The sequence below is a fragment of the Tachypleus tridentatus genome, chromosome 7 (genome assembly GCF_004210375.1).
Source record: "Tachypleus tridentatus isolate NWPU-2018 chromosome 7, ASM421037v1, whole genome shotgun sequence".
Lineage (NCBI taxonomy): Eukaryota > Metazoa > Arthropoda > Merostomata > Xiphosura > Limulidae > Tachypleus > Tachypleus tridentatus.
Window position 1 is genome coordinate 67,198,567 of NC_134831.1, and position 285,883 is coordinate 67,484,449.

Sequence of the window (285,883 nt, forward strand, 5' to 3'; positions counted from 1 at the left end):
AAAATCGTGAACGATTGCTGTTACTGTGCTTTTTATCTTCAGTTAAAACACTGGAGAAATGGCAGAGACCATATCCGAAATTTAGTCTTCTTTTTTTAACTTAAAATCTATAGAGATGTGCATTATTTCATGGAGAATCCAGAGAAGTGCGTTGGTCTAGAATTGGATAAAATCCAAATAAATTATTATTGGCTTTAATTAGTATAATTGAACGATTTTTTCTCTAATTCATACAGTGGAACATTCATAATTCGAAAATTTTCTGTGAAGTCTATAAAGAACTGCTGAGACAACAAGCCATAATCTGAAAATTTTGTTTATTTTGAATTTCGCACAAAGCTACTCGAGGGCTATATGCGCTAGTCGTCCCTAATTTAGCAGCGTAAGACAAGAGGGAAGGCAAATAGTCATCATCACCCACCATTAACTCTTGAGATACTCTTTTACCAACGAATAGTGGGATTGACCGTCACATTATAACGCCCCCACGGCTTAGTTACATATTGAGATTGTGAAGAAAAAACATTAATCAGTTATGACTCATATCTTGTGTCAAATATTTCGTTATTACTATAGCCTTTAAAGAATTTTGGTTTGTTTATTTTTAACGCAGGGATGCACAATGTGTTATTTATGCTGTAATTGCTGAGGGGATCGACCCCCTGAAATGTAGTGCTATCAGTTTTCAGAATTTCACATTAACCATTAGGGAAACCATAAAAAACGCAGTTATATAGACTGGTCGCGGGTTCAAATCCCTGTCGCACCAAACATGATCGTTCTTTCAGCCATGGGACGTTATAATGTTACAGCCAATCCCATTATTTGTTGGGAAAAGAGTAGTCTAAGAGTTGGTAGTGGGTGGTGATGACTAGCTGCCTTCCCTCTTGTCTTACACTGCTATATTAGGATAGCTCTCGTGTAGCTTTGCGCGAAATTCGAAAACAAACAAACAAACGTACATCAGGTGTCATCGCTGATATAAGAGATACATTCGGAACTCTACGTTTACAGACAACAGAGAAACTCATAACCTCAGGTTCACAGGTTCGAATCCTTGTCATACCAAATATGTTCGCCCCTTTAGCCGTGGGGATATATAATGTGCGGTCAATTTCACTATTCTTTGGTCAAAGAGTAGCCCAAGAGCTGGTAGTAGATGGTGATATCAGACTAGTTGCCTTCCCTCTAGTCTTACACTACTAAACGAGGGACGGCTAGCGCAGATAACCCTCGTATAGCTTTGCGTGAAATTCAAAAACAAACGAGCATAAAAAACGTAAACTTGAAATTAGAATTTCTTTACAGATGACGCCACAAGTAAATATCTTGATATTTCACTTTATTTTACCTCAATTAACTACATCATCCATATCTCTTCCAGGTAGACCCAATCTTAAAACTCTCCGTAACACTTCGTTTGGCTAATAGTCAAACATAAAAATATGTATGTGAAAACGCATTACAGAGAGAGAGAGTAGTATCGGCTTGATTAAATATTCACCACACATTTAGCATCGTTTCTACAAGTACATTATACACATATTTTATTTAGCAATTAATATAAAAAAATAAATCAACTTAAATCTGTTCTTACGAAATTATCTATTCAAAGAAAGCAACGCAGGTAATTTTCAATGAACAAATATTTTTCGATTGTTTATGGGAACAAAGAAATTCATAAGCGATCACACTCAGTAATTCGTTTCACTAACGTTTCAACTTCACTACTTTTTGTACACAGTAATATTGATCTCAATACGTTAACAACACAGTATTCTCCAAGTCATGTTATCATTCCACGTTTCGTAAAGTCATCCAAAGGTCATTTTTGTTTAAAAACAAAACCACATTGGGTTATGTGCTGTGTGCGTTGTGGGGAATCGAACCCTGTATTTTATTGTTGTAAGCCCTTAGACATGCAGTCCCGAAGGACACATTCACACCCATATATTTTACCTTTGTTATTTAAGATAATTACTTTTGAATGGTTATTTTAAAACGCAATTTGGTCATTCTTGAAGATAAAATAAAATAATTGCGAAATATGAAAGAAGACTTTCATGCAAGATAACTTGTCATTACAAAGTTACGAATGTTTGCCAAACGTTATTTTTAAAAAATTATTTTTGCATGTGTAATTAATATTAATAAAGAGTTTGTTATAACAATAATTGTGAAATTTTAATATAAGAAAAAACGACATAAAAAAGAAATCTAATATTTGACACTTTTAGAAATAATGTTTCTTATAAATAGGCACGTTGATTTGAACATTAAACATGTATAATTTAAACTTAAAACCGTTGCTTACTCATATTAACACCACTAATGACTTTGAATTATGACTAGTTCTTTCATGAGCTAATATATCCAATTCATCGTTTTGCAAGAGTTTGAATCTAGGATGAACATCAGATGCATAAGTAGAATAATAAAAGCATAGATATATCCAACAAGAAATTTTTTACTAGTTAACCACTCATCCAAGCACAAAAGAAAACCCAATGCTGATCGACGCTATCCAGCCAAATAGTCCAACAGTCGTTCAGTTCTCGAACTGGACTCATGAAGGATGTTCTGTATCTTTTGATTGGTCATCATTTCACCATTGCTGCCCCAGTTAGACTCCAAAGACGATGGCCTGTCGATTTCTAACGGTCATGTTGGGCAGGTGGTCTTTGTATTCTCTGGTTAGCTTTATACAAATTTGGTTAAACTTCTTACAGACCAAAGGTCGAGCATGTGCCCAAAGCGTTCCCGTTATGAACTTGCATTAAATGATCTGAATTGTCTGTTAGTTGTCTTTATATCTATCTTGTATGTCAATCAAAAGGCTAAAATTAACTGTCACTTGTCACTGTCTTTGTCTATCTTCCAACATTTGAACGTCCTTGAGAATATGTACTTTTGCAAAACTTTAAGAAAATAAAGAAAATTGAATGCTTCTATCACATGTATATCAAACACACCAAAATGGCGTTTAATTAGTTTTATTTGTATGCCAACAGAAAAGTTTTAACACATTTAACACGTAATCGTATTGGAAATTATAAAACGGCTTATAATGAGGACACCTGAAAAAATAAAAAACAGTCCGTCATAACAAGTCGCCTCAGAAAACAAAAACATCAACCAATACGAAACGAGGACGTTTTCAACACATTTATGACTGTTTACTTATTATTTATAAGGTATTCGAATCTTTATTAATAGTATTACTTTGTGGACATGAAATAAACGTAAGAAATGTATAATATAAGAATCAAGTAAGTTTATGTCTAACTCATGTTCAGTTTAGAATTGTTATTTTGAGAAATAACTTTTCTCAATTAAATTCTTAAATAAATCATTTTAATGTGATTTCATCTGGTATCACTGTCGTGTTTCAAACAAATAATATATTAAAGTTGTCAAGCAATGCGAACCTGTATTTTGCTGACTTTCATCAACCAAAAGAACCCATAGTTTCTTTTCTTTGAATCTTTGAGTAAATCTCTTTCTTTTTTTATTTCGGATTAAAACAAATACATATCAAAACCTGGTAAAAGCGTATGTCTGAATATTAACAACATTACAATATAAAAAATTAATCAAAAATGGATCATAGCGCGAAATTACGTACTCACAGTGTCGAGGGTAAGCTCAGATAGTTATGTTTATTCAGTTCTTAGTTGAAGAACATAGCTTTTACCCTCTTATCCTTACCTTTTTTTCTTATTCTGCATACCATTATCGACTTTTCCACCATTCACTAATCAACTTGGATCCTAATATATTTTTTATTACTGTAGCACTGCCAACGGCAGTAGAATGTAAAAAATTTCGAAAATTGTTTATATTTTAACTATTGGATTCACTTAAATTTAATAATACTGCATTTTTAGACTGGAATAAAATTGGTTTTTGTTGTTAAAATGCGTAATAATGGTCAAGTCATTAGACAAAGGTGTCGAGTATCGCTGATGAAATCATGGTGCCACCTCTGGAATATTATAAAGTGTTTCTATGGATCTTAAGTATATTCGTGTCCAACAAAACAAACTAAAGAAGGAATTATGGACCAAATTTGTAGACAGAATGTGATGTACGTTGTCTCTCTCAGCCTACTGTCACTCATTCTTTTGCAAGTGTGTTTCATGGAAGACTAATATCGAACATATTTTCTTAAATAAATAAGTCAACCAAAAGCGTTTCGATACAATATTTGATTTGTTGTTTTATTTAGGTACAGTAAAATTACTTTACACACAATCGTTCTAGAATGCAGGAAGAAGTTTCACTCACAGTTATATATAGAGTGTTAATATCTTCATATACGTTGAGAATGGTTTTTCTTTGTTGTTAACTGCATAAATCTGTGCTGTGTCCACCACAAGTATCGAAGCCAGGTTTTTAGTATTACAAACCCTCAGACTTACCACTGAATCACAGAGGAGCTATGTTAGGAAAGTAGTAATTAACTTAATACACTAATTATAGCATTGTATTTTGTAAAAAAAACAAATATACTGGAAGTTGTTTAGGAATTCAATAATTTAAATATGAATTCTGATCATACATATCTTGAAAAGTGTTATAAGTTAAGTTTTGTTTGAGAAAAAAAAGAATATTGTGAAAGTTTGTGAGTTTAACATTTTCAGAAGTATAAGTGCAAACATTTAAAAATTAATGATTTTCAAATATCTGTCGCGCATTTAAACCAACGTTTATTCTTCATACTTACAAGTGATTAAAACCATTTTGTAAATGTAAAATGATGCAGGGATCACAGTGCCAAAAACAATGGCAGCATGAATATAAGGATGATACAGCTTTTGGTATTAAAATGTGATGTTAAACTCTAAAATGCACAAGTATAAATTGGTTACGAGGTAGGTCAATTCGACCAAACTTGTAGTGAGAGTCTGTCTGTAATAGCCTGTAATAATTAAAACATGTCTTGACCCACTTAATTTCCTTGTACTTAAGTCCTAGGCTCTTTGTTACACTACATTGATGCTTACCCTGATATTATGATAATCAAACTGCATATCAACAGACAAGAATATATAATTTCCAATTGCAGTATTATTAAATAAAACTATGTATTTTATAGGGTAATATTTAATTCTAACGATTGAAAGTCATATGTGGATGATTTATGCATAGCTGTGTCATCCATATATTCTTGTTTGCATTCCTTTTGGCACTGCCATCACTACATCATTTTATAGTTACAAAATCTTTTTCTTACTTCCTTTTTTGACGTTTTTTCTCTGACTGAAAGTTTGTGAATGTGTGTGTAATAAAAGTTAATGTTATGAGCATTATTCTTTTTACTTCTTCACTTCATTTTTAATTTTGGGGTTGGCTCCCTAAAAACACCGATTGTCTAGCATACAAAGCATTGAATATTCTACATGTTACAGTCATCTCGTTTATTATTGACTGGTGATTCTTGTTTTATCCTGTGCTTCAGTTTTTTAATGGAACATCAGATTTTTGTAAAAAGAAAAGCACTCCAAAAGGTAATTATAACATCATTTACACTAGAATTACGAATTAAGAAAAAATACTACGAGTTATTATGACAAAGCGATGGTATCATGCACTGTCCAGAAACACATAGAGTTGAATTAGGTTTAAAATAACACCAGTGATAAAGTAGTTGTACACTTATATCTACTGAAACAAGAAGAAGAAAGATGAACGAATAATATGGTGGTTGATAACTTTCCAGCTTGGTATCTTAGTGATGATTTCTTACCTTGTTTTCTAGCTTGGTATCTTAGTGTTGGTTTCTTACCTTGTTTTCTAGCTTAGTATCTTAGTGATGGTTTCTTACCTTGTTTTCTAATTTGGTATCTTAGTGATGGTTTCTTGCCTTGTTTTCTAGCTTGGTATCTTAGCGATGGTTTCTTACCTTGTTTTCTAGCTTGGTATCTTAGCGATGATTTCTTACCTTGTTTTCTAGCTTGGTATCTTAGTGTTGGTTTCTTACCTTGTTTTCTAGCTTGGTATCTTAGTGTTGGTTTCTTACCTTGTTTTCTAGCTTGGTATCTTAGTGATGGTTTCTTACCTTGTTTTCTAGCTTGGTATCTTAGTGTTGGTTTCTTACCTTGTTTTCTAGCTTGGTATCTTAGTGTTGGTTTCTTACCTTGTTTTCTAGCTTGGTATCTTAGTGTTGGTTTCTTACCTTGTTTTCTAGCTACCTTGTTTTCTTAGCTTGTTTTCTAGCTTGGTATCTTAGTGATGGTTTCTTTGTTTTCTAGCTTGGTATCTTAACGATGGTTTCTTACCTGTTTTCTTTTCTTAGTGTTGGTTTCTTACCTTGTTTTCTAGCTTGGTATCTTAGTGGTTGGTTTCTAGCTTGGTATCTTAGTTTTTTCTTACCTTGTTTTCTTGGTATCTTAGTGTCTTACCTTGTTTTCTAGCTTGGTATCTTAGTGTTGGTTTCTTACCTTGTTTTCTTTGGTATCTTAGTGTTTCTCTTAGCTTGTTTTCTAGCTTGGTATCTTATCGATGGTTTCTTACCTTGTTTTCTAGCTTGGTATCTTAGCGTTGGTTTCTTACCTTGTTTTCTAGCTTGGTATCTTAGTGATGGTTTCTTACCTTGTTTTCTAGCTTGGTATCTTAACGATGGTTTCTTACCTTGTTTTCTAGCTAGGTATCTTAGTGTTGGTTTCTTACCTTGTTTTCTAGCTTGGTATCTTAGCGATGGTTTCTTACCTTGTTTTCTAGCTAGGTATCTTAGTGTTGGTTTCTTACCTTGTTTTCTAGCTTGGTATCTTATTGGTTTCTTACCTTGTTTTCTAGCTAGGTATCTTAGCGATGGTTTCTTACCTTGTTTTCTAGCTTGGTATCTTAGTGTTGGTTTCTTACCTTGTTTTCTAGCTTGATCTTAGCGATGGTTTCTGCACCTCTAGCTTGGTATCTTAGTGATGGTTTCTTACCTTGTTTTCTAGCTTGGTATCTTAGTGATGGTTTCTTACCTTGTTTTCTAGCTTGGTATCTTAGTGATGTTTTTTTTTGCCTTGTTTTTGAGCTTATTGAGTAGAGAACCAAATGAAAATCAGTGGTAATCATATTTTTTTTTAATGAAACTCTCTGCGACTGTTAATTTTGTAGCGTCCATATCGTATTAACGCCTATTGAACATTCTGGTCATTCCTACAGTTAGTACAAATTTCCTTCAAATTTGTATGCAACGACCTCTGTTTGAAGGACTCGCGATTCTTTCAGCCACAGAACAATTCATATCGTACACTTGAACAAAAGTCACTTTTCTTCTGAACTATCACACTGATTCTCTACAGAAAGGGTCGCCTTGAAATTCTTCATTGAATTCACTTTACATTGACAGTAATAAATGTACAAGATTAATATACATAATTAGAAAGGAAAGAAGTGTCATTTTTTTATTAAAAGAGCGATTTTGAAAAAGAAAAATATTATAAAATAGCATCATACGTTTTTTTATTTTAGTAATGGTATATTTTATAATACTTTTGACTTTGGTGCAGTATAAAGCTGTTATTGCCGCATTTATTTAAAAAAAGTTGACGCATGCACTAAACGTACTTTTTTATAAGACACCGAATTGCAACGAAACTGTTAGAAACTTTCCTTTACGATGTCAAAATATCGTTCCAAGTTTTATCTAAATCAGACTTAACTGTGGGAGGAGTTTTACGGACATATGGACATTAGCTTATAATATATATCAATGGTAACTTAGTACCTTTTTTATCTCAGCAATTTTCACTCTGGTATTATTCAACCATAATAATAATGTTTAGTTGATTTACGTCCCCCGCTAGTACAGCGATCAGTCTAAGGATTTACAACGCTAAAAATTAGGAGTTTGATTCCCCTCGGTGGGCTCGGCAATTAGCCCTATGTGGCTTTGCTGCAAAAAAAACACATACACGTTAATTTACACAGCTAAAGCCCCTAAAGATTCAATGGTAAGTTTGAGAGTTCATATCCCTAAAAGCTTTGTTTCGATACTCATGATAGGCACAGCACAGATACTCCATTGTTTAGCTTTGTGCTTAACTATACACCAATAAAACTTATCTGATAAATCGTAACATAAGCTGAACTTTTAAAGACATAATTATCAGGTTTCTCTGTTTAATTCTAATGTTTGTTTTTTGTACCTAGTTATTTATAAGCCTTTTTATATTATTTCTCTCTTAACAGTATGTGTTAGAATGTTTATTACATCCTGTTTTGTTAGCTTTTAACATTGTGGTTATTATCGTACTTTTATTATATATATATATATAAATGTAATTTTTAAAAAATATATTGTTTGCCCTTTCACAACATTTTGCAACGTTTATTCATTGGTTGATTTTAATTAATTGGTTGACTCAGTACAGTTGGTTGGTAATTCCCACTCTAGCCCATATCTTGATCAGGCAAATGTCATTGTGCCTCAAGGTCGTTCCTGAGTGATTCGAAAGCACGGCAGAAACCCCTTTAGAAGTAAAAAATAAATCAGTCGATGTCACAGTACGAACGCAATTTAACAACATTCTAGTGAACTTTAAAACTACAATGTATTAATTGATTACCAGAGAAAAACGTATACTATTAAACATGCCAGTGCCCGAAAGTGCGGAGCGAGTTTACGGAATAACAGACTCTTCAGACTCATATTCCAAGTACATGAGCCATTAGGCCTCACCCAGTAATAACTGTGAATCTCAACAATCCATTGAAAGATTTAGATTGTTATTTATCAAACCAGTATTTATTTGTTTGCTTGTTACAGTGAACAGTTCCAAAATGCTAATACGCAGACAAAGTATGAGTTACTGGAAAATAGTAAATCATATGTATTTACATACATATAGAACGTTAAGATTCCACGTTGCCTCTCAATATAATGTGTTAAATTCAGCTTGTGAGCCTCTTACCATGACTCCTCTTCAGTCGTTTATTCGTTTCTGTCTTCATTTTGAATTTCAACATCGTTCCTGTGGAATGTCGATACTTATGCCTAAGATTACACACTGCAGTTTCATTCTAAACGCAATATTTATACCGTGTTGACTGTTTTCAAGCAATTATAATGTTGTATTCCACTAAAGGTGCCAAGGTATATGTTATCCTTTTATACACGGAATTCAGTGCTGAATTTTCATTCTAAGTATAAGCTTTTATGGGTAATATGATGTAAAGATTTTACATCTGGAGAAGATTAATTTGATGAGTTGCGACTATGAATGGACAGTCTAGAAACAGTTGAATCAAAGTTGGTCGATGAATTGTTGCCAAAACTTGACCAACAAGAACCAGAAACAGATGTTGGCTGCAATCTGACTGGTAAGATGTATGGCCAAGATGGGGATGGGAGTTCCCATACTGATGGAAATCTTGTCGATAGAGTGCAGTTAGGACCTTGATAGCTTGAAGCAGCTGTTTGAGAAGACAGTAAAAGACTTGTTGAAGTTGGGCACATAAGCGAAGGTATTTTCACGCCATTTAACTCAGTATCTGAAATAAAGAACAAAATGTATAATGAAAACTCAGTTTAGGTAAATGTGTAAATAATGTTAACGGTATTAAGTAAGTAGATCAAAGAAACCAACATTTTGAAGAAATAGAATATTATCGACAATGATAAGACGAACTAAATATTTAGAAGTTTGTTTTCGTTGTTCAAGATACTTCCAATTACGGGTAAAAATTTAGTCATAAAAATCTAGATGGAGGTTATCTGAATTTTCGCTAAAACTGAAAGACACTCAATATCCATTCTGTTTACAAAGTATATTTTGAAAATAGCTGTTAGAAACTCAAACTTTTAAAAAATTCTACTTTTTGATGAATGAAATGCATTTCCGAATAATTTTTGTCGAGTGATGAATTCATCTGTTTGAATTTAATTGATCGATTGAATTAGCTCATCATGACGTAACAAGATTATGGCTAGTGATATCAAAATGGCCATAACAATGTATTTAACGTATTCTCATCATTGTGAGAATAAATAATTGGTGTAATAAACTAACTTATATGTCTTTTTTAATTTTGATCAAAAAAGCAAACTCAATTTTTACCACAAGTTAAAATTATAAACACTGAAGTTAAAGTTGCTTAATGGTAGAAGCAGAAGAAATAATGCATTCATATTTTAACAGTTTCAGTCAATTCAATCCGTTTCTGCTTTTTCTTAATAGCATCAGATAAAATATGCCAAACTGTTTTACGTAAAATAAATACTTCTAAAATTAAATTTATAAAGCCTGAAATAAACCTAGTTTTTATAGGATTTGGGAAAATGTGTGTTATATATATTGTATGTGTTGTCTGATTATTATTTGGTAATTTAGTTTATTTAACCTATTGTTAAAGTCTTTTGTAGGTTAAAATATGCTTAAAGATACATATTTTCAAGGGCTAGCCATTTATGTTTCATTGTTGTTGTTGTTTTTAATATCGCGCAAGGCAACACGAGGGCTCTCTGAGCTAACTGTCCCTAATCTAGCAGTGTAAGACTAGAGGGAACGTAAATTCTTAAACTAGTCTTTTATCACCAAACAATGAGATGGATTGTAACATTATAATGCCCTCCCACGACTGAAAGGGCGAGAATGTTTAGTGTGACGGGATTTCGAACCCGTGACCCTCAGATTACGAGTAGAGCGCCCTAACCACCTAGCCATGCTGGGTTTTTTATGTTTTAAAACAAAGTTTTTCTTTTGTTTTTTTATTGGAACCACTGCATTTCCATTAATTAAAAAAGAGTTAAAGAAAGACTGAATCGGCGTATTGCACCTGATAACATAATTAATTAGAATTAACCTTCTATTTGTGTGTGCACCAGCAGATCAAAGGAGATAATCGAAAAGCAGCCCTCTACGACACTACACCTTGACCAAAAAGAGGGAGTCAGCAAATGTGTAATTTCATTCATTTGTTCTTAACTAGGTTTTTATTGGTTAAAAAACAAAACAAAAACGAATACATTCAGTTTAACTTATTCATGAGTACTTACTTTATTTTCGTAGTTTTTTCATGAAATTCCAATAACTGCGGTTACGATCTGATATTATTTTTCATTTGTTTGTATGTAACTGGCAAAATTTCTAAATGACGTCAAGCAGACGAAACTGATACAAAGCACCAAACATCGTTTGCCTACCTTACGCTTTCTTTATTTTTAACTTATAACTAATCTAATATTGTAAACGGGGAAGGAAATGATTATTATAATTTTCATTTTTCATAAAAAAAAAAAAAAACTACCTCTGACATTCTGTATTTTTACACAAATTTTAAATTTATTTTAATTAGTTTGATCAGGTGAAGTTCCGGGTTATAAGTGCAATCCATTATTTACGAGATCCAGCCCGTGTACTGCATTGCGTAACAGGTGGAATAAGCCCCGTCAAGTGTCTCAACAGCAAATGTATTGGCTTATAACGCTAAAAACCAGGTTTCGATACTATAGTTGGCACAGCACCTATGACAACTATGTAGCTTTGTACTTAAGATTTCGAAAACACGTTAACAGTGAATAAATGTTCGTATTTTCCAAGGGAATGAAAATTATTGTTAGACGCTAAAAGTAACTTAAACTGATAAGGCAGAAAGTGGCGCTTCATACTATGATATATATTTTAGGTGTTTATAACTGAACAAATTGGACTCAAGTCCAGTGTCAGGTTCAGCTTCATATCCACATCAACCCCAACAACTATTTATCTATCAACTATCAACCTGGTTGATAAGTTCCTATACACCGTCCTCCATGTGCATGTTCTCCATCAATTTCTACGTTTTATCCGTTTTATTTGTACTGTTTTCGAATACTCTGTTAAAATATATATTTTTAGAAAGGCCTAATCACTTTTCTTGTCCTCATAAGTGCATCTATACTTCAAACATTTTCCGGGGGAAGCAGGTCTGGGAACACCGAGAATACTACCATGTGATCTCACCTATGAATCCCCCTCCCTGCATTTTTAAATGTATAATTTTAAAAAGGCTTAATCAGTTTTTGGTCCTCAAAAATGCTGCAAACCACATCTTAAATCATCTAGACTTGAAATATATATTATTAAAAGGAGCATGCCCCAATACTCCTAGAATGCTGACTCTAATTTATAAACCCTCCTGCATTTTTAAATGTATTATTTAAAAAAAACATAACCAGTTTTTGGTCCTCATAAATGCTACAAACCACATTTTAGACCATCTACACTTCAAATATTTTTAAAAGGAGCATGCCTTAAGACTCCAAAAATGCCCACTATATGACTCTCACCCATGGACCTCCCCTCTTTCTCTCTCAATATTTTTTATCCTACACTGGTGTATGTGTATGTATATACACATATTATAGTGTATCATATAATACACTATAATATATAGAGGGTTATAGTGTATAACCCTCTCAAAATTTTGGATAAGAGATATGTGAAGAACGAAACTTATTATTATCCACGGATGGTTCTGTCCAACTGAACACATATAAGAACATTGAAATATAAGATCGCCGAAAGTAACATTACAATTCGTTCGTGCGTGAAGAGGTAGCAGTTTGGAAGTTTCAGTCGTTCCAAAAAAGTGCCTTGATAGTAAGCACCTGGAGAATTAGTTCTTCAGTTCAGATGATAAAGCTCTTTACAACATGCAAGATATAATGGTTCCAATCATGCTTGCGAGAAACGCAAAAATTTAATTAGCACACAGTAAGCTGGTGTCAACCTAGCAACCGTATCACAGTCCTGAGATAAAACCTGAGTAGGTAGAGCACTTTCTCCAAGTGCTAAAGGTCCCGGATTTATTATTACTTATGGAATAAGCAAAATTCATAATAACACAGCAGCAACAAAGATGAAGAACTTAAGATGGTCATATAAAGGTGAAATAAGAAAACACTGACACTGAATAAAATTCAGTATAGAAAAGCTGACGGAATCAGTTCTACATCTCAAAGAAGGCACAAAAGGGTAGAAAAAAATTCAACATTATATCACGCATGCGCAATACACGTGTTTGTCTGTTTGTTTATTTGTTCGTTTCAGAATTTTTGTGTAAAGCTTTGTTTGTTGTTGAACACGAAGATACACAACGGGATATCTGTGATATATCCAAAGTGGGTATCGAAGCTCAGTCTTTAGCTTTATAAACCCTAATACTTACAACTGAACAACCGAGGGAAGAGTTGCACAAAGCTACACAAAGATCAGTCTGTGCTTAACTGTCTTCAAATGTGACTAGAAAAGGCAGCTAGTCAACAGCACCCACCACAAACTGTTACGGTTCTCTTGTTTTGTCAAGGTACGATTTGACCATCACTATGATAATGCACCAACGATCCCAAAATGCAAAGCACATTTTTGCAGGAAGAGATAATGAACTTTGAATTCTCTATTCAACAAATCGATTACTAGACCGGGTGTAACATAGGACTTAACGTGCTCGGACTATATTGTATGTATTGGGTAAAACTGAAGAAATGGTTTTTGTTTTTATTTTGTATACATATTTCGATATTACAGTGTTTAATGACATAGTTTTACAATATTACTTATAATGCTCTTCCTCTATACCGAATTTATATCTAGAAACAGTCACTGACCTTTACAATAAATGTAAGTTACAGAAAGAAATCTGCTAAAATCCAAGGTGTGATTTCCCTATCTGTCATCACGAAGAACCTAACCCGGAATTTTATTATTGAAGTCCGTAAAGTTATCGTTTACTCACCGGGGAACTTACAATATTCCATTTAACAGTTTGTTTGTTTGTTCTAATTAAGCACAAAGCTACACAATGGGCTATTTGTGCTCCGCTCACCAGGAATATCGAAACCCGGTTTCTAGCATTGTAAATATGTAGATATTCCGATGTGCCACCAGGGAGTTCCATTTAACTGTTAGTAGGTAAGCTTTACATTGTATCTATGCGTGTTCTGGTGTAACTTTAGGACGGAACTTTAATATATTTTTATTTAATAAAATTCTGACCGTTGATATTTTTTGTGTACTATACCCCTGTCGTGCCATTTATACTTACGTATGGATAAAAAAAAAAGTTAAACAATGACGATAATACTGTTTCCGGGGAGGTAAGTAACTTATATTTTAACTTTAATGTATTAAAAATAAAAAAAATATTAAATTCAATAGTTAGCCTTTGATAGTTAACCCCTGACTGTCCGAACAGACGTTCATAGAAATCTTTTGAAGTAACCATTACTATATAATAATAGAAATGTCTTGGAAACTAACATATAACCCATCTAATGAAGTAACCATCACTATATAATAATAGAAATGTCTTGGAAACTAACATATAACCTATCTAACCATAAATTCATCAATACCTCCAATTCCCACGAAATGCTTTAAAATTTCAATTAATTTACTACAATCAGCATGCAGTCCAATCAAATGATTGGAGGTTTTATTGAGTGGGGCAAATAAAGCTGTTTTCCTGGGCGCTTTACGATTATTTAGTTGCCAATCGTATGAAGCTTACATTAAGTTTAAGCACTTTGATCGCTTGACTGATTTAAGGAAAATTTGAGATTTTCTACGTGGCTACATCACGTGAACTGGCCAGCTGCGACGCATTAAGATCCCTTAATAAGCTTAAGAGAGGTATTCAGAAAACACAAAATCGCTAAGTAAAATTGGTATTCGTTTTGATAGAGACAGAGTAACTTGTATTTGTGAGCAAATGTGCAACAATAGGCCTAAAAACTTTACCCGCTTGAATATATTAAGAAATATTCAAGAGTGATTTTTATTGTTGTTTTTTAATATAAATTTGAGATAATGTGACTTTTACAAGAACAGTATCTAATATTATAACATAGTTTTTGCTCGTTGGCAGGCTCTTTTAAATTATCTAGAAAACATAATTCAGTGTCCAATCCACATACTGATAAGTAATTACTTTATTTATTTTGTAACGCTTCAACAAACTTGAAAACTGCACGTAGATGGTAGTAGGTATGCATTATAATGGTATGAAATAAAAAACAACTTCTACAAAGAAACCTCGACAGCTAACACATCAGATGATTTGACTTTCTGTTTTGAAATGACTACACATTTCACAATTTGCTACGGCCTGGCATGGCCTGGCGGTTAAGGCACTCGACTCGTAATCTGAGTCACGGGTTTGAATCTCTGTCATACCAAACCTGATCGCCCTTTTAGCCGTGAGGGCGTTATAATGTGACGGTCAATCCCATTATTTGTTGGTAAAAGAGTAGCCCAAGAGTTGGCAGTGGGTGGTGATGACTAGCTGCCTTCCCTCTACTCTTACATTGCTAAATTAGGGACGGCTAGAGCAGATAACTCTCGAATAGCTTTGCGCGAAATTCAAAAACAAATCACAACTAGCTTCCCACTGGAGTCATATATGTTCTTAGGACTTTTTAGGTATTCTATGCCATCTAACAAATTGCAACACGGTATATATAGCTTACAACACTGTTAACAAGGAAGGGTAAACACAGTCTCCTAGCAGTACGCACTATTTGTTTACGTTATCCAATTAACATGAGACGTTGCATTTGTGTGCCCTATAACTTAAAATCCAGGAAATTTTCAGCTTATTATGTAATAAGCCAATTCAAGTTGAATTGCATTCCTCATTTCTCTACACAGTTTGTTTCAATTTTTCAGTGTTCATCCGTGAATATGTGAAGAAACTTTACACTAATTTAACTATAAGATAATTGTACAAATTGATAAGAAACTTAGTTGAAGGAATTTAAAACAAACATAATATGGCGACAACACAGAAAAAAAAAACAAGACCATTTATGATTATCTCAAAATAAGATCATTCTGAATCACCAATCATAGTATGAAATAAATTGAAGTAACTCAAAATTATCCAATGATACATTTTGTTATCATTTACAAAATAGTTGTGAACAGTTGCGTATTTAGGTAGAAGCTAGAGGGGACTCAACCCCAGGGCCCATGGTTTTAAAGAGGCCCATTGATAATTCTATTCTATGTAAAATTACATGGGATGTAGGGCCCATAAAAATTATTAGACCCTGGGCCCACACAAAGTTAAATCCGCCACTGGTCGTGAGATAAATATAGAGAAATGAAAGGCAGAACGTTACCACTGTGTTTTTTCTTATTCTTTTCTTTGTTTTCTTCGGGTGTGTCATTTTTATCTTCTTCACTGGTAGGTGATTCTCCTTCATCATTCTGATGCAAAGCATCATTTCTTCTGTCACTGACTTTGTCTGTCAGTAAACAAAAACACAACAGTATAAAACAGTACTATTGGAATAATACTCCGGTTTTCAATTGTTGCCAAAAGCTTAACTAACACTCCCTCACTTGAATATCCCATAAAATAGATCATATAGTTTTTGTTGCTTTATGGGTTAACGTCAAAATTACCCTCTTAACAAAATAACAAGAACAAAAGTGCAAGTGCTGGAAGACTGAGCGTGTTGTTGCAAAAGGCTTATGATATATTTTCACTACCAGCTGAATCTCAAGAGAATTGTGCTTCCATTATCAACCATTTTAGCTTTGCTGAAAAGAACCACCAGCAAATATAAGTCTACAGGAAATTACCAATGTACTTGTAATTGGAGAGAGTAAGATTTGTTATATTCTGTAGTTAATAAGAACAGACTATAGAAGCATTGCATCAGGTCAGTAAGTTTGTAAAATGAACTCACCTTTTAATTTTTCATTTGTGTTATTCAAGCTTGAATTTTTCGCGATGTGTAAAGCATATGTGGGGTAATCGGAAACTTCGCTAATCTCCGCTTCTTGGCCGACAGAACTCGAAGTTTCCCTTTCTGCTCGGTTTCTATTGTTGCTGTTTTTGTCAGCTTCTGTGATATCTTGAGCATTGTTTGCTTTTAGTTGTTTGCGGTATTTGGCTCGCCGATTTTTGAACCAAACCTAAGTCACCCAGAGAAAAATTAACTTTGAATAGTCAAATTTACTTACAAAAAAATTATAATGGAAAGTACGTGTGAAAACTGCAATGAATTATTCATATTTAGTGGCGATATTTAAAAAAAAACATTAATAAAAAAAGCATCTCATAGTTTACTCGTCACTACAATGTTATTTATGACTTACAGTTTATTTACGTCATACAATGGCATTATCTATGATAACTCCAACTAATTGAAATGAGTTCGAAAAACATATATGAGATGCATTTTTATTAACAACAACAACAAAGGGAAAGAAAACTAGAAACCACTGAAAAAGCTAGAGATTAAATGTTGGTATGTGAACAAAGAACAGACATGAATATTACCAGCTTAAAGTTCTGAGAAAAAAATAAAATTTTCTTTTAAAAAATGTATAATTAAACGAGACGAGACGGTAAACTGCATGATATAATCTGTAAATATAAAGAAATGGGAAAAAAGTGGAAAGTGGAAAGAAACGTTGATTATATAATGTTGTTCGATTGGATTTCTTCACATATTTATTCTTCTTTTAAAACGATTATAAGTACTTTTGTGTATTATTTTTATTTTATTTTCGGTAACTGAACATGTTTATTGTTCATGATTAAAAACACGAACACGTTTTGTTCGTTGCTTTTCTTAATAATACATTAAAATTTAATTATAAATAAGCTTGGTTTGTTTGAAGTTAATCACAAAGCTGTATAATGGATTATCTGTACTTTGTCCACCACTGGTATCGATACCCGATTTCTAGCGTTGTAAGCCCGTTGGGGCCTTTAAAATTATTGGAGAACCAAACAGTCCCAACACGGTTTGTCGTATCGAAGATTAGACGTTAGAAACTTTTAACAGTTTAACACAGTATAAGTTAATGTAGGTACTGTCATAAAATCACAAAAGTGTTTTAAGAAACTATTTCACGAATAGACAACGTTCAACATTAACCGAACAAGAACAGAAGAAACTATAATGAAGCTACGCTGTATATTAGAAGTGTTTATTTAGATACATACTTGTATCCGAGCCTCGGGGAGGTTGGTGCATAAAGCTAAGCGTTCACGTGTCACTACATCCGGGTACTGAGTTTTGGAAAACGTTCTCTCGAGAGTTCCCAACTGTTGATGAGTGAAAGCAGTTCTGCTTCTCCTCTGTTTCCGGGATAGTGCTGCCGAATAAGAGATCGAGCACAGATCTGAATAATAATAATAACAACAACCATATTAGCCAGGATTATGTTACGGGAATTCGTTTCTGTTGTTAGATATCTGTAGATGATATATATATATATATATATATATAGACACACACGTATTATGACGAGACTTGGGGAAGAAAATGTTGAAATAATGAAGTTTTGAAAATAAAATGGATACTATTAACACACTACTTAATATCTGCAGATAGTGTCGTATAGATACTGAAACATATAAAGAGCCTTTTAGGGCAAGTCTCTGTTTTTAATAATTATTTAACAGCGTACGATTTTAACGTTGTATTGCTTTTAACTGTAAATAAAACCTAAGAGGTTGTTTATTTCACAAAAACAATATTTTTGTTTGTTTGTGCAAAACTAAACTAAAGCTACCTTATAGACAAGACAGAAGGTAGCTATTCAACAGAGCCCACTGCCAACTCTCAGGTTGCTTTAGTCTCATCTATTAATAGGTTTTGGTCATCACTGAAAGTACTTTCAAAGCAATGGATCGCGAACAGTAAGTGATTGGATTGGCTAATCGTTAGACCTACGCTAAGCCCAATAAGGAAGTATATGTGTGGAGAATAAGAAAGAGAATAATGCTGAATAAATTTAAATAGCCGTTTATGTGTGTGTGTTCTTCTGACTGGTTGTTGTTGTTTATTATTATGCGCAAAGCTACAGAAAGGTCTATCTGTGCTTTGCCCACCAGGAGCATTGAAACCCGGTTCCTGGTATTGTAAGTGCGCAGACATACCGCTGCACCACATGGGGGCGTTAGCTTATGACGTAAGTTACTATCAGTAAGCCAGTAATTTTAAGAGTTTTAGAGATGAGTTTCCAATCTTTTGAAAACTAGTGAATAATGAGTGAGTTTAAGTGTTTAAAGGTTGGTATGCAAGAACAGCCTTGAAAGACCATTACCACCCACACCTTATCCAACAAGAGGGGTCAGCAAATGTGTGGCGAAAGACATCCGTTGATAACTAAGTTTTTATTGGTAAATATTTGTATGTAAGTACAGAATCAGTTTAACTTATTCATGAGTGCTTGTTCTATATTAGCAGTTTAAAAGGACCAAATGACTCCTTCTTGTCTGTGTTTTCATTGGCATACTACCTTAACAGATATCCCACTATTACATCTTTTAAAGTAATATGCCAATGAAAAACGAAGTGGGCAAAATATTGTCGCATTGAAACATTTTATTTGTTATATCCCTTTGTGTGAAATAAATAATAACAATTGAATACTTTGTAGATGAGAAGGTAACATAGATTATAATTATATCCTGGCCTGGCATGGCCAGGTGGGTTAAGGCGTTCAAAGGTTACGGGTTCGAATCACCATCGCACCAAACATGCTCGCCCTTTCAGCCGTGGGGGTGTTATACTCTTACGGTCAATCCCACTATTCGTTGGTAAAAGAGTAGCCCAAGAGCTGGCGGTGGGTGGTGATGATTAGCTGCCTTCCCTCTAGTTTTACATTGCTAAGTTAGGGACGGCTAGCGCAGATAGCCCTCGTGTAGCTTTGCGCGAAATTCAAAACAAACAAATTATAACCAGTGAACATGTAGGTAGAGCGGACATTCATGCAGTTGAATATTCTTAATGTCCAAGGGCTCGTCTTATGACATCCAGGCTCAGCTGTTTAGATCCACCTGTAAACAGGGCTGTCACGGTAATCTTAGGAGCTCCTCAGATCCTCACCCAGTATACCTTAACCGTAATAACAAATAAAACAATTGAAAGTTTATTTTGGTTTTATTTATCTTATACTTTAGTCCATTACTTTACTTAATTTCACATTAACAAGCATGACTTTGGAAGGAGGAAGTATCTAGACCCCAGGACTTTCATAGGATTGCGTATATTGCTTATTATATGTAACAGTTACATACAGCTGAATATGCATACTGGAATAATTGAAATTGTAATTAAGTGCTTACTGTAGAAATCGACAAAAACAAAGAAACAAAAAAAGATTTATAACCATAACAAAAATTATTTTATGGAAATAATGTACTGTATGTTTCATAAGAAATTGGTCTGTATTTGAAGTAAGTAATCTCTTACTAATAGCTGAATCCATAAAGAAAAATTTACGTTGACTTGGATAAATAACAGAAATAATGATACTGGAATAGTTAAAATGGATACTAACCAGGTATTTGGTTCCACGATAACCAGTGACTACAGTATGGGAAAACTGTTAATGGTGGAGAAGTTGGTCCAAGTTGAGGTAGGTCATGATGATGTATCCAAGATGGCAGTACCCTTGTGGACAAGGAGTGATAGTCACCCATTAGATCGTAAACGCTGTGCTGTGATTCGGGAACATAAATTTTACGATTAGTCATGTTAACGTCAAAACGAAATAAACTCATTACAAAACACTATTCTCAAGAAACTGTTCCTTCAGCTTTTTATACAGAATTTGGGTTCACGACACATGACGAGCTTAATGCGACACGACTGGGTGAATCTCAAAACGTAACAGTAAGTGCATGCTGACGCATCTTTATGATGTATACATTTTTACTTAACGATTATCATGAATCTTCTCTGATTTCAACTTAGATGATATTTTACTTCCTTACATTTCGTTAATCAAGTGAGCAGCTATAAACACGAACCGTTTATTTCCGTTTTCTCTTTTCTGGTTCCTCGAATTACTACAGAAGTAACCCATTCAAATATGTATTTTGTACTGAAGCTTGTTGTAGACTGTTATTACACTTTGCGTACTTAGAGTCTAACATTACTTCTAAACACCCATACTTCTAGTGAATGACACTTGGCTGCTTGGTAAAAGGTTTAAAACGATAGAAAGAAGTAGTACCGTCAACTGACGAAGTGCGGCAACAACTAAAGTGTCCAATTTCCGGTGCTAGCAGCGAACCTAAAGGTAAGAGAATACTGGTTTGTCTACAGGGAGTCATGTCTGCACAGATGTTACGGTGGTAGGTGTGAATGTCTAACACTCTCCAAACTGAAAAGTGTTAATTCGATAGTTTCCGTAATGTATTTGGTTTCCCAGGCACTGTGTTGAAGTTGTTTTAACGCCTTATTGTTATACTGTTTGACGTATGGTTTGTTGTACTTGAAAAAAAAATGAAAGAAAGAAGAGGACGAAACATAAGATTGACAAACATTACCATACAGGGATGACTGCTTTCAATACCAGCGTCAGAACCAGTCAAGTCCTAACTATATTTGTTATCAACTCTATTTGTAAAAGACTGCATTAATAGCCACACGATATTATTCTAAGATTAAATTTGGGACTTTTAAGCGCGCCAAGGTAATAGATAGTTATGTGTTTAACATAAAAGTAATCGTAACACACACAAAAAACACATCAAAACGTTTTTAGTACAAAATATTCTGATCATGCTTATCGTTTATAATCAGGGGCAAAGAGAAACAACAATTTCTGAGCATCCCTGTTGTTTTCCTCTTCAGAACTTGCAAGATTTTCAAACCAAAATTAAAATATAAAACACTGAACTATAGATGGCGCCCAAAATAGCACATTAGTCCTAATGAATCAGCGTACAGTAAATCTTAAGTTGTGAAGAAAAGTTAAAAATATTCAAAATAATTAATATTACTTTGAAGTACATGCAACAGTATTGTGTTGTAGAACACTTTTTAACCTGTTCAATAAAATTACTAGAGTGCTTGAACAATAATTTACGTCAAGATTGTATTTCTAAGTTAACTGCTCATTACATCTGTTTACTTATCGAAAACTTTCGTATGTTTCGTATGTTTGAGAACTTACAGTATACAATGTGGATCTAGTGTGGAAATATAATTTTGTCGAATTAATTCAACATTTTAAAATATATATAACTAACTTCTTTCACACTGTTATTATATTAATATTGTAATAAACACCACTGTTTGTTTTTTGGAATTTCGCACAAAGCTACTCGAGGGCTATCTGTGCTAGCCGTCCCTAATTTAGCAGTGTAAGACTAGAGGGAAGGCAGCTAGTCATCACCACCCACCGCCAACTCTTGGGCTACTCTTTTACCAACGAATAGTGGGATTGACCGTCACATTATACGCCCCACGGCTGGGAGGGCGAGCATGTTTAGCGCGACGCGGGCGCGAACCCGCGATCCTCGGATTACGAGTCGCACGCCTTACGCGCTTGGCCATGCCAAGCCAATAAACACCACAACAGTATCCACTAATAAATATGCAAAAACGGCTCGTTTGGGTTGAGAAAATATTTTACATAGAAGAGCCGTTTTTGCATATTTATTTCACTACAAGTGGGTTTTCTCGACATCAGTGAGTGTCCACTAATATAATGAGCCCATAACATGAACTTTTAACGACAATACAATACAATACATTAACACCACGGTATTATTCTAAGTGTAAAATGTCAAACATATAATTTTTGTGTATATTATCATGATAAGTTTGTTTGTTTTATAATTTCACGCAAAAGTACACGAGGGCTATCGACGCTAGCTGTCCTTAATTTAGCAGTGTAAGATTACAGGGAAGGCAGTTAGTCGTCACCACCCACCGCCAACTCTTGGGCTACTCTCTTACCAACGAATAATGGGATTGACCATCACATTATAACGCCCCATAGATGAAAAGATGAGCCTGTTCGGTATGACGGGGATTCGAACCCGCGACCTTCAGATTACAAGTCCAGTGCCTCAACCACCTGGCCATGCCGGGCTTTATAATGATGAGAAACAAAAAACGAACACATTGTTTATAACGCATTTTAACTGGTTTGCCTTGTGGTTATTATGTTTGGTTGCGGATCGAAGATCACTACAAAGTTTGAGACGCAATGCTGCTAAATCAGTATGCTATGCGTCTCTCGATTTGTTACTGGTAAGTTTACGTACTTACAGAGCTTAGATTCCCCGCGATGGACGTAGTACAGTACAGATAGTCCACTGTGTAGCTCTGCGCTGAAAACAATACAACACATTCAACGTTTCCAACTATAGACAAGTTATAAAAGTGACAGTCAGTTTCGTTATTCGGGTTCAAAGATCCAAACAAAAGCCTTGTGGCGGTAGGTGCTGCTGATTGGCTGCTTTCCCTCCAGTCAGTTATTCAAAATTAGGAACAACTTAAATTTGAATCCTAGAGGTCTCTGATGTGGTCGCTTACCTCATGAGCACGTAAGGTATTTACTGTTCAAGTCGAGAAGTCCAGCACGGTTAATTATAATGTTTTTCTTCGAGACGCTATCTCAACTGCTTTCATTAATGCATTGTTTTTTCATGTATACATTGTGTAAAAGTGCAACCTCTAACTTATTATGACAAGAACTTTGCTGTGTGATTAGTACTGAAGGGAAATGTTTATTTTAGTGAAACTATTCTATCGTAACTTTAAACATTCTGTGATAGTACCTTCATGATTCTTAAAATTTGAAATAACTATTAACATGTTAAATACGAGTAGTTAAATACAGGCAGTTCAAATGACCGATAATTTGTTCGTTTTTTGTGTGTTTTTTTTTAGAATTAATGAGCAATAGTCTGAAAAACAACAATATTGTAGCTCTTTTAATTCTTTTTATTATCACATATATAACACAACATAAACAATCTAGTTTTATACAACTTTTAGTTACTAGATATGCAGAGGTAATGATTTTGACTCTTTCGCAACTTTTTCACGCGTATGCAGTAATTATCAACTGTTTGTTGAAACAAGAACAAAGTTGCATACCGGGCTATCTGTGCTGTGCTCACCACAAGTATCGAAAGCCAGTATTTAGGGTTGTAAGCCTTCGAGGGAATCGGGTTTTGAAATGTTCGCTCTTGTGTAACCTGAACAGTAAAATTGTTTTCAAGTCAATCTATTTTCGTTACTTGCCTGTGAAAAGGAAGCTCGCTAATGCAAACGTGCAACCTTGTTGGCATCACGTAACAGTTTCATATAGTATTTTTTATGGTTGACTGAATAAGACCGTCAGACTAACAAAAGTCAGCTCAGTAGTTTGAAATATGTTTATCAATAAAATATAGTGAAATGTGTAATATAATTCCTGTATAAGGATCAGTAAGTTCAGCATACTGTTGTTTTCTTGCTGCAAAGCTACACCATGATCTGTTTGTCCGCAACCTGTCTGCCGTTGGAAGTCTGTAAACTTACCGCTGAACTACTGGGACAAACGTTATGTACAAACACAGAATGATTGTGCCAATTGCAAAACGTAATTTTGTCGTAATTCTAGGTGAGTTTCTATCTCTCGTTCATATCACATTATTTAAAGTAATGTATAAGCTGGGTAATACTCCCTTATGAACTCTCTTTTACAAAAATTGCATTATTTAAAGTAATGTATAAGCTGGGTAATACTCCCTTATGTACTCTCTTTTATAAAAATTCCATTATTTAAAGTAATGTGTAAGCTGGGTAATACTCCCTTATATACTCTACTTTATAAAAATTGCAATTTATAACAAATTACATCATTTAAAGTAATGTATAAGCTGGGTAATACTCCCTTATGAACTCTCTTTAATAAAAATTGCATTATTTAAAGTAATGTGTGAGATAGGTAATACTCCCGTATATAATCTCTTTTATAACAAAATCACATACTTTAAAGTAATGTGTAAGCTGGGTAATACTCCCGTATATACTCTCTTTTATAAAAAATCACATAATTTAAAGTAATCTGTAAGCTGGGTAATACTCCCTTATATTCTCTCTTTTATAAAAATATGCATTATTTAAAGTAATGTATAGGTAATACTCCCGTATATACTCTCTTTTATAAAAAATCACATAATTTAAAGTAATCTGTAAGCTGGGTAATACTCCCTTATGTACTCTCTTTTATAAAAATTGCATTATTTAAAGTAATGTGTAAGCTGGGTAATACTCCCTTATATACTCTACTTTATAAAAATTGCATTATTTAAAGTAATGTGTGAGATAGGTAATACTCCCGTATATACTCTCTTTTATAAAAAATCACATAATTTAATGTGTAAGCTGGGTAATACTCCCGTATATACTCTCTTTTATAAAAAATCACATTATTTAATGTGTAAGCTGGGTAATACTCCCGTATATACTCTCTTTTATAAAAAAAATCACATCATTTAAAGTAATGTATAAGCTGGGTAATACTCCCTTATGACCTCTCTTTAATAAAAATTGCATTATTTAAAGTAATGTGTAGGGTGGTTAATACTCCATTATGAACTCTCTTAATGTGCAGGATTGGTAATACTTCCTTATATACTCTCTTTCATACACATTCCATTATTTAAAGTAATGTATAATGTACTGTCTTCTGTGAATCAACGTTAAGTCTAAAAACATATAATGCTAAAAATCCGTTTTGATACTTATGGTGGGCGCAGTACAAACAGCCCCTTCTGTGGCTCTGTATTGAACAACTAAAAAAGAAATCTATCACATTTCTTCAACTTTCTTTTTTCCCAAATCAAACTTATTTCCTCCGTCCGTTGATTTTTATTAATAACACAGTTTTTTTTTATTTACCCACCAATATTAAAATTACTGTCAAATAATTGAAGACAATGCTTATGAAATATGCATATCAGACAAAAAATAAATAAAATGTTTGTGTGACAGTAAATCATAAAACACAACGTGTTTTAATACAACGATGATGTAAGTACATTACAGTTTTCGTGCTGAATTAAGAATCCATGTAACTATGTAATGGTTGTGATTTTAAATGCAGTCATTTGTCAAAAGACTTATTGATAAACTTTAACCCTAACAGTGGATTATCAGTAATTCACCACGTTTTAATAAGAAAAAAAAATGTGTAAAACAATGAATTGTTTCTGAAAACTGAGGAAAAATAACCTCAGCATAAATACTCTTGACAAAAATAGATGATTTGAAATAGATACAGTAACCTCATAGACTGGTTAAATCACAATATTCTTCAAAAGAGGTAAAGCTGTTAGTTGGAAATTACTTTTGATGGTTGATCTTATAACTTCTATCAAAAGGTTGTTTTACCAAGACAAACAACGTGTACAAAATCTAAACGCAATATAGGTAGATGCATATAATATTTCATTCGATTTCACTTACTTATTTGCTTATATGATTTCCATTTTTAGGCTTAAAAGTGTGGTAATTTAATTTTTTTTTTTCGCGAATTTGATCCTCGTGCTTCCAGCTCACCGGGCTAATGCTGTACGAATTAAGCCGAAGGGGATTAACTCGGTAGCAGTTGCTAGTGAGACACAGTTTTTAACAACATAAAGAACCACAAAATTATAAGTAATATTTTTTGTATATGTATTTTTATATTGACCAACACATTATGCTCCCACAGCCTAACTGGCCAGGTCAAAGATCCCACAGGTTCAAGTTTAATTATCCTTGAGTTTAAATTATTGACCGCAGAAAAAGCAGTCAGTCAGCAACACTCTATCATCTACAACCAACCTAAACTAAGGGATTGACTGCCATTTTTATAGCGTACCTCCAGTTTAAAGTGCAGGGAATTATTTTGTGGTATCACACAGGCTCGATCGTGGTCCACCATCTCCAAAATCTAGAGCTATTCCACGGGGTCAACCCATGCTGACCGAGTGTAGACAGACCCAGCGTCAAGTTTTTGTGGCCTTATGTAGAAACTTACACAGAGCCTCTTAAGTCTTATTTCAGTTTTTTGACAATAGGTTGAAAATGTACCAAACTGATAAGAAACAACAATGTACTAAAAATACGAATGTTGAAAGTTTTGAAGGTTTGTTTTGTTTTGAATTTCGCACAAAGCTACACAAGGCCTACCTGCGCTAGCAGTCCTTAATTTAGCAGTGTAAGACCAGAGGGAAGGCAGCTAGTCATCACCACCCACCGCCAACTCTAGGGCTACTCTTTTTATCAAGGAATAGTGGTATTGACCGTCACATTATAACGTACCCACGGCTGAAAGGTCGAGCATGTTTGGTGAGACAGGGATTCGAACCCGCGATTACGAGTCGAGTGTCTTAACCATCTGGCTGTGCCGGGCCTGGTTTTGTGGGTTTTACTACAGTGTATACTTTGTAAACATACGCGCACCCTTTCGTCCCTTCAACATAGACACCAACTGCAGCACAGTGGTCATTGTGCCAGATTATATATTTAAGGTTTTATGGATTGCGTCCCGTTACCGTGTATTATTTTTTGAGCAAACTAATTTTTTGTTACACTTTAAAATTCAGCTATCATTAAATTGCAAACCAAAACTTGAATAATATAAAAGACTGGATATTTTACATAAAAATATTAATATTTTATGTGAAAGTTATGACTTCAAAACATGATCCTGTTACTTTTTATTTCTAAAATATAAAATAAAGAAAGGTTAGTAAATTGTACAACAGCTGCGAACATTTAATTCCCTGACATTTGTCGAATCTTCATAAGTTTGAAGAAATTAATATTTTTTTGTTAATCTTAACTAAACTGTTTCATGAGCCATCTATATTATGCTCGCTATAGACACCAAAATTCTAATTCTAGGCTTATCTCTTCTCAACCTGTCCACTAATTACTATGAGGACTTAGTAATCGGAATATTACAGGATGAAGGTGCTTTTCTTTGCTCATTATTCTCTTCAACCATCATATGAAACAATCAGTTTGGATGAACAATCCAAAGCGAAAAGTTACAAATATCATCTGCTAGGTCCAGTCCTAGAGCACAGTTGGCCTGCGTGCAAGAATTAATGGTGGACCCTCCTGCTACATTGTACATATAATTATATATATGCATAAGTTTGTTTGTTTGTTTGGAAATTTCGCACAAAGCTACTCAAGGGCTATCTGTGCTAGCCGTCCCTAATTTAGCAGTGTAAGACTAGAGGGAAGGCAGCTAGTCATCACCACCCACCGCCAACTCTTGGACTACTCTTTACCAACGAATAGTGGGATTGACCGTCACATTATACACCCCCACGGCTGGTAGGGCGAGCATGTTTAGCGCGACGCGGGCGCGAACCCGCGACCCTCGGATTACGAGTCGCACGCCTTACGCGCTAGGCCATGCCGGGCCATATGCATAAGAGAGAGTGAGATTAGAGACAGAAAAATACATAACCATGTATGGTGCATCTAAAACTCAATTTTAATGAAGACCTACCTAGTTTTCAAACATAAAAAATGAAAGCAGATGCAACAATAATAATAATTACAATGAAAATGTAAATACGCTAACAGATCTCTAGTTCGAGTACAATTAAATTTTCTACACTATCACTGGCCCATTTTTAATAAGCTTTTCGAAACTGCAGCGTCTTTCTTCATCTCTCTCAACTGACAAAAAAGCCAAGAAACTGAGACAGTTTTGACTCATTACTGATTGCAATTGTGATTTTATTAATTTCAATTTATTGAAAGAGCGTCCAGCACCAGTAACTGTAACTTCCAAAATTAGATAAACTCAGGGAGTTACAACGTTTGGAAAAACTACATCATATCTGCAAATTTAAAAACCACAATTAATCCAAAACTTTAATTAGCTTCTATGGGTTTTTTTCTTTCAGAATGCTTTTTTAGAATATTTAACTCATCTATGGTTTCAGGACCAATGTCTTTGAACGAAAATTGAAAATCCATTACTGCTTGCTCTATGTTTTCATTGGAGCTATTTTGTTCTATACTGAAGGAGGCGATCTATTACTGTAGGAATATTACTAAATTGCTTTTGAAGTTGCATCAAAATATTAACAACTAGCGTATTGAAGAATATAACTTCGAAGTGCTGTTCTGGGTCGCAAGGACTTTCATCATCATATTGTCTTTTTCTTCTGTAATCTATTGGTTTTCACCAGCTTCTTCAACAGCTGTCTTCACTTCTTGTAGTATTTTTAATCTTAACATGAAAATCACTTTGCATGCGGACTAGTAAAAAAAATACTCGATATATTCACGGACAAATCTCTGTTTTTTATTTTATTAAAAATATTTAACTAAAATATATGATTTTTTGTGTGTATATGTTTTATGATGTGTGTGTGTTTTTCTTTTAGCAAAGCCACAAAGGCTATCTGCTCAGCCCACCGAGGGGAATCGAACCCCTAATTTAGGTGATATTTTTGTAGGTTACCTGGTCATTTAAATTGACCGAGCCGGTGTTAGCAAGTGAAATAAGCTAAACAGGATCCCATTTGATTGGAATTTGTGGCCCCCTACAACTGGGAGCCCAGCACCCGCTGCACCTCCTCTCCTAAAGGCCGGCCCTGTTATCTACTGTGAACTTTTTTGTTGTTGTTAATTTGACGTACGTTTATCGAAACCGATGCAAATGTATTAACAATCGTGAACACGACGTACGTGATGCAAACTGCTTAAACTCTATAGGTGTGTTTATAGTTCGTTGAAAATTTAAGCAGTGCATCTAAATAATACTTTAAACGCTCATACTATTTTTTTTTAGTTATTATGGGGTGTGTGTTTTTCTTATAATAAATCCACATCGGACTATCTGCTATGTCCACCGAGGAGAATCGAACCCCTGATTTTAGTATTGTAAATCCGTAAACTTAGCGCTGTTCCATCGGGGAACTAGTTATTATGGAATAAAATTCAGACACTATCTATAAATATAATTTTACATAAATTATTATTATTCTTAAAATTAAATTATTCTTTCTGTGGGTCGGTGGTAAGTTTGAAGACTTATAACACTTACAATCGGGTTTGGTACCCGTGGTGGTCAAAGAGCAATGCATAGCTTTCCACAAAACAACAACAACAAAAATCGAGAATTATCAAATTTCATAACCTCTGAGATGAAGTATTAAAACAGCCATGAAAATTTACGTTATTTTAAAAACTTTAATAACTGGATAAATAAAAATGGTCTTCTGATGTAGTTTGGTTTTCATAAACAGCTAATTTATTGATTACATGACATTTCAGTTTTAAATGAATCTGTTTATAATAAATGAATGAAACTTGAGTTTGAACTAAAGAGTTTGGTTTTGGTTTGTTTTGAATTTCGTGTAAAGCTACACGAGGGCTATCTACGCTAGCCGTCCCTAATTTAGCAGTGTAAGATTAGAGGGAAAACAGTTAGTCATCACCACCCACCGCCAACTCTTGGGCTATTCTTTTTTTTACCAATTAATATTGAGATTAACCGTCACATTATGACGCTCCCACGGCTGAAAGGGCGAGCATGTTTGGTGCGACGGGGATTCGAACCCGCGACCCTCGGATTACGAGTCGAACGCCTTAATCAACCTGGCCATGCCGGGCCTAAAGTGTTTAATGATCTCTGTGTTTGTGTTTTCTTATTGCAAAGCCACATCGGGCTATCTGCTGAGCCCACCGAGTAATAATCTCTGAAAATTTTATTTTGTTTTGTGTCGGTTGTTCGCTGCCGTTCTAGATTTTGAGCTGATATATTCAGGGAAAAGTAGATAGCTAATCAACAGTACCCAATGTTAATTTGTAGTCTACTGAAAGCAAATAGCAGAATTCAACTGCCTCTCCAACAGTAAAAATACACTCGCGGATCCGAATTTGTGACAGCCGGACACGAACTAAGAGCTCCGGTATTCACAATAGGGTATGATTACAACCAGACCAAGCTTGACCTACTAGTTTAACCTCAGTGAAACTGTCCCAACCTTGTAGGATTTTACAATTGTTTGTTTAAACCATTTTTAATATTATCACCAGTTAGTAAAGATCTTCATGTGTGTTTTACATCATAAAAGTCAAGGAATAAGTGCCGTAAAAATCATTAAAACGTAGACGTGATTTTCTCTTATAACTTTAAATTCACTGTTTCGAGGTTTATACACACATGAAACGTCATTCATATTTGTCTAGTATTGGTTTATTCACTTTTTCAGACTCGGTTTGCCTGGACCTATAAAAGATGAAAAAGGTCATGTTCAATTAATTCTCTGCCTTTGGCATCTGCTGGTGGGTGTGTGGTGGGGATTTAAAGTCTTCCCCCTTCTCTTATTTTGTTATCAAACGGTTGGTCAGTGGGTCAGTGGTATATTTACGAACTTGCAATACTAAAAATCCTGGGTTCAATTCGACCATTATACTATTCATTTTGCATTTAAAAAAAGAAGGAAACACTTAAGGTTATAAGAGTGGCGGTTAAGTTTCACTATTCAGTTATACTTGATTGGTCCAAGAAATGGCGGCGAGCGCTATTCACTAGCTGCACTTCCGTTTAACTTATCAGCTGAAAATGAACGGAATTATTACTGTATACTGTCCTGAATATCTTTGCGCAGATATACAATACCAAACGAACACAACAAAGTTATAAATAGAATGCCGTAATTTATGTGATTTAAACCACAGAACCTTTCACGCGTCTTTGGTGGATATTCACTGTTAATTCATTTACAGTTGCTGTAGACCAAAAGCTATACTACAAAATATCGTGTGTTCTTTTTTTCACGAAAAACAACAATAATGTCTTTCCGCATCCAGCCGTTCATTTCATGAACAGTGATCTAATGAATTCATTGTGTTGGCTTTATCCCTGTATGACAGATCCCACTTCAAAGACGAATAATAAAAAACCAAAAAGTTAACTTAAAAAACTTAAAGTACAAAATATCTTCACACACCCATTTCTGTTGTCAGTGTTTAAAGTCAACAAATATATATATATTTAATAATTTAAAATGTTTTCTATTTTGAACACTTGACCAATACGATACAATTCTCTAGAGAAAATACTGAAAAAAATAGAAATTTAATTAGTTTGTTTGTTTTGTTTTTTTAATTTCGCACAAAGCTACTCGAGGGCTATCTGTGCTAGCCGTCCCTAATTTAGCAATGTAAGACTAGAAGGAAGGCAGTTAGTCATCACCACCCACCGCCAACTCTTGGGCTACTCTTTTACCAACGAATAGTGGGATCTACCGTTTTGTTTTTTTAATTTCGCACAAAGCTACTCAAGGACTATCTGTGCTAGCCGTCCCTAATTTAGCAGTGTAAGACTAGAGGGAAGGCAGTTAGTCATTACCACCCACCACCAACTCTTGGGCTACTCTTTTACCAACGAATAGTGGGATTTACCGTCACATTATAACGCCACCACGGCTGAAAGGGCAAGCATGTTTGGTGCGACCGGAATTCGAACCCATGTCCCTCAGATTACAAGTCGAACGCCTTAACTCACCTGGCCACGCCGGGCCATTTAATTAGAGTTTCGAAACACACAGATAAACAAAATATTCTTTTTAGGTAGATCACTTTAAAACTTAGATAGTAATAACTTAAGAACAAAATAGTTTTTGAACAGCAAACTCTAAACAATGGTTCAATAAGCATTAATTTTTTTAAAGTTATATACGGGAAAAATTTTAAAGGTTTAATTATAATTATAATTGTATAAAACCCTGGCTTTTCGTATTGTGTAATACAAAATATACGTATGTGTATGTATATTCCTTTTATTTATAGAATTATTTCTATGATTTGCATACGGCCCGGCATAGCGAAGTGTGTTAAGGCGTTCGACTCGTAATCCGAGAGGCGCGGGTTCGAATCCCACTCGCACCAAACATGCCCCTTTCAGCCGTGGGGGCGTTATAATGTGACGGTCACTCACACTATTCGGTGGTAAAAGAGTAGCCCAAAAATTGACAGTGGGTGGTGATGACTAGACTGCTTTCCTTCTAGTCTTACACTGCTAAATTAGGGACGACTAGCGCAGATAGCCCTCGAGTAGCTTTCCGCGAAATAAAAAACAAACAAACATTTGCATATTTATGAGATAAAATAAGTCCCCCGCTTGTACAGCGGTAAGTCTACGAATAAAATTTAATTTTATTACTTAGAATTATCTAATGTCTGATGTCGCATTTAAACTACAAAATCATTCCGCCAGTATTTTGCGACCAATCAGAGGTTAGAAGCTTTTATTTTACGCAACACAGAGTTCGTTGCCCATTGATTTCAATGTAGATATGATATCTAAACCAGCTAATTATATCTGAAGAATGATGAACATGATTTTGTATTTTAATATTTTGCGTATTCAAAACTATTAAATCTCTCACAAAAATATCATAGTTGATTTTTTGTCGTTACTTCTAAGGCACATATACTTTAAATCCTGCTTTACTGCATTAAAGTTTGGTATTGTGACAGTTCAATTTATCTTTCATCTTAGTCAATAAAGTTTAATTTGTTTTGAAGTCTTACCATCGATTCTACTGGCTGGTACATTGCTGCAATTCGACCTTCACCTCCGCACTAGTGACAAACGAGGGACTATCTTCCGATTTGCTATTTTTCCAATATTTATTTCGTTTTACTTAGTACTTGTAGACGTTTAAATGGGAACTGACGAAAGTTTGACTAGTTTTTCCACTGTTTATATCATTTGGTTGGCCCGGCAGCATCCAATCAGGAAACTCCTATCTTCCTGCTCATGCCGTGAGCCCATAATCAGCCGCGCGACTTCGTTCTGTACTCCCAACCGCACACAGGTAAAGCATTAGGATGCGTCAAATCCTATTATCTAAGCCCCAAGTTTAGACAACGGATTGAAGACAAATATATGCAGTACAAAGAGGTCTTAATGGCAGTATTTACACGCAGTCTTATAGGCCGTGTTTTCAACTGTAGGGGTGGAGTGGACACTTCAAGTGGCTTGGGGGCCCGTGGTGAGCTACTTGTTTGTTCATTGGCTTGTTAGGGAAGGTCCCCCCACCTTGCTTCGGACACACGTGAAGACAAAAGCGATTCGATACAGATACAAAACCTTGTTTGTTCTCATTGATTGGTTTGACAGCTCACAGAAATGACCATAGTATTAATATTGTACAACACTGACCAACCTCAGATTGGTATGAGGTACTTTGACGCTCATTTCACTATGCATAATCCCCTTTGCATTTCAAGCTCACACAGGTGTGACGGATAAATATAGTATTAATGGCTTAAGTTTGGACGCTATTCTTAGCTCCATGCTGTTTATCTGTCATGCTTGCCTTGTTCTTATATAGTAGAAGTTTTTCAGTTATTCATTTTATAGAATTCCTATCGTTTGCATTATTAAGGCACCGAGTCAGAAAATTTTTACTTTTTACAATTCAGTTTCTCATTTGAATATTTATGCTTAAACCTATAAAACAAAAGCTACTTCAAAAATTCATCACAAAATTACACCGAACTGAATTTACATTAAATCACGTAAGTTTAACGTATCTCAAGTGATTAAAAACTAGAACATTATATAAAGATTATATATCATCACTGATGTCCACAGTACGATATGTTTTAATAGTTCCAAAAAGTACGTGAGAATACGAAATATTTGCTCAAACTACTGTCACTACTAAGCCATATGCAAAAATATCAGTATTACAAAAGTACATTTTAAATGTGGTCCTCGATAATTGTCCGAAGTAAAATTCAATGTTTTTAAGTATGTGAGCTCGAAATTTAAACTTTCTTCGTGTTTTTAATAATGCTTCGTAAAACTGATATAGGATTGAAGCTTTAGTTAAATGTATAAGTAGTAGCATACTATTATTATTAGTTATTGATCCAGATAAGTTGTAATTTGTTTTATTGATTTGTATTACCTTGTCCAAATAAAAGAGAGGCCCGGCATAGCTAAGTGGGTTATGACGTTCGACTCGTAATCTGAGGGTCGTGGGTTCGAATCCCCGTCGCACCAAACATTCTCGCCCTTTCAGCCGTGAGGGCGTTGTAATGTGAAGGTCAATCCCACTATTCGTTGATAAAAGAGTAGCCTAAGAGTTGGCGGTGGGTGGGGATGACTAGCTGGCTTCCCTCTAGTCTTACTCTGCTAAATTAGGGACGGCTAGCGCAGATAGCCCTCGTGTAACTTTGCGCGGAATTCAAAAAACAAAGAAATCAAACAAAGATAAATAAAATAAAATCGTTTGCGGCTGAAATAAGGAAAATAGGCCTCGTAAAATGTTTCTATCAGGATCTAAGTGAGCGGTTTGATTTGGTAAGTTATTCCTCCTTTAAAAATTAATAATTTACTCTACCTTACTATATTTAATTTATTATTTACGGGTTGGACACCAAAACATATCGAAACATAAAAGATCAAGAGGCCTAAAATTTAACCTGCAGATATATTTTTACAAAATACCTGCAGTTTACGTGATTTTTATCACACACTTCAGGCTTAATATTAACTAACAATATGCTCTGACTTAACTCTACTTGAGTAATACCCGATACGTATTGGTGCAGGTAATTAAATAGAAATACACTTTCTATTCCATTTGGGGTACTGATATGTGATTTCAGTAACTAAAACTGGTTTATATTTGTGCCATTTATAAGACCTGCTCTGGAATACTTTTATTTAATATTAAACTATTGTGAATGGTTTCGATAATTTGCCTTCTATTAGATTTTTCTACCTAAGGAATGCTAAATTGTTAAACAGTATGAACAACAGAAATGTAACCTATATGATTCACTTAAGGAAAGGTAATTGTGGCCTAGTAGTTAGCATGCTTGGACTGCTATCACATGGCTCAGAGTTTGCAATTATTAGTTGACTATTTAATCATAGTGTATGTGTTAAAGGTGGTGCTGTTGACAACCCGATCTCCATCTAGTCTTTAAGTTCAATATTATGCGCAGTTTTGTGCTAAATTACAAAACCAAATACATTGCTAAATATTAATTTGTTATTGTTAATTTTTCGTTTCTTTCCCTTAAAATTGTTCGAAAGAAATCTTTTTCTCCCAATAAAGCAATTATATGCATATTTGTAAAAAACTTTATAACTAATCAACTTCATTTGAGTAATCGAAATTTCAGTGGCTTAAGAACTACTTTAAACAAATGCTCGACAAAGGCACCTCATAACGGACTATCTTGTTTCTTAATCAAAGGTGTTTTAATTTTAAACCCTACTACTTATTTCAAAATTAAGTAATTTGTTGTTGTATTTTTTCGTACAATAATGTAAAAAGTATACGATTGTTTTATATAAGTGGACTCAGGTTGCTGTTTTTTTGTTGGGTTTTTTGTAATGGTAAGCTATGAAAATTTTCAATTCATTTATATATATGTATATATATACGAAGGCAAACAGTAATGATGTTGCAAGTGTTACGCATACAACAGGATCTATCCAAGCCCCCAACTAACTCAGCGGTAAGCTTGAAAGCTTCTAGAGCTAACATTAAGGCTCAATTCCAGCAGTGTGTAAATAACATGTAGTCCATTATACACTCGGTACTTCACAAAACAAGCAAAAAAAGCTATCCAAAAATATTTGTTTTAAATTGTCAAATACTGTAGTTAAAAACAATTTGTAATAATGCATACAGTATCAAAAATACACCTACTAAATAATATGAATATTTTCTTCATTATACCGTGTGGTTTCTAAATTAAATTAATACGTTTATGTGTGTAGTTGTTATTATTATCCTAGACACTTACATACAATTGCGTTTGGAGGATTGAAATTTCTGTAACTTGGTGTTTTTTTTTGTTTTTTTTTTAATTAAGGAAACATGCAGAATATAATTTATTTCAAAATACACTATGGACGTTAAAAGCAGAAATCTTATAAATAATTATATTTTTCGTAGAATAGTCATGTAACCGATAATTTTAGTAACCTCTTGATTCCAGCAATTTCTGATTCACTACTTTGAATATAAGATAAGAACTTTGATTGTTTAATTATTGGGATCTACATTTATTTTTATATGCTTTTATTTAAAATGTGGTCTTCAGTTAGTGCTCTCTTTATGCATTTTTTATTTAGGATATGAAAGTTTTAACTTCATTATACAGCATAACGTAAAACAAAACTAAAACCTACATTATAGGGATTGTAATTTATATTATTAGCAGTACCAGTCATTCGAAGTCTATTTTTCCAATTGAATGCTATAACGAACCCACAGGTAACTTAGTTTGTAGTCTTATATTTGTTTTCGTATTGTGTAGTAGTTGTTTTACCAACTACACTAGTTTATCATCGTAATTTTTCCTTTAAAACTTATACGTGTACGTACGTGGTAAGCGACTCACATAGACTTACCAAAATCAACAGCTTCCTATTCGTTAGTATTGCATTGTGTAAATAAAACTCAAAATGATGGTCGATGTTTGGTCACCAATATAAATGTTAATGTATTTCCCGGGCAGCATACATCTTCACTTCGTTGCTACACGCGTGAAAGCGTGGGTGGGCCCTTCAGTAGCGTTATGATTGGCTTCTATAGATGGCTACGTTGCTAATTGCTGGCTAGACTCAACACGTGAGCATGTAAGCCTCTTCCTCCACATCAAACACGCAGTATCCACTCGACCCTAAAGACGTGTGAAAGCAAACAGGACATGACTTGTCCGCACACAAGGAGGAACACAAACGCGTTCCAGGCTTCATGAAGTGTTTGAGTTTATGGCGTTGTTGGGGACTGGCACCTGTTTCAACACTGGTCGTTTACCTTTCTGTTTCATGTATGCTGCTACTTGCAGATATCTTATATTTATTCTGAGAGACACAAAAAGAAGAGAAGAAAAAAAGAGCACGAGTTATCTTACGTGACAAATTTTCTAGAAAACTTTCGTATGTTCAGAGTGTCATGAAGTACTAATAGCCTTCAGAAAGCCAGTGTTTGATGCCAGAAGCAAAACTGAAAGAAATAACCAAACTATCTAAATGTCGAATCGATGTAGCAATTGAAGTTGATAAAGCAGAAGAGCAAAGTATGATGACAGAGTAATATTACCACACAGTTGACTTACGGTGACATATAATCATAAATATCCGGAAGCTATTATCGTATAAATAGCATGATATTGTGTTGCACTATCTTCTCTACAGAATCCAACAAGATATTGGGGTTTCGCTTTCTGCTAATAATTCTCTATAGAAGAGAGAAGGAGTAAGTTTTTGGCTTATACTTATAATGTCCATGCAAAACATATTGTAGTATTATACTACAAAGCCACACTAGTAACTGCTCAAATGTCGTCATCAAACATGAGTATTATTTCTACATCAGAACACTATGCTTTACGAATAGCAATGAATAACTTAAATAGCAGAAATAAAGCATTGTAGGCCCGGCATGGCCAGGTGGTTAAGGCACTCGATTCGTAATTTGAGGGTCGCAGGTTCGAAACCCTTTCACGCCAAACATGCTCGACCTTTTAGCCATGGGGGCATCATAATGTGGCGGTTAATCCCACTATTCGGTGGTAAAAGAGTAGCCCAAGAGTTGGCGGTGGGTAGTAACGACTAGTTGCCTTTCCTCTTGTCTTACACTGCTAACTTAGGGACGGCTATCGCAGATAGCTCTCATGTAGCTTTGCGCGAAAATCAAAACAAACCAAAACCAATAAAGCATTGTACTACGTTAATAAGTTTACAAAACTCACCAAAAACAAAACAAATTATCAGTGACATCAATGAATACATTAAGTTCCATTTCGGATGAGGGTTTCTTGTTGCAGATAAAACTGAACTGAAGTAATAATAATAAGAGGTCGCTATAAACTGAAAAGTGTAGTGTTTAAATATCAAGTTTCAATACATTATAATTAACCTTACACTAGCCAAACATGAGAAGGGATCATAACTGTACACGAAGCACATTAATGTTAGGATACTAATTTCCATTCATAATTTCTTAGAATTCAGAAAACGACCGTTTAGAAGGGATATCCAAGAACTTATGCGTGAAAATGAAAGTAAAGAAGAATATATAATAATGTGTCAATCAAAAATACAAAAGAATAAAAGTTTGTGGTGTGGTTGACTTATTGTAACATATTCTCTTTTACACTACTTCATGAATTCTTAAAATTACTAATCTTCCAATGACGCTGTGGATGTCGGACGTGCTCCTTGCTGGTTGGTCAGTTCTTGTAAATAATAGTAAAGTTAATTTATGTAGAAAAATAATAATAATAACCAAAAATAAAAACATAATATAATCAGTGTTAACAGTGAAAAATAAAATAAATAATGTTGTGTTAGTTATTCTTATTCTAAAAATTTAATTTCTAAATTAGTTAAATAAGATATATACTAATTACAATTCACTTGCTTAATTTGGTTCATACCATAACAGTCGTTGTGTAAAATTTGTAATGTATATTTTTATAGCGCTATAAACTCCAACTTTCTCAAACCATTTTATTCTATAGACGTTTTAAAAAGAAAAGAATGCCTAAGGTACAAATTAAGATCCATAATACTGTGATCCCCCTCTCAAAATCTGTTAAATTTCTAGGTATCCATTTTAGTTCTAAACTTATCTAGTCAACCCATATTAACATAATTATATCACGTACCAGTCAACGCATCTCCTACCTTCATTGCCGAAGAAGGTCGAAACGTTGTTCGTTCCTATACGTAAAAATTTTTCTGAATCCAAACGAGCCGTTTTTACATATATAAAGTGTACATTAGACCTCTAGTCGAATACGGTTGCACGCTACTCTGTAACATGCCCGACTCTCTCACCAAAAAATTACAAGCATTACAATACATGGCTCTCAGGACTGCCTTCTATCTACCACGCTACACTCCCCATTGCTACCTTGATAAAATATACGACATACCACCTATTAAAACACGTTTACTTCAACTAGCCACTAAATTTTATAAAAAGTAGTAAATCGTAACTCGCTTACAGCCCAGTTTACACATTTATCAGCCATCCTCTCCTCTTGGCAACCGCACATTTCACCCTTTAATACACTCAATTCTATTTGCTAATGTTTTTTATCTCAATTTAGTTATGATTATCTTGTCTAATTATCTTTTTTTTTTGTTTACAGCACTAACCAGGTATATTTTTCTGCATCTGGTTAGTGAAAGTGGGTTTTTCTCGGGGAACTCTCGTTTTCCTCCCATAGCTAAATTACAGATCCCTACCCTCGTGTTGTGTGTTGTTTTTTTAATGGAGACAATATTTAACCTCTCGCGAAACACCAACGGACCTTTACCACCAATTGACTGCATAATCTCGTTAACTTTAAATTTTGTAGGTATAGCTATTAATCACTAGTCCAGCTAAATCTAACTTCGCTTGTAGGGCGAAGAGAAGGTCTCTTCTGAGCGCTTTGAACTTCTTCTTGAGATGCAAAGTGTTAAATCGAAATACCTGCCATGAATTTTATTTATTTAAACTACAACTGTATTTCTGTCTACCTGCTGGATGGACAACGTTTGATATTAGACAAAAGTTTTTTGTTTTTTTTTATTTTTTTTAGTACTGGGTGCGATAGACCTCGAAGGGTTGATATATAGTATTGGTTAAAAGTGTTAAGACTAGAGAATATTTTATTATTATTCCCGTTTTATGGGTCTATTTTTTCAATTGCAGATTGTAACTTTAAACATTATGGCAATGCTTCACTGATTCCTTTTGACACTTTAATAAGTCAGAGTAAGAATACGTATCATTCTTTAAAATGTCAATATACTTGTATGAACTCCATGTCTTAAAGGTTTTATTTGAATGAGCATACTAATTAAACTTAGGGTCTGAAATAACTATCATGTTACTTTATGCAGTGTCGTAACTATGTAGAAAGAAGCTAGCATATAATACAGGTGTATGCTAAAAGAAATCAGTTTAATAGCACTCGACAAATAAACCTTGATAAAAACAGTGTTTAACAATATATATTAAGTTTTGTGTCATGCCAGAACCCACAAAATGTTGAGAATTATCAGTAGAGTAGAGAGTCTATATAAAATCTTCACATGATAATGTTTAGTCTCTCCGATAATTACTGCAAACTTGAAATGCTCCCCAAACACTGTCAAGCACACCCTAGATCGTGAGACCGAGACAGGTGAATTTGCAAATAGGAAGGGAAGTGGCAGAACACCTAAACTCAGTGATACTGATGTAAAGTATCTTCATTGATGCAGCTTCCGGGACAGAAGGAAGACTGCCACTCAAGTATGAGATAAACAACTAAGTATCAAACGAAACAAAAGTGTCCAGATCTACAGTATCAAACCTCAACATGAATAAAAGTGTCCAGATCTACAGCATCAAAACTCAACATGAATAGAATATTTCGTTGTGTAGCAGTTGAAAATCTTTTACTTCGATCTATCTCCAAATATTGTCAAGAGACTGAAATGTTTTAAAACTTACGAAAACTGGACTGTTGTTAATTGGAAAATTGTTTTATGGACAGATGAATCCAGGTTTGAAATATTTGGTTCAAAGCGTAGGTTGTACGTCCGGCGGAAAAAAATTTAAATATATTTAATTTAATGCATAGCACCCACCATCAAGCTTGGGGAAAACAGTGTGATGGTTCAGGGGAGGGGGGGTTCCGCTGAGGGAATAATAGACCCAATGCAAATACCATTAGACACTAACCCGTCATGGTATACCTAGTGATTTGCGTATTATTGATAAATATTCTGCTATCAAGAACATAATGACCCCAAATACTCATCCAATCGATGCAGAAATGACTAAGCTAAGAAAGAGCTACTGGAGTCATTCAAATGATGCAATACCCACCACAGAGTCCCATTCTCAACCCAATTGAGCATATTTGAACTTGAGAGAAAAGAAACTTAACAAATCAAAAGAAACTGTACAAGAGTGTATTAGAAACCTGTGAAGTAAAATCCCAAAGGACATTTAGATTAAAAATGCTGTAACAATGTGTTAAAGACTGCAGTTATTAAAGCAAAAGTGGAAATTTCTGTTGTACTAAATATAAAGATAAATGACATTTTGATGTGATTTACTTTCCATTGTTCTTTGAAAGTAGCCTGAAACACAATTTTTGACTTTGTCCTAACACTTCTGCACAGTTCTATATTATAGCATATTCTTTATTATCACCTGGGGTTTCTTACAATTACATGTTAGTAACGCTAAACATGTCGCATAAAATAAGGGTATATGTCCTAGTTCGTGATACGGCATTAAACTGTAAAACTGTAGTGTTGAATCCATGCCAAAATTTGACACACGTGTGACTTTACCATCGTGGTAAAGCTCTCATATTCTAACCCTACTTTCCATTTCTGCAAATTCATTTTAAATAAAAGCAAATTATGGAGTACATTACTTTAGACTACTTACATTAACACTAGGTCCGGCATGGCCAGGCGTGTTAAGGCGTTCGACTCGTAATTTGAGTTTCGCAGGTTCGAATCCCCGTCGCACCAAACATGCTCGCCCTTTCAGCCATGGGGGCGTTATAATGTTACGGTCAATCCCACTATTCGTTGGTAAAACAGTAGCCAAAGAGTTGACGGTGGGTAATGATAACTAGCTGCCTTCCTTCTAGTCTGGCACTGCTAAATTAGGGACGGCTAGCGCAGATAGTCCTCCTGTACCTTTGTGTGAAATTCTAAACAAACCAAGTCAGTCTGATGGTCTTATTATGTATTATTGTCCGTCATCATATTTTCCTTTGTATAACACTTCTGCGAAGGAGGGCAAAATCAGTCTTAGACTATATATATACAAATTTTGAAATGTTCATTTGTGGGTCTTTGTTAACTTTAAATCCTTTATACCGACACGACAAGAAATGCCCAAGTTCACTTTAATGTTTTCTGAATTGGAAGGTCTGTTTCATAACCACACCCTTGAGTTTCAGGATAGGGGCATTGCTCAAGAATATATTTGAATTTGGTTTCGAAGCCAGTATTGTTGTTCTAAATGCTCTGTTTGTGAACTTTTCGCTCGGATGAAAAATACTGATCTTCCTTCTTTGAGATGTTGTGTCCTTTTGCTCTATATCATTTAATATTATCGCTATATGAATATTTTTCCCCAAAAGGTTTGTTTTATTGAATTTCGTAATAGTTTGGACAAAAAAAATTATTATGTAAGAATATATACGTAGAAAGATATATGGCTTTACAAAGTTCCGATGGATTTAAAGGGAAAATATTCAAAGTATTATAGGATTTCAACAGATATTCAACGTTCCATGAATAAACTAAGCTAAAGAAAATATTAGATGAAAAACTTCTTTTTTTTTTCGTATTCAAACGAAAATTCTCCGTTAAACATTGCCAACACTGTAAGATCGATTCCGATTAGTTACACTCTCTCCAGTCTTAATCGGCTTAAAGGTTGACTCAAATCGTCTTTATGTGTTGCATGCTGAAGAGTTTAGAAAGCAATTTTGTTTAAATCCGATTACCCCCCCCCCTTCTGTGTACAGGCATCATTTTTCAATCGGATTCGAACTTTTCGTAACATTTACAGACCTGGAAGCCTGCCCCTAAACTTTTACCAATAGCAATCGCCGTCTTAAATTCGAGGTATTGTAATTCATTTTATCGATAAGTGCTGTACAATCCTTGGGATATATAATATGTACAATCTTTCTTGATACTTATAATATATATATAAACACACACACAGTAAGAGTAGTAGGGGCTGTCAAAACACTGAAATGGTTCCAGTTTTTCAAAAGAAACACTTTTTAAACTTATAAAACTATTAAGATAAATACCTAAACTTAATATATATGTTAAGCTGACATCTCTAAAGAGTTTAGTGCACGTTTGACATCTTAACTCATCCAGACAAGCAGTGACGTCAACAAATAATTCTGTTAGAAGAGATGAATTTATCATTTAGAATTTCCACAAATTCATCAGATTTCGAACAAGATGTCAGGGTAACTAATTAGATGTTCTAAGATTCGTCTACCTGACACTAAACAAACTTAAAACAAAAATTGTGTTAGTCAGCAAAGCGCTATCTTTGAGGATAACATCGAACCTTTCCAATACTTTTCACGCAGAAACTGGTTCTGTTCTGACAAGAAAAAATAAAATAAAAACTACCGCTCCAATAGATAAAAACAAAACAACAGTAATTAACTGACGTATGTTGGCTGGTTCATTCAGATTCTCTAAAATATTACATATTTACCTCCCCCAAAACGTGAATAACTTAAATAGTTAAATATTTATGTTTCTAAACTTTCCCAACGAAATTATATAGGCATTAACATACAATTTTAATGTTCATTGTAACTTTTGATTGTAAGTCGAGTGCGTTTATCGTACTATTTATTTAAGTATTATTTGGTAAAGTTTACGTCAGGGAGCACTAGAAGCATAAACCACATGATTAGAATATTTCAATATATTTGATAAGTTTTAATATCGTTAAAATATCTATAATATCGTATAGAAATTACACTTTTAGATCAGTTAAATCAATATAAAGAGTGCAAATGTGTGTATATATATATATAGATGTGTGTGTGTGTGCTGGTATGATGGAATTATAAATTGTATAATGTAATATCTACTTATGGTTTCAAGTTTCATTGGTGTTTTATCTTTCCTTTTTTCAATCCATGTTTTCGGTTTAAACTTAGTAATTTTGAGCCTTACCATAGGTTAACTTAAATCCATCAGGTCTTGTCATTCTTTAATAACTCCTCTGATTATATGGCATTAAAAAAAAAAATTAAAACATACTGGTTTAATAACAAATAATTGTTTGGAATAACAAATCATTCGTATTCATGTAGAATGAGTAAGTATTGTGGCTCCATACGGGAGGTAAATGCTTTTCAATTTATGTATATAAAGCTTTTGAGGCAAACATTGTTAATTCGTCATAAATGTTTACGCGTAACGTCAATCTTGCTGTTTCATAAAATGTCAATTCTAAAAACAGTTCATTTAATTTTCTGATACAACAGTAAACAAACATATTAAAGTAGATACTACAGCTAATTTATATTTTATTTTTACGTTAATTGTAAGTTTCGAGCATAAATCCAATCACGAGATTTCTTATCGAGAAGGTTTAACAGCTATTGAACAAAGACTTTTTCTAAATGTTAATAAATATTTGGTAAATGTTGAGAATGCGTTGAATATCTTACATGGTTCGTAAAATCGTGAATTAAAACTGATAATATGAACAAAAGTCTAAAGAAACATTAGAAGAATGTGTTAAATATGGAAGGGAAATTACAAAAAATTGGAAAGTAGCAATAGGATTAAAGCAATAAACTTCAAAAAATTAGGAAATTATAAACCATGAAAAAGCTTTTAGAGGATTTGTAAGAGTAGGACAGGATAGCTAAAAAACTTGGCTTGTGATTTCAGGATATCTGTGTTTGCTAAGAACTCTGTAATTAAAAAAAAATGATATTTTACTCTTTGTGTGATGCTTTGATAAGCAGATTCATAACTTTTCACAATTCTGAGGTTACCATTGCGGATGTAATACTGTCATAATACTAGATGTTAACTATTGTAATAACACTGCTGTTTGTGGGAGGCCAATTAAAACACAATAGACCGTTATATGTGTCTAACACTCACATTACCTTATTCTTTGTCAGCTATTACACAATAAATTTAAATATTTATAATATAATATAATATAATATAATATAATATAATATAATATAATATAATATAATATAATAATAAATTTAAATATTAAAGATAGCAGGGCTATCTACCTGCGCAGTGTAAGACTAGAGGAAAGGCATCTAGTCATCACCACCCACCGCCAACTCTTGGACTACTCTTTTACCAACGAATAGTGTGACTGATCGTCACATTATAACGCTCCCACGACTGAAAGGGCGAGCATTTTAGTGCCGGGCCTTCAAATAAAGATTACTCTAGTCAGCATAATCATGTTTGTTAGAGCAATGGCATTTCTGTAAATGAAGGTACTATCTCAACACACCGAAATTCCTTGTGATCATGCACATCTGAGGCCACATGAATCTTGAAACCAAATCCACTTTCCAAACTCATGTATGAAGAAACCTACGGAATAATAGACAACCAAATTACAAAACACCTAAATCTCAGTTCGATGCAAGAACAATCTGGAGGACATGTTTCTGAAAGAAGCGACTTTAACAATACTAAATAACCCGTTGTATCCAGTTATATTACCAGTCATAAGTGGGTGCAGTTTCGGATTGACTTGACAGAAACGATAACATCAACACTAAGTGTGCCAAGAACCTAAGCTCAGCAGAAAATTTAGAATGAAACGAGAAAATTATTACTCCCTTGTGGCTGAAATGGTAAGCATATTTGGAAACCAGGATTCGAATCCGTGACCTGCAGATTTCCCGTTGAGCACCCTAATTACCAGGCTTCAGTGTTAATTCAGTAGACTTATGACGATAGAAATCGAGTCTCGATACCCGAAGTGGGCATTACACAGATAGCTTTGTGCTTTACAACAAACAAACAAATTAGTCAATAAGCAATGAGAATGAGTCGTAATAAAATCAAGGCGATGTTTACTGACATCTAACGAGAATAATGTCGTCGTTATATTACACTTATTTCCGATCGTTGCATTAATGTTTGAATATATCCATCGTGAAAACGCGTCAAACTAAAACAAGTAACTTCGTACTATGGTGGGTGAAATTAAGTAAAAATGGGTGTGAATTTTCGTCTTTTCATTACGATCCGAAATTCGCCTCATCTAGGATACCCTAGGGCTGACTAGAATAACAGAAAAGGAACGAAAAATAACCGGCTTAATTAATTTTAAGTATTTTTTCTAGTTCTATCTTGTTCTCAAACAGGAATTTTTATAATATTTTCCTAAAATCATATTTGTCTTTTATCAACGAATAGTATCAGAAAGAGTAGCCCAAGAGTTGGCAGTGGGTGGTGTTAAGAAATCGGAACGTTTCAGAAATTTCTTGTTGCGGGAACATAATAATAACCAGCCTGTCTTTTCAAACTTTATTCAATTTAGTGCTATTTAAAATTAAAACACATTGGACAATTAACATATTTTATCTCCTGTTAATGTCATTTAATGTTATTGATTTTACGGCAAAAGTGTACTTTGTTTTGTACGTCATAAACAAAACGTCTCCAACCTATGAACGATTTTTGAAAGATAGTTCACGTTGTGATAACAATGCTCGCTAACAGGAGTAGAAGAAGCACAATTGGATTGGTCAGTGTGCAAACCATACCGTTGCGAGAGTAATTTGGGTACATGCACCACAGGAAATTTTGGAAAAAAAAAGATGCTTTGAAATTGAATTTTGTGCTAATTTTACTCTAATTTATGATTCGCAAAAATAGGTGCTCACTGACACTTATGTGCATCACAGCTATAAGGTATTGAAAAAGGAGTGGCAAGTCTTAACATTTATATTTGCGTATAATATATATTTCTCCTAATATTATTTTGGGCCCGGCATGGCCAGGTGGGTTAAGGCGTGCGATTTGTAATCTGAGGGTCGCGAGTTCGAATCCCCGTCGCACCATAAACGATCACACTTTCAGCCGTGGGGGCGTTATAATGTTACGATCAATCCCACTTTTCGTTGGTAAAAGAGTAGCCCAAGAGTTGGCGGTGAGTGGTGATGACTAGCTGCCTTCCCTCTAGTCTCACACTACTAAATTAAGGACGGCTAGCGCAGATAGCCCTCGAGCAGCTTTGAGCGAAATTCAAAATAAACTAAATTTATAAATTTAAACTTTATTATTTCCGCTACCTTGGTTAAACGAGTGTTATAATATGCCACTTTAATGACGTCACTAAGCTACCGCGAATCGCGACTATGTTGAAATTAGAATTTTGGAAACCACGAATAGGATTTTGAGTGAGTTAGATGTAAATTAAAGCTAAATAACATAAAACTGTGATAATCTATATAGCGAAATTAGAAATTTTAGAGAAACTGGGGGAAAATTAAAAATATAAACCGAAGAGGAGGCGCGTGGTCGCGTGCCCTCCCCTACGGGTACATAAGTGCCTGCTTATTATACATGAAATCTATTATGCATTGTTATACTGTTATATATATATTGCTATGAATCTATCTGCTTTAACTAGAAACAGTTTTGAGTGCAAGTTAAAGTTTAAAAAGCCAGTTACTGTGACAAAATGTTGATTCGGCTGCTTCCCATACTGTTGAACTTACTCCGGGGCACATTAGCAATAAGGAAGTTGTAATTGTCCAATTACAGATTTGTTCATTAGCAAACTCTTAACGAAATTAAATATTCTTGTGTGACAGAGTTAGGTTTGCTCATAATAAATTCATCCTGACTCATAATTTTAACACACATTGATGAGTGATCTATGCTACGCATTTCTCTTTTTTTGTTTTAAGCGTAGTTTGAGGCTTGCGCTTAATATTTAAACTGAAAATGGGAGTTTAATTATTTTACAAAGGTTAATATTAAATAAAATAAATAAGATAATAAGATATAATATTTTTTATTATACTTATAGGTAATTACCAAACATTCTTACGAAGCCCGGATAGCTCAGTCGGTAGAGCGTTAGGCTTTTAACCTAACGGTCCAGGGTTCGAGTCCCTGTTCGGGCGAAAGTAGTACTTTTGTACTGCTGTATCACGTTTTACACTAAAAAAAAGACGTTTCCATTTTTAAAGTTTTATGAGCTTCATTCAATTCATGTGAGTTATGAAATCCACCCAATTGACTACCAAGCATAAGTTTCAATATTATTCACAACTGATCAAATATTTTCAAACTTGTCACGTAGTGATTTAGAATTATAGAATTGTCTTTTCATCTTTAATTACTATCTGTTCTGGAACTTATTCACACAACACAAGTTATTATTATTACCCACCACTACTAACTCTTGGACTATTCTTTTTACTAACGAATAATGGAAGTGACCGTCACATGATAACTCCCTCACGGCTAAAAGGGCAACCCTGAGATTACGAGTCGATCGCCTTAACCACCTAGCCATTCCAAGCCCAATTCAGTTTGTATATTGTTAATTGGTACTTCTTAATTTTGAATCATCGAAATATCATCCTTATCTAGACCTAAAATACGTTCGCTCGGTTATTGTCCTAGATACTTAATTCATGTTTGTCTTTAGTTTTTCACCTGCAACTTATCATTTTATTTCAGCTGAATAGAGAAAGTAGCAAAAATATAGATCTTTCTAAATTGTTTATGGCGGTTACCTTTTTATAACCAGTTATAGTTTGCTTGTTTTTTATAATTTTGTAATTACATAAATGTACGTTAGTAATCGATTCATTTTTTGGAAAACGTATTTTATTGAAGTAAAACATGAACGTAATGATAAGAAGCATTTATTAAACGTTTCGGAATATTCGAAATTTTATCTTCAGTGATCTCGAAGTACAAAACAAACATGATGTTAATTATACCAGAAGTATTATATAATTTGTAATAAATAGAAAGTAAACAAATGGAATCAAAAATAATAATAATAATAAAGATAAAAGGAAAAATATGCAGCGCAAATGAAATAGTTAAATAAAGACGTGACTGATTATTGTGCTGTCAAAACATAAAAAAAGTCCAATCAATCTGAATTTGTTTCAGATTACAAGGGGAGCATGTGAAACACATTCTGTAAAATTTGTTGAAGTGACTATTTTTTTTGTACGTACAATACATAGTTAGTGAAAAATTAATTATGAAGTAAAGCCATAAAAAATGTGTTGAATCTGGATCTCATACCTTTCATTTATTTTTTTTATGGCTTAATGAAAACTTGACGTTGAAGCATTATTCAAATATGTAGTTATAAATTATTTGATAATCTACATAATTTTGTTTGTGTGTTAGGAAATATCAATTACGAAGATGCTTAAACTCATGATTTCTTTGTTTGCCGAATATTATACATTGTCGCTTGAAAACTATTCACGTTAGCAGTTTCTAATTTTTAAGTGACATATCAATGAAAAGGCAGCTAGACAAACTCATCCACTGTTAAGTCTTAGTTCTCTTTACCAACGATTACGGGTTTGACTATGGTAATATAACGTCTCCACAACTGAAAGTGCGAACACCCTTCACGACGCTTTTCGATCCGACCTGCAGATTGTGAGTCGAGCGCTCTAACCACATCGTCTGTGCTCGTGATTGTAATATTGTTATTTTTTTTTCAAAGGTTCTCCTCTACACAGAAGAAAACATTACATTATTATTAGGGAACAATTTCTGTACAAAACCATTCACGTCTTCTAAACTGTTAGTTTGTTTTTGAATTTCGCAAAAAGCTATCTGTACTAGCCGTCCCTAATTTAGCAGTGTAAGACTAGAGGGAAGATAGCTAGTCATCACCACCCACCGCCAACTCTTGAGCTACTCTTTTACTGAAAGGGCGAACATATTTGGTGCGACCAGGATTCGAACCCGCGACCCTCAGATTACGAGTCGAACGCCTTAACCCACCTGGCTATGCCGGGCCTCGTCTTTTGAAATGTTTGATTATTTTAGCGTAAAACTACACAATGTGCTGTCTACATATGTCCGTTTGTGTTTTTGAATTTCGCGCAAAGCTACTCGAGGGCTATCTGCGCTAGCCGTCCCTAATTTAGCAGTGTAAGACTGCTAACTCTTGGGCCACTCTTTTACCAACGAATAGTGGAATTGACCGTAACATTATAACATTCTTACAGCTGAAAGGGCGAACATGTTTGGTGTGACAGGGATTCGAACCCGCGACTCTCGGATTACGAGTCGAGTGCCTTAACCACCTGGCCATGCTGGGCCGTGCGTACGTAGGAAATGAACCTCGGATTTCAGTTTTGTAAGTCCGTGATGTTACTGCTGGCCTTTTAAATTATTCCTATTAAGTACAAATTATCAACAATCTAATCAGCAGATGATAAAACATTAGAACAATTGAATGTAATTCTTTATCCGCATTTTAAGTGGTATTATTTTCATTCTTACTTAGCACTGACTTTTTTTACATATTGTTGAAAACGTCTTTTTGGTATTCTGGAACATGTTAACCACCTTCCTGAGAGTTACTGATATTGAGTTAAGCTAATTTTATCTCACCAACAGGAAAAATGTTAATTCCAAAATATAAGTTCCCCGATGCAATTAAGAAAAGTTCTTAAGAAGTCTACACAAATTCAGAATTTTACAGGTATTTCTTTTTATGCTATTTTATTACTTTCTTGTGATATATAGATAAAACACGTACACGACTCTGTCTACACTTCGTATACTAAAATGGTCGAACACTATTTTCATACATGCTTTGGCTGTATATATATTCCTACTAAGTTACACTATACATCTTGCATTGTGTAGCATATTAAATTTACATATTTGAAATAGACATTTAATCAAAGTAATATGTAGAATCTAGTAACATATAAGAGAAGAAGGATAAAGCAAATATTTATTTTGTGTGTATACGATAAAAATATTAAAGTGTATGTATATATATCTCTATATATATGTATACTTGTAGAGTATTTTACTGACAGTCAATACAAGTACGAAGCCTAGCGGCACTTTAAGAAATTAAGTTTCGTATTTACGTCCACTAACATCCGCCATATTTAACTCTGGTTTGTTCGTTTGCTGGAACCCAAACGAACAGCAATGTCAGAAAATACAGAGAGTGTTATTTTGCGTATTATAAAAGATGGTAAAGAAATGCTGGTCACTGTACCCGGAACTCGTTCGGTAGTTGGTGAACGAAGTAAGTTACACATATTTCTCGTGCGTTTCTCGATTATTCAGTGTAGTAATATATGAAAATCCCTGGCGCTAGCGTAGAAACACGGGTAGCCGGATTAAGTCAGTGAACACCTTTATGGCCATAAGTTTGGAGGATGTAATGAAACCCTTGGTTTGTTACAACTTACAGTAAGTTAATAAATAACAAAAAATGAACTCGTGGAGTGTTTAAAAGATAGTGACCGTTCAAAATGTATTATCATTCAAAAAATATTTAATTAAAATCAACTGAAGTTATGAGTAAATAGAATGATTATGTTCATACAATGAATTGTATAAATTAAAAAATATATAATTAACTATTTTCATTAATATTCTTACTGAAAAGTTACTCCAGTATTGCTACTAGTAATTTGTAGCTTTAGTAGTATTGTCAAAACTTAAATGATATTTCAATCTAGGATCATTGGAAACTGGCTGTAAGCTATAAACTCACTGTGTAGAAATAATAATGAGTAGTAGTTTTACTGTTGGTATTATAACTAAGTCTGTAGTTTAAATCATACTAATAACTATTTGTATGTGTACTGAATTTAAAATTACAAATAGGTGGTGTATACATGCATGCTTTTCTTTTTTAAGCATGTGCTATGACTGAATACATCTAACATAAGTTTGCCTAATTGATGATTGATGTAAGCAGTACTGGAGTAATCAAATTAATCTTTGATCATAAACTATGCAGTAATGGTGGGGTAATAATATTTTATCTTTAAAGGCAAGTTACTCTATTACTGAATAAATAATAAGACCTTTTAATTCAAATGGTGAACTTTATCATTGTTGTCATTAATGTTTACAGTGGGAGTGACTGTGATGTCTAAAATTCTGTGATCTAACAGTTCATTTGGTAGAGCAGTTAAACAGCAGCCTGGTTAGAGTAGCTGTTTTTCATTCTGATCTCTTATATGTTGGATGGTTTACTGTAGTTGTAAATATGTAATGTTTTCAATCACATTATTGTCAGATGAACAAAGTGAAGCAGCAGTCCTAACCCATCACGAGACTGTGCCAGTGAGTGAAGAAGTGAGTGTAGTTACTCAAGAATGCCAACCAGGAACCTCAATGTCAGAATCTTTACAGACATCTCCTGATTCATTTGAAAGCAGTATTAGATATGAGTGGAGCGATATTGAAACTCGACGTTTAATTGATTTAATTTCAGAAAGGTATGAAAGGCTAAAAAATGCACGAAACAAAAAACGAGTGTGGAAAGAAATTTCTGATACCTTAAACAAAGACAAACTAAGTGAACCCTACGTAACAATCGACAAGTGCATTGAAAAATGGAAAGCTTTAAAAAAGGGTTTTCGAAATCATATTAGGACTCCAAAGAAAGTTGGAGATCCCCGTAAGTTTGCTTATGCAGATTGTATGCACAGGTTAATGGGGCAAGACTTATCTGTCATGTCATTAGTAAATGTTGATGGAGAAGGAAATAATGTTACAGTAGAAAACTCTTCATTGACAAATCATCAACAAGATGAAGAAGATACATTACCTTCTCCTGCAAAACAAATGAAACTGATGAGTGAAAAAAAGTACCAAAGGCAGTTTATCACAGACTTAAAAAGAGTTTTACAAGAACGGGATGAACGGCTGATGAATTTCATATCAACGCTTCATAAAGAGAACACTGCGCTTTTGAATAAGCTTATTGACAAATTGTAATAATATGTATATTAATTAAATATGTATAACAAGCCAACTCACTGTTAATAAACAACTGATGTAATTTTTTTAAATACAAGCCCTATAAACAATTGTATTGTACAGTTACAAAATATTTTTTCTTCTGTATTATTGATTTAAATTGGTAAATAAGAATTATATATATGATTAAGATTCCTATGACTATTTTCTGTAAGTATGAATTAAAAATTTTGTGTATTTATAACATGCTAGTAGTTTAATTATTTTGAATCGTAGATGGTACATGCATGTAGGACACTTATGAGCCATAAAAACACTTTTAAGGTATACTGGAGCATGTTCACAACTTGCTTGAATTATTGATACTGAAATAAACTTATTTTTCTCCTTTAACAACAAAAAAATTTAAATATCCAAGATCCACCAACACCTTTCAAAATAATACTTTAGAAAGGTGCACAGTTCTTAAACATTGCTGGAGTTTCCCTTTGGATGTATATTTTATCATGATTTTTTTATCATTATAAACAATAAGTGATTGCAAAGGTTGTTTTTTTTTAAATCTAACTTTTAATAAACCATAAAAAGTGTAATTAAAGATATATGTGCAGTTCCTAGATCTTTGGAATAAACTTTTCAAACAAAATATAATTCATGTTGTCAGAATAGCAAGTTTTATTAAAAGACAAGTATTATTACTTTATTACTGGGTGATTTAAAAAATAAGGGTAAAGACAATAATTTTGTTTAAAGTGGATTGTATGCTTTCTTTCAAAAGCCCCCAGTGGCTCAGCAGTAATTACAAAGACATAATGTTAAAAACTGGGTTTCAATCCCAATGGCAGGCATAGCACAGACAGCCCATTATACAGTTTTGCAATTAACAAAAAAGCATTTTCACATGTGTGCTAGTCTTGAATTTAAATAGCTACATGTGAAAACCTGAGTTGCATTAAATTACTAATTACAATCTTATAGAAATAAAGAGAGATGAACATTTAAAAAAAAACTTATTAAAATGTATATCACAATGATGAGAGAAGAGATTTTTTGCTTGTCGTCTGAGAATCATCTCTTGAATTATAAGAATATCTGGTACTATTTCATAGGACTTTCTAACAAATGCTTCTTGTTAGTATTTTATGTACCAATAAATAATTAATTATACGTTTTAAAATACTGAATTGAAGAACTTTACTCTGACATGGAATTGAAACAAAGACAAGAATGGTCTTCAAATTCAATATATGATTGGTCTTTCTTTAATATTGTTGAGGTAATTTTTGAAAAGAGTTAAAAGTTTTTGCTACATTTATTGTTTACGTATGGCCATTCTATCATGCATAATTAATATTTTTGTGTCTTTCAGAGAAATGAAAATATATATAATAGGAGACAATACAAATAAAGTGTATATAACATATATGCAAGTTGGTTGGATGCAATTTAAAGTTAATGTTTATTGTGAATTTTGCCTATATGTATTGTCCTTTGAGAGACTATACATTAAGTCTCATGTAGTAAGTCAATTTGAATAATATGTCAAAACTTGTTATTTTAGTGAACAGTAGTTAATATAATGTATGAAATACAACTTACAATTGAGATGTTTAAAAACATACCTTTATGTCTGATTAGGTTTTTTTTTCTTTACTTATTGGTTCTGATCAGCAATTTTTGCATGTACAGTAATAATAATAATAACTAAAGATAAATAATTTCATTATAGGAAAATCATTCAAAACCAGGCTTACAATATGGATTTCTTGTGTTTTATAATCCCATGAAAGAAATAATAAAATAGAAGTATATTTGTTTGTTTGTTGTTAACATATAATGTTTTGAGACAACTTGGGACCTATTGATTCATTTGGCTGTTCCATCCTCTAAACTAAATCTTAAAGCCAACCCTTATCATTCATATAATTACAATATTACTTAAACTCACTTAAATTCACTGCTTCTGCAACATCTGAAGGCAATCCATTCCAAAATCCAACAATCCTGTTATAAAAATGATACAGCCTTAGCTGTAGTTACTCCTACCTTCTCAACATTTATATTTTTGTACCTCTAGTCCTACTATTCCCACTGTTAAATATGAAGAAAGATGTTGCACCAACACTCTAAATTCCCAATACAATCTAAAACACCTCAATCATATCTCCCCTAACTCTCATTTGTTTGAAGAGAAAACAGTTTGAGAGATTTCAGCCTCTCCTCATATCAGAAATCCTTAATCCCAGGCACTATTCTAGTAACACTTCTAATAACTTTTTCCAACAATTCAATGTCATTTCTAAGGTAAGGAGCCTAAGACTGAACACAACATTCCAAATGTGGCCTAACCAGTGACCTGTACAATGAATGTATAACATTTCTAGGCTTGTATTCAATATTTATGTTGATTAACATAAAATTCTATTTGTCCTACCACTAGCAACAACACACCACTTAGATGGTTTTAGAAACTGATTGACTATTACACCAAGATTACTTACATTCATAATACTGTTAAGGTTATTTTCATCCAACTTATATTTATTATTAAAAATATGATAACCCATATGCATTGTTTTGCACTGATTATGATTAAAACCCATCTGACATTTGTTTGCCCAATTCACTAGATGATCTAAGTCCTCTTTACAGTTAGAAACATCCAAGATATTACCAAGATGTAAATAAAAAAATATTGAGCCCTGAGGTACCCCACTTGTGAAATTAATCCAGTTTGGCTGAACTCCCATGGTAGCCACCCTCTGTTGTCTTCCATTCAGCCAGTCTTCTATCCAAGACTAATGGGTCTATAACTACCAGGACAATTTTTATCACACTTTCCTTGAAAACAGGAGTTACATTAGCTAATTTCCAGTCCTCCAACAGCTTCCCACTATTCAAGGACTGACAAAATATAGTAGTGAGTGGCTCACATATCCAATCATTAACCTTCTTCAAAACCCTTGGGGAAACACTATCTGGCCTTATCATTTTTTAAACTTTCCAATTTTTTCTTAACCAGCTCAGAATTAATGCAATCATCTTATTTGAGCTCATTTTCATTTATTAACTGTTCATGATATGGAATACTGCTTAAATCTTTGTTAGAAAAACCAACTTTAATAAACCAGCCATTTCATAATCATCAGAAACTAACCTTTATCATTCCTCAAGCATCCTATCCTCATTCTAATATTTTGTTTACCTTTAATGTGTTTAAAGAAATCCTTATCATTAATTTTTATATTTTTCACCCAACCTTTTCTCATACGTTTGATGTTCTAATTTCCTGTTTCACCAACTTTCTTGATCTCCTGTCATACCAGTCAATTTAAATATTTTAAATTTATAATGCTTTTACTTAATCTCATCCTTTAAATTCTTTGTGATCCAAATTAGTTTTTTTAACCTGTAGCTACCCTTTTTTTTCTATAAGCAATATGCTTACTTTGATTATTAAAAATTTATCTTTAAAAATTTTCCACATCTAATCAGTGACTCCAAGTAATTCGGCTGGTAAATTCACAACAGATAATTTGTATTGCATCCCTTAAAATGTTTTTTTTTTCAAATTTTTAACTAAAATATCATTATTCTTTATCCTCATGTGTAGCAAAACGATGAACCAAACAGACCAATGATCACTTATACCCAGATGTTCTCCAATTCCCACCCCCCCATCTATTTCTACAGTTATGACAGAAAGTGTTCGTACCCCTGCATTGTGAGTAGTTTTTCCTCATAACTTAAAAAGTATTACGATTAGGAAAATGAAAGTATGGTATATTATAAATATTATACTAACACACATCTACATAACTATTTATGTAAATTGAATGACAAATAAACTGTTTATAAACAAATAACCAAACATAGGGGCAGAAAGTGTTCATGCATCTACTTTAATGGCCAGTTGTGTAGCCTTTCAGGTGAATTACTTGGTGCAATTACGGAAAATATAGCAAACATCATTATGGCCGAAAAGCTCGATTTTAGTCTTGTCTGACCAAAGAATTCTCTTCCAATACGTAAAGGGTTTATCTACACGCTTTCTTGCATACCTCCATCGTGCTTCTAAATGAACAGGCTTTAAATATGGAGTTCTACAAGGATGGCATGCTTTCAACCCAGAAGAGCTGTAGAGGTACTTACTTCAACCCCAGTTTCTGTATGTCATTACGTGTTAAATGAAGGTTCCTACTAACTTCTCTGATAACCTTCCTCTTGGTTCTCTGAAATTTTGGTGGGGCATCCGGAACAAGGGAGGGTACCAGTTGATCCTGTAAGCTTAAACTTGGGAATTATGTTTTGAACAGTAGATTTCGGCACATTAAGTTGTGTAGCAATACCGGAAAGAGACACATGAGACTTGTATTTTACAATAATTTGGTTTTTTAAATCACCGGACAGTTGTTTCTTGTTCGCCATGATGACCAAGCAGATAATGACGGAGACAGCACTAAATTGCCAGAAGTACAATTTTTGCTGGCTAAATTCCAATTATTACAAACCCAGTGTCTAGTTCTGGAATGGTATAATGTAGTTTATTTGCCAAACTATACAATATATTTACGGGAATATTAGTTTTTTCACATGTTCTGAACTGTATGAACACTTTCTGCTCCTCCTGTTTTTGGTTATTTGTCATTTAATTTACATAAAAATTTATGTAGATGTGTGTTAGTATGATATTTATAATATATGATACTTATATTAATATATAGCCTAATCATGATACTTTTTAAGTTATGAGGAAAAAACTACTCACGATGCAGGGGTACGAACACTTTCTGTCGTAACAATAAACCTAAAATAGCAATGTTTCTAGTAGATTCTTTGACTAAATGATGAAGAAATTCATTCTCAACAGTTTCCAAAACCTTTCTCCCTCAAGGTTTGACTCTAGTATTTCCCAATCTATATGCCTGAAATTAAAATCATATAATTATAACTTCATTAACAGCTGAAATTTCAATCATATTGTAAAGTCTCTCACTAATTTAATCAATTTCATCTTATGGCCTATAACAAATTCCCCCTAAAAGCCTTTTCCCTTTATATCCACTAATAGAAACTCAAGTAGATTCAATCTCCTTGCTGTTATCTTTGAAATACTTAAGTCCAACAGGATGTAACTCACATATTTACGTATAAACCCACTCCTCCTCCCTCTTTAATACTCTATCACTATTAAATAGCCAGTAATCCTGTATTTCAAAGAAATTTCTGTTATCAAAATCATTTACACTTAACCATGTTTCAATTATTCTCATTTGTTCTAGTCATTTGTTTTATTTCTCATACTTTTAGCTTTATAACAGTAACAATTAAGCATGTCCTTATAACTACTTCTGTACTCATTTCCTATGCTAAACTTTTCTCTGCTTCTTATTCTCTTCTAAATTTAGTTTTTTCAGGTCTTCACCATTATATAATCCTAACTTAAAACTCCCCTCACAGTCAAGTTTATAGCCTTAGCAAACACACCAGTCCCTATCTCTATTTAAATTAAACCAATCATTTCATCTCTCTGATTAATATAACCTGCTAAATAATAATGATTGAAATTAAATACTGTCGGTGGGTGATAGGATCAACATTTCAGTTTTGTTTTTTTCATCAAGAAAACATTTTATAGTAACCATTCACACAATCTCAATATTTTTATTATTAAATTCATCACCCTTTGATATAAAACAATAACTTAAATAATTAATTATTAAAACAGTAAATGCTGCTGAACAAGTTTGATGTCAAAATATATGGAATATATTTCAACACTAATTACTTTTATTTACATTTCATGCACCAAATAAGTGAAGTATATGACATCAGAATTAAACACCCCTTTCATCTTTGGCATAATATACATTCAGTAATGTCATTGACCTCTGACAGCTTGATAGAATTACACCAACAAAAAAGCTTTGCCTCCAGTAAAACAAACTCAACTCTTAAACAAAAATCGAACAACAACAAAAAAAGCTTTTTCAACTCACCACTTGCTGTGCTGTGGTCTTTATAATTCTAAATCAAACTCAGAGCTGGCATAGGCTGGGCATTTTGCATGTCCAATTTCTTTTGGGCACATGTGTGTGTGAAAAATATTGTCAAGATCTTGTAAAAATTGTAAATTGGAATTTCTTGTTGAAATAAAAATATTGGCTTCATATGCTACTATAATATTGAAGTGTGATATATAATTCACTCTGAATACTATGTCTTCTCAGAAGCCTCTCAAGAAGTTTCTGAATAGCTTCATTAAATCAACTGTAGGTGATGTAAACCGCTTCCTTAGATATCATACAAGTTTCAGAAATGGTTCTTAATGTCTTGATTACCTGAATGCCAAGTATCTGAACCATATGTCATATCCCAACTGGTCTGATGATCCCTGGTACTGGACAAAAGGCCTTGTTGGCCCTGGATATAGCAGATTGTGTTGTTGACATTAATTTTGCATATTCCTCTTTACTTTCACTCTTAAGTTCTTAGAATTACTAATGCTGTCTTCTCCCTCTGATGGGGTGGTAACTTGACATAATATGGAAACAATAAAACTGTCTTGCTGGTTTACCAGCTAATTCAGTATAAAATGAATAATATTGTGTTATTAATCCTTGTTTGTGAATGATTCATATTAAACTGATAGCAAGTATATTTCATGAATTTAATCTGTTTCACACCATAAAAGTTTTTGTTCACACAGTTTAATAATATAAACAAAATTTAAAGCACAAAAGTAGTTGTCATATCTCAACCAGCTGGATGAGCCTTGATATTAAGTGAAATGTCTCATTGGCATTCAATGTAGTTGAAGTAGTGTGGTTGTATGTATTCTTGGAAGTACTTCAGAATATTACTACATCTCAGTTGTATCTGATTTTATGCCAAAAATGCTCTTCTTTTGCAGTTAGTCTCAATTCCTGGTTAAAATTCAGTTAAGACTACGACAAAATGACTTAATTAATGACATTATTATTTTTTGAGTTTTCATGACATATACAGAAGTCCAACAATTTCAAAATTCTTCATTTACAAAATAATGGTATGAAAAGTAACTATCACATTTTGTGCAATTATTTTATTTTATTACTGCTTCTTTTGTATTGAATTTGTGGGAGAAACATAAAAAAAAACTATTTCCATGAAGAATGACATTTTGAAGTGATATTACAAATGTAACAAAATATATTTCAACAAGACCATAGGAAATGGTAATGCTAATCAGCCCATGGCCTGATCATTTTTCTTATTACATGAATAGCTACAATTCATCTATTGAAACTTATTTTAATTCAACATATTACATTGTGAGTAAGTAGTATTTGTTGTTAAAGTAGCTCAAGATTCAATCTCATAGCAATAAGTTTTCAAAAATTGTCTGGGGAACATGCCCCATGACTACCCTAGAAATGACGTTTTCATGCCTGTAGTTTGCTTTTCACACAGTTTGGCTGTGGCAATAGTCTGAAAACTCCACAACTGCTTCCTACAGCAATGTTTGGGATTATAATCATATAAGTATCAGTTACCAAAATCTATTAATGTATTTATTCTATTTAAAAATTTACAAACTGAGTTCAATGTTTAACAGCAGCTTTGGGTAATTAGTAGAATGTACTAACCAATTAATTATTGGGCTTATTAATCAACTACATTCAACTAATTGTTTATTTTCATGAGATGGCCAAAAAAACTCATAATCCTAAAAATTTTGTTTCAATATCCATAATGGAAAAAGCACAGATAGCCCATGAGTAGCTTTGTGCTTGATAACAGAACAATATGCAATATTTTGATTATCTGGATAGTTAGAATAATAAAAAATAGTAATAACTGGAAACTACTTTCAAAAAGATATTTTTGTGATCAGTTACCCTGCACAAACTTGAATTAATCAAAGCTCTGATACCAACATTTCAATAACTGAATAGTTGGAATAATCAAAAACTTATTTTAAATAAAGACACCTAACAGTCTCTAACAGATTAAATTGTTCTCCTAGAATACTATAGTCTTAAAAAATAAACTGGGATTATTAAAATATATTTTTTGAAAAATTGCAAACTAAGACATTCAGGTGTTTAAAGAGTGATATGGAAAGTCATGAATTCAGTACTAAATTCAAGCTGTTTAACCATCGTTACACATTCTCAGTCAACTTGTCTAATCTTGTAACTAGGAAAAGGCCTCACTGGCACTGGTTATAGTAGTTGTATTGTTGACATATAACATATTTGTTTTTCATTTTACTCATTAGTCTGTAGGATTATTAATGTGGTTTCTTCCTGTTTCCGCTTGACATCTGAGAATAAGAAAACTGGCTTGTTTGTTCACAAGATAATAAAAATAGATACTTGTATTAAAAAATAAACTGATATAGTGTTATTAACCTTTACCATAAAATTCTGATTTGTAAATTACTTGAAATATACCTGATAATAAATAAAAATTTGCATATTTAATCTAGTTTGCACCATACCATTGGTTATTCAAGAAAACTAATATATATTATGTAGGCCACTATTTTATTGTATCCCTACTGCTAGTACAGCAGTAAGTTTACTGTAAGTCTATTGTATCCCAGTCAGCCTGATTAGCCCTGCCAATGAGTGAAAGGCCTCACTTGAACTGAATATGACAGATGTAGTGTAGTTGCCACATAATATATTCATTGCTTCCATTCATACATTTGTAGAAGTTCTATAACTAAATGTTTAACCCTATAGAAATGGACTTTTGACTAATCTTGTAACCATGAAATTATATATATATACACATACACACACACATACTAAATTCTGAACTCAGTAAGTGGTGTATCTGTATAAGTTTGACAAGCTTTTACTAAACATTACAGGTCTACTGGATGTAAAAATCAGATTTTTTTTTCTATAACACACATAAAGATTTGTCTGTGAATTTACAAAGCCTTTAGTGAATCAGTCTGAGTGAAAAGAATTTTCATTTTTAGAAAACAGTACTTCCTTTCACCAAAAAAGCTTTGATATTTTATTTGTTTAACACCTAGAACTCCTATCAAAAATTTTTATTCAGTAAAGCATTACATGTTTGTCTCTTATTTTCTTGACTCTTAAACTAACTGTAGCAAAGTCACCAATATAAAGTGAAATGAAAAGTTGAAAATACAATAAAATTAATACCATATCTTTTGTTTAGCATTCTTCAAATTATAACAAAGAATTGTAAATTAGTTATTCCAACAGCTTATAATCCTTCTCACATCTTTTAATATTATAGTTTTATTGCTGTACTTTCGACTCACTATCACACATAAAAAGCAGTAAATCACGGTAGGAATCCATTAGCTGTTTCTTGCAGCTTTAACATAACCACAAGATTTGGTTATGCATACTGCAAATTGTTGTTTTCCACTAAATTTTAAAATGTGTTATATGTAATGAAATAGTGTTATATGAACAACAAATTTCCATAACTCTTATACATTATTATTGTTTAAAGATATACAACTATAGAAATTTATATGCAAAAATGGCTCGTTTGGGTTGAGAAAATATTTTCTCATATAAATTTCTCAACAAGTGGGCTTCTCGACATCACTGATTATACAACTATAAATACAAACACAAAAAAAAAACAATGAATACTCATATCTTTTCACAAATATGGATTTTAGAACACAAAAAATGTATTAGTTATTAAAATAGAATGTCCCAAAACTACTGTAATTTGTATGGCTTTCTAAGTATGCTAAAAGTAGGTTTAAAAATTCTTTCTCTCTCAGATGCTGGAGCAGCAAATCTGCTCAACCCAAATCATATAGATCTCTTTGAATAATGGTTTTTAACTTACAAAAATAAACAAAGGCATTATATAATGTTACAATCTGCTCTTTCATTTGATTATAAACATGTCCATTAGTCATTTAAAGTTGATTAGAAAACATCTCAAAATTCAGAAAGACAAGGAGGTGGATGGGTTTAACAAGTTTGTCAACATCTCAAGGGTAGGAGATTTAAGTTTTAGATTCTTAATCATAACTATGTGAAGTTTGTACTTCTGACTGTTTCAAAACTGTACAAGTCTATTATGAATTCATAAATTCCTTATATTGAAAATCTAAGTTCAAACTCATCACACGACACAGGAAAAGAGAAGACTGAGGATTTTTTAAATATATTTTAAATTAAGAAGTTAAAAGTTAAATAATATTAATACAAACAATGTTTTCATGCAAAGTCCGTTAACACACATTCACATTAAAGTTGTTTAATTATGTTTTGAAATCAATGCTACAAAAAATCAGTCATGATTTAACCCAAAAATAGGGTTAAATGAGATGCATGCGGTTAAAGGACATTGTGGCATTTAATTCTTTAAACAGCAAGATCAGAGCATTTTTGTAATGGTGCAACTAATGTTAAGAGTTTATAGGTTAGCAAAATAATTTTTATTATGGTAATGCTTTCAACTGTTTGAAAAGTACCATGGGAAACTCGAGTTTGGTACTGTGTTCAAGAGATGTCTTTAATTCAGTATTATAATCACCTGTTTAATGGGTGATATAATTAAGTTTTGAGTTCAGTATTACATACAGCTGTCAAAGAAGTGTGTGAAAAGGTTTAAGATGAGTAATACAATGACCTATTTTATAAGGTGATATGCAGGGTGTTCAGAAAGTTACTGTGCACTCATATATTTATTAACAGACAAACTGCACAGTGACTTTCTGAACACCCTGTAGAAAGCCTTGACCTCAGTACATCATTCAGGCATTGAAAGGGTTGGGAGGAAAGTCAAGGTCAGTTGGATTAAATCATGTTAATGACTAATTTTAGGCAGCAACATTGTAAGTTGTGTTCTTAGCTTATACCATAAATAATTTCTAATTAATCCTTGATGCTATCAATGTTTCTAGCTAACACTCTACTTTCTGCAGGACTTTTTTCTAATAATTATAACATGGATGACAATTTTCTCAAGACTACTTATTTTGCTTTACGATTTTCTCAAGGTATTTCATCTTGACTAGTGCAGGGGTGAATATGCATTCACAGTTTCTAAAAAAAACCAACCAACTGGTCCTCTATTCCTTGTGGCAGATAACACAGAACTGCCTCAGCACTACATTTTAAAAAATCCACCATTTTTATTTTCCATGCAATGTAGCCACATATTGTAATGAGAAACCTTAAATGGATGTTTTCTTAACTCTGACACTAAATTTCAATGTACAGTAATTTTATGCTTCTAACCTTGTCACTTCTGTACCTACTAAGCAGAAAGAGTAGGATTTCCAATAATGAAGTATTTGTCATGGTAGCCAATGATATCCACTTGTGAGAAGATCCTAATCTCCTCTGACCAAGATCATCACAAACAATGCTTCATTGGAAACAGAATTTGAAGATAAAGCACAATAGTAAAAAAAGATGGTCACATGGTTGGGGACAAGGCTTCAATTCTGAATTATTTGTAACAGTGTTGTAAAAAAAAATATTTTTTCAAATATTGAGGCTTTTTGTTATGAAGTACCTAAATAGACAGGACAGAGCAAAAGAAAATATTATGAAAATAATTGAAACCAATTTAATCAATGTTTGTTTCAAAGTAAAATATCAGAAATAAATTATTTTCTGTTCCAAACAAAACTGTATTGTCACTTTTACCTAACCCTGTACAACCAGATCCACATAATGCTATTGCTTTCAGGATTGGCTGGTGTGTTGTAAAGATGGTTAATCAGAGTGAGAAACTACAATGTCTACAACAGGAACTTAGGAAACAGGTTTATGTAACAACTAAAATAGGGCTTTAATTTTAAAAAAATTAACGTCTCTGCTAAAAGATGTATGAATTGGATCAGAGGATTTTGTTGAAGTTGGATGTTAAATGTTATTGACTGCTTATATTTTAAAGATGTGAAATTAAGATTTTTAAAGTATTCAATAAGTAATATTAGCTTGCATTTGTCCAACACTTACCAGAGGTGAGATATCTTGGAGATTGGTAAAAATAGTTACCTAGTACAAAAAAATCAAAACAGAAGAATTTTTTACAGGACTTCTGATTTGGTTGTTGACAATGATAGGTATCCGTTCATTTATACCAAATGTGCTGCAAATACAAACATGCTTATTGTCAAGTAAGACTGTCCTTTCAAAATAGTGACTGAATAAATGTTTCCCTCAAAGTATGGCTAAAAAACTTTCTTAAGGTTGTTGATGAATGTTTAATCACACAGCATGCCAAAACATTTTAGAAAAAAAAAACATTTTATTTAAAATATATGTTTAGTGTTTACAAAAAAATGGAGGGAAAAAAAAGGAACTAAGCAATGACAAAAAATACTAAAGCTTACTTTTGGGATATACTTATGAAAAAATAAATTTATTTTATCTGTGCATATGAATGTTGAAACTTCATTTACAACAGTGTATTTAACTGTTTGGTCATAAAATATAAAACTAGTTTTTCTGATATACAGCAACATATTCAATTAAAGATTACTACAGTAAGATATGCTTCCCAAAATTAGACCTGCAAAAGAGGTTTTAAGACTTGGAATTGTTTTCACTTTTATTCAAGTGTTTGAAACTGTTATGGTCTGAGATAAGTTCCCATAAAAAAGAGTAAGTAAACTGGAAATAGATCAGTAAAGAATAATATAATCTTTTAAAGACTTGAAATAATGTTTACTTCCTTCCTTTAAAAGGATTGGAGAGTATAAGGTATACCTGTGAATTAAATATCATGATTTACTTTAGATCCTAGGGTCTACACCATATGGTCTTAATATAATATTCCTAGTCCACATGAATCTGTTTTAACTCTGCTACTGTTGCACTGCACGATTATTCTCTACGTTGTGTATTAGAAGTTCTGCAACTCCTCACCAAGAGAACTTGTCAGAAAAATCCAAACATATGAATTTAAGTTCACAATTTTGTCAAATGCAGAAAATTTAGTTATGTTGTTTCAGCATTACCTAAATAAAAAGGAAATCAACTAAATTATAAGTTTGAATAAGATGCAAACCTCATATTTTTACATGTTATCCTTTTTTATACTTGATTCACATACTAAAGAAGTCTATAATCAGGATTACCAACATGAACTATATCCATTACCAATGTTTCTGCACCAGGTGAAACACAAGTTTAACAAAATAAATGTTAACTTATTGCTATTAAAGTTTAAAAACACAGATTCTACTCACATTGAGAATTATATCTTTTGTCATCATAGAATGTTTGGATCAGGCTAGTAAAACAATAATTAGTATCTTACTCAGATATTTATAGAGAAATGTCTAACTGAAACATATAATAGCAACTGACAAGATTTATGACAATAATTGAGCTATGTAGTTTCTCTAAAACTTACATCTGACATCCAAACTTACTGAAAGTAATTCTTATTTTCAGTGTAATTTATATTTTCTAAAAATGATACTGTTCTTTACACAAAACTTTACACAACTGTAATCAAATACTGAAAAAAAATCTTGCATATATTTATGGTACCTATTATGTGTGTGTGTGTATACATATATTAAAAAAAGATATGATAAACATTAAAAATATATTTGAAATTTCATTCTACTTAGGAGTTTGAAATCAGATTATGATATCTGTACAGCAGTAAAAATGTTAAATAGGAAATTTAAAATACAAAAAAGGCTTTATTTACACATACTTGTAATTGATGTTCAGAAAAAGTTGCTTGTAACACCTATAGATTAGTTTTTGAATGACAGAATTTTTCATAAGGAAGCTATTATTTATTTTTAAAACAAAATATTTTAGATATAGTAACAGCTCTTCCTTCCATCTGCACTATTTCTCAGTCACTGGAAAAGATATCTGGTCCATCAAGTCATCAATACGAGCTTGTAATGTTTCCAGTATTTCTGTAGCAATAAATAAGTGGGTTTCATCTAAATCTTGAATAATGAATCTTTTCCCTAGTCCATTGCTTTCATCTAGATGAAGTAGAAACTGTCTCATTGCTGGATCACTGAGAAAAAAAAAAGAAATCAATTACTTCTCACTCAATTGAGTCTTTATACGATATAGCAGTTCCCTAAATTTTTTTATAATCTTTACAAATTTTAACATTAATTAGCACAATTTGTTCAGTGTTAAGAACTTTTCATAAACACTTCTTTAGCTTTATTATTACTCATACTACGACTTATAGAGTACTATTACATGTACTGTAGTACGACCTACATATTCAGTAACTTAAAATCGGAGGTGTAATACGGAGGTGTAATTTAATTTGAGCTCCTCTTCTATAGGTTTATTTATATTGTTATTGTTAACTAATATTATTTTTGTTTCTTTGTTGTCGTTTTACAAATGTTATTGAAGTTAGGCTTACCATTCCACAAGAATTCCTTTCATTACATGCACCATCTTTCTGTTTTAATAATTTATAAATGACGTTAAATAATATACGTGTAAATTACAGATCATTAGATATCAAAATTACAGGAGAATGAAAATAACGACAAGTGTTAAACCAATCACACAATAACAAGAGCAAATTATCCTAATGATAGTTTACTCTAGAAAATAGTTTCTTCACCAAGACTTAGCAAAACACACTTCATCGCAACATTCTTGAACTATCACGCTCGATTCTTTGATCATGAAAATGTCGCGGTGTAACAGTTTGTACCTACAAATATCGAAATCTCATTGGGTAAAAATCATCTGTCTGTTTGTTGTAAATTAATTATTCAAGTCTGTCAGTTATTTATTTTTATTTTAATGTTATTTTTGTTTATTACGTCTTTGTAATGAAACTATGTTTGGGTTGATTTATCTTTAACATCACCGGTCGCCCCGCAGTGACACTGGTATTTGGGCTATACTACTAGAAACGGGGCTTCGATACTTTATGTGAGCAGAACACAGAGAGCAATTTTTGCAGTTTTTTGATTAATATCAAACAATAATATAACTGGTGTGTTTATGTGTTCAGAAACTACCTGATAAATAAATACTAACACTTAATAACGTTAGTTCAAAAATATTAAGGTCAGTTATAAGTTACTTTTTAATGTTTCATTTTAGTTGCTAACTAGAGGACACATGACGTTTAAGTGAATCTAGAATACCTAAAATGTTCTAAACGACATCACAAAAATCTAATAACCTTCACGTATAACTAGAAGTTAGTGAATGAAGTATTCAGTGTATGATTGCTGAGTACTTGTTGATTAAGTATTAGTCAATGTTTCAGTTGGCAGAATCTCAGTCATTTGGGGAAGTAATTAGTTTCACTGGAGTACCTGAATCAATGTTAGTAATTACGTATATTCAGTTGCTCGATCACTTAACTGTAAAACTGTATGTTTATTTGTACGTTGGTCGCAGTATCATTAACGAGGTATTTCTGTTAAAATATCATTTGTAAACTTAGGCATGTAAGTTACTACAGTGTATTACAAATGAATGTAGTATTTATAAACGCTAACAATAAAAATAAACTAATTTGTTATTGTTAGTTCGACTGGACTTGCTCTTATTTTTGCTAGATAATTTTAAAATAACCCACCCAACGGAAAAACGGGCCCTGTCCTAGTACAGGGGTAAGTCTACGGACTTACAACGCTAAAATCAGGGGTTTGATTCCCCTCGGTGGACTCAGCAGATAGCCCGATGTGGCTTTGCTATAAGAAAACAAAACCAAACAAATGGAAAAACGTCATTGCAACAGCGCTTTTAGACCATGGATTTATAGAATTGGCATGAGTTAAAGGCATTAGTTAATAACATGTCTGTATCATATCTTCTATACACACAAACACTTATTATATGATATTGTTATAATGCTTACAGGATCATTTTGATCATTTGGTAAAAATAATGTAAATTGTAATTCACTTATACTTAATGACAAAGAAAGTGATTTATCTATTCTACCATAAATTACAAGTTTTATGTTTGTTGATAGGCTTAATTTACAAATTGTTATTGTTTTCTTAGCATAAAGTTACACAATAAACAATTTGCATTCTATCCATTACATGAAACTGAACCCCTAATTTTACAATTTTAAGTCTACGGATGTACTGTTTCTCCATCAAAAGGATTACCTTACATATAAAGGTAAGCAATAACTTACTTCTTAAATTTCCTCTTATGTCTGTGTACAAACTTGAACATATATAGAACTGAATTAACTAAATAACACGCTATCTGAAATCACTTAAAGAAGTCACTTTAGGACTTCCAAGCTCTTACCACCTAGAGTACAGAAGTCTAGACTGATCAACAGCACTAACAACCAGTCAAGAAGGATTGTAAGTACCAGTCACAACTTTTCCTGGCAAGTGAGATAACCAGTCTCTTTAGGTTAAGATTATGAACCTTTGGATATGAAGCCCTTTTGAGTTGGAATGTATCCTGCTAAGATAATCATGATTCTTGATGAATCCTAAGGTCATGTGATAGGTTGCCATGAGCAACTCATTAATATTCCACCTTGGACCTTTAATGAAATATTTTTCTGATTTCAGGGTCTCTGAGCATATGTACTTCTCTGCATCTGTGGTATATCAGTCAAACTGCAAGGATGAGACTTTGATCAGCACAATAGGTCTCTTAAAGAGAAACCAAGAAGATTTTGCATCTGATTCTAGAAGGTATTGTGAAAGATTGGTTCTTGAAAATCTTTAGGCAGGTAACAGCCTGGAATGTCTAGACTCTGAATCAGACAGTACAGTGTCTAGTTCTAAGTTTGTAGAGTCCAGCTATGAATGCCACCAAACATATGGAAGAGGAACAACAGGAGGATTAGGATGTAGTATCTTTGTGTTGCACTGCTGATTCAATCCTGTGTAGGATCAGAACCAAGGATGTGTCAGCTATGCAGTCAATCTGAAAATCTGAGTAAATTGCATTATAAAGTCTACCCTAAAATGGCAACAACTGATTGAGAAGATATCCAAGTGGATACCTTTGTTAAAGGACTTCCTGGCAAAGTCATGAGGCAAAAACTGGGTGTGAGGGACATATCATAACATAGACTAGTTTCTATTGTGATCTAGCATGAAATAATAACTTCAAACTGGCCATTAGAGAGGAAGAATATGCTGATGTATTTGTGGGACCAGAAGGTTTATTGGGCCAAACAGAGATGGCTTACCATAATATAGATATTGCATGAATGTATGTAGCTGAGGGAATAATAGTACCTCTGTATAGCTTGTATTTTGTGATTTAAAGCATATGACATCTACTGCACTGATGAGTTCTAATGATGTTATAGAAGTCATGCAGTAACTAACAGTTTTCTGTCCAGAAAGAAGTCAAATTAGCTCTGATAATTACCTTGATGACAAAGGATGAAGTCCCAGTCATGTTTTGTAATTATGGGCAGTCTGTTATTCAGGTTTATGCTAGAATGATCATGAGTATGGTAAATGAAGTGGGAGTAATTGAAGCTAGCAGTAATCCTGTGGTTGAATCTGTTGCATGGTGACAAAAAAAAAGTACTTGGCTACCAACGTATTCGAGATCATTGGTTGAGGATTGTGCAAACAATCTAGACATTATACAGCAAAAGAAAGGGGCTTGTTGGTAAAAGTTTGGCCACTTATTTATGGGACCTGATGATCATCTGGGGGAAGCAATGATGATTCACCATAACATACGTACACACAGTTTATGTCCAATAAATCAATGATCATGTAAACTTACTTGATATTGAAAGTTGTATTCTTGGTGTAATGATTGATTAATTCATAATATACAATAATCACAAATGACTCTAGTTAAGGATCATATACATGTTTGAACCCAGCTGAACTGACTGTATTACCACAGGTAATGATGGCAGTTGAGCATAGATCTACAAAATTTTCACAAGATATTGTTATGTTCAAATAGGAAATACCACCTATTATTTATGTGGTATATTGTCCTTTTTCATGATAACTTGTGGATGTTCTCCATTGTGGTTCATGCTCAGCAGTTCCACCCTGTAATAACTAGGAAAGGCTGCTTGAAGACAGTGCTTTTGAAAGTTGGTTAAAGAATGAATTTTCAGCATTAAAATGGTTTTGGTATGTGCCAGCTGCATGGGAGCAAATCTATATTCCAAAAACTGTTACATTAAACCACAAATGACAGTGGATGGGAAGTGCATGAAACTCGACAGTAAATTTCACCTGTATATCACAAGTAATCTTTTCATATGCTGGCTTTCCCATGGGTCTGAGAATGAGACCAATAAGTGAAAGGAGGGCAAACATACCATTTCAAACGATCAAGTTTAGTGACAAGAACTTTATGGGATGTGATACCCAATACTCACTGGATGTATAGCTGAGTACCTGAGAAGTATGTTGATTCTATGAGTAGCAAGGGAGCTCTGTTTTTTTTTTTAATGTATATTGATATATAGTAATAACATTATGGATGTTAATCCTACGTCATTAGATATCTATGTACAGAGGTTTAATTCATTCTGATTTGGCAATGATTATTTCGTTTATGATGTGTGAAATATAAATGAACTGAGTTTGATGATTCCTAGATGATCATACTATTGCTATTGAGAAACAACTTAGGAATGTAGCATGAGTGAGTTACCGAACAAATGTATGTGGGAACACAAAGGCAATCTGTAATAAATTATTAAAATATTTGACAATATATGATGGTACTATATAGAATGATACATGTATATCAAGCAGAAGGTAGAACTGCTTATGTAGGGGTGGCTTGGATTATTCACCAAAATATTATTTTAAATATCTCCTCATTAGAACTTTACAATATTATACAGTGTTTCCTTCCATAACAATATCCGTGTAATGGCTGAGTCATAAGTTTTAGAAATGTCTGTAAATATCATAAGAAAAAGTTTGAATTTTTTGTTCTTCTTTCTTTTTCTTCTTTTTATTGCATGATAACTCAAAAACCAACACAATGGTGTCAACCAATTTCATTGAAGCAGGAACAAGAATTTACAAATAGTTATATATATAACTGTTCAATCACAACTGAGTTTAATTTATCTTGTTTTTATTTTTTAACATTCTATTACACCATGTGTATGTGCTGTTAGTAGAGGTGATGCAAATGCCGTTACATCTATCTTTATGGCATTGTTTTTGATGGACTGATGTTACCCATTCCTAAATTTGTTTTCTTTTTTGAAAATCTTTCTTTATTTTAAATAAATGTGTGTGTATGGTATGAATCATGTATATATATGATCCTTACCTAAAGTCATTCGTGAGTATTGTATATCACGAATCAATCAATTATTAAACAAAGAATGCAACAATAAGTACCAATCATGTCGAGAGAAAAGATATGATCTCGATGTTAAAGATTGATGAGTGTAAGGTTAAATGTGATAACTACTTGAAAATTATTGTTAGAAATTACCACTAGGATAATGTTTCAGATTTTACATTTTTGATATATTTGATAGGTATGGATTTTGATGAAAGATATTAAATTAACAAAGAGACACACTGCATCTGAGAGAGAAAACACAGTTGTGCTTGGGGGTTTATAGGGCACAGTTTTATCAGAAACATCGGCATCGCTGGATATTTTGATGCCTCGTATAAGTAATTGTAATAATAAACATAAAAGGCCCGGCATGGCCAAGCGTGTTAAGGCGTTCGACTCGTAATCCGAGGGTCGTGGGTTCGAATCCCGGTCGCACCAAACAGGCTCGCTCTTTCAGCCGTTGGGACGATATAATGTGACGGTCAATCCCACTATTCGTTGATAAAAGAGTAGCCCAGGAGTTGGCAGTGGGTGGTGATGACAAGCTGCCTTCCCTCTAGTCTTACACTGCTAAATTAGGGACGAGTAGCTTTGCGCGAAGTTCAAAACAAATAAACATAAAATAGTAAAGTATAAGAAAACATGTTCAAGGTAAGGATGTTTATAGAATAACGACAGCTCTAGGAGGCACGTCGAGAAACTTGTTGCCATGTGATTAATTTATAGCTAGTTTATGAAGAACTGATGCTGTCAAGGATAACAGAAGAGTTATTTGAAACAGAGATTAGAGAAAGCCGTTGAAAAACATCCGTTATTTGTTTAGATTGGAACAAATAGACACTATCAAAGTTAAGAGGGGTTATTCAAGCTATAAACTAAAGATGAGAAACTGTCCGTTATATGTTTGAGTTGAAGTAAATTGACGCTATCAAGGTTAAAAGAGTTAAGCAAACTTAAACAGTAAAACCAAGGTAATCCTTGGATAGCGGGAAGTTGTGACAGTATGGGCTATGATGGTTGATTAACCAGTGTGACCCACGAGTTTTAGAGTCCACAAACAAGAAGAAACTCTGACCGCTTGACGACTAGTTGGTGTAAGTTATTATTACTAAATTAATTTAAAAAATCACAAACAGGAAGTCAGCCAACACCATGGTACCATGGATAGGCCGACAATTCCCATCTCAGCTAGTATAAAAAGTCATAGAACAGATGACAGAACATTCAAAATCTAGCAAACAATCCGAATTGATCTAATAATTCACATTTCATAGAAGGAAAGAAGATGTTTCTTACCATTAGTAGAAACGCGATTTCTCGTCCAAGCTCTTTGTAAATAATTTTAATGCTATTTTTTCTTAAACATCAATCATCGTATTAATAGAGTTAATTTGATTTCCTGTGATAAACATAAATAAAGATAAACTGTGTAAATATATATATATATACGTGTGTGTAAATATTAAGTGTTGATGACAAATAAAAAGTGTTATTGGAAGTCATTGTCTCAAGTCTCTTCGCCTTGTTTTAACTATAAACCCTCGGGTTTATAAACCTGTGTGTTTTATTCACCCGCCGCATCCTCACTTCAAATAAATATTTAATGTAACAGCAGGTGGTATTAGTCGAACTCCAACGGCTATACCGAAGAAAATCCACGCAGTCTGCCTTCAAGTCAGTGCGCGACCACGTTACAATACGTGTACAATAGTGCAAAAGATATTTCGCTTGAATCGAGTCAATAGCAGTTTGGATATCATGACAAACATAAACTTGACTCCATGTTCTATTTAGTTATGATAAAATGTTTTAAATCATATAGATGCATGTTTATCAAATACTTTCTTAATGCTGTAAAATTACAGGATACAATACTAAAGCATGAAATTATAAGTTGTACGTGAATTATAAAAATATGGAAGGTTTTGTATATTTAGTGAAAACTTTATTAATCACATTAATAAAACTAGCGTTAAAAAGTTTTGATCAATCAAAGACAATGGTTTTCATTACCTAACCCAAGTCAATTTATATGTGTGAGAGCCTGTTGCACTCTTAACCCCATACCTTCCCACTAGAATCAGCCATTGTTTATGTAACAACCAGGCCAAAGGAACATGCACTCCGGTTGTTTGATACGGGACAGCAGAGGTCAGAATGACTGTAGGTAGTTAGTTGGTCATTTGGACATCCAAAGAAGCGTATGATTAGGAAATTCTCAAAGTCTCAGGATACATGTTTTATGAATTATATGGTGGGTAAGTACACCAGAAAGCTATTTGTTTTGTGTTATTTGGCTAACATTTGAAGCCAAATTTTATGACCATAACCATAAATTACAACTCATTTTAATCTATACATTATGCAGAACTTTTGACCAGTTGAAACTCATCCGACTTTAACTTTTGTATAACACATCGAATTTTGGATGCTTCTGGTTATTCTGTTTTCCATCTAGTCAACAGTTTATCATCCCTTATTGCTACACGTATTTCTAAAGTATTTTATGCTGCATGATGAGCAAAAACATAATTGAAGACAATGGTAAAGAAATGCTGATTTAGCTAAAAACGTCAGAAGTAATAGACAATATGACCAGCATCTCCACCAATTTTTTCAAATTTAAAAATCAAAATCCACCAAAGTCAGAATAGTCACAGTAAGAGATTGCATAAAAGTTCTGTCATGAGAAAACTTAAGTACCACTTCTCTGTTTGAAGTGGGTAAATATGCATTGTAAATTATTCTTATTAATTTATCATTACTTTTATCAGAGAATATGTGTGTGGATATTTTAATGGAACGTTCTGTTGTTTCTATATGGTTTACTTTTTGTTTAACGGTATCATTTAAAGTTTCACTAAATTTTGTTAATTATCGTGAAAGAGGTTATGTTAGCGTACTTATTGTGGATTTGTTGTATTTTGACTGTGTTTGTTCTAATTTAGATGAAGAGTTTGATTTTTGCTTAATTATATTTTCATTCTATCATTATGTCTAAAAATATCCTTTTATTTTTTGTTGCATTATAATTTGTTCAAAGGATTTAATTTTAATAATGTATTCATAGATAAAGGCTTTTAAAATTATTTCATGTATGTGAAGAAATGACATAATTTGTTTGGCAGTTGGTTTTTGTCATTAAGTTTGTAATGTTTGATAGTCCATCATATCAAACTTTGTATAAATAGATATTGTTTTAAACTTTACACTACATATTCAAGGTATTTGTTCTTCTAGCTTAATTTCAGTAATTTAGCTAATTTCAGATTAACTTTACAATTTTTCTAATCAGTTCTCCCGTTTATATACTGCTCATGTGTTAGAGTTAGATCACTTCATTCTAAAAAGGGTAGGTAATTTTGATTAAAATTTTTCCATGTGTTTTCTGTGTTAAGCAATATTTTCGTCTATATGAGTGTGTATTTGCATTCCTTGTTGAAGGGTTTTTTTATGCGAGTTCTATGTTAAAGAACGCGTTAAGGCGTGCGCTTCGTAATCTGAGGGTCGCGGGTTCGCGCCCGAATCGCGCCAAACATGCTCGCCCTCCCAGCCGTGAGGGCGTTATAATGTGACGATCAATCCCACTTTTCGTTGGTAAAAGAGTAGCCCAAGAGTTGGTGGTGGGTGGTGACGACTAGCTGCCTTCCCTCTAGTCTTACACTGCTAAATTAGGGACGGCTAGCACAGATAGCCCTCGAGTAGCTTTGTGCGAAATTCCAAAACAAACAAACAAAATCTATGTTAAAGGATATTTGTGTGTCATATAGCTCATATTTATTGCTGAAAAGTTTATTTTTATATGGCGTAATGTGTCTTCACTAATTTTTCTTCACATTTCTTTATTATGGAATGTATTTGTATCACATTTCCTTTTTTAGTTTAGTTAAATGTTTTTCCTTTATAAAAATCTAATGTGGTGATTTTAAATTATAACTCAAAGGTTGTATTTTACTGTATTTCATTGTTGAAGATTATGTCGTTCATATTACATGTAACATAATAGTTTATAGGAAAGAAGGAAAGTTAAAATGATTCTTGACCATGCCACAAATTTAAGAGTTATTGGACGAGACTGAAAGAAGAGGAGATAGGAGAAATGTACAAGCATACTAAATGTTTCTTCTTGTTTTTAGTTATATACGAATTTTTAATGTAGTGTGTTCACTTTGTTTCTATACTGTCTGGCACAAATACATCACGAGAACATACGAGTTATTCCATTCTAGTTACCATGGAGTTTGCGAAGATAGGCCATTAATAGCGATGTTTCCACTGGCCAAGTAAAAAAAAAATTCTAGAGGTTAAAACTTTTACATGTTCAAAGTGCATGGTAATGCTTGTTATTTATGGATAAAACACAGGTTTCTTGTGTCGAAGGAAGCATCGGTTTTAGTTAGAATAAATTTACATTTAGCTCTACTTGATTTGAAATGTGAGTCACTTTTTGGAACATCTGTGGTATTTTCAGGTAAAGCTATTATATTTTAGAGCAACACCAAATAAATAAGCTAAACAGGAGATTCATACAGGATATGGAAATGTTAAAATGGTACTGAAATTTGTGTCTCCTGTGTTAATGTTAAGGAACGAAGAGACTAGACACAAAGTCTTAAATAAATTGGAAATAATCCTTATTAATACACTTAAAACTAAAATACAGTTTGTAGATTTGCTTATGAAGCAAAATATTGTTGCTTCTTTACTTAGACTTCTCAATGATCACTTGAAGAAGATTAAGTTGAATATTATTCAGTGAAGACTGGAAAGATGCTTGGCTACCAAGTAATTGTTCATTCTCATTACACATAGGCGAGGCCATGATCTCTAGCTATTATCTGTACAATCAATGAAGAACATTATCCTTGAAATCTTAAAACAAGGTCACTACAGGCAATGACTGGTATCACCCATTTTGAAAATGACAAATGGTTTGTTTGCCTGAGGACTAAGCTTCGTTATTAACAGCCCTAGTGAAAACTGTATATTTTTCGAACTCTACGAATAATATCCAATAGAATAAAGCGTTGAATGTGTACGAAAGCTCACCATGTTGAGTTTGGATACCACCATCCAAAAATTTGTAACTTCTGCTTTCATGGTGGTCTCATGGGGTCAGGCATTGTTCAGGTGAGAGAGAATTATCTGTCCTAGTCGTCCTTGATTTAGTAGTAAAAGACTAGAGGAAAGGCAGCTAGTCATCACCACTAACAACCAACTCTTGGGCTACTTTGTAACTTGATTGTCACACTATAACTCCCTCACCGCTGAAATGGTAGGCATGTTTTGTGGAATAGGAATTCCAACCCGTGACCCTCAGATTACGAGTCAAGAGCTATAATCATCTGGCCATGCCAGGCCATGACAAATGAACAGAGGTAATTTGAAATAAGATCGACTTAACAGTTTTCTTGACCACATTTTATGTAAACATTTAAATAAAAAGAGCAAATGTACGTTATATATTCCTATATTAAACATAATTTCAAAGGATATCACTGTTGATTTATTCACTGATCTTGTAGGAAGGCGACAGTCTGATGTGTACGCAAGTACACACACCTTGGGTTTTTAATATAAATAATAATTATTTTACACTGTACATCACGTATTCCGACCATTTATTCTTCTAGTTTACATTCAGTAACTCAGCTAAATTTGAATTGATTTCACAAGTTTCTTGATCGATCCTTCCCTAATAAAGCGTGCCTCTGCAATATGACATTAATGCAGAACTCTCTTTCACCTGGAAATACCGCGATACCAGTAGTTGTCTGTTTAAATACTTCTAAGATATGATAATGTTTGTTGTTGTTACTTCATTTACAAAAACAAAGTGTAAATGTGATGCTTATGATGGAATTGTATCAAGTATGTCTAACATCCTCGTAAATATTATAGTTTAAATTCTTTTTACTTTAAAAAAATATATAATTTTAACCATTGCTGCATAATTTCTGCATAATCAATGCACATTTTTATGTATCTATATGAATATAATAGTACTGTCTGTTGTATGCCCATGTAACTACTTTGCAAGGTGTTGATGGATCTTCACCAAAATTGATATGGTGGCTTATTATGTCCATGCAAGAATACATACAAATTTTCCATTTTGCTGTTCTTACGGCCGTGTTTTTTTTTTTTATACCATCACCTCATTTCCAGTGAATGAAATCTACATGAAATTTGGTATGAAGGTTTGTTGGATCCATGCGGATATACATGTAAATTTGCGGTTTCACATTTTGTGTTTTTAACAATCACTTTACAATTACAGCAACTTTTCATGTCCTTAGATAACTCCAATGAACAATTAATATGAATTTTGCGGTATAAAATTTCAAATTGCTGGCGACATAATTATATTTTTTGCTTCATAAATGGTTACGTTTAAAAATGTTATATCAAATTACAATTAAAATTTTTTAACATTTGACATATATTCCTAAAAGTTGAAAAGAAAAGAAAATGTAATTATGTAATGTTAAGCAATCAAAACGTAGGTTTCATTATTAACATCCCTAGTGGGAATTGTATATTTTCGAACACTGCGAATGATATCTCATAGAAAGAAAGCGTTGATAGCGTACGAATGTTCACCATGTTGGGTTTGTATATCAGCATTCGAAAATTTGTTACTTCTGCTTCCACAATGAGTGCTGCTATGAAAAATATTACGGTTATTGGTGGTGGCCTCATGGGGTCAGGCATAGCTCAGGTGAGATAGAATTAACTATTTCAGTGGTATCCAACATTGTCTTCATAATTACCAAAATTGTGAACAATGTATTAACATTTTCATCATTTGACAAGAACTTTAACTGTGTTTTACATATATAGAGGGGTATAAAAGCACACAGTAATGCTTCCAATTTTTTATTGATAGAATTAATATTTTAAATTGGTGCTAGAAGTAAAGCACCAATTAGCCACATATCAAAAGCCATTTCTCCGCACGTGACTAGAGGTGGCTGTGTTTACCACCGAGTAATTATAACGTGTTGATATTAATAACTCGAGACCATGACTTGTGGAATAGCGCCTGGAGATAACATCTAAGTTGAAGGTTTAATACTGAGATTAGATACACGACCTGGTATTGCTTGTAAAAGCTAAATATGTTAAGTTTCAATAATCGGTGCAAGATATATGCCTGAGAATAGTTTTTTATCTGAAAGTATAAACGCTATGTGAAATAAAATTAATTATTAGTATAATAACTTATAATGTTTGCGATTCTTACGTATCTTGAGGTAAAATAAGAATTGGAAAATTGCGAATGAAATTTAATACGAGAAGAAAGATTTGTTGAAAGCTTTTAATAATTATCTCAACAAAACATTTTCAGTGAATTTTGGAAGCATACTAACTGTTACGGTGTTTCTAAACTGTTAAAATTCACATGAGATAGATTAATTATCATAAGTATTTACTCTGTAGCAAATAAACCTTTTATCATATTAATATTTACACCAAACTCAATATTTCACTGTTTTTTTATAGTAGAAAGTAATCTCTAGCGTGAGTTTCAAGTAAGTGATAGGAATGCTGCAGTTATTGCTTATAATTATTTCATTCTTAAATGTAGTAAAAACTAACATAATTTAAAGTTAAATGGTTAACTTAAAGGTACTTGCTTATTATGTGCAACATTCTCACAGTCCCAAATGGACACTAGAATGGGAAGAGCCTGACTTTAGCTAATAATAATAATAGTATAAGGTAGGCCACTAATGTATTTGGGAGTCTTTGTTTATTTTTTTAGTTTTAGTTAATTGTAAATTATAGCAGAATTTAATAGAGTGTGTATGTCTTCATTTTATGCTTAACATGAGTAGCAACATGCACAAAAATTGATCACATCAGTTCTTTTGAATAAGAACCCAGTAGCTCAGACGAGTGATAGTAGTATATTTTATGATGTAGTAAATGATAAATATACTTACTTATTTTGTGAGAAGCTTATAACAGAATGTACATATACTATATATATAGTACAAATGGTATAAAGGTGCTTACTTTATTTTACTATAAAAGTTTTTATCAGTCATAATTTGTTGACAATTGAATGTGTTATGCATTTAACTTTAACAGAGGGCAGTCAGAAACTGTTGAATGTATTGAAGCTACATTTTTTCATAATTTCAAGGGAAGCAGTATCAAATATTTTGTGATTTGTTAACTTCTGAAAGTACAATACTGTTAAAGCTTTTACTTAACAGTCTCGAGTTTGAAGCCTAAATTATTCTTTTTTTATGACTGTCTCATAGTTTTCATGGCATAAACACCCTCCTGATTTTATAACTCTATTTGTAATTGGTTTGCTCCAACTTTCTGGTATAATTTGATATATTGGGAAAATAGTTTCATACTCAGACTCCACTTATTTGGTGATGAAAAGAACTTGAAATAACTTTAAGAAAATTGAAACCACAAAGAATGCATGACTATCATCCATAAAAATATTGCGTTTAAAATAACACAGGGTCTCTTGTGCAAATTTATTCTAAATGGATACAGAATAGTATGATTTTACCCAGGAAATTAATCCTGCTAGTCAGATTAAAAGTAAGAAGCTTTCTTTGCCCTGATTAGTTCCAATTAATGATTACATAAAAAGGTCACAGAAAGAGCCTTTCTGTTTTGGAATACTTACAGATATATGTACTTTATTCCAGTTATCAGATACAAGTTTGGTTAAGTGTATTTCCTTGTTGTATTGCGGCCTTTTAATATGGTACTGTTTTAATTTTTGTTGCTGCATCTGTACACTGCATGTTTTGCCTTTACAGGTGGCAGCACAGACAGGACATAATGTTGTGTTAGTTGACATATCTGAGGACTTGTTAAATAAATCCCAAAATAATATTCGCAGCAGTCTGGAAAGAGTAGCTAAGAAGAAGTACCCAACCAATTCTGAGGTGAGTTCAGGTAGCATTTGCAGCTACTTTTTAATGAAGGAAAAACATGATATTGATGTGAATTTCATCCGTGTCAATATATGTTTTAATCGAGCAAACACTGAATAGATAAGAAGACTTGTTAATGTTTTTAAACAACTTTTAATCTGAAAAACATATCCCCCCAAAAAATGAAGATAAATTCAGTGCATGTTATAATCTTAATGAAGGTAACATTGTGCATAGTACTTATCACAGCATAAATATTTTTGTGGCCTTGCAAAGTCTGTAAGCCTTCTGGACAATGTATTTTAGCATGTAATAAAGTAAACAGAAACTTGCATTGTATACACAAAAGTGCTGAAACAAGTCAAAGAATGTCATTATTTGATCTCTGGATGTTTGTATACCTCATTTTGAATATTATGTTAAATATTTGTCACCTAATCATTTAAAGAATATTGAGCTATAGAAGAGAGTTCAGAAAAGGACTACCAGAATGACTTCAGGTTTGGAGGAGTTATAGATATAGATATAGGCTGAACTCGTTTGACATATTTTTGCAGGAGAAATGGACTCAGTGGGACATTTGAGGTTTTCAAGATTGTTGAAGGTTTGGAATCCAAAAGTTCTGATGACATTTAAAGAAAAAAATCTTTATGCATTAAGATTAAAGAACACAAGTTTAAGATATAGAAAGTTCAGACATGATTTCAATCTTACTTTTCCAAATGAGTAGTTATAGTTGGTCCATGGTATAGTTTATCTTCAATTGCAGTAGAAGCTTCAACACTGGAAGAATTAAAAGGGAGATTGGATGTGTATTTTACACATAAAGGATAGGTATAGGAGAAGGAGACTACAGCTTCTTTTTATGTAGTATGGGTGGAGTGGTAGTAAAAAATGGGATAGTTGAAATAGGCTAAATTGTTATTCTTTGGAAATTATTTTTCTAAGAACACAATTAGGGTTTGGGCTGTTTGTTGCCAGTATATTTGTTTCTTTAAGGTCTGAAATTGGCAAATAATTCTCTTTTTATTATTCAGAAATACAACTCACCCCTAAGCAGAACTGAAAGCAGTGGATTTTTATTAAAGTTTAAAAGTGAGATGGCACAGAAAAAACAAAAACAAGTTTTTAACACTAGATAAAGAGACAGAAAAGGCAAGAGGTAAGCATTGTAGCATTGTTCTTGAGTTAGTAAAGATGCAGAGAAGAAAAGCATAGTAACTGTTGTTTTTGTAAACTTGAGATAGTAAACAGAGGGAGAAGGTAAAGGAAATATTTGCAAGACTTGAGAGAGAGAAAAGGTAATGGAAACACCTAAAGCTGTTTTATACAAGAAAATAAATGTAAAGAATGTGAACAAGGATTAATAAAGACACAACTAAGGAAAGTAAAATAACTAATGTTTTCATAAACTGGAGACATTAAACAGATAAACTAAATATTTAAGAGCATTAATTTGTAGTTTGTAGACAATAAACCAGGTTTCAATACCTGTGGTAGGCAGAGCACAGATAGTCCATTGTGTAGCTTTGCACTTAACTACAAACCAACAAACTTAATTCCATTGGTGGTAATGGTTTTTTTTTAACATATATATATTTTGGTTTGTCCAAGTGATTGAGGCACCTAACTTACAACATGAGGATCGTGCATTTGAATCCTCATTCCACCAAAAATGTTCACCCTTTCTGCTGTGGGAGTGATTTAAGTGTAATAATTAATCTCACTAATTGTTCATAAAAGAGTAGCCCAAGAGTTGGCAGTGGGAGGTGATGACTAGCTCTCTTTCCTCTAGTCTTTCACTGCTAAGTTAGGAGTGGCTAGTGCTGATAGTCATCATGAAATTTTGTGTGAAATTCAAAACAAACCAAACCTTTAATCTTATTGTCTCAGAATTAACTTCAAGTTAATCAGAGTTCTTTATTCTGTTAATCCCCCAAATAATCTTGTAAGTTTCAATAAAACCACCTTTTTCACTTCTTTTTTTAATACAACTCCAGTCTTCCTCTTGAACCCTTTCCAATAAATCAATATTTATTTTTAGAAGGTTATTAACATGACATCTTGCTGCCTACCTAATTAATGATTTATGTAAAGAGAGAATTACTTCTTTTCACTTATAGCCAGTATATTTATAAAAATACCTTACATTTTATCGAGTTTCTATGTACTAGCAAAATAACATGGCATTGATAGCCTGAATGACTCGTGTACCACAATAGCAAGATCATTTTCATCAGTCTTTCTGTTCAGTGGGTTCTGAACAATATATAATACATGATATAAGTTATGATAAACTAAATGTATAATTTGAACCTACTACAGTTATGACAGAAAGTGTTCATACCCCTGCATCCCAAGTAGTTTTTTGCTCATAACTTACAAAGTATCATTATTAGCCTAATAGACATATAATATATTATAAATATTGTACTAACACACATCTACATAAATTTTTATGTAAATTAAATGACAAATAACCAAAAATAGGAGGAGCAGAAAGTGTTCATACAGTTCAGAACGTGTGAAAAAACTAATATTCCCGTAAATATATTGTATAGTTTGGTGAATAAACTACATTATACCATTCCAGAACTAGACACTGGGTTCATAATAATTGGAATTTAGCCAGCAAAAATTGTACTTCTGACAATTTAGCGCTGTCTCCGTCATTATCTACTTGGTCATCATGGCGAACAGGAAACAACTGTCCGGTGATTTAAAAAACCAAATTATTGTTAAATACAAGTCTCATGTGTCTCTTTCCAGTATTGCTATGCAACTTAATGTGCCAAAATCTACTGTTCAAAGCATAATTGCCAAGTTTAAGCTTACAGAATCAACTGCTAACCTCCCTTGTTCCGGACGCCCACCAAAATTCCAGAGAGAACCAAGAGGAAGGTTTTCAGAGAAGTTAGTAGGAATCCTCATTTAACATGTAATGACATGCAGAAACTGGTAAGGGAAACTGGGGTTGAAGTAAGCACCTCTACAGTTACGAACATGTTACGCTCTTCTGGGTTCAAAGCATGCCGTCCTCGTAGAACTCCATACTCAAAGTCATTTAGAAGCACGATTGAGGTATGCAAGAAAGCATGTAGATAAACCCTTTACCTATTGGAAGAGTATTCTTTGGTCAGACAAGACTAAAATCGAGCTTTTCAGCCACAATGATGTTCGCTATATTTTCCATAAGAAAGAGAAACAAAATCTTCCAAAGAACACCATCCCTACAGTTAAACATGGAGGTGGCTCAATCATGCTATGGGGTTCCTTCATCTCTTCTGGTGTAGACTTGGGCATCGTTGGATCTTTCAACACGACAGTGACCCGAAACACACATCGAAATATGTGCATCCTGGTTGCAGAGGAACCATATGAGCATTCTGGAGTGGCCATCGCAGTCACCCGATCTCAACCCAATTGAAAACGTTTGGCGTGAGTTGAAGACCAGGGTTCATCAGCATCATCCGAAAAACTTGCAAGAGTTGGAGGCCTTCTGTAAAGAAGAATGGAAGAAAGTACCAGTCAAGAACTGTCAAAAACTCATGGAGGGCTATGAGGAGAGATTGCACCAAGTAATTCACTTGAAAGGCCATTAAAGTAGATGCACAAACACTTTCTGCCTCTCCCATGTTTAGTTATTTGTTTGCAAACAGTTTATTTGTTGTTCAATTTACATAAAAATGTTTGTAGATGTATGTTAGTATAATATCTTTAATACTACACTTTCATTATCCTAATCGTGATACTTTTTAAGTTATGAGGAAAAAACTACTCACGACACAGGGGTACAAACACTTTCTGTCGTAACTGTATAATTAGTCATTTGTCAAACTTATTAGTTGATATAGATATAGTATTTCAGCATGCTTCATAAAGGTAAAAATACCCAAGAGTTTAATTTAATTGAAACATTGCTCATTTCTTTATTATTCCCCTACCAGCATCACAAATGTAAATATTCAGAGGTTTTAAGCACACATGGCATACCTCTAGTGACAAAGGTTCAGCTTGTTTGGATTCCATTAAAAACAATTGTTCTACTTCTTCTCACCTAGCCTCTTTTAATTCAACTAATAGTATTTTCCTCCTTTAGTATGATTTTATATGCTAATCTTTTGTGTACTATCTTATTAAAATACTTTTGAAAATGCAAGTACACCAACATCACAAACTTTAAATAATCCAAGTAAAAATAAAATTCTCAGAAAAAAACTAAACAGCAAAACAAAATTTTCTCTTGTTGAATCCATGTCAACTTTCTTTTTTGAATATTTCACTAAATCATTTTGCAAAACTTCCTTTAGTAGGCTAGTAATTTTTGCACGAGTGGTTTATAATTTTCAAGTTGGCTGTTATCTCCTTTAGAAAAGAATACCTTTGCAACTTATCAATCCTTGGACATCTGCCTGTTATTTGTTCTTCTACCACAATTGAGAGAGAGAGAGAGATAGTTCTTGTATGTAATAATTGAATTGAAAACTATGGGAAAAACATTTTTTTATCTGCCCCTAGTGCTTCATCCGTTGTTAATCTTTATTTTTTTTGTACTTCTAGTGCATTGATATCTTTACAGGTTGGTGATTCTGATCAGTTTAACTACTTTTATAGCACAATCAAGAATACTGTTAGTATTTTTTTAAATAAAAAAAGGAAACATAGTAAAGGCTTACATTTCACAGCAGCAAAAAAAACTTTAAGGAACCAATTGCCTTTTTTTGCATATCATTTGATATACTAAAAAACATCCTTGATATTAGTCTTAAAATTATCAACCAAGTCTTACTCATAAGCCCATATTTGATTTATAATTTTTTAAACAAACTTCTTTCTTTTCCTAGATATTTCTATTTTAGTACTTAGTGCCATTTTGGATCTATTAAATTGAAGAGTTAACTCATACTAGGTTTTTTTTATTGCATTTCAGGATAGCCTGAAATTTATTTCTGAAACCCTCAGCAGACTGACCTTGAATACAAAACCTGAAGATGCTGTTAAAACTAGTGATCTCGTGATTGAAGCCATTGTGGAAAATTTAGACATCAAGCAGAAGTTGTTCTATGACCTTGACATGTGGGCACCAAAGTGAGTAAAGTTTTATTATCTGTGTAATAATCATTTAACATGGCTGGTCTTGATAAGAGTATAAACCAGAGAATCTGACCACTAGCTTGGATCATGCTGTATGACTAATTAAATTCCATTAAAAGTAGATTAATGGAGACCAGTTCTTAGAACTTAGCACTTTTGAAAGTTTGACCTTTCTCTTTCAGTTTGCCCCTGGTTTATAGAATTTTTATTGTTTTATTTTAAGAGTTTTTGAACCTAGATTTTTTTCACTAATTCCATGATTTAATTTTCTTGGGATGATGGGAATGGTCAATAATATAATAATTTTTATAATCAATTTGCTTTTTGTTTCAGACAACATGAAATACAAGTGAGATGTCTAAAAAGCTTATATTTTGTAAAATTTAAATTTAGTAGACTTTAGTGACTGGTGTTATATGCTTTCATATATATTAAAAACATCAAACAGAGAGCCACACATTCATTATTTATAGTATAATTGCCAGGAAGCCCTCATCTAATATTCTACACATTTTATACAGTTATTTCAAATAGGTTATGTTTTCAAAATGTTTTGACTGTTCTAAGAATTAATTTGTTAAATTAACAAATTGTGTTAAAAATCCTGTACAAGTAATTAAAATTATGGCCTGAATTGATTGAGCAAGGTAGGAAACTCACTTGTTTGGTTTGTTTAGAATTGTGCACAAAATACATGAGGGCTATCTGTATTAGTCATCCATAACTTAACAGTGAAAGATTAGAGAGTAGATAGCTAGTCATCACCACCCAGTTCTAGCTGCTGGGCTATTCTATTACAAATGAAAGTGGGATTGACCATCACTTTATAACACCCCCCATAGACGAAGAGGCAAGTATTTTTTGTGGGATGGAGATTTGAACTTCGACCTTCATGTTGAAAGTCAAGCTCCCTAACCACTTGATAATGCCAGACCTGAAACTTACTTGCAGTATTTTTCTCTCTTAATAGTTGTGACAGTTTTGAGATATGAATACTAAGAGTAGAAGTTTTGTACAATTATATGGATTATGAACCTTAGCATCCTGTATTGCAGTTGTGGAAATTCGAACAGTGTAGAGTATGGGAACTTTATTTCACTTGACATTTTATGAGAAATGTATATATTGTTAACATTTATTTCATGCATTTAATTCAAAGTTGTAAACAGATAACAATCATTCTGTGTGTGTGAGTGCAGGCATGTTTGTATGAGAAATGCTAATATAGGAACATCCTCTCTTCTTTTATATCTTCCAGAACTTTTATTATGACTTACAAAATTATTACTCATGGCAATTAAGTTAAGACTGTGAAAGAGCTGGACTCCCATTTGTGATCCAGATGAGAATGCTGATGACTTGAATTCCTAAGTGGTGAAAATCTGTACTGGATCATTCCAACTGATTATTCACTGGTTTGTGGCAGGAATAGAATACATATTTTTGGTGATATTCCACACAAATCTTTGAGATTCAGCCCCTCCAAGATAATGCTTTACTATATGTGTGATACCTCTATTTTTCATACTGATTAGCTGACTAAAAGACTTTTTATTTGAAGAATGTGTTTCTTAGTTCAAACACCAATTGTATTTTAATGTGTCATCATTATTAAATTCAGACATTGGGGACCAACAAAACTTTGGGAATTATTTGTCAAGCAAAATTTATTGGAATTGGATTGCATGGGTGCCATTTTCTTTTTCATATTCCAAGCTACCAACATCTGTATTTTTCTCTTTATTTCAGATTTTAAAAATCAGAATTTGCTTAAAAAATACAAAAAAGATCTAATTCATATTATCAGAAAATGGTATTCCAAGCAACAGCTCTGAGATTTTAAACATCGTGTAAGTATAAGAACTATTGTTTTTATCTTGCTTGAGAGAAATGAATGATGAGACATTCAAATAAATGCTTATCTTCAAGCGATGTAGATAAAACGTACATTGATATGTTTATTCTTAAGAAAATACAGGGTGAGACATTCGTCTCCATCTTTATCTCCAAGACATTTGGAGTAGGAGTTCTGAAACTCTCAGCATAAGGCCCCCCCAAAATATTTCACATTCTGACTAGGGTCACGCTCATGAAATTTATAGATACTTGAGTACCTTAACAATATCATGTATTTTGTGTAGGTGCTATGGTCCCCTGACATTTTCCTGTATCCTCCAGTTTAAGAACATGTAATTCATCTCCATGTTTACCCTTGAGAGAGATGGTGGTGGTGAGAAATTCACATACATGTTTATCCTATAGAGAGGGGCCCATCATGGTCAGGTGGTTAGGGTGCTCAACTCAATCTGAGGTTCATGGGTTTGAATATCTGTCACACCAAAAATGCTTACCCTTTCAGCCATGGTGGTGTTATAATGTGATGGTCAATCTTATTATTCGTTGGTAAAAGAGTAGCCCAAGAGTTGGAGGTGGGTGGTGATGACTAGCTGCCTTCCAGCTTTTACTGCTAAATTAAGGATGGTTAATACAGATAGCCCTTGTATAGCTTTGTATGAAATTCAAAACAAACAAACAAACAAACAAATCGTTTAGAGAAATATGTAGTGGAACACATCCACATGCTTATTCATGAAAGATATGCACAGTGCTAACATTAATCAGTATGCTTATCCTTGAGATGTGTGGACAGTGCTAACATTAATCAGTATGCTTATCCTTGAGAAATGTGGACAGTGCTAACATTAATCAGTATGCTTATCCTTGAGAAATGTGGACAGTGGTAACTTTCACCAATATGCAATCCTTGAGAAATGTGGACAATGGTAAGATTCACCAATATGCTTATCCTTGAGATATGTGGACAGTGGTAACATTCAAATCCATTTATATCACTGTGAAATGTAGATAGTGGGACATTGATATATGTTTATCCTGGAAAGTTGTGGACAGTGGTGACATTCTTGTTTGTGTTTATTCTTGAACTGTGTACATCTTCGAAACACTCATTCTGCATTTACAATTTACTGTTCCAGTGAATTATATATCAATCAAGTGATATGTATTTTAAAGATGTGTGTGAATCTTACTGTTAGAGGCCCTGTAGTAAGTTAAACCTTAAGCAATTGAACAGCTCTTAAATTGTAATGAGGTTTTGAGCAGTTTTAAATTGAAATGTCTTTGCAAGTGCTTATCAATTAAGTATACTGCATATCTGACTGACTCAAGAAGAGACTGATTACTGTCATGTTCACATTAAGTTCTTATGCATACACTAAAGATTTACATACTGTTTTGGAGTCACATGGACAAATATGTTTATAAAAATAAGCATTTTTTCCATTAAAAAGAAGAAAAAAGAGAGAATTACAGAAAATATGGTTCATTAACAAATATTTTTTTATAGAGAAACCATTTTTGCCAGTAATACTTCTTCCCTTCCTATAAGTGAAATTGCTTTATCAACGCAACGCAAAGATAGGTTTGGAGGTCTGCACTTTTTCAATCCTGTTCCAGTCATGAAATTATTGGAGGTGAGCCAAATGAAACATGGAGTGATATAGGAAAAGAAATATATGTACATATCTATAAGTTTAACAATTATGATTTGAATTAAAAATTTGGGAGAAAGTATCATCGCAAAGAAGCATGGATAATTTCAGTAAACAGAAGTGGTTTAACAGAAGAATGACCTTGAGCTTATACATGTATATACATATATAATGTTTAACTTATTTATATATCCGTTTCCAATTGAACTTTCTTTAAATACTGTTTATAAAATTTCAAATTCAGAAACTTCAGTTGTGGTTTGTTTTAATGTATGGTTTGTTTTTTTATAACCAAAGCAGTGAGGTTTCTTTTATTAGAAATATGTCTGTTGTTTCCAGTTGGTACAATTTTTAATGGACTATAAAAATGTTGGTGTTTTTCTAAAATTTACAATGTAGTGTGATTGTAAATGCATATGTTCTGTTGATTAATATTTTTTTAGAATAAGGAATTTATTTTTAGTCACCAAGTATTGGTATTATAAAATGAATGCAAATTAATACAAGATACTAAACAAAGTGTATTGTGATTTTAAAACTCAAATATACTTAACTGCTAGTAATAGACATGCATGCATTGTTTTCTTTCTTTTTTGCACAAGGATTTGTGAATTATGATACAATTTTAAAAAATTAATATTATCTCATAAATTATTAGGTAATTAGGATACCTGAAACAAGTGATGAGACCTACAATAAAATGATGACATTTGGAAAGCAGATGGGAAAACAGACTGTCACCTGTAAGGTCAGTGATTACAATGGAAACATCTGTAATTCTTGGTGTCATAAGATTAAAATTTTAATTCGAGACCTTTAAGAAAATTTCAAAGTTTTCAGAATGATATATCAAATCTTGTCACTGTTTTCTTAATATACACATCTTTAATAATATGACACTAATTTTTACATATGCACGATAGTTTGAACATATTGAAAACATGATCTTAAGTTAATCTCCTTAACTTCACTTTTTTCGGGGGAAATGGCTCGAAAGAGTTAAAATATATCTGCTTGTAGCAGGTGAGATATAAACTTAACTGTGAAGTTTCAGTTTGAGTAATTTGTAATAATTTGTATAACGTATTATCTGTGTGTGTGTGTGTGTGTGTGTAATTTAAACATTGAGAACTTTTAAAGCTGATGTTATCTCTACATTTTCTTTATGGCCATTTACAAAGTTTAATTGTTTGTAAGCCATTTTATGCTATATGACAGAATTATGATTTAAACTGATTTTCTGAACATACTGTGTATAGGAAGGATTTAAAGTTATCTGGTAGGTATTATACATAATCTGTTTTTAAGCTCTTATTGTAAAAGCAGAAAAATAAAATTATTTGAAAAACATTTTACAGTTGTGAGAATTGATATTCTAAACTTATAAAAGATAATTGATGCAAGAAAGTAAAGACATACGACAGATTTCAGTGTTAATTATTTTACTTGGGGTTTTATATATGAGCTCTTCTCTTCGGAAAAATCTCTATATTTTGGATCCTTGTCCAGCACAAGAAACAATAGTGATTGAATAATACACAAACATGTTGGCCTTATTTGCAAGCTGAATCATGATTTCCTTAATTGACAACAAATGCAACATTTTCCTTCAGTACCTCTTCCTTTGCCTCCCTCCTTTCATCAGCCTTGGTCTTAGGTTCTGCATCCAGATATTCATATCCTGCATCTTCATGCCTGGCTTTTACACACTCCTTGGCAAGGAGATTGGGTTTCTTCCACCAAGTAGCTTTTTTTTTAGCTTGTATATGTCTTTCTTCATTGAAAGTGTTCCAAAGTTGGTCTGCAACATGGGAATTTTCTACTGACAGAACTACTGTGGCAGAGTTTCTTGAATACCTTTTGGACTGGAGATCATCAGTCTCCTAGCTTTTGGGTTATTGGGCTGCTTTATTTCACACTTTGTTTTATCTGATAGCATTATGTTTTTCTTTCACTATCTTTACCATGTTAATGCATTCCTTCTGGATTTGTTGTCCCTTTAGACAGTCTGCTTTTCTGGATTAGGATATTAATGTGGTCTTCCATTCTCTAATTTTGAACTACTTTCATCATGTTCCTTGTTTCACCTTTCCCTTAAAACATTTCTTTCTCCAATGAGCTTGTGGATGTTGATGGTCTGATCTGTTTCCTCTTCATGTTTAAGGCACACTTTACCACCATTCCTATCTTCTCCTTTATCCAAAATTTTCCTTCCTCCCAAAGACTGGCAACTAGGGAGGTTAATCCTCCTTTTCATGTATTTGCTTTCTTTCTGTTCCTCATCTCTACCTTTGTCCCAATTCAGGTAGACTTCTATGTCCAGTCTGTATTATTTGTTATATTGTTTTCCTGTGTTTTTTCCATGATACCCATTCCCAACTCTTTTCCCCTTGGCAATTTTTTTCTGTCCAGGATCTTTACCATTCATCTCTCATAAATTAGGTTTGACTTTTGATTCAATAGCTTATTCCTCTTTGTCCTCTTACTCCTGAACTTTGTTCCAGGTGTCATCTCATCTTTGTTGGCAGTTGGAGGAAATCTTGCAGTCGAGCATGTGGGCCACACCTATTACATTCATTTTCATTTCCCATTATTTACATTATATCTGTTTCTTCTTCATCAGGTTTTTGTCTTCTGCCTGTGGCCATTATTAAGGCTTTAGTGTGATTTTAACTGAGTAAGTTTATATTCATTCTATACTTTTCTAGGGCCCTTGCTTCATTCACTCATTATATGGATCCTGTTCTGTGGTGAGTGGTACCTGATCATGTATTCTTTAACTTGAAATCCACACTGTTTAGCCAAGTTGACTTGCACTTTATCTTTCATGACTTTGGAATGCTCTCTATTGTTATGGGGTGTTCCATAAGATTGCTTGTAGGCACATAACCTCACAATATAATTGCTTCATAAAATTGGCCATTTTGGACCATACCACCCATGGAGTGCATGAGTGAAACAGAAGGTGATAACTGCCTATCCCTGTTATGCTTTGTATTGAATAAATTGGTGTGATCTGCTTTTCAAAATAAGGTTTCATTGCACTGTATCATGTAATGACATTCCTTCAGACTCCACTGTATTCTCACCCCCTTGTCTTCTAGTGGAATATGGGAGTCCTTTCCACTTTCCAGTTCCAAACTGCTGGAGTGGTTGACTGTGGAGGAACCTCTTTAATGGGTTCCACAGAAAGATGGCTATAACCATTCAGTGCAGAGTAGGGGGGGTGATGTTCTGCAGGTGTATATGACATGATATTCTTCAGTATCCAGTATACATACACAAAGGAGTGAGATGTCAAAATGCATTTCACCCCTTCATTTGGGAGTCCTCATCCTACTCCCATATGGGTGACAGTACCTCATGAATAGGTTTTGGATTTAATGTAAAACCAATCAAGGCAAGTCCTCAAACATGTTTATGGTCATCTGGTTTCCTTCCTTGATCATACTCCTGTGTTATGGAACACAGTGGAGGTAAGGGAGTTGTTTCTGTTTTTTCTTTTTGCTACCAATCATTGTATTTTAATCTGAGGATGTTATTGCTTTTCAGATAGTTCTGGTCAGTTACACTGTTGAGGGAGTTGATTTATATTAGACATCCTTTTGATACTAGAAATCTAGTTACCAGATTGATAGATCAAAGCTAGCACTGTCATATTAAAGAGTCAGAGTGGTTCTAGATTCACTTGGTCTCTTGAACTTGAGGTGAAGATGGTATGATCATCATCCTACCCCCTTGTGGATGTCAGTTCCCAGTGGCATGGATTTTGGGTGTAGTTGATTTACTGAGTACAGTTTGTCACACCCAAGCTACTCTACACCTGAGGTACATCCATTGTTTTACCCACTAATACTTTGTGGGATTGTGTTACATATACACAGTTAGGATCACTATCCTGCCATAGTTCTCTCTCACTCAGATGTGCTCCTCTTTTTTTTCCACCCTTATCTACTACATATTTTACAGATGAGCAAAAAGTATACCTGGTTTCAGAAGTGGTGTGGTTCACCTCATCAGGTCTTTAGTTCTGACTTTTTTATTTTCAGAGGTATCCTTTGGATGCCTTTGATGGGGTACCTCTATCATTTACTTTCACAGATTCTAATTTATGTCAGATTCAAGATGGGTTTGTGAGCGAGGGAAGTACCACATCTGGAGATGCAAGTTTCCTGCACTTAAAATATATTTACGAAAGGCACTTCCCTTCACTCACACTCCCCACACTCTTCTTCAGTGCTTAAGTCTTCCTCCAAACCTAAAAGTGATAACAACTAAATATAGTATTTTGGGAATTGTTTGATATTGAAGGATGAGCTCAAGGGGGTCCAGTGTGTTATTCGGTTATAGTAGAGAATTCCACTCCTCATCAGTAACCCTGAACATAAGTTAACCAATGAGAGGTAAACTGTACGTGTATTATAGTAAAAACTGTCAAATATACTGTTAACGTGAACATGTTTTGTATTCACCTGGTCAACATAGTGAATATAATGCATGTTCCCACCAACAGTATATTTCATACTTTTCACAATAATATAGATCCAACTTCTCTCTCATAGACGTGCTCAGACAGAAAAGGCTCACTAACTATTTAATAACTAGTGTTGGATGTGTGAAAATGTTGTTTATGGTTATATTTAAATAGCTAATATTGGTATGTCCACAGTGGTTAAATAAAAGTTACCTTTTCTCATACTAAAAACTTTCATTCTCATAAAAAAGACTTTTTTATTGATTTAGGATACCCCAGGATTCATAGTGAATAGACTTCTTTTACCATACCTGTCAGAAGCTATGAGAATGATGGAAAGAGGTAATTTTTCATTTCAAAACTTATCTTTTGTCTTCTTTTTCTTAAGAGAAAGAGCTTAAATAGAATATTTTGGAGTTAATATGTTTTATGAAAATGGTTGATTTGCACCTCTTCTTTTTGGTATTGTTTGTAAAGTTTTTTTTTGATAAAGGGATAGTTTATCAAATATACTTTTCTCTTTTGTTTCTTAATATTATACAAGTCTCTTAGTTGTTTTGTTTCCTGAACACTACATCTTGATCAGTTTAATAATTTCCCTTACCCTTAAAGTACCAAATTTTATTTATAATTTGACATTGTTTGGGTAAAAGTTTCCTTTTAAATTTTTTCTTAAAACTATTAACTTTAACTTTACATTGTATTGACATTGCTTATATGCATATAAATTCTAGGACATGGGAAAGTCAGTGTACACATGATGACCTTCTTGCAGAGTTGCATTCAAAATTTGATTAAATTACTTTAATATCAATGTATGTTAATATATTTGGCATCAAAACATAGCTTATAATTGAAAGATTTTTAAATTTGAAAAGATAATATTTAAATCAATCCTCAAATTGTGCCTCTGAGTCACAAGGGATGGTGGTGCTCTGACTTTTCATTTATAGATTTTATCTTCCCTGAAGTGCTTAAGATTGTTCAACCAATTAGAACACATTCCATAAATAACAGTTAGCCAGAAAATAAAACTTCCACGTCTTGTTATTATATTTGTTCAACCCATATGACACACAACTCCCATAGCCTCAGTCTTTCAAGAAAAATCTACAATTTATCTTATTGTTAATGGATATAGTTTATAACCAGTTAAAAAATCATATTATAAGTTACATAAATCAGCTGATAGCCTGTTTTGATATAATGATTATTGCTAATTGTTTGTGAAGAAAGACGTTTATTAAAGCAGTAATTTAATTTGTTACCTCTTTGTGTTAGTTAGAAAGCCAAAGAAATTAAAGTAATTTTGGGATTGTCTATTCTTATGCTTTGTATATTTTTTGTATTCTAAAATGTTAAAAGCTGCGTGAAGTATTTTGAGACAACTGATGTTCTGAGAAAGAAAAAAAAAAAAGGCTTATTAAATCTCACACCCAAGTGTGAAATGCCCTGAAGGCTAAATTACTAAATTTATTGTTTTATGTATGTAAAAGTGAAAAATTTGTTTGGTTAGATAAGAAAACATAAATGGAAAAAAGTTAAATAAAAAAGATTCTTATTGTGTCTGTTGGAGACTTGCACACAGGCTACCATCTCTTGATGTAACTTGATAGATTGTTAATCCTTTTGCTGTGGGTCATGGGTAAAAGGACATGTCATCACGTTTGTTGACTTGTGTTCAAAATTTTATTGAACTGCTATTTTATGAATTTATGTCAATAAGTTTGGAATCAAATTCTAGGTTATAATTAAAACTTTAATATTATATACAAGTTAATTTCTTAATGTAAAAGTAAATATTAAAAGAGCATATCCATATATATATATTTTTTGTGTGTCACTTGGTATGTTAAAAGCAGTGCTATTTAAAATTAATGTTTGTGGTTTCAAAATACTAAGTGTATAATTTCATACAAATTAGGAACTCAAATTTCTAATATTATGAAGCTAGAATATAAAATGCAAACCTCATATCTTTTAATTTTGCTGAGATACAGCTTATGTACTGAATCAAACATGGTCTTCCTGTTCACCTCTTTCCATTTATTGAAATGGTTCCTGATATACTCTTACTACAGTATATGGCATGTGAATAACCAATCAACAACTTCCTCAGAGTGTTTTTCTCAGCCATTTTAATCTTTGAAAAGGTTACCACATTCTTTAAATCCAAGATGTTAAGAAGGCAGATTGTGTCTTCAGTCTGATCAAAGTTTCATATTTTTTAAAATCTAAATACCTCTTAGTAACTAAGCTCAATAAATTATAGTGGAATTCTATAGTATCAGTGTAGTTATGATTTTTTAGTTATTCAACTGTGTGTGTGCATATGCAACCAAGGTCAAAGGTCATAACTAGAAGAGACAATTGTTTGCTTTACTTCTTTATTTATGGGTCTGTACTTTAATAAAATAAGTTTAATAATTTATTTCTAAATAGTAATATTTTATATACATATATATAATGTATAGTAATTGAAATGTGACTATATATTACAAAATACTAGTCCATTAAAACACAACTAAGACACCCAAGGATAAAGGTCAGTTTTGTATTGCTGGATATGTAACATGAGTGTACGTGCACCTTGTCAATGCAAGTTGTAATGTTAGCTAGTCATGACTGGTAGGTCAACGTAATAACACACACGCACGCAAATAGACTTGTAGCATTATAAGACTTAAGCTACTTAGACTAAACATTTGTATTTTCATGTTATAATATGTAGTCATTCTAGCATGAAAAAACAATTTATATTTACTTCCTAATGTTTTCATTATGGCTCTGAAGTTGGTCAAGTGACAGATCTCACATAGTTATAGTATATAAAATAACATAAAATATAAAGTCTTACTGAAAACAAACATTTGAAATTTGAGATTGCACAAAGAATAGTTTTTTAATCATAACATGAAAACACTTTGCAATCAGACTTTTCACAAAAATTTTCAAAAATTTTTAGTAAAAATATTTAATTAAACAAAATGATTTTTTGTATTCAAAATATTTGTAGCCTCTACTAAAAGTCTACCAAATTTTGTGAAGATAACACAAAACGTTATAGTGCAAATACTTAATGTGTGTAAATATGTAAACAAACCTGTATACATTATATTGAGCCCATAGCAAAATGGTTAAATTATTTATTGCTTTTTTGATGCTAGATAGAATGGCACAAAGAACAATGAAACATTAAAAATAAATGAAACCAGTTGTAAATAATTTAAGAGGGCTGAAGCTGTTAGGAGAATAATAATTATAATTGTCTATTACAATCTGTAACCATTAAAAAGAATTTTTAAAATTTTATTTCATACTTTACTGCTTCTATTTCTCTGTATGTTAATGATTTTGTTACAGTTAGTGATAGAGAAAATAAGAGATTAAGTAAAAAGTAGTGCCAAAAAAACTCTGATATTCATTTAGAAGGTTCTAGAGGTTATGGAATGAAATATTTTTTTCATCTTTGCATGAAATCAATTTTTCATTCAGTCTTACTGAGTATGAACTTTGTAGATTCACAATCGTATATTTATTAAGAGTACTGTATTAAAAATGTTTTGTTGTACAACACGTGTAATAGTTGCTAAAAACTTGCCATATATGTATATATGGGTTTTAGAGATTTGTGCATCATTGAAAACTTTAAGTCTGAAAATGCTTCAGTGTCAGTCTTTGTATAATGAATATGTGATTGGTTGTACTTCTAACTGTAAACTGTTGCTGATGTTGAGCTCTTTTCAGGGATACTTTTACAAAAAACAAACAGGAATTTGATAGGCTCAGCAAGCTTTTTCTGTAGCTATATGTAGGAAGATAGATGATTCCATATTGTGGGCACGTAATTAGATAGGGAAATGTTGGCAGACTCTTACATGGCTGGTTAACTACAAAATGAATTTGAGACAAAACATGTTGAACTAGGAAAGTTGGTGAAGACAGAAAGAGATGGAGAACAATGAGGTATTGTAGTCTCAACCCTCAGAATTAGAGAGGACACATTTAATATGTTATTGATTTTGTGTCCAAAGATTCACACTGATGCAAAGTCTCAATTTGTCTAGAGTTAGATTTTTGTTGTTGTTTTCAGGTGAGCTCTAGCTCAGAAAAATTAATTGAACTGGTCTTTTGAAGGAGTTTTGCGTGGTTTTATTTTAGTGTTAAAATTTCAAAAGTGGTGCAAAATCTTGTGGAGTTAATGCTCCTGAGGAAATAGTACTTGATGATCAGCTCTTGAATCCACGAGTATTCCATGCCAACCAATGATATATATATACAACAAACTAAGCTTTTTACCATGATTTATCATGGAATGTTTGAGGTACTTTTCATTGTTGAATGCAATATTTTCACATTAGTAATCTCTGAATAAGTTGTTGTCATCACCAGAAGTTTTCATCTGTTTGATTGTTTTACAGGTGATGCAAGCTGTAGAGATATTGACATGGCTATGAAATTGGGAGCTGGTTATCCCATGGGTCCATTTGAGTTAGCGGACTATGTTGGATTAGACACCACCAAGTTTATTTTTGACGGTATGCAAAAAAAAAATGATAATAGTGTTTGTTTTTTTTTCTTTTTACAACAGTCTAAACGTTTTGTCTAGATTGATTAAATTGCAAAGTAATCATTATGGGAAATGCCTAAGAATTTTTAAGATGCACTTCACATGCAAAAGCTTATTATATTCTAAGTTTACAAATGTTATTATTTCACTTGAACAAATATGAATGTCAAAAGAATTTTCAACTTAATTTATTGTTGTTTAACAAAATAAAGTTTTAACTTTATTCTTATAAAAACTAAGCAGCTGAAATTTTTTAGTATACCTTATTAGAATTACTTCATGGCTGAATTTAACATTCGTGCATTTATTTGGAGCATAACAAAATCAAGTTAATGATGAGATTACTAAAAAAAACCTAAAATATTGAGCATATACATAGGTCTGCTAACTGAAACCAAATTGCTAGCAGTTTCAGGTAGATGTGTGTGATAGGGTTTAATTTTCACTTCCAGTAATGTACTGTTTATTATAGGATGGTATGAACGATATCCAGAAATGTTGCAATTCAAACCTCCAGATCTTCTTTGCAAATTGGTGTCAGAGGGAAAATATGGACAAAAGACAGGAGAAGGGTTTTATGTATATGAGAAAAAATAAAGACAGAATCTGTGGAATGTCTCAGGTTGTAAAATTGTATGCTTAAACAAATTGATTTACTTCTATCTGTGGCTTTAATCAGCATTAATTCAGTAATTGATGGTTTTGTTGTGTATTAAAAAAATATATATATGGGTTTTGCTCAATATTTTTGTATATTATAGGTAACAAAGATAATAAAAGCATAAGGTTGAACATTAGTGTCTGTACTCTACAACTTGTCCCCAAATTATTTATACAGATTTTAAAATAACATTATGGACAACAAGGGTCCATTTTGTCCTTCAGGGCTGTGTCTGTACACCAATCTCCAAGAAGAAATATATATTGAAATCATCTGCTCCTAACTTCAATTTTTTGTAAGCTGCTGGTCCCACTACAATCAATGGTGATTCAGTCAGAAAATGAAATGTCTTAACTGGGGCTTAGCCTGTTTTCTTTTATAGATCTTAAACTTGTATTCTCTTATCCTTCTAAACTTCAATAAGATTACCTTTTCTTCCATAAGAGGAAATAAGAGATCTTAACCTAGCCACTTAAGATAACCTTTATGCCCTTGAAATCATCATAGTAACATCCTTTTAAAACGTCAATATTCTTTCTTACACAAGAAAACCAAAACTGCCTATAATATTCCAAGTAAGGCCTAACTCATCAGAAAACTTTATTGATTTAGTAATACTTTCCCTATCAGTGTCATTAAAATAACAAAGGTCCAGTTGGACTGGACTCTTAACCCTTTTTGGAACTCATATTACCAATATTAAAAAGCTAGGATATAACATAAAAATCTTGTATCTTTTTATTTTACTGAAATATGGCTTATGTACTGTATCAAACAGTGGCCCTGTTCACCTCTTTCTATCTGTTTTTGGAAATGGTCCCTTATATACACTTACTTTATATGGCTGCTGAGGGATTCTCAGCCATTTTAATGTGAAAAGACTACCACAGTTTTTCAAACCAAAATTTCAACAAAATTGTTTGATACCCTGATTGTGTGAAATTTTAAAAGGCTTAGCAACCTTTGGCCAGCAGCAGTTGAGTTTAAAGGTTGTTTGCTTATTTGCTTCTTTTTTTTATTGTTCTGTACTTTAATAAAATAAGTTTAATAATTTATTTCTAAATGGTAATACATTATATATACACACAATGTATAATAATTCAAATGTGACTGTATATTACAAAATACTAAACTAAACCACAGCTAAGACAGGAAAGACTAAAGGTCAGTTTTATATTACTGTATACCTAACCTGAGTGTATGTGTACCACATCAGTACAAGTTATGTAATGTTAGCTAGTCATGACTTGAAGGATCAATGTAATAAAAAATAAATATATATGTAAATAGATAGCGTTATAAGACTTAAACTACTTAGACTAAACAATGTATTTTCATGTTATAATATCTGGTCATTTTAGCACAAGAAAAAACTTAATATTTACTTCGGTTTTTTTATGATGGTTACAAGGTTGGTTGAGTTACAGACCCTACATAGTTAGGGTATAGAGAATAACAAAGTATAAAGTCTTATTGAAATATATTTGTTTTTTGGAACAAAGAACAGTTTTTTATTCATTACATGGAATCACCTTTCACTCATTAGTAATAAAACAGTCTCAATATTTTCACAAAGAAAATCAGATAAGTAATATTTACCATAAGTCTACCAAATTTTGTGAAGACACATCAAAAGTTGTAGTGCAAACGTATAGATGAACTTGTATATATTATACCAAACTTGTATATATTATACCAAACCTGTTGCAAAATGGTTAATAAAGAATTGTATGCTTTCTCTCACAGCCCGATCCCTAAAATTAGGGGTTCGATTCCCCTCAGTGGGCTGAGCAGATAGCCCTTTGTGGCTTTGCTATAAGAAAAACACACAAACACAAACACACGCCTTCTCTCACACCCTCCCCCACCATACAGTTCAGTCAACTCTATTACTACATGACCTTATAACCACACAGATCCAGGGTGGTATACATGCTATAACAATTAAAGTACTTTATGTATATTCAGTAAACATTTAAGAATTTTTAATATATTTTTACTAAAAATTTCTATAAACATATAGATTCAAAGTGTTAACTGGTCCAAGTGCAAAGTGATTTTCATGTTAAGATTAAAAATACTTTTATTCATACCTGTACAGTATCCTCAAATTGTAACAGGAAACTACCATTATTTACCTAAAGAGCTTAAAGCTTGTAACAGCATGCATCTGTTTCTACTGAAATTTTATTGTTTGTCTTTTGAACCATTTCAATCTACTAACCTGTGCAGCAAGTTGCATGTGACCTGGCTCACATTACCTATCAAATTATATAAGCGTACCTTTTTTTTTTTTTTTTTTTCATACTCAATCTAACTATAAATTTTACTTTTATAATAATAAATATAGAATACAAAAAAAACAAGAAACATAATACTTATGTTTTTTTGCATTTGTTTTTTGTCAATTGTTGATGAAATTTAATGCTTACATTTTATACTAATGGTACTACTGCATTAAATAATGCATTTAATAATACAGAATAAACAACACATAAAAAGCAAACAGTTCTAAAACTATGATAATTTTTGGTTTGTTGATTATGCTATATGATCCATTAAAATTACAGGTAATATTTTCGATATTTCCTGTGGGAATAAAGTTTGAAGTGACAGTAAAAGAAACAGTTCTATATACATTAGACAAAGTTATATAATACATCATTTCAATGATTTTTTTTGTTTATAGTTAAGCACAAAACTACACAATGGGCTATCTGTGCTCTGCCCACCTCAGGTATTGAAACCTGGTTTGATGCAGTATATGTCTGCAGACATACCATTATGCCACTAGGGGGCATTTCATAAATTAAAGCTTTATTGTTTTACAGTCAATAGAAAACTACAACATTAAATATCACAAAACTTGGCAATTTGTGAAAGAGAGAATGTTGCAGGTGGACATGGCAAGAGGGGTTAGATTTTCCAGTTTATGGCTTCATATCCAAATTAGATTGAAGGATATAAAAATCATACTTTACCTTTAACTATTTTAATGAATAATTTACACACAATTCTGCACTGTTCAGATGGATAGTAAATAAATTAGAAGAGGAGAGACCTTGGGAGCAAATGTACTTGTAGTTTGGGAGATTAAATGTTTTTTAAATATTTCCTTATAAAAATTAAGAATTTTAAATATGTATGATATTAAAAGTTGGATTATTAATTACATTTTTATGCAAATTTTATTAGTGTACCATATTAATAAAGTAGTTTAAATAAATTTCAGTAGAACTTGGTAAAACTTTGACATATGTAGAAGAGTTAGGGAAAGAGTTAACTAGTATTTATCCAACCCCTACTCCCATCTCCAGTTTGTATGATTTTCTAATCTTTTGTGTAGCACTTTAAGATATTCAAACAACTTTAGATAAAGACAGTAACTCTCCACCATTTACATCATCTAGGTAAACATATCATCCTAAAAACAGAAAAAAACCCAACAATATTAGAGTTGTAATTCATCTGCTCTTTTTGTTGAAGTTACTTGTAACCATCAAGAGCATTTGCACAAAAAGTTTTAAGGTGCAAGTTGTACATTAAATTTTCTCCTTTTGTGCTGTTTGACTATTGGTACTTTCAACATGAATGGCAGCTTATCATATAAATGGCCAGATCAAAGACCTCAAAGTATAGTCAAAGCTATTGCTAATTTAAAACAATTGACCAAAGGGAAGGCATCTAGTCAACGTCATAAGGTACCTGGACTGATATTCGAAACCATACAGTGGAATGGACTGATGCTGAAACAAACTATGTTGAGCTCAAAACTTTAAATCTGCAAACCAGCATGTAAATCACTAGGCTATGGGTCTGAATCCTTTTGCTGTTAAGAATAATGCATGAAGTTTCAGAAGACTGCCTGACTAATCAATGAACTTAAAACCTTGTGAAGCACGAATAAACATTATTACATGATTCTTCATAGTACTTCATTTGAATAATTTAACAAAGAGTAATTGGGGTAGGAAAGTTATGAAACTATGAAAGATAAATAATAAAGGACAAACTTTAGAGTTTCAGACTTATTCAGTATCAAATAACAGCATTCCATTTTGGAGGCAGCTTTGGTAAATAGCCTATGTTTCAACTAAAACATTGCCAAATAACTAACTGAAGTTAATATACACAAGTAGTAAATAATGAATGAAGTTTGTTTTTTTTTTTATCCATAATTAAAACTGCTTTGTACCTATTTCAGTATGTTTATCAGGTAACCCTTACCTTCAGTGGCAAATATATAAATACATAATGAAATGCAATAGAACTTATTTGCACTTGTAAAGTTTGTAAGTTATAAGGTATTCTTTTTAGTAATATTTGAAATAAATAATTTTTGTATCTGGAAAACTAATGAATTGAAGAAATAGTTTTAACCTTTTATGTGTATACATGTATGACTGTGTAAAGATAAAGATATATGATCCAGTTACTCACATGGAAAAAATGTTCACAAAGAAAGCACATTTGCAGCTTTTGATTTGAAGTTGTGGGGAAAACATGACTAGTCATCATTAAAAAAGAGTATGTTGAGTGTTTAGAAAAAATGTTTTTCAAAGATTCCAACCTAAACTATTACTTATAGATCCTTATTTGCTTGAAAATTTAGATTTCTCAAATGAAGCAAAATACTAAATGTCCAGTTTCCAGGTGCATGAAATTACTTAGTCCTTCAAACTTTGTACTACACAAAGGACCAGATGAAAGCATTTAATAAAATGGAAGCACTCAATTATTTTATCAATGGATGGGTTAACAACTTGGGAGTTATGATTTATAGTGAAAATAATTTAATTTTTGGCAGGATATGTATGAATTTCAAATGCACTAAGAGTGCCATTTTCCATAAGCTGAACTTCCGAGTGCTTAGTACAACTACTAGCTTAACTTCAACAGAGACTGATCTGCCATAATATTGCTGGTATTATTTGAGATTATATTGATACAGTGACTTTCAAATTAGGATAATCCATATGTATTACCTTGAAGTTATAATTTTTATTGATAAACAGGTTCATAGGTATGGCTAAATTAGGTGTAGTACTACATGTATTACTAATACACACATATTGCTAATATTATGACTAGTATGAGAAGTTGTGATATTTTTTCTTTTAACCAAATGTCTGATTAGTAATAGTAATTAAAATAAGCTTAATGCTAGTGCTGTTCAACCTCCAATACCCTTTATAAATTGATTGCTGTATACATTAGCACAAACCCTTTTACACACTTCTAGTTCTCAATTTCTTGATTTTTTATTACCTTCAGGAAAGACGTCTTTGGCATTCTATGAAAACGTATTTATTTCCCTATTTGCCCTATTAGAATACCCCAAAACACACAAAATCTTAGGCATTTGTGAGAACTACTTTACAAATCGTCCACAAGGCACAATGTAAGTTGTATCAAGAGCTTTCAAAGGGTGAATCCACCATAATAAGAAGCAAATAGATAACAAGGTGGAGTGTATTGGTTTAGAAAATCATAACTGAGAAACATACTGTATTACAGAAAGTATACTAGATGTACAAGTTCAGGTATATTCTAATAACAGTTTCTAGTTTGACCTAAGTAAAAAATAACTTTGTTTATTTAACATGTAATTCTTGGTTTTGAACTAGTTAAATTATCAAACACTATTAATAGTAAAGACACACACAGTTTCAGAAGCAATATTTGTGTTGTTTATTTAAATGAAATTCTAGTCATTTTTTCCTTAAATAGAAAAAATAATCTCATTTTTTACAGATAAACAGTATCTTTGGTAACAACATGTTCAAACTTACAAAGTAATAAAATAAAAACATTATAGTTGGCACAACCATTTTAAAAGAGAGGATCAGAGAGGTATCCAAACTTCGGTAATATCTTTCTCTATTTTTGTTTTCTTAAAATCTGGTGCTAGATTATTTTAATATCTGAAAGAAAACAACATTTTCAGATTGTGTATCAACAAACCTACATGTAATATGTAGGATTCTAGGATTATATCTTTAAATTAAGAGACTCATTAAAAATGTTTTCAGAATGGCACTGTGGGGTTTGAAACAGTTAAGTTCAAGAAAAAAAAGCTAACATTTTATATGGATGAAGCACACGTTTATATTCCACAAAGAATAATCTGAAATCTGTTACTTTGACTTGGTTTGAAGGAAACACAGAATTATTACAACTATCATTTTAAACGAAACTGATACATACTCCTAAACGTATTTTAATCAATATTTTTATTTCAATAAATTATGTACGTTCATTACAAGATTTTTATGATTGCATAAATCAGCTAATTTAAAAAAATCATAGTCTGTCTTGGCTGATTTATGTGCAACATGGTAAAATTACTTTCTCAATATTTAAACAGTGGTTAAAACAATACACACTAGAAATCAAAAGAGATGCTTATGGTGTAATTTTAGGTATGATTTTGTTTATGGTACTGACAAAATGTCAAAACAAATTTCATAATAATTAAGTTTAATTTTACTTGTTTTCAATTACATCTTTAACAATTTTCTAGAAACTTATCAACGATGTTAAAAATGCAGCAAGAACACTCAGTACTTTTAGTACTATCACAGTTGCACAAGGTAGAATTTGAATATCATGATGAAATGCTGAAACTAATAATACAACAACAGTGATATAACCCACCTTTACTGTGAAGATGTCACTGTTGTGGAAACATTGATGCACATAGTTCAAAATTTTTCTTATTTAGTGCATACGATTTGGCTGGAATGTAAGTTGTGCGCTTTTTTAGGATTCGCTTTTGATGTTGAGTTCCAGGAAGGCTTTGGTACTTCCGAACATTGTGTCTAAAAGAAGAAGAAGAGAAAAGCAACATGTTACACATGAGAAAACTATGTAACAAAAGAAAAATCGCATATGCCAAACCCCAGGATGTTTTGGTCTTCAGTTTGATTTCTAACTGCCAAGCTAACTTTTGTAAACAGTATACATGATGAGCAACGTGATGAGGAGGATGCTAAGTAGATTTTTTTATACCCGTTACAAATCACTCTGAACTTAAAACGATAAGTACCATATGAAACACCAATAAAAAAGTTTAGGCATCATTTCATTGCTTAAAATTACAGTAAAATAAACCACGAGAGTTATCTTAACCTTAACCAACTTTCGCCAAACTTCAATCGAAATTTGTTGTGTGACCTTAAAAAAAATTGTTGACTATCTTCATTCTGACCATTATCTATAAAGACCAAACTATCCTCTTTGCTTGTAAATATATATCAGTTTATCATGGTTTTAGTATTTGAAATCATAATGTTTTTGAAGGTGCATTAGCAAGTAAAACTTTAATTGCAGATTCAATAATTTGTCTGTGACTAGTCGGTAATGTAGAAAAACTAAGATCAGCTTCCATTTTTTTCTTTTTCAACTATTCCCTTTACTAGGGATCACTGTCCTTCACATGTTTTACCCTCCTCAAATCATTTTTATTCATTGACAAGTCTTCTGCATTTCCTTTCTCATTCATGTCTTCTTTAACCCCACTTTACAACACTTTGGTGGCTACTGTGCTGATATTCTTATTGCTTGTCCTTGTAGCCAAGCCATTTCAGCCTCACTTTTATTGACTTTTCCTCTGTCCTACAGACACAATTTCTTTAATCATTTTTAATGACACTTCCAATAGCAAACTCAGCCTTCTTCTTCAAGGCCCAGATCTTTGCTCTGTAGAAGAGCACAAGTTTAATCATGATCTTATACACTTTGACATTCAGTGCCCTTGATAATCTTTTGTCACAGATGACTGTGCATACTTCCTTCTATATCCTTCAATTTGCCTGGATTATATCTTTTATAGTTTTCTTACTTTCCCTTCTACTTTGGATTGTAATCCAAGTACTTAAACTCTTCTTACAGTTCCAGCAGCACATCATTTACATCTGCAATCTTAACTATCTCTTTCATACTTTTTCACTCACCATGACTCCTGTTTCTGTAAAATTCACTTGCAAACCTCTTCTTTCCAAACTTTTTTGCCACACTTTAGCTTGTGTTTATAACTCATGCTCACTTTCAGCTAACAACTTCATCAATAAATAACAGTTCCTACAGAGGTACATTGCAGCACTCCTTACTCAAGGCATGGATGACAGTGATGAACAGCAGAGGCTAATGGCCAACCCTTGGTGCAGCCAAACATTTACTTCAGTCTTGTCCTTCTCTTCATATACCATTTTCAAGATTGCTGTTGCTCCTTCATAAGTGACTCTCACCTGTCTGATCAGTTTTTTGAGCATTCCTTTTTTTGGAGGTACCTGTATACTAATTCTCGTAGCACTCTGTCACATACTTTCTCCAAATATAAATATGTGGGGTATAACTTTTTGTTTCCTTTAAGGTACTTCTTGTGCAACTTGTACAATGAAGATTGCATCTGTTTTTTATTCTCACAAACCAAAATGCAAAGTGAATTTCATGGATGTTCTTTTACCCTCTTTTCTTTCTTTTCAGCAGATGCTCCACCAGTTGTATTACTTCATAGTTTTCACACTCAAGAGCATATCTTTTCTTGTAGGTGGATATTAATACAAAAGAAAGATTAATATGTAAGATTTGAGCTCATAATCTTTTTAAACATATTTGTTACTTAACATACAAAACAATTATAAATGTATACTGTAAATCACTCACTTAAATAAAAACTGTGGCTGAGTCATCTGAATACACATTTTCAGTGGACTTCCATAAAAATCTGTGTCTGTCAGAAAATCTATGTAAGATTCACCACCAAGAGAGAATTCCACCCGACTTTTAGCAAATGCTGTATCTACACTAGCAGATCCTTGTAACAGCAAAGCTCCACTAGAATAAGGGAGGAGAAACAAAATTATCTACATTAAATAGCCCTGATACATAGGGTTGAGTATGTTATATTAAAAACATTTTGAATATGCAAATCACCAAGTCATGTGAAAATCACAGCCAATGTAGTCTCATTGAAATAGCATGTTCCAGATCTAAATTTTGACACTGTTTGGCATTTCACAGGAAGTGTGATACCACTAAAAATGTATTGCTTTTGGTAAGGGTATACAAACACCCATTTCCAATGCAAAATATTAGAACTCTCAGGTCATAAAGATGTGTTTACATCAGGTATTTATAATTTTGAAAATAGGGATATCCCTTGTACTTAATGATATTGAAGAACAATGGCATATAGATTAAACTTGGGACCCACAATCATCAAAAAAATAAAATAAAATAAAAAAGAGAGAGAGAGAGATCAGCAACAATCATATCCCAACTGTGGTAAATGTAGCATCATGTAACATATCAGAATCCTGAACACAAAGGTCAACAGCAAAAGGAACCTATGAATTTCTGTTCAACTGAACAGTCACATCAGATGCTGGAAAACTGTCATCTTCATACTATAGATGGATTATGAAAAGCAGGAAGGAATGGTATGCTCTGGACATGACATGACATCCTGACAACAAAGCCTTATGCAAGAAAATCTATCAAGTACTACTATCAAGATGCATGGTTGTCAAACAGTGTATGACTGGATATGGAGACATGGTGAAATTTGAAAATCATTTCATTTATAACAATCTAAAACGAAACTATGCATAGCACAGAAATGGAACTTATAAAATATACAAATATTAAAAGGTGAACATTTTAAGTGATTAGTAATAAGCTCAAACATTATACTGCCTAAAGCATATTTTATGCAAAAGTATAGCTTACGAATACTTTCAAAAAGGAGACTTAGGTTTTTTTTATATTTATACCTTAGAATAAGCAACTTCTTTTGTTAGCCTTCTGAATACCACTTCATAGAAGAGATAAAGCCATCTCCAGTCCTTTAACACTCTTATTTACTGCTATATGCTAAAAACATCCTGTGTATACTGTCAGAAGTTCAAACTATAGTTCAATTAATCCATTTATTCATGATGTTTTGAAAGGTATCACATATTTCATATTACACAATTATCCGAGCAGTTAGCTTTATGCATGAACGAAAAACAACTCATACTTACCTGCTAGTGACAACAGACTGGGAGTTTCTATTCCACAGAGAGATCTGCACTGAACCAGATAAGTCAATACTAAGCACACCTCTTAAAGATACATCTACAACAAGGCCATTCTGCAACACAACGTGCTGAGACTGATCCATAATCAACAGATTTCCCTTCACACAAAAAAAAATACATACAGTATATCCCACAAGTAATGGGAAGAGAAGGGATATTGAAAATTGTTTTTACTATTTTTGCAGAAAACATTTTTTATTACTACTTTTTAATTTACTAAGTTTCCTAATATTCAAAGTTGAAAATACTTTGGTTATATGGTATTTAACAGTGATTAAACTGCTGTCTAAATTTTGTTCAACACTAATGTAAATTGTATGTTTTGGTGACACACTGTAATTTTCATTTATCAATACTTATTTTTGCAGAAGTAGCTCTTATGTAATGTTGTCATTACCTGAAGAGCTGGTGTTCGCTCACTTCCAGCTCCGGACCACACCAGCCCCATCAACTCTCCTGTTCCAGTAAAGAATGTGTAAGGTCTCAGCTCAACTCCCAACACGTTTAATTCCATGCCAGCCGTTGCTTCCTCAGATTCTTCAGACTCAACTTCTTCCTCCCCAGCAAAACTTCCTAAGCCTCCTGCAAACAGTCCTACCTGTTGACAAATACACTTACTTATAGATTTTATATATCTTTAGACTTGCAAAAAGCAGAGAAGTAAAGGGCAATAGAGATTAATTTCACATTGATGCATATTTAACAACATAATTAAGAGATGTGTAATGAATATAAAAAAAGATTAGGTAAAATTTGTGGCACAAAAAAATGTAAATTTAAAAACTACAGAGAATGGGGACAGACAGCACAGTGGAAGAGATGTACAGAATAGTGTAGGAAATCTAACAATAATGGATCACAGAGTAAGAAAGATGTTCAGTATGATGTAGATGTAATTTTAAGTAGAGTAAACCAGAAGTAAAGGGTTGTGGAGCAAAACAATGTACAGGTAGTTAAACAAAAACAAACAAACAATAAGGTGTAAGGGAATCCCTAAATTAATTGGACAAAGTTGGAAAATATGAAAAATACGAGATCTTACACCAAAGTTTGAGCACCAATTAGTTTAAAAATATGTTGATTGTGTTATTTATAAATGACAATGAAAAAACAACAACTTTACTACAGAAATGCTCGTAATCAACAATGTTTGGATACCTTACTCAGTTACATTTTCACATAGCAACTTATATTTATACTCTCATGGGCACCAACGAAGAATAGTCACAGATGGATGACAGAAACATACAAATGGAGAACCTAAAACTTGGGTGTGTCTAACATACACTTGTAATAATATTAAATCAGTCACAACTGTAAAAAGCTGTCTGTCTTTAAAAGAAACTAGCTAGCTTAATTTTATCTGCCCTTATATTTTAGTTTATAAAATCTCTTCTTACTCATAAGAAAGTAGTAATGAAATCTATCACTGTGTGAAAGTAAACTTCTATAAAACCAAACTTACAGACAAAATTTTTAGTTGACTCTCTTTATTGGAGATAGCCACATCAAAAGTACTGGTTTTTAACATTCCACTTGGTCCAAGCTCCAAGTTTACAGAGTATGTGGCATTAACATCTCTGTTAGCTGCAAGAGAAGCAAAACATGTACAAAATTAACTTTGTTTTTATTGACCAACCTTTTGACAACCCTGTAATAACTAAACTATAGATACCATAACTTTTAATGCAATAAGTGTATATTCACAAAATTTGACAAGCATTTGTTAACTATTACAAATCTTTTGTACACAAAAAAAATCATAATTTTTAGTTTAGTATTTTTATTAAAGACATGTCTGTGAATTTATGAAATCAAGAGTGTCAGGCTGATTAGTATGACTGCAAGAGGATTTTCATGTTATGATTAAAAATACGTTTTCATTTTACAGTTTTTAAATTTCATTTACCTAACCTCTAGAACCTCTTAAATGAATATCAGTTTTTTTCAGTAAGATTTGATATTTTATGTGTTATTTTCTCTATCCTAACATACAATATAGTAAAAAAAAAAGAAATAAATCTAAATTATCTCTTTTTACATAAGAATGCCTGCATTTTTTTTACAGACAATGACACAAACTCTTAACAGCCAAAACAAATCATATCTTCCAATCATAGAGATTTATTCACTTACTGCAACTTAGATTAGTACCAAAACAAATTATCCTAGCAAAGAAGCTTTCTGTAAACACAGTACCAGTTGTCAGCATGTTTAATTAAATTACAACATACTGTGATCACAAGACCCACTCATGCTATCAAGTATTTTATATCAGCTAATTTTTCTTATCTAACCAAATAACTTTCTAATTGTTTACATTTTAGTTACTTTTATTACAATAAATTAAAAACATGAATAAAAGCAAGTTTGTTTGTTTTGAATTTTGTACAAAGTCACACGAGGACTATCTGCACTAGATGTAAATCAACACTGTCGTGTAATAATTTTGATATCACACGATGGTATGACAATGAAAGTACTGTCATTGCAATCATTTCAATCCATTCGTAATAAGTCTATTTTTACTAAGTTTGAAATAAAATTATTTCCTGATTTTTTTCTTTGGCACTTGGAGTGCTCATTGTTAGTGAGCAGTTTTTCACAGTTTCTGTCAGAGGCAGCTTCCTTCCAGTTTGAAGTGTTGTGTCAAAAGATATTATGTGTAGATATCTTGAAATTGTAAGGTACATATAACGATTAACAATGTTTATCCATTCCTGTGTGTTTGTGCCTGACAAGAATGGCAACAGAAAGTATGTTTGACAAATGCTGTCTTGAGCCAGTAACCCTTCAGTTCTTTATTAGATTATGGTATTTGCTTTACTTACAAGATCTGATGTTTTAGTATTGTACTGTATGTGTGATATAACAACAAACTTTAACTCTCCTAAGAATTGTCCTTTTAGTTATATACATTAAAAACACTAGTGGCTATAAAGATAGACAGCAGCCTCAAATCAGTCTGTCTGTTAACCATATTCTAGAATTTCATAATAATACTGTTTGTTTGTTTCTGAATTTCACGTAAAGCTACACAAGGGATATCTGCACTAGCCATCCCTAATTTAGCAGTGTAAGACTAAAGGAAAGGCAGCTAGTTATCACCACCCACTTCCAACTCTTGGACTATTCTTTTACCAATGAATAGTGGGATTAATTATAACGATCTCATGGCTAAAAGAGTGAGCATATCTGGTGTTAGTACTTTATTTATTTAAAATATGCAATTTGGAACACACAACAAAAAACAACAATGTCCAAGAGTAAAAAACGTGTCTTGTGACACATAAAAGAGAGGACTGGTATATAACATATATTTTCATTTAAAACTAAGATTAAAAGCTGAATTATAAACTATGTTTAAATGCCAGGTTTATTAAGAGACACTGATAATAAAATAGAGTAATTATGTTTTTCATGTAACTCTGTAAAAAGGTTTTGACATTGCACATTGATCTACCCATGTATAAAGAGCTAACTTGCATTTATTGTAATGACATGACAGGAGAATGTAGCTTGTAATGTCACGGTAAAACACACACACACATAAAATTAACTGCACTATATTCTTGTTAGACAAGCATTTTTAATGAGCTATTTAACAATGAAAAATAAAGTTTTAGAAATTTCTACACCTTATAGATTTTTCTGATAAACATTTTTTGTTTATAAAACTATATTGAACACAGATTTTATTAATAACTTTAGTTTCATATTAACATTATAATTTTGAGAAGACTTACAAAATTCTAAGGAAACAAATGTTACAACAGTAATGTATCTATTATAAATTGTTATAGCATTTGGTATAAAATATCTGAATAATTACTTACCTATGAAGTATTTGGTGAATGCTGTAGAGGCACCACGTTGAGATAAAATATTATAATTTCCAAATTTAGAGTTTTTAAATAACTTTTCCACTTTTGACCTATAATGTAAACAGAGGTCCATTTGAACATTTATTTATTTATTATAATTTTGACTATTTATTACAAAATGTATAAAACATTACATTATAATTTTATTTTCCATTTACATTAGTTTAAAAACATTTATCCAGTTACAAGTGAGCAATGAATTTGTATTTAATTTACTTATAATATGTACTAATTCACAAACAAGAGATAGAGTACAAATCATACAGATGACTGAAATTATAAAAAACTGTCATTTTTTTCTCCCTTACTTTACTGAAGGATAAAAACTACCCAAATATCTTATACTTTAAGGTTTTCACTGTGAAACGACATTTTTGTACAGCAGAACTATTTTCCCAAGTGCAACTGAAACTTACTTAGAGATGTTACATCCCTCCAATCATTTAATACATTTAAATTCATATCTTCATTAATAACAAAAATAGTGCAGATACCTTAACACAAGGTCTGTAGTAATCAAGTCATAAAGTTTTGCTAGAAGAAACCTTGACAAACCAGCATTTTCAGATACAGCCAGAGATTGTAAGAATTCACTCAAAACCAACTCAGATGGATTATTTTTTAAAATCAACTCTGCTGCAATAGCTCGAGCAGTGCTGTCCTGTTTACTCCAAACCTGGTTATAGACTCCTTCCAAAACCTTCATAACCTATGAAACAAAAATAGGTGTATGCATTTTTCCTCGAGTTTCTGCATTAAGGTTTAACCATATTACTAGTGTCAAGGCATACATATACTTATTCCATGTGAATGTTAAAAAAAAACAATAGCATATCTGTAAGGTTTTGAATATAACAGCTAACTACGTGAAATAAGAAACTCAAAAGTATAGAATTCACCATAACATTCACACACAAAAATATGTAGTTATATTTATTTATCTATATGTAGTGTTTTTGTCTTTTACTAATTACATTAAACCTAAATTTATATAGAATTAGTAGAACATTTAGCATTTGCACTACTTATTTTTCATTCTACATTATTCATCAATCATATTATTTACTAAAAATATATATGAAACTCAAAATATCATTACAATCATCACTTGTCACTGGGTTACACCCATTTCAGAGAATGCCACCTGTCACCAATAACCCTATACAAGGGCAAATCAAAAGAAACAAAACAAGACGAGGTTTCTTCTCATGGTGAATTTATAGTGTTTTTAGTTTTCCTTCATTCACTATGATAAACAATCCTATGTTTATAATGATTTTTAGAATCTCCAGCAATTATACTTCTCAGTTATTCAGTAGACAAACTGTTTAAGATACTAAATAAATAATTCTACCTATTCAGGGTTTTATAAAACAAGCTTAATACTTACAACCTTTTTACATTCTTATGTGCAGTTACATATTGTTCTGATCATATATACTCTGTAAAACAACATACACATGCATGTTGTATATACTGCTTTAAAACTAGCTGTTTTAAAAAGGAAAATTAGTAATTGACATGATAATGATGAAAAAGAATGAGGAAATCAGAACTGTCATTTTCTTGTGTATGATAAAGTAAATATAATATAAGTAACAAAATATTTTAATACAGTATCAATACCTGAACTGTGTTTACCTTTCATTTTCTAAACAAATAAAACCCATACAAGGTTTATTGGTTGTTTTACAATATTGTTAAAATAACAATGACTATTTTTCTGGAATCTTCTTCCTCATCCTTTACCTCACACATTAATCTCATAATACAGCTGCAGTTTCTGTTGCAAAGTTTATGAACATTTTCTTTTATTTGGAACTAAAGCAGCTGCTCAGATCGTCTGGTGAGTTACAAAAGGTTAACCACAGTTCATAGAAATGAGTTGCATATACAAATTTAGTAATATATCAAAGTAGCTGTGCATGGGGGTGTCACAGTAAGCCAATATATTTTATATTCACATATTCACAGTGAATTTTCAGTGATTTAATAGTGCAATACTATCAAGTATTGCCTTACAACTAGGGAAGATGAAAGACAGAAGATATTCCAAATGTTGTCCTCTATATTTATGTTTCTACAACTTGCAATTACCATCCATTCAAGTAAATTTCATCATGAAGAAAGTAGCTCTGAGGTCAACGAAGGACCTGGAAAACTGTTCTTCTAAAGTGCTATTGTGATACCATATGCTGACATTTTATTTTGTGGAATTTGTTATTTAATCTAGTTTTGTTACTACTATAAATATTCAAATAAATAATTAAATAGCCATGTTTCATTGTACACAACAGCTTTAAGTATGTACAGTGAAACATGCATTATAACTATTTATTTGATTTCAAAATTACACAAGGGCAAATCATTCATATTTTCTTAAACCTTGCTGAGTGTTGTTTGATGTTCAGAGTCTTAATTAAAAATCTAGTAACTTTTGGGTTTTTTATAACCTCTATTTATTTTCTCACAACCATTGGAATATAAGGAATTACTTATTTATTCATTAAAGTAGTTTTCTAGAATAACTGTCTTCCATATAGAACTAAAAATAACATTCAAATTCTATTTAAAAACACTAAGAAATGTATACTTTCTCTGAACTAGATTTTAAAGTTTTGACAATTCCTATTTGACAGATGTGATAAAATAAAGCTAGTAAGTTTAATAGATGTTAATCAATGGAAAACAATGTTTATGTAGACATCTATCAATTACGATAATACCTGATAATGCTATTGACATAAATATTTGCAGTGGAAAATTTCACTGACCAATGACCATGAACGTCTATTAAATCATGTAAGAATAAGAAAACAATAAGAAGACGACACATAAAAAACAACCATTAATGTTGCACTTAAAAACTGCAAACCCCCTAAGATAATGGATAACAGACAGGATCAAACAATCTTTGTTTATCTTGGAACCTACAAGAAGAGTTAAACCAGAAGGCTTGTACAAAATTACCAAGTTTCTTGGAACTCATAACTTCTTTTATGTGTATCTGAAAATGATAGTTTAGTTTTTCTTTTATTTATAACTAAGTTCCTTTTATTTTTACAATAAATACCTTTACAAAAACAGCTTGCAGCAAGCCTATACTATTGCTTAGCAAGAAAATTAAACATTTACAAATGGAGATATGGGCAGAGTGGTAAAAAATTTCACATCAAAAACTTTTATTATTAAAACAACATAAAAAGCAATTTAATACTCTATATGTAAATAGCATAAACAGTATAATGTGTCTTGATATAAATTATAACATTTATACCAATAAAAAAGGGATATTATATCTACTTAATTTTTCTCAATCTTCTATCACTCTGACAAGTAGGAGAGCCCTATATACCAGATTACTTATAGTTAAAAGTTTCTAATTTTATATTGTACATCAGAAAGATTTTAATATCTCTGTATTTATTTAAATTTAATTATGCATATTTAAAGCCCACCTGTAGCCTTGAAAGAAAATTTGTAAAACTTACACATTCGTAATCCAAAACTAAACTTCTAACCAATTTACAAAAGAAATATTTGCATTCATCAGATTATTTGTTACTGGCTTTAAACTCACATTAGTATGCTTTTAACAGTACAGTGCAAATCTTAAAGTGAAACACAGATTAACACAACTAAAATGTTTCTATTATAAAGTGTTACTCCACATACAAATTACTTCCAATAATTAAATGGTAAATGTTATGTTAATACACATACAATACATTGATAAACAGTATATTAAATGCCACCAATTCTTCTGCACCATTGATTTTGGACTTTGCTATCATCAAATTTTGATAAACTGTTATTTGCATTTTCATTCTATTCGGTCCATTTCCAGCAACATACAATCTCAATTAACTTTGGCATTAAACTGATATAAAGTCAATAGTTTCATTAAGACAAAAAGTGACAAATGTTCACAATGATTCTACACCTCAAGATAGTATACTAACTTACCTCTTCTGTTAAATATTCCTGTCCTATTTTTGCAATAGCACCAAGAGCCACAACTGCACATTTGCCTCCTCTCTTGGCATACTTTAAGAATGTTGGCATACTGGTTGGAAGTGCAGCATTTTTTAAAGCCCTCAAATACATCAGTTGACAAGGGTCACCTCTACAAGCAGCTAATTCTTTCTCAAAATATCCATTAATTGTTTGCACTACCTGAAAGTTAATTATTATAATTTAGTGAAAACAACAACTCAAAAATGTTCAGCATAACTAAATCATTTATCCCAACTTATCAGTGTATCTAAATAGATCTCCTACACAACATAAGTTTTACCACATGTTAGTGGAAAAGCTTCAAGCATTAACAATATTAAACAGTTCCAGTCTTCCATGTTTGTTTGTTTTTGTATATCCCAGATTATAAGAAATTCATAAAAATTCTTTACATTCTAACAATTATTACCTGTTGAAAGACCAGAAACATTCTTTAATTAAAATAAAGTACAGAACAATGTTTCAACCTTTCTTTGGCAATTATATATGTAAAAATGGCTGGTATGGGTAGAGAAAGCTCTATGCAGAGGAGCGAATAATGTTTCAACCTTCTTCGATCATTGTCATCATCACAGCTTCTTAGGCAATCTTCAGGTTATCAAACTCTCTTTGTTAACCTGATGATGATGACCTAGGAAGGTTGAAACATTGATCTGTACTTCAATTAAAGTTTTAAAACCTATACCAGCTGTCCTTAAAAGACATTTTTACCTAAAGTTGGTTTCTCATCATCATCAAAAACCATTCTGTATAACCTAAGAATAGGTCACAATATCGGTAGTTTCATGATGTCGAGCAATATGTAGTTCTATAATGTTCATAACAGTTCTGTCACAACTTCATAACTTCTGTCATTGTTGTACAAATGCTATCAGATATACTTACATTTACCATAAGATCAGCAATGTTATTATGTTTAGAAGTGTGTAGTTTACAATGTTAATAACAATTTTGTCATGTTTTTTATAGCTTCTGTCATTAGGCCTAGTAATACTGACACAATAAAAATATTTGTAGTTTCATAACATGTATAAAATTGCTTTGCCACATAAATAACATCTGATGTATAAAAAAGTTCAGCTGTCACACATTCAGTAGTACTATAATGCCAAACAGTGATGTTGTAACAAGTGTCAAGGTGTAAAATGCCTTTTCTGGTAAAGCTTTACATTTAGTAGCTATATCACATATATGGAGTATCATTACTTAATGTTCTGTATATTTACAATTTTTGTTATTTTGTAAAATGCCTTTTCTGGTAAAGCTTTACATTTAGTAGCTATATCACATATATGGAGTATCATTACTTAATGTTCTGTATATTTACAATTTTTGTTATTTTGTCAACTTACTAAAAATCTGAATATGATTTTTTACCATGTTAAGTAAAAAGTAGTATTTTTTAATTATTTCTTATGGATTAAAAACATTCAAGCTAAGAGCAATACTAAGAAATTATTGTTGTTAGACTACAGGGAATACAACGTACTTCTAAAGAAATAAAACCTGTGATCAGGCTCGAGATAAAAGCAATATAAAAATTAATAAAATATATTGAACTAAAAGAAATAAAGAACTTTTCTGAAGAAGTTAAAAACAGAAAATAGGTGTCTATATGAGCTTATGTCTACTAACCAACCATATAACTTAGCCAACTAAGCTAGAAGAACTTTAATTTGCAAATCTCACTTTATTAAGTATTAAAGGCAGAACTTGGAAAAACTCTTAAGCTTGGTCAATCAGCTTGAAAAGCTCAAGATCAAGTTAGTGTCCTTTTTACATTGAAAGTGTTTAATAAATGTGAACTTCAGATGGTGATGTTTCATCCTTAAACTTAATCACCACTTATCAGCTATTAAGCTTTGAAGACTAAAGGAAATAAGATATACATTGTAACATTGTGGATTCCTGTATACAAAATAATTTTAACCTAATATTAACCATAAAGTCACATCTAATTTTTTTAAGCTTAGTGGCTTTTATAAGTGAAGATAAGTAGATTATTTGAACTATCCTAAAACTGAAATATTTATTCCATATATACCTTAATGTCACCTAGTATGGACTTACAATGGTACAATCCAGAATTCAGTTTCCTGTGGTAGATATAGCACAGATAACACATTGTGTAGTTTTGTGGAAGAAAAAAAACAACAACAAAAGACATACACACCTTAGAATCACACAATTCCTGGTTTTTCCTACAATAAGTTCTCATTAAGGCACCAAGGGTCATCATAAGTGTAACCTTCAATTTTGGGTTTTGGAAACTATAGCTTGTGAGTTTCTAAAAAAATAAAATAAAAAATTTTAACAATAGTACTGCCCCTACATAAAATTCAAGTATTCATGAGACATTAGAAGTTTTACACGTACAAAAATCTGTGATTCTAATAAAACATCTCCAACTTAGAAACAGTATACTTTGAATCCTAACATTAACCTACTATGAAAACTGGAAAGAGGATCTGATGGAAATGATAAATCCACCATTCCTGCTGTCCAGAATTTAAGAGGTATATTAAGCAGCATTTAAGGTACAAAAACTCATGATATGACATTGAAAATGACGTGGCCATTGATGGAAGCAAACCTGCAATAAAACACAATCCTCTCAACTGAGTTACATGAAAGACATTTAAAAATGACAAAGGTTAAAAAAAACAAACAATTTTATATTAAAAGGACAAAATACTAATACTATATAGGGTGAAATTATCTGTACATTTATTTTATTTATATAGTTGTGTACTATCAGCCTTTCGTTTGTATTAACATCAATTAAACACATTTATTGCATCAGATAACAAAGTTACAATTGTGGAAATAAATTTTCAAAACTTATATAAACTATTGGCCTTTAATTTGCACAAAGGCTTTGAAATCTGGACACCTAATTACAAGAACTATAATACTGTGAATAATAATACAGTTTGGTTCAAAGGTTAGAACATATTTATAATGTCTAGGTTTAAACTTGGAAATTCTTGCTCACAAGGTCATTAGATAACCAGAGATTTATATATTATCTTTATGGAACTTCTTGCTAATTAAATTTTGTATCTACTAATGATTTCAATTTTTATTCAACCTACTCCTGTGGCTTGAAGCTTCTGCTTACACATTTCTTAAAATACCTTGTTTGTTTGTTTGAACTGCATGGAGAATAAACTCTGTCCTCTCCATTAATTAATTTGTTAAGTAATGAAAGAAAGATAAAGATTTATCTTCATACTTGTTATGCACTGGACATTCTGCATACTAAATTATTTTGTTGCTTTAAATTTTCAAATTATAATAACATTCTGATATTTATGGTAAAAGTTTTTAAGCTATACTAAATTTTGATTTCTAAACAGAAACAATCATATGCATTCTTCCAGCAACAACACGACTACGTTAATTCTAAGCTGGTTAAGAAAAACATTGGAAAATTTAAAAAAATGATAAGGCTTCTGGGCCCAGATAGTAGTTCCAAAAGGGCTTTGAAAGAGGTTAAAGATTGGATATGTGAGCCACTTACTACTAGCTTTTGTCAGTCCTTGAATAGTGAGAAGGTACCAGAGTATTAGAAGTTAGCTAATGCAACTCCTCTTTCCAAGAAAGGTGATAAAAACTGTCCCAGTAATTATAGACCCATTGGGTCTTGCATAAGTTGTGGGAATAGTTTTGAAAAGTCTGTTAAATTTAGCAAAGTAATTTAACATAGCTTAGAATTTTATTGGATAGTCAACATGGTTTCACTAAGAGAATATCTTGGCTTACAAATCTTTTAACATTCTTTGAAAATGTTACTGCTTATGTAGATGATGGTAAGGGTGTTGAGGAATAACTAGATTTTTGGAAAGAATTTGATAAAATACTACATAAAAGGACTGTGAAAAAATATCTTTATAGGTGTGGGACATAAGTTAGCAAATTGAATGGAAGAAAGCAAAGAGATGTTACAAATGGAGTTTGCTCAAACTGGATTAATGTTACAAGTGGGGTACCTCAGGGCTCAGTCGTTTTTATTTACACCAATGGCTTAAATGAAAAAATAGTCAATAAATTACTTGAATTTGCAGATGAAATGAAGGTCTTGTGTTTTGCTATCTGTGAAAAGGATGCTATTGATTGAAATCATCTAGTGAGTTGAGCAAATAAATGGCAGATGGGTTTGAATTATAAATATAATTTTGATGTCGATAGCTTTAATTGAAGAAAAGGGACCTTGTTGTAATAGTCGATCAGTCTCTAAAACCAAGCAAGCAGCGTTCTGTTGCTAGTGGTAGGCCAAATAGAATTTTAGGTTGTATCTACAGAAATACTGAATATAAGCCTAAAAAGATTATAATTTCATTGTACAGATCATTGGTTAGATTATACATTTGAAATATTGTGTTCAATCTTGGACTTCTTACCTTAGGAAAAACATTGAATTGTTGGAAACAGTTCAGAGAAGGGTTACTACAATGGTGCCTGGGATGGAGGGTTTGACACACAAAGAGAGGCTAAAATTTCTCAAATTATTTTCTTTTAAAACAGTAAGAGTTAGGGGGATCTGATTGAGGTGTTCAAGATTGCAAAGGAAATATAAAGTGTTAATGCTTCATGTCTTTCATATTTAACAGCAAGAATAATAAGACTCTGGGACACAAATATAAATTTTGGCAAGGCAGGAGTCATCTTGAGCTAAGACAATTTCATTTTTCAAACTAGACTTTGGAATGGGTTGCCTTTGGATGTTGTAGAGGTAGTAAATTTAAGAGTTTAACAAAAAGCTTGATAAGTATACAAGTGATAATGGCTGGTTTTAATATTATTTATTTATTTATTTGAACTTAGTTTAGAAAATGGAACAGCTGAGATTGACCAGTATGTCTCACGTTGTTCCAAATGTTTTGTTAAAATTTAAACTTAGAATATGAATCTCTAAATAATCAAATACATTAAGATATTAGAGTATAGATTGTTGTGAGATTTTAATGTGTATTTCAACTTTTACCATAACAAAAATCACAAAAGTTTCACTGAATGCTCCAACAAGTAGACTTTACTTTATCCTAAAAATGGGACTAACCATGAGATCTGACAGCATCATGTGACTAGGATGTGAAGCTACAGACAAACCTAGAAAAAATCTTTCTGGGATGTCAATATTTTCTCCTGTTAAATCTAGAGTTTCAATTGCAGCTTGGAGAGAATTCTCTGTTTGTGAAGCAGCAATGAGGTCCAAAAGCTGGGGTCTGAAAAATTATTGTAAAAGTAAGAAATAGTTGTGCTTGTTCTTAACTTGCAAGAAAATATTGGGACCTAAAAATATACAAAATGTTCCTGTTCTTGATGTCCACAAAAACACATCAAATTAAAAAAAAATAATAATAATAATTTTCTAAGCAGTTGTATTTACCATTATACTTTTTGATAAACTGGACATTTACTGTTTTTTTTACCAATGCAGTCACTTTATAATATTAGCCTGTATTTAACATTAATTTTAAATGGATTCCTAGCATAATAAGAGATGATACTGAAATACAAAGTATTAAGGAAACATACTGAATAAAGAAAGAACTACTAACAATATACTTTTGTTTTTAGAACTCTTCAATATATCCACAATGTTCTTTTTAGAAGCTCCTCTAAACCTTTCTAATAACCGCAGGAAAGCTGTTGCTGATTTCAAAGTTGCAATCTTTCCTGTGTCCAACTCCTTCCTGTAGTCTTTCACCAACCCTGGAACCTGGTAGAAACATAGACATTAATATACAGTAAAACATTTTACACAAATACTTAAGGCAATGAAGTAAAAATAATATAACTTACTTAAAGGTGTTACATTTAAATTTATTGTTTTAACAAGCAACCTCTGACTTAATATCAGTAGAAATAGTAGGGAACTTTGTAGGAACCATATTCGGCATTTAGTATTTTCTTCTGAAAATCTAAAGCAATATATATTATTTTCTGTCCAGAGGTGAATGTTGATTTGTAATTGTATAAAATCTAAAGAAGTGATTGGTTTTGGTCAGTAGAGTTGGGTGAATTCTTACCATAATTCAGACAATGTTTGTAGCAGTTTTATAGTACATTATCTACGAAACACTCACCATTCCTGAACTTTTTGTGAAGCCTGTGAGGAAATGTTGAGAGAGCAAAGGTAGTGCTATGAAGCACCCAAAGAAAAGTAAATTCATGTAAAGAAGCAGTAAACTTATTGATGTGACCAATGACCTGCCCTTGAAGAGGAAAGAGAGCAAAAATAATTTGGCATACTGCAAATATTGAATATACAAAGAGGAACAATTCACAATTGAGCAAGGAATGGAGAATACAAAAATGTTTTCTAAGTGAAATGCAAGAATATTAAAAGGATAGGAGGCAAGAGTTGGACTAAAATAATAGTAAAATAGCATGACCATAACATGTGGATGATACAGTTTAGTAGGATAAAAACACCTTAACAAGTACTCAGATCAACGTAAAGAGCATGACAAAATGATCCCTGAATCATGTACCTCACTCTTACATTTCCAGAGTTATGGATCTGATGGAATATCTCACCATTTACCAAAATTGTCATATTTTCTGCCATTGAGTCAAAAATTGCTTTTTAACCAGAAACAACATAAAATATTGAGATGATCTACAATAAGCATCAATCCATATTCCTTGAAATTAACTAACATCCCTAAGTTGTGTAGAATATGATTTTTCAATAAGCGCCTTAGTAACGTGAAAACATTTTGAAATAACACATAAGATTTGTAAACAGTACATATCTTCTTAATATATAACAAGAATAACAAGAAATACTTTATAAGACTTTAACATACATAAGTAGCAGAGATATAAAAATATATGGAGATTTTAAAATACAAAATTACAAGTAGTCGTAACATAGTTACTAAAATGAAACAAAATTTTGTGACAATACAGTAATGAGTGTGAATGTATGTGTACTTTTTTTAGCAAAGTAACATTGGGCAATCTGCTATGCCTAACAAGGAGAATCAAACCCTATTTCATGTAATAAAACTGGATGCATGTGTATTTTAAGCATACAATATAAAGCACTTGTCTTAAATATTTATACAGTTCACATCACATTTACCAACAATTAACACAAAATATTTAATGAAATTGTATTGTCAAGTATGTAAGCACCCAAAATACAGTATCCTATTTCAAAATACAAAAAACCTGGTAAAACTGCTGTAAGGGAAAAGATACGATTTCCATAAGAACTTGATAAAGGTTATTTGGTGTGTTATCCATGTGATCATTTTATCTTTTCTGTTATTTCTTTGTTTTGTACAACTTTAACAAGGTAGCTACATTTGTTAGTGACTCATGTTTTCAAACTTAAAATCTGTGATCATTTATTCTGCATAACTTAGCAACCAATACAGAATATTTTACTTAGAATCTTAAGCCTATACTATTGTCTAAAGTAATAACAAATACAGAACAATTGATTTAGGATTCACAAGTTTATACCCTTAACATGATTCATAAACTACTTAGGTTGCATTATAAATACTAACCAGAAACTAACAAAGTTTTATGCATTGCAACTCCAATGCCTGGTGAAAGTTAGTAACCAGTATAGTATACACCTTAATCTACAAGTACGTAAATTGCAATTTCACATTTTTAAATCATCACATTAAATGTTTACTATTTTATTTTGAATGACTTGCTACTTCTTACTGATGAAAAAGTTGTCAAAACAATTATTCCCCACCATTATTTTCAGTAATTAGTTTAAAATTCATTTCTTTAAATATTTTGGTGCAACTTTATCAACATTCTTGCCTAGTTAGTGTTCATTGAGGTACCCAAGTTAAATGATACCACAGTTAAACATATGATCTATAAGTAGCAACATACTGTCTTGCAGTTTCCTTTACAAACATGTTTCTCTGGTTGTGAAATGATGCTTTCCTCCACCAGTTGCATGCCAACTCCTTCTGTAAGATTCATGTAAGAAATTGGTAACAACGATAACAAAAAATTACTCATCATGAAAAGGCAACATTTTTTGCTCTAAGGTATGTTAAAAGAAACCAAACTTGACAATAACAGCAGCACATCTTCTGTTGTTAAATTATGTTTATGAGTATAATGTCAAACATTTGCCAAATTAAATAAACTAAGTGTGAATCCAGTTCTAATTTGCTCAGTTACCATGTATACCATTTAATACAATGTGAGAATGAAGTACAAAATAAGAAAATTGCACATATTTTATAAGTAAATTAGCTCTGGCAATTTGTATTTTTTCATACAAGGTTTTGTATAACTGTACTCTATCAGCTTTCATGAAATTAGATCATTAACACAGACATATAGATTTCATATAAAACATTCACTTTCTCCAGTTTTAGTAAATGTTTTACCTTTCTTGCTTTTCTTTGTTTCTTTATTGTTACATGGTTTCCAGTTTAACAATATTAAACAGATGTAGCATTTTTAACATAACTTACATATAACAGCATAACCAATGGTTAACTGCATAGTCAAAATAAATTTCTAGACTTAGTAAAGCCTAGCCGTGGTCAGGGTTAAAGTGTTAAAATGCTGTTTATGGTGGAATTTTGTTAATTATGTATAACATCCTCTTAAATGTTACTGTTTTAAGCAGGTTTTTCTTTAAATAGAGGTTGCATGATTTTACATTCTGCTGTATAATCAATGCCTAATTTATATTTTTCTGCACAATTACTGCACAGCCAGCAATTTTCTGGTGCATAATTGTATTTCATTTCAACATAGAAATAGAGATATTGTTGTTAAGCATGAAGTTGCACAATAGGCTATCTTTGCTGTTGTCCACTGCAGGAATTGAATGCAGAATTTTAACATTATAAGTTCTTAAGCTCATCACTGAATAATATTAAAACCCATGGCTCAGAATCTGTAGTAAATCATTCAAGTTAATTGAGAAAGGCAGTTACATAATATTTCATCAGTGGAGCACTATACCATCACTAAGTTAATTTTAACAAATTCTATGTTTTATTAAAAAGAACCTTTTCATAAGCATTATTACAAAACTTTAAAATAAAAATACAAAAGATATCACACATACAGAAAGAATATCTTTTTAACTACATTTAACCATACAACTTTTACAAGTCAATTTACTAGTAAGAAACATTTCTTAGTAATTAGTATTAGAGCTTTTGAACAACACATGTTCTGTGTATGTGAATTCATTTCTTTGGAAAGAAATCGTCATTTGAAAATGAGACCCCCATACTTGTACATTTTTTAGAAGTTTATTGCCTTTTGCAAAGACATTTATCTACAGAAGACTTGTTTTCAATACTAAAACACTCAATTTAAAATGGTATAATATGCAAAATTATGTGCATCCCATTCTCAGTCACAGGTGCAAGGTTAGAAGGTGTTTTGTAAGAGAGATAATCCACAAATCCAATCAAACGAGGACAAGAATACTGCAAAGTAGAAGAAACAGTAACAAAAAAATTACTTTATTCTTTCCATTGTAACCACATTCACTGTCTTGTATCATTTAGTGGCAACAGGCTTAGATATGATCTCGTACCTCAACGAACAAAATAAAAAAAAATAGATGAGCAACATTTATTGTTGCTTCTGGAAGTGTGCAAGGTGCCCTGGTTATCATGAATATGTTGAAACCATCCTTACAGTGGAATTAAAAGTTCAAAATGAAATGGCCCTGAACAAAAATAGATTTCCTTTAGAAAGTTTAAATCAACATTAAAACAACATTTGCTAGTTTTATTGCATTGTTGAAGCAAGACATTTTATCTTGTTAAGTGTTGTCACTAAAATGTGGAATTGATGTACAATTGTTTCACAATTTTTGTGTTAAGGATAAAAATAATGCAAACATTGCATTCTATTGATACAAAGTGTAAAAATAAAATTTCCAACAATTTTTAGCTGTAAAAGATAATATATATAAATATACAAGTTAAATAACTCTTGTAAATGTTCAAACTGTGGCACCCCTAAAAACACATAATTGAAAAGTAATTATAATTTGTATATTTCTTATACCAACTTAAAGTAACAAATAAAAAAAATGTTCAGTAAAAAGCAGATGTATAAAATACAACTATTTATAACTATGACAGATTTACTATTATATATCTATTTTAATATTGATGTTTCTTTCAGTTAAATATGTATTTAGAAATGCATGCAACTTACTCTGCCAAAAGCATATTGCAAAATTCCCATTTATTCACTAAATCTGTAGAAGATTCTTGAGTATTTATGTTTTATGAAAGCACTAGCAGATTGTCAGTATTATTGGACCAACTGAAATTTCTAGAAATTTGCATAACACTTATAAAAAATAAATAAATGAAGCAATGCATGGAAAGAGAATATATATTGTTGGTTTGCTTCGGTCAGTATGCTATAAGCTCAGAAGCTGTAGCTGTGATTAACATGTATTAATTGGGAGGTTACAACAGGTATTTAACCAGGAACATGTATAGATTTTGAATGTTACAAACTGCTTAACTTCAGTGAATTAATATCAGATGTTAAGATTTCTATGAAAACATTATACAACTTCAGTGGTGAAAAACTTTATGTGATCAGCAAAGAGCTAGCTACTTCCCTATTAAGTGAACTGTATCTGTATAAGCTCAGAATTCAAGGAAGTTCTGGATAGAAGATTCAATATTGTTTGTAAGTTTGTAAAATTTTTGTATATAAATCATTATTTGTAGTAACCATTATTATAAATTGTTTTATTATTTATGTATCAAAATGGATTTGTATTATGAAGGAAAACTGTGTGTTTCAATCATGTTGACAAACATCATAGATTTTATTCATATCAACACTTAATTAACTTCTAAATTTAAATTACAATTTAACTCAGTTTCAGACTATTTCAAACTATAATATGTAACATAATAAATTGGGAGCTCATCTGGGATAAATTATAGCATATAATAAATTGGGAATTTGTCTGGGATAAAGTATGATACATAACACAGCTATAAAATATAACAAAATAACTGAAGACACCTCAATTTATACATTAAATGTGTTTGTTTGTAAGTAAGCACAAAGCTACATGATAGACTATCTGTGCTCTTATGTAACACCATGGGTATTGAAACCAGATTTCTCGGATTGCAGGTCCACAGACATAATGCTGTGCCATCAGGAGGGCATTATAGATATAACTCATAAAACAATCAAACTAACAGGACCTTGTGGAAAAAAGACAAACTAAATTATAAATGATGTTTCTTCCAAAACAGATTTTAAAAGAAATATTGCATCAACGTTTGAAGAACTGACAACAAATTTTAGTTTTTTTCACATTTTATTTTAACTATTTTATGATTTTTAATTTTAAAGTTATTTTAAAATAATGAGACTTAAACTTTAGCTACAATACCACAAATCATTTACATCACTTACACAAGATCTTACCTTTCATTAAAATTTTAAGAGCATCATCGAGGTTTGAAGCTGAAAGTCCTGGAGAATCACTTTTTTCTTCTTTTAATACCAAGTTGAATCTAGAGAAGCAATAGAAAATTAGTTATTATTACATATCTGTCTTTAAATAATGCTTAACCTACTTATTAGCTACAAAATGGGTAAAAGGATAACTCCTTAAATATACATAAAAAAATGAAATATTTATAAAGTTTTAAATAAGTGATCTGTTAGGGATAAGTTAACACAATAACCATAAAATCTGATTGGCAGTAGGCAAGTGTCAAACAAGATTTTTTAAATCATTATAAATCTAATTATATAATTTGGTCATTAACAAACTATGAATTATTAACATTTTATCTAACAACTGGTTTCCTTCTTTTCTTTGAAAACATCAAATCATTTTTCTCACACATGGATGTATGAGGTATGGAACATTAGGACTGAAGAAAACAAAACCGAACTGGAGAATTCTCTTACGAAAACAAGAATAACCAAAGAGTAAAATTATATTAATATAACCATCCATCTTAACAGTTTTACTAAACAGTACTTTTGTTTTCTCTTTTTCTATAAAAATTATTAACATGTTCAATTTGAAACAAATTTGCTTTTATTTGACTATTTTTATATACATTTAATTCATACTATCTTTAATGTAAAACTGCAAAAGTACCATAATAATTATAAATAACAAATACATTTTAATAGCATTTACTGTTAAAAGTCAGGATGTAAATAATGTCTGGCTCTAATTCATCCACTGATACTTATTTCATATTTATTATCTATATCGCAAAATTCAACAATGTTTAAATGCACATTTTAAACAGAAAAAGTTTAAAATAACTGCTAAAAAATCATAAATGTCTAAAAAACCCCCTTCAATAAAACAACCTAACATAAAATTAATGTATTTATAACTTCAAAGATACACAAGGTTTCACTGAATGTATTTTTATACAATTTTGAACTCTAAACACATTCTTGCCCAGTTTTTTTAATACAGTATAATTGTTAAAAGTTTTGAAGGTTGATTTAAATTGAATGTCTTCTTTTTTGTCAACATACTTTTCTTAAACAAAATAACCTCTTATTCTTAGCACTTACACTGCCTTGAAAACTAATTCAATACACAAATGAGTTAAAAGTACATTTGTGGCTTTAAACCCCTACCTCTGAGAAATTTTAAAAGCAAAAAGAGATATGTAAGCTTCAACGATTAATGGTTGTCTACATATTTACATATCCTAGTAAATAAAGCCAAAACAAAAAACTAATTAGCCCTAATTCTTTTGAAAATAGGTAATTTTACCCCTGATGAATAAAAGTTCACTTTCCAAAAGTGGTCAGATTACAGATTTTAATTTTGGATGCTAACTTTTTTCTGTTGATTTTACTTTTTTAATATTATAATGAAGTTTTAATGAAAATATCTCAGAGCTCCTGTACAACAAAACAAAAGAACTGTTTTACTTCTTTCACATACACACTCGTGTGTGTGTGTGTGTGTGTGTGTGTGTGTGTGTGAATAAACAGCAATGTCTAATGAATAGTAAAATACAGTAAATAATAATGTCACTGCCTTTTCTCTACATCTGATGTGTACATTATAATATCATTTAGTGGGCAGATGTTACAGACATCACAAACTCTCAGAATTCATCTAAAAAGTTCTCTATACTCTTCAACTTGTTTTATCTCATTGACAATCATGAGAGACAATTTCCCTGAAATCTGAAAAATCCCAAGAAGAAAAGTAAAAATTAACTCCCTTCTTATTCTCATTACTTACAAGGAATTTGTTAATAACAAAATGGGTCTTCATTTGAAGTGTAAACTAAATTTCTTTATATTCTTATCACATTTTTTCTTTCCTTTTCAGACACATCTTTAAAATAACTTACTTAGAATCCAGATAAATTGCAGCATCACTCCATATATTCACATACATCTGTATATTTTCATTTCCTTCAGCTGATTTCACAATTCCTCCATCAAAAGCCAACTCATACACAGTTTCAGAATTGGTTGTTACAGTTGCTGATTGAACCTACATATAAAGCAGAACATTATATATGGTGCTAGGCTAGACATACAACACTGCAGACAGTAATATAAACCATTTTTCAACTAGCTCCACAAACTTAGACACTGTGAAGTAGATAATATTTATAAACACACACCTATATACACCCTCATTCCAAAAAGAAGTTTCAAGGTTAACCAATCATCCTCCATGATAGCTTCAAACACAAGCCATCTTCATGTAAGTATGTATTGCTACTGTTGCTGTTAGTTATAAATGAATTTTTCAAATAAAATCCAAATCTTTCAGTTACATATCCAGTGATGTTTTTATCTTTTTAGCATTTAAACTACAACACAAAACTGATAGAGTGTAGTTTAAAACAATTATCATCAATTTTATCAGAAATTATGGGTTCAACAGCCATTCTCTGATGTGTTGCAAGGAATCCTAACCCAGCAATCCTTTACTTATAGATTACAAACATTTTAATATCAAGACTAAAGCATTCTCACTAGAAACTGAACTTAGAACAACAAAACCAATATAAGTAGAGGACAATGTTATTTGATTAGTAACAAACAGGATATACTATTGATATCATGCTACTAGACACTCTTATGGTTGCATCGTAACCTATGTGCACTATACTGTTAAGAAAATGCCTGCTATGCTAGCTAAGCTTATAATGTTGGAAATGTATGGATGTCAACTTCATCTTACCTCATTAGAATGGCTGAACTGACCCTCTCTTTTAGGATGGACACAGTAATGCTTTTTTTTCTTTATAAAGGGGCCATCTTGATCATATGACACTTTACATCTTCCAGATACATCTTCCTGTAAAATAAAGATGTCTTCTATAATATGCTTCAAACTTTGGACTACTTACTTTATAAAAGAAAATTAAAGAACCTCAGAAGTTTAATATAAACTCTACTGAATAAAATCTTTAGCACAACCTATCATTAAATGTAATTGTGCTATTTGTCCAGAATGGAAACTTTCACTAGAAACTAAGACAACCTATTAATGTCCTATAAGTCACAAAGGAATGTATACAACTTAAAATTAAATCATAGCAGACACATTTCATATATAACATGAGCCTGTAATATTTTCCTGAAGCAAAAATGATAATTTTCCAACCCACAAAACATACTTAACAAATTATCAAATATATACCAACCACTATTGTAATCAACCAATTCTTCAGTGTATATATAATCAATGTGTGCAAAAGACAGTTCACAAACTTGTATTCATAAAGAAAAGTTTATTGATATAACTTCCAATTTTACACAGTTATCTAAAACTAGCTTATACCAAATTTCTAAAACTTCATTAGTTATTCTTTTCAAACTTAATCTATGAAAATAATAAATTAAAAAAATTGTGATGACATGGGTAAAACACCACAGAAGTTCTAAGCTTTCTGTAAACAATGAAAAATGTTTCTGTCTTGTTTTATCTTCTTAAAGAGTATGAATATAATGTATACATAATGAGTGTAGGCTTACAAGGATAATTTAAGTACACCTCTACATTACACATACCTCACTTTACACATTAACAAACATTAGTCTCACCACCTCCATCACAATTGTACACTTCAAACATGCAGGTTTTGTGTAGTAATGCTCTTTAATTGCAATGGAAAAATAACTTATCTTAACTGCACACTTAATTGCTCACCAGTGCAGTTAAGATAAGTTGTTTTTCTATTGCAAATAAAGAGCATTACTGTACAATTTAACTTTTCAAAACCAGTTACTTAAAAAAAAAAACAAAAAAAACATTCATATACTATATAACACTCCAGATTATTGTTTAAAAGACTGACTAAGCAAAAAACAAAACCAAGAAAACATCTGACTAAAAATATTTATTTATTCATGCAACTTGTGGTTCACTGGAATGGGTGGCAACTGCCTGTTGTAAACAAAACACAAGGTCTGAGGGCAATGTTCAGAAAGTCTTCCATCTTTCATCTTCAAGTCGGCATGTGTCTAATCCAATACCTTAGCAGTAATTTTGATTTAAAATCTTTCAAGCCTAAAAGAGATGCAGGAGCCCTCAGAAACCATTATTTTTATTCACCCCACACACAGAAATAAGAGTTATTGTTAAAGTGAACTTGGTAAATTTACTATTGTGTCCAAGACTTTAAGTGGTATGTTTAAGTTTAGCTGATACAGTGTGATCATTGTATCTTGTGGTTTGTTGATAAACAAGCTAGGTGCTTTTTATGTACTAAATATGACTAATGAAAAGCCTCAAGACATCTGACAAAGCTGTGAAAGATACAAGCTGAAGACTTGAAGTTGAAACCAGGAAGACGAGGTGTGTAGAGCTTAGTGTACAGTGATGGTTACCATTGCTGATACTGTATCTTTTGTTGTTGTTGTTCACTGTATCTTCTTCTGTATGAGAGAGACCAAACTTAAGTAGCAAATTCTTGTTAAAGTAAGCCATTTTAAAGACATACATGACAGAAAAGATCTTTGAAAGCTGGAAGCAAGGATTTGCAGGAGGTTCTCCAGACAGCAATGTTATCTGCATATTGCAAGGCATGTGTGTATGTAAGCTGTTGCAGGTCTTTTATAGTATCCTGGTGGATTGTGGAAAATGTGTTATGATTGATCATTTATCCCTGGTTCTGATTGGTGAAATGATTACATGTGGCTTCAGCCAATGGTAGCTATAGGTTGCTCACAACTAATCCTGAATTTCTGTTTAGTAAAACATTTATTGTGTTAATGTAGAAAAAAAAACACTTAATTTTGCTCGTTTTCCAAAATTTGTGTAAGTTGATAATTCTAGTTCTACCCCATTTTATTTTGTGTCCAGCTGACATGATGTGTTTTTAAATAGGTGAATTTTGTTGTTTTCTTTGTGTTCTTTCATTCTTGTCTTACATTGTCTTCCCATTTCTCTAATGTATGTTGCATCGTACAAACATAAAATTTCATAGATTATATTTTTGTGTTTTTCACAAGTAGGTTTCTGTTTGTTTATCACTACAATGGGTCTTACTGTCTCTCAAGATCTCCACCAGATGTCTGTATTGAACATTTTGACTATGTATTTCAGTTTTTCACTAATATTTTGCATTTAGGGGAGATAACTAGTAGTAGTGGTGTTTTACTTATCTTTTCTTTCCATTGTGATCTTCGTTATGAAGGCAAAGGTGTAACCATACTGTTTGAAACACTCGTTTAGTATTCTGTTTTAATGGATGTCTCATTAAAAATATTTTCTGTTCTCTTCTTCAGGCAATGGATTATATCATGTTTCACCCAGGTTATATGATATGACTTGAGGTGTAGGTATCTGTAAATGTGGGTGGGTTATCTGTATACAGTTGCAATTATTTTTCTTCTTTTTTCATCTGCTGATGACTATGTTAAGAAAGGGTAAGCTGTTCCTCTACTTCCATGGATAAACAACCAATCACAACATATCCTCAACAATCCACCAGGGTACTATAAAAGATCTGCAATAGCTTACACACACTGACCTTAAGACATTGAAAACATCTTCCTCTGAAATTGTACTGTTTCTACAAAAGCCATTCCTATTGTCCATTTCAGTATATTCATGATGAAAACTCAGCCTAAACAATGTATCATTATGGTAACTTATTACAACATGGTCATTTTTAAGACCAGGATTACTGGCTATAAGCACATATGAAATTGTTTTTAAATAATGCCTAAATGACATACAATAGTCTGTTTCTTTTTCTTGCTGTTTTGCACAAAGCCACACAACAGACTATTGGTGCTACACCATCCATGGGTACTGAAACCTGGTTTTAAAAATTATAAGCCTTCAGACTTATTACTAAATCACTAAGGGCAAGAGGCAGCAAAAGTTTCACAGTTTTCCACTGGTTTTAAATAATAAAAAAACTTGTAATGCATTGGAGGTACACTCAAAACTATTATCAACTTCTGAAAAATGGCTGGCTATTAAGATTGTATTGGTCAAATGCAAAGACACTGCAGCAAGCCTTGGTCAAGTAAAGGTTTCAAAAAATTTAGAAGTTCAACAAATTCATTAAGTTATAATTTCTGTACGCTGTGTATTTTTTTTTAAAGTTTAGTTTATTCCGTACAGATACGTATTTTGTACATAACTAAACCTCTTTCTTGACTCTAAAAAATAATATATATATATGCTGCTCACTAATTATTTTAGACTTCAGCTAAAATTTACATTTGATTAGTCACTAGTTCACCACACAGTTCCAAGACCCTTGCTTTTCTGGTATTGTACTTCCTCTTCCTTTAATAAATATGAAAAACAACTATCAAAACTAAAGAATAGGGAAAATAAATAATTACCTATAATTTTTAAAATCTTATACAAAGAAAAGTAAACATTACACAGCACCTCTAAACAACTTAATACAAGTTTTTATTGAGATTTTAAAATCTCATTACATCCAGTAAACCTGACTTTTAATTCTCATAGCATAAAAGTACTTTTGTAAGATTTTGCATCCTACTTCCATATAAGATCCCATTAATGAATGCTATATGGGCTTCTTCAACTACAAGTAATAATAATAATAATGTGACTAAAGAGGTCGCTAAGCTTATGTGTGGAAATTATTCTCATGGCACTGGAATGAACAACAACAACAATGTTCATAAAAACTCCACAGAATTCATGTAGTTGAGTAAATACATAAATTTATTATTATTATGAACTTATTTATAATCATAAAACTTATATAAGCACAATATATTATCATCCACAAAATAAACTTTGTTTTTTGTATTTTCTCTGATAAAGAAACAGTCTTCCCTAAAAGTTTTCACTACTCCCAAAAACAAATTTTAGGAACATTTCTTTAAATACATTAAGACCACTTTCCACTACTACCAACATGTGTGCAACAATTTTTTTAAAAATTTTAATTAGCTATAATGACAAAACAATTATAACCACATAACTAAGTACCAAATCATAATACAATTCATATGCTTTATAAATACCAGAAGGTAGGTAGACCAACCTATTATCCATTATCATACTGTCATAAATAGCTACACCAATCAACCAAACTACCCAAACTTTACAGCAATCCACCACCTATACTACTATAACACCAACAAATAACATCTCACTTGTCGAATAATGAATGAATTTCAAATAGTTATCATCTCTTCTTTTACTGCTGTAGACTTATTTTTATTAATTAACAAAAACAAAATCCTCACCTCATTAAACAACCCCTGTTTTGCTGGGAGCTGTAGTAAACTGGCCACACCTTTCTTCAAGTTTGTTAAAGTTAATGATGCTGTTGTAGTGAATACTTTCTCAACTCTTCCTTTTTTCCATAAAACAAAGAGTGGATATTGTGTATGCTTTTCCACAAGAGAATCATGAGAAACAAAATTCTCTGAAGACAAGATCAGCAGCTGGGGTTCCAGAAACTAATGAAACACACAAAACAATTTTAAATTTTCCATTTTGTAACAATTTACAGCTCATACAATTGGTAATGTTTAAAGTATAGTGTAATTAACAGCATTAGGAACATTGTCACTGATAAAAATATTCTTGATGTGATTCTACCACAGTTAAAAGTCAACTCTAGAAAGATTTCAGGTCAGTGGTTACCAGTATTTTCACCACCAAGGAACCTTTTTATTATTATTTTCTCCCTTATGGACCCCATATTTTTGAAATATTTCATATACCCAACAACCTTTTTAACTAATAACTACCTCTTTTCAACTGCTCTCTTCACATGCTTAGAGCCAGAAAATTTGTGACAGTTATAGAAGAGTCTAGGTTTTACATGTGTTATTATTCTGTATCCTTCAGTGCCTTATTTAATTAAATAAAATATGTCAAAGAACCCCAGTATTGTCTTTGATACCCCTCAGGTTTGGAACCACTGTTTTAGGCTTTACATGAAAGCTGTCCCAAAGTTATTATTTTATAAAGATAATCAATTTAACCTATGCATTTAAGTATTTCATAATATATTTGAAAATACTGTTAAAAATTGTCTTTCAGTAGTTTGGATCTATAAAATCACTACACTATAATAAGAACTATTCAAAGTAATTTAAAATAAGACTATTAACCATTAACTCTAAACTACCTCTTCTTATAACCTTTTTTAACAAATATTAACAATAAAATAATTCATTAAATATCCAACTGTCTTGTATAAACAAGTTCAATGACCAAGTTGTATTCAAGATTTATTAATTTAGTTCTAGAATGCATTATATGTGTTATTGTTTTTTGATTACAGTATGCAAAAGCTGAATAATAAACTTCTGCCTATGAATTTAGTTTTTAAGAAAAAGAATGAAAAACATTATGTTATATTCAATAATTATATCATATTCTGTAGGTATGACTGATGGTTATCCCCTTATACTCCTTACTTTCAGCAATGGGTTTGTTACCTTATACAGTACAGTCTGTTTTCACCATTATACAGAACAGTGTCTGACTTTCAACACTGTTTTACTGACTGGTTCAATTCATTGTCTTAAAATGTCAAGAAGTACCTAAAGTAACTAAGACTATGTGATGATTCATTATGTAAACTGCATTTAATAAATAATATTGTATATTAACACTATTTAACATGTGTTTAACAAAGTACAACAAAAACATTCAACAAAAAAAAAAGCTAAATAATTATTCTTTCTCTTCCCCCCCCAAAAAAATCTACTTTAGGTACATGGGGCTCAAATATATAATAACTCACCTCAATCTTAACTAGATTTTCTGCAGTATTTTCAGGATTCTGCCAAATATTTTTCACTTTAACCTGACTTCTTAATTTATATCCAACACTTTTTCCAATGTTCTTATTTGGCCGTAGCTCACTTTTAGCTTCATTCAACTTAACATGAGTATTGTATTGGTAAATATAAGTAGTCCCTAGCTGGTACTGGCTAGTTACTGCTACATGAGGATGAAATAAAAAGGACATTATAATCACATAATCAGGCTAAATAATATCAAAGAGAAAAAATTAACAACAGCCCAAAACAACAGTTTTGAATGACAATGAGACTATTAACACACTTTTTTTGTTTAGAACTGCATGATCAAGTTTGGGATTGAGTTTTGATGGTAAAATTTAATTTATGATTCTAAATAATCTGTTATTTTTTTTATGAAGTGCCATTTCTAATTACTAAGCATAAAATTCAAACTGATTATAAAATAAGTAGTTACTAAAAACAATGACCCAAAATGTACATAAAAGGGTACTGTAAACCCACAAAAATAATGCACTAGAATTCCATTTTAATTTTGTGCCCAAAGGATAGTTTTTAATACATCTATGAGGCCAACCACTTTATGTTATGTAATGTCTAATAAACATAATATCCAAGGGCAACAAGGGACCTATTTGTCCATCTAGGCTGTCCCATTCTCTAAACTAAACTAAAGCTATTAAAAAAAAAGTCATATCTGGCTCTTATCATTCACATACTCATAAAGGTTTTTCTTAACTCACTTAGATTTACTGCCTCCACAACATCTGAAGGCAACCCATACCAAAGGCCAACTACTCTATTAGAAAAAGAAAACTGTCAGGTGAAGATGACTTTTAACTCTGCCAAAACTTATTTCTGTCTCCTAGTCTACCATTCTCACCATTAAGTATGAAAAAAATTGATGTATTAACACTATCAATTCTCTTAACAATCTTAAACACCTCAATCAGATCCCTCTAACTCTTTCTTTTTTCAATATAAAACAATTTCAGAGATCTTAATCTCTCCTCATATGACAACCCCTCCATCCTAGGAACCATCCTAGTAGTTCTCTTCTGAACCATTTACAACCAATTCAATCTCCTTCCCTAAAGTAAAGAACCTACGAAAAAACACAATACTCCAAATGTAGCCTAATAAGTAACCTATGGAATGAAATTATAACCTCATTATTAGACTTGTATTCCATATATCTGTGGATATAAATTCCATTAGTAGTAAAAATGAAACAGTGTGCATGTGTGTATTTTTCTTATAGCAAAGACACATCAGGTTATCTGCTAAGTTCACTGAGGGAATCAAACCCCTGATTTTAGTATTGCAAATCCATAGACTTACTGCTGTACCAGTGGGGGATAAAAATTAATGAATATTGTATTGATAGCAGTATGGTGCTGTCTCTCAATAAATCAAATATTTGATGATTGACACAAAATCTAAAACTGATCAAACCACAATTTGCAACAGATTGAGGAAGCTGTTCCATAAGTGGGTTAGCTTTGTTGAAAATACCGTGCCACTAAAACTAGAGCCTTCAAGCATGCCCAGATCATGCATGAAGGGTTGTGAAAGTATTGAACCAACATAGATCTTAAAAGACCCCTCCAATAAAATTTTATAATAAAAATAAGAACACAGCCACATAACCCATACTTTCATGTGAAATGAAAATAACCAAAAAAAACAAACAAACAGATGCTCCCATTTAATAAAAGCTTTGCTGATTTACATTTCTAGTATTATTAGAAGGTCCATGTTGGATCTTTACCTGTGAATGCCACATGCTGTATTGGAAAATTAGGTGAAATACAAAATGTAAAACCATTTATGCAGTTAGTCAAGAAGAAGAAAGAACTATAATAAAGAATTATTGAAGTCCTTCCCATCATTTGGAAAAAGGGTAAGAGAATACTGAAACAGCATTCTGAAATGCAGTGTGGTTTTAAATGAGGAAGGAGAAGTACCTATTAAAGATACATCAAGTCCTATTCAGGTTACAACATGCAGACAATCAGAAGTTCACCATGGTTAAGGATGAAAAGGGAAACATATGAAGGACTTAGTTCAAGTAATTAGTATTGCATGGATAATGTAAATATTAATAGCTTCAAAAAGATTCATCAAGAGACTTATATAACAATGGAAAGATTACGTTTTGACAAAGCAATGCAGAATGATTAACCAAACTCTCATAGCTTCCTACATGACATTTGAGTCAAATACCACAAACTCTTGTCATTTTAGATTAAAATAATAAGGAAAAGGACTGTCGTTTATCTTCTAAGAAAATGAGACATGACTGCATAATTAATAGATAAATAGGATGATCAAAGTAAAAACCTGACTCACAGTATGGAAATATGTCAAGACACAAGAGTTCATGAGGAAGAGATAATGATCAAAATCCAAGAGTAGACACTTTCCAGATCTAGATCTGCACATCCTGTTTGTATCAACACAACTCTAGGATAAGCTCCATCCATTAAAGTATCCAATGGTAACAAAAGGAGATAGTAGTTGACCCATAAGATTATCAAGTTCTGTTGGATCAATAGCTTTAAATTACAGATACAGTTAGAAGTTATTATCACAATGCCAAAACAGATACAGATAACAATGACATTCAATGGTATGCAGAGATATACGCAAGATGGGGCTGTTGGTAATTTTCATGGACCCATATATAGCACATATTTTATTTTTACATATCAATAAAATCTGCCAAACTCAAAAATCAACAGCAGGTTCTAAATATTTCTTTCACGGACATAAAAAATGGATGAGTAAAAATCAATCTGGGTTTTAGTACATATAAATGTGAATAAAAAGCAAAACAATTTCACTGGATAAAAGTGACTTAGTAGGTTTAAGTGAACAAAATTTTTCCAATTATTATCTTTCTCTCTCAGATTTTGGGGTTTATTTTTCAGGTTTATTAACTTGCATAGTGCTAGTGGTGTTAAACACTGTCTAATCCTATCTGCACATAGTAATTCCAAAACATGGTATTAAAGTCTGTGCAATTGCACTGCAGGCAGGGACTAACTAGGCTGTACTTGAGTACTCTGTGATGTTGCATGCTGCAAGGTAAAAAAGGTTAGGACAGAGGTGGATGCTTGTATTCTAACTAAAACAGTGAAAAGTACAACCAAGTATAAATCTGCTTTAAACAGAAGTAACTATTTAACATGCTTCAGCAAAAAAATTGCTAATTAATATTTTAATAAATCCATACTTTTAAATAATGTCTGATTTTCAGTTCAGAAAGAGAGAAAGGATTTCAAACACTTTTAATGTTATTTTATCAATAATGTATGTTCCATTATTATTAATCACTTCCTGCCAATGATTCACGAGCTTCTGAATACCACTTCTATAAAATTATTCGGGTTTAAAGGAAAAGAATGTAGACAGGGTAGTTTGACATCTTCATGTGTTCCAAGCTCTTTTCCATCAAGATAGTTCTGCAAACTTCGAAATAGATGATAATCAGATGGAGCAAGGTCTGGAGAATAAAGAGGATGTGGAAGTTTCTCCCAGTTTAGCATTTCAATCTTTGCAGATGTGATCCTCACTGTATGGAGTCATGCATTATCCTGGTGTAACACAACACCTTTATGATTGATCAAAGCAGGTCTCTTTTCTTTCAGCGCAACATTCAAATGCTCTAACTATAAACAGTAGTAGTGTGATGTAACCATTACATTGAGTGCCAGCAACTCAAAGTTGATCATCAACAATATCCCACCAAACACTCAACAAAACTTTCCTAGGGTTGAGGTCCATTTTTGGTCCAGTTAACCTGCATTAATCCATTGTCTGCAGCACTTAATATTTTTATAAAATATCCATTTTTTATCTCCAGTCACTAACCTGTTCAAAACAAAAGAGTTACGTTCACAAGAGTGCAGAGAAGTGCAAATGTCTACTCTTGCTCCAAAGTTAGCTTCTGTCAAATCATGAGGAACCCATTTTCCAAGTTTTGACAGCTTTCCAAGCTGTTGCAGATGACGGTGAACTGTTGAATGGTTGAATTAAGCTTTTGTGCTAGTTCTTCAACTGTTACAGCACAATCTTCATCAAGTGCAGCCAGCAGTAAGTCATCATTAAACTCAACAGGACGACATGAACGTGTGCATCACTTAAGCTGTAGTCACCTGATCTGAACTTCTGAAACCACCAACATTTTCTTTAATTGAGATACTCTGCACCACAAACACCCTGAATGTTTTGTGTAGTTTCTGCTGCACAATTGCTTTTTTTTAAACACATAAAGCATTATATGCCTAACGTGTTCCTCAGGCACATCCATCTTAGTAAGGGTTTATTTGATTAATGATCTGAAAAAGCTGAGTTGGGTTAGTTTCTTTTATTTGTCTGAACATTTTTATACATGCCCTACTATGTATTTTAGTCATTAATGCCTTCTACAAAGACAGAAATAATGATGCACTTTCTGTATTAAATGTTTGTACATTACTTATGGGATGACCTGATATATTGTTAACAATCGTTTAATGAGAGTTATGCAGAAGGATGAGCATATTATATTAAAACAAATTTTATGATTATGCAGATCAGCAAGTTACATAACAAACACAGCCAATATCAAGTCATGGTGCACTGGCATGTATTAGAAGTACATTTGGACATTGTTTAGCATTCATGGACAGTATGAAGTCACCAAATATTGATTGCTTTTCATAAAATATATAAAAGCCCTTTTCAATGCAAAATATTTATACACTCAGATCATGAAAATGTGCTGAGATCAGGTATTTAAAACTTCTGAAATGGGAGATATAATTTGTACTTAATGGCAATGAAAAATAAAGGAATAAGGATTAGTTTGGGCCATTAAAACCCCTTCAAAATTAGACATATAACATAGAAATCATATGTTAGCCATATGAAACAAAGTGTGCCAACAGAATGCAACATAAAAGGATCTCTGTCTGAAAGAAAAAGTGACAAAAGTTAGATGTACAAATATTGCTTCTACAATATATCTGTTCAACCACTATATACCTCACACAGCTACAGAATGAAACAGTTATTCATGCCGTCCCATACAAATATTAACTTGCAAAGTCGACAAAAAAGCATCTATGGACTTTTGTATGATTAGACCATTGAATTGCTTGTGGATAACTATAATCTTCATACATGAGATGGCTTATGGGTAGCCAGCAGAAAGGGTATACTTTTGACATAAAAGCCTCATCACAGAGCTTTCTGTAGTGGCAACTGTGCTGTTAGGTTAAAGTGCATATTCATTAGACAGTCTGAACAAACACGGTAATGTGGTCTGTAACTACACAACGTAGCTTAAAAGGTACTTTAATATAACATACTCAGTCTCTACATATACTTTACATGAATGATCCACATTTGCCGATATTGTGGTTTGTGGGTACTTTACCAAAACGTCAGTTCTCAACTATTTAATAGTGGTAACATCATTGTGGTTGTTTTATGGCTGGAGGTTTTTGTCGCACTCTTTCCAAAGAATATATGCACAACAAAGTAGAACCAAATAATATCTGCATGGCAATAATGCTAAAGAACATAAAACCAAAGGATATCTGCATGGTGAAACTTTTAAAGAACACAGAACCAAAATCGATGAAGGAGATAATTCATAGAGCAGCACTGAACCTGAAATAATGTTCTTAGAAAAATTACAATTCTTTATAACATAAAAATGTTAAACACTGCCAAACTAGTATCAGTAACACTATTATCTGTTGTTTATGTTATAACTTTACTTTATACTTTACCAAAAATAATACGTTTCTTAAACAGTACAATGTCATCCTATCTCAAAAGGAGTTTCAATATGTTTATTGATTCTACCAATAATTAACATAACGCACTGAACACGTTTATGATGCAACACTACTCTTCATTAAATCGCTTAAACGCGAACAAAAGGTAACGTAATTTACACTCGTACATAACTCACTAAGCTATCAGATGACAAAACAAGCAATGCAATGGATGCTTGTAACGGTGTCTACCAAATAAGCATATATCATATTTTTGCAGCTAAGCTGAAATATTACATGTGCATCAGCTTATAAATATTAAAATATGCATATTTATGAATAATAAGCTACTTCAATGGAAAATAAAGAAAAATGGAGGGTGGAATCATAATGAAAATAAAATAAATTTATCAAGCGTTTTTAGTTTAATTGTTACTTCAAACTTATATTAAACAATATAACTTTTGCTTTTACCCAGTAACGGTTAATACGTTTTAATATATTGTTGTTTGTTTTGTTTTTTTGTGTTAGTATTTTGCGATTTCAAAATGGCGAAGAAAACTAAGAGTTTAAAGGATTCTGTTACTTCAGTCGTTTCATACGTGGCTTCAGAAACATTTCCAATCTTGTCGGATACCAAATGAGTTATAACCAAGTCTCATTTGGGTTTTGCAAAAAACACTTAAAATAAAAACAAGGAAATTGCATACAAAATAGTACTTTACTACTATTCCTCTGAAAATAATAATTTTTCATAATCTTTAGTGGTCCTCGTTTGTTTTGAATATTCGCACAAAGAACACAACAGCTATCTACGCTAGCAGTCCTAGATGCAAAAAGCGATTTTGCGACATTATTCGAACCATGGACCATCGGATACACAATCTGGTACAATAATCATTGGATCTTACACAGCCCATCTTCCATAAGGAATAATATAAACACAGATGGCATAACTTCTTGCATTTATTTATGTTTACAGAAGAACTTTTATTAGATATATAATAAGACAAAGCATTACAGCTATGTTCTACATTTTACTTTAATCAGACATAGGTTTAAAAGGTTATGAGAGTGATTTGGTTAATCACCACTACGTTCCCTAGTGGCACAGCGGAATGTATGTGAACTCACACTGCAAGGAACCGGGTTTCGATATTCGTGGTGGGCAGAGTGTAGCTTTGTGCTTACTTCCAACAATCAATCAATCACCACTACAGTCTCCCAGCATGCACGTTTGTAATCTTCTTCTCTTAGAAAAGGTTTTAAACACAGTCCATATGTCTGTTAGCTTTTGATGCAGAAGTATAATTTGGGGTTTAATACGAAGGAGTTGACACCGCATGAATGCTTGCTAGCTATAAATATGTTTATGTTTTGTTAACATCAAAAGCTCCCTCTATACATTACTTTGTGGTGTCTTGAATAAAATGTTGCTTCCTGTTGAATACACAAAACTGTTTAGTTTAAGAGTTATTATTCACTTTATTTAGTTCTTTAACGTTTAATGACGATTTAGTTTTCGTAACAAAAGTGTTAACAGTTGTTTTTTTTTAAAGCAATATTTGTAAGAAATTTCGCTAGGTAACTTGATTCGAGTAGTAGTTGTGTATGCAGTTCAATTGTTGTATAACTGTTTAGTAATATTGTTGACGTCATCTTACTCGAAACTTCCAAGTGTTTCTTGTGGTGTGTAATGTTATTGTTACTAGAGGGCTAGATATTTCGGAGTTTTCTTTCACGTGTTATAAATATGTGCAGATACAAAGAGGAAGTTATATTTTGTTTTTTGAATTTCGCGCAAAGCTACACGAGAGCTATCTGCGCTAGCCGTCCCTAATTTAGTAGTGTAAAACTAGAGGGAAGGCAACTAGTCATCACCACCCATCACCAACTTTTTGGCTACTCTTTTACCAACGAATAACAGGATTGACCGTCACATTATAACGCCCCCACGGCTGTAAGAGCATGTTTGGTGCAACGGGGATTCGAACCCGTAACCCTCGGATTACGAGTCAAACGCCTTAACCTACCTGGCCATGCCGGGCCAGGAAGTTATACAAGTTAGTAAATGTGAAATTAGGCTACTGTTAGTTTGGCAGCAATGGGCAATATTTAAAGTGAGTTTCACAATCATGGAATAATAACAAAGATAAAAAAACAATAATTTATCAAGTCAAAGGATGTCATAAAGTTACTGAACCCGCTTATGTAGAATTTGACGAAAAGAACACAACAATTATTTAAAGTTCTGGACACAACTGTGGTAATCCACGAGGTAACGTAAGTGAATTTATCACAGATTGTGCAGTAAGAAACAGAGAAGAAAAAATAATTCGTCTTATCAACTGAGATCTAAAGTAACTGATGTTCTAGCCTGTGTAGAGTTTTGACAAGAATTATTTGCAGCTTTAAATACAATTTTGATAACCAACAGTGAAGTGAATTTTTGCATATACGTTTGACTTGTTTCGAATATATTATTTTAAAACAAATGGATTGTGTGCTGTCCATTTATTGTTGACATTTAGTGCCAACAGGTCACAGACACTTACCGTAAAGAATCCGGCCCCTATATAAGGTTAATTATTGAACCCGCTACTACGTCAGAGGTATCTCTAGGCGCTAACAAACGAAGCCGATGTCTAGATTTTATTTGACAGTGCCTCAAATCCCCAGAATAGAAAATCGTGATTGATATTATACTGAAATGCCGAAAACTCTTGCGCCTTTTGGCCCAAGCCCCGAATCATTTCAGCATCTAACGACGCTTCTGCTCCACCTTCAGCACTTTATTAAATGATACACAAACTAAAACACTTCACCTAACATTCTCTAACTTGCTGTTCATCCGGAACAATTTTTGTGTTCCTTTCCACAATACTTGAGGACTAATATTTCTGATTTGGAGCCAACATAAAAACATCTACAATAAACTAAAATTATAATGATGGCTGAAGCTCATTTTTCAGTTTTCAAAGGTATATCACAAAGGTTTGTTTGTTTGTTTTGAATTTCGCGCAAAGCTACACGAGGGCTATCTGCGCTAGCCGTCCGCAATTTAGTGATGTAAGGCTAGAGGGAAGGCAGCTAGTCATCACCACCCACCGCCGATTCCTGGGCTAATCTTTTACTAACGAACAGTGGGATTAACCATAACATTATAACGCCCCCAAGGCTGAAAGGGCGACCATGTTTGGTGCGACGGGATTCGAACCTACGACCCTCAGATTGCTAGTCGAGCACCCTAACCATCTAGCCAAGCTGGGCTATATCACAAAGATCTGGATTATGTATCCTTCTACAAAATCCTCAGTTGAATAAATTTATAAATTACCTCTGTGATAATTTTAAAAAAGAAAAGTTAAGTATCGACGTCTGTTAAGTTGTGAAATATTTCAGAAGAGTGTTTATTTAGTTCCTTCGAACGCAAATGTGCTTCGAAAGACGGGATGAAAATTTGAAGTACGGTAAAATTAATTATTTTTTCTAGACAAACAAGGGTCAACAATGGATTCACGACAAACACGTGACAGGAAAAACATGCCAGACTCACACCTACAAATACTGCACATTACTTACCTCGGGTCGGATGTAGAATTCCCGAACCTGAAAATGTCCAGAAAAAAAAAATGGTCATCGCGTCATTTTGTCAAACCTGACTAGGAAAATTCTATGGCGTTACGTAATGAATAATAATTTCTATTTTACATAAATTCACGGAAGCTTTATACATACAGAATAGTTTTGTTACAATAATGCTACAATATCAGAGTAATTTTTTTTTTAAAGAATGGGTACTTATTGGGTGGTTTGTTGCATGTGACTGTCATAGTACCGTGTTTCTACGAAAATAAGACAGGACTTATATTAATTTTCACTCCAAAATATGACACTAGGGCTTATTTTCGGGGGATGTCTTATTTTGATATATTAAAAAAATGAAGCTACAAAGTTACAAACTATTAAACCAACCATTTAAAATAAACTATTATTAAACTATTAAACTAACTCATTAATACTTAAACAAACTAATTAACTAACTATTAAACTAATTAATAAATTAATTTTTTTTTATTTCGTTCCTCTTCCTGCCACTCTTAACTAGGGCTTATTTTAAGGGTAGGGCTTATATTAAAACTATCCCCAAAAATCACACTAGGTCTTATTTTATGGGTAGGTCTTATTATCGGAGAAACACGGTATCAGTCTTTCACAATGTAATATTTATCTGGGTTGTGCATTTATTTTTTCCGACTCGCTTATGTCTAGTTTTCCCTAGAAAAATATAAAAATGATAGATACTACATTATCTTTAAGAGTTGTACATGTTTTAAAAAACTAGTTTATAAATGAACTATCCTTTATGTATATGCTGTACGTCACATATCTAAAACACTTCAGGAATTTCGACAAAACGAAATAAAAACGTTGGTCCAGTTTGTAATATTTGATGGAAATTAATTGTATTTAATTTATCACTATTTTATTAAGTACCTGTTTTTTATATGAAATTCCACTCAGTTGGTAAATACATACAAGTTGACAGCAAAGTGTGATAAAAATAGTGGTCAAAAACCCTAATTTTAACACTCCAACCTTTCAGGGACACCACGTTTCCCGTTCTCACCTCCGTTGACTATTGATTATGAGACTTTTTAATAATTCAGACACATCGCCATAACCTGGCACCCATTACGACAAAGGTTTGAGTTATCCCTGAAAATATGTTATATGCTAAAATATCCAATATACAATATCAGGAAGCAGTAATCGAACACAACGGTATCACTCGTGAATAGTTGCTAAAGTGGTGATCTGGTATCATTTTAAGACACCAGTGGAATTTATTACGTAAGAACGCTGGTTTCGAAATTATCCTTCCCACCTATCGCCATCTCGTGACAAACTGACAAACTATGTTATTGGAATATACTTTTTCACAGATAAATATAATCAATCATTTTCAGAAGGTTATTCGATATTTTCATCATAAGCGATATCTTACGTGACATGTTCGTGGGCTCAACAGTCATAAGAAAGCCCAAGGTTCAGTGAAAATCATTCATAATTTGCAATATACGATATTATTCAACAATGTTTAGTTTGTTACTGATATTCCAGTAAAGCTACACAGACGGTAGCTGCTCTATTCATCTCTGTTTCTAAAGTTACAGATCAAAGGGAAGGCAACTAATTAATAGCACCAACAACCAACTATTTGGTTACTGTTACTGAAGAGTGGGATTTACCGGTCACTCTTATAACATACATAAAGTGAGAAGCGCAATTTTAGTTTTTCGGTAATTGGACACAAGTCGAGAACACTCGAATCTGCAGTTAATCAAGCTAACTGCTGGGTCACATGATTGGAAAATTCATTCCCCAACTGTTTAAACTTTCCATATCGAATTGTATACCGGTATTGTGCCAGGCGATGTGACATTACTTTCAGAAAATGTAGTTCACATGCATTCACTATTTTCAAGCTTTGATTTACGTTTAATTGCATAGCAGTTAACTTGAAGCCAGTTCCAAGATAAGAAATGAAAACTTGTTCCACGGAAAGAGAACCAGAAAATAAAAACTCAACTGGACTATTTTCTTTTATTCCTGCAAAATATTATTTTTACCATTTCCTTTTTAGGTGTTACACATTTTTGGTCTCCCCCTACGTGCGGGCCTGGAATAATTCATACTTCATTTCGTCACATTCTTAAATGTTCTATTGAGGCTTCTAAACAAGAGTACAGACAAAGCAGAGATCGCATTAAAGTTTAAAAAATAATATGCATCGTAAACTAATGAGTGACCAAAACATGTATACATATAATTATCCTTCAACAGCGGGAATATTGTACACAGCAGCACCAACTGATGATGGCTGGCGTTTAATGGTCAAAAGCGATAAACAATACAGTTTTCATTGTATTGTTCATCGCTTTTGACCCTCAAACAATACAATAAAAACTGTATCCTGCAACACGATGTTCATAATGTGAATTTATGTTTTCTTAATCAAAGCCACATCGGGCCATCTGCTATGTCCACCGAGTGGAAATGAACACTTGATGTCAGTGCTGTAAAACCGAGGACTGTCCCAAAAGAGGATACCATAATAAGGTTCTTAAGGAATTAAACAAAATCCTAATAGAATATTTAAGTAAAACGCGCATTAAACAGTAAAGGTTAAGTTCAAACAACACTTTAAAACTTTTACTACTGACTGCTTATTAAAGTGATCATAAAAGCAAGTAGGTTAGATTAAAAAAAAAAAAAGAAAGTCCCACAAAACTGCCCGTTTATAACGTCTTCGTGTTATTCTCTTGCCAGCTTACAATAAAAAATGGCTTGATATATTGCACCTAAACCTTTTGTAGAATACTGAAGAGATACTTTGGGGGCCGTATAAGTACCGAAAAGTTCATTTGTTTCTTCTATACTTTACAAAAGCTAAAAAACATCACAAGTGTAGTGTAAATGATGTCATCATTACCCTCTGAAATTAGCTTCCTTACAAATATCCAGTGTTCTTTTGAAAAGCTAAAATTCTGGGCGAAACAGAAGTTATCAGGCAATAATAGATGAATGTCAGATGGCTGTAACATGTAGATACTCAATGCTTTGTACACTGTATAATCGGTTTCTTTAAGGAGCCATATATTATGGATGGTATGAAGGAGGTTGGTTGTTTGGCGTTTATTGGCGCAAAGCAACTAGACTATCTGCGCCAAACAGCCAGTAAAAAAATTAAAAGTAAAATTATTAAAACATGTGGAAAAGAATCAAAACAAAGGCCAATTTTCGAATTAAAAGCTTAAATAGAATTAAAAAGGCCAATGGCTCTTAAACTTTAAAAACTTAAATGAAGTGGACAGTGCCACCATCACCAATGACACTGTCCAGCGTGAGGGGTGAACCCATAGTAAAAACACGTCTAAAATGGTGCCGTCACTCTAAGTCGTAACGACGGCACGACAGTAAAATGTGGGTTATTGTAACTTGAGTATCACGTAGACCACATATTGGTGCATCAGTCCCAGATAAAAGAAAACGACGAGTTAAAAACTGTGACCTATGCGTAGTCTACTTAAGACAACTTCCTCTTTCCGATCCTTACGGAAACAAGACGGTCAAAGTCCAACAGAGGGTTTTATCTGATAAAGCTTTTATCACCTCACTAACTTCAAATCGTAGCCAACTGGCGCAGAGCCGAGCCTTGAATACAGGATTGTTGTCCACATATGGGACAAGCACAGCCATGATAGCTTGTGAGCGAGCTTGTTCCCGAGAATACTGATGTGGCAGGTATTCAGAACTGGATATAAATTGATGATAAAAAGAAATAGGCCAGTCGGTTTTGAATATCAATGAGAACAGGATGAGAACTAATTTGAAGCAATTCCAGGACTAGTGGAGAGCTAAGCGAGTTGGTACAAATAGTACAACTGGTGTACTGCATATCTTCTAGCTGATCCACGGCAAGAGAAATAACGTATAATTTGGTAATGAACACAAAAACTGTAGATGGGATCCTGTGTGCAACCACCGAACCACAACATAACATGGTGAAGCTCACAGAGTCGCCTGATTTCGAACCACAAGTAAAATTGAGAAAGAAAGAATAGTTTGAAAAGTAATTGGCAAATAGAAAATGGTATTTCCAATTGGAAATCTCCGCCCTCCTCAGATGGTTCAAGGAAATATCCCAAGTTGAGATGGTTGACTAGTGGAAAGAGAACAAGCCAAATTCAGCCAGCTGCACCTGGATACGAACGCCAAAAGGAACAAAGACAGACCATCTATTCTGATAAAGCATAGCCCACTAAGGAAGGAAAACACAACCACACTTTTGAAGTATACGGTGAAGACAGTCGGCAAATGGCAGAGGTGTAGAGGATGTTCATGAGACTCGCTGTTCAGACTCTGGGCTGAATATTTGTAGAAAGCCACAGTGCATAGCTGAAGCTCCAGATGGTGAACAGGATCCAACATTTTCAAGGCCAAGGTCCTAGTAGAGCCATAGACCATAAGAGTTTTTCTTTATTAGAAGGTCTTTCAACTGCCATGGATTCTGTCAGTAGATGGACAGTCCAGCAACTGAGGCCGAGAATTAATAACCGTTCAACATCTTTGGGCTGAAGAAGATGGACCTAGAAATTGCCATAAGCCAGAGCCAGAGGAAGTGGAACTGAGGACCCAATGGAAGGATTGGTAGGGATATAGATAGGTGTTGACTCGTCAACTCTCTTAACCACAGAGTGCAAAAGACTCTTGACGTGGTTTTAAAACGACTCTGTCAGAGGCACAGAGAAATCTATCTGAACTCCCAATGTAGCAATGGAATAGAGTGTAGCAGCATATGTCCGAGATGGAGTGGCGGACAGTAACTTTCGACCCTCAGGGTAAAAAATGCTGCACCTATTTTTCCTCCACTCACCTGGGGAGTGGTGGACAGTAACTGTCGACCCTCAGGGTAAAAAATGCTTCACCTCTTTTTCCTCCACTCACCTGGTGCAACAACGAAAATAAGAGGAGTAAGAACTACTACAATTAACACAATGAGTCCATTTCACAGTCGTAGGCATCATGATCCTTGCTACTGCTACGAGCACACTTCAAGGAACTACGACATGATCTCTTCGAGTGACCGAACTGCTAATATTGGAAACATCCGAGAAGATTGGGAATATATGGGCGAACCTTACAGTTCAGATAACCTGCCTTGATGGTGGTAGGTGGACGTGGTGAGGTAAAATGTCAAAATAAGTACATTTGTAGGTAGTATTATTCCATCCTTCCTAGTGGAGATATGACACATCACAGAAATACCTTGGTTGAAGAAACCAGCGAGGATCTCAAACTCGGTAATGCTCTTTAAATCCCTCTTAACAATACCTTATCGTAATGAATTCAAAGTAGCATGGGTCTTCGAATGCAAGAGGAGTTCACTATGTTTTGGAGTGGATGTTTCCACCAAGATGTCCCTAGAATGTAACTTTCTGACTGACTTAGAAGAGCCAGTAAGCCCCTCTAGTCCTTTTTGAATAAAAAAGGGAGACTTTTGCCCTAAAGATTTGTCTGGTAAAGAATGTAATATCAGAACGTGAAGTACAGGTATTGAAGAAGTTAAAGACTGGTGTTCAAAATTTGCAAGACGTGGTCGTTTACCTGTGATCTTTTATTTTTAATTTTATTTAGATTTGGGGATCCATAATAACGAAAGAATATTTCAGTGTCAACTGTCCCCGTCCATCATGAAGCATTACGAGGACATCGCAGCAACGCCAAGGTTTCGTGAGCACTTTACCCAAACACTAGCATTAGACAGAATGTCCACAACGCCCGTTGAGAAGGTCCAACACTGCTGCTCGGTTGACTAACTCAACTGGACCAGCCGATTAACCCTGGGTTGGACCCCTCAACCACCAGGATTCTCTCCTTCCCTTCACGGGTTGCCACGCACGGCAAACACGTGGGTGAATGTTCAGATCCCAGAGGAAGTAAACTGAAAGCACAGAAGCTTCTCTAGGAGGTCCCCTCACCACCTTGAGGGGATGTAAAGGTTTAGTTTGCATTTCGTACAAAGCCACACGAGGGATATCTGCACTAGCCGTCCCTAATTTAGCAGTGTAAGGCTAAATGGAAGACAGCTAGTCATTACTACCCATCACAAATGTTTAGACTATTTTTACCAATGAATTGTGGAATTAACAGTCACATTATAACACTTCCACAGCTGAAAAAACGAGCCTATTTGGTTTGGTTTGTTTTGAAATTCGTGCAAAGCTACACGAGAGCTATCTGCGCTAGTCGTCCCTAATTTAGCAATGTAAGACTAGAGGGAAGTCAGCTAGTCATCACAACCCACCGCAAACTCTTGGGCCACTCTTTTACCAACGAATAGTGGGATTGGCGGTCACATTATAACGCCCCCACGACTGAAAGGGTGAGTGTGTTTGGTGTGACAGGTATTCGAACCCGCGACCCTCCGATTACGAGTCGAGTGTCTTAACCACCTGGCCATGCCGGGCCAGATGTGAAGGAGTCAAAAAAATCAATACAAATAAAATTCAGTCAGCTACTGATTTTTCTTAAAGTGAAGCATCTTTAGAACTCGTAAGATAAATATTTTCTTTTGCATATTGTTACTTTTAATTCCGGTAAAGTGAGTAAACAATAAATTGAGGATTACAATTCCAATGTGTAATTATTACAACATGTAGACGTAGAACTTATAAAATTTCCGGCAATAATATGTGGTCAAAACAAGAGAACCAGAATTTTTTCCGAGAATTAGAAATGTCAGTTTAAAGCCTATATTAAAGAAACTGGAAAAAATAAAACTCGCCTTCTTATGAAAAATACAAAACGATAGCTGAAATAAATTTCCAACTTTGATAAAGTTTGGTTTGTTTTTAATTTCGCACAAAGCTACACGTGGGCTATCTGCGCTAGTCGTCCCTAATTTAGCAGTGTAAGACTAGAGGGAAGGCAACTAGTCATCACCACCCATCGCCAATTGTTGGGTTACTCTTTTTACCAAAAATAATGGAATTGATAGTAACGTTATAACTTCCCTACGGCTAAAAAGGCGAGCATGTTTGGTGGGACGGAGATTCGAGCCCAAGACTCCCAGATTACGAGACAAGTGCCCTAACCACCTAACCATGCACCGTTGACAAAGCAAATAATGCCATAATATTTTGGTATGAGTTTCATCATGTGAAAAATATATTTTAAAAAATCACTTAAGCAATTACCTTACACTTAAAACTCAGTGTTGTTGCGATATTACTGAAGTGGGCAATGCAGCCATGTTAAACTTACATCTGCAAAATACTATTACAACTCCGGATTAACCTGATGATATTTCTCGTTGTGAAAAGGAAATTGATTCTATTACTTGTAACATACAGAGCAGATTTAATCCTAGTTTTTTTTTGTTTTTTTACTATGTGTGACACCACGCGATTGCTGAGGAACAATATGCACAATAATAATAATAAGTCATTATCTAAAGTCAGTAACTCTTACTATGAAAGCTCGTCACCTTGAGACTTTAATATGCGTGACGTCATCACCATAATTGTTTCTAGTTGGGTTTTTTTTTTTTTTCTTAAAGCAGATTTTATCTTACCTCTGCTACTTAAACGCCTACTCTTTATATACACCAAAATTAAAGCTTTCGATAAGTAATTAAAAATACCGTGTTTCAGGATTATATAGCCCACTTCTTCATACACCCATAATTTTTTCGGTAAAGATTAGCTGTCTCAGTGTCTAAAAAAGACGCTTTCATTACAACAACATTAAACCCATCAATAAACAGTTGCAGGCCTATTATTCATATGTTCATGTAATTTACTAGAGAAATGTTCCAATACAGTTTCTGTTTTACTATTAAAATAATCCAACGTGATTTGGCAAAATCAATGGCGTAACTACAAAAGATGCACCCTTTTCCAAGGCATAAAAGTAACTTAGCCCTCTAAATTTATTTCCATATAACTGTAGTTACGATTTTAGCAGTTTCAGGCCATCTTTGGGCTTGGTCCCCTCGCAATTGCGGGGCATACTTACGCCACTGGACATAACAGTTTTAGGCACAAGCTTGTCAATACAAATACTTGTAAGTACTCCTGTGAAGTTCAAACCTTCCTCTTTATCGCACTGTTCAAGTTCAAAAACAATTGTTTTGTTTTTGTCCTTCTGTTATTGTAACACAGTGAGCCGCCATCAATTTCATATTATTTTTGTCTCTATATGAGTGTCACTTCTTAACTTGCCAATGATATTGCTACTAAAAAGCATTTTATTTGTCATGCTAAATTTGCAAACAACGATTTATGAGCTTAATGAAAATTATTTTATGTAGAGAACATACAACATATTTCAAGACAACAAAAAGACAAATTATGGATCTTTTCTCTTTTATGCATCCATTTAAGTAGTATATTAAAAAGTATATTTCTCTAAAGTGTTTTAATAATGATTTCAGAAATATAAATTAGAATCTGAAGAAATGTAAAGAAATATTTTTTTATTTTGCTTACGAAACAAAGGAAGTACTATGAATATTAAATATATGCCTATGTGTTTAAAAGAACTGTAAAACAACAAACAATAAAAATATCTAGTGACAATGTAGCAAAGTCAATGTGAAAATTCATAAATTAGAGATCATTATTTTCGTTCCTACGACGCCAAATGAACTCACAGAAATACAAGTCAATCTTGATACAATTGGTTCGACAATGTCGCTTGTTACGTTTCTCAACCACATTCCAAGTACTTTTAATTTGCTGCAGATTTCAGAAATATAAGTTAAAATTTGGAGAATTGATTTTAAAGAAAAAGAAAGGGGAAGAGATATACATTTTTTAAAGAAAATTGTAATATAATTATTTGTTATTTAAATAAACGTAATTATTTACTAATTAGTCTAACTTGATCAAAACACACACACACTGACCTAACTCAGCAAAATGAAAGATATATAGAAATGCATCTTTTAATTTTTAAAATTTTAATTTATATTTCCCAAATCAGCATTAAAAACTACATTCAGTTTGTTCCATTTGAATGTGGTGCATGAAATAGAAAATATCCCAATTTATTTTGTTCAAGCGTAATCTCCTTCCGTCACACACAAATTATATTAGCCGTTAAATATATTCAAAATGTAAATAATTTACAACGATTATTCAGATGGTACGTTCCTTTAAATCACGTCAACTAAAAGTTTTTGTTTTACTTTTAAAGAGTTAGTAAAGCAGCATCTTTTTAAGGTTATGTAGTTTAAACATAAATCAGTCAAAGAAATTGCTAAGCTCCTCTTAGCCTAGCTAAGTTCCTGTTCTGAATCATTCACCTTTGTCTTCCTATGAATACGATTCCGATAAAATTGTATTTACTATGTGAAAGTACCTACTTGTAGCTCAGTGATAACTCGAAGATATAACCTCTTTTGCATTAGAATGAGAATGCCCAACTATCACGTGTGTTGTGCATATATTTTCAGAGGATTAGCATTATTTTCTCACGTGTATAAAGCTGTTTTCCCAGTATGAAACTAATTTAGACAGATTCTATAAAAACCTGCATGTACAGAAAGCTTTCTCCAGTAAAGTCATCGTCCTTTGTTAATACACACATTTTGGATACATTTGTCATTTAAATAAAGATTGTTTCATCTATCATATATAGTGTCCAGTTCATTTCATCCTTTAAACTCAGTCAAAATAAGATAATTAAGTTAAGACTTGCTCTGCGATAAATTTCTATGAAACCTCCTGTTATTCTGTGGAATCTACTTTGCTACTCTTACGGAAAACCAATGCACTTGATAATAACCACACAAAAGTTAAAAAATGAGATAATTTTATTGTTATGACTACATAATTTATTTATGTGGAATTTTCTGTTCTCCTCTTATGTGCATTTTCAAATGTTCTTTTAGCTCTTTATTATAATATTTAAAAAGCTCTTTACTTAAAGAAATGAATTTTTGACGAGCTGAAGGAGTTACAACCAAAACGAAGATAGCCATTGCGAGAAGACAGTTTTCCAAGAGAGTTCTTCATTTATAATGAAGTTTTTATTCGACATATGACTCTGGCAAATATTCATATCTTTTTGTTCACTGCAGCAATGGACTTGAAAAAGAGAACTGCTGGAACTCGATGCATTCAGAACTGTCGACTAGGTCCAACACCATGAAATGAGACATCAACCTCCAATTATTAAAGTTTGTACTCCATCTGACAGTTGTGAGACTTTTTAGGACCAGAGGTATCCTCCCAGATCAACTACAACAGTTGAAAGAAGCCTGGGATAACAAAGGTCGTTTGTTTGGTTTATTTCTTTCAAAACAAAGCCACACTGACTTATATGTTGTATCCATACAAGAGAAATGAGCCCCGAATTGTTGTGCTGTAAGTCTACAAACCTAACACTGCCCCACAAAGAATCAATAGGAAAGTTGCTGATGGCAGCTCACTATTATTTCATTAAAAATAAGTTTCTGGAATTACTAAGTATGCTCAATATATTTTTACACTCAAGCTTATGATGTTTTGGCTTGGACTTGGGCAAAAGTCCATAGGCGAGAGGCTTCAGCCGCAACCTCAAGTCTTGAAAATGATGCCAAGCAAATTTCATTCTGCCATTTAAAGTTATGACGAACGAAAACCTGGACCATTTTCTGAAGCAGTTCAAGTAAGTTACTATTTAAAATTGGTGGACTCGGGAACAGGAAATACAACACCTAAACTTAAAACTTAGATTATTTTGTCCTTGATTTTATTGAACACTTGAGTGAGGAGCAATTCTAGGAGTGAGACATAGTAGTAGTAAGTTGAATCTGCTAAAAAACTAAGCTATCAACCTAGAACAGTTCAGGACATGCAAAAGGAGGTGCCACTGAAAGCTTGGTCACTTTTGTGAGTAATCTGTACCCTTTGCACTCAACAATTGTCTTAGTAGGTCATGAGGACATCCTCATGGACAACTTCATTCAAAGCCACCTGGAGATGCAATAAGATATCACCTAATTATAAGATATATTGTCACTCTAATAAAACCAGTTTCTATTGCAATGAGTTTTGAAGTCGTAACGTTGAATAAGTCATAAGACAGGTTTAAGCAGCAAATTCTGAAATGGTTGTACCTTGAACAGATAAGAAAACCAGGCTTGTAGATGGAGTAGAAAAGTGTGCACTTGCACAAATACAGGTATAATTTCTTGGTCATAATGTAGGTCGAGATGAAGTCTCCAATGACCCTGCTAAAGTCACAAATGTATGATACTGATCTCAACTTATGACCAAGCAAGATTTCTAGAGCTTCCTTGGTTTTGCGTGAATTATGATCAACTTCACCAATGTTATCGCATCCTTATAAAGTAGAAATGCATTTTAGATAGAGTGGAGAATGTGATTAAGTTTGTTTGTTTTTGAATTTCGAGCAAAGCTTCTCGAGAGCTATCTGCGCTAACCGTCCCTAATTTAGAAGTGTAAGACAAGAGGGAAGGCAGTTAGTCATCACCACCCACCGCCAACTTTTGGGCTACTCTTTTACCAACGAATAGTGGGATTGACTACCGCATTATAACACCCCCACGGCTGAAAGGGCAAGCATGTTTAGTGTGACAGGAATTCAAACCCATGACCCTCAGATTACGAGTCGAGTGCCTTAACCAATTAGCCATGCCGGGCCACGTGATTAAGTATTCCTGTACTTGATGAGCCAGATGGGGAAACTCTGAAAGAAGAGGCGAGAGACAGTTCTTATGTCCAGCCGACACACTAATAATAATCTCCTGATCATTATAGCTTGGATTAACTGCCATGCCAACAGTGAGGAATGTCATTTCCTTTAGGTCATTGATCATGCAATCACATCAATGACTAAAAGGAAGAGGCATTCGTTACTTTCCAAGCTATCAAGCAGAACTTCATCAGTGCATTCTAACTCGAATTGTAAACCAACAAAAGTTGATTTTTTAATTATATATTTTAAACTTTCGTAATACAATAGAAACTAAAGTGCTTTACTATTACCAGTGATTAAATGAATGTTTCAATTTATAGATCACCAACGTGTTACGTTTTTGTTTTTTTTTTTTTTTTTTTTTCAGGATCAGCCATCTCCAAAAGTTCCAACGTATGCAAGTACGTTATCAACAATATACCTAAAACAAACAAACAATGTGTTTCTTTTAGGAACATATATTCAGATTCCATAACTTTTATATTTTCTCATCATTCATACATCTCATGCATCTTAAAATGTAATGGTTAAAACTTCTAACTTATTCGGAATGTGATTCATTGCAGTACTGTTGAAAGTATTAATTATGCTTTAAATATTTATTTTGTAAATATTGTATATTGTATATTTCTCGTTTTAAAAATAATGTTGGTGCACGCAAATATAAACTATTTCCTCACCGAGGAAATTAGCCATTCGTGTACATGGGCCCCTCTGATACAGTAGTTGTGAAGCTATTCACTCCATCTCTCAGTGTTGAGAAATATTGTGTTCATTGGTAGTAAATTTTCTGTACTCACGTTGCGTGTTACTGATAATGCACGAGCTGTAATGACTAGAAATTTTGTGTGTCCATAAGATGTCAAGCGTAACGTTACAATTTTGGCTCAAGTGTACATGCAATTAATATACTGCATAGTTAGTTTATGAATGTCACTGCTATTTCTAAGTTAACAAACTAGCTGAAATTTTCTTATTGTTTGTTTGGTTAGAATAAGCACAAATATACACAATGGGATACCTGTGCTCTGCCCATCATGAGTATAGAAATCAGATTTCTAGTATCGTAAATACCACTTTCGTTTTATTTAACCGTCTCGTATATTTATAAATTGACATGTAAATATAGAAAATAAACATGTATTTTAATAAAATGAAATTTACAGTTGCATATTATCGTATACATTTTATAATTCGGAACGTAGATATAATAAAGCCAAATCGAGATTACAAATTCAGTTGTATGTAGCTTAAGCTAATAAATGTAATTAAAAAAAAAAAACAGTAAAATTACTTCCAGTGCATTTCTTAAACATACAGAGCTTTCTTGCTTTGCCAAAGAAAACACGTGTGGAAGAGTTTGGTTTGTTTTGAATTTTGTGAAAAGCTACACAAAGGCTATCTGCGCTAACTCTCCCTAATTTAACAGTGTAAGACTAGAGGGAAGGCAGCTAGTTATCACCACCCACCGCCAACTCTTGGGCTACTCTTTTACCAACGAATAGTGGGATTGACCGTAACATTATACACCCCCCACGGCTGGGAGGGCGAGCATGTTTGGTATGACGGTGATTCGAACCCGTAACCCTCGAATTACGAGTCGAGTGCCTTAACTACCTAGCCATGTGGAAAAGATGTAAAATAATAGTCCTGTTTTACAGTTATTATAAAGTAAATAAAAATATGTTGTTCAGTTTCCGTTCTCAGCTATAGCATCTAAAGTTAAACATACATTACGGCGCTTAAAATATTCTAATTTAGTTTTTTTAATCGAACTTGCGTAGGTAAAAAGTCCAAATATAGAGCTATAGTGGTGTGATCAAAATATACGCAGAAAAAAAAACAACAGGAAAAATACCAGCTTGGAAAAAATAATTCTTTTTAAATTATTTAATTTATGAGAAACGTTACAATACCTCGTTATCCAACAAAAAAATACATGAACTTTTTTAAGTTTTAATAATACTTAAGTTAGGCACGAGAGGTATTCTTTGATTTTCTGTCATTTCATCAACATTAATATGTCTACATTATTTTCTAAATCATTGTCTTTTGTAAATTTCTATTTAATTTTAATGACCAATGTAACCATTAACCTGAAAAAACAAATGTATATATATATATATCCTTCTTAGTACTTATACGGTTATGAAAATAGTTTCTAACAATAACGACTGTATATTATTATTAATATTGAGCATTTGTAATAAACATATATTGCTGTTAGAAAAAAAGAAAAGTGGAATATGATCGATTATTTCTGGTATAAGCCTGTACGAATATTTTAGGTAGGAAGGGCATGGCCAGGTAGTTAAGGCGCTCGACTCGTAATCTGAGGGTCATGGGTTCGAATCCCTGTCACATCAAACATACTTGCCCTTTCAGCCATGGGAGCATTATAATTATAATAGTCAATCCCACTATTCGTTGGTAAAATAGTATCCCAAGAGTTGATGGTGAGTGGTGATGACTAGCTGCCTTCTCTCTAGTCTTACACTGTAAAATTAGGGACAGCTAGCGCAGATAGCCCTCAAGTATCCTTGCGCGAAATTAAAAAAAAACAACAAAAAATATTCTAGGAAAGTTTTTATTTCACCCAGTAGCCAGTAAAAGTTGAAATCGAAAGTTAGGAGCAAGCCAATAAATATGTAAAGCGTAACAAACGTATATGTAAATAATTTTGTTTAATTGTTCCTAGATGTTTCGTTTTCTATATCCACAACAGTAAGTACAATTCATGTGAATAATTTAAATAGTTAAGTTCATTCTTCTTTTTAACGTTTCTGTCAATACAGCTACATGTTTAATTCAGTTTTACATTTCACATTTATTTCTCCGTGCTTTTTTAAGGGGCGAGAGAGACGAATCATTTTACTTCTACTCGAAACCCTTGTTTTAAGGGCGTCCACATAAATTTTTCCAGTGTATGTGAGGTGGAAGAACAAAGCCATCGTGGTTGTATAATCACTAATTTGGAAATAAATGTTTGTTTCTCACTTTCCAGGGGTACTTCCTTCTCCCCACTCTGCGAGCGCTTGTGTCCTTAATTAGTATTTAGTTATACCAATGCACAAACAAACATTTGTGGTAACATTTAGTTACAGTTGTTAAGTTTTAAAATTAAGTACCACTTTTGTCAAAAAAACAGAACAGAATTCAGTAAATATGAATACTAGGCGGGTAACAAAAGACATATCCCAAAGTGAAAAACAATGTCAAAAACCATATATCATCATTACCACGGTATTATTGCAAACTATACCTATATAAATACAATAGTACTGTCTGTTGGCTGTCCATGTAACTATTTCGCAGCATGTGGATGGATCATCATCAAAGATAGTATACAGGTTCATTAGGTCCATGGGGGCTCCATACAAATTTTCAGTTTTGCATTTTGCGTTTTTATGAACGTTTTCTTTCTATTACTTCATTCCGTGTTCCTTGATCGTAACTAATTTTGGTATGGAGGTTCATTAGATCTATGGAGGAATATCTAAATATTTTCAGTTTTTATGGATATTCACCACCAAACATTTGGCATGAAGGTTTGTTAGGTCCCTGCGGAGATGCATACAAACTGGCAGTTTCACATTTTGTGTGTTGCAGTTTTTGTGGGCGTTTTTTACAATTACATACAAGGGAAGCAACTTTACGTATCCTAAGATAACCCTTCTTTTCATGTAAATTCATGAATTTACAACTTCCGTCCACTGGACGGGTACTCCAGCTAGTTTTTTAATATTTTGATTTAGACACATTTGCTTGAGGGCACATAAAGCAATTAGTAAAAATTCCACTAAAATAAAGAACAAATGTAATGTAGTAAGTAGAAAACGAGTACAATATAAATATGGGAATCAGTAATTAAGTATGCAATTATGATTGAGATGGTTCAGTGTAATTTATGACACCGAAAAATATTGACTTTGATTCAGTTAAAGTGACATAATGATGGTTAGTACATCTGTATTTGAAGTTAAGCCTGCAGGTAAACGTAGCCTGTAACAAATGTTATTCATTTATTCGAAATTATAGAGAAGAAAACAAATAACACAATTACTACATTATCGTCGATTGGACTTCGCATTATATTTGCCACAATTACGAACCCACCCAACGATATAACACGTTACAACACCATAATTAGTGTTGCTTTTTGACTGTAAAACGAGATTTAAAATGTAATGTAACCAATCAAATTTTGCCTAAACATTAATACCACGGCATCTGCAGTAAATTTATCAGAATATTAACTAATTCATCAATATGTATTTGAAGTTTAACCAAACAAATTTTTTTTATTAAAAACCCAAGTTTATAATAGTTAGTTCACATACTTTTAATAATACAAATTTCTGATTCTACATCGCTCATACAAGTTTGTTTTTTCTCTTAGGTCTTTACGAGTATTCTTCTATCCGATAAAACAATGAATTACTTATTAGATATATATATGATTTTTTCATTGAATTTATGTCAAATGAACAAGGTTTATAGTTTCTTTTCCACAGCGTTTGAATGTGTACTCGTCTTAAGCTTCATTTAATTTAAAATTAATTCACGTGCAATGAAAGTTCAGAATCGCCATTACTGTATTGACAAAATTCAAGTGTTTGTAACTAATTTAAAATAATTAGAATGTTGAAATCTTGACATTTCGATTTTTCTCAAATATGAAAATTACACGCAAATGTTTGATGCAACTAAAATTGATAAAAAATAAACAAGTACTGAAGTAGCCCACAACATAAAATTAAATATTCAATGAAGTCGAACCTAACTAATAAATATTAATAATCAATTCTTAAAACGAAAGTCTGTAAGTAGACTCTTTATCATTGAAAAAAGTCCTGATAAATACGCATAATCATGAAACTGTATAATTACAAATATTTAAAATGCCGAAAATAAATAAACGAAGATTTAAAGAAATTATTTAATCCACCTCGTAAGATTCATACAGTTCCGTGACAACATGAGTCGGTACAGCTTTCGTTAGTCCGTCTGCCTCAGTCGTTGTGCAGTAAATTTACTTTCATATAAGAGCTCACACTACAGCATAGGTTATGGTAACTTAAACGGATAAGGAGGGATATATTTTCAAGGTGTATAACATATTAATACCCTTAGGAATTAAATATATATATACATTTTAATTAGTATTTACCTTAAGTAACATACCTTCTAAACTCTGCAGTGATATTCATTCACTTTATTACGACGATTTATGTATTTATTACTTCTAGCTTTTACTTTTAAAAAGTAGAACTTCCGGTTTCTTTCCAAACAATTGTTAATGCTACACATCTGTTTCTGGGTTTCTTATGCATTTCGAATATCTGTATATATTTTATTTATTTATTGGTATTACAACATCTTTCAAAGCAAAAAAAAAACACAAATCGTACTTACCCAGTGAAGTAAAAAATATTGTCACTGTGAAACTCAAAGCGAACAGCTTCATTTGAACTATTCGTTGTTGGAAAGTTCGAAAATTTTACAGTGTAACTTTCAGATGAAATATATAAACTTATCTTATATAACGAGAACTGCTGAGACTGAGTAAATCAAATGTTCATAACCTTGAAGCAGATGACGAAGGCACGTGAAAATCCCTTAGTTGCTGTCTTATCGTTAATACTACAATTCTCACTGGCTTGACGAAAAAATAAACTTTGTAGTTTGCCCCGTTCTCTGACCCAAGACTTATGTGGTTTAGCTTCACGTTGCCTTGCCGGTGGGTATAGACGTTAGGCCTAACTTGATATGGAGAATTACAAAATCGTTTAATAACGGCCACATTTAATGAAAGAGGCAATTTATTATCAGTTTATCACATACTAAATCGAAATATTATTTCACAGAAAAAAGTTCTTAACTGTATACTATTTATATCGAGATTGCCGGTAATTTTGAGCATTAGGAACAACCCTACTTTTCGAAACCTGTTAATCAATCCATGTAATGTAGAGGTATTTCGACAAGGCCATTTATGCCTTGAACCAGACTATCAGCAGCAGGTTCAAAAGACTCATTCGCGTTGTCTTATCGTAGAACTGTGATTTCTGGAAGTATGGATTTATAATGATAACTCAAATCATTTGCTGATATTGTAAAATTCTATCTTATCTTCTTATGCCGAAACCTGTGAAAAAATCTTGTATATGTTAAAGTGTTCATAAAATTTTTGGATGTTACTGAGGACTGAATAATTATATTTTTATGAAACATGACCCTTGATTGACAGCTTAAAACCAATTCAAAATTACTGAAGTTAGTATCAGCATCATTCTTACGTAAATCACGAAAACAGTTTAATAATTATTCAAAGTAATCGAGTAAGTCTAATTTTAAAGTTCGTCATAGTTTGTACTTAAGTAAATTTGTATCAAATATTTATAATTATATGTATATTTACGAATTTAATAGGAGACATATGAAATATTTAATAAATATTCATGCATCCTGTATTAGATTAAACATTTCCGCCAAAAGAGCTTTGCAATAGATTTTAATTAATTTTTCCGTCAGTGTAATAAAATGTAATTCTAACGAAACAATTCTTTTCTTGCCGTTTATCGCCATCTAGTAGCCAAAGCGAAAAAGTATAAACAGAAAAATACACCTTTTTGATAATTTTAGATAAAACCGAAATAGTTTTTGTTTATAGCTTCAATAATTCGCGTATTTTTGGATTAACAGTATTTTTAGTTAGTTATTAGATTTGTTTACACAAAACTGACATATTTTAAATGAATTATAATATAAATAATATATGATAACGGATAAAATGCGAAAGTGTAGACGGCATTTGATGTTATCAATTTGAGGTTTAAGCTTAAAAGGTGGGCGTTACTGTAAAATAGGAAATATACCACATGAGTTGAAGTAAAATATCACTTAGGCCTACTTAAAAAAAATACAAAATGAGAGATAAATGCATGTGTATCTTTGTGAAAACTACAATTATGCTAATTCATCAATAAAATTAATTTTACACGTAAGAAAAAAATTACAGTAAAATGTTGGAAAGTTTCCAATCGTCGTTTTATAAGTTGTAAGGATAATTACATACGCTCTTAATTAGAAGATACTGACTGGAAAAATAAATACTATAGGTTTTCGTGATTTGGAAAATTCGTATACATGACTCACTGTTCAAACTAGTGAAACAAGGTTACTTGACCACATTTTTCCATTAGTGGTGCCATTTACTTGGAATAATGGAGAAAGATAAATTTGAAGTTTCAATAAGTTTTACTAGAAACTGGTAGTGAGGTAATTCTGTAAGTAGGAAGACTGGATACTATTAGAAAGATTATAAAAAGAAAGGTGTTTCATTTGTACACTTACGAAATAATCATAATGTCGGTTGTTTCAACATGTTATTCTTAAAGCAACAGAATAGGCCTGCTTCATTTAATAATACTGCATCCATAAATAACTGTTTTTAAGAATGGAATAAAGATGTGAAACAAAGTGTAATGTGAAATGAACAACATTTATTGATACAGACTTAACATAAACACAGTATGTGCACTTTCTTTTTCTTGCAGAACAATGGACTGTTGCTTTTACTGGATTCTTTGTACTTTGGTTCAGACTGCTTATCCTGTGAATATCTTCATGAGACATATCTTCTTGTAGTGTCCACCTATCCATATATGATTTTACAAAATTGATTAAATCATCTTTCCTTACTTTGCAAAAAAATGATGCATTTACCTAGAGCACTTAGTGCTACCCACAAGACTGGTCACCCTCATTCAGTCATAGGTGAGGCAATAACCTCAAAATACCACTTACTGTATACTAAAGAACCCTGCTGTTAACATTCTTGCACAATATGCAACATTTCAGCAGTAATACTAATTATCAGAAGAGGTGTTATCTCCAAATAATAACAACAGAATAAAGGCAGTTGAATTCAGTGACTTTCTTGAACCATAGGCTATGTGAAACATCCACATATCAGCATGAATAATAAATAAACACTATAAATATAAGATATAAATGCATGTTATATTTCTATATTATGAGTGCACCAGTTGAAGCTGTTTGGTATGATTAAATATCTAGTAATGAAGTGTAACAATGATTGCAGATCTGTGGAAGGAGAGAATTATACATTTCTAAAGTATGGCACTTATAGGTCTTTGGGGTATGATTCTAATATTTTTCTAAATTATGAAACTTTTAAATCACCAAAGTGAAACTTAATGTAGGTTTCAGAAGTGTATTTGTGTATATACATATACAGAGCATCACATGTACTTGTTTGAAGTGCTGCATTTTTGTCTTCTTACATTATTATAGTATTTATTTTGAATTTGTTATTTATTCCATATATGTACAGGTTCCATGTTGCATATGGTTGAGAATGCTCATTAGCTGATTTTGTTCCAGCTGCCTTTGTTTCTTTGTTATTCTCAAGTAGATAACACCTGTTTTGTCCATGAATGAATTTGTTGCAGTTATACTTTGTGCAAGGATGTCAAAAGTAGTGTCCTCCAATGGTGGGACAAGTCATATTTTATGGTAAAAGCTTCCATTGTGTTTTAACCAACAGTAATATCAGTGGCACATGTCCTGAGAATATACTGTTATAAATATTTGGTATGTAATACTATGATATTTTAAGTTGCTCTCTATTTCTCACACTCAAGCTCTCACTTTGGTAAATATAGGTTAAGTCCTTTCATTGTAAATAATAACACACCCCTAAAATTTAACCTATAATCCAAGCTTGAACTAATTCTTATTAAACATCTCTATAAGTTGTTAAGAGATCGCAGAGAGTTAACTATATAATAGAAGTGCACATTATGTTGATTGTGTTTTTGAGTATAAATAAAGGTTGTTTTCACTGTGTGTTTTACATTGTTGTGCCTAGTCTCTTACTTATTTAAAATCGGTCAGTCATGGAACTCATAATTATTTCATAATAGATACCTTGCTGAGTTTCCTATTGTTAAGTGGACCTATTCCATTGCTGTAGAATTAACACAATTTTAATTGGATATCTTTTTGTAATATTAGTAATTGTAAGCATCCAGAGTGTGGTATATAAATTAAAAGTATGGCTCTGAGATCATAACTAGCACTACAGAGTTGGGGAACGTCTCTTTCCCCACAAAACATGGCCTTTTGTTTTTCTAAACAAAGAAATTAAGTGATTTAAATGAAAATTAAATGTTTATTTTAAAGAAGTTCAAAAGACAGTGGACCTTTTAGACTTTTTAGAATGTTATAATGGTTGTTTGACCTCAACTCCCTGCCAGCTAGACTCTTAGTGTGATAAGAAACTTTAAGCTTTATTAAATGTTGCAATGGTAAGTGATTTGAGTGGAACACACAATCTATGTATCTAGTGTAAAGGCCCCAAGGTGTGATATTTGGTATAGACTGCAAAAATGGTTCACTTGTTGGTACATAAAGTGTCTAGATAAGCACACACTTACTGTTTAAATCTCTGGAATATGTAAAACAGCATGAATATGACACTTGAAAGTCTTTAAGGTAAGTTTCTAAAGTGAGACACTGAGTGTAGACACTTAGAGTGTAAATCTGTTTTAGTGTCTATGGTATGATGCTTGATGCACATCTTTAGTAAATAACATTTATAGATCATAAGAAAGTGTTATCTCCCAATCGCTTATGTGTAAAGTAAATGGAAAAATATATTTTTCTCTTCAAACTTTGCTTTTGTGACCTGGGAATATATAATGAAAACATGATGGGAGACGATATATGGAGACTGATACATGAAAGTGACTCACATTACAGTTGGAAATCTCAAATAACTACTCACTTCTAAACATTTTTGTGTAACTTTAATATAAATACATGAAAATCTTGATTCATATGTCGTTTTATTCAGACTTTATGTAAATGAAAGTGTGCAAATTTGCCCGTTTTTACATAGAAAATATGTTAATTTCTAAATTTCATTATCTTGGTCACAAAAGCAAAGTTTGAAGGGAATAATGACCATTTTCTGTATTTTTACAACATAAGCAATTCAGAAATAACACATACTATCCAGGAACAAAATTTGTGTTACATAGTGCTCTTATAGTTGTTTTTAAATGAGGCACTCATTACAGGTATTTGAAGTGTGATATATATAGGTTTCTGGAATGTGATACTTACCTGTCTAGAGGGCCTTGCGTGGCCAGGTGGTTAAGGCACTCGACTCGTAATCTGAGGGTCGCAGGTTCGAATCCCCGTCACACCAAACATGCTCGCCCTTTCAGCCGTGGGAGTGTTATAATGTGGCGGTCAATCCCACTATTCGTTGATAAAAGAGTAGCCCAAGAGTTAGGTGGTGATGACTAACTGCCTTTTCTCTAGTGTTACACTGCAAAATTATGGACGGCTAACGCATGTAGCCCTCGTGTAGCTTTGCGCGAAATTCAAAACAAACCAAACCTGTCTGAAATGTGGATTTCCGAGATGTTTAGTAGTGTGACATTCAGGTTACGTTTTAAGATAACCACTCATCATTAATGTCAGAAATGTTAACACTGTGATTAGTGCTTGAACTGTAACGCTAATTATTGAGTGCTTCACGTATAAATGTATAAAATGTGATACTCAATTTACACACCCGCAGTAACGGTTTCATTATGTGTCTGGACTATAATACTTGTATAGGTCTTAGGACAAAAATGGTATGATTTTATAAAAGTTAAACCTCGATTGAAACATTTTTGGATTTATAGAGTAGGACTTATAGAATTATGAAGTATAACTTTCCTCTATTGTAAATAAATGAATTTTTGCTTTAATATTTTATTACCAAAGACAAAGTATTTCAATAAAATCAAACTTGAACTTTAAATAACATAATGATGGAAAAGTTCGTCAAATTAAAATAATGTTATTGGTAAACACACAGAATACCTTGCCCTTCTTCCGATTTAGACCCGATTATATTTTCTGTTTTACATTTTGTAATATCTTCGGCAACGCAATTTTCTTATTACATTCAAATAAGTAAGTAAAGCCTTATTTACTCCTGTTTACTATTTGGTATTTATAAGAAATACGTAATGATATTGCTGAATGACCGAAACGTTGTCATTATCACCAATCATTACAATAATGCTGCTTCAAAAATTTGTTTCCTTTTGTTATATATATATATATGTTATTCGTAACCAACCAGCAGTATTGAACAATTTTTACCTAAGTCCACTTTGGTAAATGCAGCCTTCAAACCAGGAGAAGAAGAAAAGTGCTGAGTTACATTACAAGTTCCGAAAAGTAACAAACAATGACGCCAACTTCTGTGTATCTTTACGCTCTGTTCTTCTCTCCTTTTTGTACTTTTTATTTGTGTACTGCTATGAATGAATAAGGCTAACGTCGTGTGGTTGAAATACTGTTATACAATATACACAGTTTTTCTCGGAAAAACCATAAGGGCTGAAACAAATATTGTAGTTTGTAAAAATACTATATGCTTGATATTATTGTTTTCTGACAAATATACTTAATTATAATTATGGTTTTCCAACGAAAGGTATTCAACTATAACAGTGATTTCTTACTTCGATTTGATCAAAATGCTTTTGCAAATTAATGCCTTTTTTAACTTCTGGATAAATTAATAAAATTAGAAAATTACGACAAATTGTTATCGAGAAATGCAGTGTTAATAAGTTTTAATTAAGCAGGAATTATAATAATAAACAATAATAATTTTACACATAATAAGGTATTTTAGTTAATTAACTTTTATCATTTTTTAACTATTTCCCTAAAAACTTATTTTGACTTTGGTAACAGGTTGACACACTCGTGCAAATTGCTTTGAAATGTTTCGTTTCACCTCACCAGATGGCAATAGTAACTGTCCACGTTTCATTCCCGGCTAATTCGTAATTACAAGCAAAACTTCGTTAATTGGGTTTGTTTCGCGCAAAACTACTCAAGACTTATCAGAGATAGTAGTCCTTAATTTGGAAGAGATAGTCTAAGAGGAAAGTGGCTCGCCAACACCGCCTATCGCCAACTCTTAGGCTACTCTTTCACCACCGAAAGAGTAGGATTGACCATAATCTCATTACGCCCTATGACTAAAAGGAGCAAGTATGTTTTGCGACGGGTTTCGTGACCCGAAGATCAGATTGCGAGTAGAGCACCCCAACCAACAGGCTATGCCAATCAATCCTAATTAAATAGAGATTTAATTTAAAGCTAAACTCATTTTTATTGGATTATTATGAAAAAGCGTGTTTACGGAAATGTTATCAGTTGTTGTTTACTAGTGATATATGACGTCACATTTACGTACTGATATAATAAGTATTTATTTTCTCAAGTGTGCGTGTATTTTTTTACATTAAACTATATGCTCTATCCACCGAAGGAAATCGAACCCCTGATTTTAGCGTTGTAAATCTTGTCAGTAAGTAAGACTTACTCTTGTCCCAACGTGGGAATTATTTTCTCACTCTAAAGGCAGTATTACAGCCTCCTTTATACTTCAAATTCAAAATATGCATTCATTAAAAATATCACCATAAGTTTAAATAATTCATTGGTTCTCACTGTTAAAATGAAAGTATTGTTTTTTGTTCCACATCATCGTCGTTTATGTATCGTCATAAAACACCGCCACAATCTAAGTGTAATATTTCCAGGTCTCTGTCAATGCGTAGTTAATTAAATATAAAAACTCGTTAAACATAAAACCTTTACAGAAGGATAAAATATATCAAATAAAAAAATTCAGCATGAGTCTGTTACTCCTGAAATGTGATTATGGCTTCGTTACTAGACTACAGTAGGTTTTTGCACAAACAATAAACAAGTTCATTGTTAAAAAGATAAATAAAACACAAACTGTTACTCCAGAAAACATAATAGGCTTTATTTAGCCAACGTTTCGCCATTGCGGCTACATCGGGATAAGACGACTAACAGCTGTTAGGCTTACGTCAGTTTGTTTACGTGCAAAACTACACAATGAGTTATTTATGGGTATTAAATATTTAGCATTATATAAACCCACAAACTTACTTCTTAATTGTCGCAGAGACTACCAAAGTTAGTTGAAGTTTACATTAGGACACATTATTACATTATTATTACATGATTCTATACATTACAGTAATAGTTACTTTAATATCTCATTAATTTTTATGGAGGACACTTTCAATACACTAATGCTGAATTTAGATACTGTTACTTCTCAATTTTTTACCTTGTTAATAATTTTTAACTGGTAGATGAATCATCAATTTCTTGAGAAAAAAAATTGATAATCTATTAGATCAAAAATTCCAATTACCACCTCTCGCTCACCAAGGATTGCGGATGCGGTAGGGTTTGTCACGTAATTAAACGTTTTTATCGAATAATACAGAAAAGTATCTTATCACTTTTATATAAACTATATATACACACCTGATGGCTCTGCCATCAAAATGTAGCCTCTTCGAAGGCTGCTTCCTCTTTCATAAATATTTCGTAAAACTTTTTTGGATATAAAGTAACAACTATTTTACTTTATAGGTATTACAGCATACGATCTTTTTATTTTTTTTAATTATTAATTGAAATTAGGCTTGTTTAAGTTATGTTAGTATAAACGCACACAATTTGTCCAATATTCGGCAACTGGATAATCATAAACCTAATTACTATTTTTACAACAGTTCCCATCGATACTTCTTCATTCTTGGTTTGTACTCTCTATTCTTCATCCTTGATTTGTACTCTCTATTCTTCATTCTTGGTTTGTACTCTCTATTCTTCATCCTTGATTTGTACTCTCTATTCTTCATCCTTGATTTGTACTCTCTATTCTTCATTCTTGGTTTGTACTCTCTATTCTAGCTGTTTTTGACTTGAATCATGATATTCTCTTCACTGACATTTTGTCTCCATGAATTCAACATTTATTTGTACAATGTTGTTCTAACTGTGTCTATTGTTAAGAGCGTTGTTTTCAGTTACTCTAAAAATAAAGATGCAAATTGTAATCCACTTAATGCAACCGAAAGCGTTTTATTTCTTAAACTACAAGTACTACAAGTGATATTAGCTAATGAGCAAACAAAGGTGAAATGGACAGTAACAGTTTGGTTTAGAGTGACTCTTGTTGATTACCTTCAGTATTTTTTTAAAGTGTCGTTCTGAACTAAGCAGGTGCTACCCATTTCACCTTTCTTTGTTAATCATAAATACTACGCCTAAATGCCCTATAAAAGAGCTTAACTAACATCCGCTAATAGCTCTAACTTCACGGCAGGTACAAATACTATTTTCTTTATTTGTTAACTTCTCTCGTAAATAAAACAATTTTTCATATTCTTTGTCGAAATACGAACTCAGTAGTTTCACAGGTGAATTAACAGATAAACTAACAAACTTACTTAATAATCAATTCACCGGTGAAACAGACTGGCTAATTAATCAATAATAACAAATCACATTCCCTAGTGTAACTTGCTTTTTACATGGCTTAAATGAGTCTTGACTTTCAAAAACTTTCTAGGCGTTAAACCACGTTCAATATGTTATAACTCCATTTGGCAAACAATAATACGAACATATAAATTAAAAACCAAACATAGCTTACTATATCCCCCTACCCTAAAACGTGAATTCACTTGAGCAATCCTATTGATGGCCTGTCATGGCCAGGTGATAAGGGCACTCGATTTGTGATCCGACGGGCGCGGGTTTGAATCCTCGTCACATCAAACATGCTCGCCCTTTCAGTCGTGGGAGCGTTATAATGTTACAGCTAATTCCACTATTCCTTGTTAAAAGAGTATCTCAAGAGTTAATGGTGGGTGATGATGACTATTTTGCCTTCTCTCTTGTCTTACGCTGCTAAATTAGGGACGACTAGCGCAGATAGCCCTCGGTGTAGCTTTGAGCGAAATTCAAAAACATACAAGCTAAAACAATGTAAATAAAACCTAAAATCTCATAATTAACAAAGCAGTAATTCTTCACAGTTAATAACATTTATATTGTTAAATAGAGACATTACAATCGTTAATTAAATGAGTGAAACAAAGTACAGTCTTTAGGTTTTTTTATCATTTACTTTATTAAGCTGTTCAACCACTAGATCTTTATTCATGGTTTATAATAAGAAGATATAATAACCTCTTATCTTACATTAAAACCTGTCTTCAGAAGGAGAATTTTCTTTAGGAAGATTGTCAAGGGAATTCACTGGAGACTATTCTTGGTGATACTCTAAAAATGGTCTCTACACGAACCTTTGCCTCTTTAGCAGGTTGATTTATCCCTGAAAAAATATTACTTAAAGCTAACTAGTTGGTTGTTACTTTGCTGAGATACTTCCAAAAATTATCAAAATTGATGACCTTTGATTTTTAGACCATTTATTTTTACGAATTCTTCTCTGTAGTTATTTATGTTGAAAGGTTTAAGTCTAATGACATTGTGATTTTGTCTTTATCATCACTAGAAGTCCAATTTATATTGATGTAATTGTCGTGTAGTGTAAAGAAATTTCCTGGACATAGAATGTGAACCTGTTTAAAGCTTGTCTAGTGTCATATCTGTGTTTTCTGTATGAACTCTAATCCCAATATGCAGTCTTCCACTATTTCAATTACTCAGTTATCACGTATAAGAAATTTCTCGCCTTGAAGATAACTTTTTTTTTTCTTGCTGGAACTTCGTAACCATTTGCTGTCCACAACAATCCATCTTCTTTCTTCATCTCTGTAAGAAATTTCTCATCTTTTATTATCACACGAAGTCGAATAATGGTAGCCATAAAACCAGTGTCAATTGTCATTTTATAAGGTTTTTTTCAATAAATTAATTGACTTCTGGTCTGGTTCTTTAAATGGTGCACTCCTAATCTCAGATGGGTTATCTCAGGATAATGTCTCTTCAGGATATCATCTCTTTGGGTGCTCTCAGTGGTTGATTAATCATATTCGTGGATATTATGTCTACACTTTCTAATAATAAATTATTTGTTCTCGTGCATCTTTCTTTTTATAGACTCAAACACTTCCTTAATTTTCAAGAAAGTTTTAGTCATTAAGCCACGCCCATTGTGTGACGTAAAAACTACTTTAGACCACAGGTAATATAAAATTTTCTAAAATCAGATATAATCTACAAAATTATAAAGATGGTTTTCAAGAAACGTGGTTGAATGTTAGTCTTATGCAGGGTTGAAAGACCCATGGTGAGTTTAATGTGACGTATTGTAACAGATGAGAATCCATCAACACAAAGATCAGTGGCAAACGTCATTCATGTGCTCTACACAACACTATGCAGCACAATAAAAAAGGATGACTATCTGGAAATACTAAACAAGTCGTGTACAACATACCATTTCAACCGTCATATACCTTAAGCAGCTTGAGAATAAAATTAGTATTCGTGCTATTCCACGTGAAGACAAGGGTGAAGTCGTCGAATACAGCGCCCGTAGAGTTCTGTGTGATAGGACTGTTGAAACGCGCGAATGGAAATAATTGTTCCTCTTACACTAGATATATTATGGAAAGCAGCATGGACGAAGAGTGTGCTTTGAATATGATAATCATATGACGAAGCCTTTTCCAGTGGAAACTACACAGCAGGGTTATTGTCAAGACGTATGGTCGTCAGTTAAATCATGAGCAAAAGTGGTGACATGGAGTTTAACAATGTGGTAAAGCTCCCCAATCCTGTTAATATAACGTACTCAACCTTTTATACGCTTAAATACTTATGTTTTCGCTACCTCTCACAAGGTAAGCAGTAACCTTATGTACTTACAATTCCAAATTTCATGGCTTGATTCCTACAGTGGATCAAGCTCAGATACGTAACTTTGAGCTGAAAAACAGAATAAAGCTTTACGATTAAATTGTGTGATGAAACGTCACAGTGCAATTATGGGTCTCGTAGCACCCACAACCTAAATAAGTTATTTCATACTCAATGGCTTACAAAAGACAAAATGTTGTAGAAATTCGATTACGCAGTCTTCTGACTGGAAAAACTTGCAGAACGACAGTAAATGTTTTGCACTAAATAAGATTTATTTTCTCCACTAATTCATCACACTTGCTATTCTGAAAGGGATTCCAATATGCCATATTATACAGCGCTCTAACTGAGGAAGAATGGTAGAGATGTATTTCTCATTGTTCGAATAAATATTAGTTTTTCCCCTGGGAGAATGTTTCGAAAGTGACTGACATGGCTTCAAATTGTTTCTCTCTGTTCCAAGTGATTTATTTCAACAATTGTTAATTTTATGTAAATTTATTGTTTGTTTGCAGTTAAACACAAAGTTTCATAATGGGCTGTCTCTGCTGTGCCCATCACAGGTATCGAAACCAGATTAGTAGCCTTGATATTCCCCAGAATTATCGCTGTGTTACTGGTGTGACAAGAAGTTACTGTTATATCTTAATTTTAATGTAACTCGTAACTGATGAATAATGTAATGAAATTATATATATATATATATCACGAATACAGTTATTTTTGTTTCGTTATATTCATATAATATCCCTTGTTAAGAAATTACAATTACGTACCTAAACTGTAGTTTAGCTACACATAACACATTGAAGCAAAACAATTCTAAGCCGTAAGGAAAGTAACACATTGTTTTCACTTATGATTTCTCCACCTGTTTTTGGAACATGTTTTCTAAGCTATTTATGCGCTAAATTACTTATGGGTCTTTGAATCCTTTGTTTACAGTGTCCTTGATAGTAAACGAGTGAATAAAAAGTGTACTCTGACCACTTATATCTGGAATTCCATGGATACTTTACACAGACAATGGATGATTTCATCAAATGTTTTGATCACTTCTTCATAATGAACGTTGTAGTAGTCAAATAAACAAAACAAAAAACAATTATTCGATGTGATGAAAAATGGGAAGTGTATTGATTGTGAATAGCCTTAAAAAAACTTGGTAATTTGAGGATTCAGTACTGCTGAATAAATACTAAGTCACGTTTTAATAAATGGTTAACCACTTCTAAGTTTATCTATTACTGAACTGTTCCTTCCAAACCAAATGGCTGGACTGTAACATCATGCTACAGTTGTTCAAATGATCTATAAAATTCAAATGAAAGCTTCCTTTATTCCATAGGTCACATTTCTGTTATTCAGAATTTTTCACCACTGGTTGGCCTCGACGCCTCACAACTTTCCCGCTTCAAGGATTAGAAGACTGCCGTCTGTTTTTTATGTCGGTTAGAGGAATGAGGTGGCCATGTGGACATCAGTACCTCTGCTTACAGCTCTTTGTAAGCCTCCCCGTAGTTACAACGACAAATGCCATTTTCTGACGTCATTACCACAGAAAATATTGCACTGGATAATCAGAGCACACTTTACATGTGTGGTAACTCTAATGTCATCATTCCTTATTAGATCATACTTAAAATTATATATATATATATATTTATCTGTACGTATATGTATATATATACATATTTATCTGTATTAATAAAATGTAATCAAATCATGAAGAAAGAACTTGATAATTATGATGTCATCATTAGTCTGAAACTGCTACATTATGTTATCTTAATACAGATATTTGAGAGCGTAAAAGTACAGCCAAATTTCCATTTGTCTGTTAGATACTAGCAAAATTCTAGAAAAATAAGTTACGAAGTCCAATAATCAGCCACAGAGCGGATAAAGTATTGTTAAAATGCTAAACTTCCTTATCATTTCTTGTAAAATATGTTCTAGCTGATAATGATCTGCAGGTTGAAGACTCCATTTGTACTGAATAAACTTATTAGCTACAGTCCTCTCAAGAAAGTAAAGTGTTCAAATATAAGACCAGCATGGCCAGGTGGTTAGGGCGCTCGATTCGTTTTCAGAGGGTCGCGAGTTCGAGTCTCCGTCACACTAAACATACTCGCCCTTTCAGCCGTGGGGGCGTTATAATGTGTCGATCAGTCCCACTGGTCGTTGGTAAAAGGGTAGCCTTAGAGTTGGCGGTGGGTGGTGATAACTAGTTGCTTTCCCTCTAGTCTTACACTGCTAAGTTAGGGACGGCTAGTACAGATAGTCCTCGTGTAGCTTTGCGTGAAATTAACAAAATAAGTTACTCAAGAATACGATTTATGGTAGGAAGCCTCTGTATGAAAGTAGTGTTAGGGATGTTCTTATAGATAAAGTCTACTTCACGTGGAAGTTATTGTTGAAATATAAGTTACATCTGTGGTAGCTAACGTCTCTAGTAAAAGTGTAAGAATTATCGTTATTAATTAAAACCCTCAAATTGAAGTGCTTCTTTTAAACATAATTTTACTGTGAAATAAACTATTCAAACACCTAACATGCCTACAGAGAAATAAGATATTCAAGTATGAGCTCCACCCCTAACTGCCACAGTTCTCACGCAAAAGTAAACTATTCATATGTATGCTAACTAAATCTACGATGAGAAATTGGAGAGGACAATGGTTTTAGGGGACTAAATCGTCTTCGTAAATGTAGAATATTAGGATAAGTTGACCCTTCTGGCTACAGTTCTCACGTGGCCAGGTGCGAATAATCTTCCTGTGCCTTGAAGTTAATTGTTCAAAGTGGCATAACGACTAGTTTACGTTCCAACCACGTACTAAAGAGACTGCGATTAGAGTATTCAATAAGGAAAGAGGATAGCAGTGAGTGCCACTTTTTTCCTAGTTGTGGCTCACTTTATGAATAATCGAGTTAAATTCTCGTTACTTTAGTAGAAATTTTGAAAGATTCTTTTATCCCTATCTAACAATTTGTATTAAAACGTTGATTTCAGTTTTTAATCCATCAGTTTTGAACAAACAGCTCAGAACAATACGTTTTGTAAAAATCTGATACTCCGGCATTGTTATTTCCTTGCGTGGTGGCCCGGCATGGCCAAGCGTGTTAAGGCGTGCGACTCGTAATCTGAGGATCGTGGGTTCGAATCCCCGTCACACCAAATATGCTCACCCTTTCAGCCGTGGGGGCGTTATAATGTGACGGTCAATCCCACTATTCGTTGGTAAAAGAGTAGCCCAAGAGGTGGCGGTGGGTGGTGATGACTAGCTGCCTTCCCTCTAGTCTTACACTGCTAAATTAGGGACGGCTAGCGCAGATAGCCCTCGAGTAGCTTTGTGCGAAATTCAAAAAACATCCTTGCGTCGTAATTCTGTGTTCGTTGTTAGTTGTTTGTTTTTTTAATAAACTGGTAAGGAAAGTATTACATTAAAGCAATAGAGCCCTTAAATACAAGGCATTGGAATCAATAAGATGAATATTTGTCCTAAATAATTAAGAAAGAAAATGATTAAAATTCATATTTTTTGAATGGGAATAAGTGCTGTTATTTCTGTCAGCATGTTTAAACACTACAGATCCTTAGAGAAACATACACATAATATTAGTACACCGAAAGCAGTCTTGAAAATGTACTTTAATCAAGAACTTTTACAATACACTTCAAGCTATAAAGAACATATTTATAGCACAAATCACTTTGGCACAGTTTTAGAAAGAAAGCATTTTTGTATTTATACTGTTTACAATACGGTACAATATGCTTTTAAAACATTCATACATCGATAGTTTTATGTACATGCACATATACACTACAAATATATCACATAAAACCTACCTTGATATCAAGAATTATAATACTGCTTCATTATTTTTTTTTATAAATTTACAATAATGTGACATCCGAAGTTTACAGAAAAAATATAAATCATTTGTTTTGGTATATGATTATATTAGAGCACGAAGATCAGTTGAAACAGGTTATATTTTAGGGTTTGACTACTTCAAAATAAAATAAGAAAATAACTAAAAATTTGAAAACAATTATGTATTTGTTTTGGAAAAATAAATGATGACTATAACTCGATTAACATAAAGAACGATTTACAAATATTTTAAACCGTAGATGGCGCATACATCGGTATAAGAATATCCTAATAAAACAAAATCGCGACGTTAGTGTTTTCTATACGTCACGACTTTGTAATTAGGCATCCAGCACAATGAGTATAGTAACAACTTTGTTTTGCGACGACTGAAACCTGTTAAGGGGATTTCCCTAAATATTTTACTAAACGAACCACGTTGTTGTTATTTCATTCGGAAACCGGTAGTATGAAAAGTTTATGTGGAGTTTTGCTTATGGAAAATTTGCATCGTCAATTTACAATTTTAGTTAACGTTGGTAGTAGATCTATAGGGAATTATCTACTACAAAACAACAGTTTTTACTCTCAGGAATAACCGACCTGTTGGAAAGGGAAATACATCATAGTCGTAATAATATCAGCAAAATTACATCAATGTACTTGAAATTTAAAAGGAGGCGTTAAGTGATAATTACGAAATATAAACACTGAACTATATATAAATATACAATATTGAATTTAACCATGAACGATTGGTTACGACGTTACTTCACTATCTTTATGTTGTCAATATTGAAAACTTTAATAACTGTTAAGTTGTATTTTGAACTATATTTATTATAAATTAACAAATTATGATGTTATAATTTGTTACTTTTTATTATTTCATTTGCAGTACGTTCTTCAAGAAAGTATAACAAATCATCACGATTACTTCTAAGAGACCTTAACATTTTTTTTACAAGCAAACCAAATCACGGTTTTCAACAAGAAGTGTATCTCGATCCTCTAGTATGTACTTTGTTATGGGTTGCAACAATGAAGGTTGATTTTAATTGTTAAGCAAAGAAATGAGCAATAAAATGATAAGTAGTTTTGTTGTAAAGTTTCATTGTTTCATTTCTTATGCTTAAAGTGTGTTATGCAGAATACAGCCAAAATTCTGCATATTAATATCGTACTTCTGTTCATTAAAGTTTTGACGATATTTTAGACAAAACGTGAAGTAATATTCATGTACACTTAGGAACTAAAATATGAAAATTATTAACAATTTAGACACTGTATGACAAAAAGTTTCTTATTATTAAAAACTACGTTTCTAAACTATAGTTGTTGTTTTTTATTATACTAATAATGCTTCAATGAAACAAAATCTATTAAGAACCAAGGTTGCTTTCAGATAAAAGTTCGGGTACAATACTTTACATAAAAACCTTATTATTTCACTATATTTATGCAAGAATCACATTCAATATTAAATTTTATAGTTATTTTAAAACCTAGCGCTCGTAATACAATTTACTTTTGAAGATGGTTCAGAGTTCTGAAATATCTTGCTGACAAGTTGGTTGGAGTATTTCTACTTGGTAAAGATAATCTAGAAGAGCTGGTGGCAACTTGGAGTATTTCTACTCTTAAAGATTATCTGGAAGAATTGGTGGCGACTTGGAGTATTTCTGCTCTTAAAGATAATCTAGAAGAGTTGGTGGCAACTTGGAGTATTTCTACTCTTAAAGATAATCTAGAAGAGTTGGTGGCAACTTGGAGTGTTTCTACTCTTAAAGATAATCTAGAAGAGCTGGTGGCAACTTTGAGTGTTTCTACTCTTAAAGATAATCTAGAAGAGCTGATGGCAACTTGGAGTATTTCTACTCTTAAAGATAATCTAGAAGAGCTGATGACAACTTGGAGTATTTCTACTCTTAAAGATTATCTGGAAGAATTGGTGGCGACTTGGAGTATTTCTGCTCTTAAAGATAATCTAGAAGAGTTGGTGGCAACTTGGAGTATTTCTACTCTTAAAGATAATCTAGAAGAGCTGGTGGCAACTTTGAGTGTTTCTACTCTTAAAGATAATCTAGAAGAGCTGATGGCAACTTGGAGTATTTCTACTCTTAAAGATTATCTGGAAGAGTTGGTGGCGACTTGGAGTATTTCTGCTCTTAAAGATAATATGGAAGAGTTGGTAGAACTTGAAGTATTTCTATTCTTAAAGATAATTTGGAAGAGTTGATGATAACTTTGTTTGAGTATTTCTACTTGTTAAAGACAATCTAGAATTGGTTGTGACAGCATGGTTGGAGCAGATTTACTTGTTAAAAACAATCTAGAATAGTTGATGACAATTTGGAGTATTTGTACTGTTAAATACAATCTAGAAGAGTTGTGAGAACTTGGTTAGAGTATTTCTATATGTTAAAGACGATCTGGAAGAGTTGGTGGCAACTTGGAGCATTTCTACTCTTAAAGACAATCTAGAAAAGTTGATGATGACTTTGTTTGAGTATTTATACATGTTACAGATGATATATAAGAGTTGGTGACATCTTAATTAGGGTATTTCTATATGTTAAAGATGATATACAAGAGTTGGTGACAGCTTGGTTAGAGTATTTCTATGTGTTAAAGATGATATACAAGAGTTGGTGACAGCTCGAATGGATAACTTTGTATTTGCTAAAGAAAGTAAGAAAATTGGTGTCATCTTGGTTAGAGTACTTTTCATTTGTTAAAGAGTCCAGTAGAGTGGGTGATATGTTGTTTGGAGTATTTATACTTGCTACAGATATTACATAAATGTTGGTAACAGCTTTGTTGGTGTATTTATATTTCACAAAGATTTTTTTTAGGTTTATTGCAATTCGTGGAAGAATTTGCTTCTCGAATTAACCAGATCGTTTTTCTTCAGCGAGAGAGTTCATAATGGACTGAGATAGTGTAATCAGGACATTTATAAAATCACTGATAAACAATAATAACTTTATGAGGACATGTGTTTGTAAAAGTTTGACCAGGATTTTGCTTCTCGCAACAGCCTCTAACAAGCAGAGATAACATCAACAAGGTTTTCTAATTTTACAGACAAATATTATAGCTTAACCAGGATAATCCATGATAGGAGATAACAATTTGATAAGGACTGTACTGTCCTAAACACTTTCTGATAGATGAAGATAACTTGACCAGGATATTCTGTTTTCTAAAGACAGTCACTGACAACTGTTATGTCTTGACCACCATATTCCATAACAAGTGATGACAATTTGACCAGTATTCAACTTCTAGAGACACTCCAACAAAAATAATAAAAGCTTGACCAGGATATCAGATTTTCTTAGACAAAATCCACGACAGGTGGCAGCAGAACATTATACTTTGAGGAAAAACTTAATCCTGTAAAGAAAAAAAAAAAAGGTAATAGCAATTGGCTTTTAATTTATATATAAATATCATCTTATAAACGTAAAACAAGAAAAGCAATACAAAGAATGTGACCTCAAAATTAACACTAGATCTTTATGCTCTGAAATTTACTGTTTATTTCTAAACCTACCAAATTAACTGACAATAAACCAATACAATTTATTTGTTTGACCAAAAGGGGTGTCAACGTTTGTTGAAGGTTCAGGGTTGTTGGGTCCTTGGAGAGTCTTGTTTTCTTTTGAGGTTAAAATGTAGGTATTTAGTTATTTTGGATGTATTTTCCTTAACTATGTCTTATGTAACTGATAGACATCTCAAACTACACATTATATGAACAAATACTAATAGCAGTAGGGTACAGAAGTAATTCCTATCATTCGATAAAGTTTTCACTCTTTATTAACCTCAGGCACGATAAGTTTATCATAATTTGAGATATAGTAGTGTTGTTAACTGTTTGTTCAGCAACTGTTTGTACAGTGTTAACGATATCAAATATAGCTAAATATATAACATTTATTAACCGTGTTTTTCTTCAATACAGATTGTTCATCAGTGATACATTTGTTAATTTACGGTCACACAGCAACGTTTATTTTAATTGTTCCGAATATATTAACAGTGGAAGCAGTTAGTCAATATGCTTTCAGGATCTCTGAACCATCCTTAAACTTCTATTTTTAGCTCGAATGTGTGAACCTAGTTTCACGTGTTGTATGTATTTAATCCTCTTCCTTGAATTTTTTTTTTTTTTTTATCTTTTCCTGCTACAGGCGCCTGGAAGATGTTCAATCAGAAAAAACAAAACGAAAAACTAGTGAGAATTATGAGACAGCGCCTGTAGTAGAAACGAACATGTGGGCCGACACACAGACTGGTGTATTTATTCTAGTCCTAAAGTGTCGAAGAACGACGTCAACTGTGCACGTGCAGGTTGTCTCCTTACACCTGTGTTGCCGGGAGATATGGTACTCTTTGGGCTAGAGCGCACGTTTGCCTAGTATAACACACAAAGTTAGGATAAATATAGAAACATACCCACATTTGTGTACATTTTACACTATTCATCCAAATATCTTGTCAGGGAAAATTAACCGTGAATGAACACAGTGAGAAAAAATAAAAGGCATTTATCAAGAAATTCCAGCCTTACATTGCTTATTCTGATTGAAATTTTAACGTTTAAAACATTTATTAAAACTACACTTCCTAACTATAATTACTGTTATTTGTATGTTTCAAGTGATTACATCTGAAACTGTTCTTCCATAAAACTCCCAACATTCACGATTTTCACAACGTTGACACATAAGGTGTTTTTACTCTCCTGCTTCCAGTTTTCTGAAAATTCTTCCAATCTACACGAAAGGAAGAGAGAGAGAGATAAAAGTGCCACTTCACTTAACTCTGCCTGCGTCATGCGGACTCTGGTATTGTGCCAGTGGAATGCCAAAGTTAGTTTTTGACATGGTCAAATAAGTGAATCAGAATATATATATATATCGTTTTGGCATGCAAGACAGAAAAGCCCTCCAGTGGCATAGCGGTACATCTGCGAAATTACAACGCTAGAAACCAAGTTTCGACACCCGTGGTGGGCAGGGAACAGACAGCCCATTGTGTAGCTTTCTACTTAACTATAGACAAACAAACAATAGCAAGGTACATAGTGAGTGCTGGATAAACATGTCAAAAACAGTAGCTCAGCATAAAACTTCATGGCCTTCTAAATTAAAATTAACGCTTTAATCCCTGCGACGGGCGCAGCTTAGATAGTATGCTGTGTAAACTTGCTTTTAAAATAAAACAAATGGTTGTAGTGCGAATTTCTTGAATTTGTTTTCTACGTGTAGGTTAAATCGAGTTCAACGATTCACTTTAATTTTATTCGTTACTTGAGATCTGTTTTAAAAGTGGCACAAACCTTTAAAGCAATTGACTGTTAAAGTGGCCATAATATTAACCTCACAATACACACAGTGAATATCAGTTAGAGCTCTTTGATTGCTTAAAATTACACGTTAAAAGTTTAATTCAGAGTTAGCTATGAAAACACACAAGTTAAAACTGTGTTTTATTCAAACTCACAGGTCCCAAAATGTTCACCAGTTCAAATCCTTGAAATTCTTCCTTCCCAGATTTTTTACAGTTTTAACTCATACGTTTCAAATTATATCTATGGTAAATCATGCGTTCAAAATCATACTCAGTCTGAACTAAATTATATCTATGATAAATCACACATTCAAAATCATACTCAGTCTAAACCACAAAGAAATCTTTTGTTTTTACTGTTTGTTTTGTTTGTTGTAGTTTGTTTATCGTTATTAAGTCATAAACTCCAGTCGTCTTCGTCGTAACCAAAAATCACGGACGGAGCTCCACCGACTTTTTAAAAATATTTTTCTAAACCTTTTACACGTTTTTGGTTCATCTTTGTTGATTACGAGATCCTTCATAGCACAAACAAAAAACATCAGTTTATCCCATTAACAACTACTGGGGTTTCTTACTTTACAAGAGGTTTGTGGACACAAGAACAACAAAACCGTTAGGACACATCACCGTGTGAATGGGGAAATAAAAACAGTTTCAAACTTAGCGCCCTCACAGTCCCGATGAAACACACAATTCGATGCCAAATTCAGGTTCAACGATTCGAAACCTTCATCATGTTTGAGTAACCTTCTTGGCGAGTTTTATTACCCCTTTGCTAGTGGAGAAAGGATGATACGCCATATAAATAGGGAAAAACCTCGGTCCACTCCGAAAGGAATTCTCGGGCAAAAGAGAAAAATAAATTCGCAACCACCAAGGAGAACCGATTAGAATGTCAAAATGCCAATTTCCTCTCGCTTTAAAATGAACGACTAACTTCAAACAGTTTGATGGGTTTAAACACTGTCACATTTTCTTCCCCTACCGACCATCATAACCAATGATTTACAGTTTTTAAAACACTTTTATAAGGAACATATGATCTATAACGGTGTCGTGGGATAGTTGTTAGAAAAATAGTTATGTCTCCAAACATGCATTGCACTTCATGTAAGAAAGTAATTATCAGACACATGTTGTTCTATTTTAATCAAACTACTTAAATTATTGAGACACTAAAATTACAATAGCGAAAATAGGACTCTTAGCTACGCAATGCGCTTGTTTATTTTTTCTAAATAGGCAAAAACAGATCCGAATTGAACTACGAGTTATTACTCGGCAGCTGTAAGGCAGAGAGAGAGAGAGTGCTGGGTATCCGCGGTGCGTGCATCACGTGCTCTGCTAAAAAGATTATATAGCTCGCAGCCATTAACTGGGAACAGGTGCACGAGAAAGCAGCGAGAAACAAGCTGAAAGTCGCTGCTAACGTGTATGTGTTCAATCAGGCGCGCTGGGTGACAGCTGCTTAGAAGAGACGACTAATCAATCTAGTGAACAAAGCGATGGTGCATGGTACAAGAGCATAGTTACACAGAAATACGTTACTAATTAGTTCGTCCTTTCACATTTCCCACAAGGATTTTCTACGACATATATACTACGTTGTCACTGCAGCATTTTCTCCTACGTAGATTACATAATTAGAGAAATTTCCTTATAAATAGGATATCTAAGTGTTACACCAGTGTTACCTTGTGTATTATATTCTATATTAATCACATGTTTAGTGCCTTCTTAATATAAACAATCGTACAGTTGCACGACCATTGTCCTGTATATAGGCTGTAACGTAACAAGAGCGTGTTTATTTCTATCTTATTCACGATGTTATCAACAGAGAATACTCATCTAAATAGCACCTGGAGCAGACAATACTGTCACGCAGAAAACCAACCTTGTAGCTGTCTTATGGTTACGGAAGGAATATATTTTAGTTGTAAGCTAACTGAACTTGAGGGGTAAATTTGAGCTGGCAATAACGTAACTGTTTCATTCGTAATAAAGAGTTCTTTATCCAATCAACCAATATACCAAACACAGATCTTTTATTATCCATGGAACTTTTACGAACAAAAAAGGAATTATAATTCAAATTATAATTTGAACCCCCAGCAGCGGCATAACGGTTTGTCTACGGACTAGTGACGCTAGAAACGAGGTTTCGATACCCGTAATGGGCAGAGCATAGATAGCGTTTTCTGTAGCTTTGTGCTTAACTTTAAACAAACAAGCACATGATAGACGTTTAAACGTTTATATTAATCAAATGGTAAATGTTTATTCTGAAAGAAGATTAAATATGGGTGCGCAAAGTACCCATGTTAGTAATCAAAGGGTTAAAGTGGTATACATGTTGCATTCTAATAAACGCTATAGACATTCACTTATAATAGGGAACTTACTATATGAATCTAGGAGGTAAACTGCGCTTAATGGTAATATGTTAATTAAGTAAAGGCTGAACGAAGGTTAGCTTTACCTCGTGGAGTTTCACTATGAAACAGAGGTAATAAAAATGTTTTTTTCTATAGTTAATTTCTTTATAGATTTTTCTTATAATTCATTATATGTGACTAAATAATCTTATAATACTGTGTTAATATGAAACATATTGCGGTAAGTTTAAAAAATGTCAGAAAAAGCCACAAGGTCAGTCAGTGTTTGAAAAGTGTCTTTACTACATACTAGTGTTGTTCTTTTTATTATCTGAAGAACGACTTAAGATGCTCGGATTACGTTTTGTGGTGTCTTTTCTCTTAGGAATTAGACTGAGTGAAATTGGAAGGCCAACATGGCAGATGGTGGTTCCCAATCTATAGACTAAATTATATTGGTCTCGGTAGGACTTCTCTTAAAATATGTGGCAAATCACGTATACAGAGTGAGAACATGCAAAAAGCCACGAAGGAAAACTCTACAATTGGCACAACTCACAAGTTATGGATAAACAAGAGAACAGAAAGGAATACCTTACAGTTAGTTATTACACAAACTTTCTTATTTTTGCAACCTTCTAACAGCTGAACACCTTGTTGTTATGAAGACCGTAGAAAAACAACGTCAAATAATTTAGTAAGTTGATGGCATTCTAGAGAAGATTGATAAGAGTCTTTCAACCTGTGTTGTGGAAAAAACACACACACACACAAAACAACTGGAAAGGTGTATGAATAATTTCAACAATATGCTTCTAAAGCACCACTTGAGAAAGTGACAAATGATTTCTTTGGTCCATTGTACAATCGAAAGTGGAAATGAATAAATATTTTACAAAAGCAGTTTATCATTTTACTAAGTGCCTAGATGCGTAAGCTTTACAAAACCAGTGTGTTGTAACGTTGGCAGAGAAACTGGTTGAGTAGATATCGAGATATTGAAGTGCCATTGGGACTTCATTCTGACCAACGATAAAACTTAACATGATTGCTATTTTGAAACAGTTATAATCACCACAACAGCCCCTTCCCATCTTTCTTGACAGTAAAGAATTGAATGATCCATATGACTTCAAAACAGTCGGCAACATTTGAAATATTAAAACAGATGAGTGTGGCCAAGATATTCCAGTGGTACTGAAACACTTAAACTTGGTCCTAAACTAAATTACTGGAGGTTCTCTGAGAAAGATGGAAAGGAATAATTGAGTGGTGATTGTATTTGTTGTCTAGCACAAAGATGCACAATGGGCTGATTATCTGTGCTCTGTCCATAACGGGCATCTAATCCCAATTTTTAGCCCACAGATTTACCACTAAACCACCGAGGAGCTTATGGCAATTTATCATTAACCTTTTCACGAATTTGTTCGTGAATATAGTATAACACTGTTTAAAAGTTTAGATTATATCGTATTGATATTATATAGATATACAACCCAAAAGATAAAGAAAACAAAACGTTTGTCCATCAAGTTGAATCGACGATGAGAAGGTCTTCGTGCACCAATAAAGATCAATAAGTCCACTTATGCAGTATGCCATGTTTCGGAAGTAGACCAGAGAAGCCCAAGGTTGTTCATCAGAAGAGCTTTGTGTTCTTGAGAAGAAGCATCTTCGCTACATAAATTAATAATTCAATTGGATAAAAGTTATTCAAATAATAAATCTGGAAATTAAAAATAAACGACTCCTAACACTAGATGAGAAGCAAATCAAAGAACCCAGAATAGAAGAAATTTCCAGGGATCCTTTATACAGTCTTGAGAACTAGCGACATTCGTGATGAATACAAATATCGGCCACAAAAGACGGTGACATTCTACTTACAGTATCAACGTGGTCTGTAGGAGCTAAAACACTAATAGTTTTGCCTCATAGAAAATCTAAGAAACATAAAGTGTATTTATAGAGAAAGTATATGATTAGTGAAGTTTTAATCACTACTGTTGGTAGTTGTAGAAGTAGAAAATGTTATGTTGCGTTTGAATTACAGATGTTTGGCACAATTTGTTTCAAAAAGGTGTTGCAAGTTTGGTAAATAAGGACTTAGTTTGATCAAAGATCAAGTTTGTGTTATAAAACTATCTGAGAATCATCAATAAATCCACAATTCATTTAAAATCCCATTATATAACAATAGTATAATAACAGCTATTTAAATAGTTCTGGTCGTCTACTTGCTTCCGGTTTAGACTTTATAATACGTTTTCCTTCGAGGTAGAGGAAGCTGTTTTCATAATTGCTAAATGTATTATATATGCAAAATTAGAAAACTACTAAAATGGTGTACTTTATATTTGGAATATTTTTGGAATAAATGCCACTTGTGGAAAATACTATATATTTGAAAATATGTCAATAATATAATGCTTTTTAGTACAAGATGTCGAAGGTCAAAAAAGCTTGTTATTAAAAATAACATATTTTAAATATACATGTAAACATAGTTACAAATTAGACTGGCTATTAGTTACACAGGTTAGGCTTATAGTGTTTTTCATATATCTCACTAATCACACTGCCAACACAGTCATGCATTTATGCTTTGCATTTACGTGATGCATAATGGATGGTGCGTAAAATGTACTTTAATGCGAGCGAATAAAATCAAAACATAAAGCCTGGTTTATCAAAATTCTACCATATTATATGAACATCGTCAGATTTTTTTTATATTATTATTATTATTCTGGCTATAACTCTGTTCTTGAGAAATGCAGATTTGGAGGAGATGCTGGCTGAGTAGTATTGCTGAAGAGGCAAGTTGCCTACTTCACGGCTTTTACGTGACATCAGCGGAGTCTCTCTAGATAATAAAACCAGGGAGCCTAGGTTCGTTTCCATATTGCCATAACCGTCGGTAACAGCTGGACTGCATCAGTATTGTTGGTAGACGGAAGTTTCAGCACGAGCCACGTGCACACAGAGGACGAAAGAGCTGTGCGTGTTTGGAATGAAAGCACGTGTAGAACTAAGAAATCGATGAATTCGCAGCCACAGTAGGAGGACACACCAAGTGGTTACAGAGAATATTGTTGGCTTTCAGTTAGCCCTACATACAAAAGTGGAAATCTATGTTGAATTATTTTGTGTATGTGTTGTTTTTTCCCCCTTTCAAAGTTTACTTTCAGAGGAAGCTTTTCTATTTAGCATTCACTCTTCAAATGAAACACCTGTTCGGGACGGGTTAAGATAATTAAACTCTTAGTGTATTTACTGTTATCCTTTTGCATATTTTCATACAACTAGGTCGTAATTATAAAAGGTGCTGTCCACCAACAAAACTAAAACAGTGAAAATAGTGCACATGGGGCTTTGAAAATAATTTTAAATACCAAATAATCTTTCTTTTAGCAAGGAAGGTTAAATAAGTAAAGTTAAATTCGGCTTAATAGACAAAAATTAATAAAAACATTCTTCATAATAGTTGATTTAGTAATCAATGTTTAACTCAATTATTGGGTTGGCCACGGATTTTAGACCAAAATTATTTTACAAACCAGAGATTGTAAACAAAAAGGAACTAGTAAACATTTGATGTAATGAATGATAACTAATGTTGGGCGTTAAGAAGTGTGTAATTCTGAAGCAAAAACTCACGCGTGGTGCACACGAAATTTTATTTTCAGCAGCGTTGTGAATCAAAATATTTTCTCAATGGAATCAGTAACTAGAATTTACTTGGTAATTAAATCACATTGAAGGATTCGGTAATAAAAACTCATCAAATGAGTTTGTAACTAAAATACACTTCAAAGAACCAGTAACTAAATAAAGCTCGATGGCCCGACATGACCAGGTAGTTAAGGCGCTCAACGCATAATCTGAAGGTCGCGGGTTCAAATCCCCCTCGCACGAAACATGCCCGCCCTTTCAGCCCTGGGGGCGTTATAATGTGACGGTCAATCCAACTATTCGTTGGGAAAAGAGTAGCTCAAGAATTGCCTTCTCTCTAGTCTTACACAGCAAAATTAGGAACGGCTAGCGCAGATAGCCCTCGTGAAGCCTTGAGCGAAATTCAAAAATGTGTTTTTTTGTGTGTTTTTCTTATAGCAAAGCCACATCGGGCTATCTGCTGAGCTCACCGAGGGGAATCAAACCCCTGATTTTAGCGTTGTAAATCCGTAGACATACTGCTGTACTAGCGGGGAGAAAATTCAAAAATAAAACAAACTAAAGCTCATTAAAGGGACAATTAACTCAAAGTCGTCAAAAAAGACGTAACTAAAACTCACAAAAAGACAGAAGTAAAACTTCATATAATGTATTCCGAGTTTCATTGGGTAATTTTATATATAGTATTGTACAGAAGTTAGTTACTACTACGATGGATTTGGTTTGTTTTGAATTTTGTGCAAAGCTAAACGAGAGCTTTAATTTAGCAGTGTAAGATAGAGGGAAGGCAGCTAATCATCATCACCCACCATCAACGCTTGGGCTACTCTCTTACCAATGAATAAAGGGATTGACCATAACATTATAACGCCCCTATGGATAAAAGAGCGAGCATGTTTGGTGCGAGAGGGATTCGAACCCTCGAATTACGAATCGAAGTGCCTTAACCATCTGGCCATGCCGGGCTTACCACTGTTGGAGTACAGAGCTATAGAGGAGTTATTTACCTAAAGGAGTCATTAAAGAATCTTTCGTAAAGAGGAATAAATGTCCAAAGTCATTCAGTGTAACTTAAACACATACAAAACAAAACAAACAATGGTACTAGCAAACGTTGTTTTGTAAGAGGGACCAACCAACCCAAAACTTCACAGTTAGTTTACCAAAATGTATTTCCTTTACTGTTTGTGAAAACAACCCAATAACTTTTCCTCAACGATATAAATAAATAAGGTATAATTTTAATGATTCGAAACTAATGTTTCTTAAAATAAACATGCTAAGTTTTACAGAGTTGTGCTGGTGGCTATCACAGTTTCTCGGATAAATCAGTAACTGGAAAAAAAGAAAAGAAAAATAAGTTAATGTGGAAAAAAGTGTCTCGTTAAATATTACTGAACGGATTGTTGATAAAACTTTTAACAAGTAAATAAAGTTTCGAACAACGGGATGAATATTCAGATGTTCACAAACCAGAGTCAATGGTCAAAGTTTCAGGCAGTAACAAAAGTTTCCACAGAAAAGTCAAAATTTCATACAGATTAAGTAGCATCCAAAATAAAGATTAAAATGTGATATAAAAAAGTAAAAATCCTGTTTTACAGAGTTATTGATTCTGTATGATTATTTAACAAACGTAATGATACTTGACTAAGACAGACGTCCCCACATGCTATCACTGTGCCCATGTACTTTTCCTTTTTCTGTCGCTGAAAAAACTGTTGTGAACTTTGCAGTTTTACCGTTTCAAATGTTTTTGTTTTTGACACAACTTTAAACAATGGCCGCTTAGAATGGTTTTTGTTTATATTAAATTCGCATTGTCAATGGTACGTGAATAGGGTTGTTTATTACTGACTGGAACTAAAAGTATAGTACGTCTTATGTAATTACTTCTCGTTGTCGACATTCATACTGTTTGATATTATATTTAAAAAAAACTGTTACTGTTTAAGCTTACGAACTATAAACTTTTTTTACTGTCTATATAATTCATAAACAAACTGGGAAATATCTTGCTGTAAATAATTTTTAAAAATCTCAATATAGACTTTCCTCGAATATATATAAAGAAACACCCACTATAAAGCCTTCTGCGTTCTGTGACAAAATTACAGAGGCACATGTGTTCTTCCCCGCTTCTCCCCGTAGCAAACCTCCTCTCTAAACTAAACACACAGGGTCCTGGAGCGTGGGCGCGCGCGCCAGATGTTCGGTGTGGTAGGATTATCGATTAAAGCACAACCATTAGAACCTACATTCGTTTAACCGTACTCAAGTAAGACGCAACATTTCAGGAATATATTCACAAGCCCGTTTTCACGAAATACATGCACACTGTAAATTATATATCAGTATCACTTTACAATTTTAACAATTTCTTTATTATATCAATACTCCTAGTATTGTGCTTATCTAACCCTAGTTTGTAAAGATCTCCAAAGATATCACAGAACTTGAAGAAAAAAACCCAAACAAACGGACTTAATATGTGTTACCAAAAGTGTGTATTTTTTTGTCCTAATGAGAAAAAAAGATTTAATATTCTCTGATAACTAGTGAGTCCTTGCAATAAACATGAACATCATACCACCTTGTCCCTTTTCATACTTTATGTTTGGTTTGTTCGAATTTCGCGCAAAACTACACGAGGGATATCCGCGCTAACCGTTCCAAATTTAGCAGTGTAAAACTAAAGAGAAGGCAGCTAGTCATCACCACCCACCGCCAACTCTTGGGCTAATATTTTACAAACGAATAGTGGGATTGAATCGTAACTTACAACGCCCCCACGGCTGAAATGGCGAGCATATTTGGTGTGGCAGGCATTTGAACTTGTGGCCCTCGAATTACAAGTCGAGTGCCTTAACCACCTGGCCATACAGGGCATCATAGTTTAGGAGTAAACCTCACAACCTATCCTCATTTCTGTTGGATAAACATATATGGACATGTCTAAGTCTTAGTACTGATGACAAATATAGCATAAATCACTCTCAATAATCATTCACAAGGCTTAAAGAGATAAGAACAATGTGATCTAATTCTCAGTATTGGTGTCAAATATAGCATAAACCACTATCCACAATCATTCATAAGATATACATAGATGGAAAGAGGGACAATCTTCTTTCTATGGATTTATGAATCAATACCTCTTAGTTTAAAAAGTTCATAAATGGATAAGCTGTTTCCATGGACACTTAACAAGGCTTAAATATCAAACACATTATAAAAACACACAAAAATGAACCACATCCACAGATCTCGTGAAAAGTGTAGGAACAAGCACAATTAGTCCCCAGTTCTTTAGGATAAAAAAAACTTTCCACATAAGCTGTTAAAGAACAATTCAAATTGTTCATAATTTCTTGAAGATAAAATCAAAAGTTGATACAATTAGAAACACGTACCCTCAACCTGGAAGATAAGGAGATTGCAAACATTTTTTCTCTAGCTGGAGTTGAAACAAGATTTTGAACACTACCTATTTTCAATAGATTGGTATTGCAAAAATCAAAGAGCAGTTCTTTCCTTAAATCTGGTAAAAATGGTATTTTGAACACCATATATATCCTCAATTTGTAGAGATAAGCAAAATGCAATAATATTTTTCTCTATCTCTTGTGACAAAATAAGATTTAAGCACCTTCCTTACCCATAAATCTTGTGATTAACAAAATATATGGTATTTCATTCACAATATCAAGAATTTCCTTAACATTTTTTTGTTAGGGATCAAGATCTCTTTACTCAAAAACAATTATAAACAAAAAGAATAATTTTCCAAAGGTCACTTAGAACACTGGGATATGTTAAAGATGAACTTTTCTACCAATGCAGAATATAACAAATCAGTTACCATTTACTTAGTCCTTGTGATAAGAAGGGACCAGATTTAATCTTTGTGCAATCCTTGAAGGCAAATAGGTGGTGTGTTTATAATTCAGATTACTAGCATTGATGATAAGTTATGGATAAATCATCATCAATTCTTGATGGTTGAGGAAGCTAGATTTCGACGAGGCTATCCACTTCCAAGCACCTACTGGCCGAGATAAAAACACCATATGTCCTTAGAAACAGGGAGCATGATAATTATATATGTGATAGTCTTGATGATAAATTATCATTAAGGACTAAACAACTACTTTGTTAAAGATAAACAGATAATAAAAATGTTTTTGTCTTATTACAATGTCAGGGATTTATTATAAAGTACTACTGATTTGTATCGACTACTTTATCCTTAACTTAATATTATGAACCAAAAACAATCTAGGATCAGTTCTTAAAGAGATAAACGGACAGGTAATCATAATTCAGTCACCAGTAGTAGTGGCAGGGTAATTGTAAACTACGAGTTTTCCTCACATTTTAAGGCAAACTAGAATTCAGATCGTCCACTATTAACACTTTGTCAGCGAGTAAACGAGGTCCACCTTCAAAAACAGAGAGCAAAACTATTGTTCATTCTTTAACCCTGGTGACTAATATTGGAAAATTCTGACTCATAGGTTATTTATCTTCATTAAACGGGACAAACTGTATCAAAACACTTCTCATCAATACTTTACTGACAATTCTCAGATTAAAATCCATTTATCCTCAGTTCTTTAGAACAAAGAAATAAACTTTACATTCACTTTACGTCACTGTTTATAATACATTTTCAAATGTTATCCGTATTTATAAACCCAAAACCGGGAGGAAACGAATGAAAAAACACTTATTAACAATATAAGGATTAATAAAAATGTAAATTAGACTACCTTAAGAAATGATAAATAGAAAAAGTGTAGTTTAAGTGAAAAAAAGAACAGAGATTAGTTAGCCCTTATGACAAATTCTAAAAACGAAAACTCATTCTTTATTTCCTGGAGGCAAGAAATAACAAAACAAATAACTTTTTTTTTTCTATCATTCAATGATATATCATTTATTCTCAGCTCTTGAAGATAAAAAGCAAACCCATCCGCCAACTGATGAAGAGATGAGGACACCAGCACCAGGGCATCTTTGAGGAAATTGCTCAGGTTGGAATGTTTAGTCATGCATAAAACTAGTGCCTTGGTGCATTGTACCACGAACACGAACACCTGGCAGAAAACACGCCATAACCAAGTTCTTCGATCCCCTGGGGGGATTCACCTGCTACACGTTAGATGAATAGAATTATTGGTTGCAGCTCCGGGAATAACCACGACGAGTTAAGCCTGATCGTGAAGCAACTAACTTTTATAACATTGCTTACGCCTGTTTTCTCGAAAAAGTGCGGACAACGCCACCTAACAGTTTGAATGGCTTTAAATAACAATAACTTACTACATATACAAATTTTTGATGAGACGCTCTTGAGATTCTAACATCAATCTCTAGGTTTGTACGTATCGAATAGCAGAATATGTAGAGCTTAATTAAATAATTCTTTGAAATGTTAACATCTGAGAGGCAAACATTATTTTATATGTTCGTGTCGAAAATATCTGTCATGAAGAAGACAAGACCATCTTCTGAATTAGCTTTACCTTTTTCACTTCCAACGTACTGCTTTTATGAAAAACGAAAAACAAGATGTGAATACATATATCTTCGAGGTGTACTAAAAGTTAAAAGGTTTGTTACTGAATCGAATACTGTGCAGCTAACTTGCCCAGCTTTACGCATAAAAGAGACACGTTAAAACAAAACGTAAACTTTATAAACAGATGAAGTATAAGGAAATGAATAATTTATTTACGCAAAGCTAAACAAGGGACATATGTACTAGCCATTATTAATTTTTAAGTGACAGACAATCAGGACGTCTGCTTGTCATCAGCTTTCACCACCTACTTGGACTATTGTAATCGGATTATCGAATAACGGAATCTTACTGTCATTCTTATAACGCACCCATTGTCTCGAAGTGCGAAGCGCAATTTCTTTGTTGTTACGACAGTGTGATGCGAATCGTGGAGCCTCAAATTCACTATCCGGCACGCTAACAGTTTGACCACACCCAGCCCAGAGTTTATTAGTAAGGTACGTAAGCGCGTTTGAAAGACAAATGTTAAAAAAAAAAGAATGGATTTCAATAGAATAACGTAAACGCAGGGCTGACTTAAAAAGATGGAAAAAAGGGTGAAATGGTCCCCCGAACAAGAGGAAAATATAAAAAAATACTCAAAAGGTGAATGTGTCATTGAAAACATATGAACTGTGTCGCTATGACAACACAGATTTTAGTCGGTTCATATAAATCTTCTAATACTGAATAAGAACTGCCTCCTAGTGGCACAGTGGTATGTCTGCGGAGTTACAACGCTAGAAACCGGGTTTCGATACGCGTGGTGGGCAGAACACAAACAGCCCATTCCGCAGTTTTCTGCTTAATTTCAAACAATCAAAAACGAACAAACGTTCCACGTAAACGTCTTATTTGTTTCATTATTACATTCTTAGAACTCGTTCTTTCATGAACATTTGTCATTATATTTGTTATAAATATTAGAATACGTAATTTGTATATTATCTATCATCGCTTGTACTTATGTATTACTCAAACTTAATTAACAATTAATATTTAACTGTATTTGATTTACTTATGAAGTTCAGATGTAACCCTCCCCAATCTTCATAAAATATAAAATTTGTTCCGGATTCCTTAATTCAGCACAAACAGACAATCAAATGAATGCACAACACACACACACACATAGATATATATATACAGGTATTTTTCTGAAAATAATATTGCTTATTCTAAATATCACAGCAGTTTTATATTATTGAAGAAACAGTTTTGACGGTTTAACTTCGTAATACTAACAGTGTTTAAACAGTAAACCACGTTTGTTTCATTAATCTTGTGTAATGTTCATAAATTTCTACACTTTATTATTGTACTGTTTCGTTCTTTCAAGATACAAGTTCTAGTGTTTTCAATCACTGACAGGGAAGGAGCTTTGTTGTTTGTTTTTTTTTTTTCTGGCTATGGCATTTCCAGTCGACTGTATTACAGACAGGCTTTAAAAGGGTAGATTAGCCTGACAAAAAAAAAAAAAAAAAAGCAAAGATTGCCCAGATGTTACAGGATCAGATCAAAGCACAAGTGCCTTTGGGTGGGCCGATGGGCACCTGCGACGTTATCGTTGGTGTGCGTTCTCACGCCTTTGGTACTGAACACGTGCGGTCCAGGCCAGTCCATCTGGCCCTCGTCGGACGACGGGAAAGTAGCAATGGCGCCAAGCAGCCAACGACCGCCGAGCTGACCCCGTAAGGCCACGTGCGATTTCGCTCCCCACAGCGTGCGGCGCCGACAAGCTTGTAGCCTCGGGGTTTCGAGTTACGCCTGGATCGAGTAAAGCAAGAAACAAGTGGTTGTTGCTTCAGTCAGGGCCAACTTTTTGAATGGCTGTTTAACAAGCCGTCTTGTCGACCACGAATGTACCGTATGATGCCACAGATTCAAAGCGGCACACATGCAGCGCAACTGAAACCGTAAAAGAATATCTTTCAAAAACTGCTTACTTTATGTCAGCTACGTTTAAAGGTTTGAGTTAACGTCTCAAATGTACGATAAGAGCTGGCACACGATTTTGTTTAATTTTAGCAAAAACAATGAAAAATTATGTTTTTAATTATTTGTTTAATTACTCAGTTTTACTTGTTTGTTTCTTAAAGACACGTTTAACTTTGTTTTATTTGTTGGTACTTTCGCACAAAACTACATGATGTGCCAATATCAGCTTTCCAACGTGTGGTTTGAACAAAAAGGTATACTTACAAAATTAGTCTATTCTTGAAATCTGATTGGATAGTAATTTCTTTGTCATAAAATCTTTTATAGCTTGAACGCATGTCAAATCAATATACAATAGCTGTCATCACCAATCTTCTGACGTTATTGTTTGTATGAATATATTTTACTCAATAAGCTACCTGCGCCCTGTCCACAACGGGAAATCGAACCTCGAGTTTTAGTTTTATAAGCCTGTAAACTTACAGCTGACTCATATGGGACGTACCAACGCTCCACAATAACGATGATGGAAGTGAACACAACAGATTAGTTTTTTATTCTTTCTATCCCAGGCCCGGCATGGCCAAGCGTGTTAAGGCGTTCGACTCGTAACCCGAGCGTCGCGTAGGGGCGTTATAATGTGACGATCAATCCCACTATTCGTTGGTAAAAGATTAGCCCAAGAGGCCTTTCCTCTAGTCTTACACCCCTAAATTATGGACGGCTAGCGCAGATAGCCCTCGAGTAGCTTTGCGCGAAATTCAAAACAAACAAACAAACAAACTTTCTATTTCTTTCAAGTTTAAGAATTTTAAATAAAAAGCGCCAATATTAAAAAATTCTGAAGTTTATTTTAGGATAGTTCAGAAATTGAAATATATTTCTCTGCAAGCAATGAAGAAACGAATTTGTAAACATAAGGTGTTGGATTTAGTTGTTTTTTACTTCACTAAAACGTATATAGACTTGATTTCTAAATCATTCAGTGTTACTAAAAAAACCCAAAAACAGTGAATGGGTGAACTATATGCTGTTCTGAAGAGCTTATCACAGAAAATGACAAAGCGCTCTCTTCTAGGCCTATTTTGTGAAATGTCGCAAAAAATTTTATGTACAAAGTGTTAGTTCCTTTCGTTAGCGAAGTAATTACCGACTATATAATTAATTCGAGATGCGTTGTTGATATTATGCGTGAAAATAATAAGACAATACCGTTTATAAGTATGTATCTCTTCTATCATAACACTTCTTGTGCACAAAATTTTTACCATAGTTTAAACAGAGGTGCATCGACAACGTTACGTCTGTATCTCACTCTTGGCGAAAAGCGATGTGACGTTCAGCGCCATCACACGACTATTGATCTTAAATATCGCTTTTACTTGTTTCTGTGTAATTCACATATAGAGATAGAGAGATTTCTACTTCGTGTTTTTTTTCTTCCTCTGATTACCGAAGATATGTTCTTATATCCGTATGGGTTTGTTGTTTTTATTTGTCAATAGTTGACCAAAAGATCAGTTTATACCTTGTAGATACGAATCAAACAATCAAATTCAATGAACTGAAGAACTAAATAATCCCACTTTAATTAACAAATCAATACTTAGATGTTAATATTCATAAAAACGAACGTAACATAAACAATTATGCAGCTAAGTGTGAATCTAAGCAAAATTTAACCATAAACCAACTCTTAAAACTGTTAATGTTGGCATATTGAAACAAACACACACGCACACGCGCGTACCAATACCTATTTAAATTTTAATTACATGACGGATTTTTTGTCGTTAACAATAATGCTAGATGCTTTACACTGGTTAAGTAAAATATTCGTATAGGTTAATATATTAAATATTTTTACAGCAGAAAAATAATAAAAGTTAATAGATCTAAAGTTAAAAACAACAACAAAACTAAACACGTAGGCTAGTTTGTCATTTTTCAGGCGTCATAATGAAAGAATTTCGCCCAGCTGTCGCATTAACACCTACAGTACCGAAACTAAACTCGCTGTATTTTTCTAAACAGTGACGTTAGGTAACTGGGTAGACCGTGAGATATCAGAAACACGAACGTGTCATCACAACAAACTAAACTCCAAAGTTTCATGTTTCATCTCCTGATCATGAATTTAATAAACAAGACATCATAATCTACGATACCCTGGTGGCATTTCTTGTCACATAATACTAATATCATAATCTCGTTCAATGCTAACTAGTTGATTATTTTTTAAAATCTTTACTTTAATTTCTAAATCGTTTATTATATAACATTAAAGAAAAGAATTTTGATCATATAATATTATAACACTTCACAGTAGAATAATAATACACTAAAACAAATCCAATAAAAATTTAGTTTACGCAAATGCGCCTTCCCCCCGCCTGGTACAGCGGTAAGTCTATGGATTTACAACGCTAAAATCAGGGGTTCGATTCCCTTCAGTGGGCTCCCTTTAATTAAGCTCTTGAAGACAGAATCATCATAAACAAGACTGTCTTAATTGTATAATATAAGAATTAGTTTTTGTGGGTATAAATTATAAACGTTCTAAAAGTTAGTACCATAGAATAATTTGATATAAAAATTAATTATATCAATCAAATCATCAGTGTCTGTCTGTCCACAACTTATTTTCACAAAGAATGAAAGATGGCGCCACATGACACTTACACAGCATCTAATCAAAAGCTAAAGTTTGTGAATTAGAACTACTACAATGGGATTAGTGCTCAACTGGTACAAGATAGACTTTTATGTTTTGGATTCGGTTTTTTTTATTCTTCTAAAGCATATGGAATAAAATCAAAGCTAAAAATCTGTTAACTGGCTCATTTTCTTTGTTCTTAGATTACACACGCAATTACTGCATTTAATAACATAATATTTTTAGTTATCTCACCTTCGATCTCCTACGTGCTCTTCCTTCCGCTTGAATGGTTCGAGTGCAGAGATCTACACAGTCAGCAAATGTTGGCCGACTTTGCTCACGGCTGTAATCGAGATCGTTCAAACAGGCCAGAGCCATGATGTAGGCACAAGCAATCTTCAAAATGGCCAGCTTGGACAATTTCTGGCTATCGGCATAAGCCGGAACAGCCCGCCGAAGGTTCTCAAACGCTGCACTGATAGTATGAACTCGTGTCCGTTCTCTAGCATTAGCCTCTATTCTCCTTTGCCGACTCAAGTTTTTGTAGTTTCTTGGCCGCTGAGACGCTGTAAAGCGTTCTGCTAAGGCAGGATGTATATTGTCCTCTTCACTAGGTGTAGGTTCCAGCCTACAGATATCCTCACGTGTCTTGCTTGTAGCCACGTCCAACTTAAACTGACTGATACCATTTCCAGTTAACTGGTGTTCTTGTTGGAATGCAGGATGGCGCTGAGTATAATGGTGCACTGATAAACCTGAAGGTCCTGCTTCATCAAAAGACGAACATGAAGTTTGCGAATTGCGGATGCCTTTGGACTTCAGTCGTTGGATTACACTCTCCCGAGACTCTGTAAGAGAAGAAGTTGAAGCTCTGGACAGACTGACGTCAACGGCTGTTGGACTAGGGTCAGGGATGCAACCACTGTCACCACTAGATGGACGGTCAGTGAAGCCCTGTTCTGTGTCGCTTCCGTCACTTTCCCAACGAAACTGCTTCATTTGAAATATCTCTCGCCTTCTCCTGGGCTCAGACGACTTTCGCTTGTTCTTACGGCTAGATCCTGGGGTCAAAGCTCCGGCCAAAGTTCTCAAGTCCACTCCACTATCGTCGCTCATGGCATCGGCTTCTGCTACCCTATTTACGGGCTCTGAAGTAGCGGGATGGGATTCCATGAAGTGTGGGAGTATGGTTTAGGTTCTTCTGCAATGAGTAAACAACCGATATACAGCTAAGTGTACACAGGTCTCATAAATTACACGAAGTTTCGAGCTAAAAACAAGTTATTCTTAACGTACATAACAATGCTAGCACATGTAGTCGTTATCAGAGCGATTAGTGTCCTTCTGTAATTAGATTACTGCCTCTGAAATTTGGTATGCAGCTTAAATTGAAACTTCATCGGTGACCATATTAAACAACCTGTCCTATGCTATAAGCCACGTCACGTTGCTAGCTGAGATAGCAGAGAACTGGCCCTCTTTCTTCGCATACTCTACACTAGAAGGACCCCTTCTGAACTGCTTGGGGGATGCGGAGTGTCGCTGAAGTCGCCATGGTAACGCCGGCGCGTGACCAGATGTGCTAACATGCGGCCGTCACGCACTGTGCCAGCTGACAACCTGCAGCGCGTGCCAAGCTGAATCGCACTCACCAACCTACCGAAAAATAGTTGTTACTTGTATGTTATGATGTGTTCTTTAGAAGCACTTGTTCAGGTCGTACCGGAGAAACTAACCGAACAGTACTTCGACTTATCTCTCAAAAAAAAAGTTTTATAAATCATATAAAAATTTTAACATAGGCTGGTGGCTTTCTAGTGTTGTTTATGTATATATGTATATGCATATATATACTTTTGGCTGCATTCAAAATGCTTCCTTTGAGTCATTGATAAACGTTACATTTCGCAATTTTATTTCATTGGAAGCTCCTCTGTCACCAACAATCTGTATCCAAGCAAGCTAGTTGCCAGCGTAGGTTGTTTGTTAGATCTTTTGAATAATGAAAGTTAAATTTAAAGACATTTTGGTGGGAGTGCAACAGATTTTTACACAACTAGCATTTTGCATAGTGGTATTAGAAGATTTTTAAACAAAGATACCAGTGCCAAAAATGATAATTAACTTTATGTGGACTAAATATCCAAAAAAACAACAACAAAACTTGTTCAAAAGTTTTGATGAGATTTGACCAAAAGTCAGTTTAAGCTGCAGACAGAATAGACTGCGATACGATATAAAGAAAAAGGCGTAGAAAAAGAAGTGATTCTTCGTGACTTCAACTTGCATCGAATGTAGCTGGGTAGAAGTGTGGTCGTCATAATCCATAGCTGGGTAGAAGTGTGGTCGTCATAATCCATTCTGAATATTGATTTCCTTTACATTACTTTGTACAGTCGATTCTTATTACATTTCGTGAAGGATTTTCATCAAACAAACTAAAAAGAAATGATAACTAGGTGGAGCTATGTGACAGTGTATTCTCAATAATATATTAGTAGTTCTGTCAAACTCTCTCTCTTTTTTTTTTTTTTTTCTTTCGCTGAAGTAGATCTACTAAAAGCAGATATTCATACTATTGTCTCTTGTTCACACAGGCCAATAAGTACACAATGGTTTACATGCAGGATAAAATGTTAAAACACATACAAATTTATAAGTGTGTAAAATTATATATGCACGAAGATTAATATTCAAATTTGTATCTGCTTAATATTTGATATTTACATGCATATTTGTAAACAAATAAATTTGGGTGTATATTACAAATGTTAAATTGGAAAGTACAAACACATACATACTAGTCTAGATATACATGTTAAATATATATATATTATTTCTATACACAAACTGTATTTGAAGATGGTTTCACATGAAGATTAATGCTTATAAGAAAACACTAAAATACATAAAATTTTTGTTTCACCAAATTCTTCCTTATTTTCGTAGCATCACAAACTACTAACTCTTCAGTATAAAACCATACAAACCAAAATTGGTTTAGTTCGTACAAATGTTAAACTTAAATTTCGTACTTTTCAACAAAATGGTTATTTATTTACCGTATTTTATCATATTATTTTGAAAACTAGCTTATGATGCTACGAACTCGGTAAACAAGTGTAATTTAGTAATTAAAGAACAGTTTGATAAAAAAGAAAATATTCTGGTTTTGTACTTATATATATATATATATTTCTGTAACTCAAAAGTCCATATATATATATATATTAATATTACGTTTATCCGTACTGATTTACATATACATACATGTACATATATTCCAGATGTTAATTTCTTGAAAACGAGGCTTACGTTCCAGATGTTAAGTGTTTGGTTCATACAGACATAAGATACATATTAAATATTATAAGTGTTAGATACTTCTCAAATTTGTTTAAAACGAACTAAATTGGAGGTTAATCAAATACTTTCCCTACTGTAAAGATAAAAATAAAAAGTCCAAGTTATTTGATTTGTCCAATCAAGAAATTAGTACTGGATCGATTGCCGACATTGAGTTATTTAATAGCCTTCTAAAGCTACAAGTCACTAGTATTGTTATCTTTATTTCACGAGACATAAAATCACCCCCCCCCAAAAAAAAAGATAAATATAAATATTGATCGCAATCACAATGTTTTTATATAAATAATACAATAATAATAAAACTATATTTAGTGTTAAACTGGCTTCAGGAGTGAATGAATTTCAAAAATAAAGATGACAATTTCAGATTAATGTAGGAGGACATTTTTATTTTAATTAAATTGATTTAATAGAACATTTAATTGTGAATACGTCAACATGACTCATAACAGCAACGTGATTAGTCTGGTTTAGTCGTTCTCAGCAAAGTGAGATTGACTGTCACATTATTTCGCCTCCACGGCTGAAAGGGCGAACATGCTTGGTGGTGACGGGGATTCGAGCCCGCGACCCTCAAATTATATGAGTCAGTGTCTTAACCATCTGGCCATGTCGGGCCTATGTTTTCTGACCCAACAAGCATTTACTGTGTATATATATATATAAACCCATAAGTATTTTTGTGTACGCTTGGTTGGGTCTACATTCCAGGTAACTCACATTCTTTTACTTTATACAAATTTACTCGCAATCTGAGGATCGCGGGTTCGAATCTCCGTTCCCCAAACATGCTCGCCATTTCAGTTGTGGGGGCGTTATTATATGATGGTCATTCTCGCTTTTCGTTGGCAAAAGAGTAGCCTAACAGTTGGCGGTGGGTGGTGATGATTAGCTACATTCCCTCTACTCTTTCTTTGCTAAATTAGGGACGGCTAACGCAGATAGCCTTCGTGTAGTTTTGCGTGAAATTCAACACAAGCAAACAAATCATACAAGTTTATATAGTCGTTAATAGTTTGTAACACCTGGCGTTGTCTAATGTTTAGTGTGTGAAGCTAGGAGATCGAAAGGTCTAAGGTTTGAGAGGTGATGCTATTCAGCAAGCGCATTACAAAAATGGCCCGTTATTCGGTACAAAAATCACGGCATAGCCTTCACAGAGGCGGGTGCTAATGGCTTGTCTAAAATGTTATATCAATATCCATTTAAGATACTTTATTAAGATAATAGCTGGAGTACTGGACGGAAATTATGTCAGTTCGTGATTGATGAAAGGCTCTCTTATAATATATGAAAAGTTACTTCCTTTATATGTAATTTATATATATATATAACATGAAAAAGTGCCCTTAAAACTGCAAAACACAAAATTTGAAACCCCAGATTTCTTTCTATCTGCCCATGGATCCAACAAACCTTCATGTCAAATTTGGTGAAGCTCTGTCAATAGAAGGAGAAGCAGTAGTAAAAAAAAAAAAAAAAAAAAGCAACGTAAAAACGCCCACAAAAACCGCAGAAAAATGAGCATTTATACATCATGAACCTAATGAACCTCCACATGTATTTTGGTGAAGGTCCTAGTCATCTATATCCTGCGAGGTAGTTACATGGACATACAACAAACAGTGCTATTACATTTGTATTGATTGGTAAAATACGTTTTCTAACTACTTAGGAATAAACTGAAATGGTTCCTTTTCTCTCTTTCTTTATTTTTATTTACTTATTTTTTTTCTTCATCTCCTTGATTTTAAAGACGTGTTAAAATTATAACAGTTATTCGTATGTAACATATATATTTTTGCAATGTACAATTTCTTATCTCATATTTGAAGACAGAAAAAAAAGTTCTCGTCTTCGAACCTCAACACCCACCGTTTTACTTAAACAGGATTACTATATCTCACTCGAGTATTGAACCTTCGTACTAAAGAAGACAATGAGTGGGACAGACCCAAAGTATGTTTTTGTTTTAAGAGAAGGAATATAATTAAACAAAAAGGTTAAATAAGAATATTTATTACTTTGGTTAAGATTCTTTTCACGATTGCTCGTTGTCCGGGTCATATATCTTCTGTTTCATTGTCCACCTAATTGTATTCATGAAGGAAAAAAGTATCTTCTCTAGTGGCAGCCTCGTTCACTTGCTTGCCCACCCATGTCTATGTACAGTCCGTTCGGCTCGGAGAACAAAGTTACAGGTGGGGCATCCGACGGCGAACTTAGAACGTTCGTTCAAATCACGTGGCTCGCACGGCACGCCGGCGACAAACGCAGGCGAGACCAGGTGTGCTATTGCGCTCGAGGCTGCACCTGACCGCTTATCAACACAAGAACCTGCTCATGGAGGGGGACGCACCTGTGTGGATTTGTTAAAAAGCTTGGATAAGGACGTGACCTTACTGAAATAGAAGGGCACTAATCCTACCTCTGGCTGTAACGTTCTGGTCCCCTAAACCAAGCCCACGTTTTTAGTTTTTTTTTTTTTTTTCTGTTTGTTTCGCATTGAAGAAACAAAGAATCAAAATCTTTAAATTCCTGAGGCAATTTTAGCTGGACTTGAAAAACACTTTCCGTTTTTATTTGTATTATTCCTTTGCGAAAAGAAAACTTGAAGTATCTTATATAAGTTGCTTATTACTATGAAAATGAACACTAAAGTTGAAGTAGAACCTAAAAACAATTAACGTAGTTAAAAACTCAGAGTTAAGTGAGTAAAACGAGCTTTATTTAAAAGAATACATAGAACGTTTTGTCAGTACGTTCAAGCTGTTAAGGTTTGATTAGGTTAATTTACATAAATGGAACACCTTTCGAGAAGCACTGTTAAGTGATGTTATTAACTAAAGTCCCACTGTAAACTTCTTCGCGTGAAAATGTTTGGACCAGACAGTTAACTATGAAATAAAATACATTTGTTTGCACTGATCGATTTATATACATTGAAACAGAATAATATCATCTAGTCATTTACACTGATTTAAATATATTCCAGCAGTATAGTATCGTATAATGTAATTTACAGTGACTTAAATATATTTCAATAGTTTCAAAATCACCACCCACCACCAACTCTTGGGCTACTCTTTTACCAACGAATAGTGCGATTGACTGTAACATTATAACGCCCCCACAGCTCAAGGAGCGAGCATGTTTGGTGTGACGGGGATTCAAACCCGCGACCCTCAGATTACGACTCCAGTGCCTTAACCACCTGGCCATGCCGGGTCTTCCACCTTGATAATCTAAAATCATTTACAGAGATCTGTTTAGACGTATTCCGAAAGTATGACAATCTAAAATCACTTAAAGACGGGTGTGGATACATTCTAAAACAATAATCATTTACAGTAATTTGTACTAATATATTTATACATTTCTTAAGGCCATCTAGAAATGTCTAAACGATGACCGCTTTATGTATAGTTAATTGTAATACCCAGAAACACTTACACTAATTGTTTTAACTATATTTATATGCAAAATTGGATGCTCCTATTAAAATATCTACACTGTTTAGTTCAGGTATGTCTTTAGTCCAATTGATATCAACATCACGAAAAGAAAACAAACAAACAAAAAACTTTCAGATAATTTTGTTCAGTGATTAATTTTATATCTGTGGTTCTCAACCGTTTCAATCCTTATTGTCTTCTCCACAAATCAAAGACAATGTTTGTTGAAGCTGATACTACAGTATATAAAAGCGGCACTGACAATAATATGAATTAATGAGATATTATTTTCGTTTTCCGACCATGATGTTTTTAAAACTATGATATGTAATCTCGACCCACTGGTTCTCTAACATAGTTTTTAGCTGTTGACGCTGTGGTTGCTAGACCCACTCTGGGAGGAGGAAGATCAACTTTCTGGTTCTCGTGAATTATAATAATGTTAAACAAAAGAAAATAAATAATGTTGTGTTAGTAATCCTTACCCTAACAAGTGATAGTAACAGACTAAATACAGTTGATAATGAGTAGAATTCACTTTTTAAATTTGGTTCACACCTTTCGAATCGTTTCTCGTACTTGTAGGACTACATTTATGTCTACCGTATCCTTGGCGACCTGATGAGTCCTGGTAGTGGGAAAATAATGTCAATGATACTCAGTAATGGTTATAGCAGTATTGCTGACATATTATAACATATGTTCCTTAGGTTCTTAGATTCAATGTCACGAAAGCCATTAGAATGCTTAATAAACCCTAGAGGTACGTGAATTATAGATCGAGAATCATAGCTTCCCATTAAACCTCAGATGTCTCGTGTATAGATTGTTAACTTTGAAAATAAATCACAAAAACGTCGTGTGGAATGAAGATTTACCATCCGACAATTTTAAAACATGTACAGTAAGAAATTTGTGGTTGAATGTTACTAAAATAACACGTTAAATATTAAGTCTAATTGACGTAGAGTCGCTTATACTGATTGATTTGAATATATTCAAGTCGTATGATCACAGAGAAACTAGAAAATATCTCTAATTGTTCACTAAAAAACCTTTTTTTTCTAAATGTTCAAGATACAAAAATTGACAGGAGAGACATTTAAACAACATAGGGATGACCACGGAGACAATAAAAAAAGAAATAATCTTATACAGTTTGAGAATTAATATTATGTGGATAAAAATGTCTTTATCTATTGTTGAGCAGATTCATAATTGTAAATATAACCTCGAACCTCTAGAATTGCTGTCTTAGTGTTTGAGAATGTCAAAAACAAGGGTTTGTCGTAACAAATTGTCTGATTTATAAAATGATAATCTATATTCGTTAAAATAATTGAACCACGAGTCAGCCAAATTATTTTCAGAGAACACCTGTGCTTAATGAATCATATATGAACTAATATATTGTTATGAAATTTTAAAACAACTATTTACAAAATAATAGATTTATTTCTGTTTAATATTTCGTTTCTAAGAGTAAGACAAGACCATGTACAATATTCAAGTTGCAAGTACATTCAAATTGTCGTACGTGATTATGTCACACTGTTAGAGACGAAACAATGTACAAATCTGTCATCCCACAAATAGCTGCTTGAAAACTTTATATTGCTTGCAAGTGAAGTTAGTACTTTTTAAAAAGCAAATAATATATTGTTACCATAATCAATGAACATGTTAAACATAATTAAATGTTTCAAGAACCTTGTATGCTAGCGACACGAAGTTTGTTTTTCCTTCTCCAAATCGCGCCGTTGACTGCCACATCTGTGCAGAGTTAATATACGTACGCATAAAGTAAATATTTTCGCACATGGCGTTTGGCTTTTGAAATTCACGTTATACTTTGTCGTACAGATACTTCCCATATACTGGTTGTACAGAGAAGATTTTATGAATTAATACTATAACAACCAATATTATTAGAAAACAAAAATATAAACAATAACTTTTACTGTTATCATATTTTAATCATTAATTTTATCTCAGAATGAAGAAGATACGTAGTATTTGCTAGGTGGATTTTAAAGCGTCATCTATTAAAAATTTCGTAAAATAAAGTTCAGTTACGAATTAAAATTTAATTTAATAAGCAGTTTTTAAAATAACGATAAACAAAGCTTATATAAAACCTTAAAGAATATTTCATGTCACGAGATTATGCGCTTTTTGTAGGTTTTTAGAAACAGTAGCATCCTGCTTATTGCTTGATTAAATATCTTCAACTGATTCCCTTGTTGTTTTTGAATAAAGCACAAAGCTACACAATGGGTTATCTCTGCTCTGCCCATCACGGGTATCAAAACCCCGTTTTTAGCGTTGTAATTAATTCCTTTATTTTTTCTTTTTAAATTTTCCTCAAGACACGAGAGAAAAAAAAAGCAGGTTGGTTGTTTATCATTTAGCTCGAAGCTAAAGTAATGGACCATTTGAACTTTGTTCAGCACGGGGAAGAAAAGAACGAAACAGAAATAGTTGCTGCTCATTCTGCTTTTCATTATTAAAAAAAAACAAATCTAACTTTCCAACTGATATGAATGTTTTATGTTAGTTCATATTCAATTTGAAGCCGCTCTTCAAATCCGAGGCGGTAACGTCTGGTAAAAAGAGACAAAATTACTGCCTCGCCAGCTTAATTTATTAAAACGACATGTACTACGAACACTTTTTCGAAAATTATCGTTATGCAAATATGTGCGATAATAACACAGATTTATTATATATTCACAGCGCGAAAACATACTTCACATGCAATATCCTATCAAGTTGTTTGTTATGCCAAATATGAAAACATAGTTTGGTGTATTTTGAACTTTACGCAAAGCTACATGAGGGTAATCTGCGTTAGTCATCCATAATTTTGGAGTGTAAGACTAGAGGGAAGGCAGCTAGTCATCACCACTTTAATCTCTTCTGATACTCTTTTACCAGCGAATAGTGAGAATGACTAACGTTATAACGCCCCCACGGTTGAAAGGGCGAGCAATTATGGTATGATGGGGATTCGAACCCGTGACCCGCAGATTACGAGTCTCAACCACCTGGCTATGCCGGGCCCTAAGAGCATTGACTGAATGTCTTACAGGAATATTTTATAAGCTAAATTATCACAACGTCCACTGCAAAAAATTCATAATGTATACTACCAGAGACACGCAAATTACTTGTGGTCAATCTTTATCGCAAAAGTACTTCTTTAATTACAGAATTTCTAGAATGATGCAAAATAATTTTAATTGCAGATACCTAAATCTAAAAGTTCCCTTGCTTCAGGCGTAGCATTTATTAAATACAGTCTATATTCGATAAAGACATAGCACCATAACTCGTATGCGTTTTTAACTTTAGCTTAGTTAAGGCTCAACTTTACTGTACTTAATACAATCAATAAATCTATGATGCTTTACTATGATTTAGCGTTAGACCTTTTTAAAAAAAATGAAAAGGTTTTAATATGTTGTGTAAAATGTCTACTAAAATATGTTTACTTTCATTTACATTCTTTGAAACTAAGTGCGTTCGCACTTTTAAAACAGATGAAAACTGAGTTATTGTAATAGATGTCTATCTATATACTGAATATTTTATTTCGTTGTACCTCATGTTATTTAACAAACAATTAATACTTAAGTTTGTTTTAAATGATACTGCACCTATATTAAGGCCATCAAGTAAAAAGTTAAAAATAGCTATATTTCGAAATTCTTGTAATTGTCAGTTTTATATATTTTATTAAAGAGATCTCAAAAGTTATTCAGTCTGAGAACAAAGTTAGAGAGAACTATTAATCTTCTCACACGTTTCTCCATATTTTGTTTTCATATCACAGTCAGTTTCTTTGACCCCTTTCACTGTAGTTAAAATAGATACATTAATAAAACGCCACTAAAATTTAAGGAAATTTCATGTCTTGATATTCGGTAAACATTTACTTCCGTACTACTGCTTTGATCAAATATTATTAGTGTAGAAGTGAATGCCACCCAACTAGCGATAAAAAACACTCTTCCAAAATAATTATATTTTAAATATAAAGTATCTATGAAAAGAAAACAATTTTGTCCACTGCTGTTATAAGATGACATAGTACACGTATACAAATACCAATTTGTGTTTATTGAGGGCTAATCACATCTTCGTATCATTTGAAGTCAATATGCATCAATTAATAATACAGAGTAAAATTAGTAAAGGTGGTTCTAAGTGTAACTTCAATTCCATATTTGTGTATTTACGGAGATTAAAAATTAAGCTACACAATTAAAACAAATTATTTTATGCTTACAAGGTGACGCTGCACAACGTTAAACAAGTATTGCATATACCAGACATATATATATATAGTACGCTTCATTTTCATGAAAACAAGTCTAACAATAACAGTTAAAAAAATAATTGTTACAGCCTCTCGTTTTACGATACCATATAAGTATCGTACAGGCAGAAAAAAATTAGTATTCGAGAATAATCTCTAACGTAATGTACAGTTTTGATAATTGGGAAGAATAATTATATGCTTACAAATCCTAGAAATTATTGGGTAGGATTAACACTATTTCTTCTAGTTGTTTACATAATAAACAATTGAATATTATATAAAAAAATTGCAATGGTTTTCACTGTTACCACCCGGAATTAAGTTATTATGATACTTTGGTCCTTCAATACACTTTTTATACGTATTTACTTCTACAAAACTGTACGAATGTTTTTGTATTTATTTTATAGATTTAGTAGTTTTGTTATAGAAGTACTATTTTTATATTATGGTTTTTCACAAATTTAATAAAACCAGCGTTACATGGAGGCATTGCAGTCTCAAACGATTTTATTACATAAGAATAGTTGAAAACAGATTAATTCCTTTCATTAATCTCGTCATTAATGTATTGAAAGTAGAATATTAAAACACTTAATATTTAAATGTGCAATAAGCTACAAAATCATTTGATCAAACGATTACGACGTTTTAATTTTAGGCCTACGTGATTCTATATAATTAAAAATTTAAAACATTTCTGTTAATTTTGTAATTAAACAAAAAAGAAATAGAGATTCATGAACGTAACGTGTTAAAACAGGTTGCACTATTTTTTTCAAAATATATGATCTTCTTTAGGGGAGTGTTTGTTTATGCAAGTATACAATTTATAAGTATATAAAACTATAACATGTCTAATGTATTAAAATCCAGCTTCAGCGACACTGGTGGAAATTGCAATTTTCAGTTAATAACGTTTTCATATCAGAAAAACTTTAACAAAGTTTTAAAACAAACATTTAAAACAGAGTTTGTTCGTCTTTTCTCAGTATAGTTAAACGATGCGATTCAAGTATTTCAAACCTTGACTAAGAATGCTAGTTTCACTATGCTAACAAGTTAATGTGTGGTAATGCTTAAACCAATTAAATGTTGGTATATATTATAAACGATGCTCTGTTTTTATAAATATATTCAAAAGCGATTATTTATATACACACGAACTTTAAACGTTTGTAGTTAAATATAAACTCACGTCAATATTTCGGTATTTTACGACATTGGCGTGATTGAAAAATTAAACTACAGATAAAAGAAATAATTTTATTCAGTTTTATCTGTACAGAGTGCATTAAATTTCTTCAGGAGTGACAATGACCACAGAAATAAACAAAAGCAAACAATTAGAAAGCAGCACACACATTCCCCATTAATCCATCTACAAACAAACGGTCAATGTGGAAGTTTTGGAGCCAACTTCTCCCAAAAAAATTAGCTTTGTTGCTGTCGCTAATGACAGCATAAAACTTTCAATTTTCGGTTCATAAGTTTTACATTAAACTACAAGACCTTACAGATAAAAATGAAGACATTACCAATGAATGAAAAGAACTTCATCTGATGCAATCTTTGCCAGTTAAGATGACATAACCATTGAAAAATGACAAAACTTTTATTTCCTCCATTATTCAGTACTTCTTTCACATCATAAAATACATCATGTACAATCAATATTCTACATCTTGTAGAATCAAACAATCCTTTAAACCTTTATATTTTCTTTCCATGTTTCACAGGCAAGTGAAATGAAAACAAATTTTTATATGCTTGTTAAGCACAAATCTACACAATGTTCTCTCCGTGGCCTCCACAGGTATTGAAACTCAATTTTTAAAAGTTCTGAGCCTCCAGACTTACTGCTGAGCTACTGGGGAGTGTGACAAAATTATTTAAATACATAAAATAGTTATAATAAGTTCCTGTTACAACTGAAATAAAGATCTTAAACATCTTACAGTAATAGTAGCTTACAATGTCAAATTGACTAATTTATGTTGATCAAATTAAAGTTTAGAAACCTTTACTAACAGGGCTGACAAACAATTTAAAATTAACTTACAAACAATCATGGACAATGGAATCAGATTCTGATACAGTTTAAATAAACCTCAAAATAATCATAACAATAAAACAGGTTCACAGAACCTACAGCTATCAACCTTTTATTTCAATAACTCATATAAAACCATTTATCATAAATTATTAGGTTTGATACAATATTACATTAAAATTAAATCTTAATGAATAATAGTAACAAATTCAGTAACAATGGAAACAAGATCCACTTCAGTAGTACTTATTTAAGCTGTTAACCTGTACCATCATACACATGCAGTTAACAAGTACCTATTCTTCTTTATAACTTAGTGTATTTCCTGTAAAGAACTATTTCTGACAAGTATTTGATTTCTTGCAAAATACATTTGTGATAAAAGTACTTTCATATGCATACATACCATGAACCAGAACTTGGGATAAACATTCTCTTACACCTGCTACGAACCAGAACTTGGGAAACCAGAACTTGGGATAACCATTCTCTTACATCTGCTACAAACCAGAGTTCACAATAACCATTTCTTTCACAAACAAGTGTTCATGAAAGACAGTCTGTTCATAACAGCCAGTATACTTACATTTCGTGTGAACAAGTATTCACACTAACCAGTTCTCTTGCATGCACCTAACCATAAAAAAACAGTGCCCACGCTATTCAGTATTTTTATAAACTTGTAAACAACAAGTGTATGATAACCTTGGGAAATAGAAGCAGAACTGTTTTCAGGTGTTTGGTAAAAGGTGTCACTTTAATGTTACCTGGGAACAAGTAATCATGATAATCAGTATTAACCAGTGCTTTCCACACATCAAGTGATCAAGTATCTTTTCCATATACTACTGACAACTGGTACTCAGAAGAAATCTTTTACCAATTAATCAGAAATACCACATCTCATTAAATGGTAAAGCAGTCACTACTATAGTAGCAAGAACAGTTTGCATCTAACTGAAAAAACCTTTAATATGAAAGATTTTGTTTCAGAGCAAAGCCATATAATACTATGAGCTGTGTCCATCATAGAGACTTAAACCATAGATTTTGCACTGTAAGTCAGTAAACTTACTGCTGACCCACTAAGCAACTAATCTGAAAGAAAAAAAATGAGATGCAAAAATGAGTAAAGTATTTTCCATCAAACATTATGCAAAAAATGTAACATTTTTCTGAACTTCGATCTGTATTAGAATTTTGTATAACAAAACTTCAATTTTCAAAAAAATGTTTTTTTTTTTTTTAACAGAGTAGTGTAAGCTTAACTTCATGTGATCTCATTTCACAACTTAAAATTAACCTAATTCATACCACTTGAAAGAAGTCAAAATTCACAGCAAGTTTTTTTTTGTCTTTACTAATAGCTTTAAATTTACAAAAAAGACCCATGTATTGAAACATTCCACGTAGGTAGTGCAGAATAACTGCATTTTCAATCTGAAAATTCTTTTAATTACAGTTTGGATGCTACATCAAAATTAGGTTAATAAAAGTCCAAATTTGTTATTTGTGTAACAATTAATTACAGCTACTGCCATGCTTTAAGTACTTTAAAATAGTCAATACACCAGAATAGTTTGTTTTTTAATAACAATTTTTTCTGGTTCAGTTGATAGCTTCTTGCATCTTTTCTCCATCTCTTCCAGGTACCTTATTTTGCTTCACCAGTGAATTCAAACACCATTGTACAAATACACACACACTTCCAAAAAAACAAAAGTTACAGACACAGTCTGTTATCAAGTTTTTCACATTTAAGAAGTCTAAGTAGCCCCAGAATGTCCATATATAGTACAGAACATGAAATTTTGGAATGCGTTAAGTCAAACAATTAAAACAAAAGAAGTGAAACTTGAAGCAGTAGAAAAAAATAAAAAACAATCCAATCACATGTACATATTCTTTCCTGAAAAACTCAATACCTTCCAAAATACAGTACAAGTCAAGCTTACTGAAAGGCATAACTATAATAATCTATCATTTACATTTACTTAAGGTAGTTATTTATATATAATAATGAACGTAATGATTTTTCTTAGTAGTATAAATTTATACATCTGTAAAACATCAGACTAACTGCCCAGGAAGCTCTCTTCTTTTGTTTCACAAGGAGGATGTCCTGGTAATGTCTGGAAAAATAACGTTTGTCAATCGGAGTAATGGTTATTTGTCCAAAAGGCGATCTCATCATTTATAGATAGCACACAGTAAAATTATATGTACAATTATATTACATTTAGTATAACATACTCGTATTTTACTTTTAAGGCTACCACCACCTTACAACATTATTAAATACATTTAATAATACAAACACATTTTATGGAACTTAATTAAATGAAGAAAGGTTCTCCTTTTAATAAGCAATGAGAAAAAATACCATATCTTTAGACAGATGGCTTTACAAACTTGCATATATAATATTACCAATTACTTTCCTATTTTACAGCTTAATGTAAATGACACTACGAATACTCAAACTCCAACATTATCTTTTGAAAAGGAAGGGAAATAAAAACTAGCAAGACTTGAAAATTACCATTTGTATAGTATTTCAAAAGCTAATAAATACACACATGTTGACATCACGAAATAGGACAGTTCATATACTCTGTGAATCAAATAATTCATAGCAGAGATTTGTCTGAATCTACTTGATTGAAAATATGCTTTAGATATATATCTTAGCAGACATATAACCAGAGATGGCAATATTTTTAGTTTCAGGTGAATATAATTTTAACAAAACTGTCAGAAACAATTTGATGAAGTCTGAAAACAAACTATTGGTAAAAAACAACCAAAAAACCTACCAATACAAAATTATTGATACAACTGTTTAACTGGAAGGTTTAATGACATGTTTAATGAAAGCAAAACACAGCTGAAACTAATTTAGTTAGCCACTAGTTCTCATAGATAGTTTTTGGTGCCTGTAATTCCTATTACCTGAGGACTAATGTGGCCCATGACAGAAGGGTTGAGCAGCAAAGGAACTGTGGTGGTTGTTGTATGCACATGTGTAGATATAGGGGGAGGAGGTGATATTGTGAAAGCTGGTGGATGTAAAATTACTGAAGAAGGAAGGTCAGGAGCAGAGGTCAGAGTGCTTGGACCACTCAGTTTATCTTTCGTATTCGCTTCCGAAACAAGGTCTTGTACCATTGGACAACGCTGTGGTGGAAGAGGCACTGCAGAAAAAATGTGAAAAAAGTTGTTATGAAAGCACAAGCAGATCCAATTATATTAGAATTAATTTCTTGAACACTATTAACATCTAATATGAAAACTATACATCTCACACATTATGTACATAGAAGTATTTATCTTGAAACATTTTTTCATCCCTATAACACAAGCAAAAATTGAAATACAAAAACTTCTTACCAGATTATGTTTATTAAAATCAGTTAGAAAAAACAGCATGTGTGAATAGTGTTAAACATCACAGTTTACCACTACATGCATGGTAATTGTCACCATTCCTCGTTTTAACATTGTATCTACAGAATGTGTCTGATATTCTTACTTGAGCACAACTATCAACTTCACTTCAGTTTTACTTTCATTCACGCAATCCTTCCTTGTTAGGGAATCAACATTCTTTTGTTTTGTCAATAAAACACATGTTCCTAAACAATCATTTTCATATAAAACTGACTACATCTACCTTTAATGTCTTCAACTGTTTTTTTTTGTTGTTGTTGAAGGGCTGTTTTGGATATGGTGTTAAAACTCTCTTTGTCTGGTGATGCTTCCTTATTCACAGATTCTGTAGAAACATGTAGAAGTGGGGAAGGGGGTGGTTTGAAAACATCATCCTTGAGACTAGGAAGGAAAGCATGGATCCGGTCCCACGTTATCAACCACAGTTGACAATTTGCTGGACCATAACCTTCTTCAGGTCTTTGAAAAATTCCTGCAGTATCCATAACCAGAAGCATGTTCTTGAGGGATTCTGGGATAGCTTCATTCTATCAAGTAAAATAAACAAATTTAATGTTGAAGTACAGTTTAATGCTTTTTATGAAAGTATCCATTTTTAAAGTGAATCATTTATATATCCATTAAACAAAGTGAAAAGATGAGTTTTATTGTCAGCATATTTTTTACATGAAATGAAAGAAAAAGTTTTAAGATGTTATAATACAAGAAACCCAAAAATGGATTAAGCATACTGACAAGTGTTTAAAGAGAAAAAATAATTATTCAGAATATTTCTAACTTTACCAGAAGATCACTGCCATCAGTTTTCATATACTTCTCCATAAAATCTAATATTGTCAGCCACAGTGCTGTAAAAGTTGGAAGGCTCAGAAGTGGGTTTAAGTGCTGCAAGAACACCTGAAACACACACAAACACAAAAACCAGCCTAGTAAGCAATAATACTTTATGGTACATGTTGAATACATGTTACAAATAAAAATAACCATAACCAAAACAATCAAATACAAATTTCTTTAATTTCAAAATGTTAATATTTTCTCATTAAATTTCAGAAGCTGTTTCAAGAATTGTAATATAAAACATCCCACGTCACGTAACCTATATTGTGCTTTATGGTTCAGTAAAGCTTAATAAAGTTAAAAACATTCATCTGATGTTTTTTGTTTTTGTTTATGCATCCACACCATCAAAACCAAGGTATAAAATATACACAACCACTGTAACTAATGTTCCTCTTTTGAAGACCGAGTAGTTTATACTATAGCGTGTGATTTACATATATGTATGTACATGTATACAGACATTTATTTTTAAGTATATACAATTAAGAAGTTAAAAAAAACAATAATTATTTTGCTCTTTAACTAAGACTAAAGTTTCTAACATTACAAATCAGGTACTGGCTATAAGTAGCAGTCCAACAAGAGGAAAGACCAATTTTGATATAAAAATCTACAAGAATGGGAATCGCTCTTGACAAAACACCAACCCACCAGCCTCTTGACAAAACACCAACCTAACAGCCTCTTTTTTTTTTTTTTTATTGCATTCACGAACTATTTCACGACTAATGCTTAAAACAACTATACACCATTAGCTTTGAATTAAGTGGGTTTGATATTTTGACAGATACATTTTTGTCATAGTTTTTCATGCCTTTAGCAAATGTCAGCAACATACCAACATTATCTAGACTTTAGAAACTTCAAAACATCTAAAATAGACATAATAAACAGGATTTTGAACCAATCTGTCAAAAATCAGTAAATATTCATACTTTACTTGGCAAACACAAATTAAGTGGTGCATTTTGAAGGGTGTTGTTTTTAGAATGTTATGTTATTTTGGTCAAATTAGAAATTTAATCTAATAAGATGAAATAACATGCAAGAAAATATTGAAATGAGAGGGTAACGTCACTCGAGTAAGAGATGTGTGAACATCGTTGGTTGGTATGTTATGGCACAAACAGGCTACCTGTGCCAAACAACTAGTAAAAAAATAAAGTATAATTATTAAACTTTGTAAAAGGAATTATGTCATGAAAACTTAAATAGCATTAAACATACCAATGGCCTTCAAAAAATTAAAAACATTTGTAAGATATACAGTATCACAATCAATGATACTGTCCAGCATCAGATGTAAACCTGTGGACAAAACATGTGTAAAATAGTGCTGTCATTCTTGATCATAATGATGAAACAACAGTAAAATGTCGGTTATTGTGACCTGAGTGTCATACAGACCACACATTTGTGTATTAATCCCAGATAAAAGAAAATGATGAGTTATAAAACTGTGAGCAATGCATAGTCTAGTTAGGACAACTTCCTCCTTCTGATCTTTATGTAAACAAGACATCCAAAATCCAGTAGAAGGTTTCATCTGAATAAGCTTGTTATTATGTTGCTCACTCAAAGTTCACTGCCAACTGGTGAAAAAGCCTTGAATATAGGACCATAATCTATGTACGGAACAGGCACGACAGTGATAGCACCAGAGCATAGAGACTTGACTGCAGTGTCAGAGAACTTTTTCCTGTGATTACCAATGTAGCATGGTATCCAGAAGAACTGCATAAAAGCAGATGTTAAAGGTAAGTGGGCTAGTTGGTTTTGAATGTTGGCAGCAGAGAGTCAAGTGAGCCAATATAACTAGTACAATTCAAGTACTGCTTAGCTTCTATGTGATCCAGGGTAAGAGAAATGGCATACAATTCGGGAGTGATCACAGAAATTGTAGAGTGGATCCTGTGTGCAACCACTGAACCACAACATAGCAAGTCACTTGAATTCAAACCATCTGTGTAAACGATGGTTCAAAAGGTGTTCGGCAAACAGAAGACAGTACTTCCAATTGGGAGTATCCGTCCGCCTTTCTCAGATGACCCAAAGACAAGTCACACTTGAGGATGGTAATAAGCAATAGTGGGATGGGCTGACCAGTGGACATAGCAATGTCATCCAAGGACGTACCTAATTCATCCAACTGTACCTGGATATGAAGGCCAAAAGGAACAATAGTAGATTGTTAACCCCAGATTGGATGCTGTGGAAAGGATCAAAGTTTCGAAGCATACAGTAAAGAAAGTTACAAATAGTGGAGGTTTGTGACACTGTGTACAAAGTCTAGACTGAGGAAATGCAGAAAGCCCCTGATGATGAGCAGTATCTAGGATCTTCAAGGCTGAGGTCTTGGCAGAGCCACATAGTCCAGTTTTAACTGAATGAGGACACAGTAGATCTTTAGCATAGAACATTGATCTGCTCCCCAAGATGTGTAAGAGAGGACATGGAGGATTTTCAGTGCACTCATATACTTGACTTGTAGTTACTTGATGTGTCATATAAAAGTGAGCTTAGGGTCAAAGATAAGTCCCAAGAACTTTGTCTCAGGGATCACGGGAAACATAACTTCACTGACACAGAGTTTAGAATCAGAGTGAATACCCCATTGGCAGCAAAAGTGCATGCAAACGGTATTAGAGAGAGAAGTCAAAATTGTCTACTCTGGTCAACTTCAGTAAATGATTGAGGGCAGTCTGTAGCTGCCATTGAATAAACCCCATACTCAACAACTGACACAAAATGTGGAAGTCATTAACATAGAGGCTGTTTGCAACTGTAGAGGGGAGTTGTCCACTGATGACATTAATCTTTGTAATGAAACATGTAACACTCAAGACACAGCCCTGAGGGACTCTAAGTTCCTGTAGGAAAGAATGGGAAAGTGTCAAACTCACACAAACTTGAAACCACCTGCCCATTAAAAGGTAATAAAAATATGCAAATGGCAATGCAAACCATGAGTGGAGGTCTTGCTTGAGAAAGACTTCTCTAATAGACATTTGAAGTCAAATCAGGTGGTCCACATCATCGAAACCCAACCTAAGTCGGCAACAGGATGTTGTTAATGTTCCTCTTGTTTGGTTTCTCAAATTAACAATCCTCTCTAAGGTCTTACAGAGACAACTCAAAGCAACTAGATGGTGGTTTTAAGGAATCTTTGGATCCTTCCCAGGCTTAGAGAAAGGTAAGACAATAGCCTGGCACTATGCATCAGGAAAAACATTTTCCTGCAAAATCCAGTTAAAAACAATCAAAAGAATAGCAAGAGAAGCAGGAGAGAGATGGCACAGTACCTCAGTGTATATTATCAGGTCCAACCAATGTATTACCAGACTGATGAAGAACAAACTTGAGTTCCACCAGTGTAAATGGACGATTATACTCATAGAGACAACCAGCCCAAAAGGAAAGAGAAGATTGCTCTGCCCAAGTCTTAATGGCTAAGAAGGTGGAGGATGAAGAAAAAGTGCAAGATACCTGGTAAAAGCTTTAGCCAATACTTTCAGTGATGCTCTAGGCATCAGCAACTTTCTGGCTATCAGACAGATAGAACAAAAGGGGACAGAATTATACTGCCCACTGACCTTCCAAATCTTTTACCATGATTTTGGAACTGGTGGCAGAAGAGATACTTGTGGTGAATTTAGTCCAAGATTCCTTCTGATTTTGACATCTTACCTGCTGAGCAAATTGCATGGGCCTGCTGAAAAGTTATGTGGTTTGAAAAGGTGGTACACACCTACAAAAGGCATCCTAGACCCATTTTTGAGCCTTTTGTCCATGTGGCAGGCAGGATTCCACTATGGACGAGAATAATGTGGAAAGCGTGTTGATGTTTTAGGAATACAGCTGCCTGAATAATACAGTTAGTTACAGCTATCACTCAGTAGTTTATTGATGGCTTACAGATGACGGCAGCATCGAGTTCTGAGAGACCAGTGAAAGCGACCCCTCCCACCAATATCAGCACTTCCCCAGGGAGATTATATCCATTAAGCCCCCTAGGATTAAAATGGGAGGGGCAACTGTTTAATGAGAGCATCAAGGTCTTACTGATCATAGGTCTCTCCAGGAGACAGGTAGAGAGAACAAACAGTGGTGGTACGACCCAAGGAAACACAGATGGCTATAACCTCCAACGGTGTGTTGAGTGGCAAAGACAGGGTGGACACATGCTGACTGACCAGCAATGCCAACCATCCCATGCACTTGTCCATCACACAATGTGTCATTTCTGTACAAAGAAATCTACTGAAAGGTTTCAGAAATGTTTCTTGAAAGGAAAGACACAGAGGATGATATAAATCAATCAGTGTCTTGATATCATATACATTACAACAGAAACCAACAGTTCCACTGTATCAATGCAACCAATTTGATTTATGAAGAGGAGAATTTGGCAGAGAGCTCTTCTGTTTTCAACCACATCTCTTCTCTTTATTGGAAGGAGGTCTATAGACCTCCATGGATCCTTCCTTGAGTCAAGTGGGCAGGTCTCTGTTATATAAGAAAATTCTTTTGGTTCTAGGTTCTAGTGTTTCTTTGGGTCTATTTTTGTCTCCAGCCCAAAGATGTTGATCCAGGGATCCACTAGAAAAAGTGATGAGGGACAGAAATGGGAGTAGATATTGACTCATCTACTCTCTTAATCATGGAGGTCAAAATACTCTTGAGGCAATTTGAAAGTGATTGTTGGGTGCATGGAGATCTGTCTTGCACTCCCACTGTAGCAGTGGAACAGAGTGCAGCAGCATATGTTTGAGATGGAGTGAGGGGGATATTAATTTGCAACCCTCTGGATAAGAGATATTATTTACAGTCTTCAAACATTGCAAATCTCTCTCTTCCACCCATGTAGGGCAAGAACAAAAGTAAAAGGGGTGTGAACCACAATGGTTGACACAGTGTGGTTCAAGTTTGCATTTGTAGGCATCAAGGTCTTTGCCACCACAACAAGCATATGTTAAAGATCCACAACAAGAGGTTTTGAATGTCCAAATCTCTGGCATTAAAAACATCAGAGAGGGTTTGAAATATATAGCCTAATCTTACAAATTAAGTATCTTGCTTTGATAGTGGCAGATGGACTTCGGGATGTGAACATCTAAATAATTACATTTTTTAGATAGCATTATTCTCTCCTATGGAAGACTTCAAAGTTGCATGAGTATTAACATTGATGGGTATACTCTCTGCAAATTCAGAAGGAAATTAGTATGTTGTGGTGAAGATGTTTCTGCCAAAACGTCTTCAGATTGTAACTTCTTTACTGACTTGGGGAGTCAGCAAGTCCCTCTAATCCCTTTTGAACATAAAGACATATGCCCTAAGGATTTCTCAGGTAAGAAATGCACGACTAGAAATAGAGGTACGAGATATGACTGTGCAACACAGTCGTCCATGGGTGGTTGTTTTCCGACAAACTGTTTTTTCCTCACTCTTTTCACTTTTATTTTTTCCTTAATAAAGGAATTATGTTTCAGTGCCCACTATCCCAACCAATCATGGAGCCCTACAAGAAGATGCCCTAGAATACCAAATAAAGACATTGCAGTAATGCCAGGGTTTTGTGAGCACTATACCCAAACAGTAGCATCAGACAGAATGTCCAACACTAGCACTTGGGTGACCCTAGCCCACATGGACCAGCTGTTTGATGTGTGTGGGAAAGGACATCCCAAGGCAGCTCATCTACAGGAATTCAAGGCCTAATTGGTGTGGGTTGGACACCTCAACCATCAGGATCCTCTCCTCCCCTTCAGGGGTTGCAACACACAGCAAACATCTTGGTGGATGTTTAGATCCCAGACGAGGTAAATTGAAACAACAGAATCTTCTCTGAGAAGTCCCCTCACCACATACAGTAACCCACACTGAGGGGTGTATGAACACAGAAAGAGCTAGTAGTGTGAAACTTATTAAAAGGCTAACCTATAGCCCAATTGCCAATTCATATTGAAATCTGTGGTAGCAGATTCAAAACAATGTTGGCAAAAAAACAAAAACAAATTAATTTATTGTACCTTTTGGGGACCACACAGCACAAATGGAAGGAAAGTTTGGACAATAGTAAATGAAATTAAAATGCTCATTTTCAATGATATAGTAATGTGTTTATGACTACAAGAGAATCTGCTAATTACAGACTGTTCATGTCCCAAAACAAATTTATATTAAATACTTATTACAAAGATAACACAAACCAAATGGACACTTATCTTTTGTAATATTATACAAAAACTTCAGTTTTTGATAATTTGAAATCAGACTTTTGACCAGTACTGTATTTTTAATAAATTTATTTCCTATTTGTAAAGTGTGGTAAAAGAAACATGTGAAAAAAGTAATATTTCGTTTCATACATTTTAACCTTACTGATATGTCTGAGATGATGTACAAGCCTTAAACTTTATTTTTTTATAGCAGCATAGAGTAAATTTGATAGAGATACACAAGAGGAAACATACCTTACACAACAGAGTAGCTCCTCTCATTCGTGTCTCTTCCATTCCAATTGGATCTTGCGGAGATAGATTTTCAAGTAGTTTGGATAACAATGGAAAAAGGACCTGAGGTGAGAGAAAAGTAAATTGTAAAAGAACCATAAGATGGGTAGGTGATGTTTTAATTAAAACCTTCAAGTATTTTTATTTTGGAAGAATCTGTCAAAAATATTTTTAGTGCTTCTACAAGAAACAAAAATTACAAGTTTTTTGACTCCTTCTAATGAGATTTAAGTCCCTTTACTGCACAATGAGTACAGACTGGGGCTGGAACAATACACTAAAGCAAATTTTAATAAAAACAAACTTGGGTTATTAATTTCCCTCTAAATAATTGCTTCTTAATCCCATTAATTTTTTATTATTTACAAATGCTGTTATTTACTGAATTTTATTTGTACAACAATTGCTTCACTTAGTATATTATCTAGTAGTTATGTGGTGTTTACTTGAACATTAGTGAAATCAATAATACCATTAGAGAACAAACCTTATTAAAACAACTTTCCCATTCACATGGAGTTAAAGCTTGAAGATCATGTACTAATAAGGCTCTCTGAAGGTAAGTTAAAGCAGAAGTCCTGACATTCCTTCTCTTATCACAACATAATCGGGAAATGCCTGCAAGAAAATTCTGTCTAAGAATTACAAAATCTCACACTCTTTGAATTTCTTTTATATTTTGATGCAAATTCATACTAAGAAATGGCTAAGAAGATGCTAACCTTTTGTTTAACTTCAGTTTTACTATGTTCTCTTATTTTAGTAGAATAGAAAATAAGATTTATAATAAAACACTAACCTTGCAAAAGAGGGCACCAACATCTTGTCCATAAACCGGTATTAGTCACACTTTTGATACCACTGCTTTCTTCTGAAGAGATTATTTGTTCAGCTGCCCAAGACTGAAAGATGGACCCAGCACGAGTGTGTAGGGTATGCATCAAGTCCAGCAGCTGCAAAAATCAGTTTGATTTGAATTAAAAACAACCGTGTATAATAAATCTCTAAACTAGGGTTACGTTCCAATATGTACATTAATCTCTAATAAACCAACATTAATTAAAACAAAGATGAATCTTCTCACCAAAATTATAATCATATATTAATAGTTTATCAGAAAAATTCACTTAAAAAATTTCTTAATGTTGTCAAAACCTCCTTCTCAGAAATATACAGTAGCATCACCATGCCTGAATACAGATTTCTTGATATCCTGAAGGAAAATCCTCTCCTTGTTCGTCATCATCGGCATCATATCCTGGAGCAACGTGGCTGGGACTGGATCGAGATTTTTTCATTCTTCCCACCTCACTTTTCTTCCTGTTCCCTGTCTTAGTAAACTTCTTGTCCCTACAGTCTCGTCCCTTTGACTGTTTCCAGGATGAGTTACCTATAGTCAGGAAAGTAAAGCAAACAAGATGTTTTATAAGTCCTTTTCCTTGTAGCTTAAAGACAACTATCACAATACAACATTTCCCCCTCATTACACAATAAAAATTGTTTACTTCCTTTGTTTTATATGCTTATGGGTAAATTGAAAAACAATGTCCTGAACTAATATGATAGCAAAGTTCAAAGAGGGTAAATAAGCACAGACACATGTAATCTATTACCCTAGTGTACATATTGTTACCTAAAGATTTCCATGTTGGAAAAGGCTACCTAAAAATAAACAATTTTATCATATGGAGCATCAGTCATTAAATTTCACTCAAAATGCAATTCAAACATGGTAACTTTATACCTCCATTGAGGCTGGCTTCTACAAACAGTCTGATACAGTGGACACAGCTTTCAAAGTTTTCTGGAGTAATGTGAGCAACATCTCGAATGAGAAATGATAATGACTCACAGACTTTCATAAAAGCATTTGGATCGTGAGGTTGAAGTTCACACTCCAATATGATGTTGTACTGGTTTACAGGTAGAGGTCGAACTTGCACAGTTTCAATCTCTCCTTCTTTACCAACCTGTGGAATAAGTACAATGTTACCTTCATTCATAAATCATAAAATTTTCTGTTAACTAAATTTGTATGTTGGAATAAAAATGGTTACAAGTCTCCAGCTTTCCCTTATCCAGTTTAGTTAAAAAAAAAAAAAAAAATGTGATTTGGGGTATCCAACTGATAAAACAATTAACCCGATTTTAACTTTTACACCTTCTGACCTTTATGTTATTAATTATAATTTTATGGAGTTTTTATCTTAATCATTCAGTTCCCTAACAAGATGTTTTAAAGCCAAACAATAGCAGTAAGCTAATTCTTAAATTAAGTATCTTGATATTTATTTCCAACATCGCAAGTAAAAAAGATTTCTACGCATTGTTAATAATTCCCATTTTGTGTATAATCATGTTCAATGAAAGTGGTACATGCTGTAAAACAGCAGAATCTAATATTTCTTACTTCTTTATATTTTCGAATATGGATATTGTAGTATAAGCCTACAGAAACTGCTTACCAGTATCCACCCTCCAACACTTTCTAGGCTAAGCCGATTATGTGCATGTTTTGGGGTACTCAATACTCCCTGACTTTCATAAAGCTCACTGTCAGAGGTGTAGCCTCGTTCAGAGCCTTGACCAGAGTCTGGAGCATCTCGTCCTGAACCAATTTCACTGTCAGACTGGGCTCCTGGAGAGAAATATAATATTTACTATTTGATTTTGTTTTCTATTTTAATGGATACAAAAATAAAAATATATAAAAATAGCACTAAAAGTCCAAATATGTTTTTGACCTTTAGCTTTTCTTATCAGTAATGCTAATTTTTTAGTATCACAGTTAATGATGTATAGGTTATCCCTTTCCAGTCTGTTCACTACAGCACTGCCAACCATAAACATTTTTTTCCTTCATTCCAAGAAAAATGTAACAAATCTCCAGCTTTAAATTTCCTTTCCCCACATTGGCAAAAATTAAACAAGTGCTTCAAAAAAACTGCAAATTTCTAACCCTAATTAGAATTTTGTCTTCATGTGTAAAGTTTTAACACACACACACACACACTACTTTGAAAAATGATAAATTTAAGCATGCATTTTATTTGGTTACCCAAACTTATGAAAATACAAACACTAAATTTAAGTTGTGTTTGTCTCATTATGATCTACACAGCAATGTTTTTTCAGTAGCTGTGTCTCCTTCCTTCTACCTCATGATGAAATAAGTCATGTTTAACAGCTTCATCAGGCCTCTGTCACGTTGTAAAAGAAGCTTGCATAATGAGCCTATTACTTACCTGACATTGATCACTACTTAACTTTACTGTCTATAAAGTATATGCTATCTCTTTTCCTAAATCACCTAGAACAACAGATTTCATTTCATTTACAACAATACACCCATTAGGAGGGGTTAGCTCTTCAAACCAAGCCTGCTGTTGGTGAAAAAGTTTGTCTGATTTTAAGTTGCCATGCTATAATAAAGGATAAACAAAAATAAAGTAATGTGAGAATACAGTTAAAGACAAAAACAAGAACCTACTGCAATTTTTCAGTAGTTTTGATTTTAAATAATATTACAAATAGAGAAATTTTGACTGAATAGCATCATATTAGTGATAAAGGTTTACGTAGCCTTTGTGTTAGTGTTAGCAGGAGGCTGTTGCCAATTCCTACTTGTAGAGGTTTATTTCTTTTTCAGGCTTAAATATCTTCATGAATTATAGAACTGAAGGAAAAAAACTCCCAAGGTTAATTGTATGTTTCTCAAGTACTTCATTTATTAAAGACAAGTAAACTATGATTGTTAATAAATGAAGTACTTGTGAAATGCAAAATATTAGTTTTTTCCTTCAGTTCCGTAATTATGGAATTTCGCCAAGTACCAACAGTTCCTGGTATTAATTATATCTTCATAAAATCTAACAGCTTAATAAAGATTTCACTAGTTATTGTATTTGACTACGAAAGTGATTGTGTAATAAATAATGGAAAAAGTTACGACATATCAAGAGTTCTAGAGAAATGCAAAATGTGTTGCCTTAGCAATACTGTGCTGGGAAAGGTAATAACACATTTTAATAGAAATAAATTAAACTGTATATAATCATTTATCTCCAAACCTAATATTTAAAAACTTTATACAGTAGAAATAATCCTTGTACTTCACACATGTTTACTAAACTTCCATTCTACGCAGCAGCTTCTTAAACTTTAAACTTGATACAAAAACAAACCAATTACATAACAGCATGTGTAAAATAGACAGAGTGCACTGGATATGTAATTATACACCGTTCTTAAGTGAAAACCCATGTACAATTTGTAAAATTATGTTGTATAAAATATTATCAGTCTTACTGTAATAGAATATCACATCTATCAACAAATAAAGTAGTACACACTCCACTGGGTTAGAACTGTATGCTATTAAGCCTACTTTTTATGTTTTATAATTATCTTCAATTGAAATGTTTGAATAATAAACCAAATACAAAGCACTTGCATTACCAGTACCTATATCAGCAAGACCCTCAGTAACTTCTGCCATTCCTTCAAGCCCACTTAAAATTCTTGGAGGTTTAGAACCAGCCCCACACACTCCATAAGAGTGAATAAAGTGGACCAATCCTGAGACAGGTGAATGTTGGCTGCTGTAGTCACCAGAAGCTCGTGTATTGCATACGCTATTTGACGAGCAACTCTCATGAGAGCTGGAGGTTTGAGCAGCAGCAATATTCGTAAGGTTTGAAGTACCTGGGATATGAAAGACAGATTAATCATGAAGGGAAGTTAATGTCACTGCAAAACACAACTTAATTTAAATATTCAAACTTTTTTCTCCACAATGTTTCACAGCATCCACAATAAAAAATTGTAATAATAATAACAACAGTAATAAATTTGATTACTTAAGGGAGAAAAACATTACCATTTTATTATACAAATTCACATTTTTCATAAATTTTCAAAGCACAAAGTTCTTTAACATAGTTTAGAACTGAAAACATGGGTTTTACAATAAAGGAATGTGAAAAAAGCATTTCTAATCAGTTTTTGTTTATCACAAGTCACTGCTAACAATATTTAACATAATAGGCACAACATGTTGAGGGAATATTGAAAGTGTTGAGATACAAGAAAAAATGAAGTTCTTAATATTCCTTCATAAAAACCTTTTTGTCCTACCTTTTTCCAGCCACACACACACAACAAAAAGAAAACTTGCTTCTGCTAAGAAGACAGACCAATGTTCTGTCAATATATGCAACGTTCCAACATAAATAAAATATCTATATTATGTTATTATAAATCATTATTGACCTATTTATTGATATATATCATTACACATCACAATTAGGATTCATGATTTATTAAGAAGTTATTTATTTACTTATTGTAAGAAGTTATTATTTTAATTATTCACTTTTAACTCAAATTAATTTTTCCTATAATTGAAAAATGAAAATTCAGCTTTTATTATTATTATTATTATTATTGTGGAGCATTTAAGTGACTACAACATATACAAGAGAAGATAACAACTAAAGAGTGAATGTGAGAATGAATGTAACAATATGTCAAACACAATACATCTGCTACATCAAGTGCCAGTGAAGTTTCTCTCATGTAATACCAAAGCTCACTTCGGCTAGAATACCACAAACACCATTTACAGAGCTACAAATAAGGCAGAATTCACCTACATGACAAAACTTATTTCACTTACTGCTCTCTAGGTATTAAAAACATTTGTGTAACCTACACAAATCAAATTAGAAACATGTTACTACATTCAAACATGCCACCAGTAGATAAAATAATAAAATATAATTACATGAACAGAGGACAAAAAGCTGCAATGCAAAAAAACAAAACAAACAAAAACTTATGAAGGGATTAAAATGTTAAAAAGTTCTCTTATAAAAAGGAATTCATTTGATCTTATGTAAACATAAAATAATAATGAAAGGCCAAAGAATATCATTGATATTATCCTTTAAAATAATAATAAAGACCCTGGTTATACAGAGGTTAATACATATTTTGAGGTGCAATAAAGATACAATGTACACACACACACACACACACAGTATAGAATTAAAACATTAACTACAGTTCTTATTTGGATACTCAAGGGTTAGTAAACCACACTAACTTGGAAAGGAATACCTTCCAATATTTATTTTTTCCTCCAAATAAGCTTTTTCTTAACTGGTTGTGTTCTGAAGAGACTACTAAAAGGAGTCATAATCTGTCTTATAGTTATAAAGTATGTATTAGAAAAATGTTCACAAAATGTGGTATTCTTTTGGTTTAACACTGGTTTCTGAGTACTTAAACACCTCAGTGCAGGTATTCAATAACCCTCATTAATAAACACACTGGATCATCTTGATCTCAAATCAATTGATGTGGGGATTACTTATTAATCTAATCCAGTTTTGATGAACAAATCATAAAATCATTTGCCCTCTAGCAACATCTGCATAAAATCATCTTGATATCTAGTTATATTCTGGCACTTAAATAGCTATTGAATTCATTATGGCAATGATAAATTTATAAGTAAAATACTTATTAATACTGTTAAAGCAGAGAGAACCTTTACCTGTGGAGCCATTTCTTCGCGACGTAATAGACGAATTGCCAACTGAAGAATTCCAACAACAGCTCGCTCCAAGAGAAAGTTATGCTCACTTGCTCCAGCTCCCATCACCAAACTGTAAAGATGATCCCTAACACTGGGCCAGATATCTCCCACTCGGTCCCTGAACACGTAATACAAAAGCTTTTGATAAACTTATGTTATTGTTAATCATGTCCAAAAAAACAATGTGAGACTAATAATATAAATTAAAACTTAACTTCAGGATTTAATTTAATGGAAGTAATTAACAAGAAAAAAAAAAAATTATAATAATCCATGTAGATTTTAACTGATTATTTATCAGCAGGTGGCTTAGAGTTTTAAAGTCTCAAAAGGATAAAAAATTAGCATATTTATGAAAGGGGACATAAGAGTTAATACTAAAATTAAGTTGGAAATCAAAATATGGTTACAAATGAAAGTTATGAGTAATCTAACATCTATTTATTATGTAACATTAATTAAAGATAACCACACAAAATTATACAAAAAATTAATAATAAAAAACTACATAATCATTATTTCCTTGTCTAAAGATGACATTTTAGACATAACTGGTAACATTTAGGACAGTGAGAGTATAGAGTTACTATTATAATGAATAATACATAAAATACGTAGTTTTAATTTAAACAGACAGCCATAAAATGTTATGTGAAATATTTGTCTCTATTTTTTCTATTCCTTAAGCCTACATTTGAAGTTTTGTAATTTAGTTAAGTTATAATTTTACAAGCAATCAATATTAGAAATAAAGCAGCAAGTTTCTGTAACCTATTTGTATACACAATTTTGTGTACAATAAGACGAGTTTAATGACACAGGTCTTTGTGCATAAAGCCATCTCTCAACAAAATTCACCATTTTCTAGTTATTTTCATTATTACTTTAACAAAAACCATATCAAATGTTGAAGGTTTAAAAACATTACTGGAGTAATGATATTACATGAGAGTTATACATAAATTTTTACAAGGTTTTTAATTTAACTACAAAATGAAATGATTAACAGCATTCATTCATTACAGCAAGTGTTTATTACAAAATTATCAAAAGCTAGAAGTATATAATCCTGAAGTGAGAACAAAACAGCTTGCTTGGTACCTTTCTTCAGAAATTTCATAACAATTGTGGTAAAAAATAAATAACATTCATATATCGTGCATAAATCTTTATGCTACAAAGAAAAATATAAAATGGAAATCACACAAGAGAAAATATCTTACCTATTCTGTAGAACAATTTTTATTAAAAACTCAAGAAGAAATACTGCTGAATCTTCATTATAACTAGTTCCTAAAGAGGCATGTCCATCTGGCCCGTGGCAAGCATAGATAAGAGCCTTAAAAGAAAAAAAAATGTTTTGACACCATATTTTTTACTTTAGGTAGAAATTATCTATTTCAATTATTTCCCCAAAACTAAGACACAACGTTTTGGTTTTACTAGCTTACCACAATAACTAGTTCTGTAATACAACTCAAAAAGATAAAAACCTCTTACAACACAATTCAAAGATTAACTCTAAAACTTAAATAATAAAAGACTTATCTTTAATCAAACAGGATTATATTGTACACAGAAATGTACTCAAAAGTAAGCAAAAATGTTCTTCAAAGTAAGCATTTAAAAGACATTTACTGACTCGTGGTACAAGTTAGTGTTTACATGATTAGAACATCATGTGAAAAACAAATTGAAGTTGATGTATAAACTAATTCAACAAACACGTTATGTATAATTAAAAGTAGAAAGATACAAAATTTTTAAAAAAGATAGTACAATTACTTGCACACTCAGAAGAGGACAGTATTTAAGAAGTTTTTCAAAAGCCTTATTTTTCTGTTCCATAAATGTACTTCCAGACCAATAATATTAAAACTTTTATGGAATTTAAATTACTTTCTTAGAGTAAAAGACAATCTATAATAATAAATTTTAAGACAAATCATTCATTTTGATGGTAAAACCTTTTTTCTTTTATATTTTGTGACAGCAGGCAGTCATGAAAGCAAAGGTTCAAGAAGTTTGTTCAATTTAACACCAACATTCTTACTTTCACTAGTTCCTGCAAAGAATCTATTCTAAGAAACTTGCTCTCCATGACCAAGTGCTCTGGGTGACAATCTTGAATGCACTGCTTAGCTGATTCTTTGGCTGCCTGATCTTCTGGGTTGGGAGCTCTTTGAGCCTGTGTGTCTGCTGTTAGTGTGATGTATGAATAAAAGGAACTCAGAATCCCAGACTCAGCTCTTGGCATAACAGGGACATCTTCACGAATGAGAGATACAATTCGATTTGGGTGAATAAAATCTTCAGCCTTCAAAAAAATAAAAAAATATAATTTGTACATGTGAATATAAAACAGGAATCATACAGAATTAAAAAAAAATCAACAGGTTTTAGTATAGATTCTTTACAGGAGATGCCTGTTACGTGTTGGTGATAAATTTCCACAATAAACAGAAAGGACTCAATCCACTTGTTTTAAAATAATAACTTCAAAACAAGTCCAACAAATGTACAGAAATTTGTTATACTTGTGTTTACCACAATCTAAAACTGCTTTATATAATTCTCTTTTCCATCAGAAGTCCACATATGCTGGTTCAATTACGTAAGAACCTAAGTGACATGATGAATTATTTCTTTCCTTTATTATCACAGTACAACCAGTGATAAATTCACTTATCACCAAATAGGTTTCCACAACTGTATCCAGAGCTTTAAATAATTGTCTTTTTTGATCAAAACTCCACACAGGCTTGTTCAATTACTTTAAAAATACAATAGACAACAAATGATAGTCTTTTATCTCTGTTGTTACAGTACAAACTGAGATTCATTTTATAAATCAACTTTTACAGTTAAACTAGCATGCAGCCTAGCTTCATTTTTATTCAATTTAGATAACTTCCTGTCTGTATATGCATATATTTATAACACTGAACAGACAAAAACTTATAAGCTTCTAGCAACATTACATATAACAACAAAACCTTGGATGATTCAACAATATCAAAAAAGCCTACTACAACAATTCAACTGCACACACAACATGTGACTCATATAAAGTTATGTAACAAAATCTGTCACAACTATTGCTTTTAAAATAATGTTTAACATTTGTTATAAAAATTAAATAACCATTAAACATAAAATAACTAAATAAATTAATTTATAAATTGAACAGACTTGTATATCCAACAAGCTTAAAAATATTTGTTCTTTGTAACAAGTATGTCACTAATCCAATTATCATACAATGTTTCACTGAGTCCATTTAGAGAATTATTATCATCTCTATATAATAACCAAGTGTTAGTTTACCTATTACAAAAACTAATTTTATTTCAAGTTAGCAAAAATATGTCTAAGGTGACCAAGGACTTTCAAAAGTTCTTTATAATTACCACAGGGTGTTCAGAAAGTCATTGTGCACTTGTATATTTATTAACAGGCAAAACTGCACAATGACTTTCCAAACACCCTGTAGAAACAGAGAACAGTTATCAAACTACTGCGTAGCTGAGCTTTAAAAAAAGAATATGTATACACACATACAAACACATTTAACTAGCTCTATTAGAAGAAATAAGTAGCAAATATATTTATTTACACATGAAAAAATACTGTACAGCATTTACTTCTACCCAAACAAGATCACACTGTACTATTCTTTTTCTATATACACAAGGCACCTACATACAAAACCAACCACTTAGTATTTAATTTCATGTAAACAAATGAAACAGTGTATTAACTCTATCTGGACAAACAAAATCACATAATACTTGTGTTCACCACTATTAAGACAAACAACATGAAATTTATCTTAACTTTTCTATATTAAATAAAACCCATGACAAATTTTACACATCCTTGCACACTCAGCCTCTTTCCATACAGTCTTGATGCATTATATAAAATACTATGAAGAAATAACCAGTTACAAGTAGTTCTGCTATAAACAGCAGTAGTCTAATAAACATTTCCCCTTGCCTTAAAATATCAGAGTACTAATCTAGATTAAAACAATTAAGCTTACCTCAACCATAACTTGAGGTAGCAACTTTGCTCTATACAACTGAAGAATACAATCTAGCAGATTTTTCCATCCTTCTCTCAAAATATCACCATGGCGATGAGCTAGGTTAAAAACTGTTCTAGCAGCTAGCTGTGCTTTGTTGTTACTTCCAAAACTGACTGGCAATGTTTCAGGAGTCTAAACATGTGTAAGAACATTTATACTTTGTTTCTTGATGTTTTAACAACATAAAATAGATCTCCTGAGGAACACAAGTTTTGTGCAAGACACTACAGTAGTTTACTTTAGAGTTTTAACCCTCTCCAGACAGTCAAATGTCACATGTATAAATACACCAAATTTCCTAAATTTAGATAAAAGTAATAATTTATCTACTTCAACAAGTTTTAGCTGAAAAATAATTTGGAATTGAAAGTTTGTCATCGTGCAAGATTACTTAAGTGAAATCTGCAAATAAAAGCTGCACAATGTTTTTTCACTTTTGCATAGATTTGTTGAGTCTGATGTACGTGATGCATTTATCACTTTGTTTCACATTTTTATATCAATCTCAAAATACAAATTTTAAATTTGCTTTTTAAAAAGCTACAATTTTCTCAAAATATAATAATTTGTGCATTGTTTTTTCATGTGCTTCTCTTTCTGTTCAGTAACTTTATTAGTATGTAAGTATTTCAGCGTCATCCATTTGTAATGTCACAGAACATGGTTGAAAACATTTTAATACATTGATGAAATCTTGACATACAGGGTGGCCCATAAGTCCCTACCCATCCATATGTTATTATGTTACATTCAATTATGTATGTATTATAAATTTGTTTCTTTTTTTTTTTTTCAGAGAAATATGGCCAATGTAAGCCCATTTACACTTGAAGAGCATATTATGACAATTATGTGGGTATATGAGTGCAAGAATACTGGTGACACCACACAGATACACTGGATACATAAGATATATGGATGGGTAGGGACTTAGGGGCCACCCTGTAGTTATTTAAGCCTAAACAGAACAGCAACACAATTATATCATGAATTAAATAACACATAAAACAGTTTATCAAATTTTAGAAAAAAAATCCATTTAAATTTTCAGAGCAAACTAGTTATGACAAAAACATATGCAGTGGAAAACTTAGTTACAAAATCCAGGTATTATAACACTCATGATAAGAATATAAAAAAACTGTGTACAAAGTGATTTTCACATTAAATTTGCACATACCTCGGAGAAGCTCATTAGTGTTGTAAATTTACAGAGAGAAATGACAAGATTGTCAAACACATCACTCATGCCATAATGGGCAGATATCATTGCACATTTGCGGAACCCTGAGATTGCCTTTTGTATAATGGCAAGATCTGTACTTTTGTCAAACACAAATGATAAAGCAGCAACAGTTGGGCCCCAGATGATTGAAAACAAGTCATGATCAAACAAACCATTAGGAGAGTGGATAAAGGAGCCATCTTTACCATTTCCTCTTTTCAACAGTACCTATTGAAAAAAATCATATTAAACTTCAATAAGTCTTCAAACATGAGTTACACAAATTTTTTGCATTTATACCTATACTATTTCAATTTCAGTGCTATTAACATTAATGTGTAGTAAATGTTTGAACACAGACTATTTTGAGATCAGTTGTAATTTTTCTTGATCACAAACTAAAAATGTAATAAATTTTAACATCAAATGAGTATATGCAAAAGCAGTTACAACACTGGTAATGTCTTAACTCTCACAGCATCGGCTTGACAATCAATTTGACCGATCACATCACCTCTTTGTACTTGTTCAATCTTTATAGCTTTGATACTACTAACTTTTAATTTGGCAGTCAGTAAACATCACAAGTCTTTTACATACAAAAATTATATTTCTTGGAACTTTTAATAAACTAAAAAACATTTTGTCTGCACATTTTATTTGTTTTGAATAGTCTATGTGAAAAGTGGTTCTTATGTTAAGATTAAAAATACAAATCTCATTTTATGTGTGTAATCTTTAAATGTTTGTTTTAAGTAAAAATTTATATTCTGTTATTTTCTCTATCCTAATTCTATACAATGTTTGTGGATTTGACCAACCTCATAATCATAAAACAAGAACAAAAGAACTGTCTTTCTAAAATAACTTCAAATGTAGCAAAACTTTTTTTATCATCCTAAGAAGTCTTAAACATAACAGCATACACCTATTTATAATTAAATTTTATTTTTAATTGCCTTTTACACCACGTCTAACAACTATTCATGCCATTATGATTTGTAAATCACTTATGGTAGGTGCAGCTCAAGTTACTTTATGGAGTTAATTTACCCAAGAGCTACTCTGAGCTGCTTGTATGCATGCCTTGCAAAATATTTTTATTATATTATTTAATCTAACCTTAAATAACTTAGAGATACCTATTTTTAAGTTTTTTGTTACTTCACAATAAAAAAAAAAGAAATAAATTACTTCTGTGTTTTTTTTTTTTGCTGTTGACTGTCTGTGACACTTAAGCCTCCTTTTTGAATTAATGGTATTAATGCACAAAGTTAATTTAATTAAATAATGAAACAAAGAACACAGAATAACAACATATAAAGATACAGAACATTTGCTTCAACTATCATAGTTTTTGTGGCTTCCTTACTCTGTGATAAAAGCCATTACAAATTCACCCAGGTTAGCTGTTGTCTTTCTCATGAGAACAAAGCCTGTACCAATTCTTCATTCAGAAAACAAAGTTACACATTATGTCATTTGACAGATGCAAATCTTGGCTTTTTATTGGTTGTAGATAATAGAGAAACATAAGAGAACTATTAACAAATCCTAAAAAAGAGGATATCACAAGTAGGTGTGGCATGACTGATGACTCTAACTAAACAAAATTCAACATGAACTACTCACTATAAAACTGTCATTCTTCAGACCAACCATAATTTTTATAGCTTATTAGAGAGGTGGTAAACAAAACAGAGTATATGCAATGCCTATGCAAGATTTGCCACCTTTCTTGCACTAAGGAAAATTCAAGATTTAAAAAAAATTGCCACACAAAATTAAGAATTTAAAATTTATATATTAATAAAATATAGATTATTAGCTACAAGTGTATGTTATGTTAACAGGTTAACATACACAAAAAGTAATTTAATAAAATTTTGAATGTAAGCCACTAATACCTCATTATGTGCAGTAAATAATGTCCAGGCAAATAGGGTTAAAAGAAATTAACGTTTCTAAAAAACTATAAATAACCAACACATACACATATATAACTTCAAAAGTTTTGATTGTTTCTACCAATAGAGAAAATCTTACTTGTTCAATAACAAAATATTATTTGCCAATCATTACAAAGAAAAAAAAAATTTATATATTGTTAAAACACACTGGTATCAAGTTTGGAAACAATGAGTGTAAATGATCTTTATTTCTTGGGTTATTTATCATACAACACAGCAATCAAAGATAACATTTCTTTGAAGAAAAACAGTATTATAAAGATTCCTCTTCAATAAATAATAAATACATTGTACAAAAAAAAGTAAAAGAATTATATCAAAACAAGTTATCATTTACCTTCCAAAGATAATTTTCTTTCACCAATCCTGTTTGTTCTGCTGGCATAACAATTTCTTCACTTCTGTATAAATGAAAATTAACACTGCTTAAAACCACATCCACAGAACACACCTAAAGAAAAGTTTTAATACAATTTTTGTCGTACACTTTTAAGAAACAAAGAAATGATGACTTTTTAACATAAGAAAAAACATCCTCAATGAGCTAAACTTATTAATGATTATAAAAATAAATTCTGTTTTAAGGCCATCAGTAGGTCACTTCTTGACATTGTTTTACATTAATCTCTCATACTTAACTTTTTACTAAAGTGTTTTATTTCAATATCATCAATTTTATTCACTACAGTACAAGTTGATACTAAATACAAGTAAAGTATTACGATGTCTAGCATACAAACTTAATTTAAATGTCATATATGCATAATTATTTAATAATCCAGGATCATTAAAAATTTAAAATTACAATAACATTTATTATTTAGAATTAACTACTACTTACAAAATTAAATTTCAAATATATACATTTTTCAAACTTATTCTACAAAACAAAAGCATTAGGTCAATGCAATATTAGCCACATATTCCATGATACAAGTCAATGCATAATTACAAGTTTCATCTATCTTTCTCTCAATAAAGATGGTGTACAGAATATTCATATTGTAAATTGTTGCCTGAAACTTTATACCAACACTGAAATTTGCTCTTTAGAAAAATTTTCATTTCCATATTCTGCAAGTCTAAGCTTAAAAAAATGTTTACTTTTTTAACTATCTGACAATGTCTTACTTAACAGATTGGATTTTTTTTAACAGTTACTTAAAACCAGATAAACTTTGAAATGTCTTAAATATCTTAATGAGAGTATTTAAAATTTAGAAACTTTTGGTAGTTTATTCTTAAAGTAACATACACCAGACAGATTACCCACAATTTAACACAGAAAGAAGTTATCAACTTCAGTTAAGCATCCCACAAAAAACTCCTTCAATACACACACACACACACACACACACACACACACACACACACACACACACACACACAATCTGAGACATTTTTCATTAAAAATTATGTACCAGAGAAATCTTTCAGTCAAATATTTAAAAACATGCCATAAAAGTTGATATTAATTCTTTCAGCAAGGGCTCAGTCCCACTGACTGACATCATAACCATTTTGTGCTTGTTATAGTTTTCACATTAACTTTCATATTAATAATTGCATCTTCATATTTTTTTTTTTTTTTTATATCATTAAACATTACAAAGCTTCCATGGGCAAGGTATCAGATTCTTGAAATTAGGTTTTAAGGTTTTTAAACGTGTTTTTCTCATGCCTTTTAACTTTTCAAATGTCAACCAACCAACAAGTAATTTCGATTTTAAATTTAAAATTACTTCTATGAATCAGTAATGTTCACATTTCACATGTAAAATATATATAACCTCCAGATAGTTAAACATTTTTAGAGAAAAAACTTTATATTTTATTGGTCACTTTCATAATTCCAACTCTCTAGGGGTGTGGTCATTTTGACTGACCTTGTAACCCCCATAAAAATTGGTATATAAATATAAATTATGCTTTTTTAAATTTGAGAATAAATACAAATTATAACATAAAAATGCAAATATTCAGTCTAAATAGTTAAAATCTTATAACATTATACATTTATATGTATTATTTATATTATATTGACCTTTCAGTGAGACTGGATAATATTATACAAGTTGCAATGAAGTGTCACACATGCATTCATGTTACCATGTTACCATATATATATATATATATTACTATTTACAAACTAGTTCTTATACTTATTTTTCTTGAAGCATAAAACAGAACATGAAGTATAGGATTTTGTACTCATTTGCTGCTTGCCATAGGTTGCTGAGCATTATCAAATTTTGCACATGGAGGTTGCAAATCAAAATTTTATGTTGGTAAATACATTCTGAAACAACTAAAGATCATAAATTATCATATCAATATCACAGAATTCCACTAAAATTTATCAAGCTTAGTAACTAAGTTGCATTTGGGTGCTAAAAAAATATGAAATTTCAAGCTCACTAAAGTCTTACCTCACTGCTTTCAATCTAGGATAAAAAGTGTACTGCCTGAATACTTTAAAAGGCTGAAAAAGCCACTAGAGAGACATTTTGAGCTTTCACTTGTGATTATTCACACATCGTAGACAGAAGTAGGTGTATATATATTTACAAAATGGAAAAAGTGAAAAAGTTGAGATCTTCAGTGTTTGAGTCAGTAAATGTAGTGATATTTCAGCAAGCAGAAAAGATAGGCCCTTATTTTATTGTTTAACTTGTCAATACTGGTATGTTGATTTCATAATTTGTAAGAAAGTATAGACTTCATCTTTGGATGTTAAAAACACCTAATCTGAACCAATGCTGTACTGAACATAACACATAAAACACACAATATTTAGGTATTTTTCCAATGTTTACTTCTAAATTAAAAAATTAACTAATGCACAATCCTAAAATTTGAATTACAATATACAATTTCACACTAGCTTACATAAATTCATAAAACAGTACTTCAATAAAATTTTTAATGTGAGTGATATGGTTTATAAATCCATGTCAACAGGGTTAATAAGATAATCACTTAAGCTGCACGTCTCAGAAACTTCAAAATTACACATAACATGGATAAATATTCAAATATAATTAATGTAAAATCTATGGTTAATAAAACAAGCTTACTTGATAGCAGTATAAACATCCTCCAACATCTCTTCATCAAAGTCATGACCCCCATTCACATTTTTCAGGTTTTTCTTAAAATCCTTAATAAATGAACAATACAAGTTTAAAGATACCTTTCTACCACTTCATCCACCTCAAAATGTTTAATGACTAAAACACAATGCACATTACATCAGATTTTAGACACAATGGTGGTGGATTTTTAAACAAGTTTTGACTTTATATAATTGTTAATTATTACACACTGAAAAAAATTAATCAATAATACTTTAAATATAAGCTTACTTCTGATGTCATTGGAATATTCTGTTTCTTGACATTATGATTGTGTTGATCAACATTGAGCATGATTATAGCATAAGCCAGGGTAAATGCTGCATCACTGTTCGCAAATGGTTCCCTGTTGCTTTTCTAAAACAAATGTTACAATTTTTTGTAAATGCAATAACTGCTTTAATTTTAAATGGTCTATTTAATGATATTTTAAAAAATAATGTACAGATAGATATACATACATAATTTTTATTTTCCATAGCAATTTTTTTTATGCACATAAATGTTTTATAACAAAGAATTTGCTTTACTAAAGTAAAAAACAAGAAGCTGACCATAGAATATTCTCTTAATAACACAGTGTGTTTCAAAGTATCAATCTACTCTCCATCTTTTAAAAAGAAATCTTTAAATATCTTAATTTATATAATCTAAGTTAGAAAACACTTATTCTCAGACTTTCTTTTTTTCCACACAAAACTAAATAATTTTTAAATACAGAATATAACAAGCTGCTTAAATTTAACTATTCAGTGAGATTAATTACTAATTACTCTTCAAAGTACATCTATTGTGTTAAGCCTGAACATGTAATAATTAAAGTGATATTTTAACTGGAGAATAAAATAACGATAATTTTGGAAGATTATACAACAGTCAGTCAATAGGTAAGAACTAGGTTTACTGAGATTTTAATACCCTTTTATTAGATTAAATATAAAACTTAATACAGAAAATATCAACTGAGTTTCTTGTAAACAGATTACTATGTAATTAAGTTCTTTTTTTTTCCCCATACAGAGAAAGCATCTCTTACATGCCAGTGTTCTGCAAAATGTTCCAGTAATAAAGAAATTAAGGGTGCCTCTCCAGGAAGACGGAATGTTTCGAGGTACATTCTTAAAGCTTCATCTATTCGAATATCTTCAAAGTTGAAGGACCTACAAAAGATAATTAATTTCTTACCTAGTCTTAAAAACGAATAAAAATGTAATCAAGTTTAAATCCTTTTTAATGTAGCTTGAAGTACATTCATAATTTGTGTTCCTTTTTTTTTTTTTTTAAATACACAATATGCAATCTTATGATCCAGACGACATTTGTCGATACTTAAGAGCTTAAATCTTTGACAGCTAGTTTTAAATTCAACATGATTTTTATATGGTTAGTAACTTTAATATCAGATGTCAGTTATATCACATATGTTGCCTAAGCACTTGTTTTAAAAGCAGTGTACCACAGATTAATTTGTATTATTGAGTACACCACTGTCTGACTGACACTCCATTAAGAGAGCCAAAAGCTTACAAATAACAGTATCTTAGCATAGAGAAACATTAATGTATAATACTACCTATTAACTTACTGATATTATGAGTATTAACCAACAACAGTTTTAAAGGTATAACTCACCTTATCACTTGTTTGGTCAAGCTGACCAACCCTTATCTATAAAGCTACAGATAATTTTTACTCTAATTCTGAATTTAACTCCATGTAAAACTTGGTAACCATTTGATAACCATAAAAAATCTATAGACCTCAAAAATTAATTTTTAAGACATTTTTTTATAAAACATTGAGCTATGAATTTTGGATGCCTTTAAAAAGCCAGTCCAAGAGAAATGCGATTTTCATACTAAAAGTAAAAACATTTTTAATCTTACAGTTTTGACATTTCATTTACTTAACCTCTAAACTGTTCTGAATGAATAAAGTTTTTTCTCTAAAACACTATTTTGTTATTTTCTCAACCTAACACAAAATGTTGCAAAATCAGTCGATAGTGAAATGAAAAGTTCAAAAATATAAAATAAAATGATTTTTTTTCTTCTACATTGACTGCAGTTACAAATGACTAAGCTCCAAATTACATATGGTAACAGTAAGTTTTTGTGTTTCCTTTTATTTAATAGTTTTACTGCAGTACCTTTTGTTTCAGTAATTTTCAAGTTAAAACCAGAAACTCATAGTGAAAGTTCATTAGATTTTTCCTGTCAATCAGGTATAAACTGTACACGACTGAGAAGTGTCATTCTACACTCCAAGATGAGATACCCAAAATATTAGATACTACATTTTACTCATGTTTTGTGAGGCTGGAGGTGAGAAGTTTAATTTTTCACATTTTTAGTTCTATAAAAATATGTTATAACAAATATTTATGTAAAACAAGAATTTGTAGTACTTATTCACTAATCAAGCTTGTTTGACTTTGATAAAAACTTTAAAACATTCTTCTGAACATCCAATTAATTCTTCCAAATTTGAGTATTTGAAAAAAAAAACAAAAAAAAACTTGTAAAACTTTCAAATATGCATATCAGAAGTACAAAAAATTATTAGTCACTAAAATGGAATGTTCCAAAACTACACTGGTCGTGGATATGTCGGATAGGAATCAATCTCAAGGGACAGATAAGTTAGAGGTGGAGCTTATTTATTGATATCTTAGCAAGTCTAGAAGGTGAAAAATTAAACTCTTTATTTCTTGCTTTTAATTATGTACGGTTTCTTTTCAAATAGACTGAAAACTGTTATACCCTCTCGTTTGGTTTCTGAAAATTCTGTATAGGATAAAAAAATAATTGAATTTCAGACTCATCAAATAACAGAAAATTAAGATTAAGGATTTTTTAAATAATTCTTTTTAAAATTAAGAAATTAAAAAAAATGAGAATTATAAACTGTTACATCATTTTGTTCACATGCATTCAAATAAAGTTAACTGAATTTTGAAAGGAACACTAAAAAGTTGTCACTTGTACCAAACACCCAGATCCACATACTATGTGTTAAATATTACCATTTGTATGTTTGCATGCATTAAAGTAATGAGAAGATTAAGATATACATAACTCACTTCATTTCCATCACCCAGAGCTTAAAAGTTTGAGAATTAACTAACCTGATGAATGCTTCCAAAACTTTGAGATTCTTCCTATTACTAATGTACTGTCCAATCATCCATTTATCTAAACGAGGGTTATCTCGCAGGAAATCTGCCACTTCCATGGGATCAAGAAGATCCTTAAGGAGTCCATTTTCTTGTAGAAAGCTGATTCCTTTACTGGGTTTACTGTTAAACTGTTCAGTCCCAGTAGCTAGAAGCTAACAAAAGAAGGAAAATAAACAGTTTTCATTTCCAACTGTTTACTACTTCAATCAACTAATTTATACTACCTAATAATACAAAATAAATAATATCCACAGGTTAAGTATGACATTACTTCAGTTTTATTTGCTTAACCTTTAAGATTATGATATTCTTTATAAGGAAGAAAATGTATGCTGCACATTCTGAATGTTAATCATTAGCACAGCTGCATTCATGACCATTACCATAGTCTAGAGAAAAAAAAAGTGAAAAGATGTACAATGCGTTATATTTAAAAGAAAATGTAATGCATATTAACCTAATATTTAGATATTTATGTAAAATTACAGTTCATATATTACTGTTTTTCTATTGCGTATCTCCTACACTTTTGCACTGGTAACACTTCAAAAAACACTAAATTTTCTCACAAGATGACCTTGAATTCTCTCAATGATATTACTCTTTTGAGAAAGCCATTGGGTGAATGTGACACATCTTTCATCTTTCCGATTCAACTTCAAGCAACATTAGTTTTTCAAATCACAAACTTGCAACTAATTTCAATTGCCATTTGTCAAACACTCTTTCAGATTCTTAAGAGTTCAATTATGGGGTTTATACCATGATGTATGGTATGGGAGAGAATATTGTTTTGAAAATTTTCTCATAACATTTGCATCAATCTTATGAACGTTCAGTAAGATGTCTAAAAGAATGAGTAACTGTTGATTTCATGGGAAAGTATCAACCCAGTTTTACTAATAAATTCAACTAAAATTTTTTTCATTCCAGAAATATGTTTGAAACTATTATGCTTAGCCTGGTTGGAATTATACTATTATCCTCACTTGGCTAATGACAGGTGATAATTTGTGAAATTAAAGATTTTATCAATTAAGTTTTATTGTCTGATACAAGTAGTATACTACAGCTATGCTTAAATAAGTAAAATATATATGAAAATTCTTAGAAAAAAAAGCAATTTGAGTGACAGGTCAAGGGCAAGAACATTTCTAATATTTTGTTTTTGGAAGCAATGCACCAACAGATGGTTTTTGATTTTAACTATCATTTAAAAATAGACAAATTCTTGTTATAGACACACACATCATTTAAAGTTCTATTAAGTTGCATTTAGTCAGTTTTGGCAAAGTCACACTACTAAGGTAAAAAAAAAAAAATTTATTTAGTTTTCCTGAGATGAAATAAAAACAAACATGAAATCCTTTACATAAAACATAAATGCTTCAGTACTTCCTGTAACTCAACTAACTTCTTGTTTCACGAGTTTCACATATTTCATCATTCATGTAGTTGCACAAGATTTGAAAATGCACATATTGAAATTTCTCCAAAACTTAAACTTTGCAAACACAATTTAATATCATATTACTGTGATCTCAAGAATACTGTTATATCAATTACAAGAGTTAAATGTGCAATCAATAACACAAAAAGAGATAATTTAATGGCATATCAGAGAAAACTGGAGTATGTTTTAGAAAACAAAAGAATATTTTTTACTTAAAACCACTTACCTTTTTCTTATGTTTAATAGCCATCAGTTCTTCATGAGATGAAATATTCTCTGATACACTCATCCTATTTGGTTTGATCAAGGGTATTCTATTATTGTGGGTGTTTGAAAGAGGGAAAATCTTGGTAGAGCTAAAAATCTTTTCATTTTCCTGCATCTTCTGTCCAACATGGTATCCTGATGCAAGGAGGCCAAAGCTTTCAGGTTTCTCATGTTTCAAGTAAGTTTCGGTTTCCATTTGCACTACACATAAATGTTTCAAAATTATAATTTTCTTAAAGTTCTTGCACATCTTAATTTACATTAAAATAACCTTAAATCAAAACCTATTTCAAAAGATATGACTGTCCTAATGCTTCATTTGGAACTTCTATAGATATTTCTTATTAACCTCAAAACTAAAATCAATACAGACAAGTCAAAGGAAAGACCTCAATTTTGAAAAATGGTTTGCAACTAGTTTAATATATTCTTTAAGCTGACTTTATTGTTATTTGTTAAATAGCATCAAACAAGCTATATTATCTAATTTTACAATAATGCAAGTAAAAGAATAGAGATTTAAGTTTGTGATGTATATACACACACACACCTGGCTCAGCAGCTGCCAAAGTAACTTTCACATCTTCATCTTTGGTGCTTTGTCTTTCAGTAAGCACTCGGTAGTGACAATGAGTTTCGATGGAGTCAATGACAGTAAGGAGAGCATCCAAAGACAGCAGGTGAGTGGAGTATAACCCAGAGACAGGGAAAGCATTCTGGAAAAAAACAATGAAATAAAACGGAAATAAAAGCAACTATAAAGTAGAAAAGTAACAAACAATAAAAATAAACTCAAAAACACGAGTCCTCTCCAATAAATACTTGAAAATAGATAAGACCACTTTTCAAAAACCCTAAATCTCATTTTTTAAAGACTTTTTACTCACTAACCATAATATAATACAACAATAATCTGATTGTGGACCATCCTAACATATTTAAGTTGTTATTTAGATCAAACTAATTTAGTGTTTTATAATATTAAATGAAATGACCCTGATGTGTTTTAGACGTTTCAAGCATTGTACATGTACTACTATATGGTCCTTTCTCTCACAAGAAGTTTACAAATAATAACAGGTATGTTTTAGTAATGTACATGTAAGATCTGCCAAGTAAAGTACAAGTTATCTTTATACATAAATAAATTATGACAATATGACAAAATTCAATGTTATTTATCAGATTTCTTATTTAGAAATCACTAACTGTAATGCAATTATACTACAGTTTTCACAAATATATTTACTTACTGTAGGTAAAAAAAATATTAGATAAAGCAATGACAAAACGTTTTGAGTGAACTAGAACTAAGATTTATTTATCATACGTATAAACACAGTAATGATATTTTTCTATATCGTAGTCTGAGAATATTTTGTTTTCTGCTCAAAGTGTAGTGGACACATATGACAATTTTTGTATTTTTTGAAAAACCTAAACTTTTCAAAAATGTAAATCTTTCACATTAGGTGGCTATATAGCACAACTGTATAAAAATTCTAACAGAGGCTCATAAGCTGATATCTCTTCAATACATTTTACATTCAAGAAATGAGAATATAAAATACAAAAACCTACAATCTTTAGGTTTTCAGAAGCCAAGAAATATTCTTTTTCCATTAGGGTACTTGCATACATGCACTTCAGTGATGAATAATATCTAAATTGTAACATCTTCAATGTCAACAAATTAGAATATCCATCATGTGAATTACTAAAAATACCTTAACATAACTTGTGGGAGAAAACACACATTTATTAATACATAATTAGTTATTTTATTCTGACTGCTAGAATAATTACCAAATAATTGTATTAATATTTTAGCATTTTGAAATCAACACAAACCAACTGTTTACTGATTTTGTCACTCTAGAATATTTCACAAATGATTGCCCATCAAGCTTTAGCAATCTAACATCACCTTCAACTAAATGCCTAACACACTAGGTTGGCATTTAGTGATTATTTCAAATTAACTGCTTAAATTATTGTTAAAGCACTCCTTCTAAGATACCATTCAAATAAGTACTCAATAACTTTATCCCTTCTGTTGATAAGTTTGTCTTACTAACAAGACTGACCTTCAACTGGTTTAAAATAGTATTAAAAAATAAAAAAACTGTGTTGATTACTTGATAAAATAAATAAAATAGTCTACCTTTAGAAATTATAGTTTGTACTGTTAAATCATCTTGTCATGGCTAGTGGAAACATTTCTAGATGGGCTGCAACATACAATCTATTACTTCCGACAAAACTACTTCAGCATATCCTTTAAGCCCATTGGAAAAAGTATAAATGCAATTACTGAACTACTGACAGTTAAACTTTCTAAGAATATCAGCAGGTATTATTTTAGAGAACAAAAATGGGATCCAAATGAGATTTCAATTTTTTTTGCACCTACCAAAACAAAAGGATTTAAACAATTGCACTACATGACAGATCTTCATCCATGGGCACGTGTACAATTTATGATGACACATGTGGAACTAGGAATCATGGTATTGAAGGAGTACTTATATGTCACAAGTATCTCTACATCTTAAACCAAACAGTAAGTCACTTTAAAACCATCACACAATCTTTGTTGTTTATTAATTTTAAAATATACATCTATACTTTTTCACATACAAAAATACTCAATGTAAAATTGGATTACAGATCACATTATCCTTTTTACAATAAAACGAGAATTAACTATGGGATAATTACACAAAACTGAGTGTGTTTTTTAGTAAATACAAAGAAAACACAAAATCCTGAACTTGAAAGACTTAATACTAACAATGGCTATTCAGACACATTCAACATGTATATTGAATGTATGAATGATGAAAGATAAATATTTCAATTTATTATTACAATTAACACTAAAGTACAGCATGCTCAAAACAATTTGTTAAATTATGAAAAGAAGCAATTTGGAATATAATGTTTGAATGAAGAATTGCAAAACAACCAATACCAACATTTATATTTGTACAAAAACTGCAAATACCTTGACAAAAATCATAATATCTGTTTAAAATGAATAGCCAATACACAAAATCATATTTGTTATTTGTTCTGACATCCAAGGATAGTCTTGTCAGTCATTATAAACTTGTGCACATAAAGAAAAACCACAAAACAACCTACATTGGCAAAAAAAGTGGCTGACCATTTTATGAACTCACATACAAACAAAACTTACGATATACAAGACAAAAGGTACAGAAGGAATTGCAGTTGCAATTCACAAATGTTACACACAAACTACACCAACTTTTACTGCCCTGTTAATATAAAAAATATTTATAGCTCCCCAGAAGGAAAGTTTAAGAACCCATTATTGTCAAGCACATGCCGGAAATCAATAAATATAATAGCTGTAATAAAACAAGTTGTGAGCCACTGCTTGACACTGAGTATTATTTGCTTACTACAATGCTCATTCTCATATATTCTTTTGTTCTTCTACTTAAACTTCTCACACTTGGAATATGGAATAATTCCTTTCACAATTCTCATCAAATTCAGAGAACATTTACCACATCACAGTTTCAAAATAATATGTGTGTCACTTGTAGAAATATTATGATTTCTGCTGCTTGTTTGCCTGCTTTTGAATCATTTATTTTTAGATAATTTTTCTCATGAAAACAAAGCTGAAAGACTGCATCATTAAAGCAGTTTTAAATTAATTTGGAATATATAGTTGAAACTGTTATATATTTATTACCTTTGATAAAAGTTTGGTTAGGTCTTCGAACAAATTGGAGCAATACAGATCACAATCATAGTTGAGATACAGTTCTGTTACCAAACCTGGAATTCGCCATAGTTGCACAACTGAATCTAGGGCTAGTGCTCGTTGTTCATAAAAAATTTTAGCAGATTCAGACACAATTATTTCCATCAAGCGAGACAGGTACATCTGAAAATAATTATAAAAAGTTAAAAACAAACCAAAATGTATACAACCAGAAATGCTAATTGAGAATTAGATTGAGAGGAAAACATTTATAAGAAAAAAGCAACAAACAGCATCCAGTACTTCAAAACAAAAAAATACAACTAATTCAAAATCTCAAAATATTATGTCAAAACAAATTTAAAATTTGTACTATATGCAAATAATGTTAAAGATGCCAAATTATCTACAATTAACATTATTTTACAATGAAAATAAGTTGATTCTCAAGTTAAATATATATAAAAACAAGAATATTTTAATAATGATAATGTCTTCTGCTGATTTTCCAAGTATACAATGAAAATATATATATTTTTTTAATTAAAATTTACTTGGTGTCATTAGGTAATTCTGAAAAAAGTATTCATTTTAATTGAACATTTGATAGACAATTAATATATATTTTTTTTATTATCAATAATATATCATGCTGTAAGCAGTGGTTTCCAGCTTTTAAAATGTCCTGATTCCAACATTTCACATAGCACATAATATTAACATTTAAAAATACTCTTAAACTGAGACTATAATACAATAATTGTATCTTAAAACAATTTTTTAAACCACTTTGTAGACTGCGTAAGATCTTCCAGTGTACTGCTGCAGTATTGCTAAAGAGTTCAAAACCAGGAACTTCATTGTTTACTAGAGTTGAAGTTTCAAAAATGATATATAGGTAATGTACTATGACATTTATAGAAAACAAATTTTACTGATATGAAAATTTCTGAACAGTACTTACGGTTTCCTTCAATACTAAATTTAAAGTATCTTAACATTACTACACCTGCACTTATTCTAAGGAAATGTTACTTATTCTTTTCATGAACATTTTTCTCACTTTCAGTTTAAGTTGATACTTATGAAAATAAATATAATTGTTCTCTTAAATCAGCATACCATTAAATTCTTTGACCAAATCAGTCTTTCATGTAATTCTTGCAATGTTTTCATTTACAACTGTACTAAACTAAGTTAAATTAAACAAAGCTTGTTTTAAACTTAACTCAGAGCTATACAAAGGTTATCTGCACTAGCTGTCCCTAACTTATCAGTGTAAGACTACAGAGAAGTCAAGTATTTAGTCATCACCAACTGCCAACTCTTGGGCTGCTCTTTTACCAATGAATAATGAGATTGGTTGCCATATTATAATGACACCCCCATGGATGAAAGGGCATATTTGGTGGGACAGGAATTCAAACTTGAGTCCCTTATATTGCAAGTCAACCACCCTAATGACCTGATGATGCTGAGACTACACATTTTATAGTACTGTTTCAACATACTTTGGTTTCATTGTTATTGTCAAGGGTTGGAACTTCACTGTTATTTCCAAACAATTATTCATCAATACTAAAGTCTAAAAATGTATTTTATTTCTAATGTTTAAACTTTCTTTAATCTTTTAGTGTTTTTTTTGGCTGAATTACTTGTATTTTCATAAGGCAAACTTTCATAAAGATATTTTACTTGAAACGACAGTATATAACTATCACTAATTACTCCCTATCCTTATAAAATGATATTTACATATAACTAACAACTAACAACTTGTTCTATGGCATTTTTGATTTTAAAAAATAACTTGTAGAAAGTTTATTCTTCATGATGTGCTATACATTCACTAAAACATCCAGCAAGAACCATGCATGTATTGGATCAGAGTTTAATTGGAAAGAAATTCATTTTAACTAAAAAACTATATGAGAAATTTGAATATTTTGCTTAAAAAAGATGAACTACTACTATCGTCATATTTAAAACTTAAGACATTTTTAATTCACTTATTGTGAGCTTGTGACCTTCAGTAACTTTTAAGCTTCAGATATTTAATACGCATAATTAATCTTTTAAAACTTAAGATGCATACCTCCAGCTGAAATTTAAGATGTGTTCGTAAAGCTTCAAACAGAAGGAAGCAAACACTAAGAGTTGTTGCAAACAATGACAGTCTTTCAGAATTCAAGAGCTGGAAAAAGAACCATTAAATGTATAAATTCTTCTGGATGACATGAAAGTTACAATCTTTCTTGATTAAAAAAGGAGGAGTTATATCTAAATAAAGTTTTTTTTACTTAATTTCAGCATTTGCTCTAAAAATTATTTTTCATGTAACATGATCAAAATTGGCTTTTGCACATATGTATATTTCTATTTCAAATGACTCCCCATATGTCACATTACAATGAATACTAAAGAACATTATTGTCAAAACATAGCCAAAAATACCTTCATAAACAAAGCATGAACAAATGTAAAAAAAAATTTTTTTTTTTGAAAACAGCATTATACCATGCTGTTTTACATTCAGTACAGATGTTGAAATTATTTGCCATTAAATGTACCATATAAAAAATATAAAACAAAGAACATTTTGATATTGGAAGGACATTGGTACTAATACTTAATTCACTAACAAATGCAACTCAGAAAAACCTTTTCATAATAAATCAACAGAACAAAATAACTTACAAAAGTGTTTATTCCACCTTACAATGAGTACTGGAATGATTTATGGAGTGTAAAAATTCAATTTTCTCAAATATGGCATTAAACTGGATGACAATGAAGTAACATGCAATATATTGTTAAAAAATCTATTTCATGTTAGACCACTGTCATAAGAACAAGTGATTTAAGAATAATTATTTTACAGTTCTTCCTCTTCTTTGTTAAAAAATAAATATAACAGCAGATGAATACACAATCTAAACTTACCTGTAAATGAATTAAAACACTAAAGTAGCTAAGTTAATGGTGCATGCATGAACAAGTACACTTTTGTAAACTTAACTTTCAAAACATAAAAGTATCTTACAATATGAAATGGGAGAGAAGTGTAGAATGTAGAAAAGGAAAACTTGTAAACATTTTTTTTAATAAATGGAAGACAAACATGCACTTTTGAAATAACCAATTTCTCACCCATACTTGTGAGGGTAAGGTATTTCTAATTTGGACTGACACTTTTCTCACATATTTGTCACCTTTTAATATCTTTTCCACCTCCCATTCTTTTGTCCTAGCACACTATTTCAACCTCCGAGGTTCAGGTTTTAACATTTTCTGTCTAAAATACTGCCTTGAACGTTTCTAGGAGAAGATACTTTAGAAATATCTCTCTGTCTTCAGACTGTTACAGATAGTTAATAGATATTAAACTGAATAAAAAGAATTAAACACAACATATAATGGTGATGAATTAATTTAGATGTCAGGTGTCACTTGTCATATAAGTTAATCTTTCAATTTCAAAGTATTCAAATCAGTATTTTACAAAATTATAGAGAGAAGGAAGCTACTTTATCTATTCTCTTGGTAAAAAAAAAAAAAGTCTTTCAACATAATTTTATTTCAAACATGAATTACAGATATCTACTTAGGAACAATAAGTTTACTGCAATAAGACAATCTCATGCATAAAATCCTTTCAAGAACTTTTATTATTAATTAATATTCCACTTTCAATTACTCAAACAAAACTTTAATACGAAGTTTGGCCAACTTACCAAAAACAAATTTCGACACATGTCATCCTTTACTAGGGCCAAGAGAGATGAAAAGTTACCAATGCTGTCAGCTCCTGCTTCCAAAGCAACCTTCAGGAGCCCTAGTCCAATTTGAATCATCATTTCGGTGTTATGATGGTCAAGTGGGCATATCAGAGATACTAAGAATCGAAATAATTCCCGTACACAAGGAAGTCCATATGGCACGAGAGGATCTAAACCTGTTTTATATGGTATTTGAGACAGTATAATTGTGAAGAAGTGCTTTCTATATAGTTAAGTGTCATTAATCTGCAATTAAAATAACGACCTTACCAACTATGATAATATTAAGGTTTTTGTAGTAAAAATAAAAATGGACAACAAAATGATTATTTATACATTACGATGTCAAAACCAACAAAATGAGCACTGATATCTCTCAAAAATTGATATTTTAGTTGGTGGTGGTTGTGAGTTTGAATTCATTAAGAAAAAAAATTATATAATTTCAAATAACTTTCACACTAATTGACTTCATGAACAACTGATATTTTAAAATTGGTGACATTAAAATAAGGGTATCAATAGAACAAAAAACTGATATACTAACAAGTGGAGATACCAACCTTCTTTTGGAGGCTGATGAGAAGTGAACCGCACACCCCTGGGGTTAACATACTCTTCATTTTTACTTTCTCTCTGTTCTGGAAAACTTGATTCTAAAACCAAAGATTCAGAATCCCTAGGTGTTTGAACTGGTACAAAATCAGCACTATTGCTGTTCTGCAGTGGTTCTGTAGTCTGTTTCTAAAACAGAGAAACATAGAATGTTATGCAAGTTCATATTCACCATACTTTCAATTTATGTTTGCACAAGTTTCATGAAAGAAAATATATTTAATACTTTTAAGTCTAAATGGTTATGTTTAAAACATTAATAAATAATTTAATAAAACAAGTTTTGCACTTAAATAATAAACACACTCAAAAAACCTGACTACAGAAGATAACACTGCCTTTCTTGATCAGGGTTGAATTTTCTTGTAAACCCATGTGACCAAAGGTTTAACTTCTAAGTACTTAGTTTAAATTGTAGTTTAATATTGTGACATTCTATGTTTTTTGAGCATCATGGATTGATGTACTTAAATTTGCTATAAATGTGTTATGCTCTACAACATTTATTTTCGTATAGGCTCACCCAAGAATCATTAGTTGATGAAAGAGATGTCTCTCTTAGTGAAGATTCATATATACAATCTTGTTGCTGTTCAATATTCATAGCTTGACTACTTTCGCATCTTTCACTAAATTCAGTTATTTCCAATGTATGGTCCTACAATTTAAAATTTACATTTTAGAAAATCATGAAACTAAAAAACCATGTGATCATTCAAATTATTTTGATATGCTAATTAATGAAAATAACATCAACTACATCTTATATTTTAAGCAAAACAGCCAATTAATTTTTAAATAGTATGAGAATTGAATAAATTAAAGAATCAAGTGCAACGTGTCATCTTGACTTTTTATATATAAAACATTTTATAACAATTCTTTCATAACTGATATAAAATGTACAGAAATGACAAAAGGAAACAGTTATGTAATAAACAAAATGAAAATGCTTTCTTGAGATTTGGAGAGAAAATAACTTACTTTTGTAAATCTACTGCTGGCCAGATTATGTACATCAACATGAATGGTGTTGTGATGAGGTAAACTGAAACTTTCTGTTATTGTAGTTTCAATCACCTCACAAGGTGATTCTTCCTCACAATGGGAATGAGTAGAAGAATCTCTTGAAGATGCATGATTTTCTACCTTAAAGTATGTTTCTTCTACAGTCTCATCTTTTGCTTTCGAAATTAACAAATCCTGAGGTCTAGATGATGTACTATTTTCTAAGGGAGTGTTGGTTCCTTCTATTGAAGATTTAATGACTTTTTCTGACTCAACCAACCCCTGAGGCCCTTGTATTTTTTCTGAGGAAGTGTTCTGAAGTTCTGGATTGGCAGATTCAGTTGCTGTTTTAAAAGAAGCAACACTTAAACTACTTTCAGGACTATTAGCTGTAGATGCAGGTGGAGTTGGAAATGGAATATCTTTCTTTGGAGAAGTTGTTGTATATTTTTTATGTTTAGGTCTTGGAGATCGACGTTTTCTGGCATGACGAGACGTGTCAATACCGCTAGCTCTCATTTTGAGCTGGAAAACAAAAATTTCTACAGCTCACTAATATAGTGAAAAAGTTATTATTATTTTTTTAAAATCTGCAACAACATTTGGGCTATCGTTTCAACATTTCCAAAGATACTCTTTTCTTATTAACCAGTAGGAACAAGAGAGTTCATTTCATTTTGACCTTGAACGTGCACCGATATTTTTCAGATATTTAAAACCCCCTTGAAACAATAATTCCTACTAACTTTTTTATAAAATAAATTTCTAATAAATTAACAAATGAACAACTTCTATGTAGCCAGCTTTGCGTAAAACCCTAAGTCAAATTTCTGTTGGTCTACGACATAAAACAAGATCATGAATGTAAAAAATGTATTCAACCACTATTAAGAAATAAGAATAGTTAATACATTTAAAAAGAAAATAGAACATTTAAATTTGTTTATCTGTTTATTTTTCTTAAAATGCAAAAACAAACTCATTCTTTGATTAATAAAAGTTATGAAATATATCCAACTTACAACCTAATATAACCTCATGAAAGAGTGGGAAAAATAATGGTGAATCTATCATATGCAATTAAAAGCAAACAGTAAAAAGCTGTAAATGCTAGGTCATAATTACCACTATAATTAAAATTTGTAGGGAATGATGTCTAAAAAAACGTCTTATACTCAAACTGATTTGGATAAAAACAAGTAGTGGTGAAATTCTAAGTATCATTAGAAATATTTTCTATTTCAGTGAATGCAATTCATATTTCATTAAAATTTACAACTCTATGTTCTCACTACTTTATTTTATAATACTGTTTAATCACACTCACTCTGTTCTCATACAAATACACACTAGAATCTTTATTCTACATCTTTGAGAATTGTATCACAAACTTCACTAATGTTTTTCTGATGAAATCAACATATCAAACAATGAAGAAAATAAAATACATTTAAGTTTTTTTTTTGGACATAACTTTTATAATTTATTTTTCAGTCACTAGAAATACTAAGATTTTTTGAAAAAGTTATCCGTAAAAGATTTTTTCAACAGTAAGTATACTAAAGAAGATTTGAAAACTTGCAATGTTTCGCCAGTGTTTATCTACTATCATCATTTGACATTATGTGCAAGGAAGGTCAGGAACATAAAATACTCAATGTGAGAAAAACCAAATTTTTGAAAAGTGTCAACAGTGTTGGATAAGTTTTCCAGTTAAGAGTAATTATCAAGTGACTGGAATATTTAACACTTTCCGTACTAATGGGGTTCATCATATTTTGTAGACTTAAGTTCAAAATTTTATTACACTACTGTTTTATAACTGTATTTTCATATATTTGGAATCTCAATGTAGTTCATGATTTGACTTTTAGTATTATACATTTAGTTTCTTAATTGAAAAGTATCTATTAAATATTGCCAAATTTTTATTTTTTTGTGTGTCACATGGGACTTGGTCTTCTGCTTTTGTTCATATTGTATTATGAGCATCTTGAAATGCAAATTTCACAGTTCTTAATGAATTAGAAAATCATGTTACCAATATTGACAGTCAAGTTATAATACCAAATCTACCTTTTCTATCTGCTAAGATATTATTACATCTATCAAATTCACCACAGTGGCTCTGCCCACCTGTTCCTCTTTTGAAAATACTTGTTTACCTATGCCTACATAAGTACATGTTTATAACCAATCAAAAGCATTCATTTTCAATATCATAACCCTGCCAGTATTCCTAAAGTATTTGTAGGTTAAGCTGTTATAACCATGTCTATAATCAATCAAAAGCATTCACTTTCAATATCATAACCCTGCCAGTCTTCCTAAAGTATTTGTAGGTTAAGCTGTTATAACCATGTCTATAATCAATCAAAAGCATTCACTTTCAATATCATAACCCTGTCAGTCTTCCTAAAGTATTTATGTGGTTTAAGAGTTTTTAGGTTAGGTAGGTATCCTAATAAATTACAGTGGATTTCTGTGCTATTAGTATAGTAAATCTTTTTTTATTTTGTTATTTCAAAATGCATATATAAAACCTACAAAATTTTTTTTTTACATGTGCAGTGAGGCTCAGCAAGTATGAAACAAGTACAAACCTTGTAACATCACAAATGGTATAAATCATTGTTATTTACTGTGTTCTTATTTTAATAAAATAAGAACCAGCATTTTGTTTTAAACAGTAGTACACACACACACACAACATATGTATGTAATGCATGGTAACCAAAATGTCACTATGTATTACAAAACACTGGTACACTAGTATTAAGGCTAAGTAAGACAAGTAAAACCTTTGTACTTTGTAAAGGTCAATTCGATGCTATTTCATAAAGTAACACAAGTTGCATGTGTTCTACATAAGTTACAATTTTTGTGGTGGGATTAAAAGTTGTAAATGGTTCAGCCAATAAAATACAAAAATTAATAAATATAAATAGATGTATACTATTATGAGATTTAAACTATTTAGAATAAACAGTTGTGTTTTCCTTTGACAATTTGCAGTCATTCTGAGAGAAAAGAGAAATTAAGTTTAGTTTTTTTAAATAGTGGTTACGAGGTTAGTCAATTTGACTAACCCAGTACAGAGTTATGGTAGAGAAAGTGATAAAATATAATTTTTGTTCTGAAAATTTGATTGATATTTATTTGATTGGTTATTTGGTATTTTTGAAGCAAAGTAACTAGGCCATCTGCACTAAATAACCAGTAAAGTGTAAAAAGTCCATAAAATGTAAAAATAAATTTGGTTAAAAACTAAACATGGTATCCCAGGCCTGCTTCTGAGCTTTTCCTTGTCTGCTGACATGAGAAATATGTCAAGGTTTTAGGTGTAGAATGGGCAGCTTCTTGAATAATGCAATCAGTTACTGCTTCCATGCAGTCATTAATAGACGGTAGGCCAACAACAGCAGGATCCATTTTTAAGAGAGAGAGGTGAAAGACACCCAGTTGGCTTAGTCCACCTTCCACTGTGGCAATGACCAGCGAGTTTCCCTCAAAACTATAGGAAACTAACTGCTCCATGAATTACTGTCAATCCTCCAAGAGAAAAGAGAGAAAACTGAAGGGGGAACATAGATCAAAAGCAGTAGAATATTGACTACATGTGTGAAAATAAGTAATGGAACAAGTACTGAAGAGAAAGATTGTGATCCAAGAGCATATGCTGCACAGAGCAATCTATCCCAGCAATATCAGCACCACACCAGAGGGGATTGTGTTCATTAAAGTCTCCCATGATTGCAAAGGAAAACAGCAACTGTTCTATGAGAGCAACAAGGTCTAATTGATCACGAGTCTCTCCAGGAGAGAAGTAGAGAGAACAAACAATGATGGTAAGACCCAAAGAAGCACAGATGGCTGTGGCTTCCAAAGGTACCTTGAGAGGCACAAACAAAGTGGGCATGTGCTGATCAATCAGCAGTGCCACCCCTCCATGCATACACTCATCACATAACCTCTCATTCCAATATAAAGAAAACTGCTGAAAGGTGACTGTATCAGTCACTAGAAGAAATGGTAGGGACAGAGACAGGAGTAAATGTTGATTTGTCAACTTGATTATCTATTGAGGTCAAAATACTCTTCACAAAAGACTCAGAGAGGTGCAGAAAGTACTGTATGTGCATCCACTGTAGTCATGGAATGTAGCACAACAGTGTATGTCTGAGATTGAGTAGGGGACAACATCTCTTGGACCTCTGGATAAGAAATGTTATTAACAGTTTTTATATGCTGTACCTCTTTCTCATCTTCTCACTTATGGCAAGAACAAAAGTAAGAGGGGTGGAAACCACTCCAGATGTAGAGATGGTCCAGTTGACACTCACAGGTGTAGTCTTTGCCATATCAACAAATTCATAAAGAACCATGACAAGATGTCTGTAAATGTCCGAACCACTGATGCTGGAAACAATGAAAAGGGTTAAGAATATAAATAAGGCCATATTCTATAGTTCAGATAAACTGCCTTGACAAAGGCAGGCAGATGTGGCAATGAAAATGTCAAAACAAGAACATTGTTACGCAGAATAATTCCATTCTCGTGAGCAGAGATAAGGCACATAACAGAAATGCCTTTGTTAGGGAAACCAGAGAGGATCTCTGACTCAAGGACATTCTTCAAATGCCTCTCAACAATCATTCCTCAGGAATTATTTAAAGTTGAATGCGGAGTAACCTCCACAGGCATATCCTCAATGGCTTTTAAATTCATGAATAATTCAATGTGTTGGTGTAGATGGTTCCACTAGGGTATCCACAGTATGTAGCTTCTTGATTAACTCTGCAGAGGCAGCAAGCTTCCCTAATCCCCTCCAACTAAACAATGGCCACATTTGCCCTAAAGGTTTGTCTGACAAAATTCATTATAATAAAATAAGGTACAGCTGCAGAATGGGGTGGAGATTACTGTTCAGAGTCTTCAAGATGTGCTCACTTACCTATGAGGTGTTTTTTTCATTATTTTATTATCATTCGGATTTGGGAGATCCATAATATAAATAGAAAGATTCAGTTTTCACTTATTCTACCCCCATGGAGTCCTATAAGGGGACACATTACAATGCCAAACATGGTCAATGCAGTAGCACCAGGGATTCATGAGCATTATACCCAAACACCATCAGACAGTGTCCACAACACCCAACACTCATACTTACTTAACTCCAGCCCAACAAGGCCAGCCTATTGACCTTGGGGTAGCTACACATCTACAAAAATTTAAGGCCAAAGTGGTGCTTTGCAGAGCTCCAGAAAACACTCAACCAGCATCCTTTACTCACCTTTATGGGTTGCCATGCATGGCAAAACATATGACTGGATGTTCAAATCCCTGGCTTATTTATTAAAATTATATGGCTTATGGTAGTACAAAATAAGAAATGAACTTCTGCAAGCTTTATAACAGTAGTAAAAGTATCTGTTTTAAATATATTTAATACTTAATTATTAAATATTAACATTTCAGATATATATACTGAATTTTACATAAGCGATTAAAAAGGTAAGACACGTACCTTCTTAGGTTAAAATATTAAAAATATTTGAGCTATCTTATAAATTTACAGAGATGCCATAATTCTAAAAATGCCTGTGTAGAATATTTTAAAAATTAATAAATTTAATGAACTTGTACACAGCAAAAAGTATAAAATAGCAGAACTGAGCTTTTAAGTTAATTTAAGATTTTGCTCAATGTCTAATAACACACACACACAAATGTAAGTAATTAATCCAGTTTAACTTTTATGAATGTGGATCCCGATACAGATGTTTTATCTCTTATATAGAAAATGCATTTAAATGAATGTACAGAAAATCATACCTGGTTTCATAAAAATGATTTTAAAGTAAAACACTAAAGCAACTTACCTTTTTGGAGGAAAATGAATGTGAATCTTCTGCAAAACCAATTAAACGTGAAAACAGCAACTGGACCATATCCATAAGAACATGTTCTGCTGACTTGCGTAATAATTCTATGATACAAATTATAATAATCAATTTTACAATACTCCATTAAATACTGATGCAGTTTTGTAAGTACAGATTACAATACACTTCAAGAGTCTAAGGTTTTTAAATAATTCTTTAACTTGTATAAAACAAGAAAGTTGTTACAAAGTTAAACAACTACAGAAAAGTGTTAAATAAAACAACTATTATTATGTTACTGAGTTTCAACTATGACTATGTAACAAGTTCAGAACTGTATGCTTCACAAAGTTAATTATACTTTATAAAACCAATTTGTATATGCTAATGTTAGCAGCAACTTTTCACTACAGCTCCACAAGTGACAGATTTAGCACCTACACATTTTGTTTAGACCAAAATTCCACCCATATGTCAGTGCAATGCCAAAATTGATATACTTGTAACTTCAGGATAAGTTAATCCTTTTTAAGGAAGGACATTCACACAACAAGACTGTTAAACTATTATGTCAACACTGATGCTTAAAGTGTCAATCTAAATTAAAATAACACAAACAGTCTAGCTGGAAAATAATCTGATTAATCATAGCACCTTGAAAAGTATCTGATTTATTGATAATTTTAGAAATATGTTTCCATGAAATTCTAAAATGGAATTATTTCTAAACATAAATATTAATAAGAAATAACTGACATCTGATTAAATAAAAGGATTTTTTTAAAAACTGAAATTCACTATTTTGTTTAACAGATTCATTTTTTTTTTAAACTGAGTTTCACTAATTTCCAAACTTTTGATTAATAATTTCATTAAACAAATATTCTCAAGTTTCTTCACCCTTTTGGTCACTAGGAGACATGGAAATGTTGGAATAACTGGTAAGTATTTCTCCACAGCAAATAATTTAAAAATGCATTTAAGTTAAATATAAATATATGAAGATAAAAGTTCTAACAAAAAAATGCAATTTGGAGCTAAGGTAATGCAAAACTACAACTAACAGATATTTTGAATTAAAACAAAAGACAACTGAAATTAGAGATGATTTTTTTGTATTTATTATCAAAAATTTGTTTTACCTCATCACACAGAATATTAAAACCAACTAAATCAGTCAATTTTTCCTGGTAACATAATCCGTTATATGCATAGCTGCCTACAAATAATGCTGCACAACTATATGTAATTTAACACTCAAGTTTAATCAACTTGAAGCTTTTTTTGTAAGTCAGTGAAATGAAATCAATCTCAAATTTTAAAAATTTTAAATAGTTGTATCTTCAATGTAATGTTTGACTTCCAATGTCAATTTAAGAATACAAGATCCTTGCTCATAATGACAAACTTGAATCCTTTTAAGTACTTTCAATGTCCACTGTGGACCCTTAAAATAACATGGAATTTATGTTTAATGCATGTGTACAGTTATACCAAAAGTGTTTAATTATATTATAAACATGAAAGATAGTACCACTAGTTTTTTTCTCTCCCAAATAAGAACAGAATAAATATGTAGCTTTAACACGAACATTTATTACTCTTACCACTCAACCTCATTTCAAAACAGATTCTGAAACAGGACTGCATAATTTCACACACTGATTCATTGGTAAGAAGCATGCCTAGAGGATTCAGAAGTAACATCCTCAGAACCTGAAGAATGTTCAACAGCACCACCTCATCTGATGCTGGATCCGTGCCAACAAATCTTGCATGGGTCACAGCATCTGCTATGTTTTCTGCAGCCACTGCAGCTGTTTCACATCCCACATCTGATTTTATGAAAGCAAAATTTGTTAGAAAGTTAATTAAAACATGTTAGGTTAATCAAATGGCAACAAAATTCATAAAAATTAGACAAACTAATTAACCAAATTAAATATTAGCAAACAAGACATAGGGTTAAAGAATACATGACCAGACATGAGCAACAGAGCAACTATAGGTCTACTATTAAAACATTCACTGCCATATGCTCCCCTGATGGGTTACAGACAATTTTTTTTCAAAGTTAAATTTATCTTGTAGCATTCGAGTTTGGGACACTGACTACTTTTGGGCACCTGTTAAATGTTTACTTATTACGCAGCAGCAAACATGTTAAGAGATATGTACAAAGTTGCATACCAATGTATTTACTATAAAGATTTCAGATTAAATTTTAATAAGCAACTATTATAACTATAGACAAATAATGTTCTTTGCATTATCTGAGGACTTAGAGCCTTTAACACCAGAAACTACATATTTGACAATGTGGGTTAGTATTTTTCAGCAAAATGAAAATGTGAAAAGTTCAGAAGAAAAATCAGATTACAAAAGTTTCATTGCAGCTAAAGGGAAACATGTTCTGTTTGGAATATAGAAAGTTATAATACTCAAAGCAAAGAGATACCAGCTTCTGGTTACCATTTACTCTGTGGAATGACACAGAATACTGCAAGATAAATGTAATTAAGTTTTAGAGTTCTGTTTTGTTACAGTACAATGAAACTTATAAAACAATAAAATTCAACAAGGAAATGAAATGCTTATTTTTACAAGGGTAAAAATATATTAAAACCAAGATATGGCCAAACTGGTAAAAAAAAACAATATGCCATTGTAAAGCATTGATTACTGACTAAATTAAATTACATGAAATGTTAAAGGAAAAATGTAGTTTAATATAATACAATATTAATTAGTATGGAAACAGCAAGACATTACATTTTAGGCAAATTTTGTTATATATATAAATTTAATTGTAAAAACTACTAACTCAGATATATTAAAATATAACCCTGATGCAATTATAGTTCTGGGGAAAGAATTACTATATAAGGACAAAATGCACCCCTAAAAAATTATAAGGATTGAGAACATAATCAATGATTGATTAATCACCTAAAATATCCAGTGTAGCTAATCATTATATACAAAGTTTATACATGAATTAAAACATGGTTCAATTTGAAGAATCACTGACATGTTCACAAAGTTGCAGTAACCACCAGTTTCTAATTGCTAAGTATTTCCAACATTTGATGTTAATCCTCATAACAGCATTAGTTCTTGAGAACTTGACATTTGTAACTATCTTTCATGCTCACATACAGAATATCCTATTTACATTCAGCAAGTCCCAGAAACATTAGTCACAGTGATTGCAAATTATATTACTTGATATAAAATATAATGATATATGTTTGATATATAGCACAAGTCCCAAATCAGTTTCTACTCCAGAACTTTTCAGTTCAATACAAATCTATTACACCATTTGAACAGAATCTGAAGCTCATATTTGCCTACCAAAATATTTTTATTTTGCTTAATAATATCATAATTAACTGTTACAATTATCATTTATTTAAGACATACTATGTTTGGAAAGAAAACAAAAATTACTGTCATTTACTCTAAATTTCTGGTATTTTGTAAAATATGCATATACAAGTTATTTACAAATAAACTGAGTCAAAGATTAAACTGAAGAAATTTTGGTATAATGAAACAATTGCAAACATTTTTCAACATGAAGTGGTACACACAAATGTTAAACAGTTCAAGTTCGTGCATGTTCAACGATAATAACATTAAGAAGATAGTACCATGTGTCACACTAATCAACAGTATAAATATCATAAAATTAGGAATGTTGTTTTCAAATATGGTTATTGGAAGAATACTCAGACAATCTATACCTGAATATTAAATAGTCCATCAGCTTATTAAACTAGCAAACTGGTATTTGTACTGATTGATTCACCACTATTTATGACAGCTAGATCACTTAACAGCCTTCTCCCTGATCCCATCGCTAATCCTTGACAGCCATCACAAACTGGGGCCTCCTCTGATATAAAAAAGACCAGAATTCCATGTTAAGGTGGCAATCTTCTGCAGTCACTGACTGCTTCCGACTTCACTTACGAAGTCTGTGGAATTCCATCCCACCAGTCACATGCACTACTCTAGCTCTAGCCACCTCTTCTCAGTTTTCCTAAGAGGCATTTACTTATCTATCATTACTAATGACATACGTCTTTCTGTAGAACCTGCCTATAAAATTCAACTCTACGTCTTTCACAGTACCCACAGCAAACCTACAGCACTTCATAAAACTAGTTACCACTTCAAGAACATTAGCTGAATCTACCCTAAACTATGGGTCACCACCAGTTTCATTCTTAGCTTAATCACCATGCTACAAACAACCTCTTCCTTAATTCAACCAGCCAGTCTCAAACCACAGTTCCAACACCCAAGACATGTATACCATCATCTCCAGCCAGCTCATCTAAATAAACAATCTGGATTCCAAAACCTAAGTCAGCCTTAACTTCCCACCAGTTAACCCAAACCAAATCCCTAACAAGAAGCCAAACACACCAAACCTTATCACTGGAAAAAAAGCCACTCATGATTCTGAATCCTTTGACGTGCAACCATGTCAAAATACACAACTACTCCCCTTCCATGTCCAGAAATAATAAAAAACAGTAATTATTTTTATGTATCCATTCCCAAAATCAACTTAAATTAGGTTATACATGTTTTTAAACCTAAGTTAACCATCCAAATTAAAATTAAAAAAAAAAGATAAGTATACTTATAGTCCAAAAATAGTGTATTTTCTTGCATCAGGAATGTTCATGTACATGACTCATGTTACAGTCAGTGGGTATTGTTTTGAAACTAGTTTATTATAGATCTATTTTCATCATCATCCACTAAGTACTGGATTAGCAAAAGCTTTCAGTATAGTTAAAGAAATTGTGTGTAACAAGACAAGAGGAAAATTATACATATACATTATTAATGTCAGACAATGCATTTTACCAGCTTTTTAATAACTGTAACAGATTTATTAAATAACAACATGCCCAACAAACATTTTGCAAAAAACCAAATTTGAATGTATTAAAAAAATTAGTTTATAACATTGTTCTAACATAATTCAATTAATAAAACAAATAGTAGACATCTGAGATTAAACATACAATTTAAAAACAAAGTTCCACCTACCCAACAGATCATATGTAAGAAATTTGTTAACTGAGGATAATGCATAACCAGTAACAGGCCCTGTGGTATCTTCTGATCGGATTACATCTAGGAAAGGTGTTAAAAATATAGTTGGTTCCAAATCAGACAAGTCTGTAATGTGGTTCAAAACCTCTTTTAAGTTGGAAAAGTTGTGGAGTAGTGGATCATGTTCTTCATCCTGAAAAAAGAAATATATTACAACCCTTAATCAGAAAAGTTAATCAAATACTTAAACCTTATGTTGAGAAAATATTTTCTTTTACTAAAGAAACTAAACTGTACATGTTATGTTTTCATTAAAGTAAACTGACTATTTAAAACTGGGTTGGGTCTACTTTTGCTGTGATAATAGTCTGCATTCAATTAGCACAGACTTCTTCAGATGGTGAAAGTTGTCTTATCTGACTATAATCCATTTCTAATGAGTAGGGACTGCAAATTGTCCAGAAATGTTAAAAGAAAATACAATTGCAAGTATAGTAAACTCAACCTCAAAGCTGCTGAGGCTCACTGGAGTCCAATGACTGTACTTTCCGAGAAAGACAAGTGAACAAACAGTGGAATTTAATATTCAGATAATTGTTAAGCTCATTAATTCATTACAATTAAATAATTATTTTTACAGGTTTTGTACAGTTTAAAAAGTAATAATTGGAAACAGTAATTTCAATCAGTTGATTATTTCTGTGATATTAATTAATGTAATACACTTAATTATCCAGTTCTAATATGAATCAGTGAATTGTGAAACAATCCTTCTAGAAAGGTCCTTGTCAATTATGGAAGAAATGCAGTATTGTGGAGTGGACATAATGAGCAACAATGTTTAGGTACATTCTATATATTATTTGACCCTTTTTAATTGGATCAAAGAGCCCATCCCTGCTACAAGAACATTCCTGATCTCATTACATCACCCCCAGATGATGTCTAAATACATGGAGTCAAATAGTGTTGTGGCTTTTCTATACTTATCCTCTAGAAAGTAGAGAAAAGAGTGAAACAACTAAGCGAACTAAATCACATTCTAGGCATTTATTGTTCACAATTTGTACTCTAAACATGTCTTAAATTATGCTCTCAAGTTCATATCTGAGGTAAGTGGTTTCAAAAATGTTTGTTGGTTGAGATATGGCAATTTCTTTTTTGTTTAAGCACTTCTGAAGCACCATTCAGGCATAATTTTAAGAAAGCAAAAAATATAGCAACAAAAACTAATATTTATAACACTTACACATTAATGAAAAGGATGCAATTTTTTTGTTGACACAACTAAAGCATGCCTTGGGTCAATTCCAAATGGAAGTTAGGTTAAACATTTAGCCTTCATCTACATTTATTTCTAAATGATAAAGTTTCACCTAAGTTATAAAGGACATTAAAATTATTTTTTTTCCAGTGAAAAACTGTTAAAGGGACACTTTTTAAAACACTTTTCAAATTACCATCACAAGTTTTTTTTCTCTTTAAAAGTTGTGCATGTTAATTCTTTGGTTCTCACAGAGGGTTTTGTTAATCCAGGAAGAAAAATAATCTTGAAAGTAAGATAATAAAAAAAAACAAGTGGCCAAAGATTCATTGGAAGACAAATGAGAGCTTCAAGAACTAAACAGTTCCCAGTTCACAAGGAAAAGCTGGATGAGAATAAAAATGATTAGAAAATTCAGAACAGGTTCAAACAACTAGAAAAACAAAAATGAACAAAGAATATAGGAATGTACTGTAACTGATGATCAGAAATGAATAGACTGCCTTTCAAAAACAGTTAAAAAAATAAGATGACCTAAACAGGAGTGCAAATGGACCAACTTCAATAAAGTTCAACAACCTGGATGGCTGAAAAGATGAAAAAAGTGCTAATTTGCAAGATAAACTTTCCTCTCTTGTAAGGAACTGGACAAAAGCAAGCTGCAAAGATAGTGCAAAACACATCATGGTGAAAGATATATGTCATCTGTTACTGAAAAAGAACTTAGAAGACAGAACAGTTTGTTTTGAATATTGAGGAAAGCTGTAAGATGGCAATAGCCATCCCTAATTTAGCAGTGAAAGACTCCAGAGAAGACAACTAGTCATCACCACCCACTTCTAACTCTTGGGCTACTGTTTCACAAATGAATAATGAAAATGATAGTTACATTATAATACCACCCCATGCTAAAGGACATCTTTGTTGGAATGAGAATTCAAACATGAGACCTTCAGATTGCAAGTCAAGTACCCAAACCACCTGGTCATGTTGGACCCTTACAATACAGAAGAGGTGGCACTAGGATTGCCAAGAGGCACATAAATAAAAATAGGGGAAATGAGAAAAAATCAACAAGATTGCTGTCTATAATAGATAACATCCTGGGAAGAAGTTGAAGAGACAGACAGACTTAAAAATGGTGGATAAAAACAAACTCAAGGCAAATACAAGGACCATAGAGTCTGAGACTGGTGACCAAAATGTGGAAGGATGGTGTAGACAGTAATCTCAAATGAATCAAAAAGAGAACTCATGTGAGACACAGACCACTTTCAGAAACATTCAGTTTGGTAAAACTAAAACTGTGATGGAAGCTACTCATTTCTTTCTAAAGGGCAGTAAATAAACCAGAGTTGAATACTCTGCTCTTTATAAAACTAACCATATTAATTACTTTGTCCAAAACACATTTTAATCTTAATGATACTTTTTTGCCATGGCTTCACAGTGTACCATAGAGCACATGAAAGCAACAAATGTCACTTTCTTCAAGTTGGCAGAAATTCCAATGAACCTTCCAACAACAGCTTTTGCTCCATCTGAGCACACCAACAATGCTGCCATTCAGTTTCATTTCTAGTTACAAAATTATCTAGAAGTAGACAAAAAAGTGTCATCCTGGTGATTTACAAGCCACAAAGTAACAATTTTTCTTTCACTTTCATTATCATGCTCATATGTAATATCAATTAGTTCATCCAATTGCAAAACAAGAAATAGGATTTTCCTTATTAATTCAATTATTTTACCTTATGTATCAATCAGCATAAAAAAAATCCACTGATTTATCTTTCAGCAATAGATGCTTAATTTGTAAATGCCTTGTTTAATGGGCTGCTTCAAACATTGAGTTGAAAATATTTAAAAACACACACTGTGGTGTATGTTTGACATGTACTAACAAAAAAACCACATGAAAAGGTAAGAGTCACTATATCTCCTTAAAATGGTTTTACTTTATTTTTGATCTGATTTATTTTCAAAGAACACTGGCCCTCTTGATGTATGATAGGCCTAACTTTTGACTCTGGTGTCAAAACAAACACACACAAACTTGAAGTCTTCAACAACAGAAGTATTGCATGCAGAAGCTGAAGAGACTGAAACAGAAAAGGACCAAATTCTTGTTGCCCAAATTGGGAGTATATATATGCACAAAACTTAATTTGGGTTTATTGTAAACATTGCAATTTTTTTTAAACACTAGTTTCATGTTTCAGTTCACACACACCAGAATTTGAAAATCACTGACACTAATAACAATTGTTCTTTGTATTCATGGTTTGAATGCCATGTAGCAAATCTTTAAGCAACAACATTTTAACAATCATTTCAATGTTAGTAAATGCAAAAATGAAAAAGTCATTAAAGTTTTTAAAGTTTTAAAATTCTTAATGTAAACATTGAGATAAGTTTGCAAAATATTATTTGATGATAAATGCAATTTCTTTAACTTAAGGATAAAGTATTTTGTATTTTTGTTGGAAATAAGATTCTGATCATGTATTAAGAACAATTTAATAAGTATAAACTAAAATAAATTGATGGGTGTTAATTTTTCTCAATTAAAGTTTCAGTATCTTGCTTAAAACAACATTTTGGAGTTTTCTGTCAATCTTACAAAATCATGTCTTATCTAGTATGAGAAGAACATGAAATACCTGATAGCTATGAGTAGACCATCTGGTGCCCTTTCTCATGGCAGTGATAAGCATATTCATCTCTCCTATTACAATGTAAACTCCATTTGCTGGTGGTGCCATCTTCAAAATAGTTGTTGCAATCTAAAAAGAAAAGTAATTTACTGAAAAAAACACTATTAAAAATATTCATAATTTTTTCTTTTAACCCTTAAACAGCAGGAAAGTTGTAGGTAGTATCATCAAATGATGATGGCTGCCATTTAAGGGTTTATCAAATAAACTCAATTCCAACATCTCCAAAGTTAGATGTTCTACACAAAACAATGATCATGTACTGATACAAGGTGACTTCGGCATGTTTTACACATGCATGTTTCAAAAAATAGCACAGTATTTGGCACCTATTTTTACCATGTATGCTATTTTCTTTTTCAACAGTAAGTGTGATAACAGTAATGTAAAATTGGCAACAATCAAAAAGTTTCTAAATTAATTTTAATGGGATGTACGCATGACAGTTACCATATTAATCTTCAAAACAGCTGAAAGCAAAAAGCAGAAGAAAGTTTTTAAATACAAAACATCTGGACAAAAAAATTACATTACATTCTGGCTATGACAAATTTGTAGATGGAGTATAATTTAAAAGAAGCTATATTTGTCAGATATAATTTATCTTGGCCATGAGTAATGTTAGTTAAAATATTGTTACCTAGATAAACAAAGGAAATGGTGATGCCTTTAAAAAAGGAAAGGCCAGTTTTTGTTGTGTTTTCATAGTTAGATGTGGTAATAAAGGTGAAGAGGAGTGTAAGGGCTGAACACTTAGCTTATAATATGCAAAGGAGTGGACTTTTTGGGAACTCAGTTGGCACTCATTTTTAAAGGAGTTAATAGTAAAGATGTACAATTTGTATACACAGTTTGCAGGTTAACTCAGAAATGTAAAGCACTTTAAGTAGAATAGAAATGATAGTAAAAGGTTACCTGAGGGGACTAATAGTAGGATTTAGAAATAAACTTTTGATTTTTTCATGCAAAATAAACAGCAGCTAATAATGTCTTTCAGGAAGTTAGGAACAGTATTTATGGGGCTAGAAGAAACAGTGAATTAAATTGTAATGAGCAGGTTCTGTTAAATAACAGATTTTGACTTTTAGCTTGTGAAGGTAAAACAAGGTGGAGGGAAGTAAAAAACATGGAGAGATTATAGTTATAAGAAATTCTTTAGTCTGTGTGGTACATAGGAAAAGAGAGTTAAATAACACTATCCAGGAGCAGGAATGAAGGATATAACTGACAGAACAACTAATGTAGTGAAGAGTGCTAGCAGTGAATGTAGTCTACAGTGCATATAATGGCTAATGATATATGGAACATCAGGTTAGAGGAACTAACTGATAAGTATGAAGGACTAATAAAGGCATTTAAAAAAAAGAAGCCATACTACCTTATTTCTGATAAGGATACTGCCAAGAACTGTTGATACATGTCATTAGGTAATATGTAAGGATGAGCAGGTTAGATGGTTGGATCTCTAGGATAAGTTAAATAGTAAAAGGAAGCATTTTTGGAATGGATGGTTTACACTCAAATAGAGTAAGTCTGACTTGTTTGTAAGTGTTATTAACTATACAAGTTTAGCTTCAAACTCGGACTAGACAATGGTGAAGGCCAGATTAATGACAAAAAGAGAAGATGCAGAGGAAAGTATAATGAAATAAAATACAGTAGCAGAAGGCAAAAGCCCACTGAAGAAGGAAAATGCATCCCCAGGTGGGATGCTGTGTTAAGGAAAAAAGTTTCAAAACATATAGTAAGGGCTCCGTGTACAAGCTCTGGATTGGGAAACTGTAGAAAACACTGGTGCAGAGCCAAAGTCCCTGATGATGAAGAGGGTCTAGTATCTTAAAGGATGATATCCTGGCAGAGCCATAGATGAGAGCCCTATAGTCTAGTTTTAAATGAATGAGAGCATGATAAATCTTTAGCACAGAACATCATTCTTCTCTCCAAGTGGTGGAAGAAAGGACATATAGTACATTTGACTCACAGCTACTTGATGTGTGGCATGAAGGTCAGTTTACGGACAGAAATAAGCCCCAAGAACTTTGCCTCAAGGATCATGGGAAGCACAACTTCACCAATACAGACTTTAGGACCAGGGTGAATACCTCATTGGCAGCAAAAGTGCATGCTAATGCTTTCAGAGAGAGAGAGAGAGAGAGTCCAAACTGTTTGCTGTGGTCCACCTCAGTAAACAATTGAGAGCAGTCTATAGCTGCCACTCAACAAACCTCATGCTCAACAACTGACACAAAATGTGGAAGTCATTGACATAGAAACTGTTTGCAACAGTAAGAGGGAGTTGTTCAGTGATACCATTAATCTTCACACTGAAAAGTGCAACACTCAAAACACAGCCCTGAGGGACTCCGAGTTCCCATAGGAAAGAAAATGAAAGTGTCAAACCCACACAAACTTTTAATTGCTTGCCCATTATAAAATTGTTAATAAAAATGGGCACACAGCCATGTAACCCATAAGTGAAGGTCTTGCAAAATACCATACCTCCATATAGTATCATAAGCCTTCTCAAGGTAAAAGAATATTGATACAAAATTTCATTTTAGAAAGGCTTCTCTTATTGATGTTTCAAGTCAAATTAGGTGGTCCATGGTGAAGTGTTGTCGTTCGAACCCACATGGGTGGGCGAGAGGAGGTTGTTTGATTCAAGGAACCAAACAAGACGAGCATTAATAACCTTCTTTGGGGTCTTAAAGAGACAGCTCGTCAAAAAAATTGGGCAGTAGTTTGAAGGAATCCTGGAATCCTTCCCAGGCTTAGAGAAAGGTAGGAAAATAGCCTGGTGCCATGCACCAGAGAAAACATTCTCCTGCCAGATCCAGTTAAAAACAATTAGAAAAATAGCAAGAGAAGCAGGAAATAGATGGCACAGCATCTCATAGTGTATATCAAGCCCGACCAAGAAAGAGGTTGTTTGAGTTCCACCAATGAAAAGGGGCAGTTATAGTCATAATGACGATTAGCCCAAAAGGAAAGATGGGTAAGTAGGTGGAGGATAAAGCAGAAGTGTTAGATACCTGGCAAAATCTTTCAGAGAGTATTGTCGATGCTTCTGACCATCAGAAAGTAAGATCAAAAGGGGAAAGGGGGACAGAATTATACTGCCAACTATACTTTCAAATCTTGTCCCACGTGATTTTGGAACTGCTGAGCATGTGCACAGGCCCACTGGAAAGCAATGCAATTCGAGAGCGTGGGATACCTACAAAACGTATCCCAGGTCCATTTTTGAGACTTTTATGCCATGTGGCAGACAGGATTCCACCACGGATCAGAATATCACAGAAAATGTGTTGAGGTTTTAGGAATATATTGAGCAGCTGCCTGTATAATACAGTCAGTCACTGCTGCCACACAGTCATCTATTGATGGCTTACAGATGATGGCAGGATTAAGTATCCCTCCATGCACCCATCCATCACACAACCTGTCATATCTGTACAAAGAAAACTGCTGAAAGGTGACTGTACTGACAGGTTTCAAAATGTTTCCTGTAAGGAAAGACATACAGGATGGTAAGAAGCAACCAGTGCTTTGATGTCATCCAGATTAAAATGTAAACCTCTACAGTTACATTGTATCAAAGTGGCCATTTTTATTTATGTGCAGGCAAACTGGGTGGAGAGCTTTTCTGTTTTCGACCACATCTTTTTTCTTTAATTTCTTTATTCAAGGAAGATCTTTCAACCTCCATGGCCTTTGGTTAATTTGGAAGATCTGTTGTCAGAAGAAGATTCTAGTAACTGAGGATGTGAATGAATGATCGTTTTGCATCTTGGGGCAGGAGAAGAAGCTCTACCTGAGGAAATGCCCATACCCAGAACCAAAGGAAATGGATCTGGGGGTTTGCTGAAATGAATGGTAGGGACAGAGATGGGTGTTGGCATTGATTCAAATTTCTAAAACATGGAGGTCAAAAGACTTTTTATATGGTTTGAAAACAATTCTTTCAGAGACACAGAGAGATCCATGTGCACTACAACTGTACTAGTGGAACAAAGTGCAGCAGCATATGCCTGAGGTAAAATGGTGAGCAGTAACTTTTGAGCCTCAGGTAAAGTAATGTTTTGAATCGTTTTCAAACGCTGTACCTCTTTTTCTTCCAACCATATAGGGCAAGAACAAAAGTAGGATGGGTGAGAACTGTTCAACTGACAACTGATGCAATGAGGGTACATTTTATACTTACAGGCATCATGCTCCTTGCTATCACAATGAGCACACAAAGAACCCGGACACGATAGCTTTGAGTGCCCAAACCACTGGCACTGGAAACATCTAAGAGGGTTTGGAATGTGTATGGCCGTACCCTGCAATTAAAATAAATTACTACTATCAAGTCAGAGATCCTTGCTGATTTCTCCACCAAAGAAGTTTCTGCATGAGGCATATCTCCACTTAGGGATGTTCTTCAAATCCCTCTCAACAATAACTTCTGACAAATCCAAAGCAGCATAGGGAGTAATCTTAATGGGTATATCCCCATTCACCTTTGAATGCAAGTGGAGTTCACTGTATTTAGGAGTGGATGCTTCCACCAATACATCACCGGAGCAAAGTTTTTTTGATGACTTAGGAGAGCCAGCAAGTCCCTCTGGTCCTTTCTGAATAAAAAAGGAAGACATTTGCTCTAAAGATTTGTCTGAAAGAGAATGTAGTATAAGAAAATGAGGTGTTACAGAGGTTGAAGACTACTGCTCAGAATCTTCAAGACATGGATGTTTACCTATGAACTGTTTTTCACCATTTGATTTAAGTTTTTATTTGAGGGATCCATAATAAAAACAGAATATTTCAATGCCTACTGACCTCACCCACCATGGAGCCCTACAAGGGGACACACTACAGCAGTGGCAGAGTTTCGTGAGCACTGTACCTAAGCATTAGCATCAATGTTTAAGATGTCCAACACTGGTACTTAGTTGACCCTTGCCCAAGTGGATCAGCCGGTTGATCCTAGGTGGGCCACCCTAAGGCTGCCCATCTTCAGGAATTCAAGGCCGAAGTGGTGCATTAGGATTGGACCCCTCAACCACCAGGATCCTCTTCTCTCCTTCATGGGTCACCACACATGGCAAACACATAGGTGGATGTTTAGATCCCAAAGGAGGTAAACTGAAAGAAAATAGCCTTCTCTGGGAGGTCCCCTTACCATGTACAGGAATTCACACCAAGAGGTGCCCTTCTTGACAGATAACTGCCCATCAAAAAGATGGGTCACTGGCTAAAAGCCTGCCACATACAAAAGGGTGTGACAATTTGATTTCATGGTAGTAATGGAAACAAGAATTATTTGTAATGTAAATAAAGTTTTACACTTATAAACAGAGCTCAGTAATTAACTCCATATTACTGATCACTTTTGAATATTGTTTAATATTATGTAAAACAATCAAGTAATCAAATTTATAAGTAAACCATTTAATGTCTCAGCAACTGTAAACTAGAATTTCTGGTTTACATCATGAAAATAATCAAGTTATGGAAATTAGTGATTCTGATCATTACTGTTTTAAATTATTCCACCTATCCAATAATTAAACTTAAGTTTATTAATATCATTAGATAAATCAAATGCTTGAAATTTGTGGTTCCTATCAGTACCATTTTAAATTATTCCAACTATACAAGTTATCAACATTTTACCATTATTGTTTGTCTTTAGAAGTTTTATTTAATTTAGTATTGTTAAGCTTAATCATATAGCATCATGACTTACAAAAATAATCACCTAATCAAAATTAATGCCTCTGTTAATTACCATTCTTGATTAATCTGATTATACAAGTTTCATATGAGATGAATATAATCAAATAATGAACTTAATTATTTAACTGGCAAATTGCCCCTATTCTTGAGCTCTACTGGTGTTCCACTCCACTGTGTTTTATGAAATTAATGCTCACTAGTTAATCCATACCAGAGGAATTATTTTGTAGTGTACTATAATGTAAATGTAATAAACTGTATACAATCAATAGCTAAATCAATCTTTTATTACATAAAAAAATGAAATCATTGCTTATTATTTCTTAAGCAAAGCCACATTGGGCTATCTACTGTGTCTACTGCAGGGAATTGAATCCTGGAGTTCAGTGTTTCAAGTCTGTATATTTGAAGCTGTCCCACTGAGAGACAAAATCAATATTGAACTTAAACACTTTCATTTTCTAGCCATACTTAATGAATTTACCTCCAAAATAGTTGAACACTTTACTATCTATCTATCTATATATATATATATTTTTATAGCCCTGTCGAGTAGGTAAGACTTCATATAAAAATGTGGTGACACCCATGCTCTACCAAATACTTTAGGTTTTTTTTAGTACTTTACACTTTAAATGTACAAAACAAACACCTACAATGTCAATCATGTTGCTTTTCATCCTGAAAGTTTATGACCTCCAAACAAGCATCAAATTTTCACAAAGTAATGTGATAAAATGTAAATATAGTAAGTTTTGCAGATACAGTAATAAAATCAAACATGCAGAAATGACTTAACTCTCAATGCTTTCCATTTCTTGATGATACACCTGCATAGTCAATAGCCAAATATTACAGTCTTTGTGACCTAATATATTTAACATTTTATTTCAAGTGACAAATATTTCTGTTAGATATGATTTTATCAAATTAAATCAAATTCAACTTTACTGTTAGTGTAAAACACAATTATAGGTGGATAACACTATTAAGATAAACTAGTTTTACTATAATTACCTGCTGCTGCTTTTACTTGCTACAACACCATGCACTAATTCTTTCATATTATACTTTCAAGAGATAAGACCAACAAAACTGCATCACCCTTTTTATTTTCTTATTGTTCACAAAAATGTTTTTAATCTTCCAAACCTAAAGACGTTAAGCATCTCATGTAACACTGTCATGAAATATAGTAAAACTAGAAAATACCACTGGTTTGGGAAACAGAAAATTCCAAAGTGACATGTGTTTTTGAGTTCTGATGGGCATGGTTACTTAGTTTTTGTTATCCAGTACAATAACACTTAAGACAAGTGGCATCAAAGCTACTAGCAGAAACATAACAAGCAACAAAGAAATTTTTTTGTATTTGCTATTATCTAACAGATAATACATAATATTTTTCTAAGATGTCAATTCCCTTCCTATTTTAAAGAGATCAAGTATATAAAATAATTTTTTTCAATGTTTCAAAATAGCAAATGAAATTTATCTTTCAGATGAGTCAAATATCTGATGACAGGTTTCATTACTTAATAATAATAATACCTACATCCTTTTTTCATTCTCATACAAGAAATACAATTTAGTTTTTACATTCAAATTGCATCAATTTACACTTCTCAATAAACTCATTTTAATATTTTATTTTTCTTAATGCCTAAATGAATTTGAAAATAACTATCCAAGCAGCAGTTATCAAAATTGTTGACACAAATAAATGACAAATGTTTCAAAACAGACCCCTCATCGATCCCACTAGTAACTCCCAATTACTACAAAAAATGTTTATTTCTGCTTACTACTACCACAACAGATTTCTATCCACTTTAAAATTTAAGTTTCTATTAAATTTATACATATCTTCTAAAAAAACTCTAAAAAACAATATTTGGTGTCATTTATTTATTTCAATTTTCATGATGGTTTTTAAGCAATATCTAACAAAAGACAGGTAAAACAGATGAAAATCTGTCAATACCTATTTAAAAACCATGATGGACAGTTACCTGTCATTATAACCACAGTTGGATATTTCACCAAAAATACTGTGACAGTAAGTTATATATTCATTGTCTTATTCTGCTTAAGGCTACTGGATCATCAAAACTTTCCATAAGCATCATAAAAATGGAAGCCATAAAGCAAATTCACCTCTGGAATGCTAAAAGAAACAAACTACAAATAGACAGTGACAATTTTCATGATTGGCTTAAAAATAGTTCATTGTGCTTGACATAAAACCAAACAAACTGTTCCTTCATATACTGTATCTTGTGAATAACAAAGCTTCAGTTCAAATTACCTTCCAATACACACATTTACTCATTCTTCACTATTGTATTCTTAATTACAGAGTTACATACAGATAAGTCACAACCACAACATTCAGAGAAGTTCCAAGATCTAGCTGGTAATAAGTCACAGATATTTCAATAATAAAGATTGAGTTGTTTCAGTTTAGGAAATAATTAATAACAAGAACAAAACCAAACAAGTAGTGTAATATGACAAAAGATACAAGAAAAAACATTGTATACATAAATACAGTTGAAATTTGAAGTAACTTCATTTGACAGACTATTTTGTATCCTTTAAACTCAGCATTAGATTAGTTTGGCTTTATTGCCACAAACACAAACTGCATGACCACCAGGACAAGAATTACCTTTGGAGAGGAGGGGAACAAGCTAGTAGTACCAACTATAATTCTTATTTATTGGTGAAAGCCAAGACAGATTCTCATTACTAGGTTTTAATCTATAAATTCCTTATGGATGAAATAAGAAATGTAATCAATATAATATTTTAAAGTCAGTTCTTCTGTTACTGTATATACACATTGTATGTTGTAACTGAATTTATAATGTACACTCACAGTTTTAATTTAAAAATAGCCTTTTTCATACATAAAAAATCACTCACTTTAAACAAAATATCTTCTTATCATAATAAAAGATACTCTAAACACCTGACAGTAATATACACTATGAAAGGAAACTACACAGTTAAACTACACTATAGACTGCACTGCAGTAATAGATATTATAATTTATATATTTTCAGTACTATTACTATACATTAATTTACTATATACTACTAATAGCACTGTGTCGGCTTGTCATACTGTTGTTACTGTTAGATCTGCTACCATACTCTAATAATTCGTACTTTTAGTATTATAATACTACTGTTAGTACTATTATTATCACTCTACTTTTAATACTTAATATTAAAATTACTCATTTACTGACCTTTCAAAATCGAACTTTTCCAAAATCCTGACCCACTCGAATTTATATTAGTTGAACTACCAGATTGGCCATATTTAATTCGAAAACTTCTCAAAGTTTTAAATACAATTAAATTTCAACGTTTCACATACGATTAGGTGTGACTAATTAATAAATTTTTACAGTTTACAAAGTAATAATCACACAAATCAAAAATCAGGTCTTTTAGAATTTTACCGTTATAATACCAAGCTTACTCTACCCACCATCAATTTACACGAATAAACCAAACGTAGCCTTAACACAAAACTACATATAACGCTGGTTATCTAAAAGTTGGCATGAAGGTAAGGCCGAAAATGTAATAAATATGAAATAAATTAGAGTTCTAAACAATATAAAAATGAAGAAAAAACATACCACTGTATAAAATATTAAATTTACTGGTTTTATTAGAATATAAAAGTATCTGATATTTGCATATATAATATTTCAAATAAGTTCATGCTTATTCGTAATACAATTTACAAGACATGCCACGTTCTATATGTCAGATTATTTTTATTAGTCCCATTTTACAAACAACACATCAACAGTTATTTTTAAAAGTGGTACATATCAGCCCTTTTGGCTAATACTTATAACAACATATTCAAATTCACTTAAGCAGATTACAAAAAACACAAATTTATTTCAAAAAATAATTTATCTTAACTTCACATAAAAAGTTTTCCAAAATAATTGAATGAATTTGAGCTACCATAAACATCAATGAACTGAAAGTTGCCTTTTGAAGTGAAGCTGAACATGGTCACCTGGTTGTGCTTTACCAAAGTTTTTTCTGTTCTATTACTGATTATGCATTACCAATGATCATTATAAATGCTTCACAACGTGGCAGTTTTGAAAAGTTCAAAACACCTGTTTAAGACTGGTAACGGAATATACTACAATCATCAATCCTACCAAAATCCTATATCTTTAAAAACGGCTGGAATGAGTAGAGAAGGCACTAATAGAGGAGCGAACAACGTTTCGACCTTCTTTGGCCATCGTCAGATTCACAATCCTATAACACCTCATAAACCTAAGCAGCAACGCTCATAGAAAACTTACAGCGCTGACAAGCAAAATATAAATACCATAATTCCATCATCGAACAACTGTTTTAAATTGACATATTCTAATATCCTAACAATTCTGCAGACACAATTCAAGCAGAGGATTGCCTAAAAGGCGACTTAGAAGAATTGATGAGCGGACAAGTACTATATACTCACCAATATTATAATTTATCACTATCATATCTCAGATTTTCACGTGTGGGAAAACAACAACTGATGCCGTTTAGTTCTGGAATTGGTAGAAGGTGAAACAGACGAAAACCTGTCAGTACCTATTTAAGAACCATGATGGACAGTCACCTGTCATCATAACGACAGTTGGATATTTCCCCAAAAATACTATGACAGTAAGTTATATATTCATTGTCTTATTCTGCTTGAGGCTAGTGGATCATTAAAACTTTCCATAAGCATCATAAAACTGGAAGCCATAGAGCAAGTTCACCTCTGGAATGCTGAAAGAAACAAACTACAAATAGATAGTGACACAATATTTATGATTGACTTAAAGATAGTCCATTGTGTTTGACATCAAACCAAACAAACTGTTTCTTCATATACCGTATCTTGTGAACAAGGTTACTTATTTATAACAAATTCACATATTCATTACAGTTGTGATGTTAAACATTTCTGTTAGTATTTATTTTAATATTAACCTTCCAATCATCAGAATTCTTTCTCTGCAAGTGTAGTGTCAAATAATGCAGCCATGTTTTCAGCTCAAAAGCATTGTTACAAACAATAACATTTATTGAGCTGTTAAGTATGAGATGATAGACTACCAGTTTTCTAATATAAAAATTAAACTTACTAACACTACATTCTAGCTGTTTTAACAAATTCCTAATCATTACTTATCACACTTTGAAAGTAAACCAAACCAGCGTTTATAGATACATCCGTATGATTTAATTACCTCATTTAAAAAAAAAACAAATAACACTAATATATACTCCACAGTGGCATAGCGGTACGGCTGCGGACTCGCTACCCTAAAAACGAGGTTGCGATACCGGGGTTAGCAGAGAACTGATAACCTGTTTTGTAGCTTTGGGCTTAATTCTAAACAAGCTAATACATTAATTAATTAAAGTTATATTTTATTAAATATACCTGTTCTATCAAACAAGGTAGTTTAATGAAAACTTTTTAATTTAACTGGTTTGTGTGTGTTTTTCTTGTAGCAAAGCCACATCAGGCTAAAATCGAACCGCTGATTTTAGCGTTGTAAATCCGTAGACCCGCTGTACTAACGGGAGGGTGAATTCCACTGCTTTTGACTTTCTGCTAGACCAGCTGAAACAGAAAAAATAACAACTTTTATTAGTGAGGTAAATTCCTTAATATGATGGTGCAAAACTCATTTAAGATTAATACGAATTCTCTCTTCAAATGAACGAGTTTATTGTTTACAGAGACTTGCATCGGAATTGAAGAAACGACATGTCATAAGCTGATTGACACTTATTCTAAGCTCAAAATTATCAAACCAGGCATCATCCTCAGAAATGGGAAACCGCATGAAAAACAACAACAACTAAAGAGTGGAATACGAGAACTGATGATGAAGTATTATGTATTTACAGATAATACTGGCATGGCCAAGCGCATAAGGCGTGCGACTCGTAATCCGAGGGTCGCGGGTTCGCGCTTGCGTCGCGCCAAACATGCTCGCCCTCCCAGCCGTGGGGGCGTTATAATGTGACAGTCAATCCCACAGTCAATCGTTGGTAAAACAGTAGCCCAAGAGTTGGCGGTGGGTGGTGATGACTAGCTGCCTTCCCTCTCGTCTCGAGCTAACAACCTACTCACTTAAATACTTGTTGAAGAACCCGCAAGCGATTGCGGCCCTATGTTCCTAGATGGAATCTAATGGTGATAACTAACTAACTAACAGATAATACTAAAATTAACGAATAAATAATAATTATCGCAACTTTGGGAGGATTGAAGAGCATAAAATAAACTTGTGAAACAAATAAGAAATCTGAATAATCATGTCAAACAAGATTTGAAAATTTTATACACAAAACGAAATGTGTTAGAGTTTAGCGTAGTGGCGGCTGACGTGTATATCACTGGAACATCTGTCTGCTGAAGAAGAGAGAAAGAACGTGCCTTTTATATACAACGAAGACAGAAAAGAGAAGTTTCTGCACAAGATATAAATGGATTGTATCTAGAGCACATTATAAAACTAAAAAAAGACCCTAGTGCAACATTCCACAAATTCTAGGTTACATGGATCAGTGTTAATATTGTTATTATATACACATATTCAAGGGGTAACTAACAACCAAATTATACTAGCTTGTACAAACCTCTGTACCACTTTTTCACTCAGGAAACAGATGATACAGAAGGATTATCAAAAGATCGTAAACTCTGTGCTATAGCCAATTTAGCATATAACCTTAGTCTGACGTGAGAATCAGTGATGCAAGTTTACAACTAAATGCAAAAGTAAAACTGTCATAGCGATAAGGCTTCGCCAAAAGAAAAGTCAATGATCAACTTGTATAATTGGACCTTTGATGGTATAGCATTAATTGTAAATTACAGTTAGAGATTGTTGTAAGGTAACATAACCAAAACTAGAATGGGATGTAAACTTACAAAATGTGTTGCGTTCTTAAATTTTATTATAGCAATAAAATAAAGATTATAAAGCTTCCCAATGGCACAGTGGTATTTCTGCGGAATTACAACGCTAGATACTGGGTTTCGATACTCGTGATGGGCAGAGCACAAATAGCCCGTTGTGTAACTTTGTGCTTAGTTACAAGCGTGTGTGTGTGTTTGTGTGTGTGTTTTCTTAGCAAAGCCACAAAGGCTATCTGCTCAGCCCACCGAGGGGAATCGAACCCTGATTTTAGCGTTGTAGATCTTGACAAGGATCTTGAAAGGATGAAAATACATAATTATTGTCACCAAATCTGTATAAAATAAAGGGTGTTTGTTCTATTATTTGTAGAAATTGTCAAAGAATAGACGTTACATACTATAAGCTTCTTAATAACGTACTTAATAAATATAAAAAAAATACATTTTCCGATAAGAAGTTAACAATGCATGACAAATAATTCAAATTTGGAATGAACTTGTCAATAATAAAATATACATATTAAAGTAATTCCATCAAGAACGCACGTGAAACTCAGACCACTTTTTATCATCCCATAAGGAAAATAAGGTGGACACATTCTCCGGGTTTCGTCAAATCTATACAAAGTTGATCTCGCTATGGAGATCACATACTGTACAAAGCTATGTAATTCTACAACAATATTTTCTGTGGAAGACTTTAGGGGAATTGATACATGGATCGTAATGACTGGAATACTTATCTTGTAGAATCGGTCCTCTATTGGCCTCGTTCCTAGACCATGATCATTCTTGATTAAGTTGTCTAGTGCTGCCTGGAACACGAAGTGAATTTTTGCCACTAACCATTTTCTTTGTGGACTCTCGCCTGTTACAAGACGACACTTGCTCACTATGGCTAAGTAGGGTATGACTTACAGCAGGGATCTTTATGAATGGTCCTGGCACCCCAAAGGATGTTTCGATCTTAGAAATTCTTCATCCTCTGAACACATCTTTATTGATATGCTTGTATGAAACACATTTTGTTTGAAATTATCATTTTTCGGTGGTATGACGCCACCTATACATCACCAAACAATGGAAAAATATGGTCGTGGTTGTCACGTGATTTGCTGACTTAAGCATTTAAAGTCGTTTTACCATAGTGTACTTAATCCGGTAACATATTTGAAAAATAGCATTTTACTTTTAAGTTTAAAAGTACTGACTTTTGAAATAATTACCCTACATCCGATCATGTATGTGAAGGACTACTCCCACCAGTCGTGTTATATTCTGGCATTCTTTATGGTTATGGGCTCTCGATTCACAATCTGAGTATCGCAGGCTTGAATCCCCATCACGCTGAACATGCTTGCCCTTTCAGCAATAGGAAATTATAATGTAATTAAAAAGTAGCACAGGAGTTGGTGGTGAGTGATGTGGACAAGCTGCTTTCCTTCAAGTCTGGCACCGCTAAATTAGTGATGACTAGCGCAGATGGTCCTTGTGTAGCTTTGCACAAAATTCACAATAAACCTAATTGTCTATAATGTTCACAAATCATGAGGTTGTGTTACTTAGCAATAACCCCCCAGTGGCACAACGCTACGACTGCGAATTTACAACGCTAAAAACGTATTAATCAAGAAAATTAATGAAAATAGCTCTCTAAAATTTATGATTAAACACAAATTTACGAAAAATATTTTACGATTTATCTTAGTGTTCCAGAAGATTATTATTAGGGCCCATTAGACGACATAAAACTGTATATAATAAAAACGCCGTAATCAATCGTCTGAATGAAGGATGGAACTTTTAAAACTGAAAAGACAAAACAGCGCTTAAAAATTTTTTAATTTGTTCCTTTATCAAAATGTCACAGGAAGAGAAATTTAAGTTAAAGGATGTGCTTAAAATATTATAAACATAAACCATTGTTATTTTTTAC

At 32.6% G+C, this 285,883-nt stretch overlaps 7 protein-coding genes and 1 non-coding gene across 14 annotated transcripts; 3 read left to right on the plus strand and 5 right to left on the minus strand.

The window, feature by feature from the left end:
- Nucleotides 1-8,718: 8,718 nt before the first annotated feature.
- LOC143255880 (uncharacterized) lies at nt 8,719-33,579 on the minus strand. 2 transcript variants are annotated; one of them, XM_076512228.1, is made up of 6 exons: nt 33,296-33,579; nt 20,286-20,445; nt 17,941-18,119; nt 16,673-16,901; nt 16,100-16,225; nt 8,719-9,489 (listed from the first exon to the last, which is right to left on the minus strand). In XM_076512228.1, the coding sequence occupies exons 1-6, from the start codon at nt 33,317-33,319 to the stop codon at nt 9,194-9,196; spliced, it is 1,014 nt and encodes a 337-aa protein (XP_076368343.1). In that variant the 5' UTR covers nt 33,320-33,579; the 3' UTR covers nt 8,719-9,193. The 2 variants fall into 2 exon arrangements, with proteins under 2 accessions (XP_076368343.1, XP_076368344.1); XM_076512229.1 differs by lacking the exon at nt 33,296-33,579 and adding an exon at nt 20,758-20,916.
- A 14,775-nt stretch (nt 33,580-48,354) lies between these two features.
- Nucleotides 48,355-48,427, plus strand: TRNAK-UUU (transfer RNA lysine (anticodon UUU)). Its single transcript has one exon. It is a non-coding gene; the product is annotated as a tRNA-Lys (tRNA).
- Nucleotides 48,428-51,381: 2,954 nt separating this feature from the next.
- Nucleotides 51,382-57,592, plus strand: LOC143255881 (uncharacterized). The gene is made up of 2 exons (XM_076512230.1): nt 51,382-51,561; nt 52,567-57,592. Exons 1-2 carry the CDS (start codon nt 51,462-51,464, stop codon nt 53,268-53,270), a joined length of 804 nt encoding a protein of 267 aa, XP_076368345.1. The 5' UTR covers nt 51,382-51,461; the 3' UTR covers nt 53,271-57,592.
- Nucleotides 57,593-65,493: 7,901 nt separating this feature from the next.
- Nucleotides 65,494-67,938, minus strand: Tfb5 (transcription factor B5). Of its 2 annotated transcripts, none has more exons than XM_076512237.1 (2): nt 67,830-67,938; nt 65,494-67,256 (listed from the first exon to the last, which is right to left on the minus strand). In XM_076512237.1, exons 1-2 carry the CDS (start codon nt 67,892-67,894, stop codon nt 67,076-67,078), a joined length of 246 nt encoding a protein of 81 aa, XP_076368352.1. In that variant the 5' UTR covers nt 67,895-67,938; the 3' UTR covers nt 65,494-67,075. The 2 variants fall into 2 exon arrangements, with proteins under 2 accessions (XP_076368352.1, XP_076368353.1); XM_076512238.1 differs by having other exon boundaries at nt 67,623-67,896.
- An 11,041-nt stretch (nt 67,939-78,979) lies between these two features.
- Nucleotides 78,980-99,855, plus strand: LOC143255882 (hydroxyacyl-coenzyme A dehydrogenase, mitochondrial-like). Its single transcript, XM_076512232.1, has 8 exons — nt 78,980-79,220; nt 81,295-81,423; nt 86,342-86,499; nt 89,870-89,996; nt 90,673-90,762; nt 94,758-94,830; nt 98,910-99,026; nt 99,531-99,855. Exons 1-8 carry the CDS (start codon nt 79,095-79,097, stop codon nt 99,653-99,655), a joined length of 945 nt encoding a protein of 314 aa, XP_076368347.1. The 5' UTR covers nt 78,980-79,094; the 3' UTR covers nt 99,656-99,855.
- A 5,531-nt stretch (nt 99,856-105,386) lies between these two features.
- Nucleotides 105,387-164,970, minus strand: Mtp (microsomal triacylglycerol transfer protein). 4 transcript variants are annotated; one of them, XM_076512234.1, is made up of 20 exons: nt 164,406-164,640; nt 147,300-147,326; nt 137,928-138,127; nt 136,414-136,629; nt 131,906-132,022; nt 131,061-131,206; nt 129,142-129,230; nt 125,581-125,657; nt 123,270-123,430; nt 122,768-122,933; nt 119,879-119,992; nt 117,655-117,864; nt 114,183-114,397; nt 113,641-113,738; nt 111,270-111,391; nt 110,202-110,402; nt 109,748-109,902; nt 108,387-108,557; nt 106,377-106,540; nt 105,387-105,643 (listed from the first exon to the last, which is right to left on the minus strand). In XM_076512234.1, exons 1-19 carry the CDS (start codon nt 164,455-164,457, stop codon nt 106,393-106,395), a joined length of 2,685 nt encoding a protein of 894 aa, XP_076368349.1. In that variant the 5' UTR covers nt 164,458-164,640; the 3' UTR covers nt 105,387-105,643; nt 106,377-106,392. The 4 variants fall into 4 exon arrangements, with proteins under 4 accessions (XP_076368349.1, XP_076368348.1, XP_076368350.1 ...); XM_076512233.1 differs by having other exon boundaries at nt 125,581-125,660; XM_076512235.1 differs by lacking the exon at nt 147,300-147,326 and having other exon boundaries at nt 125,581-125,660; nt 164,406-164,970.
- A 14,432-nt stretch (nt 164,971-179,402) lies between these two features.
- On the minus strand, nt 179,403-206,856 carry net (atonal bHLH transcription factor 8-like protein net). Of its 2 annotated transcripts, XM_076512242.1 has the most exons (3): nt 206,630-206,856; nt 201,489-202,437; nt 179,403-183,049 (listed from the first exon to the last, which is right to left on the minus strand). In XM_076512242.1, exons 2-3 carry the CDS (start codon nt 202,407-202,409, stop codon nt 183,044-183,046), a joined length of 927 nt encoding a protein of 308 aa, XP_076368357.1. In that variant the 5' UTR covers nt 202,410-202,437; nt 206,630-206,856; the 3' UTR covers nt 179,403-183,043. The 2 variants fall into 2 exon arrangements, with proteins under 2 accessions (XP_076368357.1, XP_076368354.1); XM_076512239.1 differs by lacking the exon at nt 206,630-206,856 and having other exon boundaries at nt 201,489-202,919.
- A 9,013-nt stretch (nt 206,857-215,869) lies between these two features.
- On the minus strand, nt 215,870-280,496 carry garz (Sec7 domain-containing protein garz). Its single transcript, XM_076516729.1, is given in 36 exon segments — nt 215,870-216,569; nt 217,390-217,631; nt 218,111-218,414; nt 218,671-218,784; nt 225,207-225,308; nt 225,733-225,863; nt 226,045-226,198; nt 226,436-226,635; nt 226,990-227,215; nt 227,711-227,883; nt 228,556-228,667; nt 229,699-229,793; nt 229,796-229,949; nt 231,805-231,964; nt 233,070-233,185; nt 233,900-234,163; nt 235,892-236,068; nt 237,117-237,389; nt 239,469-239,532; nt 242,209-242,291; nt 242,497-242,622; nt 243,302-243,425; nt 245,393-245,595; nt 247,123-247,364; nt 247,714-247,879; nt 250,894-251,088; nt 253,001-253,099; nt 254,640-254,860; nt 255,248-255,428; nt 255,823-255,957; nt 256,284-256,832; nt 262,194-262,300; nt 263,804-264,031; nt 267,270-267,468; nt 271,203-271,325; nt 280,238-280,496. Coding segments are annotated over 35 exon segments (6,078 nt in total). The 5' UTR covers nt 271,305-271,325; nt 280,238-280,496; the 3' UTR covers nt 215,870-216,512.
- Between the last annotated feature and the right edge of the window lie 5,387 nt (nt 280,497-285,883).

Coding starts and splice junctions, on each gene's coding strand:
- Tfb5 (XM_076512237.1), bottom strand. CDS start 67,894: ATGATCAAAGAATCGAGCGTGATAGTTCAAGAATGTTGCGATGAAGTG. Junction 67,257..67,829: donor GTGTGTTTTGCTAAGTCTTG/GTGAAGAAACTA, acceptor TTTTTTTCTCAG/TGATCCAGCAATGAGACAGT.
- Mtp (XM_076512233.1), bottom strand. CDS start 164,457: ATGAAGCTGTTCGCTTTGAGTTTCACAGTGACAATATTTTTTACTTCA. Junction 110,403..111,269: donor GTCAACTAAAAATTTTGTCT/GTAAGTTTGGTT, acceptor ATTTGTCAACAG/GTAGGACTGTTTGCAGGAGG. Junction 108,558..109,747: donor CAGTCTGTTGTCACTAGCAG/GTAAGTATGAGT, acceptor CCCTTATTCTAG/TGGAGCTTTGCTGTTACAAG.
- LOC143255880 (XM_076512228.1), bottom strand. CDS start 33,319: ATGTACCAGCCAGTAGAATCGATG. Junction 16,902..17,940: donor TCCCCGAGGCTCGGATACAA/GTATGTATCTAA, acceptor TGGGTGACTTAG/GTTTGGTTCAAAAATCGGCG. Junction 16,226..16,672: donor CACAAATGAAAAATTAAAAG/GTGAGTTCATTT, acceptor GTTTACTGACAG/ACAAAGTCAGTGACAGAAGA.
- LOC143255881 (XM_076512230.1), top strand. CDS start 51,462: ATGTCAGAAAATACAGAGAGTGTTATTTTGCGTATTATAAAAGATGGT. Junction 51,562..52,566: donor TTCGGTAGTTGGTGAACGAA/GTAAGTTACACA, acceptor CATTATTGTCAG/ATGAACAAAGTGAAGCAGCA.
- LOC143255882 (XM_076512232.1), top strand. CDS start 79,095: ATGTTCACCATGTTGGGTTTGTATATCAGCATTCGAAAATTTGTTACT. Junction 94,831..98,909: donor TATGAGAATGATGGAAAGAG/GTAATTTTTCAT, acceptor ATTGTTTTACAG/GTGATGCAAGCTGTAGAGAT. Junction 99,027..99,530: donor CACCAAGTTTATTTTTGACG/GTATGCAAAAAA, acceptor TGTTTATTATAG/GATGGTATGAACGATATCCA.
- net (XM_076512242.1), bottom strand. CDS start 202,409: ATGGAATCCCATCCCGCTACTTCAGAGCCCGTAAATAGGGTAGCAGAA.